The sequence below is a fragment of the Triturus cristatus genome, chromosome 1_1 (assembly GCF_964204655.1).
Source record: "Triturus cristatus chromosome 1_1, aTriCri1.1, whole genome shotgun sequence".
NCBI lineage: Eukaryota > Metazoa > Chordata > Amphibia > Caudata > Salamandridae > Triturus > Triturus cristatus.
This window is the reverse complement of record NC_140579.1, coordinates 886,876,176-887,164,533: the sequence shown is the minus strand read 5'-3', so window position 1 is coordinate 887,164,533 and position 288,358 is coordinate 886,876,176. Positions and strand designations below refer to the sequence as shown.

General features: G+C 46.1%; 1 long non-coding RNA gene across 1 annotated transcript; it reads right to left on the bottom strand.

The window, feature by feature from the left end:
- Nucleotides 1–205,449: 205,449 nt before the first annotated feature.
- On the bottom strand, nucleotides 205,450–207,649 carry LOC146871242 (uncharacterized). The gene is made up of 6 exons (XR_014959528.1): nucleotides 207,541–207,649; nucleotides 206,919–206,988; nucleotides 206,734–206,794; nucleotides 206,528–206,622; nucleotides 206,336–206,434; nucleotides 205,450–205,957 (listed from the first exon to the last, which is right to left on the bottom strand). It is a non-coding gene; the product is annotated as an uncharacterized LOC146871242 (long non-coding RNA).
- Nucleotides 207,650–288,358: the final 80,709 nt, after the last annotated feature.

Sequence of the window (288,358 nt, the reverse complement as noted above, 5' to 3'; positions counted from 1 at the left end):
GGTAAATTACCTCCTTCAGATTTACAAAGAGGTTTAAAAGGAAGAGTTGTCTATTTGCCATTAGATTTGAAACAAAATATTGAAACAATTGATGCAGATAGTTTTGAAACTGAACCATTAGTTATTCTGGTTAATGGTGTACCTACAAAGAATAAGAAAATTTGGCAGGAGCTAGTAGATGTACGAAAAGTACAAAGAGCAAATTTATATTTGAAAATAAATAATAAGTACTATGAATCAATTTATATGGATGAAGATGAAGAAGTTTTACTAGCAGACACAGGAATACCAACTGGGCAAATTGAAAAAGTGGATAAGTCAAAAGAAATTTTGAACATTTCAGCATACATCCTCTTCATTATAAAGAAGTTATGGGAAACACTATTGATCTGTTTCAGATGAAAAAAGCAAAAGGAACTCCTGTGAGTGTATGGGAGGAGAGCTTGGAAGCTCGTTGTTTTCCCCAGCTGTTTCCTACAGGAAAAGGTGGACGATATGATGAACGTCCAGTACAGATACCTGCTTCTGAGTATCGGACAACAAGATTATATGCAGAAGATCCAAGATTTCGTCAAAGTATCGCTTATTTGTTCCATCTTTTATTCGAAAGTGACTTGTCTGCACTATCTTATGCAGTAAATCACATTTTAAAAACTGGAGTACATCTACATAATGTGTCTGCAAAGGATTTTATGAACAAAGTGCAACAGCGAGATGATCATTTGGAATCTCAATTGATTAATCTGATGGCTTGTCAGCGTGGAACTAATGAATATTGGTACCGACGCCATGGAGAATTGAAATGTATGTTACGGAATTTAGGAACTCCTACATGGTTCCTTACCCTAAGCTGTGCTGAGTACGCTTGGGATGATTTACTGGATTTTCTTCGAGAGGCAAATTCAAATATTGAAAACATCCAATACAAGACAGCAGGAGAATTGTGCTCATTGGATCCGGTTAATGTTTGCAGATATTTCAATCATAGATTTGAGGCTATGATGTCCTTCATCTGCAATAAAAAAAATCCACCTCTTGGAGAAGTTGTGGATTTCTTTTGGAGAAAAGAGTACCAAGCAAGAGGTGCTCTTCATATTCATATGCTGTTGTGGATCAAGGATGCCCCAAAATTTGGAACAGATTCTGATGATGCAGTTTTATCTTTCATTGAAGAATATGCAACATGTGCTATACCAAAAAGCACAGAAGAAAAAAAACTTAAAAGAGCAAGTTTTACGTTTCCAAAGTCATCGGTGTGGAAAATACTGTCGACGAAAGTACAAGAGTAAAGATAAATTCTACACAAAATGTCGATTTGGATTTCCACGACCTGTTCTTTCAAAAGGAAGAGTAAACAGTTTTATGTCAGCTGTGCGACATACCATTACAAGAAAATTGCCGAAAAATACCTACAACCTTAGAAGAAAAGAAGAGTCAAAATATATAAATGACTACAACCCAGTCATTTTATCCATGTGGAATGCTAACATGGATATTCAGTATGTAGCTGACAATTCTATTGCTGTTGCTCGGTATGTCACATCTTACATCACTAAATCTGAGAAAACGGAATTGAAAGAAATGTGAAGACTGTCAGTAAAAAGCTATACAGTTTCAGTTTAAAGATGTTATCGCATCGAGAAATTGGGTCATACGAATGCTCAGATAGGTTATCATCTGCAAGTCTGTACTCCAAATCCAGAAGAATAATTTGGGTAAATTTAGGCCTTGCAGGAATGCGAAATCGGGTACTGAAATCTATTCGAGAAATTGAATATTTAGCAGAAAACGAACCAGAAAGTACAGACATTTTGAAAACAAATATGTTGGACACATTCTACCCAAACAGAAGTCATCATCTTGAGAACATGTGTCTCTATGAAGTGCTGCAGAACTACATTTTTACACGGAATGCCATAGAAGACATCAACAATGGAAAATATGGGGGAGGAGCCTAGCGCGCATCCAAGATGGTCGCGTGAGCACAGGGCTCCCCGGACCCTCGCTGCTCCTCGGAATTTATCCTGACTCTATCCTGACTTGGTTGATGGAATCTGGGAGACGAATGCTGGCTGAACACTAAACTCCTTTCGGAAATCAAATCGGACCTGGCAATCCGGAGTTATGGTGGTTTGAACTTTTGAGGCCCACCCGACGGCTGTGCCCGATGCGAGGGTGATCTGTGGAGCCGGGGCGTAGTTGAACAACAACGGCAGCGGGGCTGTGCCAGTGGCCGTCACATCACTTTCGGTTTCACTTTTGGTCTTTGAGGGGCTGGACTGTGGACTTGCTTGGTGCGACTGGACTCTCATTTTGCCTTCGCTTGATGCCGGTGGCTTCGTCTGCTGCCAGTGTGCTCATTGACGGGGGTCCCTTCGCTCCGCCATATTGCGGCCTGTGGTGCGACACGCGTCTGCCTGGCCTGTGCCACCTCGACGCTTCCTCGGTGGTCCCCTTCGGCGATCGAGGTTCTCATGGGAGGCAAGGGAGACCCCGAGAGGCGTAAGACCAATACATCCCTACGTGGGGGACCGGTCCAGACGAACAACATGGACCGCTACACTCAGGGTAAAGGATCCCCCGGGACGGCCACTGTCCCCCCGGAGGACACCAGTGGTGGCCCGTCCGTTTCTCCGGATCTGTCCCTGCAGGACATCATGGGCGCCATTAAGGGCATCAGAGAGACCATCGCTACGCAGTACGAGGCCTTGGCCCGTAAAATCGACACGGTGGCCATTGACATTACGCTAATCCGGGCGGATCTCTCTAAGACTAACGAGAGGGTTCAATCGCTGGATGTGCGGACGTCCTCCCTTGGTACGGACGTGTCGGACCTGCAGGCCACTCTCGGCGATCTCAAGTCGGCCAATGATCTGATGGCCCGGCGGCTGGAAGACTTCGAGGGATGGGCCCGCCGCAATAACATCCGCGTCATAGGCGTTCCGGAAACCTCCGATAACCGCCCGGTTGATCTCCTGGTCGAGGAGCTCATCCTCGAACATCTTGCTCCCGCTGGCCTGAGTAAGTTTTTCGCTGTGGAGCGGGCCCATCGAGTCCCAGGTGGCCGGCCGCGACCGGGTGCCCCCCCGAGGCCTATCGTTGCGAGACTTTTCCATTACAGGGACCGAGACGCGATTCTGCAGGCCTCACGGGTCCATGGCCCGGTCCGACATGAGAACTCGTCCAATAACTTTTTCCCGGACTTCACCCAACTTGTCCAGAAACAGCGGATGGGCTTCCAGGGGGTGAAGCGGCGTCTCCGGGACCTCGGTCTCAAGTACTCTATGCTTTATCCTGCAAGGCTCCGAGTGGAACATGAAGATCGGACTACCTTTTTTGACTCTCCTGCGACTGTGAGTGACTGGCTGGATTCGCTGCCGGACCGGGGTGACCGGACTGGGCCCTCTGCCGGTACCGAGGGTGGCGGGTCTCCTTTGGAGTGACTTATGGTCCCGGACTTTGCCAGGTTGTACTGTTCGGCTGGGTTCTACTTCTTTTGTGCATTTTGTTTCATTATGTTGTGTGTGGGGAGCGGGCGGGGACGGGTCCCTTCCCTCCTCCGGGGTCTTTTCGTAGAATGGGGTTTGTAGGGCGACAGGCACACTGCAAGTTGGGGTGGTTTTTTGGACCGCAGGGGTGCAGGGTGGGGGGTGTTGGAGTTGGGGGGGGGTTGGTGGGTGGGTGGGGTTGTTTGGATTTGTGTTTTTTGTTTTCAAGGCGAAGTATTGGCTATGGTTCATCCTTGGGTGTTGAGCTCTTTGCTAGGGGGCCCTTGATCTACTGGAGGGGATGGGGGGGACGGGTTGAGATTGATGTCTTGGAACGTCAATGGATTGGGGGACCGTATCAAACGGGGTGTTGTGCTGCAATATCTGCGTCGTCTGACTCCTGATGTGGTGTTCTTACAGGAGACGCATCTGGTTGGCAATGTTTGTCGGGCTATGAACAGGGGGGGATATCGACTTGTGGCCCACTCTGGTTTCACCACTGGTTCGAGAGGGGTGGGCATTCTCTTGCGAGTTTCACTTCCGTTGGAGATCACCAGGGTGGTCCCAGACGATAGAGGGCGCTATGTGGCTCTGACTGGGAGGTGGGAGGGGCAGTCCCTTTCCTTGATCTCGGTCTATGTTCCCCCGGTCCTCCAGAACTCCACCTTCTCAGACTTGGGTCGTATGTTGCTTGGGCTTCCTGACAGTCTTTTGCTTATGGGTGGGGACTTTAATTCGGTTGTCTCGGGTGACCTGGACCGTCATCCGCCCAGGGCCCTCCCTGCTGCCCAGGCGTGGCTGGGCGGGCTCCTGGAGACCTTCGGTCTGGTGGACTGTTGGAGGTCAATGCATCCGACACAGTGTCAGTACACCTTTCACTCTGGGGCCCATGGGAGTCTCTCCAGACTGGATTATTTCCTTACGCCCGCGGCCCAGGCTACTCGGATTCAAGAGGTCAAACACCTGGCCAGGGGTATTTCTGATCATTCCCCACTGTGGTTGCTTTTTGACACCGGGTCGCGGTCCGTTGAGCGGATCGCTCCTATTAACCCTTGGTACCTGCGAGACCCCAAGATCCGTGATAGCCTGATTAAGTCGATTGATCAATATTTTTCTGAGAATGAGGGGTCGGTGTTGTCCTCGGTGTCCCTGTGGGAAGCTTTCAAAGCAGTGCTCCGCGGGCATGCCCTGTCCCAGATAGTGGAGGCCAAGAGGGTTAAGAGAGAGGCGGTTGTGACGCTGGAGACTGAAATATCGGGGCTGGAGGCAGCCTTGGAGGCGGGCGTCACCTCGGATGGGCTGCATGCCCTCAGCCTGAAGCAGTTTGAATATAAGTCTCTCGTCACTGATGCTGCCAAGACTATGTATAGGGAGCAGCAGGGTAGGTTGTATGACGCCGGAGACAAGGCGGGTAAGCTGATTGCCTGGTTGGACAAGAAGGAGAGAGTGAATCGTGTGGTCCCGGAGCTTCGGGTGTCGGATGGAGTGTGTGTGACTGAGCCTGGTGAGATTGTTGAGTGTTTTGCTGACCACCTCCGTGCAGTGTACTCCCCGGTGTCTGATAGAGATGAGGACGACTCTCGTCTTCTGCTTCGGGATATTGCCCTGCCCGGCTTATCCGTCGAGGACCGCGAGCTGATGGATGCCCCTTTGTCTGTCGAAGAGATATCTACTGCGATTCGCTCCCTCCGCTCGGGCAAGGCTGTGGGCCCCAACGGTCTGCCGATTGAACTATATAAGTTGCGCCCGGATAAAATCGCGCCTTTCCTCCGTCATATGTTTCAGGAATCGCTCGAGAGGGGTTCCCTTCCTGACGACCAGCGTCTGGCTACTATAGTGGTGATTTCCAAGGAGGGTAAGCCACGTGACCGCTGTGCCTCCTATAGGCCTATTTCCCTGCTAAATGCCGAACCCAAAATCCTTGCTAAGGTCCTCGCCAATCGCCTGCTGAGCGTTATATGTGACTTGATACATCCGGATCAATGTGGCTTCATCCCACATCGTAATACCGCTCTCAATTTACGGCGTCTGCACGGCGTCCTCGCTAGGGCTGAGTACTTCGCTGAACCGGCCATATTGGTTTCCCTAGACGCCACGATGGCCTTTGATACCATTGAATGGCCATTTCTTTGGGCCGTCTTGGTGAAGTTTGGTTTTGGGGAGGGGTTCCTTAGCTGGGTGAAGCTCCTTTATGCTGGACCAATGGCTCAGGTGGTTGTCAATGGGCGGGTTTCTCGGCCTTTCGCTCTCGGGAGGGGAACTAGGCAGGGGTGCCCGTTGTCCCCGCTGCTCTTTGCTCTCGCCCTGGAACCGCTCGCTGCCTGGCTCTGTTGGGAGCCCTCGATTAGAGGGCTCCGGTGGGCCCCGGGCTTCGAGGATCGGGTTTCATTGTACGCGGATGATATTCTCTTGTATCTCACCTCACCGCGGAAGTCGCTCAATGTTCTCTTTGATGTCCTTACTTCCTTCGGAAAAACTCAGGTCTGATAATTAACTGGTCCAAATCTTGTGTGTATCCTATCTCTGGTGGTCTTCCTCTCTTGCCACCTCGGCTTCCGCTCCAAATATCTCAGTCCGGCTTTAAATACCTGGGGGTGTACGTTTCGTTGGATCCGGCGATCCGCTATGAGCAGAATCTCCTGTCTCCACTCCGGCGTTTGAGGGCAGATACGGCTCGGTGGTGTAAGCTGCCCTTGTCTCCGCTTGGTCGCGCGGCGCTGTTTAAAATGATGTCCCTTCCCAGATTCCTTTATGCACTCCAGAACTCCTTTGATGTCATTCCTGCGGCCTACTTTAGGGAGGTGGAGAGTTTGCAGAGGAGACTGGTTTGGGACGGGCGATCGCGTATCGCTTTGGCCAAGCTGACTCTTTCCTGGTATGACGGGGGCATCGCGCTTCCTGATATTAGGCGGTACTATTGGGCCTCCCAGCTGTCTGCCATTAATCATGCTACGTACGCTCCTGGTTCGAACCCGGCATATGAGATGGATAAGTTCCTGCTCCCCGGCGGTAACTATAACAGAGCGCTTTACTCGCGGTCTGCTGGTAGGGCCCTTACGGGCCCTACCAGGATTGCGGTCCGTGTATGGAAGGCGGCTAACGTAGCGATGGGCTGGAGTGAGCGTTTAACGTGCGCCACTCCTCTATTCGACTCAGACCGCTTGGGAAGCCTCTGGACAACGAAAGGCTTCGAGCGCTGGGATACGATCGGCATCAGCAGAGTGGGGGACCTGTGGGTTAAAGGTGCGGTTAAATCCTTCGCGGCGCTTCAGCGCGAGTATGAGCTTAGTGACAGAGAGTTCTTCCGTTATGCACAGGTTCGGCACGCCCTGCTTTCGGTCTTTGGGGAGGGGACCACGGTCCCTTCTTCTTCGCCTCTCGAGGACCGCATACTTGATGGTCACGTCCCCGACAGTACTATCTCCCTGATTTACAAAAAACTGATAAACAATCGGGCTGACCTCTTGGTGCGTCTTCGGGAGGCATGGACGGGAGATGGGGTGGAGCTGGACGATGAGGACTGGCAGACTGCACTGTCATCCCCTAAGGAGGTGGCCATCCCGGCCCGTCTCCGCCTGGTCCAGCTTAAGATTCTCCATCGTGTATATGTGACGGGCCCCCGCCTGGTCTCGATGGGGTTTTCAGACGACGGACTCTGTAAGCGTGGCTGCGGGCTCAGTGCTACCTTTCTCCATATCCTATGGGAATGCCGCGAGGTGGCGGAATACTGGCGCCGGGTGCATGATATTATGAGACGAGTCACCGGGGTCGCTCTGCTGCCGGAGGTGCGTCGTTGTGTGCTGAATGTATGGGAGCCCAATGACTGCAATGCGGCTCAGGCTCGGTGGGCGGCCTTGGGGAACATGATTGCAAAGAGAGCTATTGCACAGCTTTGGGGTTCCCAGCGGCCTCCCACCGTATCCGTCTGGAAGGAGAACATGGACTGGTGCATGTTCAGGGAGAAAACGGTGTATGTGGCTCGTGGTAAACCGGGGGCTTGGGGTAGAATTTGGGGGCAGTGGAACGCGTATCGTGGGTCTATCTGTGCTCCCCCTTTGGTGGATACGTCCGGGGTTGCCTCGTCCCCCTGATCCTTGAGGGTTCCTTGTGTATCTCGTACTTTGGAGTACAGATTTGGTTCTCTCGTGGCCCCCCCTCCCTCTCAGGTCTTCTTTTATTGACCGCCCTCGGGTGGTTGGGTGTTGACTCCCCCGGCTGGTGTTCGCCGTCCTTCATAAGTCGTTTCGCCTTGTTTGTTGTATTTTTGTATTTTTCTTTTTTCGTTGTTATTTATACTAAAAGTGTGTATTCTGATTTCCCCTATGTGCAGTCTGATCTACTGTGATAGTGCGGAGCCCCTGTGGGCCAGTCATTGTTTACTGATATGCTGGAACACTTCGACTACTAGCGGCCGGCCCTGGTGGTTGTAGGCCCGTGTTTGTAACCCTTTTTGTGCACAATAAAATCTTTAAAAAAAAAAAAAAAAACAATGGAAAATATAAAGTTTTTTGAAACAAACAAAAGGAAGTTTGATTAATCACAGGAAGCTGAGTTGCGACACTACTGACAAAAAGGAATTTTACTACTTAGCACTTTTACAGCTGTTTAAACCATGGCGTTCAGAGGATGAATTACTTGGAGATTTTCAGAGCTATGAAGATTACTTTAATGCATGTAAAGATAGCATAGAATGCAGTACTTTCACAAACTATGTACAAATGTTAAATGAAGAAATTGAACAAGAAGCTACAATTGCAGCTGAAGTAGCTAGAGACAGTTCTCAAGACAGTCAAAGTTCTGGGACGCTCAGTCAAGATCCCCGAGGACAACCAATCGAAGCTGCAATAGCCATGACTGAAGTGGAAACAGCTATGAATCAAGCTCAGGAAGATTTAATAGACATACCAAATTTGGAACAACAACTGAATGATGAACAACAACAAATTTATGAAGAAGTCACAAAACAAATTGATCATGGATTACAACATGAAAATAAAGAGTGCTCATGCACATCATTTGAACCAATCAGAATGTATGTGAGTGGACAAGCTGGAACTGGAAAAAGTTTCTTAATTAAAGTAATTAGAAGCTACCTACAGAAAAAAACTGATTCAACTTTGTCTTGTGTTGTTACTGCTCCAACTGGGTTAGCAGCATATAACATAAAAGGAATTACCTTACATCGTTTGCTAATGTTACCAGAAGAGCATGAGAACAAAATAGAATACCACAAGCTAACAGGAGAAGCATGTTTTGAAGTTTCAAGAGTGTTGAAGAAAATGAAAGTTCTCATTATTGATGAGGTAAGCATGGTATCAAACTTAATGCTTGCCTTTGTGCATTTAAGAATGCAGCAAATTCTAAAGACAGACTATGACGTGTTATTTGGAGGAAAACATGTTCTAGTTTTTGGGGATCTACTGCAGCTCACTCCAGTTAAAGGACAACCAGTATTTAATACTCTTGCACATGAACACACGAAAAAGTCATTAGGAAGTATAGGTAATGTGAAAATTTGGTCCTACTTTGAGTACAAAGAACTCATTACCAATTTGCGGCAAGCAAATGATGATGATTATGCAAGTATTCTCAAAGATATCAGAATTGGACTACTCACAGAACATGGCAGAAAAGCTTTACAGAGCTGATTGCTATGTAATTTGTTTCCAACAGAACAAATAGTTCCAGAGAAAATATACAAGAAAATTGCAGAAAAAATACTGTAATCTGCTTAATGCCAACACTACATGAATGCTCTATATTCAATGAAGAACTTTTGAAATTGGAAAATGAAGAGATTATGAAAATGGAAGCCGTGGATAAAATACAGCATGAAGGAATAACTATTATATTGACAGGCAAATTGAAAACTAAATTGGATTCTCTAGAGAAAAACATATCGAAAACAGCTGGTTTAGAAAAGAATCTTTATGTATGTATGAACTGTCGAGTAATTTTAAGACGTAATTTGAATTTAGAAAAAGGTTTAGTGAATGGAGCTATGGGTAAAGTTGTGGGTTTTGTTAATTACCAGAAAAAAGATGGAATTGAATTTTTAAAAATAAAATTTGATCAGATTGAAGAGGTTAAAGACATTAGTCGTTGTTCAGTTCGTTTTTTGCTTGTGAAAGACTTATATGTACGTAGGAAGCAGTTTCCGTTTTCTCTAGCATATGCTGTAACTATTCACAAATCTCAAGGATTAACTGTAGATAGTGCTTTTGTAAACATTGGATCTAGTGTGTTTAAAGAAGGTATGGCATATGTTGCTTTGTCACGAGTGAAAAAATTATCTGGTTTATTCATGATAGACTTTGATGACTCAAAAGTTAGTGCTGATGCAAATTGTGTAAAGGAGTATAATAGATTAAGAAGAAGCTATGCTCCTCATTTAGGTCAGTATCCTGTGTTTGAAAAACGTGTTGTTTGTCGGAAAAGGAGAATTGAGAATATCTGTAATGAGGATGTACAGAAGAGAAAACAAAAAGAGAGTGATGTGATTGCAAGCAAAAAGAAAAAGGACAATGTTGAAGAGGTTGTTGGTTGTCATTTTGAAAATAGCTCTGGTGTCAACTGCTACGCTAATGTAGTGCTGAATGTTGTATTTTATCTTGAAAGTTTGCAAGAGCAGATAATACTAAATCATGAAAAAAGATTTTGTTCTCTGCTGCGTTTCCTTTATGAGAAGTTGAGTAATGATAAAACTAAAATAGAAAGTGCTTCTGATGTTAGAAATCTTTTAGATGTATGTTCTGGATGTACACAGTTTACACAAAATGTCCAGCAAGATGCACAGGAATTCTTTATGTATATGCTTATGGTACTGGAAGATGAAGGGGTAGAAATAGAAAATATGTTTGGTCTCTCTTATAAATGGGAACATTGTTGTGAAAACTGTATGAACACATGCAGAACTAATGTTGATTCTGAAAGGTTCATACATTTAACATTACCAGAGAGTAAATCAGTGACTTTTAGTAAATTAGTTAAAGATGCAAATCACAACATGGAATGTTCTCAATGTAAATCAGAAATGTTATCAACGTTATTTTTAAAGAAATATGGACAGTATATAATTTTAATAATGCAACGTTGTAGAGCTGATGGAACAAAATTGGACACTTTAATAAAGAAGTTTGTAGGAAATCAATTATCAATATCAGGAAAGACTTTTGTTGCAGTTGCAATAATTTTCCATGATGGACCTTCTATAACTTCTGGTCATTACACAGTTTATCTAAAATGTGAAAAAGGCTGGACACTGTGTAATGATTCTCAATTGATTTTCAAGCAACGTTTGCCTGCAGAATTACCAAATTCCTACTTAATTTTTCTAAAACCAAAATTTTAGATTCAAATTACAGCATCTGAAGAAACCATTATTTCGATTTTATAGGATTACCATTGGATATTTCACCTAAAAAGGATTTAAAAATTACCATTTGTCCTCATGGAAAGGTAAATGTTTCTATTGTGGACTTCTTTGACAGATAATATTTTGGTGTATGTGCTTAAGCAACAAGATTTACAGACGTTATTTATTGCAAATAGTTATTGTTCTTAGAAGATATTTTTTATATATATGTTACATTTCTATCAAGGTATGTTTTACTGAGGATAGATTCAGGGCTTTTTTAAACAATCTTTCAGATTGTTTATTTTTTTGCCCGCTGTTAAGTGATGAATACAATTGATATCACTATTTTCAGTGAAATTCAATATATTCTGAAAACAGCAAAAAAAAGGGCAAAAAATTACTTTGTTAAATATGAAAATATGTGTACTGTATTCTAAAATGTATTGTTAAATATTACTACTTTTTTTCTTTTCTTTCAGATCTAGAAAGAAAATTTAGGAAATTGAATCAATTTTTCTTGTAATTAAAAAAAAACCATTTATTTCTAATTAAGTTATTTTGTTGGTCAGGTAAGTTTAAAATATCTGTATTTCTCACCCCTTCACTTTCATGCTCCCTTTTCTTCACTTCTCCTCACTCTGCTTTTCTCATTCCCCTTCCCTCTCTCTTCTTCCTTTACTGCTCTTTCGTAACTCCCTCACTCCTTCTCTACTACTCCCCTAGGTTTACTGCCTCCATCACTATTTTTTCAACCATGTTTCTCTCCCTGTCTCCATATGTCTCAGTCATTCTAACTGCCTTACTCCTTCTCAGTTCCTTGCTCTCTGTCTCTGTTTCTGTCTCTCTCCCTTTGTCTGTCTTACCCTTAATTTCCTTAACATCTCTGTTTCTACCACTCCTTCTCTCTCCATCACTCATTTTCCATCTATGTTAATTTTTTAACCTTCTACGTCATTCTCCTTCCCTCACCTTCCCTAACTGTCACTATCCTTTACTCATAGTCACTCCTATTCTCCTACTTTACTTCCTCCTGTCTGTATCTCACACCCCTTCACCTTTTCGCATTCTTTCCTTCACTCTCCCTCACTCTCCTTTGCTCATTGAAATCCTGACTCCCTTTCTCTCAATCCAGTTTCCTAAATCCCTCCATCCCCTCACTCCCCATCTCTCACTTTCCCTTACCCCCTTTTCTAATCCTCATACCCCTTATCTCACCATCACTCCACTTCTCTTACTTTCAATCCCTTTACCCTGCTGTACTTCATCCGCTTCATCTGTTACTCCCTTTTCCTATATCCGTCCCTTACTCCCCTTTTCTCACTCCCCCTCCATCACTCTCCATTACTCACTGCCATTCCCTTACTCATTCACTCTTCTTACCTGTATCCTCTACCCTTAGTCCTTTTGTTGCAGTCAGTCTTTCACTTCCCTTTCATGACTGATCATACTTTCCTTTTCTTACTCATTCTGTCTGTCCTTTCCTCCTCTTCACTCAGTCATTTCAATCATTTCAATCATTCATGTATACACTACACATTCATTCAATAAAATTACAACACAGTATATTAGGAATATAGCTCTTCTTGGAGAAGTGAAGTGAGTTCTGAAAAGAACTGTTTTTTTTGTCTTTTTTGTTTTGTATTTTTTTTTTTTTAACAATTTTGTATTTTTTTACATTTTTTTAGAGCACCAAAAAAAAACTGGTAATGAAAAACTGTTCAACAGGAACAAAAACAGTAAATGAAAAAAATTATGAGCTGGAGCATGTGTGCTGCTGTATTTTGTTTCCGATCAAGTTAATACTGCTCTCAGCGTAGCAAAGAACAGCATTGCACACATTACAATGTATGTGCACCTTCAGGAAGAGTGGGCGGATGTCCAGTGACCTGGTACACGGAGAATCTGCGGCCGCAGATGATGTGCTCAGCTGAGCAGGTGGAGGGTGGTTTCTTAGGGCTCTGGTTGACTCTCGAGCATAAGGTACAGGATGCACTGTCTTGAAGTGTCTCAACATTGAATAAATACTAAACGAGTATTTCTTGGTGGGATCTCCTCTGGATAACACACTTCCACAAATAGTGCATGTCACCTTCGGGGCATTGACCTTCTTTTGGCCCTCTGGAAAGGTGAAGAATTTTCAGATAAAAGAGTCTTTTTGTTTGGTCTGCCTTGGTGGTACCACAAAGGTCTCCTCCTCACTCCCTGTAGTAGACTGCTGTTCTGCCATTTTCAAGTAAAATTGTACTAGAATAGCTGTTCAGCTCCTTGTCCCAGGAAATAAGAAGAAATAGTGAGGGGAGTGGGTGTGGTGTTTGAAGATTCTGGAACAGAAACTACTATGAACCAATGAAAAGTGTTGTTTCGTAATTACATGACTTGCCGTGCGCGCACGGTGCTCGCACGTATGCGCACACGGTGCACGCACGCATCAGAAATGAATTACTTTTAACCTGATTTCTAAAACATGAAAAGGAGGCAGGGAAGACACTCCCTGACCCCCTAGACCTTCTCAGGGGGTCCCTAAAGGACCTCGTAAATAAAAAAAAAACGTTTTGTTTAATAAAAAAAATTGACGGTGCGCGCACGGTGCTCGCACATATGCGCGCACGGTGCACGCACGCATCAGAAATGAATTACTTTTAACCCGATTTCTAAAACATGAAAAGGAGGCAGGGAAGACACTCCCTGACCCCCTAGACCTTCTCAGGGGGTCCCTAAAGGACCTCGTAAATAAAAAAAACCATTTCGTTTAATAAAAAAAATTGCCGGTGCGCGCACGTATGCGCGTACGGTGCACGCACGCATCAGAAATAAATTACTTTTAACCCGATTTCTAAAACATGAAAAGGAGGCAGGGAAGACACTCCCTGACCCCCTTGACCTCCTCAGGGGGTCCCTAAAGGACCTCGTAAATAAAAAAACAAACATTTTGTTTAATAAAAAAAATTGCCGGTGCGCGCACGGTGCGCGCACCGTGAAAAACACTTAAAAAAAGAAAACATTTTAAACTGTTTATAAGTTTATAGAAGATATTACCTATGCTGTTCAACTTTATCCAAATTAAAAAAAAAAGAGCTGAGACATTCCAAATTACAGGATACAGTTAATCTATAACTATATACATAGGTAGTTTATTGTAAAATAAATATATAAAAAATATAATAATACGTATATAAATTAGCATTTAAAAAACCTTACAAATTCACTAAAAAAAACATAGGTTTCACACACGTTATAGTTAGAAATTAGCATTTAAAAAACCTTGCAAATTCACTTAAAAAACCATAGGTTTCACACACGTTATAGTTAGGAATTAGCATTTAAAAAACCTTGCAAATTCACTGAAAAAAACATAGGTTTCACACACGTTATATTTAGGAATTAGCATTTAAAAAACCTTGCAAATTCACTGAAAAAACCATAGGTTTCACACACGTTATAGTTAGGAATTAGCATTTAAAAAACCTTGCAAATTCACTGAAAAAACCATAGGTTTCACACACGTTATAGTTAGGAATTAGCATTTAAAAAACCTTGCAAATTCACAGAAAAAACCATAGGTTTCACACATGTTATAGTTAGCTGGACATTTCACTCGTACAAAACCATTGAAATTCCCCCTTTATAGTTAGTTCAGCTAACTATAACTCGCGCGACCGCAATCCACTGCTGATGACGTCACATATTACATCACTCATGACATGGTCAGTGACATCACTCATGACATCACTCATGACATCTCAAATGACATCACTGATGACATCTTTGATGACATCATCCAGTAAATATGTGTCTTTCTGAAAAATAAATATTTTTTATATATGTATATCTAAAGGTTAATGGAAGAATACATGGGCAAATAAGTGTCTAAATGGATGTTTTTTTTGTAAAATTAATTGTATAACTGACTTATTAACAGTATCTTAGTGAATACAAGTATTAGTGAGTAATGTTTAAATATTTAAATATCTGTATCAGTGTCTCACTTTGTGTATAAGTGGCTGCATGGGTTGGTGAGTAGCTGCATGAGTGTGTATATGGGTTATTAGTTCGTTTTTAGAGTATCAGTATGAGTGTCTGTATGGTTCAGTGGGGGATGTTACTTAGCGTATAGATGCATGAATGAGTGACTCACTGTTTGTATGTGTTTTGAAGACAGTATGTGAGCAGGACAGTATGGGTGGATGACTTTGTGTATGGGTGAGTAAGAGAGTGAATGACTGTCTCAATAGTGTCTTTATGAGTAAGTCCATATGTTTTAAACAAGTATATGTGAGTATTGATGTATATAAGTGAGGATATATGAGAGTGAGAGATTGGAGGAGTTCCTGTATAAATAAGTATGTGTTTCTATAAGTGATTGTTTCAGAGAGTATGTGTACGTTTCTGTAGAAGTAAGTGTAGTGGTGTGTGTATAGCTGTATATGCAAGTAAATGGATGTTTATTTGCATGTGTGAGTATGTGTGTGAGTAACTCTATGTATGAGTGTAGGTGTGTAACAGGATGTATAGGTGTATGAGTACATATGATGATTGAGTACATGTATGAGTGACTATATAGAAGTGTTGATGAATGAGTGGATGCGTATGTAGATTTTGGAATTACTGAATAGGTTGTTCTAACTGGTATTGGTATCTCTATAGTTTTCAAAACTTTAGTTTGTATTTTTCAATGTGTGTATCAAAGTTTATATTAGGATAAGAGGAGGTCTGCCACTCTTACACAAGGATGATGTCATCAGTGATGTCATGAGTGATGTCATTTGAGATGTCATCAGTGATGTCATGAGTGATGTCACTGACCATGTCATGAGTGATGTAATATGTGACATCATCAGCAGTGGATTGCGGTCGCACGAGTTATAGTTAGCTGAACTAACTATAACGGGGGAATTTCAATGGTTTTGTACGAGTGAAATGTCCAGCTAACTATAACATGTGTGAAACCTATGGTTTTTTCAGTGAATTTGCAAGGTTTTTTAAATGCTAAATCCTAACTATAACGTGTGTGAAACCTATGGTTTTTTCAGTGAATATATATATATATATATATATTATCTACTGGTGGTCGCCAGTAGATAGTTATAGTTAGGACCTATTTTCCATAGGAAATCTGCAACATTCTATTTAGAATAACGTTGGCGCCGGTTGACAAATCCTCGCGAAATTTTCCAAACTTTTGGCCAGCTCCGCTCCACTCCTACCCTGAAAGTTTCGCGGTGATCCGTCAAGCGGGGGCCGAGAAAAAAGGGGGGTCCCAAAACGCATTTTCCCCATGCAATTTCCCATAGGATCTGTTGTCGCAGCTACAGCCCGAACCGCTGAACGGAATGACACCAAATTTGGCAAAGAGGTAGTCCTCAGTTCGGACTCATGCCTTTTGCATATATGGTGTGAATCTGTTCAGTAGTTCCTGAGAAAATGAGGGTAAAAAAGTTAGTGATATCTATGGCCGCGGAGGATCCGCGGACCGTACCCGCACCGTAAGCACACCCTCCCCGAACCGAGCGCGCACCCTCCCGATCGCGCATTGAACGCTAATTGGCTGTCAAGTGTGTCTCTACATTCGAAACCAGGAACTGTTGGCGGCCATTTTCTGCCTCGGTAGAAGCGAGGCTGAAGATGCAAGGGGAATAAGTGTGTAAAACATATAAAGGGGGCAGAGTGGAAATACTCTGACCCTCTAGAGGTGCTTAGGGGGTCCCAGAAGGACCCCCTGGGGCCGCCCTTTTAAAAAAAAAAAAACGGCGAAATGCGCACATGGTGCGCGCATCCTATGGCGTTGGATGCACGGATCCTCTCGCGGTGGGTTCGCGGATCCAAGGGAAAAAAAATTAAATTGTTGGGAGATAAAGATTAAGCTTAAGTGTTTTGTTCTTGAGTGGCTCTAAAAAGAGCCGTTGTGTTCATTGAGAGTTTTTGGTACTTATAAGTAAGTACCTATACAGAGTCTAAAGTTGTTGAGGAAGACTCTGTTTCCTTCATCAGTAAAGTGTACTCCATCTCTCCTATACATCTCTTGCATATGAAAGCGCAGATTGTTATTGTAAATGGACCCCATTCTGTAGTCTCGGAGAAAAGCAGAAACAGATTTATTCACATGTTTCCTAGCTTTCTCAATCTGTGGACAAAAATGATCGGACCAGTTCCATTTCTGCCTTTGGCATATGTTAGAGTACACAAAGGCAGTTTTAGGGAAAAGTGAAATCAGTTGTGCAAAGGTGTCCTTCATAAGCATTTCCAGACCTACCCCAGTCAAAGTGCCTAGGTCATTGCCACCACAGTGCACTATTATGAGGTCAGGGTGTTGGATTTGCATGAAGGTTTTCACCAATGGCATCAATTGGTGACACTTTATCCCTCTCTGTCCAATCCATTTAATGTCTACATTTGGCAAACCTAGGTCTTTGTGAATGCCTTTGTTTTCTGCATACCTTTGCCTCCAGAAAATGTAGCTGTGTCCCACAATCCACACTGTAAGCATCTTGTAAGGAGGTCTGGATGCACTCAGATGGTCTCTGTAAATGAAATGGCAGTTTGGAAAGTAAGATGTTTCTAAAACGGTGGCTAAGATGCAATTTTGAAAAAAGACAAGAAATGATTGGTTGTTTGACAACCTTCTACACTGAAAGGTAGGGTGCATATTTCAGTTTTTTAAACGCATGATTCTTATTGGTTAACAAAAAGTGCGTGAAAGGAACATTATATATGATAAGCTGATATGTTGAGAAGTCAAGCACACTTGCTGTTTTGATTAGCTACATTGTGTGTGCTGAACGTGTGACCTGTGTGCTCAGTACAGTGTTCCATGACCTGTTTCTATGGTAATGGGCAGAAGGCAGATTGGGGGAAGGGTTGAAGTTTATGTCATTTAGAAAGGGTTGAAATGTTTAACCAATAGAATGTGTGTTTGCTTTTGAATTTATGTGGGAAGGAATGTGATTTGATGTTTACATGTATATATGTGGAAAATGAGAGGGAAACTTTGCCGTTCTTTGGTTCTGCTGACAGGTGCACAGTGCAGAGATTCTGTATAAGAAAATCTGGTGTGTGACTGATATCTGGTGTGTGACTGATATACTTCTTAATCTACTAAACATCTTGAAAGGTGAGTTATTTAATTGTGAGGGGATGTATGTAGACTATTTTTATTTTAATCAGACTAATGTATTTCTTCTGCTAAAGTGTAGGGAGTACTTTGTTTTCTCTACAATCTTATTGACAGTGTGTGTGCATGTAGAAACCATTTTGTGATAAGGATTTGTTTTTTTCATGTGTTTGTAGACAGATAACTATGCAGTTTTTATATTTTGGTAGAATTAGAAACCAGTCATTGTTTATGAATTTGTGAAATGAGTTATGTTTCTGCAGTAAAATGTGGTACTCCTTGTAGATGAAGAAATGTGTTTTGGTATAGTGCAAGGGGTAGTGTTGTTTGTCTAGAATCACACAGAGAGCCTGTGTGCATTTGGGAACCCCTGTGAGAGAAGCATTTAGTAATATCTTGTATTTGCTGACAGATAACTCTTTTAAAACCTGTCATGTTGTCAAGTTTTAGTAGCATGAGAAGCCAGTGTTTGCGTATGCGTTGATTAAATGAGTCAGGCAATGATACAAAAGTGCACTTTTGAAATATGCACATTGTGTGCAGTTCTCTTACCACTTCCATAGTAGTAAATAGGGTTTGGTAAACTCGTAGGGATAGTGGTTGTTGTCTAGAATCACACTGTGAGTCTGTGTACATTTGGGAACCACTGTGAGAGAAGCGTTTGGTAACATCATGTATTTGCTGATAGATAACTGTTTTAAAACATGTCATGTTGTGAAGTTTTAGTAGCATTAGAAGACAGTTATGGCTTATGCTTTCATTAAATGAGTTAGGTATTGACAGTAAAGTGTAGTCGTGAAATATGTAGATTGTGTGCAGTTCCCTTATCACTTCCAGTGTAGTGAATGAGTTTTGGTAAACTCCTAGGGATAGTGGTGCTTTTCTAGAATCACACTGTGAGTCTGTGTGCATTTGGGAACCACTGTGAGAGAAGCGTTTGGTAACATTGTGTATTTGCTGACAGATAACTGTTTTAAAAGCTGTCATTTTGTCAAGTTTTAGTAGCATTAGAAGCCAGTCTTTGCTTATGCGTTGATTACATTAATCAGGCATTGACAGTAAAGTGTAGTCGTGAAATATGTAGATTGTGTGCAGTTCCCTTACCACTTCCAGTGTAGTGAATGAGTTTGGGTAAACTCCTAGGGATAGTGCTGCTTGTCTAGCATCACACTGTGAGTCTGTGTGCATTTGGGAACCACTGTGAGAGAAGCGTTTGGTAACATTGTGTATTTGCTGACAGATAACTGTTATAAAACCTGTCATGTTGTCAAGTTTTAGTAGCATTAGAAGCCAGTGTTTGGTTATGCATTGATAAAATGAGTCATGATTTGACACTAAAGTGCAGTACCATGTAGTATTGTCTTCACTGCACCAGAGCTGAAAATTTAAAATTGTTACCCAGGCACTGTCCTAGAAGTAGTCTGATGATTTAGTCAGTTTCTAAGTACTTATGTTGTGAACCATTCATTACCTAGTCAGTATCCATACACTTCTAGGAAACACCCTGTCAGTCCCTTTGCAGTCTTCTAGTGACCCATTCAGCACCATGTAGTACTCCATTCACTGTGCCAAAACCCAAACACTTATAAATTCACTAAGACAGTCTCTTTACAGTACTCTAATGATTCAGTCACTGTCTAAGTATTCATGCACTGAGCCAGGCATTAGCACATGGACTGCTTCAAACCCCTATGCACTATGCATGCAGTTTTCTAACCACCTACAGACTTGTCTTTTACACTTTAAATTCCCTAGTCAGTATCCATATAGTCCAGCAAACATCCTGTCACTCCTTTTGCACTCTTCTAGTGACCCATTCAGTACCAAGTACTAATCCATTCCCTGTGCGAAAAGCCTACCACTTATAAATTCATCCAGGCAGTCTCCTTGCTGTAGTTAATCATTCAGTCAGTACCCAAGTACTCATGCAGTGAGCCGGGCCTTAGCACATGGACTGCTGTAAATGCCTATCCAGTATGCATTCAGTTCTCTAATCAGCTACACAGTTGTCTTTCGCACCTTCAATTCCCCAGTTAGTATTCATATACTTCTAGCAAACACCCTGGTACTCACCCAGTGTGTCTCCTTTTAGTAGTGTAATCATTCAGTCACTTAGCATGTAGTCTTTTAGTGAGGTATGCTTTAGGGCATGAACTGCTTCAAAGTAGTATGCACTATGTATGTAGTGTTTTAACGATCGTCACACTTGTGGTTCACGGCTATAGTTTCTTAGTCTGTTTTTATATAAAATGTGTTTGTACAGTAATGGAATACTGTAAATTTGAAAGTGATTAATATACATTTATTTGTGATTCTTTTTTGCAGATACTGTTTTTCAACGTTAAAATCGAGATATTATGCCAGAAAAAAAAGAAAAAGAAAAGAACAGAGACAGGAGGATTATTTGAAGAAACATCAACCACAAGTATTAAATGAACAAGATAATGTGGCTAAAAGAAAAAAAATCAGAATAAGAGGAAAAGTAAAAAAGCAAATGTTCAGTCAAAGGAGATAAAGTATGGTAAAAGAAGACAAAATCAGTATAAGGAATTACGCAAAAAAATATTTTACAAGAGAGTAGTGCATAATTTGCTGAAAGATGTGAAGAAATATAAAAAGAGAGCTTTATTTTATAAAAAGAAGAAGCATATTGAAAGCATTGTGGAAAAGGCTTTTGTTGTAAAAAAAACAAATTGTTTATTTTAGTGTTAAACAGAATTCGATCACTAGATAAAGAAATATATGTAATGAAGGCCAAAAGTAGGAGGAAAAGAGTTATTAATAAAAAAAAAAATTCTGATGTTTTTTTGGGAGAATGGAAACACAGTTCTAGTTCAGAGCCTTTTTTTAATGAAGAGAGTTATTCACTAAGTGAAAAATTATTGTATGCAGTTGACACCAGTGGTAGAGGTTATGAGGTTAGTGATGGTTGTCCAATGGAGAAAGAGAAAATGGTTGAAAGAAATGCAGAAGAAGTGATAGCTGATGAAGTTTTAGGGAGACGTCCTAAACACCCTGTGTACACTTGGGATTGCAGTAGGGTTTGTAGTGTATGACAGGAATCCATTGAAAAATTATGTCGTTTTTTGCGAGTCTATACTAAAAAAAGTGTAAAACAAAAGATTAAGCTGTTGCAAGGACTAGACCCTTGCAGAGTGAGAAAACATACTGATTTGCAAGGTCATTCTCTGGCTTGTCTTTCTAGGAAAGTTTGTGAAAGTGTTTTTCACCATTTCAGAATGCTGGCAGTACATCATACTCAAATGCGGAAGTTAGTGAGAAGGTTGTATTATGCAAAAAGTCCAGCACTAAAGTTAAGTGAGTTGAACAGTGCTCTTTTACGTGGGACAGTTTCAGATGTGAAGCAGGTCTGTGAGGATATTGAGTTTTGTTACTTTGGGCCTCAGCAAGAGAGTGAAGAAACTGACACATCAGTAGAACAAAATGTTGAAGACAATGTAGAACCTGTAATTACAGAAAAATTTGAGGATGAAATGGCAAAGTTTAAGGTAATTTCAGGTGAAAGACCAAATGTTTCTTGTATTTGTTGTCGGCGAAAATCACTATAAAAATCAGACTTGGGGTGTCAATCTGTATTTAAAAAGTGAAATAGAAGATAATGATAAGTGGATGGAATTTACAACTTATTTGTTGGTAGAGGATTGTTTTGATTTGGGATGTGAGCAGCGTATTTGCAAATATTGTTATAATACATTAGATGAGAATCAAATGCCTGCTAGAGCTGTTCATAATAATCTAGAGTTGGTTGCTATTCCTCCAGAGCTGATTGATTTAAATACGTATGAGTCTATTCTGATACAATGTGTTCACCTGTTTCAGGCTATTGTTCGTATGGAGCCCAACACAAGTAAATTACCTCCATCAGAGTTGCAAAGAGGATTGAAAGGAAGAGTTATGTATTTACCATTAGATTTAAGGGAAAATGTTGAACCTATTGGTGTAGATCATGCAGAAAATGAGCCACTAGTCATTCTAGTTAATGGTGTTCCTACTAAGAATAAGAAAATCTGGCAAGAGTTAGTGGATGTTAGAAAAGTGCAAAAGGCATCATTGTATCTGTTAAAAAATAATGAGTCCTATAGAAATGTGTTTGTTGGAGAAGAAGAAATAGATTTAGCAGAAGATAGTGAAACATTAAGTGGACAAATTGAAAAAGTGGACATGTCCAGATGTGAAGAGATCTATGAACATTACAGTGCACATCCACTTCATTCCAAAGAGGTGATGGGGAATACAATTGAGTTGTTTCAAATGAAAAAAGCAACAGGAAGTCCCATGAGTGTATGGGAAGAGAGCTTGGAAGTTCGTTGTTTCCAGCAGTTATTTCCAACAGGAAAAGGTGGACGATATGATGAACGTCCTGTGCAGATTCCTGCATCTGAATATCGGACAACAAGATTATATGCAGAAGATCCAAGATTTCGACAATGTATCCCTTATATGTTTCATCTTCTGTTTGAAAGTGACTTGTTTGGACTTTCATATGCAGTAAATCACATTTTAAAAACTGGAATGCATCTTCAAAATGTAACTGCAAAGGATTTTATGGATAAAGTGCATCAGAGAGATGATCATTTAGAATCTCAGTTGATTAATCTGATGGCATGTCAGTGTGGGACTAATGAATATTGGTACCGTCGACATGGAGAACTGAAATGCATGCAACGGAACTTGGGAACTCCTACATGGTTTGTTACACTAAGCTGTGCTGAGTATGCTTGGGAGGATTTACTTGAATTTCTTCGAGAGGCAAATTCCAATATAAAAAATATTGAATACAAGACACCTGGAGAATTGTGCTCTTTGGATCCTGTCAATGTATGCAGATATTTCAATCATAGATTTGAAGCTATGACGTCTTTCATCTGCAATAAAAAGAATCCTCCTCTTGGAGAAGTTGTGGATTTCTTTTGGAGAAAGGAGTATCAAGCAAGAGGTGCTCCTCACATACATATGTTGTTATGGGTCAAGGACGCCCCCAAATTTGGAACAGATTCAGATGAAACTGTTTTGTCTTTCATTGAAGATTATGCTACATGTGCTCTTCCAAATAGAAGAGAAGAGAAAAACTTAAAACAACAAGTCTTACGATTTCAAAGCCATAGGTGTGGAAAATACTGTCGACAAAAGTACAAGTCAAAGAATTAGTTCTATACCAAATGTCGTTTTGGATTTCCACGTCCTGTATTAGCCAAAGGAAGAGTGAACAGTTTTATGTCAGCTGTACGACATACCATCACAAGAAAGTCTCCGAAAAACACCTACAACTTAAGAAGAAGCGAATAATCAAAATACCTAAATGACTACAATCCAGTTATTTTATCCATGTGGAACGCTAACATGGATATTCAGTATGTTGCGGACAATTCCATTGCTGTTGCTCGATATGTAACGTCTTACATTACTAAATCAGAAAAGACTGAATTGAAAGAAATGTGGGAAGAGATTTCTCACGAAAAGACTCTAAGTAAGAAATTATACAGTTTCAGTTTGAAGATGTTATCGCATCGTGAAATTGGAGCATATGAATGTTCAGATCGGTTATCATCTGCAAGTCTATATTCCAAAAGTAGAAGAATCATTTGGGTGAGTCTAGGTCTTGCAGGAATGCGAAATCGGGTACTGAAATCTGTTCAAGAAATTGAATATTTAGCAGAAAATGACCCTGAAAGTACAGATATTTTGAAAACCAATATGTTGGACACATACTATCCAAAGAGAAGTCATCATCTTGAGAACATGTGTCTCTATGAAGTGCTGCAAAACTACACTTTTAAACGGAATATTACAGAGAACATCAACAATGGAAAATATGGAGTGATTGGTTCTGAAGGATGTCTGGTGAAACAAAGGAAAGGAAATTTAATTAATCACAGAAAACTGAGTTGCGACACTGCTGACAAAAAGGAATTTTACTATTTAGCCCTTTTGCAAATGTTCAAACCATGGCGTTCTGAACTGGAATTACTTGGAGATTTTCCCAGCTATGAAGATTCATTTAATGCTTGTAAAGATAGCATACAATGCAGTGCTTTCGTAAATTATGTGAAAATGTTGAATGATGAAATTGATCAAGAAGCTACAATTGCAGGTGAGATTGCTAGAGACAGTTCTCAAGACAGTCAAAGTTCTGCTGCACTGAGTCAAGATCCACTAGGACAACCAATTGTTGACAATGAAGCAGCGATTGCAATGAATGAGGTGGAAACAGCAATGTATCAAGCACAAGAAGATGCAATACAGTTAGGAAACTTGGAAGAGCAACTAAATGTTGAACAGAAACAAATATATCAGCAAGTGAAAGAGCAGATTGACCATGGATTACTTCATGAAAAGAGAGTGTGCTCATGTACATCATTTCAACCTATCCGAATGTATGTGAGTGGTCAAGCTGGAACAGGAAAGAGTTTCTTAATTAAAGTAATTACAAGTTATCTGCAAAAAATAACTGAGTCGCATTTGTCTTGTGTTGTCACTGCTCCAACTGGGTTGGCAGCACATAACATTAAAGGAATTACTTTACATCGTTTACTAATGCTGCCAGTAGAGCATGAGAACAAATTGGAATAACACAAGCTATCTGAAGAAGCTTGTTGTGAAGTTTCAAGAGTGCTGAAGAAAATGAAACTTCTCATTATTGATGAGGTGAGCATGGTTTCAAACTTGATGCTTGCCTTTGTGCACTTAAGAATACAGCAAATTCTTAAAACAGAGTATGACATGTTATTTGGAGGAAAACACGTCATAGTTTTTGGAGATCTACTGCAACTGACACCGGTAAAAGGACAACCGGTATTTAATACACTTGCCCATGAAGATACCAGAAAGTCTCTTGGCAGTGTTGGTAATGTGAACATTTGGAGTAATTTTGAATACAAAGAACTGACAACAAATATGCGACAGGCAAATGATGCTGAATATGGAAGTATTCTTCAAGATATAAGAATTGGAATTCTTTCAAAAAAAGGGAAAGAAGCTTTGGAGAGTCGATTACTTTGCAATGTCTTTCCAAATGAAAATGCAGTTGCTGCAAAAGTGTACGTGGAAATTGCTAAAAATAAGTCGTGATTTGCTTAATGCCGACACTGCGTGAGTGTTCAATATTCAACGAAGAATTATTAAAATTGGAAAATGAAGAAATTGTTCAAATGGAAGCCATCGATAAAATACTACATGAAGGAATCCCTATTATTTTGACGGGTAAGTTGAGATCAAAACTAGATTGTTTAGAAAAAAAAATATCTAAAACTGCTGGTTTGGAAAAGACACTATGGTGCCGATCACGATCCGGTAAAAACCGGGTACGAACCGTCGGACGGAGCATAATCTCCGTCCGACGCGTACCCGGTCGTCAATTTATACAAACAAGGAATTACGATTCGCACGGGTACACCATCACCGTACGATTCGTAAAAAAGCCCGACCGAACAAAAAAACCCTACCAATGCCATCCGGGAAAGCGCCGACCTGACGTCGGGACGCTCGCAGCCAGCCATTCACGACCCAGGAATTACGATTCGCACCGACGTCATCCCGCACGGTGAATATTTTCCGGCACCCAAAAACTGCCGGGAAATCAGGACGACGCGAACAAGGACCACCAGTACGCGACGGACAGACAGGACGACGCGAACAAGGAGGACCAGTACGCGACGGACACACAGGACGATGCGACCAAGGAGGACCCGTACGCGACAGGACGACGCGATCAAGGAGGACCCGTACGCGACAGGACGACGCGATCAAGGAGTACCAGTACGCGACGGACAGACATGGACCCGAACCTACGAGTCATCCCTGCCCTCATAGCAGTCCACCTCCTCTACAGGTTACGACGCAGACGCCGCAGAAGGTCAGAATAACTAAGGGAGGGGGGAAAGTGGGGTGGGGTGGGGGTGGCAGGACCAGGGCAGGCCACAAAACAACCACATAAGTCACACACCACACATGGCCTGGACATACCTGACTCCCATGCCCTGGTCACCACGAGGGGGTGGGGGCGTGTCCTGATAAGCCAGCGACCGCCACAACGGAAGTCCGTCACCACGCGAACCGGCAACACAACCAGACAGGTACGTCCCGTACCCATGCCTGAAGAGCGTGGGTACGAGTCGTACCACGCCCACACACACGTCACCCCAACAATGGCGGGACGGATCGTACCCACGTGGCAAAGGCCTGGGTACGGGCCGCACAAGCATCACATAGCGTGGGGACGGATATGTACGGACCCTACCCCCACCCCGTATGCAAGGAGCGTACCCGCCACCCCAACAGTGAAAGTACGACCCGTACCCCCACCCGCGTATGCATGGAGCGTACCCCCACCCCAACAGTGTAAGTACGACCCGTACCCTCACCCGCGTATGCAAGGAGCGTACCCCCCACCCCAACAGTGTAAGTACGACCCGTACCCCCACCCGCGTATGCAAGGAGCGTACCCCCCACCCCAACAGTGTAAGTACGACCCGTACCCTCACCCGCGTATGCAAGGAGCGTACCCCCCACCCCAACAGTGTAAGTACGACCCGTACCCCCACCCGCGTATGCATGGAGCGTACCCCCACCCCAACAGTGTAAGTACGATCCGTACCCTCACCCGCGTATGCAAGGAGCGTACCCCACACCCCAACAGTGTAAGTACGATCCGTACCCTCACCCGCATATGCAAGGAGCGTACCCCACACCCCAACAGTGTAAGTACGACCCGTACCCCCACCCGCGTATGCAAGGAGCGTACCCCCCACCCCAACAGTGTAAGTACGACCCGTACCCTCACCCGCGTATGCAAGGAGCGTACCCCCCACCCCAACAGTGTAAGTACGACCCGTACCCCCACCCGCGTATGCATGGAGCGTACCCCCCATGCCAACAGTGTAAGTACGACCCGTACCCCCACCCGCGTATGCAAGGAGCGTACCCCCCATGCCAACAGTGTAAGTATGACCCGTACCCCCACCCGCGTATGCAAGGAGCATACCCCACACCCCAACAGTGTAAGTACGACCCGTACCCTCACCCGCGTATGCAAGGAGCGTACCCCACACCCCAACAGTGTAAGTACGACCCGTACCCTCACCCGCGTATGCAAGGAGCCTACCCCCACCCCAACAGTGTAAGTACGACCCGTACCCTCACCCGCGTATGCAAGGAGCGTACCCCCCACCCCAACAGTGTAAGTACGACCCGTACCCTCACCCGCGTATGCAAGGAGCGTACCCCCCACCCCAACAGTGTAAGTACGACCCGTACCCTCACCCGCGTATGCAAGGAGCGTACCCCACACCCCAACAGTGTAAGTACGACTCGAACCCTCACCTCCAATGCATGGAGCGTACCCCCACCGTGTATGTTCCAAGCGTACATATCCTGAAATAGGAGGTGTGTGTGCAGAGTCCACCCAGCAGTGCCCTGAGACAGGAGGGGTGGGTGTGGAGTCCTCCCAGCAGTGCTCTGAGACAGGAGGGGTGGGTGCCTATCACTAACAGCAGTGCCCTGAGCCAGGAGGGGTGGGTGTGGAGTCCTCCCAGCAGTGCCCTGAGACAGGAGGGGTGTGTGCAGAGTCCTCGCAGCAGTGCCCAGAGGCAGGAGGGGTGGGTGCCTATCACTCCCAGCAGTGCCCTGAGACAGGAGGGGTGGGTGCCTATCACTCCCAGCAGTGCCCTGAGCCAGGAGGGGTGGGTGTGGAGTTCTCCCAGCAGTGCCCTGAGACAGGAGGGGTGTGTGCCTATCACTCCCAGCAGTGCCCTGAGACAGGAGGGGTGGGTGCCTATCACTAACAGCAGTGCCCTGAGCCAGGAGGGGTGGGTGTGGAGTCCTCCCAGCAGTGCCCTGAGACAGGAGGGGTGTGTGCCTATCACTCCCAGCAGTGCCCTGAGACAGGAGGGGTGTGTGCCTATCACTCCCAGCAGTGCCCTGAGACAGGAGGGGTGGGTGCCTATCACTCCCAGCAGTGCCCTGAGCCAGGAGGGGTGGGTGTGGAGTCCTCCCAGCAGTGCCCTGAGACAGGAGGGGGTGGGTGCCTATCACTAACAGCAGTGCCCTGAGCCAGGAGGGGTGGGTGTGGAGTCCTCCCAGCAGTGCCCTGAGACAGGAGGGGTGTAACACATGTGTGTGAGGCCAGAATTATCCACATGCATACTGCCTACAAGGGAACATGTCCCCATGAACTCATGTCAACAGACTCCACACACAAGTACAGTGATCACCAAGGATGCCACGATTGTTGCAGGTGGAGACATGGCCCTGCATGCATGGCCAAAGTAGAAGGGCTCCGTCACACACACAGCTCATGTAGACACAGCTCTGCGCTAAACATTGGGAACACCCTGCAGGGAAGAAAGCTGGGTACACAGAGGAAGGAATACACCCTGGGACAAGTGCACCATGCAGTAACTGCTTACATGAACAAAGAAAGTTAGCCAACACCTTGTGATGGCACACAGATCCCAGGGTCCCCCCAATGAGCAGCACACTACTACATATCCCACACACCCAAACCCTTAAACACCACCCAAAACCATGTAGCAGCCCCACCAACACCAATACCAGCATAGCAGTAGTGTGATAATGAAAACAAAATTAAGCTTTATTCAGCATGAGCACAATGTCCGTGGATCGCAGGCAGTGCAATATTCACAAAGCCCATAGGGCAGTCAATGATTCCCAGCTGGATGGGGGACACAGTGGGATGCGTGTCCCCTACCTTGCCTGCACAGTCAAATGGCATCGTCTTCCACACTGGTGAGGGCATCGGGGGGGGGGGAAGCACCAGGCACCGCAGGGACATCAGGGCAAAGGGGCGGCGTTGTGGGTGCAGGGATGGAGGACTCCACCACAGGGGGTGGGTCAGTGCCAAAGGCGGAGGCCAGGATGGCACTACACACCTTTGCAAGGTCCTCCAGGGAGTCCCCTGCACCCGAAGGGACCTCAGGCCCCAAGGAGGGGGGGGGTCAGAGGGATGGGTCGCAGCGCCACCGGGGGAGGGTGGAGACAGGGGGGGAGACTCAACCACCCTGACCGAGGACTTCCTTGACCGCCTGCGTGGTGGTGTCACTGTGGGGCTCAGGGACAGAGCGGCCATGAAGGAGTCCTTGGGGGAGATGTGGCCAGGAGAGCAGAGGGGAGGGGATTTGGAGGGAGTGGACTGGGTGGAATGCGGACTCCCACTATGGCTGCGTGTCACACGTTTGCCCCCCGACCCAGTGGGTGTGCCTACCTCACCCTGTGTGTGCGTGTCAGGAGGAGTGCGGTGGACCTTCCCTGCTGGTGTGGTGCCTGTGTCTGTTGATGTGGGTGCATGCCGACGTCTGGGTGTACGTGGGACAGGCATGGGAGTGGGAAGTGTGGATGGGGCAGGGGTAGGTGGGGGGAGGTCGCGCTGCAGGAGACCCACTGCTGCAGTCAGTGTGGAGTCTATGGACCTCAGCAAGTTGCGTTGGTCAGCCTGCGATGAATGAATGCCCTCCAAGAATGCCTCGATGTTGGTGAGGGTTTTGCCGTGGGCATGGAGGACATTAAGGATCGCAGCCTGACCAACCTGCAGTTGCCGCTGGATGTCCACAGACTCTGCATTGGCGGCAGCAGTGGAGACAGGGGCAGGGGGTGCGGTGCCTGGCAGGAAGGAGACATGCTGTGACCGGGCACGCTGGGAAGGGACACGAGCAAGTGGGAGGCGGCTGATGGGAACTGAGGGGGCGGTGCGAGGTGTTGTTCCGCTGTCAGCTGCTGGTGCAGCCACCGCCCACTCGGAGACCTCCTCCTCGGACCTGTCAGCTTCGTATTCTGACGTGCCAGTCGACAGGTCCTCGGCCGCACTATCCTCCACCTCTGTCCCACTCGATGTGCCAGCCCCGATGTCACGGCTGGCACTGGTGCTCGGTCCCTCCGCCTTGCCTGTGTCCATGTCTCCCTCTGTGTCCCCCGACGATGCTGTGGGCAGGGTGGAGAGACAGAAATTAATCAGACAGCTGTACACATCAGTCACATGAGTCCAATCTACATAGGTAACATTGCATAGCCTGAAAAGGAAGATCCCTAACATCTACTAAACAAGGTACCGATGTAGGGCATGAAACACACAGTTGGTTGAGCCACCATGCCACTGAAACACCATGGAGAGCATAAGACAATAGCTCAAGACAGGAAACGTAGTCTGACATAGCACCCAGGCCCTGGGGACAATCCAGCACTGCATCTGCACCACACAGCGTCGGTGAAAATACCGATGACCAGGGACCATATCCACGAACTTGAGACACATGCTGCATAGGTAATGCTGGAAACATGCCCAACATGACTCGGTCACTGCACCTTGCGTGTGTGTCCAGACAAACATCACACACTGCCCAGACCCAGCAAGTAGAAATCAGGATTTTACATATAGGCATTGCCCGCCCCAACCAACCCCTACACGAGGCAAATTGTTGAGACACAGGTGGCACCAACATCTCATAGTCTGGGTGATAAACACAGGGGCAGGCAAAATGCAAGATTGGACGCCAAACAGCCAAGGTGCACCTGTACAAATAATGAGGTACCAGTGCCCATCCTCAGATGAGTATAACAAGACACACAGGCACTGGCAACTGTGAGTATGTATGTATGTATGTATGTATGTGCGGTCTTATATAGCGCTCAAATTACCCTTGGGCATCTCGGCGCTTGCATTGGGAACCCGTCCTGGTTTTTCCCTGTGAGATAACCCGTACTGGGCATCCCCAAGGTGAAAGCCAGGCATCCCGCCGCGGGGGGCCGTTGTGGAGATTAAGCAAGCTTGTTGCCCAGAGCTGCATAGTGTGAACTCGTGCTTAGAGTAGGCACCGAAGCGAGAATTATCGAGTCCGTGGACAATTGGGCTCCAGACCCTGCCGCGTCGGGAATCGAACCCTGGTCCCGGGTCTGACCTCTGCTTCAGGGTATGCCTCCTCTAACCAGTGAGCTACGCTTCTCCACATGAAGAAGGACAATCAGGTCAGGCTGCACAGTGGACACCTGTACAAAATAGCACGTCTATATACATGGTGCCAGGGGACAATGGCACAGAGCACAACCTACGCTGTAGACACTGAGAGTGTCCACGTTTATGATGACACACACCACTGAGGAAAAGGTGCTCCAGGGGACAGTAGTGGGCACGCAACTACATGCTACTGAATGGTAATGACTGCAACACACGCCACCATCCCTGCACTATGCGTATCGCACACTCATGCACATCATGTCACAGGCCACTACATAGGACATGCGCGCTGTAAGGCATGACACATGAGAGACCAACTCTCATGTCTGGAGTCAGCATCAGTGCCAACTGACATGGAACCCACATGCAGTGAACTTGACAGGGCACAGCCAAGGTCCAAAAAGCTGTTACACACCACCCCCACACATGATGCTACAGGCATTGTTCTCGTGGACAAAGCACCAGCCTACATTACCTTGTGAAGGAGTGACCACACACAGACCAGGGAACACATTGCAAGGAGGGGAAGGGTGGCAGGGGCGCAGCGCTATACTGGGGCAAACAGGATCTGCACAGCACCTTTAAACCCTGCCAGTGAATTAATGCTACCGTTCCCTTACAAATGCCGGTGACACACAACAAACGCACATGTACCTACCCCCTTCCGGCTGCTGCATCGCCTGTAAGCGCCTCTCCAGGTCTGGAAAGACCACCGGCAGCACACGCCTGTGGAGGTGGCTCAGACGGCGGCGGCCGCGGTTCTTGTGGCTCTCAGGTGAGTCCCCCAGCAGGAGCCGTGCAATCCTCCGCGTCCAGCACCGGATATCCTGCCAGCGTTTCCTCACCTGGGGCAGGCTCCGCCTCCGACCATCCACACCCGTCACGGCACTAACGGCGGTCAGCCAGATCTGCTCCTTGGCCGTGGCGCCTACCTGTGAGGAAGAACAAGTGACACCACATCAATACACCAGCCACATGTCACAGAGAGACATATGAGAACAAATTAGCTGGTTACAACAAGGCATGTCATGCAGCCAACGCATTGCACCTTTGTCATAGGGACATCATCCCCTGGTGAGGGAAAAAGCTGTACGTGCCATAGTGGGTACACAGGTGGAATGATGGCAATGTCACAATCAGTGATCAAGGCTCACACTGTGCATCACACCCACCGCTCCTGTCTCAGGGCCCCTCCTGTCTCAGGGCACTGCTGGGAGGACTCCACACCCACCCCTCCTGTCTCAGGGCACTGCTGGGAGGACTCCACACCCACCCCTCCTGTCTCAGGGCACTGCTGGGAGGACTCCACACCCACCCCTCCTGTCTCAGGGCACTGCTGGGAGACATCAGGCATCCCCCCCCTGGGACCCCCCCTACAGTACATGGCATGTGTGTCACACCAGGACACAATGCCAGAAGTCACAGTCACAACATAGGGACAGTCTGTGCCAGTGGCCTATGCACTCACCTGATACCCTGGTCGCCCATACAGCATGGAGTACTGTGGGAGGATCACATCCAGCAGAGCCATGTTCTCCTCCAGGGTGAATGGCTGTGTCCTCTCCACAGCCCTTGACATGGTTCCAGGGAATCAGTAGCAGCAGCTGGGTCGACGAATGCAAAGATGTGCAGGCAAGTACTCCCTCATGGGACCTGGCTGCCTTATATCTGCCTTTCTGCCCTGTCTCATGCACAGGAGTACAGAGTGATTGGTCACTCACATTTGCATCCTATGTTTCCACCAATCCCTTCAAACCTAGCAGTCTGTGGGTTCTCTATCGATTTCATTCTCCTGCATGATGTCAGACCCACAAACACATTGCAACAATGTAGAAGAATTCCAACTGACTTCTGCTGTGCACCTTCCAGAACAATTTCGAAATTTGAACTTGGTCTCCATGACAACCAGCATGCATGTAGGCCTTAATACTTGTCCCCTATGTAATTTGGAGCATCACACACAGGTACGGTGCGTTTCGGGGCCCTAGGGCACCCCAAGTGCGTTGCAACGGCCCGTACACGCATGCCTACGTTCACTATCAGTATGGGTGTCCTCGCGTATGCGTATTCGTAGTGGTACGGCCCGTACACACGCATGTACGCTCACTATCACTACGAGTACGCATACGCGTGCAGACCCATAGTGATAGTGAGCGTAGATGCGTGTGTACGGCCCGTACCACTACGAGTACGCATACGCGAGGACACACATTGTGATAGGGCCGTACACACATATCTACGCTCACTATCACTATGGGTCTGCACGCGTATGCGTACTCGTAGTGGTACGGACCGTACACACGCATCTACGCTCACTATCACTATGGGTCTGCACGCGTATGCGTACTCGTAGTGGTACGGACCGTACACACGCATCTACGCTCACTATCACTATGGGTCTGCACGCGTATGCGTACTCGTAGTGGTACGGACCGTACACACGCATCTACGCTCACTATCACTATGGGTCTGCACGCGTATGCGTACTCGTAGTGGTACGGACCGTACACACGCATCTACGCTCACTATCACTATGGGTCTGCAGGCGTATGCGTACTCGTAGTGGTACGGACCGTACACACGCATCTACGCTCACTATCACTATGGGTCTGCACGTGTATGCGTACTCGTAGTGGTACGGACCGTACACACGCATCTACGCTCACTATCACTATGGGTCTGCACGCGTATGCGTACTCGTAGTGGTACGGACCGTACAAATGCCTGTACGCTCGCCATCACGATGGGTACACATACGGCAGCACTCCCACAGTGATTTGGGAACGTACACAGGCCCTCTTAGCAGCAGTACGGCGGTTTTTACACATCACAGTGGTGATAGGCGACACACAGGTAGGAATAGGGCGGACATACTTGTCCATGGATGGACATACTTGTCCAGGAATGGACATCAAGGCATCGTCTGTGCATTACTACATGTGTGGGGCACAGGTGTGACAGGCTGTGATGTGGAACATGACTCCTGAGTGGAGAAGGCACCAGATGTATGATGAGATGTGTATAGGTGTACTGTGTGACGGTGCAATGTGTGCCAGCCATGCCCTTGACTCCTTTGACATGTGTGCATGTCGTACTGCACACTTGGGGTAAGCGTCACTGGCATGGCACGGACACCAACACACGGAAGTGTCCCATGATGCCCGGTACAGGGGTTATGACACCTGACTTGTCACTACCCACAGTGCACAATGTGACTATGTCATTTATGTGTGGGGGATTTACATCAGGTTGATGTTGTAGCACCCTCATAAGCTGCAGCCGTAGCAGCAACCAACATGTGTCTGTGTGTAGATTGTCATTGCACACTGTTCCGCACACCATGCCACATGTGGTATCGGATGTGAGGTGCACATGTATGCATGGGACACGGAGTAGCGTGACAAGGCCATGTCTGCATCCTCACAAGGAATGTGTGGTGAGTCATGACATGTGCACCTTCATGGCAAGGTGTGTGGGCTGTCCTAGTGTAATGTCATGTGACCTGTGGCTCCAGTGTTCCGCTACCAGTCTCTGCAATCGGCATCCTACTTCTGCTGATGTGTGGGTGTATGTCACTCCTGTCTTGCGTCTGGCTGTTCACTTGCACTGGGACACAGCTATTCCCATGGCGTGGCATGGGGAGGTTCTCAATCTCCGTGTGTAGCTGGGTCTTGGAAGGAGTGCCACCTTGCATCCATACGTGTGCTGGCCATGTAGCACATACCTGACTCCCTATGTAGCATGTGTGTATTGCCAGATTAACATGTGCTCAGTAGACATGAGTTGTTGTCGTGGTGCATTCACTCTTCCTTGTCACTTCCAAATTACTGCAGAGCGCCGCCTCTTGCCCGAATAATTCCAGACTTGGCTGCCATGCAAGAGAATGACAGCATCCGGCTCTACCGCTTCACCCAACCGTTGATTCTGGAGTTGACGGCGAGACTGGCACCACACCTGCAACCGCTGCACAGGTATCCTACGGCACTGACACCCCAGCTGAAGGTAATGGCTGCCCTACATTTTCTTGCCACGGGTACCTTTCAAAATACCATAGCTCATGTTGGTGGCATGTCCCAGAGCATGTTCAGCGGTGTGCTGCATGATTTCTTGGAGGCCATGTTGATTCACCTGGATGACTTCATCAAGTTCCCAACCCCTGAACAGATGACTGAGGTCAAGCGTGGATTCTATGCCCTGGGAGGGATGCCCCATGTCATTGGGTCCATAGATGGGACACATGTAGCTTTGGTACCACCACACGCACGGGAGGTGGCGTACCGCAATCGGAAGCACTACCACTCCATCAATGCCCTTGTGGTGTGTCTCTCCAACATGGTGATTTCACATGTCTGTGCTCATTTTCCAGGATCAGCACACGATGCCTACATCATGAGGCGTAGCGGGATGCCTGATATGATGATGCAGCTGCGCAACGAACGGGCATGTGTTGTAGGTGGGTACAGTCTGTCTGTCTTCTATTCTGTATCGCCTACCAGCACGACCGCTTCACCACTTCTAACGATGACCATGTGCTTCCCATGCAGGGGACGCTGGCTATCCCAACATGCCATGGCTGATCACACCTCTCCGCAACCCCATCACGCCGGCACAGCTCCGCTACAACACCGCCCATGGCCGGACAAGGCGAGTGATAGAGAGGACGTTTGGCATGCTGAAGAGCCGATTCCGGTGCCTCCACAAGACCGGCGGTGCACTCCCTTATGCCCCGGCAAAGGTCTGCAAGATCTTCATGGTCTGCTGCATGCTGCACAACATGGCAGTTGAAAGAGCTGTGCCACTCATCCTGAATCAACATGACGAGGACCATCCACCCGTGGAGGACGAAGGGCTTGGCAATGGGGCTAGTGATGTGGAGGATGTGGAGCCGCAAGAGGACATCCGGACTCGGCTCATACGCGACTTCTTTGCTTAGTGGTGAGTACCAGTGTCTGAGTGTGCACGCATTGGTCCCCGTGTGGCATGCGTTGTGATGTGTGTCTCCACCTGCATGTATGGCACGTGACTCAGAGGTGTGTGTGGGTGTGTCACTGGAGTGATGGTGCCAGTGATGGTAGTATTTCCCCAGTCATTATAATGACCTAGCATGTTGTCATCCATACATGTGTCGAGTAAATGCACATGCAAGTGGCTGTGCTTTTTGTGGCTGACTTCTTGTGTGTCTCTCTTCCCCAGGTACCTGCACATGCCGTCTGCTGGTTGCATTGTTGTGGCACTGCTATTCATCATGGACATGACATCGTGGGCTGACTCAGCGTTACAGGCACGGACACGTTTGGAAGTCTCCATGGGGTAAGGGATGCATCTGGGGTGTATTGGGTGTGGCAGTTGTTCACGATGTATGCACACTGCCCCTGTCGATGTGTTGTTCCTCTGCAGCCATGTCGCATCCCCATGGGACACGACATGCAGCTGTGTACACCTGAATAGATGGTCTGCCTGGTTGACAGGCATCAGTGATGGGATAGGGGATTGTGATGATGGCATCAATGTGTGTGACACTGCCCTCGGCCACATACGGTTAGCATTGGCTGGACATGGTGTGGGACTTCGACATCAGCGGATCTATGGTGTATGGCAGGCTCTCCGTGTGCAGCTGTGGGTATTTAGCTGTTAGCCGACGCTTGTGTGCCACTTCCATGGCAAACACGCATGTGTGCTGCAGAAGGGGGGTGCCAGTGTTGGACCCACATGTTACTCCACATGATGTGTTCATGTGTACTTCGAGTGGCCTCTGCAATCCCGAATACATGTCTAATAAAGGTGTCCCTATGCCTCCAAGGTGCCTCTTCTCAGTCAATGCTGGTGTGTTGCCACGGTGCATCCTGCATGTCTGGCATGGTATTCCCTGATTGTGGCTATGTGTCAATGTGTCGAGTTGCAAGATGCAAGCTGTGTGTGTGGGCTGAGACTGTCTATTGGGCATGATGTCCATGACTGTGTTGGTATTGTGACATGTGCCATCCCCATTCTCGGCATCCACCGGACTCCGGCTTGCAGGACATGGTTCTGCCACCTGTCTACACATGCCTGGGTGCCCCCCAGGACACTGGACTGGATCCCTGACCACTGCGCATGACAGTTGCTGTACTCAATGTGTGTGTCAGCACGGTTGTTCGGCAGCCCCCTCAGCTGGTTGGGCCCATCACGGGTGTGTATGGTGCTCCATGTCTGTCTTGCCTAATACACTGTGACCCATGTGTCCTGTGCCAGACTCAGGCCCCAGGGTGTGGATGGTTGAAGACAAAAGATATAATGCTACCAGCAGGCATCTACTCATCATAGTGTGATTTATTAGTGGGGGGGGGGGGGCAAAGTAAGGGTCTTTCCGGGATGTTTGAATCCAAAGTTCAGTAGGGGAGTTGGGGTCCTTGCCATTGGAAATCCTGAGTCCATGCCACAGTCTTTGTCAACATTGGTCAGCCAGTGACCAGCAGGGCCATGTGGCAGAGAATGTCTCTTGATGCTGTGATGCTGTTGCTCCAGTGGGCCAGGTGCCAGGCCAGGTGTCTTGGGAGATGGTGATGTAGCAGCCACCCTCACGGTCCTTTCCGTGGACGACCCGGCCTCCTGCGGGGAACCTCAGCAGCAGGCCGTGACGACGTCTGGGATGCTCCGTCGGATGTTTCCTCCTCCTCCTCCTGATCCCTCCCTGTGGGTGGTGATGTTCTCCGCCTTCTGGCACAGGGAGGGTCGGCCATGGTGTCGGCCATCCGACGGAGTGTAGCGTGAATCCCCTGGAATGCCGTCACTTGCTCAGCCTGTCTGTCCTCCATCCTCCGTTGGTGTTGCAGTTGACAGGCATGTTCTGGGCCTGCTGGGTCTTTATCTCATCGAGGCTCCCCTTGATCTCATTGAGGGTGGACACAACCTGGGCCATGCCCGTGGTGTCCTCCCGGTATGTGTCCAGGATGTTACGGACATGGGACAATGCGGGATCCCCAGCCAACTGGTCAGGCTCGCGCCTCCGCCGTCCTCCACTCCCACCACCCCTGCCCACTTGCGCCTGGCCTGCCCTTGTGGGCACATGGGGTCTCCGGGACCCCTGAGGGGTGGCATTGGCGTTGTCGCCTGCCTCCTCCTGGGTGCCCGGGACACCGTGTCCCTCCTGGCCAGCCTGGCTGCATTGTGGTGTTGGGGCAGGGATCCTGGGTGTCTCCTGGGATGTGGCAGGAGTGGGGGTGGTGGTTGGCACAGTTGTACCTGACGCAGGTGCTGCAGGTGGTTGGACACCAGAGGGGCCAGGTTGGTCGGGGTCGTCCGCAGAGTGGTGAGAGTGGTCGCTGCCGGTGGGATCGGGCTCCTGCAGATCCAGGTCCTGTGAGTGTTCCCCCCCAGTGTTGGGGGGTGCACCACGACGTTGACCTGTGTGTGAGAGAGACAATGTTAATTTTTGTCCATGCAACATCCATGTTTCATCATTTTCAAAGTTGGCACATTTCCTCTTGGAATTAGGATTGGTCTTGCATTCCACTCACAGTGCACTTGTGCATGGGTGTGTCCCTTGGGCACCACTTTGGCCCCTTTAACTATGTGTGGCACAGTCTTACTTGCTGCGTCAAGTGTGACTGCAGTCAGCAGTGGAGTGGGCAGGTGTGGCGAGCCATGCACTGTACATGTGCACATGGAGTGGATCCACACACTTATATGATCCAGGTAGCTGTCCTTGTGCTTGTGAACAGGTTGTGACATGGCCATGTGTTTTGCCATGGTGAAGAGGGGGGCTTCTGGCACTGGCCACCCTTGTCTACATGCACGCAGTCTACCTGCTGACGAGCAGACATTCACACACGCAACACGGCTGATTGGCTCTCCCTGTGTCTCGCTCCCTCTTTGTCCCCCTCTCCCTCCCTCTGTGTCCCCCTCTCCCTCCCTCCGTGTGTCAGCCTCCTCCCTCTGTCCGTCTCCCTCCCTCTCTGTCCCCCTCTCCCTCCATCTCTGTCCCCCTCTCCCTCCATCTCTGTCCCCCTCTCCCTCCCTCTCAGTCCCCCTCTCCCTCCATCTCTGTCCCCCTCTCCCTCCCTCTCTGTCCCCCTCTCCCTCCATCTCTGTCCCCCTCTCCCTCCATCTCTGTCCCCCTCTCCCTCCCTCTCAGTCCCCCTCTCCCTCCCTCTCATTCCCCCTCTCCCTCCCTCCGTGTGTCAGCCTCCTCCCTCTGTCCGTCTCCCTCCCTCTCTGTCCCCCTCTCCCTCCCTCCGTGTGTCACCCTCTGTCACCTCGGCCCAGCTTCCTGGGCACACACTGTTAGCAGATCTTTGAGTGGCCCTTGGATTGTTGATGTGAGTTTGTTTCTGATCTCCAGGCACCCATTGGGTGTAGTGTCTGTGTCTGTGCGCTGCTGCTGTGGTGGTGTGTGCTGCCACTCTTTCACAATGTTGGCTGTTCATTAGCTGCTGTCATGTGCAAAACAGTGCCTTCACCCCCATGTGTTGATGCAAGGCCTCCGCCATTTGCTGGCAAGTCATTCCTGTGTTGGGACACACTGTTTGTCTGGCTGTGACCTAGGCCATATGGGTAGAGTGAATTGTTGTCTGCTTCTGAGTTGCACTATGTGCTTTTTTGGGCCCAGCCTCCCGCCATCCGGGTTACCGTGTCATGTGTTGTTGTCTTCTGTGGCCTGTGACTTGACATTGTCCAGCTGGGTGCATGGGGCATGGTGGCAGCAGTGGCATGTGCGTGCTCATGGAGTGTGGTTGAGTCATGCGATGGCTTGTGGTGGTTGCGTGCCTGTTGGTGATTTTGGTTGTGGATGCCGTTCCCCCCTTGTGAGGTGCGTTGTTTGTGTACTCACCCGGGTCTCGGAGTCCTTCTAATCCTTCGACTGCCTCCACCGGCAGTATGGCCATCACCCTCTCCTCCCAGGGATGGTACTGTACGGGTCTGCGTGAGGGCCCTCCTCCGGTGGCGTTGGCCTGGCCGTGTTCATCCTGCCTCTTGGCTCGGACCCTCCTCCGCAGATCGTACCACCTGTTCTGGCATTCCTGCTTGGTCCGTCTGGTGTCCGCAACAGCATTCACAGCATCGACGATGGTCTGCCACATGGCAGTTTTTGCTGCCAGGCTGGTGCTTCTGACCAATGTTCCAAAGATCTGTGGCTCGACTCTGAGGATTTGATCAACAAGGACCTCCAATTCTCGGTTACTGAACTTTGGATTCTTGGTGGTGGGCATGGTGAGGGGTGTGGGTGGGGATGGTGGGGGGGGTGTGTGGATGTTGGGGGGTGTGTGGATGGTTGTGTGTGTGTGTGTGTGAATGTGATGAGGGGGTGTTTGTGAGGGTGGTTGTGTGAAGGTGTGCAAGTGTAAGGTGTGGTGTAGCTTGTAGTGTGGTTCTGTGGTGTCTGGCAGCAGTGAGTCTGTTGCAAAGGCTCATGGTTTGTGTGTGTGGGCCCTTTTTATTGGTCCATTGGTGGGTGTGGCTGTGTTTGAATCTTGGGTGGGTTGGTTATAAGGAGTGGTGGTGTATTTGGCCTCTGTTTGTTTTTGGCAGTTGCAGGTCAGTGAATGTGTTGTTTTAGTGGTTGTTGGACATGTTTAGTGGCTTTGTGCCATTCGAATGGTGTATTCTTGTGTTGTTTTGTTTTGTCCTGGTTGTGTACGTGCGTTTTGAGCGTGTGTACGGTGTGTACATGGGCCATTTGGTTGTACGGTGCTGTCCTTGTGTGTGGGTTGGTACGACTCGTACATGCGGTGGTGATGTTGGGGCCTGGGGTGCGCTCCGTACTTAGGAGGTTGTGTTGGGGGTAGGACCAGAACGTACTGGGGTGTACATAGACGGTGGTACGACACGTACTGGGGTGGGGGTACACGGGGGTACGACACGTACTGGGGTGGGGGTACGACTGGAACGTACTGGGGTGTACATAGACGGTGGTACTACACGTACTGGGGTGGGGGTACGACTGGAACGTACTGGGGTGTACATAGACGGTGGTACGACACGTACTGGGGTGGGGGTAGGACTGGAACGTACTGGGGTGTACATAGACGGTGGTACGACACGTACTGGGGTGGGGGTAGGACTGGAACGTACTGGGGTGTACATAGACGGTGGTACGACACGTACTGGGGTGGGGGTAGGACTGGAACGTACTGGGGTGTACATAGACGGTGGTACGACACGTACTGGGGTGGGGGTAGGACTGGAACGTACTGGGGTGTACATAGACGGTGGTACGACACGTACTGGGGTGGGGGTAGGACTGGAACGTACTGGGGTGTACATAGACGGTGGCATGACACGTACTGGGGTGTGGGTACACGGGGGTACGACACGTACTGGGGTGGGGGTACACGGGGGTACGACACGTACTGGGGTGGGGGTAGGACTGGAACGTACTGGGGTGGGGGTAGGACTGGAACGTACTGGGGTGTACATAGACGGTGGCACGACACGTACTGGGGTGTGGGTACACGGGGGTACGACACGTACTGGGGTGGGGGTAGGACTGGAACGTACTGGGGTGTACATAGACGGTGGTACGACACGTACTGGGGTGTGGGTACACGGGGGTATGACACGTACAGGTGTGGGGGTAGGACTCGGACGTACTGGGGTGTACCTAGACGGGTGGGGGTGTACATACACGGGGGGTACGTGTCGGACGTACGGGGGCTGGGGGGAGTGTTGGGCGCGTATGCGGGCACATGTCTCCATGGTTGCTGTAGGAGTTCGGTGCGGACGGTGTTTTTTCCATACGGTTGTAACCTCGGACGCACGGGATGGATCGTGATTCCTCGGTCGGACTTGACTTTTCACGTTTGTACGGTAAATCGTCCGAGGACGTGTCGGACACATTTTCCGATCCGAGGACGTGTGGGGAAATATTCCCAATGCGGTTCGTATGGACTTTTTACCATGCGAATCGTGATTGCCAGTTCGTACAGCACTTGTACGATTCGTACGGTAAAAAGACCGGATACGAGTCGCATGGGGGAATTTTTTACCGGATCGTGATCGGCACCTCAGTGTTTGGTTCCCAGTTTCCCTTTAAATCGTTAGTTTATTGTCTCCGTTTGAAAAACACTTCTAAAACACCAGTCAATCAGTCACTGTTTTCTAATTCACATTTTTATTATGCACTTTTTCAACGTGATAATATCATTGAACATTAAAAAGCATTTTACATTTGGAAAAGGAACATAGTAACTAAAGATGCTATAAGAATAGTCTAATGCTTAACGCTGACAAATGAAAGGAGCAGCTCCGCTGGGACATATAAACCTCCAGCCTGTCCCTCGCTGCAACCCTCAGAGGAAACAAGTTCTCTGTATTGTGTATCATGTTTTAAAACAACAGCAATCTACAGAAAAGAACACTTGAGCCCATTTGTAATGTGCCAGTCAGTGCTTAATTTGTGCCGGTTAGGTTTCTGGTGCTCAGCACACGCACTTAATTGTGAGAATAGCTGTCTGCTACATGGTGGCACTTGTTTGTGTGATTCAGAGATGAGCACAACAACAATTGTTTATTAATTCAAGACATTATAAATTACTAATACCTTGCGGCCCAACTGTTCTTGTAGCTTTGGGGCATGGAAGAGTCTGAATTGTCACACATGTAAAAGTGTGATTGCTAGAAGTTGTGTTGGTATGGCAACGGGTAGTGCGAGCTGTGATAGGCTCATTAAGAGAGGCCTGGCACATATTGTTTTACAAATTAAGCACTGGTGCAAGTGGTAGCCTGATGCAAAGCATGGCATTCTATTTACTATCCAGCTCTTTTGCATTGGAAAGTCACACATTCCACAGCGTAAAAAATGGAAGGCCGTGCTTTGTGTCAAGGGGTAAAGATTGATAGATTTTGACTCAAGGCCCAACTACGAAAATAGCCAGACCAGGCTTTACATTAAAGCAAGTGCAAACAACGGGGAATGTGTCCATTTCTACCAAAACACACTGCATGTGTGCTACAGTGCACAGCACACATCCAATGTGTGGCAACCTTTTGAGTTTGTCTACGCATATACATTTGTGGTGGAAATGTGTGCCCCAAGTACAATCCTATGCTAGAAGCTTACACTCTCCTGTGCACCCTGGTGTGAAGCCACCTGTCTCACAGGGCAGCCCTGTTTGTGTGACAGCGCAGGGGATGCACTGTATTTTTCTCCTTGCACAATCAGCACAGTAAATACATGTGGATGCTGCACATGTGAGAAAAAATAGAAAATCTGGGCCTTGTTTACCATGAGCACGAAAGTAAAAGAGTGTTGTTTCTGTTACAGTGCCAACATGTATGTAAAACTCTCTCCTCTCACTATCACATATATACACCGCCTGGCTGCATAACAATTACACTTGCCACATCTCTTACTAACCTTCTCACATCTTTCATTCTCTGTCTCTCACTCTGTTATTTTTTCCTCTTTTCCTTTTCTCTTTCTTACTTTTCCTCTTTTTTTTCTCTTCTGCTTTCTCCCTTGCCACTCCTCCTTGGCCCTCTCTTTCATTTTCGTCTTCACAACGTTACTTCTCTCTATTTCTTTCTCTGGCGCACACACTGTTTTTATCTTCCCTTGTCCCTTAAGCAAAGACAAAACCATTGCTCAGTTTAACAAGCATTTGCAATGCAATAAGTATCGTATTTACGCGAGTTTAAGCTATTGGCCTTGTTAATGACAATGCCTTTTATTTATGTTTTAAAAACCAAAACATAAATAAAAGGCATTGTCATTTACAATGCCAATAGCTCCAACTCAAGTAAATGCGAGACCTATTGCATTGCAAATGCTTGTTGTTATTGTTTTGCTGTTCAGCATTGCCGACAAAATGTTTTAGGTCTGGCATTAGCCGAGACCTTTTAATTTTACAAAAATTATATATAATTCTGCCCCTCTCTTTCTAGTTTCCGAAAGCAATCACCGGCACCATGGGATGTGAAGTTGAAATTATTTTTTTCACGGCAGAAACAACAAAGGACGTCACGTTTCGGTGTTGACTATCACCTTGCTCACATGGTGCGGCCGCCATTTTCTTTCCACTTAAATACTTCTTTGGTCATCACACCTCCCTGTAAGCACTGAAGAAATACTTACGAAATAATTAAAACAGTGATTGAAATAAATAATATAGTGCAGAGTGCTGAATTACAGTGCATGGCATTTCCTAAATATACCAATTTAACATGTAATTCCAATATAAAACCATCACCAGAACTGGGAAACATGATTCCATGAAGTCTAGCATTCAAAAAACAATACTCAAAATATCATCCAAGCTCAGAGCGATCTTAATAGATGGGCTGAGTCAAATCAATACCTTTCAAAATACATTGTACCTTCCATGCCACAAATTCATACTGACCCCGTGGTCCACACAGGATATCATTACAGAATTTTTAGAGAGAATTTATATACCCAACATATTTGTGACAATTGCCTAAAATGCTGTAAAATCATTTAATCTCCATTAAACATTGTTGGCTCATATATATGTAAATATACATATTCGTAGGGTTCCTTTTCGCCAGCATATTTTTGCCACATCTGAGACAGCTACACTGGCTCCTGATGACCAGGAGGATTGAGTTCAGGGCACTAACCCTGGCTTTCCGAGCTTACCATGGCAAAGGACCGGGCTTTCTCAGGTCAAGGTTCATACCTTATCACCAGGAGCGGACTTTGAGATCCAATCACTATCCCTCGCTTTGCAAAAGTGTGACAAGGAGGTAGGTCCTTCACAGTCAGAGCGTCCAAACTGTGGAACTCCTTGCCCAGCCACTTGCCAGCAGGATTTTAAAAAGGCGCTAAAAACCTGGCTCTTCAGGCAGGGGCAATAGTATCAGGGTTCTGAGTCCAGCTAGTCTGCTTGTGCCGGGACATGTCATCCGAGGTAGCAGCGCACTTTATAAGCTGTCATTCATTCATATTTCAACGTACTTATTGGGCCTGCCAGCCAGCACTCTTCATCCACTGGTCTGTTGTTGTGCCATTCAAATTGTTCTTTCACACATTACAGCATACAGAATTCACCAAAGGGTCTGCTCTTTGGATAATTTTACTGTGAGTGACAGACTTCTGCTCTTTCACAACAAGCACAGCCACACACAAGTAGTTCCTTTCAGTGGCAGATGCTACTTTTTAAGACAAAAAATATTTTTGCTTTTAGTCAATGTTTTAAGTTTTTATAAGAGTGAGGGCCTAGCTTCTTCCCCTATGATCAAGTTTAAAAAAAACATAAAACAAGCCAAGCTCTGGCGTCAGACCTAGTGGCATTGCCAATGCCTGGTTTTTCTTTCTTTTTTCCAAAGCTGAACAGCATAAGCAAAGAACATTGACAAGACCATTAGGTCTGCAGTAGCAAAGCCAAAATATGTCACCTATTCCGTTTGCCAATGCTTGTAAGTCTAGGTTTTGATGGTGCGGCAGTCAAACAGATCTATTTCCTACCTCTTAGCCATTGGCTTGAGGCTTTGTCAGTCTCATCTTGGCTCAGCCAAGTGCATCTAATGCTATTGGCCTTTTAGGTGTATTTCTTCCTCCAATAGGGTGGTTGCTGTGAACTGCATGAGGAAGCTGGATTGAAGGCAACAGAGCCTTCAATAGAATCCGCCTTTTGTTTCATGTCTAGTTTTAAAGTTTTTATTCTGCATAAAACAGCACATTGAATCCAGACCTATTTGCTTTGCCAACGCTTCTTACATTTTGACATAACTGCAGTTTTGGTGCTCTTATGTCAAAATATATTGTAAAAGTTACATGAGTGAGCTGATCTGGAAGAGTGCCCGAAAAACACTTGCCTAGGCTAAGGAAAGGTTGCCCAATTGAATGCAGGGCATTGCAGCATACCTTAGAAAAAAAGAGATTCTTTTTTCTAAATTAATGAATCGGAATGTTTCAATGGGGAGGTAGCCTTGCTTCACTGTCCCTCTGCCAGTTGCCAGTCAGTGTGATTGGACAGTGTCTGCTTGTACTGTGCATTCTTACCCATAGGCACCAGACTGCCTGTCTCAGCTGCAGCTTTCTGGCAGCCACTCTACTTGTGTGCCATGAATAAGGCTCCCAGTTTTCTGTTTCTACTGATTTTTACAGATCAATATACACAGAAAACCATTTATTTTCCTCTCTGTATTTATTTTTAGATATGGATAAATATGGAAATTATGTTTTCTTTTCGATGATACTCTGTACTGTCAATTATGAGTGAGAGGTCAGTTGCTGTGCAGATTCACAGATAGAGCAGTCTAAAAAATAAAAAAGATATCCTAATGTAGCTTAAATTACAGCAACAATACAGCTATTTAAGCAGTTCTACCATGTAAATGGTTTCAGCTTACTGTATTGTACTTTAAATGGCTAAAATTCATTTGACATTCAAAATGAGTAAGCATTTATTGGTTAAATAAATGTGGAAATATTCCTGTTGCAGCTGCATTTTTCACACTAGGCACAAAATATTCATTGATAAAAAATTAGCAAAAAATAAATATGGATGAATAAAGACAGAAATGTAAAAAAGATAAATACCATAAAACCGGGAGCCATAGTCGCGCTCAGCAGCAGTCAAGGCACGCCCTTTGAATGCCAATTTCTCATCCAGGCTCCTTTCCTACCATTTCTACATTTGTAACTACACTTAATTTTGAAACAGAACACCAACCTCTCTCCAGTACTTAATTTGTAGAATAAAGAGTGGTGGTGCACAATGCTCTGCTCAGAATCCGCGACCGGTGCTATTAAATGTTGGTGCATCGAATACCAAGGCGGTGCAGCCTTCAATCTACCTCATGTCTCTTTAATCCACCATCAGACGCCCCCTGCTCCTTTATCTCACTCTTGCAGGTTCCTGCTTTCTTCCTTTGTTACAGTTTTTCTGTCTTTCTCTTCAACTTTCTTTTCCCTTCCTATGTTTTTCCCTCTCATGCTCGCAGGAAATATCCAATGAGGAAAAATAAGTGCCGGTCCCCAAAAATGAGTGCTGGTGACAGCCACTGGCAATCACAGGCTCAAATTAAGCACAGACGTCTCTTGTATAGGCCAACTTTGTATTTTAGGGTGACCGGCTGTGTCCATGATTTCAGATGAGTGTCTGAGGTCCTAAATGGTCATATTACGGACAGCATTAATTTGCCAGTAATTTTAAAGCATTTGAACTAAACTAAAATCAGCTTGCTGACAGCTTTTCGGTGCAGGAAATGTGTAGGATCCAGCTAGGACCAGCCAACTATGATGAATACGTTCATCAGCACCTACACATTGTCTGCTTCAATTCGGAGCTGCAACTTGCAGGGGTGGAGTGGGTGCTATCTTAATTTTACTTTCAGCAGGGACCAACGAATAGGCATTACTTATAGGGCCATCAGCCCTACTTTTGTTGGACTCTCATCCTGCCTGCGAAATATCTTGAGCCTATTACCTAGTACAGTGGAAGAAAGCAAAGGAAGTATTTGCTGTCAGCTTCATAAGTGTTTAAGAGACACTATGGTTTGGAGGCAGGCTTTTTACTTTGATAAAGCCCTGTATGTAAGAGAGCTGCAGGCAAAGTAAGAATGTCAGATATATCCAACACTTACTAATTTATTTGTATTTAATTTTTTTTATAGGCTCACTCATCCCAGTGTGGAGTGTCTGAATGCTTTGCACATTATGCAGAGGCAATGAATAATACAAGTGTATTACCTAAGACATTGAGGATTGCAAGGAGCAGAATTTATATACTATTCATAATGGAAGGCATTACATGTTAGAAGTGCTTGGTCTGTGGGAACTCGAAGTGACAATTTAAAATGTAAAACAGTGGTTGAGGCTATCTGTATTAATAAAGGCTTATTACTTAATGAAGGAACGCTTTTAGCAACCTTAGAATAACAAAGGATTGAAAAAAAACACGGTTCTAAATCTATGCCTTACAGTTTGCATGCAGCTCTTTAATGGTGAGTCATAGCTAACTGTGCTATATTGGAAAGATTTTAACATTTACACTGCAAGCAATGAAAGGACCTCTGTGACAAAATCAGTAGCCCTTTGAGCTATCCACATAAAATACATATAAATCTTTGATCTGCGTGTTACATGCTGTGCTTTGCAGCAGTTATATTTACCCTATATTTTACTATATATCAAACTGAGATTAGACAAAACAGAGCTCTCTCCAGCACCAGGGTTATTTTACCATTATAATGATCCCCTGAAAATTGCTAGGCACACAAAGATTTATGTAGCAGGTATCTTAACCCCGTAAAATATTTTAAAATTCAGCTTGTTTGTGACTGATTAAGTGTGCCAGAACAGATTTACTATCACATGTATCATTGTTACCAATTTTATTGCAGCAGAGTTTTTAATAAACGTATAAATTGACTGCGTAATTTGAATTATACACCACATTGCCTTTAGTCATGCATAATCCAACCAGCTACTGTGAGTGTGTTTGAATCCAACCGAAACTCGGAGGGGTCAAAGAGGGTAGCCTCAAGTCTACCTGCTCCATATAAGGCAGAAACATCCGAAGACCCTCTCCAAATGGCCATACTTGGAATTACAGTTGTAGTTCTGCTTAGAGTTTGTGTAGAGGAAGTTCCCTAAAAGATAAATAAATAGCTGAATCAATGAAAACACTGACATAGCCTGACTCTGTAAATTGCACCGCTTAACTACATTCCAGCTGTGATTCAGTGGCGACTGGAAAGTACGGCTATTAGAGGGGCAGTAACAAGGGGTAATACATTTAAAAAAACATAAATAAAATTAAATACATAAAATAAATAAATAAAAAGGTACTTACCATGCTAACCGAAGACACGTCCTCCTTGCTCTTTTTGTCGTCTTCTGCTGACGTCACGTCCAGCTGGCTTTACAAATCCAGGCGCGGCTTTCATGCTGTTGAGAGCAGTGCCAGGACTGGAGGGAGTGGCCTTTCTCACTGCTCCTAAAGACACTGGAGGCTTGTGTAGGCTCTCAACCCAGCTGTTTAAGACAGCCAGGTTGAGGAGTTAATAGTGCGCATTTCAGGCTGGCCATCGCAAGACGGCCGGCCAAAGGGATAGGTGTAATATAAATTAGTGTACAGGCTGCCCACCACTGCTGCCACTCAGCAGGCCCGCCCCGTCAGGATGCGTTGGCGGAATATAAAATGGTAATGAATTAATTACATTACCATTTTATGTTTAGTCTCTGGGGCAATTAAGTGGGACAACGCTCCTCCGATCAAATTGAGGAGCCGCTCCTGCTGTGATGGAAACATGCGTGAGAAAACAAGTTTTGGGCTTTAGTCTCGGAATTAGCTCCTTGACTTTGCTGAGAAACTATTGTTGCAAGAGAGCTGGTTTTGCCGCAACATAATTGGCATTGTTGCATGGTTGTCAGCATTGTAGTGAGGGTGTGTAGTTGCTTGGTTACAAGGTGGTTGCCGTGGTTGCGTGGTAGTCGACTTTGCTGCAAGATGGATTGAATAGATTGTAGCTTTGCAGTGAAGCAGTTGGCAATGTTTATTTAGATTGTACTCCTTAGTAAAGGCTCTTACCCTGAAGAGTATCGACCTCCTGCTGTGGGTCCATGGGACTGAAGAAGGCTTTTGTCAGCAGAGCATATGGCATAGACAGGGTTGTGGCACTGTAATTTGTAATAAGGGTGATTCCTTGACCAAGGTTAAGTGCCGGGGCTTGGAAAGGTGGTGGAATGCTTGGTGTCAAACTGAAGAAGCTTCATTTTACATCCAATGACTTTCAAGAAGCTCCCTGCCAAGCCAGAGCCAGTGCCTGTCTAGCAAGTTTTCTGTGTGCGTCATTGGTTTTACTTGTTTGCAAACCACTCAAATTGGCAGCGGTGGCATGTAATGTGGCTGAGCAGTAGAGCGCACACATACACACTCACTTCCACTTATTCACTCACAAGTGTGCACACACAGACACCCACCATTCACAAGCACATGCACACACCCATTCACAGCATGCATACACAGATACACATACTGCCTGCAGTTGGAGACTTTGAGGGAATGGGATACAATGTTATTAACTCATAGTAGTTGCCCTATAAAGGTTCCAACTAGAATAGAGGATAGAGGGTTAGACTTGCTTGCAAGCCTCCAGATGCAGTAGTGGGAAGTTGAGGACAAAAAGAAATGATCTCAGAAGTAGTGGGTTGGCATATGATATTAATTTAAAAAGTTAGACATTTTATAAAAACAGAATAAAGTAAGAATTATTAATTACTGGCAAAAGAACCAAGAGGCAAGCATGTTAAAAATAGTTGGCTCGACAAAGAATGCCAAAGACAAAAAAGCAAGTTAAGGACTCTTGATAGGTTGCGGAGAAGAGGGAAGACTGGACTGATACAGAAAGTAATATATGGTCTACAGCAAGCATACAAAAAACATTAAGGGGAAAAAAAGACATTTTATAATTCAAATCAAGTAGATATGCAACTAGTAATATCAGTCAAGGATACAAATAAACTCTGGCAATTGGTGCTTGTGGTGGGAAATAGCTTGGGTGGGCGGAACTCGCAAAGTTTCATAAACACTCTGTGAGATCCTACAGGGTTCTGCCAACGGGTACAAAATATGCATGCTGCACTGCAATTTTGCTCCAGTAGCACAAGCAGTGCTGAAAAATCAGCTTGAACTGCACAATGCGGTGCACAAGAACGCGCAGTCATTCAAGTTGATTTTGCTGCCGCTAGTGTAGAGAATCTACTCAAGTGGTAACAAATCTACTCAAGAAGCAGATCTCTGACCGCGACCACTGGCGACCCACCTGCGTTAGATAATGGCATTAGGGGGCGCCAAATCTCGCTCGCATTCTGGAGCATTGTAGGAAAAAATTCCTCCATGCGGCAGTGGTCGAATTTGGCCGGAAGTCCACATTACAAGAGTATTGCAGAGTTGACAAATTCCGACAATTCCCCTAGAAATAGATTTTACAATGTAGAGTATCTAGTATCAGAACTAGCATGGAAGGAACATTTGGAAACCCTCTATACAATTGGGAATGTTAAACCCACAGATATTTTTTATGTGGACAAGGAGCTCTTGTCAAAAGTTATGGTGAATTCCATAAAGGAAGTTATAAAAGGTCTCTCAAGGGCAGCGGAGCCTGATACTCTCCCAGTGATAATGATAAAGGTAAATGCTAGCGGGTGGAGTAGGGTTTTCTATAGGCTGTGCAGAGCAATAACTTTAACCGGAGAAATGCCCGAAAGCTGGCAGGCATCTATTATCAAACCCATTCGTAAAAAAGGTTCGCCCTCGGATCCAAAGAATTATAGGATGATCAGTCTGATGGACTCGGGGACAAAAGTCTATAGACGATTTGTTCTGAGGGAGCTTAAGGAATGGGCCAAGGAGAATGCCCTAATTCCGGTGGAGCCGGGAAGGATTAATGAAGGACATTCCACTATGGATCACTGTTTTAGCCTATAGTCTGTTGCTAAGAAGGCAATTGACGGCAAGTGGAACCTGAATTATTGCTTTGTTGATGTTGGGGGGGCTTTTGACCTGTTAAACTAGGAGATTCTGTGGAAAAGTTTAGAAAACCTTGGATTCTCAAAAGGGTTACTATGGGTCTTGAGTCAACTCCACACAATGGAATTGGGTAAGAGTGGAATTGAAAAAAAAGATGGTAGCCTATCAGAGAAGTTTGAAATAAGAAATGGATTGTATCAAGGTTGAGTGTTGGCCTCAACCCTATTTGCACTTTGTTTAAGAGATCTGCCAGAAGTCTTATCAAGTACACAGTCCTTCTCACCAAAGATGGGAAGTAGTTATGTAACCTGTATACTCTATGCAGACTACCTGATAATTATGGATAGGACCCAGGTACGCCTCCAGCATAGACTGGAGGCATTTGTCTGTTATTGTATAGAAACAAAACTAGTGGTTAATATGGATAAAACAAATGTAATGGTCTTCGGGTACAAGAAGAATGACTTTAAGTGATACCTAGGAATAACAAAAATTGATGAAGTAGATATATACAGGTATGCTTTTCTCATCCAACTTAAGCCTGTGAAACGCCCTCCCGACAGTCAGGGGATTATGTAAATTTAGAAGAGAGTATGTGGGTCGGGTAGAGGCCCAGTATTTACTGTTTGTAAGGCCTTGGTTCAGACCAAGTAAGTTTTTATATGAAATGTTATTCCTAAGTTGTATGCAGAACTGGGAAAATATTGATAGGCAATGGTTGAAACTCATCCTGAACCTACCAAAGTCGGCCAGGGTCCAAGCAATAAGGCTGGAGACCGGGCTGACATCATGGTTTTAATTTCTCTGAGAGAACAGCTCTGAAATTTTGAAACAAGCTTAGAGTTCGGGGAGGAGAAAGTGACTTTGTACTGTAGAAATGAAATTATGAAAAGAGTACTACAATGGGCTGTGAGTCTAAGAAGAGATATATTAAACATCGAAAAGTAGTTTTGACGTTCCCATTATATGGGAACCAGTAATGCTCCTGAAACGCAAAGTGCATCTACTAATGGATAAACGCTCTAAAGATAAAAATCTTAGGTATTGGGTTAACCAAGATGCCCACTACTCACTGTGGGATGTATGATGTAATCAGTCTTCATTCCTGCACCTATCATCTTTGGGTAATCAATAATGAGACCGGACATGTTTAGGTAAAGATTAGGGTTAACCCATTTTATTCTAGCTCAGAGACGGCCGTGTTCTTAAGTAAGAATGGCGGGTTTGTGACTGTAGTGTGCAGGTGAAATGTTCAAACTCTCATATTTTATTGGACCATATTTACTTTTTAATGGAACGATAGAGAATTTTAAAGCCTATTTTAATTAAGTATGAGGTGTTTAATCGTTGTGATGCTTTGAGATTAGTATTTGATGTGCAGTTTTAAGGAATTGGATTGTATGGTTTTAAGACTTCTTTTCTACAATTTTAATGGACTACGGTCTAAATCAACTTGTTGATTGACTGATACACAAACATACACACATGCATATAACATTCAAGCAGCAGTTACCAGGCTGTGGCGTTAACATCGGTTGGGGGGAGGCAGCAGCAGAAAGGCCTCGGTGGTGCATGGAGACTTAGGGGAAAGAAGGGACAGAAAGAAAATCCCACCACCTCCTCTCATTGGCTGACATTGTCATGGGGTCTTCCCTAACTCTTCACAAAGTGGGATGGATCAGTGAGCATTGCTGCCCCGACCCCACTCTTCGAAGAGTTTCACTGATAGCCCTGAGCACTTCAGAGCTTAAACCTGAAGTGCCCAGATCTGATTTTAATAGTGACACTCTCCCACGTCATGAGGGAGAAGACCTCAGGGGGCTATGCTGGGCTGATGAGATTGCGCCTTCAGGGCTGTGAAATCTTCCGCCAGGCAAAGCACAGCTCAGGCTGTCAGGCACCTGTGCATTAGCGAATTTAAAATGCCTGACTGTCTGACCTGAATATGATGAGTGTCTGTCAGGCTGGCCTTTTGCTCAGCCTAACAGAGACACATCAGGCTTGGAAAAGAAAGGAGAGGCAGAGACCCTCCACCTTTAATCATGGGCCGCCTCTGAGAATTGAACTTTATCAGCACTGAAGTGGGTAAGAGAATTATTGGGCATACAAGTGAGGCCCTTTCCAATGAGCACTACTGCAAAGACGAAATCTAATGAGAGCACCCTGGGGCTTAAGCCACCCCACCATCCCCGTAACAGTAACAAGGATATAGGGGGAGGAAATTCAAGGTAACCTTTATTTGAAAGAGAGGAAGAACCAATCAATGGAGACTTCCCCAAGTGTCTGTCTGTTCTGCACCTCTGTCCTCGCACGAAGTGAGTCAGAACGCTATGACCCTGGGCGTCATGATCTTGAGTTACATTTTGTTTTGAGTGAGCTTCACACTGATGAGTTCCACGGGGAATGTTTCCACACTGCTGGATTTGTGGGACATGGTTCCACGTTTGTGGGTGACCTAGAGCACATTTTCTTGTTGGCAGTTTATCTAGGGCATGTTTTCCTGGTGGATTACTTCTCATGCATTTAAACATTGGCTGAGAGCGGGAGCTTCTATCCCCATTGTCTATTACATAGCATATGTATCCTTGTTGTTGGGCTTCCTAGCACACATTTCCTTTTTGGTTTGTTACGCCAAGTGTTTTTCCCTGTTTGGTGCTTCTTGGCATGTATTGAAGTGATGGCGATTTCTCTGGCATGTGTTGCTCAGTTGGTTTTCTGAGATGTGTTTTCATTTCGGTAGGATACCTGATATGCATTTTCCCATTGGTGATTTCCCTAACTTGAACTCCAACATTGATGAGGGCCTTTGTAGATCTCAGTTGCTTCTGGTGAATTCTACTGTTGATGAGTCACCTGATGTACCTTTTAGGTCTAGCCTGCAATAGCGCATGCGCTGCATACACTCTCCTTTGCGAGATATATGGTATACAACAAGGAGCTTGCAGCCTACCCATTGCTTAACATTCGTTGTCATCACTGTCACTCTTATTAGCTGCTTTCTAATTGGCTGTCATGTGCTGGCTTCACTTCCTCTTCTTTCAACTGGACAATGGACCACATGCTGATTACTTCAGCTGGATTGCTGCCTTTCCGCTGATTGCGCTGTGATTGAGGTACTACTTTTATTTTTTTCTTCCACTCTGCCTACTGGGCTGAACCCCTGGCCATTTGTAGTGATATTTTGCAATGCCACAAAGAAGCCCTTTTCTCCTTTGCAATGGTTGTTTAATGTGACAACAGATGTTATCTAGTTTTATTGTGACAACGGATTTTATCTGTTACCAAATCAATTTTCACCAATACATGTAGATGGGGACAATTGCTTTCTTTATATGATAGGATTTTTTGCCAAATGTCATATTTTTTTTCTTTTTCACGCCTTGAGAAGATCAACTGTTATGCTCAGAATCACAGGCAATGACTTGTAGCCACGCTGTATAGCAGTGTGGCTGCCGTGCAGCACGGCTAAAAAGAATAATAAGAAAAGGTCTATGATGCATCCAGCGCTAATACACTTTTTAAAAAGAAAAGGCGCATTATACATTAAAGCTCTTTTTAAATTAGTTTTAGCCACATTGCAAAGCATCCGCATTGCTGTACAGCACGGCTACTAAACATTGCTAAAGCTAATAACTCCCATAAGCGAGACTTATAGGCTTTGCCAATGCTTGTTCTGTTAGTAGGCTGTTCGGTTTACGTTTCCTGTTTGGCACTTACCTATTGATGTGTTTCCTGATGACAATAGGTTGGTGTGTGTTCACTCACGTAAGTTGCCTTGGGAGAGAGACCTTTCTAAGCCATAGCCCTAAGTTTACACCAGGTAAGTATATTCGTTGTTGTAGTGGTACATTTTCAATAAAAATAGATAAGAAAGTGGAAAACAGGCTAAGAGTTGTGTGTATATGTTGTATGTTCTCCATGCTTTTTAATCTTTAAGTAAATTCAGTCACATGGGAATATTTGCTCCATACTTCTATGCCTTATAAACTCCAGAGAACACAAACCTCCCTCTTTTGACTTGTACCTGGTCAGGCGTTTATTTCTTTAATTTGATGTATTACTGGACCTCCACAGATGGGTCATTAAATTTGACCTCTTACACTGACATTGTGTCCTGAATTTTTACACTCACTGCTAAGAAATTGCCTTCATATCAGGGGCTCTATTATGTATAGGGCGCACTTTCTCTGTTTGAGCCCTGACACACCTTAAAACAGGTGCGCCGGGTGCAAACAGGGAAAGTGAACCCTATTACATAGAATGCGCTGCCCCCAGGGCAAGCAGCCACTCCGTGTTTCACAGTGTAGGCGGCAGCCTGCCTGCACTTTTAAGGGGGATTAGAGATCCCCTTGCAGGTGGGTGCAGCGAGTGATGGCACCCACCTGCAAGGGGATGTCTAAGGGTCCATAGGCCACCCTTTCCCCCCTCCAGAGGGCTGCTCTCAGGGGTCCCACTGACAGTGTGAAACCATTTTGTGGCGCACTATCAGTGCGCCTCCAGACAGCTTCTTTGCAGAAGCAAAGGGCTTCCCTCATTTGCATGGGGCACGCCCCAAAGCAAATAATGGAACGCCCTCTTGAGAAAGCGCTGGCGCTGTAGTGTGCCAGTGCTTTCAGTATTACAGAATGGGACGCACAAGCATCTGCGGCCCCTTCTGCAATCCAAAGTCCCCCAGGGACACGGAAAGTGGGCGCAAACGCTTGTTACGCCCCCGGAACACTTAGTGTAATACGGCCCCAAGTTGTCTCCCTAAGGTGTTTCTATGTATGACTGCCAGAGTGGGGTCACTTTGCTTGCCCAGCAGTTCTTCTGGGACGTGATGATAGGAGAGCAGCAGCCATGGTGAATTCGTGAATACAGAAGGAGCAGGGTGTGGTGAAGCCTAAGGCTATAACCTTCTCATTTAGGGACTTATTTACAAGTCCCTTGCACCGCTAGGATGTCACTTTTTTCTAAATTAAAAGTGATGCCCCGGCAATACACGGGGCTTGTAAATAAGCCCCTTAGCGTTCAGCAGACCTTCTTCTTCCTTAATTTCCACTGCTGTTGGTCGGGCGTGGGGGTTGGGGCCAATGCCTTCTATTTTTGTTGATTTTTCCCCACTGTATGCTCCCTTGCGCTCAGCCTACCAAAGCTATAACTTTTTTCTCACTTTTGCTTCGTAATGCAGCAATTACCAAGCAATTGAGATATTTTCTGTTTTTTTGCTTTGCATATGTGATTAACAGCTAGTGTGTTAGCAGAAAGCTGCAGGCTATGACAGCATTAAGAAGAAAAGTGAGAGGAGTGTGGAGCTGTCGGTCATTTCAGTTAATGTTTAAGTTAATGTTTGTTTAATTTAGCATGTTAGTATATTTACGTCAAAGCCAAAAGCACATAACATCCATCGGGTGAGATTGCTAATGAACTTGCCCTTGACAACAAGAAAACAGAAAACGAAAGCTAATCTTTAAGTTGTACTTTTCTATTTTAAAGTTTTCAAAGATGTCAGCTTCATTTCCAGAGTGAGTGTCTTCGTTGATACGCTTGAAAACATCCTGTTGTATTGTATTGTAGCATTTATATAGCACTTCATACCCCTGATGAGGTCACTAGCTACTCTGAATTGCAATAGGCTCGTGGGCGACCTTTGGAAGTCTGTGGTTCATAGGGTATTGGGCGTAGTCTGGCTCACATGGGAGATGCTGATTGAGGTATATGAGGCTCAAAGATGTGCTTCCAACGTGATGCAGCGCACACCACTGCATATGAGCCAGAGGTAATTGTGGCAAGCGTGACAATGTGTCCATTTGTGCAAGCCTGCCAATTTTAGCAGTGGGTAGAATGGAGTTGGTAGTGTGTGGATCGGTAAGGTCCACCAGAGTGTTTGCTGTATTATGTCCATCCGGAGGCACTGTTAGACAGCTGAGGGTCTGGAGTCCAACAAGAGCAGGGGCACCACCGTATATGGATCTATCTAAATGTGACAGCAATGAAGAAGCAACGTGGGAAGAATGCAGTCAGCTTTGATAGCAGAGAGAAACAGCATGGATGTGAATGAGGAGAAACAGTGAGAACACAAAAGAGATTGGTGTGGTGGGCCCAACCAGGCCCAAACAGGAAAGGTGGCACAGAAAGATGTCCATAACCTATATGCCCTTTTCCTGGACACCTGGACTGGATGCCCTTGGAGAAAATATTAACAAGGGTCACAACAAGAGAGGGCATAACAGACAATCTAAATGAATGAAATTAAACACATATTGCTTGAAGTTAGTGCAGTGTAACTGCAACCTATAGCAGCCATGATTTCTTGCTCACGCAAACTCTGCTTACTTAATGTGCATCATCAAACATAAGAATGGGAGAGAGGTACTACTCTTTTTCCATTCTCCCTATCGTACACACAATACCTACAAAAAGAGGAAAAGGGTCGGTGTCTGAGAAAACACCCCTCTCTAGTAAAATGTAGGGCTTTTTAAAAAAATGCCCTCACCCACTATATAGTGGCATCCTTCATCATAGGGCTTGTTAGACCTGGGGGTCGCTAGTTGGCTGAGGTAGGTACCTTAGGTCAAATAGGGACCCTTGCTTCCACGCCAGGGAAGGAAGGACACCTTCTCAGATAGCCCCCGCTCACCCCCTTGGTAGCATGGCACGAGCAGCCAGGCTTATCTTCAAGGCAAGTGTGTAAAGTATTTGCAACCACGCTCTCAGTAACCCAATGATGACACCACAAATGGACTCCACACAAGTTTCATTAAAACGAGTATAAATTTATATAAAAAGATATACGATGAGACCACTCGATATTAATCCAACATATGCGTATTTGTAATATTCCTCCTGGCCGGTTGTTAGGCTAGCCAGCCCTTGTAAGTTCTGGCAATATTAATGAGCACTTCTAAATGATCCACTGCAGTCCTAATGCAAGGCTATGCAGTTCGTAATGCTAGAATCAGGCACTTTGCAATGTAAAAATAATGCAGTTCGTTATGCAACAATCAAGCAGTTCGTAATGCCAAAATAATGCAATGCGTAACGCAACAATCAGGTAGTTCGTTATGCAACCTAACGCAATGCGTAATGCAACAATCAGGTAGTTCATTGGCCAATCCGAGTGAGAGAAACAAGGTGACGACTCAGTCTCTATTTTCACACCGGGTGCTTGTTACGCTCCCTTCTCTGGCGTTTTGAAAAAGTGAATATACATATGCATATTTAGGATTCAGCGGCGCCTTAGGACAGGAGGCTGCTGGGGCCCGGAAAGGGGAGTTTCGGAAGAAGAGTGGCCGAAAATAGATTTTTTTCCATGATGGAAAGAGAAATGTGCCATCCCCAGGCTTGCCGGAGGTGGACTACCATCATACGCAGTTGGTGAGGTGGATGGTTTCAAGGACCCCAATATCACTAGCAACACCTGTATCCAGCGTGTTAGAGGACTACTGTGCCCAGGATCCTTAGCGGGACTGCTAAGCTGCCGCACCTGTGTTCCATCAAGGGCTTCAAAAGCGACTCGTCGCTCCCGCGGTGCGGGAGCCGCATCGTGACTATTTTCTCCAGGCAGCACCCGTATCCAGTGTGTTAGAGGACTACTGTGCCCAGGATCCTTAGCGGGACTGCTAAGCTGCCGCACCTGTGTTCCATTAAGGGCTTCAAAAGCGACTCGTCGCTCCCGCGGCGCGGGACGCGCGCCGGTGTGCGCCGGGCAAAGCCCGAGCAAAGGGTGGGCCGTCTGTGGCCGTCAGGGGCCAAGGGAGGCCGGGCCGGGCTGACTCCCTTGTTGGTTCCCAACGATTCAGAAGTGGGACTTTACTTTGGTACTATCTAACTAAACTGCTATATATTTGTTCAGTCTGACCTAGGCGTTATAGATACGTTTTTAGCTTATTGTTATTTGGTATTTAAGTTTGTAAAGATATTACCGTAAGTTGTGAACTACAGGGTTATTAGGCTTCTAATTATCAAGTTTGCAGTTGTTACAATATGGGTAAAACAAATCCTTCTACTTCTCGCCCGAGTACCAGACAAAATACAGCCTCAGTAGCGCAAATTCCAAGCTTAACTGCCATTGACAAAATGTTGCAAAAAACCATAGGGGTAGTAGCCTCAGCTATTGAGAATACTGAAAGACGTCTTTCTATCACTCCAGTTATACACCCGGTATTGTTACCTGGAAATGTATCTTTAGGCACTTGTATTTCATCTGATTCACTGCTAGCTCCTTCCTTTGCTGAGCTTCCTTGCGCTCAGACAGGACAAGTTTCTGGCCAAATTGTGCCAAATTGTCCCAAACTGGCTACTGAATCAGGTCCTAAAGTGACTGAAAAGGGCTATAAGTCCTGCCCTAGGAATAAGAAATCGAAACTGAAAAAAAATCCAGCTAAGGTTACTACTCCAGCATTAGATACCGCCCAGGATAAGTTAGGCACCCCCTTTTCATCTTTAGCTCCCCTGATCTGGGTTACTCATCTATTCATCGATTTGCAAGTACAAATGGAATAGCTTATCAATTCGCAGTTTAAAACTCTATCAAGTAGAATTGATAAAATTATTTCTTTGATTAATAATAAGTGCCATGGGGGAGAACATTTGCCATCCTTATGTAGGAACAATCCACAAATAGTGGCTGGAAATACTGATCATCTGGCACTCGATCCCAGTCTTAGTAAGGGTCACGAATTGTTAACCAGGCATCGGGTTCGTTATTAACGAACATGCCTGCATGTTCCACTAATACTTTAAATGCCGGTCCTGATACCAGTCCCAGGGTACTCCCGGATAACGCCACTCTATCTATTCCGGCTCCACTTCCATCTCACAAACCTAATAGTAACCCGCAGAGGGTTGGGGGCCGGGTGCTCTAAAAAACAAACATCAACTTCCCAAAGGATGGAGATTGCCGATCAACATTATATCCCCAGTTACCCCCCGAGGCTTCTTCATATGTCGTGGTATTAACAGGTGTCCCCCCGCTGTTGGGTGATCGAGGTGAATCACATAGTGAGTTAAAGAAAGAAAAAAAACTTTTGGCTAAATCGTCATAGACCATTAATGAGATGGGGACAGGGGGAAATTCTCCTTGCTAGAAGAGTTACTTGGTTGGGGACCAAATCGAAAGATATAGGAGGGGAGTGCGTGATTGTTAACTTTAGGGATCCTGGGGTGGTTAAGTATATTCTTGATTGGGGTGGCTGTGGTGAAACGGGCGAGATTATTCCACTTCCTTTGGGGTATTTTTATACTAGGGATACCACATCCGGGGGACTTAGACCAAATCGCCACTATAAGGACACTTTGGAGGGCGAATACCATGTACCTATAGCCAACCAATATAGTGCTCTGAGTTGTGTAGATTGACTTCCACAACTACCAGGGCTTAACATATCTGCCTTTCATGCTTCGGGGGGCATTGTGGAGGCTACAGTGGCCTTGGAAGAAGGTACGGGATTAGCCCCTTCCTTAAATACTGGTGCAAATCCAATCACAAGCTTGCCGTTGGAGGGACTCAAATTGGTTAACCCCGCAGAGTCTTTATCCATCCATATGCCCCTTTCAGTCTTGCCTAGCCCCCAAGTAGCGGCCTCTCCAGGCCCATTAGTGGGTTCCTGGAATGTAGCAGGGCTGAATTCTAAGTTATGTGAACCAGATTGGGGGGATCTGGTGGATCAATACGACTTGTGCTTGTTCCAAGAAACTTGGATGTTGCATCCGCCCAACAGGGTGGGTTTTGCAACATTTTATCTACCGGCGGTTCAGGGTCCTCGAGGAAGACCCTCAGGGGGACTGTGTATTTGGGTATCTTTGTCCCTGGGGTGTTCGGTGAAAGTAGTTGATTCTCACTCCCCAGATCTTCTTTCTGTCGTTCTTAAATTCCTTGATGGCTCATCAGTGTTGGCTATTAACTTATATCTGCGTCGTTCCCCCAATGAGTTGGGGTTATCTATGCTAGAGGCTCTCGATGAGCTTCTATCATCTACTTTACCATCCTCCCATAAAATCATTGGGGGTGACTTCAATTGCCACTTTGAACCCCTGGTAGGGATCCCTTCGGTAACCTTGGATGAGGATTCCATCTGGCACATCCAGGAGTGCTTGGTGTATCCAGCCAGGGGTTTATCGCCAGTGGCTTTGCAGATTAATAAGCTTTTGGTAGCCCACTCTCTTAGGGCCTGTAATGGTAGAATCCCTCCTGACGTTCCAGGGAATTTTACATTTAACAGAGTGGGGAAGAGTTCTACTATTGACTATATCATAGTCAATGTAGAACTTTGGTCCCAAATAAGGGCTTTTTGTGTTATCCAGAGGGTTGACAGTGATCATAACCTTCTCTCTCTGGAACTAAAACATAAACTGGGCCACTCACATGGAAGGGGGGAGATGGAGACCTTTGCTGACATGAACCTGATCTCAGTGGCGGGTGGCAGACGCATCAGATGGGCTAGGTTCGTGTTAGCTTCTGGAAAAGTGGCCGAGCTCTATTCATGTGTAGCGTGCAAATTAGCGGAGGCTTTCGATCTCCCTATTGGGAATTACGATCCTTCCTATTTCCAAGAATTGGACCGCATCCACTTTAGTCTAACTAGTAAATTGGCAGATTACTTCTACATCCCAGCAAATAACAGGTTACGAGCAAAAAAACAGGCCCAATGGTATAATAAAGCCTGTAGACAGGCGAAAAGAGTAATGGTCAGTGAGGTTAAAACTGGCCTTGTACAGAGCATTCGAGTGGCAAGAACTGCATATAAAGCCATAACAGCGGCGGCTAAGTTAGAGTGGGAGGAACTAAGATGGGCTAACATAAAAGAAGCCTTGGACAGGCATGATTATACCGAGTTCTGGAATCTAATGAGATCAGGATCGCCAGAAGGGATTCCCGCTTTTACACCGAACCTGAGTGAAGAGGTTTGGTTAGCCCATTTTAAGCCATTGTACTCCCTCTCGAATGTTGCTTCGGTGGCAGACCCAGGCCTCCCTGTTAGGAGCCCATTGTCTCTAGCATTGTTGGAGGAGGATAAGTGCCCACCCTTTTCCATCCAGGAAATTAAAGTGGCCCTTAAAAGTCTGGCTTCGGGGAAAGCCCCGGGATTGGATAGAATCCCAGGAGATTTATTCTCGAGTGAGCAGCAGGTCTGGGTTCCCTATATTTGGTTACTATTCAATGCTATTCTACATGGTATGGAAATTCCCGGAACCTGGTTGGGGGCCGAGATTATTCCTATTCACAAAAAGGCCTCCCCTCTTGACCCGGCTAATTACCGTCCCATTAGCCTTATTGATGTCTTGCAGAAACTGTTTGCTCGCACTTTACTAACAAGATTGCAGAGTTGGATTGATGACCAACACATCCTGACCTCCCTTCAAGCGGGCTTTCGTTGTAAGGTCTCTACCATCGACCAACTGTTTAGACTTCAATTGGTCTTCTGGAAAACAGTGACTTTGGGGGACGGTAGCCTGTATTTGATCTTTGTAGATCTCCGATCTGCATTCGATCTGGTCCAGAGGGATAAGCTCTGGGCCATTTTGAGGGAGATGGGAGCTCCAACATACTTGTGTCAATTATTTAAACGGTTACACCAAGGCACCTTCGCGAGGGTGAGGTATGGGAGAAACGGGGAGCTCTCGGCCCCATTCCCAGTGGAAAGGGGAGTGAGGCAGGGGTGTGTGTTGGCCCCCACTCTTTTTTCTCTGTTCCTTAATGGATTAATTGACCATCTCCTGGGGGTGAGGGATTTGGATTCCCCCAGTTTGGCAGCTCGGAAGATCCCAGCCCTGATGTTCGCTGATGATACCCTTTTGCTATCAAAAACCTCTATGGGTATACAGCGAACACTGGAGGCGTTCTGCCTATTTTGTAAGTCAAGGAACTTGGAGATCAATTTGGCTAAAACCAAATTTATGGCTTTCAACGCAAAAATATCTAGTTGCTCGCACCCCCACTTGGATGGAGTGGCGTTGGAAAGAGTCTCCACCTTTGATTATCTAGGTGTAACACTTAACGATAAGATGGGGTGGGGGCCTCAGGTAGCCAAGGCAAATATGAAGCTGGCCCAATCCTCTGGTGGCATTCTAAAAGTTCAAAGTGAGTCTCTACTCAAATCCCTGGGACCGCCCCTAGAAATATATAAGTCCCAGGCGAGAGGTGGGGCGCTCTATGGGGTGGAGCTATGGGGCCATTTGAGCGCCACTTCCTTGACGATTACTGAGAACATCTTTATTAGGCGCCTAATGAGTCTTCCTCAGAGTACACCATTACTCCCCTTACGTTTAGACTTGGGTTTAGCCCCCATTCAGGGGGTTATCTCGAATCGTCCCGTGTTGTATTGGAGGCGGCTCTGGTCAACCCCGGAGCTGCTAAGTTATAGGGATGATCTAAGGGATCTACTTTCCTTAAGGGGGGCGGAGAAAATTCCCTGGTTAAAATATGTTAAGCATGCGTGCCAGACACTGGGTAGGGGAGACATTTGGCTCGCTCCAGAGCAGAAGTGTCCCTTATTACCTAGGAGAGAGTTGGTCATTTTATTTAACAAGTATCGATTGGATCTTGCTCTTACTAATCCGTCATTGGGCAGGCTGACTAACAGGTTTCTGGAGGCGAAGGACCACTATTGTTTCGAGAAATGTTTGGACGATATTCAACCCGCACTGGCAAAGAAGCTGTATGTTCAATTGAGACACGGGACACTTCCTCTGCGGGCTGCGATAAACAAGTGGTCAGTCGTCCCTATGGTTTTTAGCTCATGCGCAGGTTGTGAAGGTTGTGAAGAGACGGATCTGCATGCTCTGCTCTTTTGCTCCTTCTATGCTAGGGCCAGAGCTAAATGGATTATTCCGCTCTGTAAACTATTGGGTCTTAGAGATTATAGGGAAGCCTTCAGAATAATAAAATTTGACACTACACCCCTAATTGTTTACGCGACTTGTAGATACCTATGGGCTATGTGGTGCGTTCGAGGTGCTAAAATTAAACAGCAATTACTCGCTTTATCTGTGACACCTTAGACACAGCATAACTAAGGATTGATCTTATTCTGTATATTTTATGTTTTTATTGTATAGGATTATTATTTGGTCCTATCCACTTTTAATTACCTTAGGAGTATTTTATCTATTCATGAATTCATTGTGCTGTGGGATGTTGGAAATGTTGTATTTTTTTTTTCTTGTGTGTATACTGCTTTTATGGTTTGTAGCCGATAATAAAGCTTTATTGACTGACTGACTGATTATGCAAAAATAGTGAAATGTGTAATACAACAATCAGGCAGTTCGTAATGCAGAAATAATACAATGCGTAATGCAACAATCAGGCAGTTCGTAATGCAGAAATAATGCAATGCGTAATACACTAATCAGGTAGTTTGTAATGCAGAAATAAAGCAAAGAGTAATACGACAATAAGGTAGTTCCTAATGCAGAAATAATGCAATGCGTAATACACTCCAGCACCGATCACGGTGCCTTAGGGGGTCTTTCCGCCACTCATCCTGACTCGCGGTCAGCTTCTGTCAACAGATGCCCTCAGACGGATATGGTGTAAACCAAAGTGCTGCTCCGCACTCTGGCCCCGGTACTGCCACTCCTTGGGAGAGGCCAAGATCATCTCTCTCCGAGCCCACACCCCGCCCCAGGCGGCGACACACGTTACCTGGGGGGTACGACCTCGCTCCCCTCTCCTCTTCCCGCGACTTGGGCCTCCGATGCAATCTTTGTGGATTCCGGGCAGTGGAACTCGGGCCCTCCCTTGGCTGGGTTGGTTCGAGGTCCCGCTCTTGCAACAGCGGGCTCGGGCCGGCGGCTCAGCTCCTCTGGGGCTGCTGGGCCAGGCCGCTGCTGCTACGAAGATTTCAGGCTGCAACAGGGCACACGCACACAGCGTCGCTGACACTCACTTGGACTCCGGGTGTGCGTGATATCAGGGCAATCCTCACCAAGGTCTCAGGCTGCACAAAGCACACGCACACAGCGTCACTGAGACTCGCTTGCAATCACAGGACAATCCTCACAAAGGACTCAGGCTGCAAAAAGCACACGCACACAGCGTCTCTGAGACTCGCTTGGACTCCAGGTGCCCACGATCAAAGGGCAATTCTTACGAGGGACTCAGGCTGCAAAAAGCACATGCTCACAGCGTCGCTGAGACTCTCCTGGAAACTCTTGTGTTCCTGAGTTTCAGCAACAGGGAGCCAGCTCACCTTGGGCCCTTGGGGATAAGTTACTTCCAGACACAGCACACAGCAAAGTCCTTTCAAGCAGGGGGATACAGCACACAGCAAAGTCCCTTTAGCCTCTCCTTGGTTAAAGCAGCAAATTGTAGGCCAGCCCCAGAACACCCAGCAAGGGTCAGTCCTTTCCTTCAGTCTATTCAGCTGTTACTTCCTTGGCAGAGGTTCCTCTTGACCATGAAGTAGGTTCAATCCTTTTCAGTGTTGATCAATCCATTTCTCCAAAGTTCAGGGGCTTCAGCTCTCATAGTTATACTCCTAAATGTCTTTGAAGTCTTTGTGTTCGGGGGGGGGGGGCACTGACCCCTGTTCAAACCAGTTCTGGGTGCCTCCCTGCCAGTGACACCTTCTTCCTTTGATTAGTGGGAGTTTGGATTCTCAATCACTCAGCAGGTGATGGGACCATTGTTTTATGGCAGCAACCCAAACCTCTTCACCTCTAGGGGCTACTCCTCCCCCCTACACTGCAGATGCAGGTCAGCCTGTTGCTTTCTCACCTCCTCCCCTGGGTCAAGACATTCCCCAGATCCTATCACTTTCAAAGCCAGACAGTCAATCCACAACCAGGCAGAGACACACAAAAATGTTAGAGCACAAAAACCAAGCCGCTTCTAAGATGTGTTATTACATTGTGAGTTCAGGCACACTAAACTTCACCTCTCCAGCTTAAGCCTTTGGGAAGATAGGCTGGAAAGCATATTACACAGCCTCCCCATTCTATCCTATGGGCAAGATGGCATTTCAACAGTGAAAAACTAAATGGAGATGATTTCACTGTCAGGACATGGTACACACCTTAGTACATGTCCTACCTTTCACAGTCACTGCACCCTGCCCAGGGGGTACCTTGGACCTACCATAGGGGTGTCTGATTTGCATAGAAAGGGAAGGGTAAGGCCTGGTAAGTGGGTGCACTTGTCAGGACAACATGGCAGTTTAACAAACTGTGCACAGGCACTGCAATGGCAGGCCTGAGTTCTCTCTATAAGGCTACTTGTGTGGGTGGCACAATTAGTGCTGTAGGCCCACTAGTAGCATTTGCATTACCAGCCCTGGCACACATAGTGCACTTTGCTAGGGACTTTACTAGTAAGGCAAACATACCAATCATGGGCAATCAATTACCATTACACTTTACACAGGGAGCACTTGCACTTTGACACTAATCAGCAGTGGCAAAGAGCCCAAAGCATCTAAGTTGGCAACACCGTGTCAGAAAAAATGTGTAGGGAGAAAGCAAAAAGTTTAGGGATCTTTAGCCAAATAGGGCCAAGTCCAACAGGGCTGCTACAACATCCTTGTGCAGACCACTGCCTGGGATGGAGTAAAGGGAGGGGAAAGACAATACAAACATATATGTGTTGGGATCCACGCAGTAAACTACATGTAAACAGACAGTCATTGTGTGGGTGTAAAACTAACCCAGGCATTCTCTGCATTCTTGGTTAGAGTTCAACCATGTGATCTATACTAGAAACGTCTGTAGTACGGAATATATTTGCATGTTGTCTTGCTTTGTGGAGCTTCTGCCCATTGGCAGTGTAGGATAATCCTCTTGTTGGCACACTCTGTGACTCCCACACTAATTTTCGAAATTAAGGCTTTTCTGACTCAACATGAATGTGAGACACAGTTACCTTCAGCAGAACGTGGCTTGTTATCTGGGAAACCTGACTAGGACGGGTGACTGGAGAAGGGCCGGACCTCGATTCATTAAACCCAGGTGCCAGAGGCAAGAGAGAGGTTTTTACATGGGGAGACATAGGTGGAGAGTGGCCCAGTTCTCAGACCCCCAATCAGGCCTGACAATCTCAATCTCATGCAATTTGAATTTTGAACTATGAGTGTGTTTGGTATTTAATGATTAAGCTCTAGGAACTTTTTCTTTACTTGAATTTTCAAATATAAATCGCCTGGCTAAGAGGTGAATAGAAGAAAATAGTTGGTAGGAAAGGGGGTAGTCCCATGAACTAAGAGATAACGCTGTGAGCGAAGATAATCCACATAAATAGATCAGAAGACTTGTGAAGGATAGCCTGGTTGCTTAGGTCTCAAGTATATACCCTATTTATGAGTGCAGATGAAAGCTGTACACTGGTTCAGCCACCCTGGACATTCTGCAAACCTCAGTGGGTTTGGACTGGACGTGTTCTGCTTGCCTGGGGCAAGTGGACACATATGAAAGCACTTTCTGACTCCCTCTTAGGTTGAGCAGATTGGAAGAGCCGTCAGTCCCTTCCCTTCAACCCTGAACCCTTTCTTCTCTCTCATCTGCGAAGAGTTGCAGCAATAGGAGGCAGACTACCTAAACTTTTTTCCTCGGAGATAGTGAATGTATATGAGGCTAAGAATGGAGCTGGAGAAACTAAAGAGACTGAGGTTCTACTTAAGGGGACTCCTGCCCATATCATCTTGTCCTATTAACCAGTATGGTGGAGGCATGTGAAGGTTTTTACCAAATTGGATCATGTGCACTGAGGATAGTAGAAAGGTGTTCCCCAAATAATGTGCCTTTGAAATTGAATGCCTAACTAACCCTAAGAGAAAACTAAAACGACCCAAAAATAAAACTCCACTGAACTATGGTTGGCTTTTTGAAATGACTCGAGGAAACCTTGAAATGCTGACAAGAAGCACAACATGTACTCAAGAGAAAAAGAGACTAGAATCAGTGCTTATTTGCCCACTGCCCTGCCATGCATATACCTTTTAGCCCAAATCACTGATGAAGCACAGAAGGCAGGGAGAAGGACCTCCTTGACATCCTAAGTTTGCCCATTCTGGCAAACGGTGTGAAGGGCACACAAGTAGTAGCGGCTGTTGGTGCAGAACTAGCTGTAGCCGTGAGTGGCAACGCAGAATGGGATGATGAAACTGATGGTAGCACGATTAGCACTAGGGCCAGGTGAGAATCTGACAACATGACTACTTGGTTACCACCCTTAGCCTTGTCAAAATTGGTATTTCACCTTTCCTAAGTACACGTTCGGAGCAGTCAGGTGGGTAGTGTGGTTATTACATGGCATAGCAATGATCGACTGCTGACTGAAGAGCTACAGACCCGAACCGGTGGCCCAGCCCAGTAGATGACTGTGTTCCCTAATGATAATGACAGTGATGGTTCCAGTGTCCTTTCTAGTATAAACTCAGATGGCCTACTTCGCTCAAGTCAATATCCCGACCTAAGAGATGGGGGTAAGGCCACCATACATGTCCATTGATCTCCAAACAACCTTATGAATATTACCAGACAATTCTCCCAAATTCAAGAAAATCCTCTGAATTTTTTAGAAGAACTTTAAAATGGTTTTTGAAAGTTAAAATCCTAATGGGGCTGATTTTAGCCAATAACTGCATATTATTAAGCCTGGAGAGGTCCAGGTCTAATAGGTCACTACAGACCTCTAGGGATGATGATGCATTAGGCACTGCTGAACTGCAATACAAAAACTGATTCATGATTCGACAAAAATGAACAATTGCAAACAATATGAGGGTTAGTCTCCCAGTGAGCTCTTGGGTGATTTGAAGGGTATATAGAAGTTCATTCTGGCATTGTCGGCACAACTGAAACAGCAAAAGTCAGTCGGCAGCATACATTCAAGGGTTACTACCTAGAGTGAAAGAACAGCTAAGAAAGATTTTCTCTGGTCATTCACTGTGTGATTGTTCAATTAAGAATTAACTGAGTGCAAACTAATGTTTTCTGCAAATTCAATATGTATTGATACTGGTGCGAGTCAATTCTGCCCTGAAAACGTCTGAGCTCCACTCTCTTCCTCTCGCAGCCAAAACTATTGGTGCATATGGCATTGCAGACACATCTCATCTTGTTAATAACTCGGTCTTGTTCCTTGGGTCAAATTACAGACCACATGCCTTTCCTTTGAGCCCTAGGGTAGTGGTAACCCTGCTATGGAGGGACCTTTTATGTAAGCTGAACTGGACTGTTTATTGCAAGAGTGATGGTGTCTTTTCGGGTGTTCAGATTGAAAATGCTGTTTAAACCACTGCCACAAATGCTGAGACAAATATTCCTTTGCAAGAAATGTCAGCTGCATTTGCACAAGTCTCTTCCTCTATTTGATCCCAGCACACTAGCGATGCAGGCAGTGTTTTATCCACTGACTCATTACGTTTCCGTTGAATCCAGAGGAGAAGATTCTAGCATACCACAGTACCATTATTTTTTTGTAGCGCCCTCCTAGTTTACTCAGTTTTCTGTTCTGCATGGTGCACGTTCTTTGCAGCAGGCACATTATCCCTCTGCGCTTCTTTATGATAAGTAAAAACTGTCGCTAGACAAAATTCCGATCTCTCACCAGCAGTAACATTAATTACCAGAGTTATATTAACATTATTATTTTTTGCCTGAGAACTGCTGGACACACTTTCAACCCCTTAAGTTATTTTTAAACAAACAGCGCCCCTCACTAAAGACAGTGCTAGGTGCGGCTGCACTGGTTGCACCACCCTAAAGCCAGCCCTGACCCTGTGCTGAATTGAACCTCGTTGTTTCTTTCTCACATTGATCAGGAACCATAAGATTGTATCCTCATCACTGTTCTTTTTAAGGTGCGTGCGCGCGCGCACCTCTCTTCCTGCTAGCGCGCACTGCCGTGTGGAGCATGCACACACACCGGACATCCCGAGAGAGTTCGCGCCGCCTCTTTAAAAAAGCGAGCGGCGTGAAAAACTTCCTGGATGCGGCGTTTGGACTCCGGAGTGCAGGTAATGCTGGCTGTCTGGCTTGGGGCTGTTAGGAAAGCGCGGTGCGGGGCATATTGTGCGCTTTAGTTCAAGTATTCATGTTAATCACAGCTCGTGAGGGGCTGTGATTAACATGAATACTTAGACAAAGGCACACAATGTGCCCTGCACCGTGCTTTACTTACAAGAGTACCGCAAGTTTAAAAACACAGCTTGTACTTTCTGAAAGTACACGCTGTGTTTTTAAACTTGCAGTACTCTTGTAAGTAAAGCACGGTGCGGGGCACATTGTGTGACTTTGTCTAAGTATTCATGTTAATCACATCTCGTGAGGTAATGTGATTAACATGAATATTTAAACTAAAGCACACAATATGCCCCGCACCACGCTTTTCTAACAAAAGAGTACAGCAAGTTTAGCAAGTTTAAAAACAAAGCGTTTACTTTCAGAATAAATTGAAAGTACACGCTGTGTTTTTAAACTTGCTGTACTCTTTTGAGTAAAGCGCTATGTCCCAAAAAGGAGGCAAGTTTAAGGTTCAGGTACCCATAGCTGCCAAGGTTTCAGATCGCTATGTGTGAAATTTTTATAATTTTAGTTGAATTATAAGTGACATTTCAACGACTATCAGTGACACTTTCTTTGCAAGCAATAAAAATGCGGGAAACATAAATATCAGAAACTACACCCATTTGAGCAACGTGACTGTGACACCAAAATCAATTTATATAGCATAGCAAGTCAGTGCAACAGTAGGAGATCAGGTGGTACACCACAGCAAACACGGTTTCAGGGTGTCCTCATAGCTATGTACGTGTTTTGCATGTCAGATTCCGTCCATTTAAGCTTACTGCAGGGTTTTTTTTTCTCCAGAAAAATCCTCAGTCCAGTCCAGCCCTAGCTTGATAAGCTCACAAATAGACAAAACACTGACTTGACCTGCCACCTCAAGATCGGAAAGCACTGGTGGCAGAACAGCAACGAAAGAGATAGCTGCAACCTCATCTCAGGAGGCAAATCTTCATGGTCTCAGCTCTACCCTTCGTGCGCTGACAAAAAGCTTGAGGCCAGTGTAGGCTTCATTGAAGCTCCGGGCAGCTCACCCGTCCAGCGCCAAGTTAGCTATAGATTATCTCATTATGGCCGGTCCAGACACAACCCCTTTCACCCTCCAGGGCACAGGCTTCCTCGCTGTGCAGTTCTGGGGCCAGGAGGAGCGATCTGCTGCTCTCAGTGCTTGAATGTCTGCTGCAATTGTGTAGTGCGCATTCACAAAAATCAAGGAATGAAGATGAGGGAGACATATAAATATTAGAAATTACACCTATTTGAGCAGCCAGAAACTCTAAGATCTCAAACCGCTGCAAAGCACCAGTGATGCTGGGAAATTCCATCTGTAGCTGGCTCTGCACGAGGCCGTTATTGTACAGAAGCAGCGCTCCTACCGGCCCACCCACTCCTCAAGTGGTTATCAATGCTGCTGGCCTCAGTCAGTGAGCACCTCGTCCGCTTCAGTGCTCCCAGGTCCCACGTATCTCCAGCGTGCTCATCAGGCGGTTATGCCTAGATTTTGGTGCATTTTCACATAGCATGTCGTGATTCCACCCCGGCCTTACAGGCCTGTATGCTTCCACGCACCATGATCGTGTCTTTGTGGTTGCAGGCCCACAGGAACTGCAAGCAGGTAGGGGAGGTAGGCACTGGTGCTGTTAGTGTTAGGGGATGCACCCTGGGCGCGCCCCAGCCCTAGAATGCATTGCAGGACATTGTGGTGAGAGTGGTCCCCAGGTGGCACCCGCTAGCAGCTTCAGTTTAACTGGGGCCTAGGGCAGGGAGGGAATAGTGCGGCCCTCCGGCTGTCTCAGGTCGCATCCTCCGGGTTTGCACACTGCACTGCAGCCATGTCAGAAGTCTTGCGCAAGTACAGCTGCCAGTCAGAAGTAGGCTAAACGTCAAAGGCTGCTGCATTAGTCCAGGGGGCAGGGAGATTCCCATGTGCCAGCCTGCAGGGTGGTGGGGGCGCAATAGAAATGCAGCCATGCGCAATTATTTTGCTACCATTAGCAAGAAATTAGATGGGGAAGCAATACTTTATTGCCTGCAGGGACGGCATTCCAGCTAGTTTCATTCAGCATAGAAGCGCTACGGCTTAACTACCGACCCAAGCGCTATACCTTTCCATTTCAGTGCGGTGATGTGGGTCACCACATTGAAATGCGTTAGTCCCACGCCTGATGCGTGGCACTTGGCAGGCATGCACATAAATGATGCTGTGAATGTCGGTATCTATCGCACTGTGATTGACTGCTGAGCCCGTCGGTTGCTCCTTAGCGCTGCGAAGTGCCCATGGAGCTATGTTTAATGTGATAGTCCTGTTACTGAGATCTTCGTGTAACCTCCAGCGCGCTGTGTTTTTAAACTTGCTGTACTCTTTTGAGTATAGCGCCGTGCGGGGCATATTGTGTGCTTTAGTTTAAGTATTCATGTTAATAACAGCCCCTTCACGAGCTGTGATTAACATGAATACTTAAATAAAAGCACATAATCTGCCCCGCACCGCGCTTTACTCAAAAGAGTACAGCAAGTTTAAAAACACAGCGTGTAATTTCAATTTATTCTGAAAGTACACGCTGTGTTTTTAAACTTGCTGTACTCGTTTGTTTTGTTAGTAAAGCGCAGTGCGGGGCACATTGTGTGCTGTTGTCTAAGTATTCATGTTAATCACAGCTCATGAAGGGGCTGTGATTAACATGAATACAGCAGTGAACAATCAGGGTTATGGCAGAATGGAACAGAGAAAGGTGGCGTTTCTGACTTAGTAAAATCTTATGATGGTACCACCGCTGGTGTCTTGTGCTTTTCTAAACCTGAAGTGTACATGTCTGTGTAACCAATTCATGTCATGGCGTGTTTATCCAATTTACAAACCTGCTTTAAGACCCTTAATGTGGCGCTGTATGTGTGGAAATACACCATCTTTTCACTTTTTTAAGTAAACGTTTAGTGACATTTGGCGCTGCACACACGTGCGGTCTAGTTCCTGGCGCACGTAGCCATGGATGCAGCGTACAGAGACCTTCCACTGCCGTACATAGAGGAAAACAATTTGAGGGAACATTGATCCTCATCACTGCCCAACTTAAAAACCCAGTATTGATCTCAGTGATACACACCTGCCTTACTGTGACGTTGTATATTATGCTACTGATTCTTGCCATAGATATGATGAAGAAAACTAGCTGGTGGATACGCTGTTTCCGCCTTACATGAAATACTTGAGAGTCAATGTTTATGGTAAGTACATTCAAAGATAGCTGGACTCATTGTTCTTACCTGTGCCTGTATCTTAGCTACATAGAAAAGTGGCACAATGCTCACCAGTTTAAAATATGCTTTCCGGGTTGCTCATGATATCGGACTCCTGTGGTTACAAAGAGGTTTCCCTACTTCTGCAGGCACTGCTGTTAAAAAAGGATCCTGTGTTAAAGGATTGATTGGTGCTCTCTAATTTCCAATTTGACAACACGTCCAGAGCAAGAAAGAGCATCCTGCGTAGGGTATGGCTAGGAGGGGCTGGGAGCAAGGCCCATATCATGTGGGCGTTATGTGGGCAGGCATAGACAATAAGTAGTGCAAGCTGCAGTGGCCTCTTCAGCAGGGCCCTGGCTCTAACTTTCTAGAAATTAAGCAGCGAATAGAGTCGTTTTTCTGTCCTGCATAAAGACAAACAACATGCTTGCAAGAAACAACTAAAAACAAGCATTTGCAATGCAATCGGTCTCGCCTTTGGGACCTTATATGTATGTATATGTATAAGCAGCACTTTAGTCTGGGTGCTGAAACATCTACTGTTCTTTAACATGGAGGTAAAGTAAGCACCAAACTGCGTGACACGCCAGGTATGGGAACACATGGAGAGAAATATTGCCTTTCAGCGGGAAATGGTATACTCCAAAGCTCTGTTTTTAATATAAAATCAGGGCTTTCGGTGGTCATATAACTGAAAATACAAGATTTGAAAAAATTATTTTCTATGGGGGCTCGTAGAGGGCAATTTCAATGGACTGGAATCTAGAGAATGCTAAAGTGATTCTGGTATTTTACTGACCTCTGCTGGTTGTTTTCTATCAAAAAGTTAAATAGAGGCAGTTGCCACAAAAAGAAAAAAAAAGAAAGTTCCTCCGCAGAAAGCAATTCTGGCATTTTACTGACCTCTACTGGTCGTTTTCTATCAAGACAGTTAAATGGAGGCAGTTGAACAAGAAGAAAGCAATTCTGGTATTTTACTGACCTCTACTGGTCGTTTTAAATAGAGGCAGTTGAACAGAAAAAAAAGTCCCTACACGGAAGCAGACAAGTCCTATCGCTGATCTCCAGAGCCCACAAAGTACAGACACATATAAGTATATACTTAAGTATATACAAGATACTAAAGTATATACAAGAGGTCTCAAATGCTCGACCCAAAAATGTCAAAGTGGTAAGGTTACAAAACAATGTCACACTGTCCAACATGTAGCAGTTGATCATTCACCACTCAACCTTCACTCTTGGGGCTCAGCATGCCCTTGGGATGAGGTGAAAGGCCTTAACTGCTCTTTCGGGATCCCCAGCAGCTCTCCACAGGCCACCTCCCTGTGGTCTACCCATGCTTTGCTTCTGATGAACTCCAACAACAGGTGAATCCTGACCTGGCCAATGGTAGGCACAAACAATGCTGTAGTGACATTAGAATGGGGTGCCGGGCATCAGGTTGAGTACAGGGTACTGCCAATGGGTTGAACGAAGGAAAGGGGCTAGCCAGCAGGTTGGGCGAAGGGGGAGGGAAGCTAGAAGCAAGGCTCAGGTAAACGTCTGGTTGGGTGATGGGGAGGGAAGCAAGAAAGCAAAGCACACAGGAGGGAAGCTAGGAGCAAGGCACAGGTAAGGCAGGTTGGGTGCTGGGGAGGGAAGCTAGAAGCAAGGCACAGGTAAGGTAGGTTGGACGCAGGGGAAAGGCATCCATCAGTTGAGCGCTGAAGTACGGAAGTTAGAAGGAAAGGCATGAGTAGGGCTTCATGGCAGGGCGCAGGAGGCAGGCATCGGTTTTGGAGAAGGTGGGATTGAAAGGCAAGAGACAACTGTAAATCTAGGCAGACAAGGGATGTTGGAAGTGTTTATGGAGTGACGTTGAGGACAGGTAGCATACACCTCCTGCCTTACAGTAACCACAGGCTCTGAATGAACCAGTCCTTAGCTCTAGAATGGACAGCAGACCAGGGGGGTGAGCATGGCAGGACGTCCACCACGGAGCAGGCCGAAGAGAGGGCAGGTGGCACTACGAGCATTAGGACAGGCAGCTGCACTCTCCAGAACCCCGCCATGTCACCCGACATTAATACTCGCCTTCGGTTCCAACAAATGAAACCAGATATTAAGGGCGAATTTACTCTGGGGCCAGGAGTACAAGGCTGCTGCTGAGAAGTGCCACAATGGTGCCAGCAGCATGGTCCAATGCACACTGGCAGGCTCAAGCTCTGAATGATGGCACAGCAGGTGCACGCGGAGATAGGGGTGCTGTGGGTACCACTCGGACCATCAACCACATGAGGCGGATTCGACTTAACATGCGAACAGCTAAAGAGATGGTTATATCAAAGGAGGGGTTAATCCTACAAACATGGAGGGGTGTGCGGAGTGCCACTCAGAGCCCCGGAAGGGCACAACACTGTGTGTGGTGTGTCGTGTGATGTTTAGGCTTTAAGACCTGTTCTTTTAAGACAACACAAACGTCAACAGGGTGGAAGCGGAGGGCTTGAGCTTTTCAAGCAACTCAGAGTTGGAGGCTGTGAACTACAGACCGTCTGGGAGAAAAATCTTAAAACCCAATTCAACAAACCCTTTAGCTGCCTCACAGCCAACATTTGACGCAAAATGGTGCTGGCGAAAAAAATCATTGACGTGAAAGAGACGCACATTTCTCCCTTTATTCTACAAATTCATCTCAAAATCAGGTTTCGATTAGAAGCCGTAGGCACAAAATGTTCAATTAGTTGATTTAGAACTGTAAAGGTTTAACTGTTAAGGATCCTCTTAAAGTTTGTTTTCTAAAGTAATTAAACCAGGTTTGAAATTTTTCAAAGTCAAAGTTAATCCATGAAATGTGCATAGCCTTGAAACTTAGCTAATAGGAGCCGTTGAAGGTTAGAACTGGCTTTGAACACTAGAACTTTGTCTATACCCAGGGTCACTGGAATTATGGGGGTCTGTGGCTTTTTTTTGCATAATTATGGATATGCCCCATTTGCCACATAATCCCTCATCTGCTGCGTAATCCTCTGCTTTAAAAAAAAAAAGTCATTTTTAGCTCAAAAGGATAAAAAGTTACTAAAAAATAGTGGCAACGTGTTTGCGCATAGCGAAGGGCCCTTTGTAAACGTTATCTAGTCATCTTTTACTTGCTTAATTCTGCATTTGGTTAGTAAACTAGTACTAATTAGGAGAAATCTTTCTCCAGACGGTATTACTATGCGTACATTTATAATGAAGTATTACTATTAAAAAAAAAGCGCCACATTATGCTGCATGATTTGCCTTTCTTCCTGCATAATTTAGGAAACCATGCCGCATAATTTGGTGCTCCACTGACAATTCCAGTGGCCCTGTCTATGCAATTGTTACACTATGCTAATGTGTAAATGATTATGCGGTGGCTGTTCCACTGGCGTTCATGTTGAAACAGACTGTCCGTTTTTAGGTTATATAGCTATTGAGTATTAAAATGGCAAATCTGCCTGCGAAAAGGAACATTACATCTGAAAACCCCCAACAATCGAAGAAGCCATATCTATGATCTATGAATCTCCAATCAATCCACGGAGCTGCGTATGTACCTACCCCAAGGAGCCGCGTGTGTACCCAAATGAGCCCTCACACCTCCCGTCCTGTGGACAGTGCAACTTTGGTAAACCACCCAAAGGTCCCTGACCACACCTCTCTGGCATGAAGCATGTAGAAACCATTTTAATTCTTTTTTTTAACTCCACCTGATTAGGTGTTATTTTCAATCTTGGAAACCATTACTAATAATAGTAAGTTATCACAGAGTCGTTTTGATCATTGTAATTAGCTCGGCTCCGAGAATCAGCCAGGTCCAAATGAAATATTAGAAGCGAGCATTTGAGCAGGTCGGCCAACTGATTACCCCATTTGAGGTTTAGACGTTGACGGGGTGTGTTTTAAGCATAGTAGGAGGTCGACAAGAGTAAAATACACACTTTCCATCACACTGCTTTATAAATTTCACACAGATTTTGACCTGAAATTCCGCCAATCAGCAGTTATCGGCATTAAAATGGTAAACATAAGACCCCAGTTTAAGATGCTATTTAGGCCCGTGATCCTGGAGCCCCCAGATATATTTTATTTGTACATATACTGAAGGGAGAGCTTCTGGATAGGGATAGCCCTCAAACATCCCCACAACAAGGACAAAAGTTTGTGCTAATCAGATTGACTGCCGGTAGAGATGTCCAAACGGCCTTGAAACTGGCCACGTCCCTTCCTTAATGTCTGCATCATGTAAGGCGGATTGTGGGTGGAGAGGGATAAAGGCTACGGTACCCATAGCACACTCTGTTGAGTAGACTAGACAGACGATCTCCAAGTATCTTCAAGAGTTGCAGAGATAGAAGCAACCCTTCACCTGGAAGGCCATTTAAATACCCTTGAAGTATCCACTATGGCGACCACTAGGTTCCAGTATGAGTGGGCGAGTTACTTGGCCTTCAATGTACTTGGGATTTAGAAGACGCCCCAGAGCTCAGAAGACACTACCTGACACAAGGCCTCTGAGCATCTGCCTGGGTTGACATGTGAGGTGCGAATGTCAGAGGCCCATGACAACAATCTTAAACATTTTGTGTTACACCAGTGGGTGGCGCGGTACAGTTGGGAGATTTATTCCGACACTCTTTAGGGTCTTGGAGTACTTTGGCAAAAGGAAGGCTTTGAGTGGTCTTTCAAGGCCAATGGGATGCATTGTTTCTAGTCTTTTCCTTATGTGAGATCCCTTTTTAAATACCAAATGCATCGAGTTCTCTGGGGGAAGATTCTCTGGGCTCCTAGAACCGTGTGTTGAAGGATAGAGAGATTTTGGCCTGTGGTTATTGATTCTGCATTTGAAGTAATGTACTGTGCCGGCCACCGTACACGTTAACACCTTATCACAGAAAGCTCTCCTAAATGTGCACTCTTGCATGATGCCAATGAGCCCAAATCCAAGGCTTGTGCTAACGCCGACTAAAGGCAGGCTGGCAAGGTAGGGAACATGTGACTCTCCGTGGACTGTTCTGAAGTGTAGGCTAGATGTGTTTGAAGGGGGGGGGTAGGAGATCAGGAACCACAGAAGTGCCCTCAGGCATCGGATCTGCAGGGGAGGTGAGATTTGCCCTGGGTGTTGGTCCACAAGGTCGGTCAGATGTGCCCTCAACATGTTGTCCTAGAAGGCTGGAACAATGTGCCCTAGCTTCTAACAAGAGAGTGCTACCACCTGGGCTTAATTTGACCCGGTGTTTTGGGGTGCTGGGCACAGGCACTTACTTGTCAGCACCAGCACTTATGACAGTGTGCCACATGGTGGTGCTGTTTGTCTAGTTTAGAGATGCGGACAGTTGTTTATTGATTCAAAGCACATTAGAAATGCCTAATACCTGCCGCCCAGCCCATTTATATCTTTGGACCTGGAATAGTATGAATCGTCACACTTGTTGAAGTGTGATAGTAGCTGTGTTGATACTGTTAATGGTGACGCTGGCATGGGCAATGGGTGCTGCAAGTTGCAGTGGAATCCTTTTGAGGGCCCTGGCACTTATTTTACAAATTAAGCACTGCTCATCACCTCTTGGTCGGAGGATAAATGCCCTTCTAGGCCCCCAAAAACACACATCTGCAAGGCATTAGAAGTGCCTCGCCTAATTCAATTCCAAGATTTAGAAAAACAAGAAATTAAATAATTTAATACCAGAGATCAAGAATGACCAGGGCAGGGAAAGCACAACTTCCCCCCTGTGGGCCAGCGACACAAAGCTTTCGGCCATCTGGTAATGCGGAGATCTGCACGTGGTGTGGACTCTTACTGAAATTACAATGCGCATTTTAAAACTAGTAATGTATACCTCCTGACGGAGTTGGGGAAAAGCTTCGCTAGCGAGTTAATGCACCCCCTCTTCTCTGCTTCCCGCTCCACCTGGTACATTCCCAACTTACCCCCGCCGGCACAGGTGCGGAACACTCATGGTACTGACCCTCCCCCATGTCCCAGCTCTGAAACGAGCAGGGCCCCCTCTCCTGCCTCGGCATCCTGCGCCTGGCTCCCGTTGCCATGGTGACCGCATGTGTCCCAGCAGGCCCGGAACGGTTGGGGAAGGGGGATTAAAAAGAATTAATAACGGAGTATGACAGGAAGGATGTTAGGACCATTGGCAAACTTTGAAAACTTTAAAGCACAAATAAAGGCGGCCCGTGCGCCAGGCAGGCTGGCGCAGAACGAACCGGAAGCCGCTGGCATCTGTAGAGAGCCACTCAGGCACTCTACTACATTGTTGCAGTTTTGGCATGTTGCACGCACCCCTCGGGGCGAGCTCGACCCGAGGGGATAAATAAATTGCCGGAGACAGCTCGGGGTCTTCTGGCCACGAGAGTGCAAGCAGTGGTCTCGTGTGTGTTATTACAGCGCTGCTGGGGCCTGGATATTGCCAGGCCCCGCTGTGCTACAATGGCGACGAGGCCGGTCACACCCCACGTGTGCCCGCCTACCTGTCTGGCTCCTGCTGGGAGTATGCGGTGCCCACCCGCGTGGTCCTGCTCCCTCTGCTGACTGCTGCCGAGAGTGTCCTCCGAGGAGCTTGCGGTGTCCACCCGCTTCGCTCCGGTCTGCCCGGCATCTGCTGCTCCCGAAGGCCCCATCCATCTGCGGCCTCGGTCGACGCAGCGTCTGCCCACCTCAGGATCGCTTTGGCCTGTGCCCGCCCACGCGTCTCCCTGCCCAATGGGAGCGCGTTCAGCCGGCGGCGCTCGCTGTGGCCTGCGACCACGTGGATAAGTGCCCGCTGCGAGAGTGCTCCGGATGCCTCGCTGTGGCCTGGCCGCCATGCATGCCCCTCCTCCACGGAGCTGCTGAAGATCGTGCCTGCTCCCACCCTCCCTGCGCTCCAGCACCGCGTCTGGGCCGGCCGGCCTGCGACTGCTCTCTACGCCTGCTTCCCGTCAGCGAGGCACCGTGACTGGGCTGCCCCTTCCGCTGCCTGCGCCTGTCACCACGCGCTCACCATAGTCTGCGCGCACGCCCTGGATCCTTGACTGTGGGCTGCCTGACGCGCATCGTGTAGTGGACACTGTTGGCAAAAAAAATAATAAAGAAACGAAGACACACATGAAGGGACAGAGCTGTCGGTTCAGATACACCAAGGGAATACAAGAGCAGCAAAACCACGTCATTGCAGCACACCTATAAAAGGGGAGGACAGCTGTGGACATTGGGGAGCTGGATAATAAAGACTTGGGATAAGGCTACACAAGCCTGCAGATATTCACGCTTCTCTCTCTCTCTCCCGCAAAGCTGTGCCAGAGGGCCACCAGCCCCCCTGCACACACGCGGAGCCACCAGACAGCACGCGACTCAGGACCACGTGCTAACGCACACGCCCCAGCGCTACTTGTCAGCACGCATGCCATGCCCCTGCACCTACGCGCCGTCACACGGCCACAATGAGCGACCAACAGGCGGCTGCTGCTGCCGCCCAGCAAGACGGAGGACACAATCCGGGCGGAGCTGCCAATCCGCCTCCCCCAGGGCACAATCACACTGCGGTTACTCCTCTGCCCCCCTTCAGTGAAGCCTCAGACCCTGCCACTGCCACGCTGAGATGGAAAGCATTGGTTGGACGGCTCAACCACTACTTCAAGGGGATGAGAGAAACCGAAGGCACTGTTAAACGCTCACTCCTCATCTACTATGGAGGTGCGGAGATATATGACCTCTTTGAGACGCTCCCCAACACGGGCAATGACGACGACTACAAAGCGGCGGTCGCGGCACTCAACAGGCACTTCGACCCGCAATCCAACCCCGATTTTGAGAAGTTCAAGTTCAAAAGGGCGTGGCAGATGGACTCAGAGTTGGTCGACATGTTCTACGCACGGCTGCGCAGGCTGGCCAGTACGTGCACATTCACGGATCATAGGGAAGAGATAAGAGACCAGATCATCCTGGGATGTCGTTCCAAACTCCTGAGGAAGCTGATCCTTCGGCAACCCGGAATCTCGGTGGACGAGATCTTGGTCCTAGCTCGCTCCCACGAACTGTCGGACGTCCGAGCGCAGGAGATGGAGGCCGCTCTGCACACACCGGTTGCCGCATCATCCACATCCAGACATCCGTCGATCAAAGAAGAAAAGGTCGAAGCTATCCAACGACGCCCCTCGGCGGCTCGCCAATCACCCAGACCGCAACCGCCACCAGGGGGACCATGTGGATACTGCGGAGAGGACCACCCCGCGACGGCCGTCTGCGGGGCAAAAGGAAAGATATGCTCCCGGTGCGGAAAGCTAAACCACTATGCCAAAGTATGCCAAAGTGGGCGATTCAGACAAATGTCGTCAAGGTCTAGGAGCATGGCACAACGTGTCCGCCAAATATCCCTCGACGATCCGCCAACGGTCACAGAAAACCAGCCGCAGGGGCGACGGCCCATGTACGAAGACGAAGATGATGAGGTGTTTGTGTTGTCGTACATTGGCAGAACAGTTCGTCGCCGAAGACCACCTCCCATGTGCTTGGTTGCCGTCGAAGGCACAGAAGTACGAGCACTCATCGACACCGGAGCATCCGTCAATGTGATGCACTCAGCACAATACGACCGCCTGTCACCTCGCCCCCCGCTAAGATCCTCTACAGCCCGAATATAGGCATATGGAGGGACTGACCCGCTTCCTCTCCGTGGAGTCATGCAAGCCAAAGTCACGAGTGGAAACAACTCAACAGAAACCAGGTTCTACATCACGGAGGGATGAAAAGGGACACTGCTTAGCTGCCACACGGCAGAGGATCTAGGACTCGTATTCTTCGCGAATCAGGTCCATGACTCCCACGCTGAATCAATACTGCAGGAGTTCCCGGCTCTCTTTGAAGGACTAGGAAAGATCAAGGGCAAAAGGTTCAAACTCCACATCGACCCCTCTGTAAGACCAGTGGCCCTCAGACACCGGAGAGTGCCATTCAACCTTCGCCCACAGGTGGAGGAAGAACTTAAGAAACTCGAGGAACTAGATGTAATCGAGAAGGTCTCTGGCCCAACCCCCTGGGTTTCTCCGCTGGTCGTAGCCCCTAAACCCAAGCAACCCGGAGCCATACGGCTCTGCGTCGATATGAGGCTGCCAAATACCACCGTGAAGAGAGAACGCCAAATCACGCCCACGATGGACGACATAGTGGCCGATTTAAACGGAGCCAAGTGGTTCTCCAAGTTAGATCTCAACGCCGGCTACCATCAGCTGGAACTGGAGCCAGAAATCCGTTATATCACAACCATTTTGACGCACATTGGACTCCGAAGATATAAGCGGCTCAGTTTTGGGGTGTCGTCGGCAGCCAAAGTCTTTCAAAATGCCATCCGATAAGCGCTGTCCGGGTTGCAGGGAGTAATCAACCTGAGTGATGACATCTTGGTATTTTCAAGCATGCTGGAAGACCATCACCTTCACCTCCGAGCCACTCTGCAGAGACTCACAGACTGTGGCCTGACCCTGCACAAGTCCAAATGCTCATTCTATCAAGAGACAGTCGACTTCTTTGGGTACACCTTCACCCGGGATGGATTGCTAGTAGACCCCATGAAAGCCGCTGCCATCCGTACCGCCAGCACGCAAAAGAATCCAACGGAGGTGAGCAGTTTCCTCGGCATGGCCACGTACTGTGGGTGTTTCATTCCGAACCTTGCTGCCATATCAGAACCACTCCGGACCCTCACACGTCATGACCACAGATGGGAATAGACGGTGGCTGCCAACAAGGCATTCAACGACATTAAGGTGGGACTATTTGACAAGACGGTGATGGCCTACTTCCATCCACAGCGGCGCACGGAGCTAGTTGTCGACGCAAGTCCGGTAGGCCTAGGGGCGGTCCTCTTGCAAGAACATGGTCCGGAGATCTGGAAGCCAGTTGCCTATGCCAGTAAAGCCCTCACGGACACGGAGACCAGATACGCTGAAATCGAAAGGGAGGCATTGGCCATCAAATGGCGCGTGCCAGCACTTCCATCTGTATCTGTGTGGCCACGAGTTTCACGTTGTGACCGACCACAAACCGCTGCTCCCGCTGTTCGCAGGCTCATCTCGGCTGGCGCCCCCGAGGATAGAACGGTGGGCGGTGCAGCTGCAATCCTACAGCTTCAAGGTAGTTTACCGTCCCGGCGTCACAACCCGGCTGACTACCTGTCCCGCCACCCGGAATCCTCACAGGCGTCGGACCTGTTGGAAGATGCATGTCACACCGAGGCCTTCGTTAATATGGTGTCTCAAGGGGCGTGTCCGTCGGCCATGACGCTGGAAGAAATCGACAGGGCGACCCAGGAACATCACACACTGTCCCGGGTAAGGGAAGCACTAGACAACAACGGATGGACACATTTCATGGATGGGGCCCGCGTCTTCCGGCCGGAGGTCAGCCATGCCCGAGAGCAGCTGTGGCAAATCTGCCACAAACTCAGCGTGGATGAGCAAGGAGTAATTTTGAGAGGACATCTCATAGTGGTCCCGGAGGGGTTACAGAAGAAGATCCTCACGCTGGCACACGTTGGCCCCCAAGGGATGGCGAAGACGAAAGCCAGGCTGCGGGCCAAGGTCTGGTTCCCGGCGATGGACTCCATGGTGGAGGAGATGGTAAGGCAGTGCCATGCCTGCACGATCACAGGGGGCGATTCGGCACCGGCGCCAGTGATCACGGAAGAGCCGAGCACGGCCCCCTGGACTCAAATCAGTCTCGATTTTGGGAGCTTCCCGGACGGACGTCACATGCTGGTCATCGTCGACTACTTCTAGAAAATTCCCATCATGGAAGTAGTTACGTCAACGGTGTTTCCACACGTGAAGAGGGTCCTTGACAGGACTTTTGCAATGATGGGACTGACGGAAGAGGTCAAGTCCGACAATGGGCCCCCGTTTCAAGGCCGAGAGTTCGAGGAGTACCTTGAAAACAAAGCAATACAGCACCGGAAGATCACCACGCTATTTCCCCAAGCAAACGGGGAAGTAGAACGCCTGATGAGGACACTCAACCGGGCACTGCGCATCGCTGTGGATGGGGGAGAAGACGCCGAAACAGCTCTCGACCAATTCCTGGGGGCATATCGACAGACCCCACACAGCATGACCAAGTGTGCTCCGGCTCATCTACTGTTCAAAAGGGCACCACGAGACAGCACCCCGTCTGACCCGACGTGGATTCCCATGAAACGGGACAACAACGCAGTTCAAGCAAAGAGAGAGACAACAAACCGAAAGGCCAGCGAAGCCCGAAGGACACAAGAACCTCAACTAAGAGTGAGAGACTGGGTTGTGATCAAAGACCGACACCCCGGTTGGAAGTTCCGGACTCCATATGAGCCAGAAGTATGGGTCATCGTAGGTATCCAGGGGACTATGGTCACTGCCCAAAAGGGACAGCACTCTGTAACAAAGAATGTGTCCAGCTTCAAGAAGGCGAGCGACAGTGCGCCTGGCCAAGAACGGTGCGATTATCCCAAAGAACTTCTGAACTCTCCACTCCCTGTTTCTCCAGATGTGAGGAGTCCGCCGTTGGGCCCAACCAGGCGGGTAAGTCAAAATGGGGCGGACGCCGCCGTGTCGACCTGTCGGGGTGGTGAATCGGAGTCGTCCGAGTGCATCCCATCCAGGGCTCCAGCCGGCTCCAACTCCCGGAGCCAGAGATATGGTCTCCGGCCGAACCCAGCGCCAAGTCAGAGACTGAAGGACTTTGTATACTCGTCTCCATGAACTCAGATGACTTGGTGGTCTGGAACTAAATGAAAGGAGGGATGTAGAGAGCCACTCGGGCACTCTACTACATTGTTGCAGTTTTGGCACGTTGCAGGCACCCCTCGGGGCGGGCTCAACCCGAGGGGATAAATAAACGGCCGGAGACCGCTTGGGGTCTTCTGGCCATGAGAGTGCAAGCAGTGGTCTTGTGTGTGTTATTACAGCGCTGCTGTGGCCTAGATATTGCCAGGCCCCGCCGCGCTACAGCATCCATCCCCTTTCAACATGCTGTTTGCATTACTCAGCCACGTCATTTGTTTGAAACGCTGCTATTTATTTAACAATGAAATCGAAAAATGAAAGCAAATATACAATCCTGTTGCGGTCACGGTCACCAGAGGACTGTCTGTCTTCTGCCAAGCTAAGGAAAGACCGCTTGGGTGGGGGAGGGGGAGATGCACAATTCCCCATTTCCCCCTGTGTGGTGCGCGTGCTTCCCATCCCTTGGAGTGGTGCACGTGAAGTCCTTCCCTTTTGTGAGGAGCACTATTAAGCCCCTCCCCAGGTGTGGGGCAAGAGTAGTTCTTTCCCTATGTGTGGAGCACGTGAAGTAAGCACTGCAGCCGGAGCATGGGAATCTCTTGTCTTTATGGGGCCATGTGTTACTAATTAGAAACACATGGCCCCATAAAGATAAGAACTGCTTTGCAACAGCAGCAAAGATGCCACCAAGTCCGGATTGGAGGCGAAAGGGCGTTACCCAAAAGCCCTCATTTCCAATGGCAGGCCACCGTTTAGCATAAACGGTGATCCAGCCAATGGAAATGAGGGGCGGGGCTTCGAGCCCTCTACTGAAACTCCTGGTTAACAATAAATATCACCGAGGGAAGCAGCGCTTTGCACTGTAATGCCACGGGAGACCTAATAAATGCTCTTTGTGAGTGCCAGAAGCACTGTTTAAGTCTTAGAAAGACATGTGCCTCTGCTTGTGCATGCCTTATGTTTGAGTAAGGGAAGTCTGAGAAACTGCCTGGGTTCTTCTAGCTCTGTCATAAAGAAGCTTGCACATCTAATGCCCAGGCTGCACCTGTTCTGTTTTAAGGACTCTTATATATAGTTCTGCAGCCTCTACTGTGGCTAATCTGTGTGCGAGGGGAGCTTGGAAACCACCCCTGCCAATGCTACTGCCCATGACACACGTGCCCTACGCCTGAGAAACGTGTGCAGCGTTTGGTCTGTGTTTGCAGAACTTACACTCCCCTTCTGTGTGTGAGGGAAGCTTGTACTGCTTATGCTCGCGTGGTACCTGCTGCGTGTTTTAGAGAGATCTTGTTCGCTATTCATAAGCCAACATGATGGTCTTTGTCACTGCTTATCTGTGGCATATTTGGGGAGAGAAGCTGGCAGTTCCTCATAGTGCAGGCAAGCCATCTTGAGCAATGTGAGGCTGGCATCGAGCTGGTATACCGAGGTAACTTCCAGAGCTGCCTCCATGCGGCCTTGCCTGTGGCGCACCTGAAGCCACGGACATGGCAGCGAGGCAGCATCCGCGCGGGCTTGGGTAAGTGGGTCTTTCTGAATGACCTTTCACGCGGACTCGTCTCTTGATGAGCCGTAATGCTCAGGCGTCGGATCTCAGTGACGCGCTCGGGGGCCCACAGAAGCATATAGTAAAGCGTGGTGTGATGCTTGCCAGGGCATGCTGCAGGGGGCCTTGGACGCAGAGGAGGGGCCGTGAGGGGGCTGCGCAGAATGATCAGAAAACATAACCCGACTCTCTGTTGGAGCTCCGCGCTGGTGAGAGGCCCAGCTCCTATCGCCCCTTGTGATGAGAACCCCTCTGCTGTCCATGCTTTATTGATCCCACATGTGTGTAACCGCAGCCCCACATTCGAGTGCCTCATAAGAGCACCCACTGCTGTTGATGAGCACCACTTTTTGATAGTACTCAATCTTGTCAGTGCCTTCTCCCTTCTTCATACAGGAGCGTAGCTTCCATAGGTGCGGCAGGTGCAGTGGCACCGGAACCTATTGACTGAAGGGCCCACTGAACTCTATTACTGATATATTTTATCATTCCAACAGCAGCCAGGGATCCCATTACCTACACTACTGCCGTAATAGGAAGGTGGTACCGGCATCAGACACGCCGCAGATATGGCGGTCGTGCTAGCCTCCGAGGACCACACGGGGCGGGCCTGTAGTGCGCAATGGTGACGCGACAGGCACGCCCCGCCAATGATTGGTCTCCGGGTTGTTGGTACGTGCCCCGGAAGTGATTGTAATCACTTCCGGGGCACGCGTCGCATCAACGCTAGGCCGGTTAGAACCGGCCTGGACTGATTAGGGTTTAAGATAAAAGGCTGGGGAGCGGCGGAGTCTTCCTCTTTGCTCGCGGCTCCCACAGCCTGCCCTTAAGGACAACAGCCTCGTTAGAAGGCTGTATTTTAATTTCCCCACCCACCGTCCTCTAAAAGCAGGGTTTACAGGGTGTATTGTTAGGAATTTTTATTTTCAGGTTGACAGGGTTATGTTTATCATATGTGTGATGATTTTCTTTCCCATTGTTTTAGGAGATTGTTTCCTTGATCAGGTCATGTTTAATATTGTATTTTAGTGCTATTCCTTCAAGTTGACATGGTATGTCTATTCATATGTGTGATAATCTTTTCTTTACCATTATGTAGGAGATTGTTTCCTTGAACAGGTTATGTTTATTGTCGTATTTTTAGTGCTATTCCTTGGTCAGGCGGTAAGGTCATGATTGGTGAGCAGTAAATTTAAGGTCCTTAGAGGGCGGCGCCATTCTTGAATGGCGTCGCCCAAGGGGGAGGGACAAGTGGTCTCTCATAGAACTCCAGGGGCAGTTACAGCCGGTTGGCTGGATTGGTGCGGGGGAGGGGGAGTCACGCTTTCCAGTAGGCTGCTTGGCCACCCCGTATGTGCACAATGGCGCAAGTAAATGCCGCATAACTGCAAGGGCCCCTTATGGAGATAATTTACAGGGCGTACGGGGGTGACCTGGGGGGGAAGTACCCTTACGGGGAACGGGCCCTCTGCGCATGCGCACTCCATTTGGAGGGCGGGCATAAGGGCGTACGGGGGTGACCTGGAGGGGAAGTACCCTCACGGTAAACGGGCCCCCTGCGCATGCGCACTCCATTGGAGTGCGGGCATAATTTGATAAGGATCTGGCGCCAGTTAGTGACCTTGCCGTAGGCTCAAATAGGGATACGCAGAAAATGAAATATTATTATTATGACTATTGATTATTGTATGTTTAGATTTGGATAGGAATATCTTTGTATTAGAGATATGTTAAGGTTAGCAAAATTACATCTGTACCTATCCAAGTAATCAATGTAACGTTTTTTCTGCATATTGTTTAAATATTATATATAAAATTGTTGATTTAATTATATGTTAGTAAATACGGCAGGGGGTTTACGACTCCCTAATCCAAAAAATGTCCTTGTGCTAAGCGTGTTACTGTCTTAGTATTGATAAGGGAGGAGGGGGTCTAGGCAGTACCTGGCCATATGAGAGTGCCCTATGTTGTTGCCGCTGCCTCACAAGCTGCTGTGATAACCGTGGATATCAGTGTCCCACCCTCGTGACAGCCAAGGTCTTTCAGTGGTCCCTTCATACATAAAAGTGTCCTCCACCCTTAGAGTGTCCATTCGTGTCAGCACCGTCCACCCACCCACAGAGGAGCCCCACCTATCAACGCCCCCCAACGAGTAACGTGGCTTCCAGTAATGCAACGTGTACCGCTGCACCAGAGCCCATGGTGTGAAGGGCCACTGCATAGAATTGCGGCTGTTTACTACCAAACCGAGGGGGGCGGCGGGGAAGGAGGGGGCAGATAGAAGGCAGATTCCATGCTTGCTTTAGAGCCCACTGTACCCTTGCTAGGCCACCGGCCCCGCCCTTATGTGCTCTTTGTCTGCTTTTAGTGTCATGTACCAGTGGTGTAGCAAGGGTACACGGACCCTGCTGCCACCAAGTGAAACCGGCCCCACTACCACCGGGAGATGTTATAAAACACGTGCAACCGTAGAATGCAACGGGCCACGCAGACCACTGGAGCCCGGTGCCACTGCACCTACAGCACTATTGATAGATATGCCACTGCCTCGGCCCTCGAGAATGCCATTGCTATCTGTGTCACCCACTTTATATGAGGATGCCCACCCTGGTAGACCAGCCTCTCCAACATTCGTGAGAGCGATCCCTGCTTTCACTACCCAGATGCTCCTAATACCTCACTGCTGTCAGAGCTCTCCCAGACCGAAGAAAGCACCCCCGCCGTTCTTAACTCTCATTCTGTTGAGAAAACATTTTGACTCCATGTCTCCCACCCTGGTGCGAGTACCATCTGCTCCTTCCCAAAGCCCCACGATGTAGGAAAGCTCTCTTTTTGCAGAGCCATTGGAATTATGAGGCAGGGGAGCACCACATTATGCAGCAGGGTTGACTAATTTACGCGGCAAGAAAAGGCAAATTATGCGGCATAATGCAGCTGATCTTTTGATAGCATTACTTCATTATTTTGTAACTTTTACAAATGGCAATACTGCCTGTGCAGAGATTTCACATCATTAGTACCACTTTAACAACTAAAAACAGATATAAGCAACTGAAAGATGCCCAGTTAACCTTTGTGAAGGGTCACCTACTGTGCGCAAACACATCACTTGAGCCAATTGAGCTAGAAAGAATTTGTTTTGTTAAATTCTGCAGATTATGCAGCAGATGATGAATCATGTGGCAAATACTCCAATTCCACAATTATGTGAAAAATGGTATGTTCGCACAATTGAATAATTCCAGTGGCCCTGCCTTTTTGTTTTTGCATACCACCTTCTGTGAGCACACTCACTTGGCACTGGTCCAACCAGGTAAGAGTGTTCCCTGGTCTCACTAACCCCACATCCTGGTGAAAGTCCCCTGCAGTCATTCACTCTGGTGAGAGCACCACCTTCTGCCCATGCCCTCACCCCTGTCGGTGTCCCACCCTTGTGAGATCAGAGAGCACTTAGATCCTGGCTGTACACTCTCAAAGCTGCTGTGCTTAGAAGGATTCTATTTGCTCTTGTTGGTTATCAGAGCCAGGACAACTTTTTATGGTTACAGTCACGCTGCATACATCTAAACACTAATAATAACATTGTCAACATTTGAATCTCAGCTGCACCATTTCTTGTCTGGAGCCCCAACTCTATGCAGAAACCCTCAATAAAGGCCCAATTGCCAGGCCTCCATACATCATGTTAGATCTTAAGTCCTCCCCAAGACCTCCGTTTATAACTTGCCATTTCACCCCCAAGAGCCTTTCATGACAAAGTGGATGTAAAAGCGACTCTACTGTACTTATACTTCAATACCAGTCATAACTTTTCCCCAGCCAGGAACCAGCTGTTCAATTTTCTCCCTTATTTACAAAGATAAGAGTTTGTGTTTTTTATGAGCTTTTTGTATATGACTTCCATTGAAATCCTTTAGCGTGAATAATCAGATTAGAATCTGGCTATTCACTTCCAAATCCAGTTATTCACTCACCAAAGTGGTTAACTACTGTTGTGACGTCACCCCGGGGAATTATTCGCTTCCCGTTTGTTCTCTCAAGTGCTATGGCGCATGTGGTTGGCAGTTTCACCTGCCTTCACCCATGTCTCCTGGATCACCACAGACCAGAGGGAGACAGGAGCATGTGGGTGGCGCTGGTCTTGCAGCAACCTCCTTCTCCTCTGTCAGGGTGAGCCTACCAAAAACAACACAGACGAGAAATAAAGCTAAGCTGACAAGCCACTCTCACCGCTGTGCCGACTCTCTGCTCTCAGTGCGAGAACAGAGAGTGCGCCTTATGGCTGGGGTGAAGATGTAATTGCGCAAGAGGTGGTGGGGTGTGTGGCAATAGACAAAGGGGTAGATTTTCAAACATTTTGCTCTGCGTTAGCATCATAAAAGTGACGCAAACCAGCACAAAATGTTTTGGGGGGAATTTACTTTCCTGAGCAAAACTTGTTTTGCACTGGAAAGTACCCTACTAGTAGCACAAAGCAGCCCGAAGCGCCAAAAGTTAATGCCACTTCAAAGGAGGCACTAACAGGAGAAATGTTTTTATTTCTCATTTCTTTTCCAACTTTGCATGAGTGTAGCATACATACAAAGTGGGTAAAGCTTTAAACTTGTTTAGGCATGTTCTTTTGTATACAAATACCCTTCCCATACAAAACCTATGCTATACTCACGCACACACCCTAGCGCTATGGCGCTAAGGTGTGTGTATGGCGCACGGCAGCTGAAATTAGCACCTCTCTGTGGATATGTGTTCTCCTCCTCTCTCCCTGTCACGCAGCGCAGTGCAGCCTCTTTGGGAGCTGCGCTGCATTGCGTGCATTTTTTGAAAATCTGGCCCTAGATATTTTCTTTTTGGCCAATTTTCTTGATGAAGAGGGGAATTTGAACAGAGGGTGGGAACCAGAAAGCCAGATATTTTTTCTCGGTCTATGCGGGGGTGGGAGAGTGGGGGGCGGTAAGGGGGTTGTGCAGACAGGTTAGTAGTAGGCGCCAGGAGGCCATTATTGCGTTTTTTAGCTGTAAAAAAAAAAAAAATACATGCTATTTATGGTTCCCCGACTGCACTTTTGCCCATGCATAATTAAGAAGTTTCACAAGCAAATACAAAAAAAACTGGTAAAACTTCGATAGCTCTAAATTTGCACCATAGCAACTCCTAATCAAATCTATGGAAAACTGTAGAGAATAAACAAAACAAACCTAGAGATTACCTTTTAGTGTCACAATGCAATGACATCATGTGAGGCCTTCATTTTAGATTGAGGATGTAGCAATCCATACTGTAGAATGTGACAGAGGTGGTGAGATGTGACTGCGGATCTGGCAACTCATAGGAATTTCTGCAGCGGACAAAAAATGAGTATATCCCTTGAAACCGACTGGAGCAGTGAGCATAGTCTGGCAGTCAGATGCCGCTACCACCGTCTGAGGTGAGTGTGAGCATGAATAAAGTAAGGATAATGCCCCCACCAGCGATGGGCTTCTCGCCTTGTGCTGTCCTCACTAGACTCTCTGTAAAGATACCCAAAATGAGGAAAAGCACCCCTGTTTATCCGGGTTTGAAACCCGATAATTCATGAAGAATAGTGTTAGATTATCACAATTTAAGTTGGCACTGCAAAATACTTGCTGTACAAAATGCACAAAACACACGACTAATGATGCAACTAATACGTAAAAACGCAAAGCCACATGAGTTATAATGAATGGATTTTTTATACAAAGTTAAGCACACAAATCATATTATTTCATCTTTTTTTTTACCCTGGAAGGAGTTCAATTAGAATTTATCCAACTTCCTCAGTGATATAGTGTTGGACGTGGCCCTTTTTACAGGGTTATCCCCAAAACTTTTTCTTCTTCCTCCTACTTTTTCCTGACCTGCTTTTGTTGGCTATAGTACTCTGGGCACTTCACCACTGCTAATCAGAGCTAAAGTGCATATGCTCTCTGTGTAACTTGTGAACATGATTGGTTATTCATGGTTGGCATATTTGATTTCCTGGTAAGCCCCCAGTAAAGGGCACTGAGTGTGCCAGGCCTTGTACATCAAATGCTACTGGAGGGCCTGCAGCACTGATTGTGCCACCCACATTAGTAGCCCTGAAAAGGTATCTCAGACCTTCCACTGCAGTGTCTGTGTGCAGTTTGTAAACTGCCATGTCAACGTGGCAAGTGCACCCACTTGCCAGGCCCTAACCTTTCCTTTTCCTACATGTAAGACACCCTATGGTAGGCCCAAGGTACCCCCATGTGCAGGGTCTCGTGTATGTAAAAGGTAGGACATGTACTGGTGTGTGTGACATGTCCTGATAGTGAAATACTGCTAATTTCGCTTTTCACTATTGAAAGGCTATCTTGTCCCATAGAATAGAATGGGAAATGCTTTGTAACATTTTACAAGTATAACTTCCCATTGGGACAAGATTGAGAAAAAAAGTTTAGGCTCTCTGAACTCAGAATTTAATAACACATCTTTTAGTAAAGATGTTTTTTAAATTGTGTGTTTGAAAATGCCACTTTTAGAAAGTAGGCATTTTTCTGTTTAACCATTCTGTGTGCCTCTGCCTGTTTGTATATTGACTGTTTAGCTTTGGAGTGACAGGGGCTGGGGATGTGCATTCACTGTAGACAGCCACTGGGGTGGTGGGGGTCGGGGGGAGGTTGAGGTGTGCCTCGCCCTTCCTGGATGACTCAGAGCTGAGCTGAATGGGGATTGGCTGCATTTAGATTAGTAGGAGGAGATGTCCTTGCACCTGGATAGGGCCTGTTTCCAATGCTGACTCCAGCCCCTGTGGTCATACTTCCCCAGTGAGGACAGAAGTGGTTTAGACTGAGCTCAGAGACCCTTGCACAAAGAGAACAAAGACATTTTGAGGTATAAGTATTAGACCTAAAACCCCAGAACGTTAGATTACTTCTCGACTCAAGAGTAACCTCTGCCAAGGTAAAAAGCTAAAGAGCTCTGAGGAGGGCTGTGTGCTGTGTGGGGTTGGCCCTCAGTTGCTGTTTCTACCAAGGAGAGGACAAAGACTGGAAATTTGCTTTGAACCTGCTTGAAGCTATCTCCAAGGGCCTGTGTGTGCTGGCCGCCAAGTTCTGAAGTCTCAGGGCTACAAAAACTTAACCCCCAACTCCCCTGAACTCTATTGCTGAGAGTTATGACCTGCCAGGAGGTTCCTATTCTAGTTTTGGGCCTCTGCAGGTTGTTCCTGCTGTTGGGAGCTGGAAGCAACTTGAAAGAAGTAGGAACACCTGTCTCCGACGCCGTCATTGGACATTTGGAGCTATTCAGTTACCCCCCTTTTGCAGGGTTTTGACATCAGCAATAAGTAGTGTAAAAACATTCGCCGTGTTTACCATCATCACTGCGTTTTCCTCCCACTATACTATATTATTTTATTCTTTGTTTCACAGAGCGTTGCCTCACGCCCTGAGTTGTGACCAGGAGCGGCAGGCGGTAGTCCCGATTTAATACGGGTAAGATCTGCTAAGAGTTGTTTGGCATTGATTGGGCATGTGGGTTATAGACCTGTGTGATGTACACTTTCTGGCTGAGAAGTTTTCTCATTTGCTTTTTGTTTTTTGTGTCATTTTGTATAGGTACTTATCTTCTTGTCCTGTAGGATTCTACACTTTAGAATCTACACTGAGGTACATACTGAGGCCCAGGGCACCGCTCGTGAAGTGAACGATGCACCACCCGGCCTGCACTGCACTGTAGGACAGTTGAACTTTGCGCTACGGGTAATACCTATGGCTCGACCATTCTCCCGTTCCATCTCACAGGCCATGACAGGCCTGCACGAGAAACACCATCACACACGACTGTCATCTGAGGTTCGCCAGGACATGCGGATTTGGATCGCATTTCTGGAGGGTTTCAATGGCAGAGTAGTGTGGCCTGGTCCCCCCACTATTTCTGCTGAGTTGGGTTTATGGACTGACGCAGCGGGTAGTGTGGGATTTGGTGCCATACTCTGGAAGGAGTGGGTGGCCCAGCAGTGGCCGGCTTGGTGGTTCGAGAGTGGTTTAACAGCCAACATAGGTTTCTTAGAACTATTCCCCATTTGGGTGGCATTGACGATGTGGCCACATTATCTGCAGAATCCGTCTGTAATCTTCTGGTCAGATAACATTACAGTGGTGGAATCCATCAATCAACAGGCGGCAAGGTATAAGATGATTCTCCGCCTGTTGAAAGAGATAGTGCTGCTATGTATGAAGCTGAACGTACAGTTTAAAGCTAAACATGTCCCGGGGGTGCGGAATAATGCTGCTGACGCACTCTCTCGCTTCAAGATGCAGGTTTTCAGGGAACATCTACCATCCGCAGAGACAACATCAGCACACTTCCCAGAAGTACTTTGGCGGATTGGTACCCCCAACTACAGAACCTCGTGGCTGCTAGCCTAGCTCCCAGGACCAGGAAAGCTTATGAAGGGGCGTTTTGGTCTTACTGTACTTTTTTGGGCCAGGACTGGGAGGATAGATGGGATATGTCGGGTGCATTCCTCTTGTTTTTAGACAACCTGCATAGGGAGGGGCGCTCTGTGGCGGCGGCCAGGTGACATGTAGCGGCAGTTTCCTTCTTTGCGCAGATCAGAGCCACAAAAGATCCCACAAACAGTTTCATTGTGAGAAAGGCATTGAAGGGGTGGCGACGCATCCAGGGAACGGCTCGTGACACCAGGCAGCCGATAGGTTTGGAGCGGCTGAGTGCTTTGCTGACGGCATTGGGCGTTATCTGCAGTTCAATGGGAGAGACATTATTATTCAGAGCTGCCTTTGCATTGGCCTTTTATGGGGCATTCAGGGTAGGTGAATTGGTAGCACGCAAGCCAGGGTGGGCTTCTATTGGAGCACGTTAAGATACAAGGTGACATTCTGCTGTTAACCATCAAAAATTCGAAAACCGATCAAGAAGCTTGGGGAGAGGGGGTGATACTTCATAGGGCACAAAATAACCCGTGTTGCCCGGTAATGCACCTTGAAACCTACCTCAGACAGAGGGGCAGTGCGTCAGGCGGGGCATTGTTATTACACGCAGACGGTACCCCACTTACCATATTCCAGTTTAAAAAGGTATTGGCAATGGCAATCAGCAAAGCAGGTCTGAATCCAAAGGATTTTGGGATGCATTCTTTCAGGATAGGGGCTGCCACAGAGGCAACGGCTAGGGGGTTGCATTGTAGTAGTGTACAGAGGATTGGACGATGGGCTTCCAATAGTTATAAGCGTTATGTGCGGCTGCACATGTTGTGAATACACAATACAATTGTGGACTGATGCCTGCCTTGTTTGTCGGTTTTCTTCACAGTTTCTCAAACCTGTCACGCAGGGGGGGAACTGCCATCGCCACACAGCAAGACTCTCCTCAACGACGGTCGAAACTACAGGGCACAGGAACACGTAATGTGTGGGTTGTGAGTCATTCATATGTATGGCATATGAAATCTGTTTTCCTTTCAGGTAACTACAGGCAAAGATCAGAGCAGGGTGGTTTCACAGTATCTTTCCATGGAAAAAGGGGCCTTTGCCTTAGTCAGTTTAGGGGTTTTATGAGTGATCTTTTGAAGAGACACAGTCCCCCTCCTACAATCGTTATTTTGCATCTGGGGGGCAACGACTTGGTGACGTTAGGCAGGAGGGTCTTGTTTGAGGACATAATCTCTGAGATTGGCTGGTTAGCCAAGGCGTGCCAGGGCTGCCACATAGTTTGGTCGCACATGATACCCAGATTGAAATGGAGGGGGGGGGGGGAAACTCTGTGAGAGCGTTGAATCACTCGGTAAAGAGGGTCAACAATAAAATAGGGAAACTGTTCAGATCTTCTAAATTACAGAGCATTGCACATGGGTGTGTCAGGGGAGAACCGTGCTTCTTAAAAGACGGGGTCCACTTGACTAGGTTAGGTAATGAAATAATGTTAGAGAATTTCATAGCCTGGGTAGACGGTTTAAAAGAGGGGGCATGACCTTTCTGAGGGACAGGTTGGGGGGGCCAGATAGTCGGGCAACTATGCTGGCCTGTGGCTGTAAGGTCATGACTAGTGAGCAGTAAATTTAAGGTCCTTAGGGGGCGGCGTCATTCTCGGATGGGGTCGCCCAGGGGGAGGGACAAGGGGTCTCTCCTATAACTCCAGGGGCGGTACATCTGGTTGGCTGGATGGGTGCGGGGAAAGGGGGGAGTCACGCTTTCTTTTAGGCTGGTTGGCCACCCCGCACTGGCATGGACGTCACTAAATGGCGCAGAGTGCAAGACCCCCCAAATTTGAATGGAGTTCAGGGAACGTATGGGGGTAACCGGGGGGGGGGGAAATACCCTCCTGGTAAGCGGGCCCTCTGCGCATGCGCAACTCCTATGGGAGGGTGTGGTAAATTGATAAGGATCTGACACCAGTTAGTGACCTTGCCGTAGGCCCAAATAGGATACGCAGAAAGTAATTAATGTATGATTATGATCATTATGTTAGTTTCGGATAGGAGAACTATGTATTAGAGATATGTTAAGGTTAGCCATCTGAAATCTGTGCATATGAATTGTAATCAAATGTCGTGTTATGTTTCTACGTATAATTGTGTAAATATTGTTTATTTCAAAATTTTAATTTTGTTTTCATATTTTAATAAATACGGCCGGGGTTGAACGACCCCCGCCTCCAAAAGTAATTCCTTTCTCATGGTCCTCATTAGAAATGTGTTTATGCGCAGGGGGGAGGGGGAAAATCGGTAGTCCCAGACCATAGAGAAAGGCGGGGGCGGGGATCGGCCCCGCCGCAGATATGGCGGGGCACCGACCCCCTCCCCCCCCTCGCCTGTTCACTCGGCCCGGCGCGTTTCACCGCGTCACCATGACGCGGTGGGCGCGCCGCGGCCGGGATTGGCTCGCAACGGCGAACCCTTGGCCCGGAGATTAAGGCGCTTCCGGGTCAAGGGGAGGCAGGGGACAGGCCAGTTAGAACTGGCCTGCCCCCAGTGCAAAGATAAAAGGCCGGGGAGTGCGGGACTCGGTCTCTTTGTCCCGCGCTCTCCTGCATCCGGACGCAGCCTCTGGGAGGCTGATAACTTTTTGTTACCCACCCTCCATCCCCTGTTGCAATATGGTTGTTGGTGATTGAAGTTGACGGTGTGGTTTTCTTCCTTAGGCGTTTTTTCCCGTTTACAGGTCATCAATCTTCGTATTTATCGCTATTCCTTGGTCAGGCGGTAAGGTCATGACTAGTGAGCAGTACATTTAAGGTCCTTAGGGGGCGGCGTCATTCTTGGATGGGGTCGCCCAGGGGGAGGTACAAGGGGTCTCTCCTATAACTCCAGGGGCGGTACATCCGGTTGGCTGGATGGGTGTGGGGAAAGGGGGGAGTCAAGCTTTCTTTTAGGCTGGTTGGCCACCCCGCACTGGCATGGACGTCACTAAATGGCGCAGAGTGCAAGACCCCCCAAATTTGAATGGAGATCAGGGAACGTATGGGGGTAACCGGGGGGGAAGTACCCTCTCGGTAAGCGGGCCCTCTGCGCATGCGCAACTCCTACGGGAGGGCGTGGTAAATTGATAAGGATCTGACACCAGTTAGTGACCTTGCCGTAGGCCCAAATAGGATACGCAGAAAGTAATTAATGTATGATTATGATCATTATGTTAGTTTCGGATAGGAGAACTATGTATTAGAGATATGTTAAGGTTAGCCATCTGAAATCTGTGCATATGAATTGTAATCAAATGTCGTGTTATGTTTCTGCGTATAATTGTGTAAATATAGTTTATTTCAAAATTTTAATTTTGTTTTCATATTTTAATAAATACTTCCGGGGGTTGAACGACCCCCGCCTCCAAAAGTAATTCCCTTCTCATGTCCCTCATTAGAAATGTGTTTATGCGCAGGGGGAGGGCGAAAATCGGTAGTCCCAGACCATATAGTGAGAGGATCTGTGGCGGAGGTGGTCATTGGGGGGGGCGCCAACAAACACTGTCACACAGGGCGCCACCAGCTGGCCCTGGTATTCTCCATTCCTGGTGGAATGTATTTTAATTTGACAGTGCAGGGGAACAATTAAAAGTCAGAATTGGGAACGCATTAATCAAGCCATCAGTGTGTATGTGCACGGCTTACGAAAACCTCGCCTCCACAGTCTGTGTTCCAAAGAAAGGCTTCTGTAGAGTGGGGGAGGTTGTCCTTTTCTAGGGTGAGAAAAAGAACGACACACGTACCCCTTGACGTTTATTTTGACCCGTGTTTGTGGCTGGGGCAGGTGTGCATGCTGCCGCCTGAACGTGACCGTGGGACAGGCGAGAGGCTTGATTGATCAGACGTCTTAGCTGAGGTAAACCACGTCCGGCTAAGTCCTTGTTCTCCTCTAGGGGGCTGTAGTCTCTCACTGTTAGGCATGTTCTGTCCTCTGGCTAGGCTTTATTTCAGCCTTTCAGCACTGGCTCCTGTGCCGCGGCTCTCAGAGAAACAGGCACAGGCAGGATTGTAAATGGGATGAAAAAACTGTGTATGAGGAGGTCTCTCAAAGGGGCGTGGCCAGTGTAATTAAGGGCGTGGCTTAAAATCACGTAAGCTAAAAAACTGTGCTTAGCATAGTGTGCCGCCTGGCTTGTATTATGCTGTTTGTCATTGCATCCAGATATGAGACAAGTAACATCATGCCTACAACAAGTCAGGACTATTGGCTTTGTCAATGGTTGTTAGTTGCATAAGATAAATAAACAGCAACTATGACTTGTATATAATATTGAAAAAGCTTCTACTTAAAGCCCTGGTGACACCTCAACAATGTTGTTGCTCCTGAGTTTCAAAAAGAGAAGGAAAATCCAGAGAGCAGTTGCGGCTCCTAGTGGGTGTGTTGCGGGGCTACGGGGCGGGGCAGGGGAGGGTCAGGGTGGGAGGTAGTAAACTCCGGCATACGGCTGACCGGAGTTAAGTACATAAATAAATAAAACGAATTGCATTGCGCGCGCTGCAACGCAACGTTGCAGCGCGTGCAATGTAATTAGTTTTATTTCTTTATTTATGTACTTAACTCCGGTCGGCCGTATGCCACAGTTTACTACCCCCCGCCCTGACCCTCCCCCCGCTGCCCCGCAGCACTCCCACTAGGAGCCGCGATTGCCAGAAAGAAAATTACTCTCTTTAAAGGGTTTCCCTTCCCCCTAAAACGCTCACCTGGGACAACGTCATGCCATAACTTCTCCACAAGTGAGAAGTGAGCTGTGTGAGCACGCACACGTCGATGTGCCTGCTGTCACTGCAGTCTGGAAAAAACTGACCGCCTGTGCACTGGCACAAAAGAGAGCCCGATAGAGACCGTTTCGAGTCCCCCTTTAAAAAACTGCTGGTGCTCAGACCCGGTGAGACCTGGCCCACTTAAAGCCCTGGGCACAGGGTCAACGGAGATGTCAGAGTCATACACAGGAAGAGTGGTCAGTGGAGTCTTGTCAGTTCACAGTGCGTAAATGGAAAAATATCACATCTATGGGAAAGTGAATTACGATTGCTTTCGAGTAAGATGATCAGCCAATCAGGAGAGCGCAGACCGGGCTGGAGCCTGACCTTAAAGTTATGTCAATTCCTGGATTTTGCTTTTACATATCACTGCATTCTGGGAGGTGTAGTCTCGGTTCATTTTAATAGAGACATTTGCAACAAAACACCTGATGACAATGATATGTAAAAGCAAAATCCAAGAATGGAAAAGTGGTGCAAGCATTCACCATGCAACCCTGTGGTTCAGTGTGAGTAAGTATGGCATGTCACTCTGACACAATTGTACATTTCTGGGGTTGGGGGTCACCTTCCAAAGAATATTTTTTGAAAAAACGAATCCAACTGTTTATAGTACTACGCATTTCTTTCAAATACATTGACTAAAAAGGCATAGGCAGTACACTTTAACAATTTAATCTTTGGTTTGGTCACAGCATCAAGGCGCAATATTTTGTCAAAGCAAACAATGAGCTTTGCACCTGGGCTATAGCAATGTGGAAGCGCTTGTAGGGCTCCTTTGCTGAACTGTCTTAGGAGAGTTTGTTTTGTAAAATATTTTATTGATATTCTTTGAGTTACAAATCGCAGATCAGTGAGTGAGGACATAAAAAATGGCAACAATTAGGCCAGGTACAATCATGCCATCAATAGAATGAATAATTACCAAAAATACAGTTAACACTTGGCGAGGTTAAAGGCATGATATTCTATTAACTTAAAACTACAAAAATATCACTTGTCATATAAAGTATACACTGGAACTCGTTCGTTCAAAAAACTTTATTTGATTCACTTGAATCATAAAAGTGGTCCATACATACATAAAGCAATTTGATAAAACATTTTTAAAATCTTCTATACAAAAATTGGGGTGTGTTCATATCAAAATTCTCAATTTTAAAAACAACATTTTTGATAAAATGCAACATTCCATCAAGTTCATTCTCCAGTAACAATCCATACCTTTTCCTAATTGACAATGCAGTTCTAATGAAGTTGAGCACAGCGCTACAAATTACAGTATTAGGCAAAGAGCGTAAATAATTAAAACCTTCTTGATAAGAACAGGGACAAATTTCCTTGAAAAAGGGGCTTAAGAAAGCGTACCCTAATATCTTTATAAAGTGTGCAAAACAGCATAAGGTGCATAGTACTTTGTTGGGCCCGGTTATTACAAGCATAGGGAGTCAGCCTCTCACACCAACTCACCTGTTTAGGAAAAGCCACAAGAAAGTGCAAAGTAGAAAGACGAAACCTAGTCAAAAGGAAACGAGCTTGAGTTTGTATAGTAAAGGACAAATAAAATAGCTGATGAAGTAGCAACCATCAGTAAAAACATAGTTTTCCCGGTTAGAAGTACGTATCTCATTATAATAGGCATTTTTTATAATTGATTTCATATTAGGTTGTATACCATCCGAATTATCATAGTAGTGACCTAAGCCGATCCTATAAAAAAGTATTCTTGACATAACAAAGCCAGGGAATGGACAGGGCCGTATCCAAATTCATACAATCTCAAATGATCGCTCTTGAAAATAGTAACTCTTCCGAACTCCATACTTTTCCCCATAAGATCAATGGGGCAATATTTATTCTATCTCTGACATAGTCTAGGCCCACTTCAGAGTGACATTTTTTTGTAGAAGAGCTAGTTGAAATCATCAGTAATCTTTTCAAGAATTTATTTTTCTAAAATTTGTATCTGGCTGCTTTTTTGGTGATCCCATACTCCTGCCCCATAGGTTGCTACCGAGAGACACTTTGATTTATATAAAGTCATTATTTCTGCCACTGGCTTATGTCCCAGTTTGGACGCAAAACGAAACAGCCCCTCTATAATTCTACTAGTATGTTGTACCCTGGTTACAATCAAATGGTCCCAATTTAATTTGTTATTAAAAACATTACCCAGGTATGTAAAATTGGGTACCTTGTCAATGATCTTTAAGATCTTTTTGTGCTCTAGAGCACTCCGCATTAAATCATCTAGTTTCTTGTGGAGCCTTGGAAGTCATTACTGGGGGACACTCAAATGTGATCTAATTCCTGAATGGCAGGCCTACACTTTCACCATTTTGATGGCTCCTTTTCCGAAGACCTTCTCGGATTTACTGGGGTTCCCACTGCTTTGATAAATCTCCTGTTTAGTGGCCATACACCAGTACCATGCCTTTTGGCCATTCCTTGAGGGCTGGCCTGACAGTGCTCCCCCATTTTCCGGCTATATCTCTTTTTGCCACTCTGAGGACCAGGCTGACGAAAGATTTCTGGTACATTGAAAGGTCTGTCTTATCCCATATTCTGAGAAGCATAGTAGCTGTCCTCATTTCCAAGGTCAGCCACTCTGTTCCAAATGTTTCACCCCCGATGATTAGCAATCAAGGGGCATTCAATGATTGCATGGAAGAAGGGACCCCCCCTTCTCACCAAACCCTCATAAGCATTTATCATTGTTGGCGCACCCCAAGTCTATATATTGGTACCTTATATAGTACACCATGTGCAGCATCCTTAGTTGGATCGGCCTGAAGATGGCCTTAATGAAAATCTCTCTGGGAAAGCGTAGGGCCGCCAAAGTGCCGACTTCTAAAACCGTCTGCTTCTAAGTGCTGTTAATTCTTTACATGTGTTATTCATTAAGGTAGAGTATGTTAGGAAGATTGTCCTTCAGCACTTCTGGGAACCTGCTCTCTATTGGTGAGTCTCACTATTGCACCCTGGGCATGCTATCAAATGCTTTTAAGTTGTAGGTGTGGGAAGATCTGGTGGAGGTATAGTTTATATTCCAATTAGAAATGTGTGAATAGAATCATGTCGTTCCCACCCCAAATCTCATTCAGTGTTGATGTCCTTATACTTTCCACCCTTCAAAGCCAATCCATGTAGTTACTACTGTTGCCTCCCGTCCAGTGCTTAATTTGTAAAACAATAAGTACCACCCATTGCCCCTGTCAGCCCTGCCATCACAATACTCACACAACTATTTATCATCACACTGGTACAAGTGTGACAGCTCAGACTGTTTGAGGCCTCCAAAGCTATTAGAATGTCTTGCGCGACAGCTATTCGTTTTGTTTAATGCATATTGATGCATTAAAACTATTGTTGCTCTGCTTTCTAAATCATACACACAGCACCACCATTTGGTAGCTGTCATAAGTGCAGGTATTGACAATGAAGTGCTGGTGCCGAGCACTGGAAACCACTGGCTCAAAATAAGCACTGCTCCCATCTACCCAATTCTGTGTTTTGGGTGTTAGTCTCTGTCTACTCCATCTCCCTCTTAAGTTTATGCCATGTTTCAGTCATTTATTTTGTGCCTGGTGGTGAACCACCATGTAAGGCTTGTGTGTATTCCTAGGCCCATTTTGTGACTGTCTATACTAACGGCTGCTCATCTTGGAACGTGAAGACCCAGCTATTTACTGTTACTAATTGATTGACTTGGTAGTACTTTCTAAAGCTGGGAAGTCTATTCCACCTTCACACTTGATACTCGGGGTTCTCTCGCTGCATACCTGCATCCTTGTCATGTCTTTTACTCTCCAGAAAAGTCTCTCTGAAATTGTATATCGTTTGTTCTGCAGCATATACAATAATTTGGGAAGTGTGATCATTTTAAAAGGGGCCACTTTGCCCATTAGAGATAGGGGATGTCTCTTCTGGTCCCCAAGGCTCTGTAGAATAGGGTCATGGTTGTCAGAATCATGTGTGTGTGCACCAGTGAAGATCTACAACCATATCTTTTAAATTGTGTGTTCCATGACTACAGGCATTGTGTGATGTGCTTTTTGTTTCCAGTGGCCTAGTGGAAATAATAATAAGGATTTAGTCAAATTTACACCAAGGCCCAAGTACTGCTCATATGTATTGAATATGTGTTTCAACTTTGCCTGTGTCTTATCTGGATTGGCCATATATAGTTAGATATTGTGCACGTAAAGCGAGAATCTCTTGTCTCATTCATTTGCCCATCTCCACACCCTGATCTGAGCATCTGTGCATATCATCTCGGCCAAGGCTTGATCGCCAATACAAATAACACTGGGGAGAGGAAACAACACAGTCTTATACACCATGTAAATCAGAAAGCTCTTAGAGTGCAAATCAGTCTAAACCAGAATAAAAAATAAGGATCAAAACCCATTTCCTCGGAGCTTGGAACAAACTTCCATTCCAATGAGTCAAACTCTGCTTGCATCTGAGCATGCCATAGCTATAGGTTCCTTGACTGTCTTGGGGAAGGCTACGTTGCATTACCAAAGTAAAGCTACACCCTCAAAGAAGAGTGTTATGAAAAGATGTCAGAAGATGAGGTTTGCCTTGTAAGTGTCAAACTTAAAAGCGATACCCATGAAACTATTGCACAAAAGAAACTGTTGGCAAAGGGCCAGCATTGTTGAATGTTTCAAGAAAGCCTAAGTGTGGTAAAGGCTATTTACTTTGTGAACAAGAAAATGTATAAATTCAATAACATGTTATTATGACAGTTAATTAAGTAAAATACTGGTAAAGGGTGATTAGCAAAGATTTCCTCAGCATAAGAGCCATAATTAAAATGCGACCATGTCAGCAAAATAAATACTTCAAAGAATACACATTGGCTTGCTTTGGCTTATAGTTACAGGCTACACGTCATGTTGCATTTGACCTCTTAAAAGCACAACTTGATGCCCATCTTAAAAACATAATGGGAACACAAATCGGACAATGTAACATCCTTAAAATTCTATGGCCTTGGTGGGCATCCGATTCAAGCATTTGCAAACCATGAAAAACACGTCAGCAAATGTCTAGAGAGAAGTGAGAGGGCAGGGCCGGCTTTAGCGCTGGTGGCGACCTGTGCGACAGTGTTTGTTGGCGCTCCCTCAATGACCACCTCCACCACGAATCCTCTCACTAGCACCCTTTAACAGTGACCAAGTCTCCATAACCACACTCTCCCAGATACATTGAATTAGTTGTATAACGCCACTCATACCAGTGTAGTGTGTCAGAGCACTTTGCATCACACACACATTACACAGAGACAATGTGGAGAAGTGTGGCTCAATGATTAGAGCGGCAGACCCTGATGCAGAGGTCTAGCCCGGGACCAGGGTTCAATTCCCCGCCTCGGTGGGTCTTGGGCTCAAAAATTCCACGGACCTGATAATTCTCGCCTCGGTGCCTATTCCAATCATGGAGTCCCACTCTGCAACTCTGGGCAATAGCTTGCTTAATCTCCACAATGGCCCCCACAATGCTAAGGATGCCTGGCCTCCACCTTGGGGGTGCCCAGGAGTGGATGCCTCACAGGGAAAGCCAGGATGAGTTCCACAGTGGTATTCGTACAAGCGCCTTGAGACCCTTGTGGGTGAGTAGTGCGCTATACAAGTATCAAATTTAATTTACATTTAATCATACGTGTGTAAATCAGTGTATAGGAAATATTACATAAGCCAAAGGATTAAAAGTGTAGGAGTCACATGTCATCCATACTGGTAGGCAGAAGTTTAAGAGTGCTTGGGGTGGAGAAGCACAAACTCGAAAAAGAAACAGCATAGTTGGGAGCTTTCTTTAATAGTAAGAATCGATTTCTAGCCAAATTAACCCTTTATGCAACATTAATCAATGTTCTAATATATACTTTGCAGTGTGTATGCAGTTCTATGATGAAAGCTAATAGCTCACTGTTGAATATTAGGACTTTAAGTTATAAATTGTAAGTAACAAAAGGATGTCTCTTTTAAAAGCAGTAATCTGCTGATCTGTTTACATTATATGCACTCTGTAATCTACTTGGTACACGTTCTTTGCAGCAGGCATATTAACCCTCTGCACTAACTTCACATAAGTCAAAACCTCAACTATACAAAATAATGATCTCTCTCCAGGAAGATAATTAATCACAACAGTTATCTTGACATTTTTGTGAGGCCTGGCAATTGCTGGAGGAAAGAAACTCTGCAGCAGGTGCTTGAAAAACATACTAAACTTGCAAACACGGCGCCCCCAAGAAGCCAGCACCCGGTGCGGTGGCACCGTTCGCACCGCCCTAGAGCCGGCCTTGTGAGAGGGGAACAAGGAGGGCGATGTAAAGTATTTACCTGTTACTCCGTCGGCTCCGCCGAACTAGTTTCTGCATCTTTCACTTAGTACAGAAGACTCAGCGAAAGAGTAAGAGAAAGATGGAGGACTAATGGAACAAAAGAGAAAAATAAGCATGGGAACATAAAAATGACTTCAGCTCTCTTCACAGAGAAGGAACAGGAAGAGGAAGTCCACAGAAGAGAGAAGTGAGATAATGGAGGGGTAAACAGAGAAGAAGGACGAGGAAAGAGATGGGTCCCGGGACAAGAGGAGAGGCATGGAAAGGCGGTCCCTGATCCAAAACACTGAGGGCAATTTTGGTGGTAGCGGAGAAAATCACAGGAAGTGACATCACAGGAAGTGACATCACGACACATGACATTACATGTATCATCACAGGAAGTGCCATCACAATCCATGACCTTACATATGTTTAGCGGGTCTCTTGAGCGCATTACTATATATAACAAATTAGATTGTGCATTGGGGTCGTTCCAAAATATTGACTCAAACTCCGACGTAAAATCTGGGCCTCAACCTAAATATATTTTTTTAAACCATCCCATAATGCAATGTCTGTATTTTAAAATATCTTATGGGGTTAGGGCACCTGCTGCAGAGATCTCAGGGAGTAATAATAATGGTAAGATAAGTCTGGAGGATAACATATTTGCTGTAGAGATCTGTGTTTTGCCTAGTCCTAGTTTTGAATCAAAGTAGCTTGGAGGGTTAACATGTCTCCTGCAAAACACACTATGTAACACACAGATGACACATTTTTATTTTACGTAAATGTGTAAGTGGGTTACTGCTTTTAAGACAGAGATCTTTTTGTTACTTGCAGTTCATAAATTGTAATCCTTCTAATATAGCACATTGAGGTATGAAGAGCATTTGGCTCCTACACCTTGTAAACCTCACTATCTAGTGTAACACATCCTTTATATCGATGTGCACTCATATGGTTTATTGTCAATGTATAATCTGTATGTGTGATGTAAAGCGTTCTGACACCCTGCTTTGGGATGAGTAGTGCTAAACCGCTATGGAAGAAATTAAACAAATATTGACATTTCAATCAATCAATGAATCAATCAATCAGGCGATTTTAAGCATGCTACTCACCCGTGAGAGTCTCAAGGCACTGGAGAGCAGGGGGGTGAGCAGTTACGGTCAGTCGAAGAGCCAGGTCTTGTGGGTCTTCCTGATGATGTGCAGGGTAGGTGCACGTCTGATGTCGATCGGGTGCTCGTTCCAGGTTTAAATTGTTATTTGTGGAAATACTGGGGAGACAAACACATCTGATATTCTTACAGCGTATGCATATCTCTTATATACAGGGACTGAAAAAACAAAAAAGTATATATCTCTTAAGTACCTGTGTATTGATACAATGTGAACCTTTGTTTCCCCTCCATTGCATCTAGGTGTGAGGCTCCCGATAGCTCCCAGCCAGGGTATGGCAACAAAAAGAGGCCTAATGGCCCCTTAACTCCAGCTTTTGTGATGAGCGAAGCTGGAATCTGATAAGCCATTCCCTGTCTGCACAAAAGCAGACAATGTTCAGGCGCTGCTGAAAGGAACATGGCCCTCCCCTGAAAGTGGCCAGCTTTTCAGCAGGGTAGAGGGTGTCCACCCTCTGAAAATAGTGGGTCGATGGCATCTACCCTAGACTCAAGCTCTGCTCATCAGGGAGCATGGCTCACCCAGGTTAAGACTCACATAAGCGGGGGGCGTGGCCAAGACCCGGAGCGAGATGGCTGCCTACACCACTAGCTCTGTAATATCTGTTCTCCCCTCGTCGATCCACCACATGAATTTGGTTCCCCGCGGTGGGGAAACGCACAGGAAGGCGGGCACAACGGCTAGCGTTGCCACCTGCCGCTGAAATCTGCCAGTACCGGAGCCCACAAGCATTGCAAAGTCTCGGCCTACGGCTACTGTGAAGCCGGGGACTCAAGTTTGACACCCTGCCGCTGTGGGGGTCTCGGTGACGGCATTGGCCGCTTGCATGCTCTTGGGCATACCTGCACTGTGTCGCCGCTTGGATCACAACCCAGGCTGGCGGAGAGCTCCGGATTTCCAGTTGAGTCCTGCGGTCCTTCGAGAGTGAAGCAGGAAGCCGGGAGTAACCTGTGTGCGCCCCTGGGATCGGTGCTCGGATTCGGGGGTGCGACCAGTTGCGGCCTCTCTTTGCTCCACGTGGCACACCGGAGGCGAGGTGAGGAGGAAGGGGACCCCCAAGTTTGTGAGCGGTGCTGCGGACTTCTCCCCCGCTCCCCCAATATTGCGTATCATGCCTAACACGCTACCGCCAGGGCTGGACTGACTACCGGGCGTTTTGGAATTCTGCCGAAGGGGGCTGATTTCACTGCGGTGGGGGCTGATTTCGTTCATGGAGACCTGTGTGTACTTTGAAATAATTAAAGCAAAACCAATTTCGTTCAGTACACGCAGGTCCCCATCAACGAAATCAGCCCCCAGCTCAGCAGCATTCCAAAACGCCCGGTAGTCAGTCCGGCCCTGGCTACCGCCTGTCTCGTGGAGGATCGCCTGGAGTCGCGGAAGTCCGGGGGCTGCCCACACGCATCAGTCAACTCGGCGCGACCAACATCAGCCTTGCTCTGCACCGCCAACCACACCGGAGGTGAGGTGAGGTGACGGGGGGGCCGCACGGTGGTAGCGGAGTTGCGGGTCCCTCCCCACCCCCAGGGCCCACCATGTCAAATACTTTTCCTCCTGTCTTGTGTGACTAACCAGCGGCGCGGGGCTCGCCCCTCCTCCATCTTCCAGGAGGCGAGGAAGCATTGCGGCGAGTGGAGAAGGCCGCATACGGGGCCTCACCTTTGCGGACTCTTTGTGTGGAGCTGGAGCTCCGTGTATAGCTTGTCCAAGGCTCTCATAGCCTGCAGAATAGCTGCGCGCCAGAGGGTGGCGAGCAGAATTCCACAGGGTGGTGATTGATTGGAGTTCAACAACTGGTTCACATGCCATGGATAAGGTTGCACGCTACTAGCCCGCGTTGCAGTGACAGTCTTGCCTCGCTTTCCCGACTTGAACCCCCTGATATCTGGCAGCCGGGTGCTGGGGGCCGACACTGTGTTGGAGTGAACTGTAGCAGGGACCGGAATTGGTGGAAGGTGAATAAGTGGGCCCCAAAGGCAATTTGTGGCAGTAATGGAGAAGGGCAGATCAGCGGGAGCGAAGGGGCCCAAGACGGTGCAATCAAACAGGCTGGACCGCTATACCCTCCCAAAAGACATGCTCCAGAGTCGCCAGTCCAGGGGTAGTTCAGCTAGTGAGCAAGGAGGAGAAGATCAAGAGCTGTCCCCTAAGGACGTCATGGACGCGATAGCCAGCGTCAAGACCTCCTTGGAACATAAAATAGACACAATGGCTATTGACGTCACCTTGATACGGGCAGACCTCACCAAGCTCAATGAAAAAGTCAAACAAGTGGAACTTACCACCTCTAGCCTTGTGGAAGATGTTGCCCAGCTCCAAGGGGAAATGCAGGGCATGCGATCTTTTCATAACTTTGCCGAACTTAAACTAGATGATTATGAAGGGCGGCTGCGTCGCAATAACCTACGCATCTTGGGGGTACCGGAAAAAGCTGAGGGGCAGTCCCCAGACCTCTTCGTGGAGGACCTTATCCTTCAACACTTAGAGCCTAAGGGTCTCAGCAAGTTTTTCGTAATCGAGAGGGTGCATAGGGTCCCAGGGGGTTACCCTAAGCCGGGGGCTCCTCCATGCCGATACTGGCCAGGGTGCTAAACTTCCAGGATAGGGATGTTATCCTCCATAATGCTTGGACGGGGGCCGCCTTCCCGCTACGAGAATGCTGACATCTCCTTATGGCTGTGAAACAGACCCTCAGAGACAAGGGACTCAAGTAATCCATGTTATTCCCTGCACGTCTTCGTGTGGAAGCAGAGGGAAGAACCTGGTTCTTCAAGCAGCCGGAGGACGCAGTTGACTGGCTTGAACTCCACACGGACCGTGCCGCACACGATTGCTCTGCTGGAAAGGACACTGCCTCCCGGCCACAGGGGTCCCAATAGACTAAATGGCTCCACTTGAAGGGCGGTATGGTAGCCGAACATTTTGGGGGTTGCCCCCTGCTGAGGGTCGCCGCCCAGATCTACTGTGCGGGACTTTCTCTGGGAACTTCATGGTTATTGTGTGGATGGGGGGGACAGGGACACGGTAGGCCACGTCCTTACACTTTCTACTTTTAGTTCAGATACAGGGTGACAGGCACTCTGCAGAGTTCTTTATGGGCAGTTCTGCGCCCGGAATGCAGGGCAGCAGGGTGGGGGGTTGTTGGGTTGGGGGTTCATGTTTTTTTGTTGTTCAATTTTTCACATAGGCAATTGACCTTGATTTTCTAGCAGAGGATGCTGCAACCTTTGCTTTGACAAATGGGTACACAGGGAGACAAAAATGTTAAGAGACTGAGTTGGAATGTTAACGGCCTAGGGGACAAGATTAAACGTAGTGTGGTGCTCCAATATATTAAGCGGCAAGCCCCAGATATTGTCCTATTACAAGAGACACGTCTGATTGACAATTCATGTAGGGCGATGCACAGGTGGGGGTACAAAATGGTGGCACATGCAAGATTTACCTCCGGTTCACGGGGCGTCAGTATCATGATGAAGAACTCTTGCCACCTTGCTGTGACCTCCACGTGGATAGATGATCAGGGCAGATACATTGGGGTATCGGGTACGTGGTAGGGACGCCCCATTACACTTATGTCTATATACGTTCCACCGGGACTGCAGGGTACCACCTTTGCGGACCTGAGCTCTATCCTACTTACCGTTCCAGATGGCCTACTGATCCTCAGAGGCGACTTTAATGCAGTGGTCTCAGGCGCATTAGATCGATACCCCGCGTGGGAGGTGGGTCCCTCTTCTCGCTGGCTACCCAACTTTCTCGATACAATGGGCTTAGTGGATGGGTGGCGAACATATCATCCAGATCAGATGCAATACACCTTTCACCTTGGAGCTCACCACAGTCTCTCCCGTTTAGACTACTGCCTTATTCCCGCAGCACAAGTCACACACATACGTGAAATCAAGTACTTGGCTAGGGGCATATCTGATCATTCACAGGTGTGTATACATGTTGTCCTCAATCACATCGCAGTGGGACAACTAGCCCCCATTAACCCATGGTACCTCCGTTATCCGAAAATCCGTAATGACCTCATCAAAGCCATAGACAATTACTTCCTGGATAATGAGGGGTCCGTGTGCTCGTCCCAGTCATTATGGGAAGCCTTTATGACTGTCATTTGGGGCCAGGCCCTGTCTTTGATTTCTGGAGCTAAGAAAGAAAAACACAAAGAAGTCCTAAATATAGGGGATGAAATTCTCAGGTTAGAGGGCGACCTTGAAGAGGGAGTGACACCGGAGAAGCTTCATTTGCTGAAGCTGAAGCAACACAACTATGAGGTCTTAATGACGGACAGTGCCAAAGCGCTAGGTAGGGAGTGATTGGGCAGGATATACAACCTGGGAGACAAAGCAGGGAAACTTATAGCGTGGCTCGACAAAAAGGAATGGGCAAGCAGGCTAGTTCTGGAACTTAAAGTTGATGGAGACATCTCCCTTACAGAGCCACAGGAAATTGTGGATAGGTTCGCCAACCATTTTGGTAAAGTATATACGACTGTAACATCACACACCGAAGAGGACTCTCGGGAATTATTACAAGACATCAAGCTCCCCCAGCTCTCCTTAGCTGACTGTACATATATGGACAGTGAATTGACGACAGATGAGATAGCACAAGCAATCCGCTCCCTAAACTCTGGGAAGGCCCTTGGTCCTAATGGACTTCCCATCGAACTGTACAAACTTCGGCCCGACAAATTGCCACCCTATCTGAAAGCCATGTTTGAGGAATCTAGGGAGGGTGTGACGATGCCCAGGGACCAGAGGATCGCCACCATAGTCACAATACATAAAGAAGGTAAACCCAAGACAGACTGTGCCTCATACAGACCCATTTCCCTCCTAAACGCCGAACCCAACATCTTGGCCAAACTCTTGGCTACTCGCCTGGTCAAAATAGTCAATACTCTGGTCCATCCGGACCAATCCGGCTTTATGCCTCGCAGAAACATGGCCTTAAATTTGCGCAGAGTTCACGGAGTTGTGGGTAGAGCACCTACCATTCAAGAGCCAGCTGTAATTGTGTCCTTGGATGCGACCATGGCGTTCGGTACTATAGAGTGGCCCTACCTTTGGGCTGTGTTGGCTAAGATGGGCTTTGGCCCAAAATACATCCAGCGGGTCCGTCTCTTGTACAGTGAGCCTCTGGCTCAGGTGGTGGTTAACAACAAACTATCAGCCACGTTCCAACTAAGGTGCCGATTCCGATCCAGGTTGGAAAGCACTCCGACCGAGCCGGATCCGGAGTGTTTTCCGACTGAGCCGGAGTCCTGCAGTCCGACCAAGCGAGTACGATGCGGCCGTATGCTGCCAGACTCAGTTCGGTCGGACTCCCATAGAAGCCAATGGGAGCCGCTTGTACGACGCGTACATGGGCTCCCATTGACTGAATGGGTATGTCTCGCACAAGGGGCGCCTCCTACAGTGGGTATGCGTCAGTGCCATCCGCACCGTACATGCCTGTGTTGGGGGACCCTTGGGTCTCCCCCTGTGTCCGAGTTGTAGGGCTGCGGGTGACAGGGGGTCCTACGCGGACCCCCATAGGCAACCGCCCGGACGTTTGGCTCGCACAGGCTGTCCGATGCGTGCATCGTACTGGCTCGGTCGTGAATCGCATCCATTGCACGCCACGGTTAGCTTCCAACCGAGACGTATGGAGCAGTTCGGACCCGGGAACGACTCGGTCGGTGAATTTCACGTAGCTCGCATCGTACTTGCTCGTTCGTACAGCTGTACGAGTCGGGCAGAAAACGTGTACGGCTTGTAGTTTTTCCAACCGGATCGCGTTCGGGGCCCTTCCGACCCGGATAGGAATCGGCCCCTTAGTCGGGGAACACGTCAGGGGTGCCCACTTTCGCCGTTACTTTTTGCCCTTGCCCTTGAACCTCAAGTGGCCTGGATCCGTAGAGACCAACTGATACGGGGGCTGAGATGGTCCCCTAAATGTGGGAAGACCGCATCTCACTCTATGCGGACCATATATTACTATATCTGTTCTCCCCCAGGAAATCCCTGATTGCGGTTCTAGATATCCTGGCTATGTTAGGTAGATTTTCTGGCTTTACTGTCAACTGGGGTAAGTCCCTTTTGTATGTCCTCAGTGGGGATCCACCCATCCCCCCGAAGAACTGTCCAATACAGATCAACAGTGCGGGTTTTAAGTATTTAGGGATCTTTATCTCCCTCGACCCCTCACTCCGGTACACCCAAAATCTTCTTCCACCCTTGCATAGGCTGAGAAGGGACATTGCCAGCTGGAAAATACTCTCCCTTTCACTATTGGGTAGGGCCGCCCTGTTTAAAATGATGTCCCTACCCAGATTCCTATATGACCTTCAGAACACCCTAGACCTGCGCAAATACTTTAAGGAAGTTGAGAGCCGCCAGAGAGACCTGCTATGGGAAGGAAGGCCACGTATTGCTCTAAATTAATTGACGCTTAACTGGTATGATGGGGGCATTAGTCTACCTGATATCAAAAAATATTACTGGGCATCTCAGGTAGCAGCCGTCAATCATGGCACCTACGGTCGCCCTGATGACCCTGGCTACGCCATGGATAAATGGTTCCTCCCCGGAGGGAATTATGACAGGGCATTATACACACGGCCTAACCAATACACACTAACAGGCCCCACCAGACACACTGTCCAAATTTGACATGACGCTACTAACTTGCTTGGGTAGGGGTCAGAGATTGACATTAGCGACTCCTCTTTCAGACTCCGAGAAGCTAGGCAGTCTATGGAGATCAAAAGGGTTTGACAGATGGAACCTTATCGGGATTTCCAATATCAAAGATAGTTGGGGAGAGGGCGGGGTCAAGTCCTTTCCCGAGCTTCAGAGGGAATACGAGTTGGTAGAGACAGAGTATTTCCGGTATGCACAGGTGCGACACTCCCTTCACTCTCATATACTGCGTTGTACTACTCCTCCTGACTCCTCACCGCTGGAAGATAGAAATTTGGACGGTCACCTTCCAGAAAAACGATTTCCCTAATATATAAGAAATGTATAAATAATATGGAAGGTCCCCCTCCAGAAATTGCGGGTGAAATGGATAGGGGACGGGGTGGAGCTGGATGACGAGGACTGGCGGGAGGCGGTGTCCTCTCCTAGAGTAGTTGCTATACCGGCACGACTTAGATTAGTACAGCTCAAAATTCTCCACAGGGTATATATTACGGGACCCCGTCTGGTACATATGGGGAGAGCTGATGGAGGGGACTGCAAGAGGAGATGTGGACACATGGGTACATTTATGCACATAATCTGGGAGTGTGCTGCTATAAGCTCATTCTGGCGCAAGGTCCACGATATTATCAACACAGTACTCTCAGTCAATCTCCAACCAGAGGCGCGAAGGTGTCTCCTAAATATCTGGGAGCCTACTGATCTCAACACTCACCAGACACAATGGACCACATTAGGGCTCATGATCGCGAAAAGGAATATTGCACAGCTTTGGGATGTATCCCACCCACCCACAATAGACGCATGGGAGAAAGACCTTGATTGGTGTATGTATAGGGAGAAGACGGTTTACTTGGCCAGGGGCTACCCCAAAGAGTGGACTCGAATATGGGGCCCTTGGAACACCTACCGTGGAGAAATATGTTGGCCGCCTCGTTGTATTGAACATGATGACCCCCTTTCCCCGTAGCATTCCTTTTCCATGTAATGATGTACCATTTCCCATCCTATGTCATGGCAGTGCACGGATGTGTTGATTCCTCTGTAATGTTTAAAATTGAACCGATGTATGTTTAATAAAAAGATTTATGGAAAAAAATAAGACTCACATAAGCGAGAGAAGGGAGAAGCTTAACTATAAGGGGAAGTTGGCAGTACTTAATTTGAGCCGGTGGTTTACAGGAATCACTGACACAATATCCAATACAAGAATATCGACGTCAAAAATTTTGGAGGCTAAATATCAAGATCCAGAATATCGACATCCTATCTACATTATGGTAAGTACAAAAATATCGAGAGAAAAAATATCGATGTCAAAAATATCGTTGATAAAAATATCGTTTGTTATTTAAGTTTAAAAAATAATGTAAAATAAAGTAAATAATACATATAATTAAAATAAATGTAGTTAATAATTTTTTTAAATGTTTAAAAATTATAAATAATATATATATCTAATGTAAAAATAAATTAAACATATACATATAGAGGTCGATTCCGATCCTGTCATTTTTTTTTCCTGTACGACTCATATCCGTATTTTTTTCCGTACGAATCGTACAAGTCGCGTCCGAACCGTGAAGTACGATTCGTACGGGAAAAAGTACATACGGATCAGCCCTATCCGTACGAATCAGATCGGGAAAAGTTGTACGAGACATACCCGGACACTTTTCCGTACGAATCGTAAAAATGCAGTCCGACCGTACCAGTACGATCCGGACCGGCTTTCCGATTTACGATTTGTACGGAAAACGTCCGTCCCGTTGTGGTAAATAAAATCTTCTTTACCGGACTGAATTTCATACGGAATCTTAAAATAAAGTAAAATAGCTCAAAATAACAAGAGGCAGAATCCGTGGTATAAGAGGTTTTCTAAATGGGCTTTATTCCACTCAAAATGGCCGACTCGAGTCGCGGCCTTCAGGTTCCGTCACCACGAGGGTTCAGGAAGTGAAGTACAATACTTTATTGACAGACATGCATTTTTATAATAAGTACATTACAATGAAACGAATGTAGAAGGCGTAACATTTGATAAGAAAAGTGACATAACAGGTACGTAATCGAAACTAGGCGTAATAAGGAATAAAAGAAACATGATTGGTTAGGATTATCAGACATAGGTGGATCTATAAGATAATACTTGGCATAGATGCGCGCGCAGCAGCATGACGTGTGAGTGACGTGCAACTAGGGGGTGAAGGGGACTTGACATTTAGCTCTACATGTGGAGACGAGAAGTCTGGGGGGTCAAGTCAACCTAATCCCAAATCATATCTAACATCCTATGTTTAAAGAACTATGTTATCCACGAGGAAGGACTCTCGGACAGAATCTAGTCTATACTGACTGTGTGCGTGCACAAACGCCTAAGTGTCTATATGAGATGCGAGAGGCAGAAAACTTTCCATGGCAGCAGGGCTATGAATCACTTGCAGGAGGACGGAAAGGCTGAGTCCTTTGCTTGTGAGCTAAAGGAAATGTTTACCTAAATCACTAGACAGGAATGCATCGGCTGAAGAGCAAGATAGATAATTCGAAGGTGAAATACAGCTTCTTGGCAGGCAGGCGAAAACTGGCCGAGGCAGGCACCGTTAGCTGCACAGGGAGTAGGACAAAGTTCATGGATACAGATGCGAGCTCAAGCTGAAGCTGTCAGAGACAGAGAGCAGGGAAAGGCTTTGAGGACAGAATCGGGCCTACTTGCCTGAACTGTAAAAATGGAGTAACTTAGCCATATAAAGTCGGTGGCCTTTCATACTTAGGAATCGAATATCCAGCCCATTGATGGCGGATCTGACAGAGAACATGTCGACGGTAGACACACATATATTTGCGTTCTTAGAAACTGGAACTGGAGGGAACATACATGTATTTGTAACATGCATATAGAACCGTTGGGGTCCAAGATAGGGGACATAACTGATCAGGAAAATCCACATTTCCACATTCCCTCCTTGTCCCCTACTTGCCCTTTAAGAGATATCAATCTTCATCATTCCATCGATTTGCTCATGGAGCATCATTTCTTCTTCCTTCTTCTTCCGGTGTTTTGAACGAGAACTGTGATATGGAATGCATGATGTGGCACACAGACCACAAATCGCTGGTCCACATTGCAGGCATAAACAACAACTGAAAAGCATAAGAAGGCCAATACCTAGGAAGGATAGAACTCTCCATCCCCAGGCTGATATCACACTCCAAAACCACCCGGACCACGTCCAAGTGCCTGGATTCTCGTGTATCTGGCTCACAATCTTATGAAGGCGTGTTATAGCTTTATATACAGATGGCGAATTTTCTGGTATAAATATGCAGCAGCTGGATCCGATGACCCTGCAAGCTCCGCCCCTATCGGCCAGGATGACGTCAAGGACAAGACGATTCTGGAGAACAACAATTCTCATCACTGATTGTTCTTCTGTCAGATTGCCTAGGGCGGCTATAGTCTCGTTTACTACAGCTTCAAGAGTCTTGGTTAGTCTGCGTATCAGCTTACTATTTGATATTGTACCTATATAGGGAAAGATACCTTTATTGAAATCTACATACTTGTCCCATGCCGTCTCAGTATAATCGACAACTGGGAGATCTCTTCGCTCTCTATTGTGTACTAAATGAACATTTCGATAATAATCAGGGGGAGCTAGAAAAACAGGTGGCAAAAGGAATGCTATGTAACAGGTACCATCCCAATCTAGAGGCAGACGCATATATGCAGTCTGACCACATATAAAGTAAGAATGGCGAGAAGCTCTAAATGAAGATTTACCTTGATCACTATATTCTACTGTAGTAACGCATTGGCTATGGCCCATGTGTATGGAACCAACTTTTCTTACACATAATTCACCCTTAACTGGAAATACTGACATAGTGGGCAGAATTAGTTCAACTTCGGTTTTGACATTCAAAATCATAAGATTAGGCGTAAAATTACCTAATTTATACACTTCATTTTCTAAATCAGTTCCTGTTCTACTGGGGTGACCCTCCTTATTAGGGTGACAGACTTTGAATAAAACTAGATTCAGATTTCCCCATATCCAATGTTGTTGATAAACTGCTGTGTCTGGGTCTATGGAATTTAATAAACTAAACCATGCTCCACAGGAGCCATTGTGTGTGAACGGATGTGGAAAGAAAGGCAGAACTCCTTTGTTATTCTGATAGGGAGGGAGTCGGCCACACACCCAACAATTGGTGGCATTACTAGTCTGATGGGAATGATGTAACATACTAATGAAGGTGTTGTTGCGCAGCGCAAGTCTATAGGACAACTCATGTGGGGGTAGTTCACTAAAAGAATGTTCATCAGTTATATTGAAAGCACGTTTAGAAACAGGATAATACATATGCAACAATATGCTTGCAGTAACTATTAAAAAACTCAAGGAAAACAAAATTAATAAAGTCACAATACAGTGGCTACGCAGTAATTTACAATAAGCATGTCGTTTTATTATGATTCTGGACTCTACATCATTCAGACCTAAGGGATACATGTCGGGACAGATTCAACCGCTTCACCTTGGAGAGGACTTAAACAATCAAATCGTCCGACAGTTTGGATCTGGACCTGAGTTTCTGCTTATAGAGTTCGGTGCTACTGGCTTCAGCCAAAGGTAGCTTTGAGTCAATGGGGGAAGACACACGAGGAGTACTGTTTGTGTCAGGAGGAAGTCCATGAAATTTCTTTATATGGCTGGAATGCACCCAGCCTTTTCTCCCTTCGATCTTCACAGCTGTTCTGGTTGTCAGCAGGACCAACTCAGGAAGCCTCCACCTTGGCTCCAGTTGGGTTTTCCGATCAAAATTCCTGACGAGAACATAATCGCCGGGAATTACATCATGAGGTTTCACCTCGGTGTTGTCGGGAAAAGCTGCGACTACCTGTGAACGACAAGATTGTAGTGCAGACATCAAGGAAGCCAGGTAATCTGTCAGCATATTACAGTCAACATCAGTTATTTTACGGGGTATAGGCGTCCCCCACATATTCGGTGGTCTACCAAAGATCACCTCATAAGGTGATAGCCCTGTTCGAGAGTGTGCTACCATCCTCATGTAAAATAGCGCAACTGGTAAAGCTACTATCCAGTCCACACCTTTTTCCTGACATATTTTAGACAGTCTGATTTTTAAAAGTTGATTATGTCGTTCCACGAGACCTGCTGCCTCGGGGTGTCGGACACAGTGGAATTTCCACTGATATCCCAACAAAAGTGAGACATGTTTCATTAATTCGGATGAGAAAGGCTGGCCGTTATCTGAATATACAACACGTGGTAAACCGTACCGTGGGAAGAATTCTCGAACTAGCTGCTTGGCAGTAGTCGGGGCAGTGTAATCTGATACGGGATACGCCTCTGTCCAACGGGAGAGAGCGCAGACAACTACGAGAACATATTTGAATCCTCGACAACGTTCCATCTGAATATAATCCATCTGGAGGACTTCAAAAGGATGGTCAGGAGGCTGAAATCCACCCTGCTCTACGGGAACACTCTTTCCTGGATTAAACTGACAACATATCATACAGGTACGAACTTTTTGTTTAGCTGCTGCTCGTAAATGTTTGTTGAACCAAATGTGCTGAATGCTGTCTAGCATAGCCTTCTCTCCTAAATGTGCTGGACTGTGAACTGTAGCTATAATGGCTTGAACCATGGAATCAGGGAGAAACCATACAGATTTCTCCTTCGTCATCCATCCTTGATCTGTCTGGATCCCTCCTAGTTCAGTCCACTTCTTTATTTCTTCTGCTGTGGCATGTGTCTGTATGTCAATTACGTCAAGTGCGGGATCCTTAATTGTCATACACTGTGTTGGTGTCTGAACTATTGGCTTTGTCATGTCTAATGTGCGATTCTGAGCAGTCTGTTTAGCTGTTCTGTCAGCTAAATCATTGCCTTGAGAAATGGTATCAGTAACCTTCGTGTGTGCTTTACATTTCATAATCGATATAGCAGTGGGTAGATGTATTGCGTCTAACAAAGCATGAATGAGGGGTCCGTGCTGAATGTGGGCACCATGGGAGGTTAAATAACCTCTCTCTCGCCACAGCACGCCGAAGTCGTGTACAACTCCGAATGCATAACGTGAGTCAGTGTATACATTAACTTTCTTATTTGTGGCTTGAATACAGGCTTGTGTTAGAGCAATAAGTTCTGCTGCTTGGGCTGACAAAGTATCTATACAATTTGTCTCAATAACTTCAGTGTCTGTTGTGACTGCATACGCGGTCACTAAATCTCCTGTATTTGTTCTCATGCACGATCCGTCTACATACAACGTCAGGTCTGGATCTAACAATGGAACGTCTGTCAAGTCTTGTCTAGGTTTCGTCTTTATTTCAATGATTTCAACACAATCATGAGCTAGTGGGTCTGTTCCAATTACAGGTAATAGTGTAGCAGGATTCAATGTATTACACCGTCGGATCTCTATGTGTGGTTGAAACAATGTCAGTTCATAACCGGTAAGTCTTGCTATGGTCAAGTGTTGTGTTTGTGTTCGGTTCACAAGAACCTCTACTGCATGTGGTACTTGTACTGTCAATGGGTGTCCTAATACTATGGCATCGCTTTGTCTGATTGCTAAAGCTGTCGCTGCCACTGATTTCAGGCATGCAGGCAAAGCCTGAGCTACGGGATCTAATGTACTGGAAAAATAAGCACATGGCTTGCGTGATCCTGCTTGATCCTGAGTGAGTACTGACAAGGCAGTACCTTCGCGTTCTGTAACAAAGAGTGTAAAATGTTTGCTATAACATGGTGTTGCTAAAACAGGTGCTTGACATAAAGCTTCCTTTAGGCTTTCAAAAGCTTGTGTATGTTCCTGAGTCCAAGGGAGAACAGTCGATGTGGCTGCCTCCTGTGTGGTTAACTGAATGAGTGGTTTTGCTAGAAATGCGTACTGAGGGATCCACTGCCTACAATATGAAGTGAGGCCTATGAAAGCCCGCACCTCCTTTTGTGTCTGGGGTATTGACATGTTAGCAATTAACTGGATGCGATCTGGTGTAAGCTGCCTTCCCTCCTTGGACAGCGAGTGACCAAGATAAATAACTCGCTGGACACAGAATTGCAGCTTAGAAGGAGACACCTTGTGCCCCTTGTCGGCTAGGAAATGTAAAACTGTCAGAGAAGCTTTTTCACATTCTGGCTCGCTTCTCGCTGTGATCAGCAGATCATCGACATATTGAAGCAGTGCAGTATTGACTGGCATGTGGATACTGTCAAGTTCTCGTTTCAGTGCTTGGCTGTAGATGCTGGGGCTTTCTGTGAATCCTTGGGGAGCGCGTGAGAATTTAAAGCTGCGCCCATTTAAACTGAATCCGAACAAGTATTGGCTTTCCGGATCTATTGGGACGCTGAAAAAGGCATTCTAGAGATCGATTACAGTAAAGAATGTTGCTTCGGAATCAATTGCTGTCAACAATGATGATATATCAGGGACCACAGGGAATTGTGGTACAATGCACTTGTTTAGTTCACGCAAATCAATAACCAATCGGTACACTGGTGGGGCAGTAGGATCAGTTCGTTTAAGAATCGGAATTATCGGTGAATTACATACATTGGAGTCTGTTTCTACAACTACTCCCTGGGCAATCAGCTCATCATGATTTAGTAAGCAATAAATCTGTAGTTCGTGTCAAAGGTCCTATCGTAAGTGGTAGAGGCTGTGATACTTCATTAACAATAGGTTTTCCTGAAAAACCAAGGGAAACATTTTGAGAGCCTGAGAGGGGTGCCCCTGGAACTTCACTACGTTTTATGGTTGTTCGACTTGCCCCTGTATCGAGTAAGAATTTTCTATCTTGACCTAATAATTCACTATGTACATAAGGTCCTTCTTGATCTACAGGAATCTCGATAAGCGGTAAGTCAACTTCCCTCTCTAGGCTGGTTCATGCGTAACGCTGATACTCAGGGTATTCATACTGTGCAGTCTGATACATTTGTCGTGTTGTGGTTTGTGTGGCAGTAGCAGGCAACGGTGGTGCAGCTGGCACAAACTGTATGGGTTGCTGTGAGGCTGGCATGGACTGTTGTTGAACTGGCATGGACTGTCCATGCTGCATAGCTCCTTGTTCATTCTGATCTTGTCTAACTAATCGTGGTCTCTCTTTTGCAATACCTGTAGCTATATTACGTTTCAGGACTGGACAATCGTGTACATAATGGCCCAGTTGTTTACAGTAATTGCAGGTTCCCTTTACAGGAACTGCAGAATCACCAGAATGTGTCACACCCTTTTTGTGACCATCTGCTGGTACTGTCTGAGAAACTAGCATTTTCATTTTTGTATCCTTCATGCGTCTATGCTCGTGTTCTTGTTCATCCCTAATTCTATTGTGATGATACTGTAACATTTGTAGCATTTGCGACGGAGTGTTACTTTGCCAGGTACTCTCGAATTTCAATATTCTATTCTTTACTGGAGGCAATGCATTTTCCACTAATTTTGTCACAAATAAATGTGGATATGAGTCACTACTTGCTTTTATACCACTATTTATACCAAAACATTTTTCAAATCGAGCATAATAATCGCTTGTGTCTTCATCTTGCTTTTGTTTGCAGGCTGTGATTGCACCCCAATCTTCCTTTTTTGTAGTTAATAAACGTGGCAGTACCTGTACTAGTAAACCTGGTAACAGTTTAACTTTATCCCCGAGCCCTGAACCTGCAGTTCGGCCCCTTTCTTCCTCTGCTAATGCTGTCCAGTCTATCTTTTGGTCTCCCACTTCCCACTCTTTTTCTTTCAGTTTTTCATAAATGCCAGCAGGCAAAAGCACCTTTAATATCGTCATAATATCAGGAAAGGTGTACTCTCCCATCAGTAACATGTCTTTAATTTCTCGGTGGAAACCCGCTGGGTCTTTGTCATGACTAGGTACTACTTTTTTCATTTCTAATAATTCCATTTTTGATATGGGTGTGTAAACAAATACACGGTGAAACTCATTGTCTTCGCCTTTTATTGGGTGCACTTCTCGTAGGGGATTTTGTCTATCCATATAGTACGGCGCTCTTTCTCTGCGGGGCAGCGAGAGAGAATCCGGACTTACAAAAAGGACATACTGCTTACGTGACACTAATATCTCTTTAATTAGCTTGTTACTAGAACCTCTCCATCTGTTCGTGAGTAGTTCCGTTAATATATCAGGTAAAGGACCAGGGTCAGCATGTTGGCTCTTATATAATATGAGGAGTTGCTGAATCATATAGATTCCAGCTAAACGTTGTTCATCTGTACTGAGATTAAAAAACGTGTGTGCTACGGTCTCATCACCGTATTTTTCAGGACTGTCAATCCAGTGAACGGCTGATCTGGCTAATTCTTGCTCATCCATGGAATCGAGGAGGTGGTAACCCCTTCGTTCTCGTAGTATTTTATCTGCGGCTTGAAACGAATGTTCAGGAGACTTCAGATTTATTATAGGCGTCGGATACGTTCTGCTATTATTTGGGCATACAGAGTGTATGGGATCAGAAAAACATCTAGCATTATCACAGGATCCTCCTCTGCCTACATAGGCTATGGTCTCTGACTGTCTTGCGGAATTCCCTGATTCGGACACTTCATCTTGCTCAAACTCGTCTGTTCCCAATCTTTCTTCATGAATACGCTCTATTTCTTTACGGATTTTTCGGCACATGGCTATTATACAATTTTGCTTATCGTGTCTCCCTTCTGATATATTCTGACTCCATCTTGTAAGAATAAGCATTGCATTCGGGTCTACCCCCGGGCGGTCTTGATTTCTGATCACACAGTTTATGAGGAAACGTAACAGTTCCCCCTGTATTTCTACTTTCTGGAATTCCATAGCTCTGTTAATACATCCTGGATCTCGTCCTGTTTGAACAAAATGATATATGTTATCTAGATGCGTAGTCATTCCTGGTAACCTTGCTAAATACTCTGCGGCTCGCCTGATACGTAATGATGCCAGGACCATTTCGTCCTCTTTACCAACCACCGGGTCATATCTACAATTTACAAGGAGTTCCTTAAGCGTACGTTCACTTACGAATTTAGGTGTACGTGAATGTGCTGACTCTTGAAAGACAAGTTTATTTATTCTAGGTGGTGTAAAGGTAATGCTAGCACCTCCCGTGGCCCCATCTGGGGCGTCGGTTGTGAATGGGTTCGTTGAACGTGACACAGCAACTATGGGTGTCGATACCTCTGTAGAGTCGACTGCGGAGACAGATGCGGAAACAGATGTGCTTGCCGAAGCTTGTGTCGGGACTTGCTGTTGCACGGGGACAGATACCTGATCCTGACGTTGAACCCCTCCACCAGACGGTCTATGTGGTGCGGCGTTAGCATACTCGGGAGCTGCGTCGTCTAGATATGAGGAAAGAAAAACATCTTCTGCGGTTCTGGGATGCCCTTTTGGATGTACCTTAATTGGAAATAATGGGGGTGGCAAGTCTTTTGGCATCTCTGGAGCAGCCTTAGGTAGTCCTTCGGCTAGAAGGGGATACATACCATTCATAAGAGCATTTCTTTGTCTATTTACTTGTTCTGATTTCACTCGGATACCTTCCTTAATTAATAGATTTTCTTGAACTTTATTTGAACTTTCTTTACTCCTCTCTTCTTGTCTACGTGCTTTTTCTGTTCGTCTATGAGATTCTTTACGCCATAACTCAACAGCGTCTTTCTGTGATTGTCTGACCTTTCTTTTCCATAACTCTTCCTCCACTTTCATGATGCATTCTGCATCCCAGGTTCCCGCTACGGGCCACCTTTGACTTTCCGGCAATCCCTTGGTATAATCTACCCATAGATCAAGAAACAATATGGCATCTAAGCCATGCTTATGGTACATAAAATGCCCTGGAGTGTCCCTAGGAGGAATAGGAACTGCTTCTTCAAGCACCCCTTTTCTGGTAGTAATCTGTCTTAACTTCGAGAAGAGCGGCATATTGACAACTGATCTGATACTTACTCTTGAACTTACTTAATACGAAAAAACCCCAATAATGAACAGTGAACAATGAACAATCATTCATACCACAATATGCAAGACATTTCTGAAAACATTAAACATTAAACATTTAACAATGACCGACAATGATGACAGTCTGCCTAACTAATCACCACGCTGAATTCTTGACAATAACTGCATACTTCGGAATACTTGATATACTGCTAAACAGTACATATACACTGCTAAACAGTGCAGACCGGATTTGTGTACCCAAATCCGTCTTGACCGGCACAACCTATGTGCGCGTCAACACGCCTCCCCGGCGATGGTACTCACCGAGTAGCTCCTTGAAACGGAAGGCCTCAGAGAATGGACAGGACTCGATGACTGCGGACAGCGGACCCTCTGGACATCGGGATTTCGAAATATCTGGTGGGCCTCTGTATACCTCGGATCTTGCTCTCTCAGCTAGGCTCTGGTCGGGATACTTCGCACTTCTCACCGCCTCGTCTGGGTTGATCGCAGCCTCAGTCGCCCCCGCTTGACCGGAGGGAGCTTACAGGAAATCCTGCTGGTACGCGTTTATGGTCCGTCCAGCTGTGGCAGGAGACCGGGCCTGCAACGCACCGCCGGCGCGTGAGATGAGAAAGTGTCCCTGTTCGGGCGCCATTATGTGGTAAATAAAATCTTCTTTACCGGACTGAATTTCATACGGAATCTTAAAATAAAGTAAAATAGCTCAAAATAACAAGAGGCAGAATCCGTGGTATAAGAGGTTTTCTAAATGGGCTTTATTCCACTCAAAATGGCCGACTCGAGTCGCGGCCTTCAGGTTCCGTCACCACGAGGGTTCAGGAAGTGAAGTACAATACTTTATTGACAGACATGCATTTTTATAATAAGTACATTACAATGAAACGAATGTAGAAGGCGTAACATTTGATAAGAAAAGTGACATAACAGGTACGTAATCGAAACTAGGCGTAATAAGGAATAAAAGAAACATGATTGGTTAGGATTATCAGACATAGGTGGATCTATAAGATAATACTTGGCATAGATGCGCGCGCAGCAGCATGACGTGTGAGTGACGTGCAACTAGGGGGTGAAGGGGACTTGACATTTAGCTCTACATGTGGAGACGAGAAGTCTGGGGGGTCAAGTCAACCTAATCCCAAATCATATCTAACATCCTATGTTTAAAGAACTATGTTATCCACGAGGAAGGACTCTCGGACAGAATCTAGTCTATACTGACTGTGTGCGTGCACAAACGCCTAAGTGTCTATATGAGATGCGAGAGGCAGAAAACTTTCCATGGCAGCAGGGCTATGAATCACTTGCAGGAGGACGGAAAGGCTGAGTCCTTTGCTTGTGAGCTAAAGGAAATGTTTACCTAAATCACTAGACAGGAATGCATCGGCTGAAGAGCAAGATAGATAATTCGAAGGTGAAATACAGCTTCTTGGCAGGCAGGCGAAAACTGGCCGAGGCAGGCACCGTTAGCTGCACAGGGAGTAGGACAAAGTTCATGGATACAGATGCGAGCTCAAGCTGAAGCTGTCAGAGACAGAGAGCAGGGAAAGGCTTTGAGGACAGAATCGGGCCTACTTGCCTGAACTGTAAAAATGGAGTAACTTAGCCATATAAAGTCGGTGGCCTTTCATACTTAGGAATCGAATATCCAGCCCATTGATGGCGGATCTGACAGAGAACATGTCGACGGTAGACACACATATATTTGCGTTCTTAGAAACTGGAACTGGAGGGAACATACATGTATTTGTAACATGCATATAGAACCGTTGGGGTCCAAGATAGGGGACATAACTGATCAGGAAAATCCACATTTCCACACCGTACACGGGGAATGACTTGTACATATGCAATGTCTGTGCACGCACCGTACATTAGCAATGTCGGTGTACGCACCGTACATAAGCGATGGCGGTGTACGCACCGTATATAAGCGATGGCGGTGTACGCACAGTACATAGCAATGGGGGTGTTCACACCGTACAGTAGCAATGTCGGTGTACGCACCGTACATAAGCGATGGCGGTGTACGCACCGTACATAAGCGATGGCGGTGTAGGCACCATACATAAGTGATGGCGGTGTACGCACCGTACATAGCAATGGGGGTGTTCGCACCATACATAGCAATGGGGGTGTACGCACCATACATAAGCGATGGCGGTGTACACACCGTACATAGCAAATGGCGGTGTACGCACCGTACATAAGCGATGGCGGTGTACGCACCGTACATAGCAATGGGGGTGTTCGCACCATACATAGCAATGGCGGTGTACGCACTGTACATAAGCTATGGCGGTGTACGTACCGTACATAGCAATGGGGGTGTACGCACCGTACATAGCAATGGCGGTGTACACAGCGTACATAGCAATGGCGGTGTACGCACCGTACATACACAACGCATGGGGGTGTGTGTCTGTACGACTTGTACCCCTGTACCGTACTGAACCACGGACACTGTAAAACAGCACAAGGAGGGTCTATTCGACTCGCACAACACCACAAAACACGTCTACACTGCACAAAAAATGGAAAGGACTGACCTGGACACATCCAAACAGGCAAACAGAGGGGGGCAAACTCACAACCACCCCTTATAACACACCCACCAAAAATTCAAACTGAGCCACACCCACAAATGGACCAATAAAAAGGGCCCACACACACAAACCATGAGCCTTTGCAACAGACTTACTGCAGCTAGGGAGCACACACCAACAACTGCACCCATCCACCTTAACATATACACCTTCACACAACCTCCTTCACACATACCCCCTCTCCACATTCACACCCACACCGTCACATTCAGACCCACAAACCCACAACCATCCACACCCTCACCCCACACCATGCCCACAGACAAGAATCCAAAGTTCACAAGGGAGGAGCTGGAGATCCTTGTCAATGAAGTCATCAGAGTAGAGCCACAGCTGTTTGGAACATTGGTCAGACAGACCAGCATAGCAGAAAAATCACGCCTGTGGCAGAGGATCGTCGATAGGGTGAATGCTGTTGCACCCATCAGAAGGACCAGGACCGAATGCCAAGCCAGGTGGTACGATCTGCAGAGGGCGGTCAAGAGAAAAATGAATGACGACTACGCCCAGAGCAACATCACTGGAGGTGGTGCGCCCCGCAGACCAGTACATTACCATCCCTGGGAGGAGAAGGTGATGGCCATGCTTCCACCGGTGGGAGTACATGGACTCCAAGGAGTTGCAGAGCCTGGTGAGTACACAAACAACTTACGTAACATGGGGGTAATGGCATCCACACCCCAACTACACCAAATGCACGCAACTACCCCCAAGCCATCACCGGCCAGAACCAGAGTCAAAAACTACGCTAATGCCAATAACATGTGTATGCCCCATTGAGAAAGCAAGGCCAAGCTATGTCCCATGCTACATGAAGCACCAACCCAAGAATGGATGTCCGGAATGCTGGGTGGGTGGGTGGCACAAAAAACATGTTTGAATCATAAATCAGACACAATTGCCCTCATCCTATATGGCCCAGCTACATACCCATGCACCATGCGCAATGCACAGGGATTGGGAAAGTACTGACAAGATAGCTCACACTTGGCCCTGGTGTAGGCAGCACAAGGCCCTCCTGTGACCAGTGCAAACACAAACACCAAGACAACAAGGTAAGATATCTAGGACAGGTACTCCCACTCACTGTCATGGCAGCATGCTCCATAGGGGGACAGCTACATCACCTGGGAGCCCCAGGGCCAAATCACACTACACCCACCAGCAGGCCCTGTCACACACACCCCTTACACAAGCAGACACCACCAGAACAGGCAATGGATTTACCCACTGTCACAATGGACATGCAACACAACAAGACCAATACATAGCCGAAGAAGCATCCAAGCCACAAATCGACATGTCAAAGACTCAGGAGAACATATCAATCTGTCCCCCGCAACATACCCATCCACAAGTGAACATTAAGGAGAATGCTAGGCACATACAACTACCTGGAGGAACAGTGCTAACTTGAATGTGTATGATACATGCATGTTGCATGAAACAGCATTAACATTGTCTGTCTCTCACACACAGGGCAACGTGATGAATATCCCCCCAACAATGGGGGGGAAGAATCACAGTCACAGGCTCGGGAGGAACCTGATCCCACCGGCAGCGACGCCTCTCAACACTCCGCGGATGACCCCGACCGACCTGGACCCTCTGGTGTCCCAAGCCCCTGCAGAACCTGGTTCAGGAACATCTGTGCCAACCACCACCCCCATTCCTGCCACATCCCAGGAGACACCGAGGAGCCCTGCCCGCAGTGAACAACTGAGCCAGTCTGACCAGGAGGGACAAGGTGTGGAGGGCACCCAGGAGGAGGCAGACAACACCGCCACTGCCATCCCTCAGGGGTCCCGTAGACCCGATGTGCCCACAACGGCAGGCCAGGCTCGTGTGGGCAGGGGTGGTGGGAGTGGAGGACGGCGGAGGTGAGAACCTGACCAGCCAGCTGAAGGGACTGGTATGTCACACATACACAACATCATGGAGGCATACCGGCGTGACACCAGGGAGTTCAGCCAGGTAGTGGTGACCCTCACAGAGATCAAGAACCAGCAGGCCGAGCAACACGCCAGTCAACAAGAACACCAAGGACGGATGGAGGCAAGACTGGCTGAGCTCCTGGCGGTGCAAAGGGACATAAGCCATTCACTCCGTCGGATCGCCGACAACATGGGCAACCCTCCCTGTGCCACCAGGCAAAGACCACCACCAGCCACAGGGAGGGAGAAGGAGGAGGATTCGTCCGATGGAGCGTCCCAAGCATCGTCAAGGCCTGCATCTGAGGGTCCCGCGAAGAAGGTGGGTCGTCCACGGAAAAGACTGTGAGAGGCAGCGGCCCATCCACATCTCCCAGGTCACCTGGCCTGGCACCTGGCCTTCATGTGCGACAGCATCACCTCATTGACTGACATCATCTGCCACATGGACTTGCTGGTCACAGTCTGACCAATGATGCCAAACACTGTGGTCTGGACTCTGATGACTTCAAATGCCAAGGATCCCATCTCCCCCTGTGAACTTTGGATTCTATGGTCCCTACATTGCACCTTTTTCTGTGCACAAATCACGCCCCAGAGCTATAAATAAAAAATTAATGCATGAAATTTTATGTTGCAGTCATTTAGCATGAGTCCACAACATACGTGTGGGGATATGTCGAAGTATGCCTGAGTGTGGAACTAACTCCAGCCATCCATACACTTGGATCTGAGTCCGGCCGAGGGCACACATGGGTCACAATGTATCACAAAATACAGACATGGAGCCCAATACTCACCCGTGATGGCCTCAAGCTGCTGAGGGTGTGCTTGCAATACTGCTCAGACAGACCAATTTGGAAGAGTATCATGAAGGTGTAGAGGTCATGGGTCATGTTGATGCGCCCGGGGAGGGAGTCCCAGGTCTGTTTGGCGAGGTGGGAGAACTATCTCCTGCATGCAGTTTTTATGTGGATGTGATGAATGGTGGCCAGGGCAAGGTGGCCTGCATGGAGTTGGGCCAACGGGGTGTTGGATGACAGACATCCAAGGTCGGTGTTGGGTCTGGGGCTGTGGACTGCCTCCTGAGTGTGGTTGAGGAGTCTGAAGGTGATCCTGCAGTACACAGTGAGCCATTGTACCTATCTCAGGTGGACGGTGATGTGGCTGGGGCGGGGGATGTTGCAGATGAGGTGTGCGGATGCACCCTGGATGTGGACAAGTTCTCCTGCAGTTTTGCTGTTGTTCTCCGTAGAGGCCGGTGCTGTAGTTGAGCCGGCTGGTGTTGTGGACCAGGGGGACGGTCTGTCTTGCTTTGGAGTGGATCCATCTGTGGGTCATTTGCAGCATGTGGAGGGTGTTGCAGCATGAGGTACAGATGGTGGTGAGTTGCATGGTAATTGTGAGCGATGGGTCCATGATGAACACCAGCTTGCGTGCGTGGCCACTGGGTGCTGGTGTGGTGCACAGACCAGTGGGACACAATGAGTTGGCCCAGCTGTAAGGGGACAATCCTCAGATGATGACCTCTGTCCTGTTCAAGTCCAGCCTCAGGTGGCTGATGTTCAGCCATTCGTCAACGGATTTCATGCCTTCTTGAAGTTTGGATCTGGCAATGGCTGGGTCTTTGGTGAGTTTGAGGAGCAGCTGGGTGTCAATGGCATACGAGATGATGATGAGGTCGTGTGCGCATGTGATGGTGGAGAGGGGGGTCATGGAGACATTGAAGATCACCACGCTGAGAGAAGAGCCCTGTGGCATGGGCCAGAAGACCCCAGTGTACTACATGTTGCAGGGTGGAGGCGGACTCAATGGGCCTTGCTGGTGAGCGACTTTCTGATTTAACCCTGGGCCCTCCTCTGGATACCAGTGTTGGAGATGTGTGAGCTGACAGTGAGGTAGCACATGGTGTAGAATGCCATTGAGAGGTCCTGGGTGGTGGCCTCACCATAGTCGAGCATGGCAAAGTTGTCGTTGGTGGTGGCAATGCTGACGGTTGCAGTGGTGTGATTACTGTGGAAGATGGTCTGGTGCCGGTTGCCTGGAGATGGTTGCATGGAGAAAATTTGTCATTTGCTCGTTGAGTGTCTTCCTGATGACATTTGCTGGGTAGGGAAGCAGGGTGATGTACCAGGAGATCCTGCGGTACTGCCGTCCGTTGTTTAAGAAGGGCCTGGGTCTCTGCATGCCTCCTGCACCCATGGAATGTGGCAAACTCAAAGGAGAGATTCAGGACGCGCTGGACGTGGGCTTCAAGGATGTGGAATGATGTGGTTTAGATGTTGTGTGGGAAGGGGCCTGATGGAGAGCCAGAGTGTATGTTGTACATGAGCCAGGTTGTGTACTTGCTGCTGATGGGAGTCCATAACCTGATGGGGGTTTGTCCTGCGGATAATAGTGCTGTCTGCCTCTGGGTGCCAAGGCTGTCATGTAGGCCCATGAGCTTGCAGTGGTACAAAGTTGCAAGGGATGTGATCTGCCTTGCAAGGGTGGGGTGTCTTGGATGGAGATCTGCTGTCAGTTCACTCACAATGCTGATGAGCTCCTTGATGTCGTGAGTTTGGGTGTCTCAGCACTATCTGAAGGATCTCCAATTGTCCTTGCTGATGATATGGTGATGGCTGTGTGTGGTGTTTTCCAGGGCTGTAAGGCAAATGATGGCTCTTTGTGTTCCAAGGTTTGCACAAGAGTCCGGCTAAATCTGTAGGAGTCCAGTAGGTCTGCCTTGTCCCAGGTGCTTTAACTGTTGTTGTGCTTCACAGGAAAGTCCATCAATGTGGCAAGATTGTTGGATCAGTTGCAGGGTGTGGCGGGGGTGTTGTTTTGAGTGTCCCACACAGCTTGTCTGTGGTGACTTACATCAAGCATCTTTGGGGGATCGGTAGCGGGGTGTGGGGCAGTGTGTTGCTTGTCGGAGACGTGGATTCAAATGTTGATGGACCAATGATGGATGGTGGTGTGGTTTCCCTCCAGCAAGAAGTTACTGGCCCCCAGCCACATGTAGCCCGTGGAGGTAAGGGCGTGCGTGCAGATGTACGTGTTGATGGCTTAGCGGAATAGTGGATGTAGGCCTGCAGATCTGTAGATGAGTGTTACTCTGAGGGTTGCCATGGAGTTGCTGCAAACCCGGATTTGTGACTCTGAGGGTGTACTTGTGAATAAATAGCAATTCATCCCCCGGGATTGGTGTTGCCGTCCCTGCGGGTGATCTTGTATCCGTCTGAGATGGCAATGAAGACGTCATGTGCTGAGGATGCTTTTGTCCAAGTTACTGTCATGAAGGTGATGTGTGGGGCTGTTGTGTTGAGGAGGTAACAGAGTCCAATGGCGTGCTGGTGGACGGAGCGAGTGTGGAGTAGGAGGCACATTACCTGGTTGTTCTGACAGGGTCTTGTAGGCTGGGCAGCGCTGTGTAGGCAGTTGGAGTAGCACACTCAGCATGCGAAGGTGTCGTGTGTGTGCTTAGGGGTTGCCTGATAGCAGGCGGATGATTGTCACGATGACATTGCTTGGAGAGTGGCTGCAGCATGAGCCTGTTGTGTGACGTGGGTCATGCAAAGACTAGAGGGTCGTGCACTGTGCATGTTGCAGGCGCAGACGTTCCTGACTTTGGCACGGCGCTGGGGCTACAGTGGCACAGAAAAGCTGCTGCCTGCATTTCGAATGGGTGGAGGGGGAAGGGCCGAGCATTTTGGAGGCGTGGGGGTTGCAGAATCAGGGCACTCGGTGGGGCGGTGCCGCAGGTGAGGCAGCAGCAGGCGGAAGGGGTTAGAAATTAGGCAAAAAGTATCACACAAAGAAAAGGTCTGAAAGGCACAGTGCAACAGGTGTATGTAAAGAAAGGAGTGTCAGGTTACTCATGGGGCTCTCCGCGAAAATGTATGAACAATCACCATAAATTACAGCCACTGGGTCAGACAACGAAATGCGGAGATGCGCAAAGGAGACACACCATCAGCAGGCGTTCACGTCCCGTTGTGGGGAGCAACTTGCACAAATACATACACAGCCAGGTACTTCATGCACAATAGAGATCATTAGCCATAAAGCACTGCATGCATGTTGCCAAAGTACACATACACACAGAGATGCTCAATCTTTGACAATTATGCCAGAGATGACGCATGCAAACTGGCAAGAGAGCTGCTGTGACAGAGATGAGGCACTTTGGATTGTGCTGAACACCTTTATTCCACATACACACATAAAGGGATATGCATCCATCTGAACAGACTCACAGGTCAGTTGACAGAACATGTGGGACATAAGCTGGACACCCCCTTCACAACACGGATGATGTAAATCCCAATGAACTGGCACACAAGTTAAGGGGATGAGCCAAACACATCCTGCTGCACACGGAGAGGCTGCAATTCCCCATGGAGCCTGTTGTTGTTATGTCCCCCACTATGTCTACCCGTAGCATCTGCAATGTTTCAGAGGCAAGGTTTACACACATTGATGCCTTCATCAGACGCCACACTCCACTACAGATGACTGTCAAGAAGGGTGACTATCATGTCATGGGAGTGATGCTACATGTTATATGCTCCATGGTGAGAAGACATGTATGCATGGTGCCACAACATGCACAGAAGCAGTCCCCACACATTCCAAACCCGTACCACCACAAACAATCCTTGCTGCAATCCTTAGCAAAACTGACCTTTCCACATGTCCGTGCATGGAACGCTGATTCAGCACACGTTGCAATCCTCATGAGGAATAGCAGGAGGACAACGATGACACGAGCAGACAACAGGCGCAAAATACCTGGGAATGACAGACACAAAATAAGTCACCTAAAACAATTCTCACCGCACACATGGACATTTACCAAACATGAACAATGTTTGACACATGTAAATTGCTAAGAAAGTCTCTCCGCAAAACTGTGTGGCATGACATCATTACTTGAGTGACACATCAGAATACACATCCAAGTCACTTTGCATTCAGTCAGCTGGACACACACATTGCAACACATGCCACTCAATGCTACAAGCTTGCACACTCATACCCAGTGACTCACCATTATGAGAAGAAGTTGCGTATGAGCTGACTCCGGATATCATCCCCCTCCTCCTCCTCATCACTAGCCTCGTGAGCAAGCCCTTGATCCTCCACGGGTGGATGTTCCTGCTCATCCGGATCAAGGATGAGTGGCACTTCCTTCTCAACTGCCATGTTGTGCAGCATGCGGCACACGAGGAAGATTTTGCACACCTTCTCCGGGGCATAAGGGAGGGACCCGCCTGTCTTGTCCAGGCACCGGAATCGGCTCTTCAGGAGTCCAAACGTCCTCTCAATCACTCGCCTGGTCTGTCCGTGTGCATTGTTGTACCGGTGATCTGCAGCTGTTCTTGGGTTGCGGAGAGGTGTAATCAGCCATGGCATGTTGGGATAGCCAGAGTCCCCTACATGGAAACATCATGTAAATAAGTGGGTCAGGAGATGCCGTAAGAGATAAAGATACTGCAACACATAGGACAAAAAGAGTATACCCACCACAAGACATGCTTGTTCGTTGTGCAGCCGCAGCATCATTTGTGGCACCCTGCTATGCCTCATGATGTAGGCATTGTGTGCTGATCCTGGAAAACGTGCACAGACATGGTAAATCAGCATGTTAGCAAGACACACCACAAGGGTATTTATCGAGTGGTAATGTTTTCTATTGCGATAGGCTTGTTCCTGTGCCTGTGGTGGTACCAAAGCCACAAGTGTACCATCAATGGACCCAATGCCATGGGGCATCCCTCTCAGGGCATTGAAATCACCCTTGACATCTGTCAACTCCTCAGGAGTAGGAAATGTGATGAATTCATCAAGGTGCTCCAACATGGCTGCTAAAACATCACGCAGGACAGGGCTCAACATTGTCTGTGACATGCCACCAACATCAGCTATGGTGAATTGAAACGTACCTGTGGCAAAAAAATGTAGGGCTGCCATCACCTTCATCTTTGGGGTCAGCGCAGTAGGATACCTGTGTCGCGGTTGGAGGTGTGGTGCCAGCCTGTCGGTCAAGTCCTCAATCAACTGTTGAGTGAATCTGTAACGTCGGATGCAGGCACGTTCCCTCATGGCACCCAAGTCTGGCATTGGTCTTGGGACAGGCGGTGCCCTGCAAGACATTGTTTGTAAGAATGAAGATTGAGAGTCTGCCAATATCAATGTCAATGAACATAGCACATGCTACACTGCTAATACACATCAGGTAACTATGGAGTCGGGTGTGTGCAATACATACAGGACACATATGCCAGCTTGCTGGCACTCCTACAAAAAGCCAGATACACCTGTTGATTGTCAAGTCAACATGACATGCCGTGAAATGATTTGGGGGCCCGTCTGAGTGAAGAGCCACAGATATCACCAGAGTGACACACAACCACATAGCTGCATTGGAAGGATGTCATCTCATCCAGACAGCTGACTGAAAGGCACACGCACAGGTCACATGGAATGTCAAATGTACATATCAAACACAGTGCGATGAAGGGGTACACGTGACAACACAAAGACACAGCCATTGAGACAACGCACACATGTATGACTGGGAAAATATGATGTCCGATGCACACAGACCCTACGGCCGTGGGAATCCACATGTGGCATGGTGTGCGTAGATGTGTTCCATGCCCATCTCCACACAGACCCCTGTTGGATGCACCAACAGCAGATGCAGTTGACGGGACACTGACATCAAGCTCATGGGAACACATGACACACACCTGACATAGTCCCAAAGGGGCATGCTGATCGTGACAGGTCAGTTGATAGAGTGTCCCTCTCCCTGGCATCAGGAGACAGGTGCGGGTGTTGATGACTGTGCCATCCCACTGCTGCTGTGCATGACACAGTTGGACTACAGACACACATGTGGCAAGTGTCAAGGTGATGTGTGCCACATAGTGCCCCATCACACATGACATGTGTCGACAGGTCATCACACATCAATTGTGCAACTAGATGAGATGACCTGTGCAATATCACTGGCTAACACACCTAGGGCCTGCACATGAAAGTATGCAATGACAAGTACTTGATGGACATCCTTGTGCGACTCGTAGCCCTCCATTCCTGGCATGTGTACGCCTGTATTACCATTGTAAGCGTGTGAAATGCGTACCCGTATGTGTACGCACTAGTAGTACACGTACGTGTACTACTATTGTGATCCCCTTACGGGTACGCTCTAGTAGTACACGTATGTGTACGCACTAGTAGTACACGTACGTGTACTACTAGTGCGTACACGTAAGGGGATCGCAATAGTAGTATACGTACGTGTACTACTAGTGCGTACACGTACATGTACTACTATTGCGATCCCCTTATGAGTATGCACTAGTAGTACACGTACGTGTACTACTAGTGCGATCCCCTTATGGGTACGTACTAGTAGTACACGTACGTGTACTACTAGTGCATACACGTACATGCACTACTATTGTGATCCCCTTACGGGTACGCACTAGTAGTACACGTACGTGTACTACTAGTGCGTACACGTAAGGGGATCGCACTAGTAGCACATGTACGTGTACTACTAGTGCGTACACGTACATGTACGCACTAGTAGTACACGTATGTGTATGCACTAGTAGTACACGTACGTGTACTAGTAGTGCGTACCCGTAAGGGGATCGCAATAGTAGTACACGTACGTGAAGGGGATCGCAATAGTAGTACACGTACGTGTACTACTAGTGCGTACATGTACTACTATTGCGATCCCCTTACGGGTATTCACTAGTAGTATACGTACGTGTACTACTATTGCGATCCCCTTACGGGTACGCACTAGTAGTACACATACGTGTACTACTAGTGCATACACGTAAGGGGATCGCACTAGTAGTACATGTACGTGTACGTAACCGTAAGGGGATCGCAATACTACTAGTGCGTACACGTACGTGTGAAACGCACAGTACAACTGCTGCCGTAGGGGTACGTGTGAAACGCACAGTACCTGTGTGTGGATTTCACAATTACATAGGGGACACATAAGGGACAAGTGTTAGGCCATAAATGCATGCTTGTTGTCATGGATACCGAGTTTTCATTTGAAATTTGTCCATCAGGTGTCCTGGAAAAGTCAGTTGGCCACAAAATACAATGTTGCAAAGTGGTTGTTGACTTGACATGATGCTCAAATTTTGAACGATGCAAATGCTGTCGCTGGTGTATGTTTAAAGGGATTGGAGTAAACGTACGATGCAAATGATTCAGACCAATCACTATGTACTCCTCAAAATGAATGCCCCTCAGCAAGACAGATATAAGGCAGCCATAACCCATGAGAGGGCACTTGCCTGCACAACTCAAGAGTCAACAACACTGCTGCTGTCTCTGCTTCCTCTGGCCATATCACGTACTGTGGAGAGGGCCCAGCCATTCACCCTGGAGGAGAATGAGGCCTTGCTGTACGCCCTCCTCCCACAGTACACCAACCTGTAGGGGAGACCAGGGGAGCAGGTGAGTGCTTACTCCACTACCTTTGCCTATGCACCTGTTGTGTGACAGTTAATATAGTGTCCAGGTGGGACACACATGCAATGTTGTTTAGAGTGTGTCCCGGGGGGGTCATGCTTATGGCTCTCATGCAGAGCATGATGTAGTTCCTGTGTGCACTCCTCACTTGCATAGTGCTTACAGTGACTTTCACTGCATAGTGCATGGCATATTCAGCCTGGCAAATCCTTGGTGGCTTTTTTTCCTGTTGTCCTGAGGTGATTCAGTGGTCCCCTCGGTGTGACAGGTGACTGTACCCACACATGTGTATGAGTTGAGTGGAGCTGTGGTGAGAGTGTCCAAATGATGTGTACGGCCTCATGGACATTGATGTGTGTGAATGTTCCTTGTCATGTGGGTGAGTGTCTATGTGAAGTGTTGCACCACAGCTGCATGGTGGAGGCAACAGATCAACCCATCTGATGTGACAAGTAAGCCGTGCTTTGTGTCTGACTTGCAGAGCTAGCACGACACCTGTGACTCCCCACTGGCAAATGGCACATGTGCAGAGTGAGGGTTGTATCCGCTGTTGTCAATGACAGGCGAGTGATCTGTGCCTGGGTGTGTCTGTCTAGTCTGCTGAGGGTGCGTCAGTGGAGTGGGACATGTGACTGCTTGGCACGTGCTGGCCATCAGCCTGCTGTTGCATGTGCTGCACAGTGTGTGGCATGATCAGTGAGTGTGTTGCACCCCTCATGCCACCTGTTGACTTTCAATGCCATGTAGTGCATTGGCGCTTGCACACAGGGCTATTTCTTGTTGTGAATGAGGCAATTCATGTCAGCATCCTATGCCCTGTTCAACATTTCAAAGATGTTCTAATGTGTGTCTCTGGGACATGGAGCAGGTGTATTGATGTTGTGTCACTTTGTCATCCCGACAGGTAACTGCCTACGGGGTGATCTGGAACAACGCCGTCAGGGCCGTGAGAACTGCGGGGGGAGCGTAGTCGGCAGCTGCCACAGGTCCGCAAGAGGTGGCAGGACATCCGGTGCTGGACCCGGTGGATCGCCCGGGTCCAGCTGGGGCTCGACAGTCCTCGACCCCACGGCGGCCGCCGATGCCTGACCCCCCCACATGAGACGTGTCCTGGAGGTGGTCTTCCCTGACCTCTATAGGCAGTTACAGGAGAGACTGCAGCAAGGAGGGGGTAGGTACATGTCTTTTGGTCATGTTATGTGTCGCCTGCTTTTGAAAGTGCTCTTTCGCATGAATACACTCCCAGAGTTGATATGTGCAGTGCATTTTCTGTTCCCCATTGTCACCTGGGCCTCTCCCCTCCTTGACATGTGTCCCCTGGTTTGTGTATAATCACATTTGCACATGGTCATCTAGGGTGCCAGTGAATCTAAGTGCACATAGCTTTCTGCATCATGTTGGAGGGTGGTCTGTGACTTGTGTTGGTACCTTGCCTGTGCCATGACCTACCGGATAACCATTGAGCTTCGCTTTTTGACTCGGCTGAGTCAAAGCGCAGTGGCGCTTTTGCTGGTTGGAGTCGTAACTCCCAGCCCGACCAGAGATACAGGGACTGCCAGCTGTAACGCACACCAGGAGGTGTTTGCCGCGTTACAGACTCGGAAGTCCACAGGATCGATCGAGCGGCTGCTCTCGGTTCAGTCTTCTTTGCTTGTGATTGGGGTATCGGTGACGCATCACCAGGAGGTGACTCCGCGTCCCGGTGCAGTCTGAGGAAGAGGTTGAGCGGCTGCTCCCTTCAGGTAGAGACCCCGGCTGGGTGTTTCCCTGACTCCTCGATTCTCCCCAACACTCTTCGTGCCCCTCACAGCCTACCGATTGGCATTGTCGGCCATTTCATTTCTGCCCTCTGTTGGCATACGCCGGGATCGGCGTATATGCAGAGGACGGCTAGGACCATCCGTGCTGTGGGCTGGTAACGTACTTAGCCTGGAGGATTCCAGTGACTATAACCTTTGTTTATTCCTTGTATTATTTTTGCCTTCATTAAAATAACTAAACCTTCACAAGTGGTTGCGTTCTCATTATCGTGTCTGTTAAACGATCCTGAGACGTTCAGGGCGTTACAAAATATCCGACCTTAATAACACTAACTGTCTCCCGGTCGATAACAGACATGGCAACACTTGATGATGTGCTGGCTGCTTTAGCGACCGTGCAAATTGAATTGGCTGCCTCCAGGCAAGAAACAGCCGATGTAAAAGCCAGACTGGATGCTATCCAATTGGACCCGCTCACGCCCAGCACCTCCCTCACGAACCAGACCCCTGCGGTAGTAGTGGAAATGCCGGTAGCCGTCCACTTGGCAACACCAGAGAGGTACAGTGGGGATCCTAACACAGTGCAGGTATTCCTCACACAAGTGGCGCTACATTTATCGTGCAAACCAAGGGCGTTCCCCACGAGTCAGGCTCGTGTGGCTTTCCTTATATCCTATTTGGCTGGAAACGCGGCACAATGGGCCGTACCTCTGGTGAGCAGGGACGACCCCATCTTATGTGATTGGGGTGCTTTTCGCGAGGAATTCCTGAAAGTCTTCGACAGAAGGGCTGACTCGTACACGGCGGACCGTGAAATGCTTGAGTTGAGACAGGGATCCAACGACCTGGTGCAGTATCTCAACGCGTTCCGAAGGCTGGTTGCGGAAACCAAGTGGCCTGTTGCTAAACAGACGGCGCACTTCCATCACGGGCTGTGCGATGAGCTCAAGGACGCCGTGGCTCATATTGACCCACAACCCAAGACATGTGAGGGCCTTATCAACCTGGTATTACGGCTGGAACATAGGCTAAGTGAAAGAAAGGGGGATCATGGGAGAAAAGGAAACTCCCTTCCATCCTATGTGACAGTGGGAAGTCCTGAAACTTCCACCGCATCCAAGGGAGAACCCATGGACATCGGCGCAATACGAGCGAGCCTCACAGCCACGGAGAAAGAGTCACGCCGTAAACAAGGATTGTGCCTATATTGTGGCAAAAAAGGCCACTACGTACGTGAATGCCCTGCCAAACCGAAGACGTCACGTTATCGGGCCAACCGGTCGGTAACAGCCGTGGTGGACGTACCGGCGGAAAACTAGAGGACTCCCAGACCAAAGAAGGGGCATCTCGGAGTCACTCATCCATCCCTTCACTTTCCAACTCGGTCACTAAGGGACAACGACACCTGTTTCTCACGGTGCACGTGGGAGTGCATGACCAGTGGATACCCGTTGTGGCCATGGTGGATTCAGGGGCCACTGGCATGTTTATGGACCACAACGAGGCATGCAGGCTAGGGCTAGTGCTTCTTCCCAAAGCTGTACCCGAAGACGTCTATGCTGTAGACGGAAGGCGATTGGTGACGGGGCCCATCGGGCAGCACACGGGGGTCCTTCCGATGAGATGTGGGAGGAACCATTTGGAACAAATCGATTTTAACATCATCCGAGCGCCCCAATATGGCGTCATATTGGGATTGCCGTGGCTACAGAAACACAACCCCTCTGTGGATTGGCCAACACATCGCATCGAACTGACGTCACCGTATTGCATCCTGCATTGTGGAATAAGAACGGAATCCCTTGACGCAGATGAGAGCGGGAGTCAGACGGTGGCTACAGCGGCAGAAAAAGATGTGGCTCTCCCCCAGGCTTATCACAGTTTTGAGGATGTATTTGATGAGGTGAAGGCGGAAGTGCTACCACCACATAGACAGTTTGACTGCCAGATCGACCTGGTGCCAGGGGCCAGCGTTCCCAGCGGCAGGCTGTATGCCCTGACGGAGCCTGAAAACGTGCATCTCCGGGGGTACCTGGATAAACTCCTCAAGCTAGGATTCATCCGCCCGTCCAAGTCTCCGGCCGCCTCGCCACTCTTCTTCATCCCGAAGGCTAATGGGGAGCTGAGAGCCTGTGTGGACTTTAGGGCATTGAATGCGATAACCGTAAAGAATCGGTACCCCTTGCCTCTCATCAGTGTACTTCTGGTGCCCCAAAGCGTGAAGGACGTCCAAAGTTTCATTGGCTTCGCCAACTTTTACAGGCGGTTTATAGATGGATTTTCAGGATTGGTGGCCCCAATCACACAGCTACTGAGGAAGTCCAAGGAGTTTGTCTGGTCCCCTGAAGCGAACAAAGCCTTTGAGGCCCTGAAAAGCGCCTTTGGTAAGGCGCCGGTGTTGGCTCACCCCGATCCGGATCTCCCCTACGTGGTGGAAGCGGACGCATCGGATGTGGCGCTGAGGGCTATCTTGTCCCAACGCAACCACGACACAGGGGTGCTTCATCCCGTTGCGTACATGTCCCGCAAACACAACGACGCCGAACGCAACTACCATATTGCGGAGAAGGAGCTTCTCGCAATCAAGGACGCCTTCACCGAATGGAGGCATTGGTTGATGGGGGCAAGACATGTGGTATCGGTGTACACGGACCATCGGAACCTACAGTTCATGACGGCCACAAGACACCTTTCTCCCAGACAGCTGCGATGGATGATCTTCTTTGCGGGGTTCAACTTCCGCATCACATATCGGCCGGGGACGGAAAACCGGAAGGCGGACGCCCTGTCCCGTCAATCTGCCGTTAAGGAACCATTGCCTGCGACCGAGCATTCCATCATTTCCCCGAGGATGGTATTGGGGGTTATCCAACTGGATACTTTCCTGAGGGGAATAAAGAGAGGGATCAGGTCATTCGCATGGCGGAGGTGGCTCCTCAGTCACAGAGAATGGCAGCTGAAGGACGGGATACCCCTGAAGGGCAGGTGCCTATTGATACCCACGCCTAGGCTAAGGAAACAAGCATTCATCTGGTGCCATGACTCTCCATGCGCCGGTCATTTGGGCTTTGAAAAAACGGTGGCTAGCATGGGACGGCATTTCTGGTGGCCAACCATGAGAGTGGATGTCAGGAGGTGGGGACAGGAGTGTCCTACGTGTGCTACCATGAAGGCCGACCATGGCCGAACCCAAGGGCTCTTACATCCACTTCCGACCCCGGATAGACCATGGGATAGCATATCACTGGACTTCGTGGTGGGCCTACCGGTAGACCAGAGGATGACGGCAATACTGGTGGTGGTGGATTACTTGACGAAAATGGGGCACTTCATCCCCTGCAAGAGAGTCCCTACGGCCGGGGAATTGGCGTCACTACTCCTAAAGAATGTGGTACGACTGCATGGATTACCTGGGGTGATCGTGTCGGACCGGGGGTCGCAGTTTACTGCGCAATTCTGGAAGACTTGGTGCACTGCGCTGCATGTTAAGACCGCCCTGTCCACCAGCTACCACCCTCAAACGGACGGCCAAACCGAGCGCCTGAACCAAACGCTCAAACAGTATTTGCGATGTTTTGTGGACCAGGGCAGGGAAGAATGGGTCGACTTGCTATGGGTTGCAGAGATAGCCTATAACAACGCCACTCACAGCTCCACACAGGCATCTCCGTTCTATAGCAACTATGGCCAACATCCCAGGTTCTTGCCATTTCTACATCCGTTCAGAGAGGACAGGATTCCCGCCACAGCGGACAGGGTGGCACACATAAAAGACACGTTGATGCGCTCAAGGGCTGTCCTAATAGAGGCCAAGAGAAGATACAAGGCTGCGGCAGACAGGAAGAGAAGGCCCGGGCCACTGTACCGCACTGGAGACTACGTCTGGATATCCACAAGAAACATGAGGTTTCGAAAGAACAGTGTGTTCCATCCCAAGTACATGGGCCCCTATCGAATTACCAAGTGTATGGGTCCCGTGAACGTGAAGGTGTGCTTGCCCCAGTCATTGCGGATACACCCTGTCTTTCATGTATCATTGCTCAAACCAGCGCCCTCCAAGCCGTCTGGGACACCTAGGCCGGTATGCGTGGAGTCGGAGGTGGAGTATGAAGTGTCGGGCATACGGGCGTCCAAATGGCGCAGGGGGAAGCTGTGGTACCTGGTTGCATGGAAAGGCTAAGGCTATGGCCCGGAGGAGCAGTCATGGGAACCGGCTGAAGGGGTTCATGCTCCGCGCTTGGTCTCCTTGTTCCATTGGCGTTTTCCTGGACCCGTGGGGAGCCGCTGAGAGGGAGGATGTACTGTCAAAAATTCCTGTCATGCGAGGGGAGGAAAACGGTAACCAGCGAAAACGGACTACATCTCCCAGGATGCTTAGCGGTTGAGAGGTTATGTAAACAGGAGAGCTGTTACATAACTCAAGGAAAACACGCCCTTATGTAAACAGGAGAGCTGTTACATAACTCAAGGAAAACACGCCCTTATGTAAACAGGAGAGCTGTTACATAACTCAAGGAAAACACGCCCTATAAAGGGAGGAACCGGGAGGTACAACGCTGTCGGATATTGTGTTTACACCGACGTACCTGCTTAGTGAAGAGCAGTGTTCCGGAGTGGTGCTCCAGTAAGGCAAGAACGGAGGTAGGTCGAGTCGTTACTCCCTGGGCCGTGTCTTGCCCCATCGTCACCTGTGAAGGACCCGGAAGCTCTACCGGATAACCATTGAGCTTCGCTTTTTGACTCGGCTGAGTCAAAGCGCAGTGGCGCTTTTGCTGGTTGGAGTCGTAACTCCCAGCCCGACCAGAGATACAGGGACTGCCAGCTGTAACGCACACCAGGAGGTGTTTGCCGCGTTACAGACTCGGAAGTCCACAGGATCGATCGAGCGGCTGCTCTCGGTTCAGTCTTCTTTGCTTGTGATTGGGGTATCGGTGACGCATCACCAGGAGGTGACTCCGCGTCCCGGTGCAGTCTGAGGAAGAGGTTGAGCGGCTGCTCCCTTCAGGTAGAGACCCCGGCTGGGTGTTTCCCTGACTCCTCGATTCTCCCCAACACTCTTCGTGCCCCTCACAGCCTACCGATTGGCATTGTCGGCCATTTCATTTCTGCCCTCTGTTGGCATACGCCGGGATCGGCGTATATGCAGAGGACGGCTAGGACCATCCGTGCTGTGGGCTGGTAACGTACTTAGCCTGGAGGATTCCAGTGACTATAACCTTTGTTTATTCCTTGTATTATTTTTGCCTTCATTAAAATAACTAAACCTTCACAAGTGGTTGCGTTCTCATTATCGTGTCTGTTAAACGATCCTGAGACGTTCAGGGCGTTACAGTTCACTATGTTAGGGGTCCATATTTGTTGTCACTGATGATGATTCTCAACATAGGAGTGTGAGCTTTCAACTGAACCCCCTTGCAGCATGCATGACCAATGTTGTGGCCTCAGACATGATGTGCATGAGTGGGAGATATGCATAGTGCCATGATGGTTGAACATGGTACAGTCAGCTCATTCCAGGACCACGGATCAGTGTGCCCACTACAGTCCCCTGAGACACCCTGGCCTCCTAATCATGTGTGTCATCCAACACTGTGCACATTCACTGTGGGTTCAGCATAGGTCTGCCTCTGTGGCATTGTTACCTAGCCTAGTTTGTATTTTTCAAATGTGTGCTACATGTGTCCACTGGACAGGGATACACCATTTTGCTTGTGCACACTCACACTGGGCAGTGCCTGTGTGGCTATTCACAACAATCTGTTGATGGTTGTTTGTCACAAATATGTGTTGCCAGCCCCACAAGGTGATGTTGTGTCAATGAAGCAAGTTTACAAGCACAGTTATTGTAACCCTGAATAAGAGGTGTCACTTCTTGATCTTTATCAGTCAAATTGACTCAGGTATGGGGGGGGGGGTGCGGGAGGGGCATACATGTGCAACCCTGATTTTTCATTGCCAGGTCTGACTTGTGTGTGAGAATTGGCTGTACAGAAAATCAACGTGCAGTGCCCCTGTGATGGTGGCCAGTGCTTAATGTTCGTGCTTTGCAGCCTGTGTCAGTTTTTTACAAACATGTATCATGCTCATTTATTTTTGGCACCTGTGTGTAGTTCAGATGCAACACAGTTTTGACTTTGTGTGCTGACATCTGTGTGTACATTCTGGCTTGCCATGAGGGTGTCCCCACAGTACAGCTAGGCTTTTTTTCAACCCAATTGCAGGCCCATTAGCTTATGCATTGTCCTGGGTGTGGACATGTGTGCCACTCCAGATGACAGGCAGTAGGTCATATGTGTAGCCAACTGTGTAATCAGGTGACGGATAGCCATGTGACAAATGACATAATTCAAGTTGTTACTCTAAATAAATTGTACCTTGGCACACCTCACAGCACTTGTCAACAGTTCTTCATGTTTTAAATGTGGTAATTTGATGATTTGTGTTAAGATCAATGATGTGCCTGCATGAAAGATATCTCCCAAGGAAGTGCACACCAAACGGCATTTCCACTTTCATTGAACACACTGGCACCTTTTCAAAGAAGCCACTGTTAGAATTAATTGGTGTTGCAGATTCTCCATATACATGTTCCCACTGTGGTCTGGGTTTTGTGAGACTCCTTTGTTGTTGGTGATACGAACTAACGAGTGTCAAGACATCAAGACCTCCGTGGGCACATGTATATGCACTTTCTGCAACACCATTTATTTCTAACTGTCGCTTCTTAGAAAAGGTGTCAGCTTCTTCAATGACAAGGTAAATGTACTTTTGTGTGCACTGCCTTGTGCAACATATTTCATCCAGGCACATAAGTGTGCTTTTCACGAGATGGCGAATTTCCACATTCAAAACATGTCGATTGTGTAAAGTATTGTGAGTCCCAAGGTAACCACATTTTTTTGTTTTGTGTTCCAAAGTACTTACAGGTCTCTGAATGTGGTGACACCTTGAGTATTGAGGTGTGTTAGTTTACCTTGGGTGCACCACTACTTTTTCTTTCAGGGTAAACAAGAGGTGGCATGACTTCATTGTATTGCTGTGCTCACCGGTTCACAGACACTAGCTTCTCAGTGTATTTCTCATTCAAGTTGTGGCCTGGTGTGTTCTTTTTTTCATGGTGTCCAAGTGGCATAGTGGGTCTACTAACTGGGCATCACAGGGCATACATATGTGCGGAGTAATGTAGCTGTTACTCATGATGCATTGCCGGATATGCACTGTGACCAATTGTTTTGTGCTCATGTGTCAGATGTATACAGGTGACTGATGCATTTTGGTTTCTTATCCTTGCCCACAGCATCATCAACCGAAAACGAGGGAGACACCTGCATGGACCTGGAGGAGGGACCCAGCGACAGTGCCGCCAGTGCTGTGGAGTCAGCAGGAGCCAGTGGCACGGAGGGCGAGGGGAGTCAGTTAGAGGACCTGTCTGGAGGCGAGAGCAGCTACGACGCCGACGGGTCCGAGGCTGAACTCCCTGAGGAGGCGGAGGCTGCAACACCAACTGGCAGCATCCCCACATCTGTCCCCGCCTCCTCCATTCCCATCTCCGCCCTCCCAGTTGCTCCCGTCCCTCCTGTCCGTGCAGCGTCCCACCATGTCTCCTTCGTGCCAGGCACCGCACCCCTTGCCCCTGTCACCCCTGCTGCCCTCAGTGAAGAGTCTGTGGACATTCTGCGGGAGTTGCAGGTTGGGCAGGCATCGATGCTGAATGTCCTCCATGATCACACTAGACTGCTCACACAGGTGGTGTCGTTCATGGAGGGCATGTCAGCAACGATGTCTGACCAACGCAGGATTCTGCGGTCCATGGACTCTTCACTGATGGCAGCAGTTACTGCCCTGCAGTGCTCCCTCTCCCCCTACCCCGGACTCATCCACACTGCCCTCTCCCATGCGTGCACAGCGCACACCCAGACAGTCACGGGCACGCACACCAACAGACACATACAGCACACCCACAAGTAAGCACAGTGCACACATCCTGGCACGCACACTCAGGGGGATGTAGGCACACCCACAGGGTCTGGGGGAAGACGAAAGACACGCAGCCACAGTCATAGTCCGCAGTGCTCACAACCCAGTTCCTCCAAAACCACTCCCCTTAGCTCCCCTGCCAAACTGTCACCCAAGGACAGCTACATGGCTGGTCTGGCCCTCACACCCACTGTGACACCACCCCACAAGCGGGCGAGGAAGTCCCCGGGCAGGGGAGTTGAGCCCCCCCCATGTCCACCCCCTCCCCAAAGAGCGCTGCACCCCATCCCTCGGCCACCACACCCTCCGTTGGCCCTGGGGTATCTTCAGGTGCAGGGGTTAGGATGGAGGCCCTAGCAGAAGTGTGCAGCGCCGTGTTCATCTCCACCTTTGGCACTGCCCCACCCCCTGTTGTGGAGACGTCCACCCCTGCACCCACCACACCGACCCAACCCCCTCCTGTCCCTGCGGTGCCTGGTCCTGCCACTGATGATGCCCCTCCCGGTCGACAAACCTTGAGGTTCGTTTGTGCAGGCAAGGTAGGGGTGGACACGGTCCCCTACGTCCACCCTTGGACTCGATAAATGGACTGGCCATTGGCCTTTGTACATAGTCTTATTAACTTATTATTTTTCTGTGCTGAATAAAGCCTTTTCTTTTACTTTCACTATTGCATTTCAGGTACTTGATGTTGGTGATGAGGCTCATGAAGTTGGTGTTCTGGTAATGTGATAGGGTTCTGAGATATGTTTTTGTATGATGGTCATGAGGTGGACCATGGTATCTGTGTGCCATCACAATGTCTGTGCAAATAATAATTGGTAGTGTGTGTTCATTTCCTTTGGAGACATTGTCCCAAAGAGTGTTCTTTCCTCTGTGGCACCTGACATCGTCCCTGCAAACAGTTGCACAATTGTTGTGCTGACCTGTGTCCATATTTCCTTTGTTGGTGACGGATCCCTTCACCAATGGCCATGCATGCTCACCAATGTCTCCTGCTAACTCGTCTGTGCCATCCTTACTAGTCACTGTACTTGTGTTTAGTGTATGTAGGAATGGCATCAGGGAGCAATTGGCCCTTTTCAGCACTATGCATGTGTGTAATCATGGCCTAAAACACAAATGGTACGTGTTATGCTGTGTATTTGGGCACCTGACTCACAATTGTGGGCATTGTATCTAGTGGCATTGAACCCTATTCCTTCCATGAGAGACAACATCTTGGTGGCTGGACCAGCACCTGGACATTCCTATCAGTCCTGGGATGTGCGTGACAGTGTGTGTTCCCTTTGGCTATCTTAGTTTTGCATGCAGCTACATGACTATACAGTCTGTTGGCATGAAATCAGGGTGTGTATTGTGCTGCGTCCGCCATGGGTGGGTATGCATGTGTTATATGTCCTCACACCCACATGTGGTGTGTTATGCAGTGTGTGAAAGACATCCATCCTCCTGGGAGTGGGACATTGCTGGGAGTCCTCTGCACCCACCCCTCATACGTCTGTCCACTGCTGGTAGTGATATGCACCCACCCCCATATGTATGTCCACTGCTGGTAGTGATATGCACCCACCCCTGATATGTCTGGACACTGCTGGGAGTCATATACACCCACCCCTCATATGTCTGTCCACTGCTGGGAGTCATATGCACCCACCCCCATATGTCTGGCACTGCTGGTAGTGATATGCACCCGCCCCCATATGTCTGGACACTGCTGGGAGTCATATGCACCCACCCCTCATATGTCTGGACACTGCTGGTAGTGATATGCACCCACCCCTCATATGTCTGGACACTGCTGGGAGTCATATGCACCCACCCCTCATATGTCTGTCCACTGCTGGTAGTGATATGCACCCACCCCCATATCTCTGTCCACTGCTGGTAGTGATATGCACCCACCCCCATATGTCTGTCCCATGCTGGGAGTCATATGCACCCACCCCTCATATGTCTGGACACTGCTGGTAGTGATATGCACCCACCCCATATGTCTGTCCACTGCTGGTAGTGATATGCACCCACCCCTCATATGTCTGGACACTGCTGGTAATGATATGCACCCACCCCTCATATGTCTGGACACTGCTGGGAGTCATATGCACCCACCCCTTATATGTCTAGACACTGCTGGTAGTGATATGCACCCACCCCCATATGTCTGTCCACTGCTGGTAGCGATATGCACCCACCCCTCATATGTCTGGACACTGCTGGTAGTGATATGCACCCACCCCCATATCTCTGTCCACTGCTGGGAGTCCTCTGCACCCACCCCCATATCTCTGTCCACTGCTGGGAGTCATATGCACACACCCCTCATATGTCTGTCCACTGCTGGTAGTGATATGCACCCACCCCCATATGTCTGTCCACTGCTGGGAGTCATATGCACCTACCCCTCATATGTCTGGACACTGCTGGGAGTCATATGCACCCACCCCGCATATGTCTGTCCACTGCTGGTAGTGATATGCACCCACCCCCATATCTCTGTCCACTGCTGGTAGTGATATGCACCCACCCCCATATGTCTGTCCACTGCTGGGAGTCCTCTGCACCCACCCCTCATATGTCTGGACACTGCTGGTAGTGATATGCACCCACCCCCATATGTCTGTCCACTGCTGGGAGTCATATGCACCAATCCCCATATGTCTGGACACAGCTGGTAGTGATATGCACCGACCCCCATATGTCTGGACACTGCTGGGAGTCATATGCACCCACCCCTCATATGTCTGGACACTGCTGGGAGTCATATGCACCCACCCACGCACCCCCTTGGAGCTGTACACTGCTGGCCTGGACCTACACACACATCAATATGATGTTAACATGCTGGGCCAGTCCTCTAAGCCCACATTCATGGCGTGTGTACGCCTCGTATCCCAAATGTACTGATGCCGTAGGGGTACGTGTGGTACGTACCGTACCCACGCATGAATGCGTGGGTACGGTCCGTACCACTGTTGTAATGGTGCCGTAGGGGTACGTGTGGTACACACCGTACCCACGCATTCATGCGTGGTTATGGTCCGAACTACTGTTGTAATGGTGCCGTAGGGGTATGTGTGGTATGCATCGTACCTGAGTTGTCATGGTGCCGTAGGGGTACATGTTGTACACACCGTACCCACGCATTCATGCGTAGGTACCGTCCGTACCTGAGTGGTCATGGTGCCGTAGGGGTACGTGTGGTACGCACCGTACCCACGCATTCATGCGTGGGTACGGTCCGTACCTGAGTTGTCATGGTGCCGTAGGGGTACGTGTGGTACGTGCCGTACACATCCACTTCTGTTGTTGTGGTACGCAGGGGTTGTTGGACAGGCCCCCCCAAGTGACCAGAGCCTGGTGGTAATGTATGGCCTACATATTATAAGTTTGGGTTTGTGTATGGGGTATGTTTCCTGCCCCTCACCCCCACCCCGGCCCCTGGGTTTGTTCTCACCTTCTGCGGCGTGTGCGTCGGGTGCGGTGCACCAGGTCGTAGGCCAAGAGGACCGGGATGACACGTACGATGGGGTTCATGGCGTGTATGTCACGTACCGGGGCTCCGTTGCGTAGCGGTTCACGTTGAACTCTGCTTTTTCGGCTGTGTTTGACTCCCGTAAAAAAAGAGCCATACGGAGTGACGTAGGGACGAATCGAACTTGCTGGGCCGGAAACCGCTGCCTGAATACGTCCAGACGTCGCGTACAAGCTGTTCCGGATCAGAATCGTAGGTATTTTTTCCACGTATGGTCTTTTGTATGATTCGTACAGAAATAGGCTTTCTGTACGAATCGTACTTCCTAGGTTGTAGGGACAGTTTATCGGGTGCAAGTCGTACGGAGAAAACGCTCCGTACGACGATTCTTAGGGCCTTTTTACAGGATCGGAATCGACCCCATAATATATAATATATAAACGTACTAATAATGTTTAATAATTATTTTAATAACTTGTACTTTTAAAAAAAATATCATTTATATTATAAATACATCAATACACATTAAACAATAATATAAATATATATAACAAATGAAACAATTGTTTTACTCTTTAATATTAATTATATACTACATTAATAAAAATAATATAAAAAATATTAGATAGCAGAGGTAATAAAATTACAATTCCAACTCAAAACAGTGCAACACTAAGGAAAATGTTGGATAGCGTAGGGATAAAAATTACTATTCCCACCCCAGTGAGTGCAACATTAGGGAAAGTGTTGGATAGCGTAGGGGTAAAATTTACTATTCCCACTCCAGAGAGTGCAACAGTAGGGATAGTGTTGGAAAGCGTAGGGGTAAAAATTACGATTCCCACCCCAGTGAGTGCAACTTTAGGGAAGGTGTTGGATAGCGTAGGGGTAAAAATTACTATTCCCACCCCAGTGAGTGTAACAGTAGGGAAAGTTTTGGATAGCATAGGGGTTAAAATTACTATTCCCACTCCAAAGAGTGCAACAGTAGGGAAAGTGTTGGATAGCTTAGGGGTAAGAATTACTATTCCCACTCCAGTGAGTGCAACAGTAGGGAAAGTGTTGGATAGCGTAGTGGCAACAATTTCTATTCCCACTCCAGTGAGTGCAACAGTAGGGAAAGTGTTGGATAGCGTAGGGGTAAAAATTACTATTTCCACTCCAGGGAATGCAACAGTAGGGAAAGTGTTGGATAGCGTTGGGGTTACAATTACTATTCCCACCCCAGTGAGTGCAACAGTAGGGAAAGTGCTGGATAGCATACGGGTTAAAATAACTATTCCCACTTCAGAAAGTGCAACAGTAGGGAAAGTGTTGGATAGCGTAGGGGTAAAAACGTACTATTCCCACCCCAGTGACTGCAACAGTAGGGAAAGTGTTGGATAGCGTAAGGGTTAACATTACTATTCCCATTCCAGTGAGTGCAACAGTAGGGAAAGTGTTGGATAGCGTAGGGGTTAAAATTACTATTTCAACTCCAGGAAGTGCAACAGTAGGGAAAGTGTTGGCTAGCGTAGTGGCTAAATTAACATATTTATTAAATAAATACTTTTTGTAGAATAAATAACATATTAAAATTAATTAACTAACAAATTAATAATAAATACCAATAAAATAAAATTAATTATTACTTAAATAAAATTAAATTACTTCCCACCTTATTCCCCCATAAACACGCAACCCACTACACATAAAAAAGAACATAATTAATTTAATTTGCCATTAATCTATTAATAAAAATTAATTACCAATTAATAATAAATTAATTGACAATTAAAAATAATAATAATACGCTAATTATAATTAATCTATCTATAAATTATTAAATTAATAACAATTAAATACCAATTAATAATTAATTAACAATAAATTATTTATCAATAACAATGACTTAACAAATATTAATTATTTTATTACTATTAAATTACTTCCCACCCTATTCCCCTATAAACCCACAACCTGCTACACATAACAATTAACATAATTAATTTAATTATCAATTACTCAATTAATACAAATTAATTAGCAATTATTAATTAATTAACAATACATTATTTAACAACAGGTATTTTTTCCATGTACGGTCTTTTGTACGATTCGTACGAATCATGGGAGTGTACTGGAGCCGGCTTTTGACGGCTGTGCAAGCGCCAGAAACACATCGCTGCCTCTACCCTCATCCATAACGAGGTGAAAACACAGGATTAACATTCGAGGTACAAAGAAGACACAAAAAGAAGCCTATTTAGGGGCTGACTTGTTCCAAGTGAAACCCGAAAACCTGAATTAAACATCTCTTCCCAGTTTAATCAAAATGTGTCCTCTTAGGCGAATATTTTATTTTACCATCCTTTCAGGGCGGAGCGTAGCAAGGCAAGCCCCCGGTTGTTCAGGCCCACAACCGCCCTAGGGACTAACGGGGCGCTGACGTCATTATTCCAGGACCCTCTCCTGAGGCTCCTGTGGGTTTGGCTCTGGCACCCCTATTGTGCTCTTGCAGAGGTATTTTCTGTACCCAGCCTGCTTCCAGATTGCCCTGTAACTCCTCCTTCAACGACAAAGAAAATATTACAGCATCCTCCACCATTCCCCTGCCTGTCCCATGCCGGGTACGCGGTAGGGTGGGGAACGGCGTGAAGGGCAGCAAAGAGGGTCCAAAATGGAGGGGAGGAGGCCTAAATACCCCTCTCCAACCCTCGGCGCGCCGGACATGTCGTGTCCGGCGCACCCTGTAAGGGGCCTCCTCCTGGAGACCCGCAGGAAAGTGGGGGGTGGGGTGGGGGAGGAGCCCAATTGGAACTAAGGGTGGCCGCCCTCTGAGGTGGACCCCTGCGGGGGCCGAGGGCAGCCGCATAGTTCCATTATGGGCACAAGACCCCCACCCACACCAAAGCAGAATAAGCATGCATGAATAAATACACCACACAATTTTTGTTTGGGAGAAAATTATTGCTGTAAGTTTATTACATACAAAAGTATGCAAAATACGGTGGGTTATCTTACGGGCGATCCAAGGGCAGGCAGCCGTACTAACCTATGCTGCCCTGCCCGCCTGATGAGCCAAGCACTGTGGAAAAAAACCCCAACCAGCAATACCCTTATCGGGGTGATCCCCTTACTGGATCACGTGACACATTGGTCCCTTATTACTCACGCCCCTTTCAGGGCGGAGCGTAGCAAGGCAAGCCCCTGGTTGTTCAGGCCCACAACGGCACTAGGGACTAACGGGGCGCCGACGTCATTGTTCCAGGACCCTCTCCTGAGGCTCCTGTGGGTTTGGCTCTTGCACCCCTATTGTGCTCTTTTAGAGGTATTTTCTGTACCCAGCCTGCTTCCAGATCACCCTGTAACTCCTCCACAGCTCTGGAGGCGGCCCCCGTCGCCTACCGAGCCCCCCACCAACCAATAGCACTTTAATCACTTGCACCCAGCTCCCTCCAGTGTCTCTTGCATGTCCAAGAGGAACAGGTCCATTCCAACCTCTGACAAGTGAACCATATCGGCATCAAAATAGCCTCTCACCTTCATTTGGATCAGCTCATGTCTGGTCTGTGAACTTGCGCATTGCACTGTTCACCCTTTTGCGGGAATGTTCAACCGCTTCGTTGGACTTCGCTCTGTGCCAAGCCAAGCGTGGCACTATTTCAGACCAAAAAAGCTCGCATTGTCCCATGCGCTTGCTAATCTCCCCCAGGTCAGTCTTCATGGCCTGTAAGAGAGCACCCCTGCCCATGGAAGTGAGATCGTTGCCTCCCAGGTGTATTATCAAGATGTTGGGAAAGCCTTCCCGCCCTGCCATGCCCTGTTCTAGCCTATTCAGCAGGCTGGACCATCTCATGCCGGGGAATCCCCACCAGTCCACGTTAGTATGTGGGAAACCCTGCATCCACTTCCTGCGCGCCGCCCACTGGGCCAGTCTGGCGACGAACGAGTGGCCGATCACCCACACTTGGAATCCTGGCAAAATAAATGGATGCAATTTTCACACACTTATTTAATACTTTCCGTATTTGCAAAAGCATTACATGTTATGCTGTTCATCTTCACTGCACACATATATACACAGGACGCAAAATCCGTCATCGTAATTCACTGCACACACATTACAACAGTCCCTTGTTGTGGGGTGGGGGGGCAAGCGCATGACACGCTGCCAGTAGCTGTCCCACTCAAGGACGAATGCAGTGCTTGAAGCAACGGGATTCCCATCGACCCACTTTCTTTATGCTTTCCTGTCCCATGCCCGCCTTAAATGCTGTAGTAGCGGCCCCAATCCTAAATGAATGACTCGAAAACCTCCTGCCGGGGAGGGAAAGCCCTGCACGCCCGAGGCAAGCCCCCATCACCTTATCCATTTGAAATTTAGAGAGTGCCACTTGATCCACATGAATCAGAAAGTAACCCGGGACCTTAGGGCGGATAGCCAAGTACTCTTTGACTCTCGCCACGGGGCAGTACCTGGGGTCGCCCAGTAGCATTAGTACTATGTCCCTCCCCTTCCCAGCTTGGTCGGTTTTAGACCTCCTAAGGTGGATCACCAGCCTATCTGACACACATACGTCGTGGCTGCCTAATGCGTCTCCTGACTGGTCGTTTTTTGCCCTAGCCACCAATTCACTAGTTCGAAATGCCCCAAAGAACGCGAGGCAAAACGCCGCTGCGAAGAGTCGGGCTTCAAAATGTGAAACGGTGACCTGTTCTACTACGTCTAGCATCGCCTGGAGTGTGGGGAACTCGATGGGGGCCCTGGTGTCGGGTACTCTGACTTCCTCTCTAGCCCACCCTTTTAAAGCTGCTGAGATCAGGAAGGACTTAGTGGGATCTTGATCACTTCTCAATTTGTGGTCATGGGTTACAGCTGACAAATGACCCTGCACCCACGAGTGATTCTTCCCTTGCCTTTTTGCCCAGAGTATGAAACCCTGCACCCGTTGCTATAGGGGATGCGCGGCTTGGCCCAGTGTCATTGAAATGTTATGAAAAGTTGATAGCTGATTTCTGTATCTTTTCCTGGTCCCTGGTGCGAGAGAACATTCGCCCATCACTCTTAGCTGCTGTTCCATCGCAGAAGTCTCCATAGCTGCGCAGGGAAAGGGGTCATCGCCGCTCTCGCTCGTGGCCAGGCCTCCCTGAAACGGAGCCACTGAAATCAAGAGAGAGCATCAGCCGCTACGTTCTTTACTCCCTCAATGTGACGTGCCCTAAACTCTACGTTGCAGCGCATGCAGGCCCTGATCAGCTCCCTTAACAGGCACAGAACCAGAGGGCATTTGGCTGTCTGCCCGTTGATGGCTTGTACCACCGCCATGTTATCAGACCAGAATACCACCCTCCTGGCTGACAACGCCTCTGGCCACAGATGTAGTGCGATGACAATGGGAAAGAGTTCTAGTACTGTTATTTTTGCTGTTATGTTCTTCCTGCGCCAAGCATTGGGCCATTTTTGAGCACACCATTCGCAGTCCATTATGACGCCGAACCCTTCCCTGCCTGACGCATCCGTGAACAGGCAAATGTCTGGGCTACCAGCCCAGGGGGATCTCCAGATGACTGTGCCATTAAAACTCACCAGAAACTCATGCCACATGAGGAGGTCCTCCTTTAGACCCTTCGTTAGTCTAACCATGTGATGCTTTTTTCGCACATTGGCTGTGGCCCTCGCTAGTCTCCTTGCAAAGACTCTGCCCGCCGGGACTACCCTGGATGCAAAGTTCAGTTTCCCTAACAGGCTCTGAATGACACCCAGGGGGGCTTTGTCCCTGCCCAGGAGAGCCTGGATATCCGACTGCAACGCCTGCACCTTATCGGCAGGGAGCCTGGACACGCCCTTGACCGTGTCCAACTCGATGCCCAGGAAAGTAAGGACCTGAGCTGGACCCTCGGTTTTTCCCGGGGCCAGAGGAACCCCTAGGCGCCCTGACAGTTCCTGAAAATGATGAAGTGCTAAGCTGCAGTCCTGGGTCCCTGCTTTCCCTATGAAGAGGAAATCATCTAGATAATGCGTGACTCCCCTTGTGTTATATGACCAAATGAGTGCCCACTGTAGGAAACCGCTAAACACTTCAAAGTAAGCGCAGGAAACTGCGCAACCCATCGGCATGCATTTGTCAAAGTAAAATTTGCTCTGCCATTTAAAGCCCAGCAGATGGTGACTATCAGGGTGCACTGGGAGCAGGCGGAAGGCTGACTCTATGTCAGCCTTCGCCAGCCATGCACCCCTCCCTGCTCTTCTGACCATGTCTACCGCCATGTCAGAGGAACAGTACGACACAGAACATTTTCCTTCCTCAAGCCAGTGATTCACTGAGTTGCCTTCTGGGTAAGATAAGTGATGTATGAGGCGGAAGGACCCGGGTTGTTTTTTGGGTACCTCCCCCAGGGGAGACACCAAGAAATTATCAAGTGGGCGGGAAAGAAATGGCCCTGCCACCCTACCCAAAGCCCTTTCCTTCATGATTTTTTCATGCACCACAAGCGGAAGTTCCCTGGCTGACCTCAGGTTTTCTACGTCCCTGACAACTAGGGGCCCCTGGTATGGAATCCTGAATCCATCTATGAAACCCTCAGCCAAAATCTTGCTGTCCTTTTCGTTGGGGTACGCCCTGAGCAAGGGGACGAGGGTGTCAATGCAAATTGGTGAGGGTCCCTTTACTGCGGAAAACTTACCATCAGTGAGGTCAGGCGCTGTGGGGGTGGCTTGGGAATCGGCTTTGGGGGGGATAGGAAGCAGAAAGGTGGGAAGGAAGGGTGCCGCTCTGTCTGCCTTGTTACTTGGGTAGCATGCTGGCTGGTTGTTGCAGGAAAATGCCGTATGACCGGCGCCCCACTTGCTGCAAATGTGGGCAAACTTACAGGCCTTACCCCAAGAGCAAGCCCCTGCGTTGTACAACCTGCAAGAGTTTGAGTTAAATCGCTTGTCCCCCCTTCCCTGACTGTTTCCCCCCCCGTCCTCCACGAAAGGACTGTTTGAAGGGACGCTTCGCCACTAGCTTCTGGCCCTTGTAATTTCCCTGCCTCTTCTGATTCTTTGATGCCCCCTTGATGTCTGCCGTAAATTTCCCCATGTGTTCCACCCAGAGTTGAATTTCTTTCTGGTCCCAGCCCAGGTCTGGACACATCGCCATCCTCTTGCGGAATTCACGATCGTAGTTATACCACCCGATCCCACCTGTTTTTTCCGCCTCATCATGTATTACGCGAGAATACTGCCACATTGCGGGCGCCTGTTCTGGGAATTTCTCAGAAACCACTGCTGCCAAAATGGCAAAGGCATCACCCCAGTTCTTAATTGTCTTTTCTGGCCAAGACTGAAATTTCACCTTTTTATCCTCTTCTTTCCCCCCCACTTTCCTAGTATCCTGACCCTCTGCCCCGTGCATCAGAAGGGTAAAGATGTCCACAAATTCCCTTCTCCATATCCCTTCCTTAGCTGCCTGCGGTACTTCCCAGGCCAGGGAGCAGCGTCCCGATTTCAGTGGTGCTACTGTGACTAATGGCACCGCTGCCCCTGCGCCTACCTTGTCTGATGCTCACGGCACTGCGGGCTTGGGAGCGTCTAAGGTTTTACCCTCTGGCGGGGCCGCTTTGTCTGTCAGGCTGGGGATGGGGAAGGGAGGGACTGCTGGTAGGGGTGATAAGGGTGTAGCTGTTGTTGGCGCGCTCATGGTAGCATTGTCACTCGCTACTGGGGTCTCCCTATTGTCGCGCTCTATTGCCGTTTGCGCAGTGAAACCTTGCTGTGACACTGCTGTCGCTGCGGCGGCTGCTGAGCCTGGTCCTTCCTGAACACCTGCGTGTCCAGCAACTTCGCCCCACACTCGCACAATAGATGATGTACTTTCCCCCCGCATCACATCGGCCACTGGAGTGGGTGTCTGTACTGTATTCACCAAACGTGATTTAAAGTCGTCCAAGATGCTCAACATAGAGTCCATCATCTTACAGAATTTATCAGAGTTCGTGTCGTTGACTGGGATCAGCGGTGGCGGGCCGGCCGGGATGACTGCTGGCACTGCTGCCCGTGTGGGGGCAATCACCCTAACTCTCTGGGATGTCGGCTCTGCTGGGAAATCCTTGTTTGTCGGCCGGCGTGCACACTTCGACCTCCCGGGCGCTGCCTCAGCTTGCCCTGCTGAGCCCGCCGCAGGTACATCCTCAACTATACCAGAATCTCCTTTTTTTTTTGGGCGTCAAGCATCTCTTTAGCCCAGGAGACTCCTCTGGTCTTTGCTATTTCCCAAAAGTCTGCCCATATAGCTTCCTGCGACGTGCTGGGCTGCGACTCTTCCACTGTGGTTGTTTGGGAAAACAGGAGGGGAGGGGATCCCTGGCTATCCATGCCTCTGCTTCGTAGTGCCGAAACTCTACTCTGGTCCTGCAGGGATAAAGGATCATGAGTATCTGACCTCCCAGGGCCTTGGTGCCGACCTGCGGGTTGAAACTTTCCCCCATAACGGCTCTGTTTATCCGCGTCCCCCCCTCACCTTTTGCCCTTACTTACTTTGATCTTTGTCACCTGGCTCACCCTAGCCTGTCGACACGTCCACTGTCGCTTCCGTACGTCCGTTAACGGTTGCCCTTGTTAGGGAGGGGTGCGATGTCCGTGTCTGCCGGCGAGTGGGGGGAAGGGGGGTAGGCTTCTCTATGCTGTAAATAAAACAACAGGTAAGTGCTTATCCGGTTTGCCGACATTACCTGGAGGCGATGTGAACATGGGGGGGGCTTGGCGATCATCGAGAAAGCGGTAGAGAGGGGGGGGTGTAAGCGAGGGGTGTATACTTGCTTTACCTCAACCAATTCTGCTGCTTGGTACCACACCTGCCCTGCCTCCCCCGCTACTACCGAGTCCTGCTTAAAACTTACTGATTCAGACGTTAGAGTGGCCTCCTGACAGTCCTCCTGGTTGTAGTGTGCGAACTGACGGTGAAACCTTGGTGATAAAAATGACAATCATTAAATCACCCTCGATAACCTCCCTGAGGCGATCCCCGCAGGGCTTACTAGGCGGGGATGGGGGCTATTACTGTATGATGAAAAGAACATGTACGTAGCGGGGGTTCCAGCCCGCCACCCCCAAATGCTCTTTGAGAAATTATAGACTGTTACAACCAGCTGCTCGACCTTCCTTCCAGACTTAGGCAAAAAGACAGCTCTCCATAGTGCCCTAATGGTACTTACCGATAAAGGTTTACTGCTGCTTATAACCATAAGGGACAGGTTGGACTGGTACAAGGCACCCACTGGGACTGGCAGCCAACAATCAGGCCAACTGCTCCCAGTTCCGACGCCACAATATGCACCTGTTTCGCGTTCCTTCTTAACCGGAAGATCCATGCCAGGCCCTGTCTTAACCTAAGCACAATATTTTACCATTGCCTACATTGTAGACTGAGCGCCCAACAACATTGAAAGACCAAGGGTTGCACACCTAATCGTCAGTATAAGAGGTTACCTTAACCATTAGGCCAGAGTGACGCTTTTGAAACCTTTTTCAATTTTTTCACCCTTATGTCGCTGTACCATCCCCCATGCCACCAGGCATTGAAATACCTTAAAGCTTGTGCCTACGGCGATCGGCCACGCCCCAATACCTGCTGTGTACTTGTGCGAAGTGAAATCATGCGATAACGCCGCTGAACGTCTGTAGTGGACCTGGCCCGGGAGACAAGACATACATTAAGAGACTTCCTAAGCACTGCTTGTTTTAGCGACAGTACAACAATCATTTACGGGGGGGGAGGGAAGGATGGTCAGTAGCTATGGTTGTAGATTAGTCTTTGCGGGCACCCGCTGAGTCCGTTGTCGAACAGACTCCCGCCCCCACGTGGCCTGCATACCTCCTGTAAAAGAAAACCAGCATCGTTAATTCCACATTATGCCCCCGGGCAAATTACAGGAGGTAGCGTGGCCTGCACGAGTGAGCTCACAAACACATACTGGGTGAATAAGCAACCATCCCCATAGCCCCCACAGGCCCCCCCAAAAGCGGACAATGAAACGCTTGCACTCGACCCGAGCGGGTATCCGAGTGCTTTTACATGGCGCCAGGTACTACCTGAGGATCAAAATAAGAATTAATGATTTTGCCACCTTGTGACACTTTGACTGCGTTTGCGGGACTTGAAACCTTGCCCTGTGAGATCCTTTGAAACCACACAGGCACAAGACTTACCATTGAGCTATAGCTCCTGGTAGTTACTGCATGATTACACATTTTCATTTTGACAGGCACTGCGAGATTAATTGATTTACGCAGCATCCGCCGCCGCAATCTGCCACATCCAATCCCCAGGAGATTGGCCCGTAGCGCGCTAGGATACTCACATAAGGGGTGGAGGGAGGGGGGGTAGGCATGCGCCCGAAAAAGTTGGTGCGGAGGCCGCCCCCCCCCCCCGGGTCCCCCAGACGCGCCAATCGTCAGACTTTACTTGAACCACATAAACAAGCCTTTTCTCGCATATTATATAGCGCGCGCTCGACCCGAAGGTCTTGGAGCGCTATACATGAGCACCCTATTGACATTACCGAGACAACGCGACCGCGAGCCCAGTCTGCGATGTCATGCCCCAGATCTATAATCCAAGCGGGAGGGGGGGGCACGATTCGGGCCGGGGCTGCCGCGGCGTTGAAGGAGCCAATTTGCGCAGGCTCGTGCACCCCTTCGCCCTACCTCCCCGCTAGCCGCTACTCGACTGCGCGGGACTAGGCATGCACTCGGAGGCGCGGGCCCCGGACTCTCCCCCGCAGTGGCGGTTCGAAACAAAATAACATTATATGTCGCTATTTTATCCTTTGTGCATATTTATATAGCGTGAACTCGACCCGAAGGTATTGGAACGCTTTTCATGGAAATTACATTCAAATGGACATCATTGGCATGCAGCAATTTTTTTTTTTTAGACAGAGACGGAGAGATTAAATGATGTGCCCACAATCAAAGGATGTTAGAGCGTCGAGCTAGACTCGAACCTGGTTCCCCAGCTACAAGGTCCGACTCTTTAGCCCTTAAGCTAGGCTCGAACCTGGCTACAATTCCTCTCATTGCCTCTTAGTGCCCGCGAAAACGGCTCTCGCCGCCGACCACAACTGCTAACCGCCTTTAAGAACCTATGCTGCCCAAAAGGAAATACATTGACAAATCGTGCTCGATCCCCCCGCTAAAATAATAGGGTGGGATATAGAGTGACCTGGTCACGACGCGGCCTCGGAACGGCTGCAACCCCCCCCCCCCGCGGAAGCCAGCAGCCTATGCTGGGCCGCCCCGCCACGTTGCACCAGACGGGGGTGATCAGGCATGGGGGGATTCTAGGCACTCACCGAAACCACGAGGCGCTGCGGCGACACACGAACCAGACGTGAAGCACGGCGTATAGGGCAGCAAGGAGGATCCACGGTCAGCGCTGGGGCGACACACGACGTGGAGAACGGCGTGAAGGCAGCAAGGAGGGTCCACGGTAGGCGCTGGGGCGACACATGACCGTGACGTGACGAACGGCGTGAAGGGCAGCAGAGAGGGTCCAAAATGGAGGGGAGAAGGCCTAAATACCCCTCCCCAACCACCGGCGCGCCGGACATGACGTGTCCGGCGCGCCCTGTAAGGGGCCTCCTCCTGGAGACCCGCAGGAAAGTGGGGGCGTGGGGAAGGAGCCCAAATGAACTAAGGGTGGCCGCCCTCTGAGGTGGCCCCCTGTGGGGGCCGAGGGCAGCCGCAGAGAGGGGATTGTGGCTACGATAGGGAGATGGGTGCTTTAAGGGCTGGAGCCAGGCAGCCCATCTGGTCGTAAATGCAGCCGGAAGTTAGAAGCCCAATGGAAGTACCAGGGGGCAGGCTGCTGCCGGGCCTTGTTAGTGCACACTGGCCTGGGCCGGAGCCGAGTGCGCGGAGGCGTCTCTCTGGGAACCACTGGCTCCGTTAGAGCTTGAACCGCGCAGGTGGCGCTGGCAGGCGCAAGCTGCAGCGTGCGACCTTTGAACACACTTAGGGATTAACGAATTCAAAGCCGAGACAAAGAAAATTGTAAAAAAAGCAATGCTGTTTAGGTAGTAAGAGCTGCTTGCAACTGAATAATACAGTGACATCTTCCACGAGACCAGCATGAGCCGGGTGGCTCATTAGGAAGAATCATGGGAGTGTACTGGAGCCGGCTTTTGACGGCTGTGCAAGTGCCAGAAACACATCGCTGCCTCTACCCTCATCCATAACGAGGTGAAAACACAGGATTCACATTCGAGGTACAACGAAGACACAAAAAGAAGCCTATTTAAGGGCTGACTTGTTCCAAGTGAAACCCAAAAACCTGAATTAAACATCTCTTACCTGTTTAATCAAAATGTGTCCTCTTAGGCGAATATTTTATTTGACCATTCTTCCCTTTTTCTTCACTATCGCATATGATAGCACCTTCAAGTATGTGAGTTCAAACTACCAGCTGTACAAAAACATATTGTGTTGGATTCAATAGGCTATTGTCTATAAGAATATGGCTCACAAACTGGGCTAACATGACAAGCGTCTTGCCTCTTAGTTCACTAATGGCCATGTCACTGATGTGGAAGTGGGGGTGTGGGCGTGGGCAGGAAAGGCTCTCAGTTCTGCTTAAAAAATATTAATGTTGAAGCTTCCACATGTTAAAGAAATGCACTTTTTGACTTTTGAAGATACTTTCTCAGCGAGTGTTTTATGATTTAGATGGCAAACATTTTCCTGGTTCGGCTTGAGCATGGGTCTAAGAGCCATGCCAGACCCATGCTTCAGCACTGGTTCAGCTCTCCCTGTAAATTTGTTGACTTGCCCACCTCTACCGCTGTCTACCCCAGACTCTGGGGCCGATTCCGATGGCCGGTCAGACAGCTGTCCGTAGCCTTACCGTGCGACCGACACGTACCCGGAGCCGGTCCGTCCTGTAGAGTAAGTACGATGCGCATAACTGCCAAAAACCCGACCAACACGTAGGCTGTGATTCAAGCCCCATTCTCCGTCCGAGCCGTAACTCCTAAAGCTGAACCGAGTCGCCCGGAAGCAGTATCCATAGCAGTTTCCGGCATGACAAGTACGATGCGTACTTCCTACGTGCCGGACGGGTCGCCACGTACAGGACGTCACAGCATCCGGAAAACAATCATATCAGCTACGATTCGCGCCACAACTCAATCCACGGCTACGAGACAGACCGGCTTGCAGCGGGTACGAGACGGAGCAACAAGCAGCGTGTACGACACAAACACATCACGAATCCCATCGCGCAGGTCATACCAGTACTCTACATCTATGACCGGATCAGGAACCGACGCCGACGGCGCAGGTGGTAAGTCAGACACCTACCACATAAACAGACGACACGTACCCGCAAAATGTCACAAACACACACAGGGGATCCACATCCTGGCCACTAACAACAGCCCACCATAGGGGTTGCATGGCCAGCACCACTAACACCCCCACCCATAGGGCTTATGTTGCCCATCACTACTGCCACCCCCACCCATAGGGGACCTGTTGCCCATCACCCCTGCCACCCCCACCCATAGGGCTTATGTTGCCCATCACTACTGCCACCCCCAGCCATAGGGCTTATGTTGCCCATCACTACTGCCACCCCCAGCCATAGGGCTTATGTTGCCCATCACCCCTGCCACCCACACCCATAGGGGACCTGTTGCCCATCACTACTGCCACCCCCAGCCATAGGGCTCATGTTGCCCATCACTACTGCCACCCCCGCCCATAGGGGACCTGTTGCCCATCACTACTGCCACCCCCAGCCATAGGATGGGTGATGCGCAACACATCCAGCATACTCCAACATCAGGTATTTCAGCAAAATACATCCCCCCTAACATCATGGCAACAGTGTGTAGTCTGTGACAAATGCCCACAACTGTGATTATGACTACCAACATACAATGTAAGTAACAGCACATGTGTGACCAACCAATGAGTGTGACATACACAAGGCAAGCATCACCATAGCACTGTGGCAATGTAAAAAGAACACCCCCTCACTGTGTAGGAAATAAGTTAAGTGTGGGCTTCCAAAATGCAGCAGATGTTGAGCATTGTGGTGATGGGAACTAAACCCCCCTCATCACAGTGACCAAAAGGTAAGTGTCATCATGGTCAAAGCTGCAAATAACAAACAGCATGTATGATCCCTGCTCCCAATACATTAAACACTTCTGGGGCAAACTAGTGGTTGTGTCCCATACACACAGAGATGTGGTGAGGCTAACAGTGCTGTGAAAACATAACACACTCTCGGCCATGTGCAGACAAGCACCACACATGGGGGCTGACAATGCATACAGTGTACAATGACACAAGAGCAGAAGTGACTATCACCAAGCATGCACACATCTCGAAAACAGACACACCAATCAAAACAACATATGTAGACTGTAGGTGTCAGCTTACAAACTCACATTTCATGCCAGCAATGGCACCTAACAACCAGGATGAATGTGCACAATGATGTGATATGACTCACAGGGACAGCAGGCAAAATCACAGAAACAGCATCCAGACAAAGGCCCACAACAGCAATACCAATGCACTGGTGCAGAGGCACAAACCCAAACAGGCAAACTCACACTGCACATCTGACACAGCATGTGTGTGTGTGTGTCACAGTATCCCCAGTCAACTACACAACACATGAGGGGGGCAGAACCACAGTGACACAGATGTGGACACAGTGCCAGCCAAAAGTAAACCATCATTGGGACACCCTCAGTGGGCAATCAGGCATTGGGAGATGAGAGGGAGCACAACAGACACATGTGACACAAGCTGGAATGTAAACCAACTAACACAGCAAGAGACTGACACACAACAGCACTACCCCCAGGGACCAGACATTGGGGTGATTCAAGAATGCATGACACCTCCACTGTGATGACAGAGGCAGATGTCGCACAAACTGGGAAACCCAGACATGTGTCCTGGTCCACAAACGTACATCACACATACACAAACACAAATCACTCAGCATGGCCCCTCATCCATGGACAAACGGGAGCTAGGGGACCATCAATGCAAACATTCACATCTTTCCACCCTCAACACCACACACCCTGAACTGCACCAATGTGCATCTGTGAAGCCCACATGGACAGGTGACATTGCACATGCACCCATGACAAACACAGTAATGTTAGGGAGAACTAAGGTGCACAGACACATCACACAAGGACAGTTTACAACCCTGAGGAATGACAGTCATATTGCACAGTATGCGGTACATGGCTATGACCTCAAAGCTCACGTAACCTTCAGAATCCCTGCCACAGTACCAGGACAATGCAGAAGCCAAGGAGAACCACAAGGCACACATGCTGACACCTGCCAGCATCGCAGCCATGAACCTGACAAGTGGGAGCAGTCTCACACACACATACAAATGTCTCAATCACTGAAAGGTACCACCTAGGGACAACTACATGATTTAGCAAATAAACAGGTGCCTTGAGGAACCCTGACTGTGTCCCATCTGTGTCTGGCAACATCATCACCACTCAGAACTGACAAATCCCAATGATGATTGTTAGAATCCGGGGTCTCTGGTTGGCGCAGGTATGCACTTGCGACAAGCAGGGACCCTTTTCATCTAAGTCAGGGCGTAGGATTACCTCTTTGAAAATAACCCCTGCTCACCCTCTAGGTAACGTGGCGCGAGCAGTCAGGCTAGATTCCAGAGGGCATTAGGTTAAGTGTTCAAGTTGTCCCACACAATAATCACCACCCCACCACACAAAGACACAAGGCTGTATATATATCAAAATAAAGTTCTTTATATATAAGATTTCTTTACGCAGGCTTGTTAAAATACAGTTCTTCACTCAAATAAGGTTCCAGTTACTTTCAATGCTTTTAGGCAGTCCACAGTTCTTAAAATGGCACTTTTCTAATCAAAATAGGCTTCTTTAGGTGTCTGTGCGCTTCGTAGCGCCTTCGGTACGCTTCGGACGTGGTTTTTAACGTGTCTTGCCGTTTCTCACGCTTCTCGCGTGAGCACGCGTACGCTGGACGTGAACCGTACGGACCGTACCCTCGTAGGTACGCGTCGTACACGTCCGGTACGCCTCTTTCCAAACCTCACGCTTCCCACGTGAGCAACGTCTTATACTTTAAATGGAGTACGGACCGTACCTTCACGGGGGCCTCGCACAGCTGATCCGAAGGGTGCCAAAGCTCACGCTTCACGCGTGAACAGCGTAGCGGGACGAAAGCGCCAGTACGGCCCGGCCAAAGCAACGGACGGGTCGTACTCAAGCGCGCAGCTCACAGTACCTTTGTTCTTGGGAAAAGATGGTCGCAGCAGCCTCAGGGGTCCTTAGAGGGGCGTCCCACGTCGCGTTGTCGTCCCTCCTGATCAGCGGGCGGCGATGCTTCGTGGGGCGCTTCGGATGTTCCCAGGCACACGACCCAGTTCAGAAGCAGGAGGGGCAGCTCGGGGGCAATTTCTTCAGCGCGTCGCGCTGTCGGCTTCACTCAGGGGACGAACGGTGCACAGGTCCTTGCAGTGATCTCGGCGGCGCAGGGTCGCAGAGGCTCGGCGCTTGGAGCCTGATCAGTCTCTTCTTTGCGGTGCGAGATACGGCTCGGGGGGCAGTTGCTTGCGGTGCTTGGGCCAGGCAGGCAGGCCCTTGCGGTGCTTACAGTAGTCCCGGTGGCAGACGTCACGGTGCTCAGATGAGGGGCACACAGGTCCTCTGGGGTCAGCGTTACAGGATCGCCTCCAGCAGCTTCTCTTCTTCTTGGGGAAAGGTAGCGCCCACTGTTCCTGGGGCGCAGTTCAGGGGGCAAGTTCACCAGCAAGCCCTTGGAGATTGTTTAAAGCACAAGTTGATCAAAAGTCTTTTCTTCTCAAGTCTTTTCCTCTCCTTACAGCAGCAAGGCACCCACCACAGGCCAGTCTCTCAGGCTTAGAGACAGTACTCCTCCATGCAGCTTTTCCAGGTCCTTCTCTTCAGGCAGAGTTTCTTCTTGGCACAAACAGGATCTGATTTCTTAGGAGCTGGGCTCCTTCTTTTATAGCACAATTCTTTTGTTCTTTGTCACCAGGGGGCCTGGGCCTGGCTCAGTCCAGTTTTGGAGCACTTTGTTGTGGTGACTCTGCTCTTTCCTTTCAGCAGCAGGGCAGAGACTACAGCTGCTCCACAGGGGGCGGAGCTGGCATTGTGGTGGCAGAGCACAGGTCTATTCAGAGTCAAAGGTGTACTCCTCCCACCCATCCTGGTGTAATCTCTCTACCCACCACCTGGCAGCCAGCCTGTCTCCTGGAATTCCCCAGCCCTGCTCCTTTACTGTTACTAGGCAGAACACACACACACAGCAGTGGCAGACTGAAATGGCCAGGTCAGTAAATACTAACTTTCTAAAAGTAGTATTTACAAACGCAGGATATTAAAATAAACTTTACTAAAAGAAGTATTTTATTATTCTGAGTTCAGGCATACTAAACTTGACTTTCTACCATGCTCTATGAGTCCACTGGGATTACAGCGTGTAGTAATTCGAGCAGCCCATTCTTGCCTATGGAGAGCAAGTAGCCTTCAATAGTGAAAAACGAAAATGGCTGTAATTCACTATTAGGACATGCCACACACATCAGGGCATGTCCTACCTTATACCTACAATGCACCCTGCCCTTGGGCCTACCAGAGGGGTGACTAATATGTAGTTAAGTGAAGGTTTGGGGACTGGCAAGTAGGTGCACTTGCGCAATCAGCGACAGTACCAGACCGCGCGCAGATTCTGCAGTGGCAGACCCTAGACACATTTTACTAGGCGGCTTCTGTGGGTGGCACGACCAGTGCTGCAAGCCCACCAGCAGCATTTGTATTTACAAGCCCTAGCACTCCTGGTGCACTTTACTAGGGGCTGATAGTAAACCAAATAAGCCAAACATGGACACCAATCAATGTATACACTTTTCCAAAGGGAGCACTTGCACTGTGGCACTGATTAGCAGTGGCACAGTGGCCTGAGCAGCTAACACCAACAAAACACAATGAGGCACATCAGCAAAAAGTGGAAGGGAAACTCACGCCAAGGTGCCAGGTCTAACATTGATACACCAATTAACAGTAGTGTGTCATGCACCCACACATCTGGTAGCCCATTGAAAAAGTAGTGGGATGAACCCAGTACCACTCAGCAAGCATCAACAACAGGAACATATCAAGGGAACACTGTGTATGAACAGGGATGTGGACACACACACATGCTCATACAACACACACCATGGGCCCAGGCCATGTCACTGGACAACACACTTACTTGAGGGGACCCAACTGCTGTGGAAGCCCAGCTGTGCCAAACATATTCACCGCAAGTCTCACTCATGTCTGCAGAACACTTGGTCAGTCAGCCATCAGTTACCACACAATGAAGGCTCTAGTCACAACAGCCTGGGTACGTGAGTCTCCCCTAAGTCATCTGCACATACCCAAAACATATGTCTAGCAAGTTTCACAGAGGACCCAGTTGCTCCTATACCAATGATGCCCACACCTGTAGGTCCAGTGTTGATGAGCACAAAGTCTGTGGAAGTGACAAATTGGACAATGGGAAGCAAATCATATGTGCATGGGTGCAAGCCAGAGATGTGACCATGCAAATGAAATGTTCACAGAGATGTCCACAAATAGTTGATCATGACACACCCAGGTAGCTGCAAAGGATGACATGGATACCCACCAGAATAGGATACATATCTCATGGACCACAGGGAGTACCTCACAGCAACACATCAGTATTCAACATTGTTAACAAAGCATCACAGGTGCAAGGGCATGTTAAACATCATCAACATAATGTACAGCTAAATCTAGTTCACAGGGATAAAGAAAAAAGCTTTATTCAGCATATTAAAAGTTAAACGTCTGTTCAAACAAAAGGCCAATGGCCAGTCCATGTCCAAATGCCAAGGAGTGAAGTAGAGGGACAACTGTCATACCTTGCTTGCCTGCACTGCTAAGGACCGGGGACATCCCCTCGGAGGGGCATACATGGGAGCAGGCCAGGCACCGCAGGGACAGGATCAGGGCGCAGCAGAAGGAGGCAGTGAAGAGATGGTGGATGCAGGCGAGACACTTGCAACTGCAGTGGAGCTGACTGAAGTGGTGGGTGCTGTCACAACTGTGGGGCACAAGTCATATGGGGTGGGTGCCGGCACAACTCCAGTGGGCAGGTCAGATGGAGTGGATTGGGTCACCACTGCAGTGCCCAAGTCAGACGGGGTGGTCGTGGACTCCAAAGCAGTGCCTACATCCATGGGAGCAGAATGGGGGCAGGTGAGGTCGGCAGGGCAGGGGGGGGACACGGTCCCCACATCAGTGGCACTAACCATCAGACCAGGTGTGGAGGAGCAAGTGCTAGGGGGGATGGCCTTAGCATTTTGGGGATGGTGTATCTGTGGGTGAGGGAACCCGGGGCAGGGAATGGCGGGGGAACCTCTGGAGTGGTGGCCTGGGGGATGGAAGACAGAGACTTTGCCTTGGAGCTGCGTGGTGGCGGGGGGGTCTTGCTCTTCTGGCGCCGGGGGGACTTACGGGTGGGGGTCTCTGTCTGACTGCGCCTGGGGGAGGGTGTCCGGGTGTGAGGGGCACTCCCCTCTGTGTGTGGGGTCACAGAGGAAGAGCTTCTGGGGAGATGGGGTTGCAGGTGACGCAAGGGAAGGGGGCTGGGAGGGAGAGATCTCGGAGGACTGCGGAGTGGTTGTGGATGACTGTGTGTGTGTCTGCAAACCAGCCCCTGTGAGTGTGGTATCAGTCCCCTGCGCTTGCTTGTGTGCACGTCTAGACCTTGGTTTGGGTGTTTCTGTGCTTGGGACAGGTAGGGTGCTAGGAATCGTGGGTGGTGCAGGGGTAGGAGGGGTGCAGGACTGTTGGAGGAGGGACACTGCTGCCGTCAGGGAAGAGGCCACAGACTGATTGGTCCTCTGTAGGGCAGACATGCCCGAGGAAATGCCCGAGGAAATGCCCTCCATGAATGACACCAGTTGTGTCAACAGAGCCGTGTGTGCATGGAGGACCTTCAGCATCAACATCTGCCCTACATGGATCTGTCTAAGTAAGTCCACAGACTCCTCACTCAGGGCAGCAGGGGATACAGGGGCAGGGGCTGCGGTGCCTGGCACAAAGGAGACATGCTCACGAACACGGGAGCCCACAGGGACCTCTGGGATGGGAGCCGATGGGAGGGTGGTGGTGGTGGTGGCGGGGACAGCCTCACTAGCTGGTGTTTGGTGGCTGCTGACACCCGCCTCCACAAGGGAGTCATCCTCAGAGCTGCTGTGGCCCTCAGCTGGGGGGGGTGGTGCTGACGACTCCTCTGTATGCCTCCACTCGCCCTCCGTGCAACTGGGTCCACCTGACTCCTCTCCTTCTGTCCCTGTAAGGTTCTGTGGCTCCTCCTGGTCCGTGGAGCTGTCCCCTCCTGTGGCCGTGGATATATCTGGATAGGAATAGGAAATAAGAGAACAACATCAGTCACCTGCACCGACTGCACACACCACAGTGAGTACATCACATCACAGGGAAAGCCCTGGCATCATCAGCTGAACACAGCTCAAAGTGCCAACACTGTTTAGAATAAGACAATTGTCATTCTCAACATCAACCACAGCACACATATCCCTCCTTGACTTGCACACATATTTTTGTTGCATGTGGGATGCTAACACCCCAATGTGCAAACATGCACCACCCACACATTAGTTGTACATGCAAGTGAACATGTAGGAGTATGTCACTATACACACACCACATCTTTTGCTACTGACATGCATGCAACACACACTATGTGCATGGTGTACACTTGAACACAATGCAGGATCACTCATAGCAAGCTAAATGCCATGGCCCTGGCTTGCCCTGAAAGTCAGTCAACACTGTCTCCTGTCACAGGGGCAGGGCATCCAGGCAACAACAATATGCACTGACTCACAATCCTAGCTCATGGGTAAAACTAACTCTGCAGATGACCAGCGCACTTGCCCATCCCATGCAAACAACATGTCCAGGACCCAGAAGACCCCACATCATGCAAATCATACATATGAGTCTCTGCAAACACAAATCCCTGTACATTAACACATCACAGTCTGCCACGCATGTAACCCAGCTGCATGAAGGACACAGTTGCATACACCATTGTGCGCTGTCAGATGATCACACACCTATATGTCACACAGGTCTTGTCTCTCACAGTCACATCTCAGATGTCATGCTGACCCTCTGAATCATGGACACTCCAGTTGTACATAACAACAAGCCACACCCTAATGACACAGAGGCAGACACCTGAGGGCACATGTCACCAAGCATAACCTTCAATGTCATACACAGGAGTGGGATTACAGAGTGTTTCTAAATGCCCTTGAGGAGGCATGACTGGCCAGGTCTACGTGAAACAGTGTTTGGCCCTGGACAGTAGTCAGGTGGCTAAGCAAGTGTGACATACTTGATATACATACTCCTGTGGCCCAAAAATTGGAGTCCCCTGCTGCATGGGTTTGTTTGCAATACCCCAGCCATATGTTGCGAGCCAGACCAGCAATTGGTACACATCTCAAGGGCACACACAGATTACATGTCAGATCTCAGGCATTGTGTAAACAATTGACCCACCCATGAAACACACACCAGAGTCACGGGAACAGATGCAGACCGGTAGCTGAAGCATAGCTGACTGCAGGGACACAGTGCCCTAGTGACACAAGCAACAGACTGTAGGGGCCACACATGTGGAACAGATGAGGAGGGTGCATCACACAATTGAGGGACCTGAGTATTGGACTACAAGACCTACGTAATGTGGAAGTGTGACCGGGCCAAAAGACTGCTGTTAGCATGTGAGACATAGTACACAGATCAGGCATGGACTTAACCCCTTCCTGCTGCTGTCTGGCCTTCAGCTGCCTATCCAGGTCTGGGAAGACCACCACCAGGATACGGAGCATGTGGGGAGTCAGGGTCCAGTGTCCGCCCCTCCTGCGTGGAGGTGACAGCTTCAGCTGGACTCTAGCTATCTTCCGGGTCTAGCCCCGAAGGTCCTGCCACCTCTTCTGGCAGTTGCGGATCCGGCGCTTGTAGACCCCCACAGAACGAACAGCCCGGGCGATGGTCAGCCAGATCTCCTGCTTCTGGTGGGCATCAACCTGTGAGGATGATAAAGTGAAAAGTACATTAACACACATGCCCCAGATTTGTGCAGCACACATTTGGATATACATGTCATCATCACAAAGGGAAATGAATTACGCAGGTAGTGCAAACATGGGGAAGGAAAAATCACCTGCATGTCTGACATGTTAACAATGCCTGGATAGTTTAAGCTTGCAATAATGCACTTTAGCAGCAGGAAACCTATTCATTACATGTACCTACACACTTTGGGGGATGAAAGTAGTCAGTGAGAATGCTTGCCACTGGTGTACACACTGCTAGTCCTGCTAGTCAGACAACATGCATAATTAGGAAGGCAGTGGACTGCACACTCACCTGCTTCCCTGGTTTCCCATAGAGCTTGTTGTACTGTGGAAGGAGCCCGTCCAGCAGGGCCTAGTTCTCCTCCTCAGTGAAGGCTGGGGCCCTCTCCAGAGTACGTGCCATAGCAGGAGCCAGAGGATGCAGAGACAGCAGCAGTGGTAGCAGGGATGTGGTCCAGTAGCATGTAGTGCAGGCCAGTGAGCTCCCTGGGGGCCAGCCAGCCTTATATCTGTGCTGCAGAGGCAGAATCTGTGCCATGTGTCCCAAGTGATAGGTCCAACACGGTTGCATTCTATGACACTGGCCAATCCATTTAAAAGTACGACTCGTACACGCCTTCTGCATCGTTCAAATCTTCACCTTCATGGAACACTTGAAATTGCAACATTGTTGTAGGCATCCAACTGAATTTCCAGTGCACAACTTGTACAAGTTTTGAATCCGCATCCGTCTCCATGACAGTCCAGAGCCAATGGGTGTGCCCGGCTCGTTTAACTGACTGTACAACGCGTATTTTGAATATACACATGCACCCGTCTCCATACGGTTCAATGGCCAAGGCGTACGCCTGTCTCGGACCATGCCTGTCCGACGCATATTCATGATAGTCACCCGCGTCGAACCTCATTGCATTCAATGACAAAGCGTACGCATGGGTCGGTCATGACCCGTGAAATGCGTACGCATTGTCACCCGCGTCGGTCCTGATTGCATTTAATGACAAAGCGTACACACGGCTCGGACATGACCCGTGCAATGCGTACACATTGTCACCCGCGTCGGTCCTCATTGCCTTCAATGACAAAGCGTACGCACGGCTCGGACATGACCCGTGCAATGCGTACGCATTGTCACCCGCGTCGGACCTCATTGCATTCATTGACAAAGCGTACGCACGGCTCGGACATGACCCGTGCAATGCGTACGCATTGTCTCCCGCGTCGGACCTCATTAGTGTGACTATTATACGGATGCAACACACATATACTAGCCAGGGACACCTGTGCACACCTACCACCCTACAGCATTGGCCACACAGTGTCCCATGGCATGTAAGGCTGCATTCCCTGGGGCCACATCTGGTTTTTTGACTGGCACTTTGTGCAGCCACTCCCAGGCTGTGCACATGTACATGGGGGCAGAATCCTTTGTGTGTTGTGCACATTACCACTGTAATGTGCAATTGTACAGTAATGGGCATGAGTCACGGACACAGTGTCAGGTTGGATATGTTTAGGACAGGTCACATACACCCTGAGTCCTGGGGGTGATGGCATGTGCGTCACAGTGAGACCTGTAGCCACAATACTGATGTGCACCCACAGTCTGTGTTCATGTTGTGTCTCAGATGTGTCTGATCAAATGTGCCCAATGGGTGACAGTCTCCACATCCATGTGGTATATGCATCACCCTTGATGGGGTGTGTGTCTAAGAGACGAACATGTAGGACCGGCAGGAACAACAGTAGCCACTACCTGTGGGACTTACGCTTGCCTTGTGGTGTGTACGTGCTACGCCATGTCCATTGCTGTGTTGATGTGGCAATACAGGGACCCTGGGTTTCTGCATGGCAATGATATGTGATGCCTGGGAGACATGAGTCCTCACTTGTCACTGTGGTGTGTGTTTGGAACGTTGCAGCAGCACATAGGTTGGGTGACACAGCCAGATGATTGGCCATTGCACTACATGGGACTCATGTGGACATGTGGAATTGAGATGTGAGGTGGTGGTCTTGTAGGTGACATATGTGTCCTTGCCCAACAGCACACACCACAGTACATTGTGTTATGTTAAGATCTAGCATGTGATATTGATTGTGGTCATGGCCACATGGGTGGATGAACTGACAATCTTCCTTTATGCATCTCTGTACTGCAGGGTACCAGCTGTCCATAGGCCGTTCCCAGACCTTGCAACCATGCAGGAACGCAATTGCATCAGACGGTACCGCTTCACCAGGCCACTGATTGCGGAGTTGGCGGAGCAGTTGGTGCCACATCTGCTACCTGGCCGGACATACCCTACAGCACTGACCCCAGAGGTGAAGGTGATGGCAGCCCTGCACTTCTTTGCTACTGGTACCTTCCAGTACACTGTGGCTACTGCTGGTGGGATGTCGCAAACAATGTTTAGTCGGGTGCTACGGGATGTCTTGGAGGGGATTTTGCAATTCCACGACCTGTGTATCAAGTTCCCCAGCCCAGCTGAACTCCCTGAAATAAAGGATGCCTTTTATACACTGGGGAGGATGCCGAACGTCATCGAATCTATTGATGGGACACATGTTGCCCTGATACCACCACAGGCACATGAGCAGGCATACCGTAACAGGAAGCACTACCATTCGATCAATGCTCTGGTGGTCTGTCTTGCTGACATGTCGATCACACATGTGTGTGCATGGTTCCCTGGTTCTGCGCACGATGCCTACATTATGAGGAGTAGTCGCATTGCAACGCTGATGTCACAGATGCCAGCTCAGCATGCCTGGCTTGTTGGTGTGTACTGACTGTTTCTCATTGTGTGTGTTTGTCAATGTTGTCTTCCGCACTCCTACAAAACTCATCTACTTGTTCATTTTTGTGTGTGTAGGTGACTCAGGATACCCCTATATGCCGTGGTTACTGACACCCCTCAGGAACCGTGACACCAGCCGAGCTGCGCTACAATGAGGCACATGGTCGGAGAAGGAGGGTGATTGAGCGGACATTCGGCCTCCTGAAAAGCCGCTTTCGCTGCCTGGACAAGACCGGAGGGGCCCTCCCATATGAGCCTGCAAAGATGTGCAAAATAATCCTTGTCTGCTGCATGCTACACAACATGGCGGTGCGGAAGGAGGTGCCTCTCATCTAGGATGACGATGACCAACCTCCGGCACCTGTGGAGGATCCCGCCCTGGGCCAAGATGCCAGTGATGATGAAGATGATGGTGACGTCTGCTCACAGCTCATCAACAACTTCTTCACCTGAATGTGAGTTTCCAGGGTTATTATGTGAATGTATGGAGGTAGCCTGGAATGTGTTGTGCCAGCTCGGTTGCTGTCTGAGTGTGTCTGTGTGCCACTTGACTGGATGCGTGCTGTGATGTGTCCATTCAGGTGGTGTGTACTCCACAATAGGGTAGTACTGCTAACTAGTGTTTGTGTAGGTGTCTTGCAACATGTTTTGTGCATGTGTATTGCATTTCTCTCCTGTTCTTCTGTGCTTTTGACTGTATCTTGTCTGTCCTTCCCAGGGTACTTTGCCTGTTGTGTGGTCAACACTGACCCCCAACACCCAGAAGCCAACACCAGTGTGGAAGTTGACAATTCCCATCAACAGATGTACCACACATCCCTGCACTTCCATTCTCCAAAACATTGAGAGCGTGTGTCCACTGTTACGTAGAATTACCATGCAACTATTGTGGAATAAACGTGTTGCTGATGTGTAATGAACCTGTGCTACGCTTGGTTATGTGCGTTGTCTGTCTTCCCACATCTGAGTGACATCTGCTTAACTCACCTGTGGACTTTTTACCACTGACTGGGGTTGGTGTTGTGTCTGTGCATGCCAATGTGTTTCAGGTCAACATCATTGTGTGTGATGAGTAACATGGCCATGGTGAGTATGTTTTGTGTTGCCATAGTGGTGAGTCTCCCTCACATGTGTCACATCACCATGACTCACCTTACTTTGGTCACATTGTTGCAGTATTTGGCATGCACTGTGTTGTGTAGCAGATCGACATCTCCCTGAACATGACAAGTTGAATTCACAAGAGGCAAGTATGGTGTACTGGTGAGTTTTTTACAAACATGTGTGTGGGAAGTGCACAGGATGGTGGGTGCTGTCCATTGGGTTGGGAATCCAAAGTTCACATTGGAGTTGGAAGTGCTGGTAGATGAAATGTCCAGAGTAAAGTCCACAGTTAGCTGCTACATTGGCCCAACATGAACCCTCCATGTCATATGGGCGAGTTGTGTGCGATTGGACAAGGTGAACGGGTTGCGCACAAGGAACATTGTCCAGAACAGGTTTAGAGGCCCTGGGGGATGTGCTGGGACATCTGCCTCTCACATGTCCTTCTTCGGACGACCCCTCTTCTTCCGGGGTGGGGGGGGGGAATCCTCAGGTGCAGGCCGGGACTCTCCGCCAGAGTCCTCCTCCCTCCCTGTGGCGCTGGCAGATGATGTTGTGACAGATGTTGTGGCCACACAGGGAGGTGTGGACAGGTTGGTCTTGATCTGGCGGAGGCATTGGAGTATGTCCTGATGCACCGCAGTAATGGCATCGCACTTGGCCTCCATGCGGGCATGGTGGGCGACCTCCTCGTGTTGCATGTCTTTGAGTATCCCCACTACCTGGCCAAATCCTCAGGTGCTATCCTGGTACGCATCTAGGATGCGTGCCAGGTGGGGGTCATCATGCAGTCCAGACCCCTCTGCAAGGCGCGCCCTCTGCCTCCCACCCCTCCCAGCACCCCTATCCACACGGGCAGGACCAGCGGCAGGACGCACAGGTGACACTGGGACCCCTTGGGTGGTGTTGCTGGTGGTGTTTGCTGTAGCTTCCTGGGGGTCCTGTGTCTCTGTGCTGTGGGTGTTCATTGGTCTTGGTCTGTCCATGTTGGCGGTGGTGCCCTGTCGGTGTACAGATGCTGGAGGCGTGGGTACAGGGGGTGCAGATGTTGATGCTGCTGGTGCTGCATGATGGCTCACACCGGAGGTGCCAGGTTGGTCGTCGTCATCCGAAGAGGACAAAGAGAGAGTCAGACCAGAGAGCTCAGTGTCCGCCAGTGTCTGGGCCGGGGAATCCTCATCATTTGGTGCTGGGTGCTCAGCACCACCTGTGTTTGGAAGAGACACACGATGTGAGGTATGTTTCTACATGCATTGATGGTTCACAAACATGACATTTTCTACTTTTCAAACAGATGCCTGCCTGTACACTGCTTTTTCCCAGCTTGTCACGGACAGAGTTTGATATTGTTGTTGGCCATTTCCCAGCATGACCTTGTGCTCCCCACAACACAGCCCAGTGTCAGACATCTTGTCAGTCCCTTCCCACTCCCTGTGGGGTGAGTATGGTTCAGTTTGATCTTGCTGGTCCATGTGGGTGGGTGTAGATTGTCTGTGATTGCGAGTCCCAACATACTCTTGGTACACCCCCCTTCCCAGCATGCCCATACTTCCTCCCTCTTGACTCTGCTTCCCTGTGAGGGGGTGTGACAGCAATGGCAAGATGGCTGACTGTGAAGTCCTGATGTTTGTTGTTGGCCATTTCCCAGCATGGCCTTGTGCTCCCCACAACACAGCCCAGTGTCAGACATCTTGTCAGTCCCTTCCCACTCCCTGTGAGGCGAGTATGGTTCAGTTTGATCTTGCTGGGCCATGTGGGTGGGTGTAGATTGTCTGTGACTGTGAGTCCCATCATACTCTTGGCTACACCCCCCTTCCCAGCATGCCCATACTTCCTCCCTCTTGACTCTGCTTCCCTGTGAGGGGGTGTGACAGCAGTGGCAAGATGTCTGACTGTGAAATCCTGGTGTTTGTTTGTCTACAAGTCAAAAGTGAGCCCCTGTGCTTCACACAGCTGCACCCAGTATGGGGTATCTTTTGCTGATCTTTCACTGAGGTGTGTGTCAATGCATTGTACCCGGTGAGTTGTGTGGAGTCTGTGTTGAGGGGGGGGGGTGTCTCCCCATGCTGGTAAGTATGGTCAGGGCTGTCAGTCCTCCATCCCATCATGAAACGTACTTCCATTGTAGGGCGTCCAAGTTGCCTTTCAGGATGTCAGTCAGTGGGGTCTAATTTGCAAACAACACTGAGCAGGGCCTTGGGCTCCCCACAGCAGGACCCAATGTCAGCCATCTTGTCAGTGATTTTCCACTCCCTGTGATGTGGGCATGTTTCAGAGAAGTCTTGATGGGCCAATCAGGAGGGGGAGCATTATCTGTGACTACAGGCCCCATCGTGCTTTTGGGTACACTCACTTCACCTGCATCCCCACTATTCCTTCCTGACAGTCAGCTGCACTGTGAGGTGGTGTGTTTGTGGTGGCAAACTGTCTGGCAGGGTCTATTTGGCTTTGTGCCACTGGCTTGCTCTATTTGTTTGTAGGTTGGTGCATGTTATGACACAGTTCCCAGTCACTATGAGATGGCAGGTATTGTGTTTGTCTGACTGGCACACACATCTTGGGCTGATTATCTATTGGTTAGTGTAGCTTTGCTTGCTGTGCATGGTTTCACTGTCCCCTTGCCACACAATCTTGGGTATGTTGTTTGTGTACTCACCAGGCTCTGGGATGTCTGTTAGGCCATGGACGCTCTCTGGTGGTAGGATATCCCGCACCTTCTCCTCCCAGGTCCTGAAGTAGACTGTTTTTTTCAGGAGGGCCACCGCCGGTGCACTGACTCAGGGCGTGATCTTTTTCTATGAGTTTCTTGACCCTCCTGCGCACGTCATACCACCTCGTCTGGATATCGTCCTTTGTGCGCCTTGCTGGTGCTTGGGCGTTCACCTTGTCCACAATCCTCGCCCACATCTTGGTTTTCTGTGAGATGGGGGTCCTTTGGACCAATGTAACAAACAAATGTGGCTCTACTCTGATCTCGTCTACCAGCACTTCTAACTCACTATCTGTGAACTTCGGATTCTTCTTTGGGGGCATGGTGATGGGTGGTGGTGGTGAGGAATGTGTGTGTGAGGGTGCAAGTGAGGGTGGTTTGGTGTTGATTTTGCTGGGTGTATGTGTGTGTGCTTTTGTATGAGGTGTGTGAGTTGTGTGATGGGGGAGTTGTGAGTGTGTCTGTGTTTGCTGTGTACTGGTGTTTGCTGCTTGCTGTGTCTCCTGTTTGCAAGGGATGATGGTAGTGATTGTAGTCCTTTATATATTTGGAGTTGTGGGTGTGCCTTTGTCCCATGTTTTTTTCTTTGGTATTTATTGGCTTTGTCATTGCTTGTTTGGTCCTTTTTTGGTCTTTTTTTCTTTGGGTTTTGTAGGCATGAAGGAGACGTTCATGTGACGGAAACGGACGCTGCTGTTGTCTCGTGCAGGCTTCTCCGCCTCGTTCACACTGCCTATCTTCTGTGTTTGGTACGCGTTGGTCTATATTGCTTGTGTGCCGGGTTGTCTGTGCGTGTCGGTCGTGCGGCTTGGTCTCTGTGCGAGTTGGTCTGGTTTTACACGCATTGTATCGTACTGCGTGAATCGTACATTACTGGTACGGGTCGGTCGGGTTCATTCCTGGTTCGTGTTGGTTGGTGATAATCACGTCGGTTTTCCGGCCTGATCACTATTTTCCCTACGGCTCGGTCGTACGGCTTGTATTCCGTACGTGTCGGTTGTAATTCACACGCGTTGCATCGTACTGCACGGGTCGTACGGCGCTGGTCCGTGTCGGTCGGTATTCGGTCCGGGTCCGTGTCGGTCGGTTCGTTTTGCGTCCGGAATCGGAATTGGCCCCTCCATCTCTTCCTACCTCTTCTCATCAGAAGCAGTGATTCTTAACCTTTTGACTTCCATGGACCCCCACTGAATCATTGCCGGAAACCGAGTACCACTACTGAGTCATTATTGGAACCCCTAAGCAACTTCTATGATTTTAACCTCAACACAATACATAAAAATGTGAAAACAAGAATAAATATTGACATATTTTATTTGATTCAAAATCAGATATAGAAACGGTTTTCACATTTTCAATTGTGCTTCTGTATTTGTATATACTTTATTTATTTTGATGTATTCATTTTGATGTTATTTCATTTTGTAAAACAATCGCAGAACCACTGAGTAGTCTTCGGATCACAGGATAAGAACTACTGAACTAAAGGACTTTGGAGCCCCATCCAAGAAATATTTTGACTGTCCTTGTTCGACCCTCTTTCTGAAAATGTAACACATAATTCAATATAATTTAGAATCTTGCAGCCTTAAATTAGCAAAAAAAAGGGTAATAAAGTTCAAATAGAATGCCCCAAAATATGAAAGGGTCCCAAAGCTCCTCAAGATGAAAATGCACCCCTGACCTATTGCAACCTGAGAGCTGCGCACTTCTGGGATCTGGTAGGGTACCAGGTGCCAACAGGAAGGTAGGTGGTCTGTTGTATTTCTCAGGTGAAGAGAGTTTCTTACCTAGTTCATCTGCTTGTGTGTCGGTTAGATAGGCGCTCGCGCCAAGGTGGATTGGTAATGCAGAGAAGACGGGAGACTTGTCTGTCTTTATGCAGACCCACTGGAAAACAGGATTTAACTATCTTCACTTTCTTATCCCTGCAGTAGTGATCCCACAGGCCAGAAACACTCTCGGCCAAGAAAGGACGGTCCACGAGAGAGCGAGGCTTATGAGGTGGGCCCAACATATATGGAAAAAAAAATTCCTTTAGCTGGGGCTGCTTACACCCTACATGCAGGACCCTACATCTGCATCAAGACCAGCACACTGACAGCAACTCTGACCCCAGCGGCCCCACAGCCTTCCCTACAGCTTCTGGCAGACCCCCACCGGCCCCACAGCGGAGCTCCTGCGCTTTTTTTGCAGGACATTAGAGGGCTGTTAATGACTGGACACTGCAGTTATAGCTTTTATTGCTGTTCATAGGTGTTAGTTGAATACTGATTTCCAGTCCTATTTTTCATTTCTGGCAGATTTGCTGAACAAACCCTTCCCTGATGAGATATTGGGAGGCGGAGGTCGGAGGTTGAGGGAAGTGGAGGCTTAAGTCGCAGAATCAGAGAGTCCAATGTCTATACATGACTGCAGTGTCAGTGTCAGACCAGGCAGTAATAATATGGCGCGCACCTGTGCGAGATTATAGTGTCTCCTTGCGCATCCCTAGGGTGTACGTTGTGACATGGGAACACAATTTATGGCAGTGTATAAAAAGACCGAGGAGTTGTTTTCTGGCTTCTTCTGAGAAAAGCGCTGCGCCTGTTTCAGGTAAACTCGGAAGAAATGATATCTTCCATGCGGAATAAAACGAGCAGGGGGAAAGTAAAAGGTACACCTGCGCAAATCGTGATGGTCCTACATAAGTTTAAAGGGGGAAAGCAGACACCCAAACCGGTAGCGTAGTAAGGGTGTCATGGTGGTCCCTAGTGCAAGGAAGGAAGTAGGCCCCTGGCTGATTTCTGAATGATAGGATACAGCAATCATTAGGGTTCAGTGGGCTCCTTTGGCCTCTGGGCCCCGGTGCCGCTCCTGACCAAAGATAAAACAGATACTGTGCGGTTGTTTAGTTGGCTAATAGAAAGTGGAAGAGGTGAAGCTATCCTTCATGTCCTGTCTTGTGCAAATATATTGGTTTGATAACAGGATAAACAGTGGCATAACGCAAAATGAAGGGCCCCCATGCACATTGTGAAAAGGGGCCACTGAGAATATCAGATCTCAATAATATACATTGGCCTTAGGCTGAATGGGGGCCCCTGAAGATTTGGTGGCCACTTGAAGGGTTGCCCCCCTAGCGCCGCAGGGGCTGTAGGAACATGGGTTACGCCAAGGATAAGAATATCCATGCGAGCCAATCAGGTAGCCTCGATCACAGGTTTGGGGATCTGAATTGCCTTACCTGTTATGCTCTGTTGGCCACTTCTCGTGATTTGAAGGTGTCAGATTTATGGTTTCAGATGCCATCATATATCCACCCCACCCTTTGCCAGACCCTGGGCCTGTGGGTCAAATAATGGATGGGCACGACAATGCCTCTGCCGTCATCATAGCCTGCAGTGTGTCAGTAAATAATTTCTGTGTCCTGTGTCGAAGGGGCAGCATAACATTGGCGACGAGGCTGTGTGTTCAGCGTCGGACTGAGAACAAAAAGCAACCCTGGCCAGGGGAGGATTGGCACTGCGGGCACTCGGGCATGGGCCGAAGGGCCGGTGTCACAGTGCACTCTGTGGGCTGGTTTTTTCCCCCTTTACCAGTCCACAGAGAGCACTGACAGAGAGAGGAAAGCAGCCTCGCTGTGCGGCTGGCCGTTCAGCGATGATCAGCTGTGGCCTCTCCTTGACCCCCTATCCTGCCAAGCAATCACGCTGATGGTGGACTGGAGAGGGGTGATGTAAAGACGAGGCGATGGCTCCAAGATGCTTTTCACATAAAGTATTTATTAAGGGGTACAGAGAGCCGTCCCAGCCAGCACAGCTACAGCACAGAGTCCAACTGCCCTCCAGAGAACCTCAGAGCAGAACCACCATAAGCATTCCATATGACATCATGATGTTCTCACAAGTCTCTGCCAGTATCAGCATCACATCACCACACCTCCCCCTTTTTAACAAAAAAACTTATAACAGTATAATAATTTAATAAAATATATAAAGAAGGAAAGAGTGAAACATAAACATAACACAAAATAATTTATACATAATCTCATAGTCTGCTCGATTTAGTATGAATTCTGGTGCTCTAATACCACAATCGTCTCTTAAAGTATCTTTGTCATTTTTTACATTCTTGTTAAAATAACAAGGATCCCTAGCTACTCGAGAGGTATTCCACCAATTTCCGTTGGCCAACTTAACAGCATTCTTCCTAATACCCACAACCTGCTGAGAATCTAGAAACTTTGAGAGACCTTTTCTAACTGACACTGGATTTTTTACTCTAACCCAATCCCCAATGCAAATACTGTGGGTTTCTTTTTCAACAACAGGTTCAATGTTTTTACAAATTTCGGATGATTTTTTATTAGCAGAATCCCACATGCTCCTCATGTCACAATCACTGTGAAAAGATTTCACCATCCAAAAAGGATAAACCTGCGAAGGAGCTTTTCTCCCTCTCATGAGTTCGAATGGACTAAAATTGGTGGCCACATGGGGCGACGTGCGATATGACAAAACAAGATCATTCACTGCTTGGAAAATGCAAGTCTTTGATCTAAAAGCTGCTTGGACACACTCTACAATAACTCTATTAAATCTCTTGGTTTTTCCATTACTTTGTGAATGATAAAGAGGAGTTCTAGTGTGTTTAATACCACAAGAACGTAAAAAACAAATCATCTCTTGTGAGGTAAATTGCACACCGTTGTCTGTAAGAATTTCCTCCAGAAAACCTTCCCTAAGGAAAATCTTATTGAGACAAGTTTTGACACTTTTGGAATTGGGAACACTGATGGGTTCAACCTCAACCCATCTGGATAAATGATCAACAAGAACTAAAAAATATTTAGAGTTGGCAGGAAGAACATGAAAAGGCCCAAGAAAATCCATGCCTATTTTCTCCCAGGCTCTCCCAGGGGGAGATACAGGAGAATCAACAGTACCCTCTAATACTAGAACTTTGTCACTAGTATTGCACCGTACACACTGTTTAACCAACTCATCAATTTGAGAGTCCATCCTTGGCCACCAAAAATCGGATCTTACCTTTCTTTTAGTAATAGTTGCATCCAGATGACCCGCATGAGCAGCCAAAATGATTTTATATCGGTAGCACGAGGGAGGTACAAGTTTGTCACTTCTAACAACTTTTCCACCTTCAAGAGAAAGTTCACTGTTGACTTTCCAGAACATTTGAAGATCTGGAGAAAGAAGTTTCTCTTTTGGCCAACCTTTTTTGATCAACGAAATAACCTCACTGAGCACAACCTCTCTATCGACTTCAGTGACCCAGTCTTCTTCTGCAAATGAGAGGATGTCATGATTGACACATGCTACAAACCATTCCTCTACATCAGTTTCCCAATCTTGCTCATCTGTGTCATGAATAGGAAGCCTAGACAAACAATCCGCTCTGCTATTTCTCCCTCCAGGGATGTACTCTACCATAAATGTATATTCTAGTAATTTGGTTGACAGCCTGGCCAACCTAGCAGTGGTGCGTTTGATATTCTTTCCAGACAAGATGTCAACTAATGGTCGATGATCAGTTCCAAGGACAAAAGACCTGCCCCACAAATACGACTTGAACTTCTCAACACTCCAAGCACAAGCTAACAGTTCTTTTTCGATAACCGAATATGTCTGTTCAACCGGCCGAAGAGTCCTGGATGCAAACCCCACTGTGTACTCTTTCCCTTCAGCAAATTGCGACAGCACAGCACCCAGACCATACTCACATGCATCAACTGTAATAATAGTTTGCCTACCTTCCACAAAAGCTTGCAAGGCAGGTGCACTAACGATGTGACTCTTAATGAATTGAAAACCTTTTTCGCACTCTTCTGACCAGGTAAATGTCGCTCCTTTTTTAAGTAGAGTCCTAAAACACTCTGTAGTTTTAGCAAAATCTTTCATGAATTTTGCATAAAACTCACAGAGTCCAAGAAAAGACATAAGTTGTTCTTTGTTCTGGGAGCTGGTGCCTCTACAATGCTTTTGACTAAACCGGGTCTAGGTTTTATACCTTGTTCTGATATTATGTGGCCTAGGTATTCAATCTCTTTTACTTTGAAAGAACACTTACTTTTCTGTAAGGTCACCCCTCGACTTTCTAATACACTAAAAACCTGATTGAGAACTAAGTCATGCTCGGCTTCATTATTAGTGAAGATAAGAATGTCATCTTGGAATACTACAACATTGGGATTGTGTCTAAACATTTCAGTCATTAGTCTCTGAAAGACCGCAGCCGCAGAGGCTAGACCGAAAGCATTCCATATGACATCATGATGTTCTCACAAGTCTCTGCCAGTATCAGCATCACATCACCACACCTCCCCCTTTTTAACAAAAAAACTTATAACAGTATAATAATTCAATAAAATATATAAAGAAGGAAAGAGTGAAACATAAACATAACACAAAATAATTTATACATAATCTCATAGTCTGCTCGATTTAGTATGAATTCTGGTGCTCTAATACCACAATCGTCTCTTAAAGTATCTTTGTCATTTTTTACATTCTTGTTAAAATAACAAGGATCCCTAGCTACTCGAGAGGTATTCCACCAATTTCCGTTGGCCAACTTAACAGCATTCTTCCTAATACCCACAACCTGCTGAGAATCTAGAAACTTTGAGAGACCTTTTCTAACTGACACTGGATTTTTTACTCTAACCCAATCCCCAATGCAAATACTGTGGGTTTCTTTTTCAACAACAGGTTCAATGTTTTTACAAATTTCGGATGATTTTTTATTAGCAGAATCCCACATGCTCCTCATGTCACAATCACTGTGAAAAGATTTCACCATCCAAAAAGGATAAACCTGCGAAGGAGCTTTTCTCCCTCTCATGAGTTCGAATGGACTAAAATTGGTGGCCACATGGGGCGACGTGCGATATGACAAAACAAGATCATTCACTGCTTGGAAAATGCAAGTCTTTGATCTAAAAGCTGCTTGGACACACTCTACAATAACTCTATTAAATCTCTTGGTTTTTCCATTACTTTGTGAATGATAAAGAGGAGTTCTAGTGTGTTTAATACCACAAGAACGTAAAAAACAAATCATCTCTTGTGAGGTAAATTGCACACCGTTGTCTGTAAGAATTTCCTCCAGAAAACCTTCCCTAAGGAAAATCTTATTGCGACAAGTTTTGACACTTTTGGAATTGGGAACACTGATGGGTTCAACCTCAACCCATCTGGATAAATGATCAACAAGAACCAAAAAATATTTAGAGTTGGCAGGAAGAACATGAAAAGGCCCAAGAAAATCCATGCCTATTTTCTCCCAGGCTCTCCCAGGGGGAGATACAGGAGAATCAACAGTACCCTCTAATACTAGAACTTTGTCACTAGTATTGCACCGTACACACTGTTTAACCAACTCATCAATTTGAGAGTCCATCCTTGGCCACCAAAAATCGGATCTTACCTTTCTTTTAGTAATAGTTGCATCCAGATGACCCGCATGAGCAGCCAAAATGATTTTATATCGGTAGCACGAGGGAGGTACAAGTTTGTCACTTCTAACAACTTTTCCACCTTCAAGAGAAAGTTCACTGTTGACTTTCCAGAACATTTGAAGATCTGGAGAAAGAAGTTTCTCTTTTGGCCAACCTTTTTTGATCAACGAAATAACCTCACTGAGCACAACCTCTCTATCGACTTCAGTGACCCAGTCTTCTTCTGCAAATGAGAGGATGTCATGATTGACACATGCTACAAACCATTCCTCTACATCAGTTTCCCAATCTTGCTCATCTGTGTCATGAATAGGAAGCCTAGACAAACAATCCGCTCTGCTATTTCTCCCTCCAGGGATGTACTCTACCATAAATGTATATTCTAGTAATTTGGTTGACAGCCTGGCCAACCTAGCAGTGGTGCGTTTGATATTCTTTCCAGAAAAGATGTCAACTAATGGTCTATGATCAGTTCCAAGGACAAAAGACCTGCCCCACAAATACGACTTGAACTTCTCAACACTCCAAGCACAAGCTAACAGTTCTTTTTCGATAACCGAATATGTCTGTTCAACCGGCCGAAGAGTCCTGGATGCAAACCCCACTGTGTACTCTTTCCCTTCAGCAAATTGCGACAGCACAGCACCCAGACCATACTCACATGCATCAACTGTAATAATAGTTTGCCTACCTTCCACAAAAGCTTGCAAGGCAGGTGCACTAACGATGTGACTCTTAATGAATTGAAAACCTTTTTCGCACTCTTCTGACCAGGTAAATGTCGCTCCTTTTTTAAGTAGAGTCCTAAAACACTCTGTAGTTTTAGCAAAATCTTTCATGAATTTTGCATAAAACTCACGGAGTCCAAGAAAAGACATAAGTTGTTCTTTGTTCTGGGAGCTGGTGCCTCTACAATGCTTTTGACTAAACCGGGTCTAGGTTTTATACCTTGTTCTGATATTATGTGGCCTAGGTATTCAATCTCTTTTACTTTGAAAGAACACTTACTTTTCTGTAAGGTCACCCCTCGACTTTCTAATACACTAAAAACCTGATTGAGAACTAAGTCATGCTCGGCTTCATTATTAGTGAAGATAAGAATGTCATCTTGGAATACTACAACATTGGGATTGTGTCTAAACATTTCAGTCATTAGTCTCTGAAAGACCGCAGCCGCAGAGGCTAGACCGAAAGGAAGTCGGCAGAACTGGAAGACACCATCAGGAGTGACAAAAGCAGTGAGGTGTCGAGACTGAGGATGAAGTTCAACTTGATGATACGCAGCTTTGAGGTCCAATTTGGTAAACCATGAAGACGACCCAACTTTCGCAATAAGATCTTCAATGCGTGGAAGAGGAAAACCGTCAACCCAGATGGCCTCATTAAGACTTCTCAAGTCGACACACATCCTCAAGTCCCCAGACCTTTTCTTTGCTAAAACAATAGGAGAAAGCCAAAGAGTGGACTCAACTTTTTCAATTATGCCTTGCTCACGCAAATTTTGTAGGTGTTTAGAAAGATCATCCCTGATACTCAATGGAACATTGCACAACCTGTGTTTGACAGGAGTAGTATTCTCTTTAAGCTTTATAAAGTGTTGAAAATTAGTTATCCTGCCAAGACGATTTTCCAAAACTTTGCTGAACTTCAGTTCCCAATCATTGAGTGACTGTGTGCTAGAAAGCGAGTAGGTATGTTTAGTGGAAGGAATATGACTTTGATCAAGCTGTTTGTCAATAAAAACAGGGTTCTCCAAACCAGGCCTGATAGTTAATCCGAACTCTGCTTGATGGACGAGACCAAGAACATTGATCCCTCTCTTAGCAACATATACCTTCCCTTTGATGGTTTCACCTAACACACTGATAGTGGCCCAGAAATATCCTAACAACTCAATTCTACTACCTTCAAAGGCTACTGTGAGAACATCCGGTGGCAATAAACTTTTCTGATACCAGAACTTCTGATACTTTTCTTGCGCCACAATAGTAATACGAGCCCCTGTGTCAACTAGAAGCTGAATTTGACTCGTTTCAATCGTAACCAGGACTTCAGGATCAGGAATGTTTAGTTGCCCCTTTTCATTACGGTTTTTACCTACTACAACATATTTTTGATTGATAACATCTTCATCATAAGCATTGTCACCTTCGTTAATTACACATCTAACATTTCTTCTCCTGCTACTCATACAGACCTTAGCGAAATGGCCCATTTTTCCACACTGCCCACACTGTCGATTGATGGCTGGACAATTTTTAAAAGAAGAAACATGTAAAGAAGAACCACATCTATAGCAATATATTCTAGAACTATATTGCCTATCTTGCATGAAAGATCTTCCACCCCTAAGAATGCCCGGTCTTCTAATGTTGTCACGAAAAACATTACCCCTAAAAGCATTGTCATACATGGGAATAGGAGGTGTGGTAGAACTAGCACCGGGATGCATGGGAATAGGAGGTTTGGTAGAACTAGCACCGGGATGCTTGGTAGAAACAGCACCTGAGATGCAAGAGTTAGATAGAGCAGTTTCAAGCTGTTTTGCGTCATCCATCGAACTTTCAATACTTTTAGCAATGTCTACTGCCTTGTCTAGGGTAGGATCTTTACATGTAAGTAGTCTTTCTTGTATCTTTTTACAATAACAACGTGCAACCAGTTGGTCTCTCACTAGTTGGGAAGTAAAGTTCTCAAACTCACATTTAGAAGCCAAAACTTTTAAAGCTGTAATAAAAGTATCTATGCTTTCATCAGATTTCTGTGTTCTCGTAAAAAACGTATATCTATGTACTACAATATTCTTTGTTTTAGTAAAATATTTGTCCAATTGCGCTACTGCTGTTTGAAATTCGTCAGGGTCTTCACCTTCAGGCGGGTCGTAGGGAGGTAGATGATCAAATACATTTTGTCCTTCAACCCCTAGATGGTAATACATTAGGTTCTTTTTCCTTTCAGGTCTGTATCTTTGACCATCAATCACACCTAAATATGCCTTGAACGATCTAAACCATAACTTCCATTCCAAAGGAGGTTCTCCAGGTTCTTGTAGAAAAGGCGCTGGTGCAGTGACACTCTGCATGTTGTCAATGAAAACAAAAAAACCTTAGGATGAAAATGATTAAAAAGAAGAAATGAGTGTGAGAAAAGAAGAAGAAGAAGAAGATAAAGAAAAAAAAATTGTCTGAAAATTCACTACTTCTGCAAGGAAACAGAAGATGAGAAAGTTAAGCTTTGCTATACAGAGAAGAAACACAAAGCTAACAATTCTCACAATTAGCTGTGAACACAGATGATGAGGAGAGATTAAAAAAAATGTTCAATTTTAGCCACTAGATGGTAGCGTTGCGCTGTGTTGAAGTGATGAACTTAGCTTGAACACTGACAAAAATGCATATTCAAAAATAACTAACACGTTATCTTTGTAATTGAACTTTATGAGTTATCAGGACACACGTGCGAGCAATCATGTAGAAATCGAAAAAAAAACTGTACACATCAGAGAGTGTGACAATCAGCTGTGCGCACTTGAAGGTTGAAGATTTAATCGGTAAAATTTAGTACTCCCAACTGAGCACTACGTTGTGTAGAAGATTACATGTAGTGAAGAAAAGACCTATCAAAAATGGCCGCTGTAAACGCGACGTTACGCGCTGACGACAAATTCGAAGCGTCTCTGCTGAAGAGGCTTCACACACCATGTAGTTTGTAGAATCCGCGTTGGCCTCAATCGCTAAGCTCCGAGGAAGGTTCTACGACGTCATCAAATAGAGGAGACGGCAGAAGGGTGAACACCTCCGGCTCCCAGCAATAACGGTCGAGAGAGACGACAGGGGAAAGCGGAACGAAGGTAAAACCTTTCCTTTAATGAGGCATATTTTCTCTTTTTTTTTTTAAGTGAGTACGTTTCAACTAAAATTGAGGCGCGGTGATTCCTAATCACGTGAACTCCTAATCACGAAAATCCCGCAAACATTTAAATTGGGTGTAATCCCAGGAATATGAAGGGGATACGAAATGGGCACGGCTCTCTGTACCATCGAACGACTGAAGTGAGGTAAAAAAAAAACTACTCACAGTTGAATGGCTGGAATGCCAGCAGTCAAGACGTACCCATTGATGCTGAATGTAGACAGGTGGCAGCAGTGGCGAATGCGGCAGCAGTGGCAACTCAGTATCCCATCCTCTGTCGCCACTGTAAAGACGAGGCGATGGCTCCAAGATGCTTTTCACATAAAGTATTTATTAAGGGGTACAGAGAGCCGTCCCAGCCAGCACAGCTACAGCACAGAGTCCAACTGCCCTCCAGAGAACCTCAGAGCAGAACCACCTTAAGCATTCCATATGACATCATGATGTTCTCACAAGTCTCTGCCAGTATCAGCATCACATCACCACAGGTGATTGTGTGTCAGAATCGTCCTCCCAGGGGGCTAGGTGTTCCTCAGGCCTATGAGCCATTTTCACCTCGTCCCCCCTGGGGCCCACGCAGCCCAGAAACAGTGCTTGCATTAGTCCTTCACATTCAGGGCATAGTGGGCGAGGAAGAATGGGTCTCTCTATGGGGGCCAGGTGATGTGGGGAACTCGCACCATCTTCACCTTAGCCTCCCCCCACTCCCATGGATGGCCCAGAAGCTGTGTTTTTGCTTTAGCCCCTCGCCTGCCACGCCATTGCCCTGAGGCAGTGAAGGGCTGGGGAGGGCTGAGTAATTTACAAATAGCTGGGGCCTCACTGTTTTCAGATGCCCCTGCGCTGTGGGGCTGGGAATATTTTTTTAAGAGAAAGGGGCCTCGCTGTTTTTCAGGTGCTCCTGTGCTGGAGGGCTGAGGAATAATTTTTTTATAGAAAGGGGCCTCACTGTTTTTCAGGTGCTCCTGCGCTGGAGGGCTGGGGAATAATTTTTTAAGAGAAAGGGGCCTCGCTGTTTGCAGATGCCCCTGCGCTGTAGGGCTGGGAATAATTTTTTAAGCGAAAGGGGCCTCGCTGTTTTTCAGGTGCTCCTGCGCTGGAGGGCTGGGAATAATTTTTTAAGCAAAAGGGGCCTCACTGTTTTTCAGGTGCTCCTGCGCTGGAGGGCTGGGGAATAATTTTTTAAGAGAAAGGGGCCTCGCTGTTTTCAAATGCTCCTGCGCTGGAGGACTGGGAATAATTTTGTAATAGAAAGGGGCCTCGCTGTTTTACAGTTGCTCAGCTTGTAGGACATTGTCACATTGGCCCTGTGTCCTTCCCAAGAACAATATCCTCCCACTTACATTACTTGTGTGTTTCATGAAAGGGCATGCCAGCGAATGTGGGCCACGCCACGTGAATGAGGGCCATGACCCGCAAATGTTGGCCACTTTTTTCGTCAGTGTCCGGGCCAAATTGTGATCCCAATCCGACCCTGACCCTGGCAATGTTATTAGACCGTCCTGAGGGAGGGATGTTAGGGGGTTGGGCGAGGGTGCAAGTGTGAAGCACTGCTACTCAACAAATCCGGCACCTAGCACCGCTGCTTTTGTTACTGGGGGCCGATATTGCAGCACTGCTGCTAAACTGGCCCCCAGCCCAACCTCTCCAAAACCAGCCCCCGCCCTTCCAGCCTCACGGGGAAACGCCCAATATCCGCTACAGCCAGTCCGGCCCTGTGTGTATTCCTACCCCACTCTTGTATGGATTTCGGCGGTTGGCTGTGGCTGCCCATGTATAATGCAGGTGGATGTAGCCACGTCCTCTCGTGGTCTCCTATCCCAGGTGTGCCCTTAAAGCCCATATGGCTTTAAGGGCTTTATTCCCCCGTTGTGCATTTTAGTCCAGGCTGCTGCAGCTTGAGCTGCTGTTGCATCAGCTGTGGTGTGTCTGGAATTTTATCTCTGCCACAACCGAGTTTTTCACATATCTTTAAAAGACCATTTACATATATACATACCTTTGTAAATTGGTTAACAAGGCTTAGTTTTTTTCACTGGTTCTAGTACCCCCTGGATCCCCACTCTGCCTGTTCATTACACTTGTATTTTATTTTACCTCCGCAGTGGGAGAATGCATTTCATGAAAGGCATATCACAAGTAGGGATGCCACCTTAGCTGGCAACCCTAATCATGAGACTGAAAGTTTGTTGCAGGATCAGCACATTATTTATTTTCTCCACCCTCTACCCCTGATTGATGCCATATTAGCATGTTATTGGTGGCTGGCATAGGGTTTTAGATATGTTAAACTTTTGCTGAGTTACTCCAATTATCTGGGAATACATCCTGCATTCAGACAACCCACTCCTCTTTCTCACCCTTCATGCTCACTCTGCAGTCACAGCGATCACACTGCTAACCATGCACTCATGTCATTCACCGTACTCCTACCCTTCACTCACACGAGCACACCGATCACCCTGCAAGCATATGACACTCCACTCACCTATCACTTTCACTGCTCACCCTACACTCACAGCTATCACACTGCACTCACACTCTTCACCATTCACGATTTTACCCTGCACTCATTCTGTTCATCCTCCTCTTAGCCTGTGCTCACAGAAGCTCACCGCTCACACTGCACCCACAGCCACCACACTGCACTCATGCCACTCGCCATGAACTCACGCTGTTCTCCTTCCACTTACCTTGCAGTCACACACGAGCACACCGCTCATCCTGCACTCACAGTGATAACACTGCACTCACACCACTCACCATGCACTTGCGCTTTTAACCCTGCAGGCACATGAGCACACTACTCACCCTTCACTCATGTGACACTTCAGTCACCTGTCACTCTCACTGCTCACTCTGCAATCTCACTCAAACAAGCACATCACTAACCATGCGTTAATTCATCCTATTCTGCACTTTCACCCAAACCCAAACTCATGTGGTCAGATCATTCACCCTGCAGTCACTTCTGTCACCCTACTCTTGCTTCGCTCACTGTGCACTCACATAGGCACTCCTGTCACTCACACAGCTCACCCTTCACTCACATAGGCACAGCACTCACCCTGCACCAGTGGCGGCTCCTCGAGGGAGTGCTGTGGGACAGTGAGGTGGGGGAGGGGCAGGGTGGGGGTAGTAAACTCCGGAATGCGGCCCAACGGAGTAGTGTATATAAATAAATAAATAAAATGAATTACATTGCGCACTGCAACGCCGATTTGCCGTTTCAGCCCGCACAATGTACATTTTTTATTTATTTATTTACTTAACTCTGTTCGGCTGTATGCCGGAGTTTAATAACTCCACCCCGCCGCACCACCCCGCAGCACTCCCTCGAGGAGCCGCCAATGCTCTATCGGGCTCTCCATTTTTTACCTCACCGTTAGGGTGAAAAGAAAATCTTAACTCAGCAGCAGTATCACCCTTCATTGCCTTTGATGTAACTTCAAATGGTCTCCTAGCTCTTTCACAGTGTCATTATTTCAGAACTGAATCATTTTCAATATTATATACAACAAAGGCATAGTATTAGTTTATTTATCCTATGCAACAAACAACCATTGGCAAATCCAATAGTCCTGGCTTGCTGTAGGTGTAATTTTACTTGTTGTATTATATATCTGAATCCAATGACAGATGCAGCGAAATACCAGTCAGGCGGCACACTATGCTAAGTACAGATTTTTAGCGTAGGTGTTTTTAAGCCACACCCTCAATTACATCGACCACGCCCCTTTGAGAGACCGCCCCACCCCCCCCAGTTTTTTCATCCCACTTAAAGCACTGCATGAACATTTCATACTCAGGCATGCTCTGTAAGAGGGCAAATCCGTCGATAATGCCTATGCATGTCTCAGAGGTGTGGCCAGTACATGCACAGACAATGACAATATAGAAGGGATGTGCTCGATCATATAAGGCTGCAAGTCAGCTTACTGAGGCGAGTTCATATTTTGTTTTTTTCCAGTAATTTTATATAGCGGAATTCGACCCGAAGGTATCAGAGCGCTTTACATGAGCACCAATTGGTTACACTACACAAGGACACATTCATTTTTGGTAGGCACTGGGAGATTAACTTATTTACCCAGAATCACAGAATGTTGAGCCTACGCCGAGACTAGAACCTGGTTCCTCAGCTCCAAAGTCAGCCACTCTGGCCGTTACGCCAAGGAGCCTTGAATGAGCCTGTAGGCCATATTAACATTAAGATATTTCCATGAACTCTGACGTGCCAGGGAGCCCCAAATGGCTACAACGCAGGAACCAATGAGGTGGTGGAAAGGATCGATACGATGCTGGGACAGCCCCAGGTCACCCTATTCACCAAAATGTGGTTCTGAATGCTGCACTCAAATGCCAATGCTGTAACTGAGGGTTCGAGGGGTATACGCAGGGCCGGCGCTAGGCATGGGCACAAGGGTCAGCTGCCCAGGGCCAGCGCTCAGCCCACCAACATGGGCCCTCGCATAAGTATTTCCCCGTCTTAGGCCTCACACCTATGCTGCAGATATGCGAGGCCCAGAGAAGGGATGTCTCTCCCCTGGGCCTCGCAAGCATGTGTAGTGAGGAATAGGGGAAGAGGCCCACTTCCACTGGGTTGCTAAACCCCAGGGAGGTGCCCCTTCTCCCCTGGGTCTTAAAGCCACAGACGTAGCTGTGAGGCCCGTCTGCATTTGGCGGATTTGGCTTGTGAATGGAGATCCCGACCACTTCCTGCTCAAAGGCAAAAGGTGATGCCCATCATCACACATTTGGTCGCCTGGCAGTTTTAACCATTTTAAAAAGACAAGCAACTCTCTCTCTTTCAGCCGCTGATGAGCTGGGAAAGAGATGCTTGTCAGTGGCAGAAAGGAAGGCTTTGCAGCACAGGAGGGGGCCATGCTCCTTGAGGGGTCAGGAGCACATTCCCTTATTTAGATGCAAATAACTTAGAACGAGTAAATAAAAACCCATTTTTCCTGTAGTTTTAATATAGAGCAAACTCAACCTAAAGGTATTGATTGGAGTGCTTTACATGAGCACCAATTACATTTCATAAGGACATAGTCCTTATTTTGATAGGGAGAGATTAAGTGATATGCCCAGGATCACAGGATGTTGAGCCAAGACCAGACTCACGCCTGATTCCTTAGTTCCAAAGTCAGCAGCTCTGACCTCAAGCTCCATCTTCTCCCCTCCTCTACCCATGCTCAGGACCTGTCCAGGGTATATGCTCTTAATATCCATTTCATACATGAAGCCAGTTTCAAAGTTCTGCCATATTGTCAAATCAATGGATGAGGCACAGGGAAAGAATTATTTGCCGAGTATCAAACAGTTGATTACATTAGTAGACCCAGGACTGCATTGCACTGTTACTTGGGGAAAGGCTATATATTTAACACTGTATTGCATTTGCGTGACTATACCATGCAACAGGGCACCCTCTATTGTCTTGTGACGTGATAATGGAAAATTGGTAACTCTACTTGTCCGTCACAGCGATGTCTGGAGACCAAGGCTGCGGGGCCTTGGGAAGGGGACTCTCCTCTTCTGGGCCATGCAGCACCAGACCATGGATGTGATGCCAGGGCAGTAGGCCACATCCAATAGGCCTTGCAGCACTAGAACACAGCTGTTAGGCCAAGGGGATGGGGCCAACCTTCCCTGCGCTCCGCCGCTCTGGATCATAGTGGAGTAGTTCAGCGGAGGGAACACCCATTTCCTGGGCTTACAGTACTACAGTAATGCTGCAAGGCACATGGAAGAGGGTCTTCTCCCCTTGGTCTTGCATCACTTGACCATGGTTGCGAGGCCTAAGAGATTGGAGGCCCCCACCCTACACATCATAGCCGTGGTGGAGCAATGAAAGACCTTGCGGAGGGCCCCTCTTCCCTCGGCCTTGCAGCCATGGCTCAGTGCTGTCAGAAATGTCTACAAATGAGGGGGACTAAAGGCTTTGCTTACCAGGTCCGCATACATGCCCAACGATTAATCAATATAGAAGGGTATGCCGTTCCTGACTGAACAATACAGGTTGCATAAGTGAGACAGAGCTCACTTAATATCCAGATCAAGGAGGGGGATTCCTGCTTTCGGAATTAGGGCCCTCACACACCCAGCCAGCTAGGTGTCATGCTTCATCATCGGGTCTGCTCCTCGTCGGGTCGGTGCTGCAATACCTGACGGGCACCCTCGAAGGGGCTCTTTAGCGGAGATCTTTTATTCCTTGCCATAAGGTGCAGTGCGTGTGAGAGGCCTAGTGAGTGTAGATGTGTAAAGAAGTGAGACTAAAACAGGAAGTAGAGGTCCAATCAGAACTAATTTAATGAGTGTGGCCCCTATCCTGGTTAAAACTAAGTGTGACGTACCCCTGCTGTAATGTTAACAGAGTACTGTGCTCCAAGGTCAACATGTTTCTTGCCTAAATGTCATATAGACGGCAATTCATCATGGACCGGTAGCAAGTTCTATCTACACTGTCAATAGTGGGCCAATGTAGCAAAAGTGATAAACCACACACAGCACCCTAAGAGTGAAACCTGTCAATCTAGGAGGTCAACCTGTAAGAAAAAGGAAATTCACAGCGTAGTTATGTTCATATTCATGACGTTCGTCGCACAACTTTGTAAATAACTGTGCAGTACTCAAACTGTGAGGAAAACATACTTCACGCTAAAGTGCTGTGACCATGCATGAGGCGACGATATTAAAATCAGATAAAAATTAATCTCATTTTCTCAGTGCGGCGGAGCAGTTGAAAATAATAGTAAGTGGGGACTCACCCCATTAGGGTTAATGGCTAGTATCAATGTGTTCCGGCAGGTGTTGACACTGAAAGGTGCAGTGTCCTATGAGATGGAAATGAGAGAGGAAATACATTGTTAGGTAAAAGGTAGTTTAATACAGCTGGTCAATTGGAATCCCCACCTGTCGGGATAAAAGGCTGCGGAATAACGTCATACATTCCTGCGCTTATGACTCTGTTTGTTGCAGCCTGACTCTAACCCACGTCTGAGCTGGGTGACAGCTACTTTTAGTGCATACTTTCCAAATAGCCACAACAACACAGAAGGGGCTGGGTGTGACAGGGGATACATTTGCATTCATCTGCATACCTATTGCCTTCCTGGGCAGGGAGAGGGAGGGATAGTTAAAACTTAACATTTGTATAGGCTGTGTCCTGCCCTCACACAATGGGCTGATTTACCTCCTATTGAACGTCTGGAGCCAGGGCTGGGTTGAAAGGGGTTGTTGCACACTTCTTAGGGCTCCTTTGACATCACCCCTTCATCAAAGACATTTTTAGTATAAGTATTGTGGCGCAGACGCCATGTTTTTAGACACTGCATGAACTTGTAACCAGAAGCTGCTGGCTTTACATGCTGCACATTCCCAGAGGATTGGTGTGCTGCCAGGAGGAACCGCCATTTGGAGTACTTGCTTTGTTGTGCTGGCCTTCTTTCTGTTGGATTGCTGGAGAGACTGCCAACCTGCAATTGGACTCTTGTGCTGGCCTGCCTGCCTGCTCCTTACTTTGTGCCCCAGTGTTCTCCAAGGCATTTTGGCTTGTGCCCCCCATTCTCCCTGAGGCCTCAGGGGCACCAAAGACCTTGTGACCTGCCTGAAAACCACTCCTCACCCTGCTCTTCAAATGCTAGCACTCTACTTTGTGGGAGCATTCCTGGTTGTCAGCTGGCGCTGCTTGGCATCGAGGGCTTTGTCTAATTGTAGTTTGCAGGCCTTTTTTGTGAGCTGAAGAATAGGCTCTTTAGTCCCAATCAGCATGTGGTGAGCACTGCATCTGACTTTAAGCCACGCCTGGTGAGTGCTGCCTATTCTGCCTATTCCCCTGGATTCCTAATGGGCAAGTAAGCACGTGGCTGACCAAAGTGGCACTTGTAACGACAGTTGCACTTTGAGCCCACCCCCCCCCCCCACAGTGCAACCCTGTCAGTTGAATGGGCGTGTCGGATTCTTTATTTTAAACAATATTTATTGCAGAATTTTATCTTTTCTCCCCAGAACACAAGCAGAAAGTTACATAATTAAAAAGAATAAAAATCAGCACAGTATTGTGACAGATAAATTCATATTATTAAATACAATTCTTAAACAATTCATAGGTCCGACTAACATGACAGTCAGTATCTAAAGTGCACAATGCAAAGTGTATAGAAAACATTAACTCTATTCTGCCGAAAGCACTATAACTTCCAGGACACAAATATCTATATAGAGGCCTGAGGCAGTTCCTCTATAGCAGCATGGGGGCGTTGACCCCCCCACTGGGAGCCCCTACAGATAGAGAGACTTATTATTAAAGTAAATCTTAACTGTTCTGTCATTTATTTTTCCCCTAGGGATGGGGCTACAGCACTCTCGTTGTTGAACGACCAGGAACAGATGAGGTTATGGAAATTGGACTGCACATGTCAGATTGGCTGTTTTTTCACCATGGCCAGCCTAATATGACTAGTTCATCTTCCAGAGCCAATGTGTCACTGGACCTTCTTGAAAGGCTATACTGCGGCGGTAATAAGGCTATAGAGACCAATTATATTCAAACACAATGGCACAAAAGTCAGTTGAGATATCCCTTGAGCCTTGGTTAAAGGGTCGCCCCCGAAGTCACCAAGGATCCACAAGAAGTAGGGCAGGTTGAGTGACTTACAGCGCTGTCCCGGGCGTAAGGAAATGAAAGAAAACAAAACAAAACAAAACCAGGGTCAGTGGGAAGGACCAAAAACCTTCCTTGCACAGGGTAGGGATTGTGAGGGAATTATCACCCGATTCCAGCACCTTTTGAGACGGCGTTTTGGAGTTATTGTGTCCTCCCTTTATAGCGTTCCCTTTCCTTCCCTGTGCACTGAAAAGCCCAGCAGCCTGGATCGTACCTTGTCTAGCCACCCTCCTCCAGTGGCGGGGCGATGCGCGGTCTCGTTGGCCTCCTGGCGTGTTGTTCTCATCTGGGACGGTATGTCTGGCTTAGTCTTTCCTCTTCTTCTGGGGGTTTGCTCCACCGGGCAGCTTTGGTGTCTCCTGCTCCTTTTCCGCCGCCTTTGCCTCTACTTCCCGACTCGTCGCGGCATCCGGCGTTCTTCTCCTCTCACGGTTCTCCTCTGAGAGGGCCGTCATAGCCAGTGTCATCTGCCATGCCCCTCGGGACTACTCCTGTTGGCTGCTGAGGTGATTCTTAAAGGGCTCCTCCACAGCCTGCGTACAGAATGATAGTACGTCAATCATGTTGTTGATAGGGGAGTAAGGCACTATGGTCAGCTGTTCCTCTTCCGTCTAGTGACACATCCCCCCCAGGATTTTCCCGATCGAGGGAAAGAGGAAAACGCAATAGATAATCCGAGTTGCCCTAATCCCTTCTCTTCCGGTGGTAGACTTCGAATCGGAAGTGTTGTAGAGCCAGAAACCACCGAAGGACCTGATCGTTCCATTCCTTGCTCTTCTGGAGCCAGGTAAGAGGTGCGTGGTCAATGTATAAAACAAAAGATCGCCTCAATTTTCGATGCCCCACTTCAGGGCCAGGCATTCTTTCTCAATCGTAGGGTACGCCTGTTCCCTAGGGAATGGTTTCCGACTAATATAAAGAATCAGTCTTTCAAGTCCGTCTGTGTCCAATTGAGAACGGACTGCGCCTATGCCCACCCCAGAAGCATCAGTTTGCAAGATGAAGGAGTTTTGCAACCGTGCTGCACTCCTCTGTGCTTTCAGGCCTGGCTGCCGCTCACTGCACTGCTGCCACTCTGCACCACACAACGTTGAACGAGAGTTCACATATGTCTCCTGCAAGTTCTTATGATCAACCACTCCTACGCCAACAGCATCCAGCAGCCCACTTGCCAATAGCTCAAACTCGCGAAATGCGAGACCTATTGCATTGCAAATGCTTTTTTTTTCAACTATGGGAATTACGGGAAATTAAAGAGAAGACCTTATTAATTAAAAAGTTAAGAAAAATACAATTTACTCTTCATCACCAAATTTGGTTGTAGAGCCCCAAGAGATACAGTGGAGCAGATCTACCACAAAGTACAATAACACAAGTATTTGCAATGCAATTGGTCTCCCATTAGTGAAAGTTGGAGTTAATAGTGTTGTAAATGACAATGTCTTTTGTTTATGGAGTGGGTGTATGTAGTGTGGAGTTTAATTATATGGATTGGATTGAACTTGTTAGTTGTGGAATTGTGTGGGGTGGAATAGTGTGTGTGAATTTGTGTAGTGGAATTATGTGGATAGTAATTATGTGGTATTAAATTAGCTGGAATTATGTAGAATGGCATTGAGTGTTATGGAGTGTAAATATGTGTGTTGGTATGTTGTCTTGTGGCGTGGTATGAGGTGGAATTTATTTATGTGGTGAGCTGTTGAATTGTGTGACATGATGTTGAATTTTGAGGTGCGGATTCGATGCATTTGTTGTGAAAGTGTGTTGATTTGAATTATGTGGTTATTTGTTGAATTATGTGGTGCAGAATGGAAATGAGTGGAGCTGAATTGCGTGGCGTGGAACTGTGTGGTATTTTGAGTGAAATTATGCTGATGGGAATTATGTGGCATGTTGTGGAGTGTATTTGTATGGATGGTTGCTATGTGGCATAGTGGTTTTATGTGGGATGTATTTATCTGGTATTTAGTAGAGTGTAATTAGGTGGCAATGATTAATGTGCACGTACGTGCAAAGACTATATTGAATGTACTTTATTATCCTTTATGAATAACGGTGAAAACAGCTGCAGGAGGAATGTTAAAATTATGTGCTTGCAGGGCCTGTTTTAGCCTTAGTAAATTGTTGGATGCAAAGTTACCAGACAGAAACCGCCACAAAATTTCCCAAAAATAAATAAACACAGATCCTGGAGACGCTGCCAGAAAGAGCACTTAAATTAAGGGTTTCAGGTGATATTAGAATTTGGATGCAGCACTTTAAAGCATCCCTTGCCCATGACTCGGAAAAGAAATAACTTTTTAAACATAATTTAGGTGGTGAATGCAGATTTAATGAATAAAGCTTCAGCAGCATTTCAAATGTTTAAAAATGCAAACTCTAAACATGTTTCTTGAAATAGGATTAGAACTCAGACATACAAAGTGCACAGTAATCTAAATGCAAAGTCTTGATCTGCTAGTGTGCTGGGTTTATGACACTGCCCTGGTGACATTACATGTGAAGTCTAATAGCTCACTGTAGGAGGGTGGAGTAGCAGACGCAGCCATAAATCTCAGCAGGGAGCTCATTTATGGAAAAGAGGCACCTAGCGAAGAAAAGACGCCCAGCTCGGCATGCGCTCATGTGAGAAAATAAATAGCTGTTGTGTGTGAAAAGTATGGCAGAGCAGAAAGAATACAGAGGAGCAGGACAGCATGCCAGGTCCGTCATATAGGGGGAAGTGCACGGAGCAGAGAGGCACACTGGTGAGAGAGCCATAAAAGCACAGATGTGGGGGGAAGAGCAACAGAAGGGAGACCGCTGAAACCGCCCTGCCGCTTCGCATCGGGGTTGAACTAATGCCAATTAACTCATTTTCCGCTCATTCCAGCACAAAAATGAGAAACATTGAGCAATAGATCTTACAGGCTATAAATAAATGAATAGTGTGTTAAACACAAAACATGTACAAGAAAAAGCACCTGTAAATGGCGCCTGAAAATAAAGTGACCGTTGCGTTTCAAAATCGGAATGTTTTTATTTATGTAGGTAAAAGAAAGCACTGCAGTTCTGGTTGTAACGCCACAGTCAACCCCGCAGCTGGACAGCTGTGGAGATTAAGACGCACAGTGCCATTAAACGGAGCCTTGCTGGTGGTCGTGTACGACAACTTGTATTTTGCTGCTTCTGTCATTACATACAGATATATAATACTGATCAAGCAAGTAACATTACACCTACAGCAAGCCAGGGATATTGGCTTTGCCAATGGTTGTTGTTTGTGTAAGATAAATCAGCAATAACTACGTCTTCCTTGTATATAACATTGAAAATGCTTCCATTCTGAAACGATGAGACTGAAAGTCATTGCAGGTCTCTTCTTGCAATTGCTTTATAGCCTTAAAGATAAGCGCTAACTAGGACTCCTTTGTGTTTCTTGGACTGCTTACAGATAATCACTGAGTCTTGACCCCAAGTGGTCCAAGCGCGTTACTTTCATCAGCATACACCTGCTGGGTTGCCAAGCAATCCCACTGCAGCTTTCGGGCAACATTCACATCGGACTCAATACCTGGCCCCCATTTTTGACTCCACTCTTTATGTTTTTTCTGTGACTTCCGTCGTCTTGCAGTTGTGACTAGCTCAGCACTACTAAAACAAGCCTCTGAGGCCCAAGAGGCCGAATCCTCCTCTAAAACAATACCGCTAGTGTTAGAGAAGTCTGACTGACCTGTAAGGGAAAAAAACTTGTCTCCATAATTCGAGGAGCCAGCGGTGACTTGTAAGCTCCCATCAGCCATTTCTGGGTGGCCTGCATCTCTTAACCAGGGGGATTACTATAACTCATTAAGGTTTGACCCTCTTAATACATTGACTGCATTTCCTTCAGCAGCTCCAGGCAAACTCGTAACTGCCGAGCAGGCATTGACCACCCTATCTGTAGTATCTCGTGGGTTCCCAGTCTGAGACCCACCCAGTGCTGTTTCCCGCCCCATTTTGTGCCCCATATCGACCATCATAGCATCCTTCGGGCACTTATCTATAACTTCTTGTTTGGATTTACTGACATTTTGAGCATCTAGAGAAGCCTCCAACAATACCATAACAGTGGGTCCCGCCACAACTTGTACTACCAGGCTTTGCAGAGTCAATCCAGTCTCTTTAATCGGAGGCATCAAGCCTCCTGATGCCACAGAAGCAAGAATTCAGCAATTAAAGGTTGTAATTGCCCTGATGAGCTGTGAGGGGCTCGCTGAGCATCTCATTGGGTGGTCGTTTTTCTGAGTGCAGTACCTTGCCGGTGGGTCTCAGAGTCTCCACAAGCATACTCCTCTAGTTTCTTCCCTCCGGTATTATTCTGTGGGTGAGTCTGCCCGAGGCTGTGTTGGAGTGGTGGCGCAGCAGTGTCCTCCCAGTCCCTGAGTTATTTCAGGCCATTCGCCGGCATACTCCACTGTGATAAACGCTGACTGAGCATGCGGCTGATCGCATGCGCTGCCTGGAACGCCATCCGTAAGGTAGCCGCAGCTGTCACAAAGGCACCCAGAGTTTCTGTGCCAGATTCAACACCGCATCAAGGGAATTCGTCAGCACAGCTCTTCCAGTTAAATGTGCTGGCTGAGTGACGCCGGTGAAGCCGGTGCCTCTTCCAAGCAGGGCCAGCTTTAGCGCTGGTGGCGCCCTGTGTGACAGTGTTTGTTGGCGCCCCCTCAATGACCACCTCCACCACGGATCCTCTCACTAGCACCCTTTAACAGTGACCAAGTCTCCATAACCACACTCTCTCAGATGCATTGAATTAGTTATATAGCGCCACTCATACCAGTGTAGGGTGTCAGAGCACTTTGCATCACACACACATTACACAGACACAATGAATCATACGTGTGTAAATCAGTGTATAGGAAATATTACATACGCCAAAGGACTAAAAGTGTAGGAGTCACATGTCATCCATACTGGTAGGCAGTATAGTTTAAGAGTGCTTGGTGTGGAGAAGCACAAACTCAGAGTCGAAAAAGAAACAGCATAGTTGGGAGTTTTCTTTAATAATAACCCTTATGCAACATTAGTCAATGTTCTAATGAATACTTTGCAGTATGTAACTGCAAAGATAAGGGGACCCCTGGTACTAATGTGAAGTTCACCTAGACAGGGAAATACATACTGGAAATATCAGAACATGTCAAATAATAGCAGTGACACTAACATTTAGAAAAGTACAAAACAATTTATTTAATATATATAATTTTGTTTTAAGTATAAAAACAAGATAGATATGGATTTACAGAAACACTAATTTATGCAACATATTTGCTGCATCCATCCATCACACATACATACAACAGTCTGATATTTGTTTCAATACTCAAACTATCTGATGATAATACAATTTATTGATTTATGCTGCCAATGATCAAAGACAGGCCATATAGGGTCTAACAGAAAATCTATTTGAACACATGATTTTTGGGTGGTTTCCAGGTTGTCTCAACGCGCGTTTCGGCAGAACACTGCCTTCCTCAGGAGTTCCACCTCCTATATTATTCTCTGTAAAGACAATTAAATATCACAACCAAATACAAAATATAGTGTCACTACAATATACAGTGAAAAATGCTCACACCGTTTAACAGCAAAGGATACAAACTAGGTCACATCTTTTTAATATGCATGAGAGCCTTTAATGAAAAAAAAAATCTCAATAAGAGATGATGTATACTTAGCTATAGTGAGTCAAGAGAAAGAAACAGATATAAAACAGAATATTATGAAAAAGGGAGAATAGGATATGCCTAAATGTATTATTCTACTTTGGAAGTTCGACCCATATTTTTTCTCCTAGGTGAAGTATAACATATTCCTGATTGCAAAGTATACGTGAATTTACTGAGCGGAGCACAGCACTCCAATAGTTAGACAACTTACCAATAGGTAGGTATTTCAACAAAACGATGATGATGCTGGTTGATAATGGGTATTAGTCACAGACTCTAGAACAGCCAGTGATGTCAGGGCAGACACATCCTGTAAATTTGAAAGCAACAGTATATGAGCCAATCCTGAAACTGGCGGCAATGGAAAAAACATACTCATGTATACTAATACATAGAAGCTTACCAGTATCGCAAGAGGCAAAGATATGCCAGTATATTGATGGGCCCACAGGCCAAGGATCATGTATGATTCCTTCTAAGTTGGATTTTAATTACAGGCTGCAGACAACGGGGGAGCAAAAGAAAAAGGAATACCTGTAATGACCCACTATCTACCTCTAATAGGTACAAAGACCCAAGTGCATGACGAATGGTGGATAAAAATAATACCTTATAGCAATGATGGCTATAGCGGTGAGGAAATTAGAATTCTTCTCGATGACACAGAGACCTATAGAGATATACCATAAACATAAGAAAAAACGGAAGAGGAAAGGACATTATAGTTGGCTACAGCAAAATTAATCAGAGGAGATCATGTAATATTAGAGACATTTATACAGATGGAATCATACCTCACGAGGGATAATCCTGACAAGGTGGACGAGCTGCTAATCCACTGGGTGCCACAACGTATACTGGGTTCTAGAAATGAATGAAAAACAATAGGTAGATAGCCATAATCTATGCCTGGTTCTCAATCCTATTATAGGCAGTATTTTTGTGGCTGGCTAAATGGATACACTCTTCTAATGGCGTGTGCTGGACGTCTAAAAACCAGAGGGCTTTATTTAAATAAAAAGGCCAGAAAACCCTAAAGAATCCTTGACAAAATATTTAAACACGGATGAACCATGCACTATGAGAATCGGGGACTACTCTCTATGTGCTATCTATGCTATATAGACAGGACATAGATGTAACGTTACCGATATGAATGGGCTACATAGTAAAGATGTACTCACATGGCCAGTTATAAAAATGTGCAGGGTACTATTCAAAACCTAATGATCTAGCCTCCACGACACGAGTTGAACGCTTAATGGGCAGTGAAAATAACCGTACTTAGTGGACATGGTACAAACAATAAATAATGCACATGACCAGCTATAGGAATTGGGGGAATGCTGATCTCGACATGTGGGAGCTGCCGTAACATGACAGGGATTGAATGTTCTATAGTGAATTCCGGATTACCGTTCAAGTAGGACGCGATGCAAACAGCTCAAATCTGATGCCGGTCATCGTGAACACAGCGGCTTGCTCAGCTGAGGCTAGAAAATTAACGAACGCGCGTCGGGCGTTTTTAACACGAGCGCGGATAAGTCACATGACTATCAGGCAGTTAGTGCAGCTGTAATGCTGGAACTAGGTACGAGATGATAGAGCGGCCATTTTGTAACGGTATAAAAGTCTAAGCGTGACCCTAGAAAATAAAAATAAACTCCTGCATAACCATACCAAGAAATAATAAAAAGATGATGAGAAGGTTCAATATACGAAAATTAGTATAAGGCAGGATGTTAACTGCCCCTAGTTACGAAGAGCGAAAAATACCCATGAATCATCGGTAAAAGAGCGTGTAGTCACGTGATGCGTCACATGGTGTATGTAAGAGCAATAATGCACTGAATGAATAAAATGGTCACGTTCAAGAATAGAACTGTGAAATAATAAAACGAGTGTAAAAAAGGTGAAAATAATAAGAGGGGCAACAGCTGAAATAAATTAGCTGTGCATTACATATATCTGGAAAGTCATACATGTTGGCAAAACTCACAGTCTGGACTGCTGCACAGGATGGGAATCATTGATGAAACTTAAGACCTCAAAACTTGATTACAGGGTCACTGTCTAATTATTGTAACGTATTGCTTGATCCCATGGGATATCTGAATTTAATGCTTAATTGTGCTTCCAAAGTTGGTCGCATCCCCATGGGCACTCCGGTATTCCTGATATCAGGACTTAAGAAAGTTTCACAACAGAAAATTGATTTTTTACGTATTTCTTTATTTCTACTTCCGTTCTCACTTCATTCCTGAATTTTTATCATTACATCTTTGTAGCTCCTCTGCACACAAAAATTCAAAAACCACAGAGGTAGTGCGCAAGCTACAATTTCATTTCTGAATTTAAACCATGGACATGCGTGCCCAGTGAAAAAATCCCCAAAACCTCCCTACGTTTCCTGACTGCTTCAGATTCTAGCTCATTTTTATGGGCGATATTATCCAAAATCAACCAGCGTATCTCATCTCTATGGTTTAACTCCTTGTAGTGTTTAACTAAGGGTGCCATAATTTTATTAGTTTTGATAGCTGACCGATTTTCTGTTAGACGTGTGGGAAGTTGTCGCGAGGTCTCACCGACATAGCCCTCGTTGCACGGACAAAGCAACAAATATACTACATTATCAGTTTTGCAATTTGTAAATGTTTTAAGTTTTATTTCTTTTTGCTGGTAAGTATATTTTTCTGTGATAATGGCTCCATTGCAAGCTTTGCAATGGGCACATTTATGGTTTCCTGTGATGGGGAGACTACCACCTTTAGTTTTTTGTATAAAGGTGGGTTTAGCTTTTATCCTTGAATGGACCACAAGGTCTCTTAGATTTGTTTTGAGTCTGTGTGCATACATTGGACGTGGAAGTGCAGTATTTGGTTCAGCATTAACATTATGTATGTGCCATTGGGCATTGATGATCTGTCGGATTTTTTCATTGAAAGGGGAATTGCCTTGTGACTCAGACCAATTTCGGGGCTTCATTCTTAGTGGTCGTTTGTAATAGATGATCACCATCATAGAAGCGGGCCCTTTAATATGCTTCTCTTACTAATCTCCTGGGGTAACCACAATCAATAAATTTCTGTTTCATGGCAACCGCTCTGAGATCAAAATCATGTACAGTTACGTCGAAGACATAAGAACTGTCCCATAGGAATACTTTCTCTTTGGCATTTTGGATGGTAACTCGAAAAATGCAATAATGTATTTCTCGTGGTCGATTTTATGTAGAGATCTACCTCCAATGTGGAGTCTACATCCTTAATTTAAATGTCCAGGAACTCTATGCTGCGATCTCCAATGTTTGCTGTGAAACGCAGGTTAGTATCACAGAGATTAATCCATTCAAGAAAATCTTTGAGCTTCCCAGGGTCGTCTTTCCAAATAAAAAGAATTTCGTCGATATATCGCGACCAATGATGTATCGACTCATAAAAGGGGGCTACCTCATTGTATATATAGAGATACTCAAAATACGCCATGTAAATATTAGCCACCGTGGGGGCATATGATGCCCCCATGCTGACGCATTTGATCTGCTTGAATAAATTCCCATTGAATTCAAAAGTGTTCTCATCAAGTACAATTGTTAGCAAATCAATGATGAATGGCACATCACAGTCAATGGAATAGGTCAAAATGAACCATTCCACAGCTGTGAGGGCTTCTAACTGAGGAATATTGCTATAATGGGACTCGATGTCTAAGGATACCAAAGTATCTCTTTGTCTATCTTTTGAATCATGTCTTTGGTGTCTCTGACATGTGATAAGGTTTTCGGTACATGCGGGCGCAGTATTTGATCTATATATTTAGATATATGTTCCGTGACTGACCCTATTGTTGTGACGATCGGTCTATAAGGTGGGTTATTACTATCCTTATGACAATCAATCATACGTGTGTAAATCAGTGTATAGGAAATATTACATAAGCCAAAGGACTAAAAGTGTAGGAGTCACATGTCACCCATACTGGTAGGCAGTAGTTTAATAGTGCTTGGGGTGGAGAAGCACAAACTCAGAGTCGAAAAAGAAACAGCATAGTTGGGAGTTTTCTTTAATAGTAAGAATCGATTTCTAGCCAAATTAACCCTTTATGCAACATTAATCAATGTTCTAATGTATACTTTGCAGTGTGTATGCAGTTCTATGATGAAAGCTGATAGCTCACTGTTGAATATTAGGACTTTAACCCCTTCGCTGCTGCGGACATTCCGCTGCAGCGCTGGGGGGGGCAGGGGGGCAGCGCGGCGGGCCTGTGCTCATGACGGAGCCGCTCCGTCATGAGCCACAGTTGAGCTGTGCTCATGACGGAACGGTTCCGTCATGACTCCGCCCATTTGCGTTGTCCCCTCGCACAGGCGGGGAAACAGCGCCGCGCAGGCGGAGCGGCCGCCAACAGGATTGTCATGACGGAACCGTTCCGTCATGAGCACACGCCAACCGTGGCTCATGACGGAACGGTTCCGTCATGAGCAGGGAAGGGGTTAAGTTATAAATTGCAAGTAACAAAAGGATGTCTCTTTTAAAAGCAGTAACCTGCTGATCTGTTTACATTATATGCACTCTGTAATCTACTTGGTACACATTCTTTGCAGCAGGCATATTAACCCTCTGCACTAACTTCACATAAATAAAAACCTCAACTATACAAAATGCTGATCTCTCTCCAGGAAGATAATTAATCACACCAGTTATCTTGACATTTTTGTGAGGCCTGGCAATTCCTGGAGGAAAGAAACGCTGCAGCAGGTGCTTGAAAAACATACTAAACTTGCAAACACGCCGCCCCCAGAAAGCCAGCACCCGGTGCGGTGGCACCGTTCGCACCGCCCTAGATCCGGCCCTGGGGGATTCCAACGGGGCCTCGGTTTTACCATGTATGTGCCCAGATGTGGGTTCACATTCCGGAGGAACAACGTGCCCTTTTCCTCTTCAGTTTACCACATGCTTGCAGCAGTTTATTAATGCGGGTGGTTGGAGGGGTTGGAGTCGCTGCTGGTCAGGGGCAGCGGGTGGGGCAAGGAAGGGTGTTCATGGCAGGAGGGGCTGGGCACGGGCCAGGGGGAGTTTTCCAGGATCCATCGTAATTTGTTTTTGCAGAATTATATGAAATTTGGGGAAAATCACACTATATGTTAGCACAAAATGTACCCTCGCATCAATTTATTCCGCTAGCGTAATTTAAATTTCTCCTAGGCCTAGTTCTGAGTCTGAGTAAGCCTTGGACTGCTCTGCTTCGCTTTCCGGAGGGCCAAGTGCTAGGGGTGTACTTGATATTCAGATGGTTCACATACTAAAGAGGCCCCACCACAAGAGAACTAAATGACCCCAATGGTACAATTTGAGGCCCAAGTCAGTGGATTGCTCTAGTAAAAGGTATCCCACAATTACAGCCCTGTGTTGGAATAACATGCTTACAGTTCACATAGTGTTTTTTGATTGATTCAATGCAATTTTACTTTGCTCTGACGCATAATAACATTTGCTAATGGTGGTTAATTTGTGCATATTTATAAAATTGGGATGTTTATTATCCATCACACTGATGGTATTATTTCCTGTTTGTTGAATCCACTGCTATTTGCATTTGTATTAACATTCCAAAATGGAAGTGGAACCAGTGGCGGCCAGTAATTCAAGCAGCAGAAGGGCAGATAGAATACACACGCTCATACATGCGCACACCCATCTACATGCACACTCACTCATACCCCCCTGCATTCACAAGCATATGCACATACACCCACCAATCACACACACACACACACACACCCATTCACAGCACGCACTTACAAATATACATATATTCATACATACACATGCACACAGACACCAAACATTAAAATTAAAATAACTTACCGTCTGCAGCAGAGATCTTGACCTCAAGGTTCCTGCAGAATTAGGACAGACGGCTACCTCCTCTGATTGGCTGACCTTGGGTCAGACAGTGAGAGGAGGCAGCCGTCTCTACCACGTCACAGAGTGGGATGGGGTCAGTCAGCCTTGCTGATGCCACCCTACTCTGTGACAAAGCGTCAGTGATAGACACTCCGCCCTGGGCACTTCATGTTACAACCCATGCTATTATAACGCATGCCATTACAACGAGATAATCACAATGCATATGCCATTACAACACATTACCATTACAATGCAAACTTTTACCACGCATATGCCTTTACCACGCATGCCTTTACAATGAATTTTGTTGTAATAGCAGGATTAGTGAAGGCATATGCGAGATCAAGGTTGCGTTTGTAAATGTAAGAATTTTACAGGTAAGTATAAGCACTTTGTAAATATATATATATAACATTTGTTTATATTCACCTGTATAATACTTACATATTTGTGGTTAAGGCATGCATGGTAATCGCATATGTTTCGTTTAAAAATGGCAGGTAAGTAAATACACCTTATATATATATATATATATATATATATATATATATTTATATATATGAAATTATAGTCCATTTGAAGATTTCCAGAAAGAGAAGTGGGTTATAACAGACAGATTTTTAGCTAGAGGTTACCACAAGAAAGTAATCACAAAGCATGTAGAAAAGTTATCAAATACTCAAGAACGGTACTTATGACTCCCAATGTGAAGGACGAAACAGAAGAGAATATAATAAGATTTATTATCCAATTCAACAGCCGAGCAGTAGAGGTCAGACGGGGTATCAAAAGATTCTGGGATGTTTTAAAAACTGACCCAGATATATTCCAACACATAGATGAGAGCCCCCAAATAACATATAGAATACCCACATCACTTAAAGACACTCTGTGCCAAAGTACAGTTCAATAGGAAAGTGAAAGAAGACACATCCAAGGTTTTTACATATGTGCCAGCTGAAAGGCTTGTATATTCAGCCACAATGTGAAATATTTACTGATATCTGAGACAATGAGACCATTTCATGTAACTAAACATCTTACCTGTAACTCTGATTATGTCGTTTATGCATTACAAAGCCTGTGCAAAAAATTCTCCATTGGCAGTACCATACATAAGGCCAAAAAGAGGATCCTTGAGCATTTACGAGCCATACCAAGAGAGGACGCCAAGTATCCTATAGCAAGACATTTTAAGGCTTTCCATGACACAAACACCAGTCTATTGTCTTTTTGTGTCCCAGATAGAATAGGGCCCCGAGAAAGAGGTGGAAACAGAGAACAAGAGCTGAGATGTTTAGACTGCAGATTGATCATTAAATACAACATGTTTTTTCCATCAGGCCACAATTTGGACGAAGAGTTAGCAGTGCATTTGGGGTAGTCATGGTGAATACCGTAAATTGCATAATAAAGATGTTTGGTTGCTTTGCTCCCTCATGACCTATACAAAGTTGATTAGATACCATGAAGTAAGTATTTTTAACATAGTTTTATTATTTATTGTATTTTGTTACAGATTTTCGGGGTATGAGAAACAACGGAATGCAAGAGAGCTTATTTATCTGACAGAAAGTTGGAACATCCCTATGAGATCAATTTTGTTCATGAAAATGAAAATCCGGTTTGGATTTCTGCTACTGATATCACTATTCAAATCAAATCAAGCTTTATTCGACTATTTGTGGAATAATCAAAAAAGCACAATAAAAACAAATTAAAACAAAACATGTAGAAGTACATTCACTGAGAAAACTAGGTGAGTAAACACAGACATTAACTAATCGTTAAATTCTCAGAGTTAAAACCACAGTTTACATAAACATAGTTTTTCTAGCTGTAAAGACCGACCTTAAAAATGTGGTTACAGATAAAATAATAAGTTCTTCCCCAAGCGATTGCATAACCAGAAATGCAGGTCGACATTGACGCAGACCTAATGATCTAAGGACAGGGAGTATCCATCTCTTCCTTTGAACTTGATAGTATTTACAGAAAAATACAACATGCATCGTAGTCTGAACTGATATCTCATCACATGAGCATCTGTTTAACACTCTAGACCAGTCATTTCTGGCTGGGAAGCTAAGTGATCTATGAATAATGCCCAACCTAAAACGGGTGAGCAAAAATCTATCGTAGTCAGGGGTAACCAGTTTTAAGTAGGGTTGCATTTTGGGGGAGATCAGAATGTGTTGATAAACAAGAACTGTAATTTTGGTAATTTCTAAATTAAATCTAAAATTTTCGACAAAATGAAGACAACTTTGTTTAAAAACTTTCCTGTTTAAATTGCATAAAATAGATGGATTATCAAAATATTCCTGGTGACCCATTTTGCGCAAAAAGTCTCTGACATATTTCAGCCAGCCAATACATAGAGCCCCATCCAGCCTGCAACAATCGGTAATCAATTGGCGGTTCAAAATGGTCTGCTCTGAAGTCCAGATACGATGCCAGAGAAGAATCGGTTGAATACGAATCTCATCCGTTATGTATGCTAAACCAAGTTCCATAGGGCAGTTAAAAGTAGAAACACTCTGCGGGACGGCCAATAAGAATCTAAGAAATCTATTTTCAGCCATCTGTAGGGCGGTCACATCGACATAACCCCAGATACCGGCTCCATAATTTGGCTTTATACATTTGAATAATTCTGGGGGCGAACGTTTACCCAGTTTCCTGCTAAAATTAGTCAAGGCTGCCAAAGCCTTTAAGAATAACAATTTCCTTGACTGGACAGCCTGGGACCATGTGCCAGTTTGATCAAATAGGACCCCCAAAAAGGAGAAGGTATTAGAGCATTCTATATGGGTTTTCCCTAGGAAGAACGAGCGGGTGTTCTTGCTCCCTACTCCACATTTTAAAATAAAGGAGGTATTGACTGAGAAGCCCAAGTTAGACATAAAATTAACAACACTAGATATAACTTTCTGTAGGCTAATCGGGGTATGGGCCATAAGGACAGCATCATCTGCGTACATAAGCGCAGGGAGTGCGCGCTTCCCTACCAGTGGAAGGTCCTGGCATTCATCGGTCAAAACCTTTCCTAAGTTGTTAATATACAAAGTGAATAAGAAAGGTGCCAGGACGCAACCTTGTCTCACTCCTCTTCCAATGGTAAAGGGCTCAGTGTACTCACCCCCTGCTCCGTAGCGTACTCTGTCCTTAGCCCTGATATAAAATTGTCTCAAAAAGGAGATAAGAATGGAGTCCACTCCCATACTTTCCAGGATCAATCAGAGTTTGTCATGGATGACGCAGTCAAAGGCCGCGGTTAAATCCACGAACGCCAAATAAAGGTTACCCCCTTGGCCTTGGTATATTTACCGATGATAAGATCCAAATTTAAACATTGATCAATAGTACCAAGGCCTTTACGAAAGCCGTATTGGATGTCGCTAATTATTTGATGGTCATCTGCCCAGACCTGTAGATGGGCTAAAAGAGCTCTCCCAATTATTTTAACTGTTGAGCCCAATTATGAAATTGGCCTGTAACAAGCCAGGTTATGCCTGTGCCCTTTTTTAAAAATGGGCACCAAAATCGATTAGCTCCAAGCTGAAAGAAATCCAAAGGAACTACAAGCATTAATTACCTGAGTTAAAATGGGTCCCCAGAACTCAATATTATACTTAAAAAGGTCCACTGGTATACCGTCTGGCCCAGGTGCCTTCTCCCCCTTACTCAATGTTATAGCCGCCACGACTTCACTCAATTCAAATTGGAGGTGCGAATGGGAACAGATAAGCTGTGGTTCTTCCCTATCCCCAACCTGATCATTACTTGTGGAGTCAGAATGGGAATTATTATATAATTTAGAGAAATGCTCAACCCATTCACCCCTCGTTATTGCAATTTCTATGGTTGCCCTCTCTGTATCTACTAAAAAGGGGGCATTAACCGCATTCCAAAAAGCTAAGGAGTCTCTCTATTCTAAAGCTTCACGCAAGGCCTTCCAAGCTTCCTCCTTTAAAAGTTCCTTCCTTGATGCCTGTCAATTGCATAATAAAGATGTTTGGTTGCTTTGCTCCCTCATGACCTATACAAAGTTGATTAGATACCATGAAGTAAGTATTTTTATCATAATTTTATTATTTGTTGTATTTAGTTACAGATTTTCGGGGGATGAGAAACAACAGAATGCAAGAGAGCTTATCTATCTGACAGAAAGTTGGAACATCCCTATGAGATCAATTTTGTTCATGAAAATGAAAATCTGGTTTGGATTTCTGCTACTGATATCACTATTAAGATTAACTAACTAAGGCGCATCATTATTTGATTTGCATTTATACTCAGAATGAATTGGTCCACTCGGGCAGGATTGTGTAAATGCATTTTGTGGCAGATAAGAATTTTTAGCTGCAGAGTGGGACTTTGCTTTGTCTTGTTGATGAAGCGCCAATCGATGCAATAGGTGTGACAATTCTATGAAGCCCACAGGGGTGTGATGAAATGGCTATAATATACCTTTGATTTATGGCCCACTAGGGCAGAATTGCGAGAATGTAATTTGTGACAAGACACAACATTACGCACAGAGTTTGCCTTTGTTTGATAAATTTAATATTGAATGTACTGATGGAGAAAATCGTACCACAGCCGTTAGTTGCCTAATGGAACAAGAAAGCATGTTTGAATGTATATGTCCCACATTATGGTGATCAGCCTAATGGGGAAACCGTACAAGGGCAGGAACACGATGCCCCTTATGCATGAGTAAAGAAGCAATTGGGCTCTAACACACACTCATGCAGATTTCATCCCCATGCCAGTTATATAATTATGTGCAGGCTGGTTTTAGAATGACCCATGTTTACCAGCATATCTGGAAATGTATACAGAATGAATATATAGAGATAGTGTCTTCATGCCTTTACGTTTATAAACAGCTGTGCTAGGCAAACACAAAGTTGATAACATATTTTCCCTTTGAATTAACTTGGGCATACACACAGGATATTTACAAATGCTAGCACACTGGTAATTTTCCTTAAGTCTATATATAATGAAATGCAGAAGATGTTTGATAAATGTATGACTGATTCATATGCTGAATTGCAATTGTTCAAAACCTCGAGACTAGTCTGTTTTCTTTTTGTAAATGTTGTTTATGTTTACTAAAACACATGTGGTGTAAGATAAAAATGGATAGATTGAGTAATTAAGTGACTGGTGAACAAGGAGGTGGGAGCTCTGAAACATGTTGAGCCTTTAGCCATCAAATAAATCACGCTAGTGGATGCAATTGAGCCACGTTGTGTCCTTCTTTGGAGTACATGGGCTACGTTCTGTTGGATTCATAGGGGCTCGCTACCCCATCGCGGCACACTGTGGAGAGTGGCTTGTGCACAAGTGCACTGATTCTTTGTGGATAAATATATATATATATATATATATATATATTCACTGAAAAAAAGCATAGGTTTCAGGCCTGTTATAGTTAGAAATTAGTTAGAAATTAGCATTTAAAAAACCTTATAAATTCACAAAAAAAACATAGGTTTCAGGGGCGTTATAGTTAGTTGGACATTTCACTCGTACAACACCATACAAATTTCCCCGTTATAGTTAGTTCAGCTAACTATAACTCGCACCCCCACAATGCACTGCTGATGACGTCATATATTACATCACTCATGACGTGGTCAGTGACATCACTGATGACATCACTGATGACATCTCAAATGACATCACTGATGACATCATCCAGTGATAATCTCATGCATCTTATCACACCCTAATATAACTTTTGATACATCCACTCTAAATTACAGACTGCCATTCTCAAAACCAGACACTCCAACACCAATAACTACATACCTACTCACTGATTCTTAGGTCTACACACACATCCACTCACTCACCCGTTCAGTCACTCATACTTACGGTGACTCAGTACAGGACTATCATATGCACTCATACATCTATATAGACACTCACACTCCGCCACTCATCCATAGAGGTACTCACACACCTAGTCAGTCATGCAAATAATTAATCACACTGCCATTTACTCACCTCTACAGTTATACACACACCAGCTCACTTACTCATACAAATACTAGCACATTCTTATGCTCTTATACAATCACTGATACAAGCACACCCTCATCCATAGAGCCACTCTCACAATCACACACTCTCACTTATAGCCATTTATATACTCCAACACACATATAAACTGCCTTTCACATATGAAGTTGCTCACACATGTACCACTGAGATATACATTCACTCACTAACACACCCATACACACACTCACCCACCCATACAGTCCTTCACAGATGCACTCTTGAAACCATGCACCCAGTGAATCACCCACTCACACATCTATGGACAGAGTCACAGACACCCCACCCACACAAACATTCAGTCACCCATACAGATACTCAGACAACCAATCAATAAGCCATATAGACACTCATGTAGCTATTCACAAACCCATGTAGCCGCTTACACACCAACAGACAGATGGATACAGACATTCACACAGTTTAGTCACTAACCCATGCATTCAGTAAGATATGTTTGATCACTCACTTATAGAGTCAGTCACGTACCTACTAAATCATCCATTCAGACACTTATACACCCACTCGTTCTTCAATACGCCTTTACCTATATATATTAAACATATGTAAACTTTACAGAAACACTGGATGATGTCATCAGTGATGTCATGAGTGATGTAATTTGAGATGTTATCAGGTATGTCATCAGTGATGTCACTGACCATGTCATGAGTGATGTAATATGTGACATCATCAGCAGTGCATTGCGGGGGCGCGAGTTATAGTTAGCTGTTCGAGTGAAATGTCCAACTAACTAGAACGCCCCTGAAAACCTATGATTTTTTCAGTGAATTTATACGTTTTTTTAAATGCTAATTTCTAACTATAACAGGCCTGAAACCTATGGTTTTTTCAGTGAATATCAAAGGTTTTTTAAATGTTAATTTCTAACTATAACGGGCCTGAAACCTATGGTTTTTTCTGTGAATTTCCAAGGTTTTTTAAATGCTAATTTCTAACTATAACGGGCCTGAAACCTATAGTTTTTTCAGTGAATTTCAAAGGTTTTTTAAATGCTAATTCCTAACTATAACGGGCCTGAAACCTATATTTTTTTCAGTGAATAAATATATATTCGCGCATCCTGCACTATGGCTACGCGCATTACCGTAGCCATTTTGAAAATTCGCGTCGGGGTCGCGACTTTGCCGGAATTTGTTAATTATAAATCAAACTTTTCGTTTGAGTGTTTGTCTAAAATGAATTCTAAATTATTTTTAAAGTATTATTTGTAATATAATTTTGACGAAAGTTAAAATACGAAAATCGCGGTGTAGGTGTGTACTGTGCACAAACTCTCCACGCACATCTTTCCGGGGTCGCGCCACGATCGTGCCGACATCGTGCCAAAGTCGCGAATTCGGTGTAATTTTAAAGTTGAAAAAATGACTATACTAAGTTAGAATATGATGTTATACTGAACAGTTTTGCTACTATACTTATTAAAGGTTTATAGAAATTTCTATTTATAGTATATACCGATATATATGTTTCGCGGGTCCGCGACGGGTGCGTGACGGGTGCGTGGTGGGTGCGTGCACTGTACGCGACGTTATGTCACCAAGAGAAGAAAGGAATCTGATTGGTTTAAATCAATTCAATTATGAGAGAGGGAGTATCCATCCTTCTGATCTTTCCCTTATTCTTTGAACTTCATGGAGAGAAGATCTGTTTGTTTATTCTCTATATAATAATAGTTTTTTTTGTGTGTTTCTTTATTTTGAATGCACTATGGCTTCAAATTTTGTAGAAGTGGATGCACTTGCAGTGCAGGAGGAGGAAGAGAGACTGCAGCAGAAGAGGAAGAGAAGACAGAGTATTATTTGGGCGTTTTTTTAGGGTTCTGGAGGGACAGAAGGAAGTTAATGTTACTAAAGTAACATGCATAATTTGCCAAACAGTGCTGTCCAGAGGGTCTGATAAAAAGTACTCTAGTGGAACAAGTAGAATGAAAAAACACATGGAAACCATTCATCCAGTGCACCTCACAAGAGAGGAAATGAGGAGAAAGTTGGATGCTGATAGTCAACAGGACCCCGGTACACCCTCTACTTCTGCAACTCCACCTGCAGCAAGGATTCAGGACCCCAATACACCTTCAACTTCTGCAACTCCCCCTGCAGCAAGGACTCATATTATGCCAGATTTTTTAAATGCATTTGTCAGCTGCGTTAAGTGCGCCACTGAGCTCTGCTTTGGTGAACAATGTATAGACGTGATCGCTGCTGCTATGAAAGCGCACAAATGTTACATTTCTTTTTATAACGCGCTTTTTTTTCTTCAAGAAACCATTTTTTTTTGTTCGTTTTTCATAGTTGTTTTTAAAATAAAAAACACGCAAAAAAAGTTAAAAAGGGTAGAAAAATATATATTTTTTAATTGTTCTAAAAAAAAAAAGTACGGTTCTTATGGAACCACATCTACTGGTTAAAAAAAGAAAAATTATCAGAGTGATTGCATGAGAGTATGGGCTGAATGGATAGTGCACATGTTATTGTAGCAGTGCATGTGTTAGGGCGTGAGGCATTGTATGAGCACATGGGTAGTGACTGGATGAGTAGAGTACTGCAAGGAGAGTGTACGGTGAATTTGCAAGTGCTTCGGTTTTGAGGGAGTGATTGGATAGGTATAGGGTACTGGCTGGGTGACTGGAGGTGTGCATGGTGTGCATGGGGAGTGACAGTGTGTTTGCTGGACTGCATGGGTAGTCCCTGGGTAAATGAAGGTGTGACTGAGTAGCGTGTAGATGGTTAGAGGTCTGCATGGATAGTGCACATGTTATTGTAGCAGTGCATGTGTTAGGGTGTGAGGCATTGCATGAGTACATGGGTAGAGACTGGATGATTAGAGTACTGCAAGGAGAGTGTACGGTGAATTTGCGAGTGCTTAGGTTTTGGCGGAGCGATTGATAGGTATAGGGTAGTGGCTGGGTGACTGGAGGTGTGCATGGGGAGTGACAGTGTGTTTCCTGGACTGCATGGGTAGTACCTGGTTAAATGAAGGTGTGAATGAGTAGTGTGTAGATGGTTAGAGGTCTGCATGGATAGTGCACATGTTATTGTAGCAATGCATGTGTTAGGGCGTGAGGCATTGCATGAGTACATGGGTAGTGACTGGATAATTACAATACTACAAGGAGAATGTACGTTGAATTTGTAAGTGCTTGGTGTGAGAAGTTGGCCTGATATATGCTGTCCACTAATTATAGTGGGCACCTTGCATCAGTCCAAACAACCCCTTATGGTGAATTGGTTAAAGGCAACCTTTATTGAAAGCTATTCTAGTGGTAGCTATGGAGAACAGCCTTCAGGCTAAGTCTTGAAGGAATGTAAAGCAGCTTGTTTTACCAGTCTATAATCTCTTGAATGACCAAATGAAAGGACAACTACACCAGGTATATATTTAAAATATATGTATTTAGGATAAAACACACCCCTCTAGTCTCTTTATGAGACTGGAGTTTGAAGTACTTAATTTACAAGTTAGCAATCAACAGTAATAGCACAAATACACGTTTGGGCCCTAGGGACGTACCAAACCATATACCAATAAAATGGTATAAAAACCACGACTGGACTAGACACAAGGCCTAGAGCCAGTAGAATCGCTGTGACCCGAAGGAACCACCCAAGGTAGTGACACAGGGGACCCACGGGGACTGTGGGCAGTGTGTAAACACAACCGCGGGTTCCCCTTTAGCTTCTATGGGCAATGTCACAGTTTGGAAATTTAAAGATTAGGGACACTTAGAATCGAGTCAGGACCAAACCCTTTTGGACTTAAGAAATTCTAGGGCTAGCACCCACGGGAGCACCGGAGTTCTCGAGTTACCTCACCCAGGGAAGCCGGATGCATAGGTGTCTTTTGGTGTCGGGTCGCGTCGTCGATTACAATTGAAGCTTGCAAAGAACTGCTGCTGCCGTGAAGAGGAGAAGTGTCCGAAGAGATCCAAGCCTGGATCAAGGATGGAAGGAACCTGAAAGCAGAGGGGATAGAGTCTGGGTCACTTGCCAGAGACCGAGGGCAGAATGGACCAATGCCCGCAGATGTCGGGTGCTTCAGGTGAGTTGATGGCTGTCTTGACTCTTCAGCCACGAGGTCCAGGAGGTGTCGATGAAGTCCACAAGCCGGATTTAAGCTGTCCCACAAAGTCTGTCGAGTGCTGCGGTGTCGGCGACCAGATTGGACCCAACAAGCCTTGGCAACAGCAAGTCTCGTGGAAAGAGAAGAAGGACGTTGGTGCAGACCAGCAAGGTCTGAGGGACACACCTAGCAAGCGTTAGTCAGGGCACGTCTGGAGCAACCAGGAAAGCTCAAGTAAAAGAGGAGTTGCCTTCGTGGGGACCCACTAGCCAACGAGCTAGCGATCGCAAAGGAGCCTCAAGCGGTCGCACTGGAACCCGGCCCACGGATCACTCGTGGAGTGGAGGCCAGAGATCTTCATTGCAGTCAGTGCTCAAGCTGGGGCTACTCGGAGCCCAAAGCAGAACTTCAAGGATAAACAGAAAGTTGATGTACCAGCAATAGTATGCGGTGCCCAGGGGTCATGGTTCCTCGTCACCCACGATAGCCACGGGCCTCAGCTTTGCTGTGGACTCAGGGTAGCCTCGGCAAAGTCCGGAAATCCATGTCTGGTGATGCAGAGACCTCGGCGTCCAACGGGAGCTTCGGAATTGCAGACCAGACAGTTGCTTCTTTGGTGCCTGCCAAGCAGGTGAGTCACTCCTTGACTCCAAGGGAGATTTCTTCAGTCTTCTTGTCAGGATAGAACGTCGAAGGTCCAGGATATATGTTGCAGAGTTTCGTCCAGGGTAAACTAAAGTCGCAAGGACTGGGTTCCCATACTTATACTAAGTTTGGGGGTTGGACATACTCTAGGGACCCACCTATGGGAGGGTTTGGAAAGAGGGTTGGTTACACCCATTTCCTTTGTCCAGTTTTGCACCAGAGATGGGGCAGGTAGCCCCTGCAACTGGTTTGAACTGGACTATGCACAGGGACACCAAGTGTGCCCCCAATGCAGGACTTCAAAGCACCAGAGAGTGCTCCCGCCCAGCCGCAATACATATCTGCCTGTCTGGGGAGGTGGTTACACCTGCCTGGGACAGGAAACCTATTGTCCAGGCCTCCCCTGCCGGAGTTTCGGTCAGCAGCAGGAGGCCAGACCCGTGTCTGTGGCAGAGGCATCCATTTTGTGATGCCAGGGCTGTAGAAAGTCCTACCGGGTTAGACCAGTGTGAACATGTCTCTCCCTCTAGAAGGGTGGAATGCTACCCCCCGCCGCCAGAACTGGTGGCGGGTAGTATTCCAAAGCGTTTGACACCAAACACAACATTTTTCCGTGCAGCCATCCCAAAGTTAGCATTTATCGCGAAGTTATAATGCACTTAAGAGTATATGGTCAGGCTGCACCACAAACAGCATCAGAGGAGATACTCCAAATGCTGCAGAGGGGCTCTGCTCATGCAGGGGCACCCTCTCACATAAAAACCAAGCACGCTGCCTTCAGGATTTTTAAGGCCTGCCATGGGAGTGACTTATAGGTTTTATATGTGTGTGCAATGGTAGTGATATAGGTACCACTGTAAGGGGTGCATGCACACCCTTACCCAGGCTGCAGTAGCAGAACTGTGGTGCCATTTTGGAGTGCTTCCCAGGGGTGGCATAATACATGCTTCAGCCCCTGATAGGCCTCTGAGGTACCTATGCCCTAGGTACATAGTATACCATATACTAGGGGCTTATAAGGCACTCCAGAATCCAATTAGATATGTACCTAATGTACATGCAAACCATTTTAGAGAGGAAGCAGCTAGGCTGTGGTCCTGATTAGCAGGGCTACAGCCAGACTAAGGTCGAAAAACAGTGAAAAGTGGGGGTACCCATGTGAAGCAGATCCTACTCTGCTACACTTGGGTTTTGGAGGAGTGAATGGATAAGTATAGGGTACTGGCTGGGTGACTGGACGTGTGCATGGGGAGTGACAGTGTGTTTGCTGAACTGTATGGGTAGTACCTGGGTAAATAAAGGTGTGAATGAGTAGCGTGTAGATTGTTAGAGGACTGCATGGATAGGGCACATGTTATTGTAGCAGTGCATGTGTTAGGGTGTGAGGCATTGCATGAGTGCATGGGTAGTGACTGGATGAATAGAGTACTGCAAGGAGAGTATACAGTGAATTTACAAGTGCTTGGGTTTTGGCGGAGTGATTGGATAAGTATAGGGTACTGGCTGGGGACTGGACATGTGCATGGGGAGTGATAGTGTGTTTGCTGGACTGCATGGGTAGTACCTGGGTAAATGAATGTGTGAATGAGTAGCGTGTAGATTGTTAGAGGACTGCATGGATAGGTCACATGTTATTGTAGCAGTGTATGTATTAGGGCGTGAGGCATTGCATGAGTACATGGGTAGTGACTGGATGATTAGAGTACTGCAAGGAGAGTATACAGTGAATTTACAAGTGCTTGGGTTTTAGCGGAGTGATTGGATAAGTATAGGGTACTGGCTGGGTGACTGAACGTGTGCATGGGGAGTGACAGTGTGTTTGCTGAACTGTATGGGTAGTACCTGGGTAAATGAAGGTGTGAATGAGTAGCGTGTAGATAGTTAGAGGACTGCATGGATAGTGCACATGTTGTTGTAGCAGTGCTTGTGTTAGGGCAGGAGGCATTGCATGAGGCATGGTGTGAGAAGTTGGCCTGGCATATGCTGTCTCCTAGTTATAGGGGACATCTTGCCCCAGTCCAATTCGACTCTTATTGATGATAGGTTTAAGACAACCTTTAAAGAAAGCTATCCTAGTGGTAGCTGTGGAGAGCAGCCTTCAGGCTAAGTCTTGAAGGAGTGTTATAAGGAGACAATAGCTCATGCGGATTAATACTTAACAATATAGTATGTAATCTTAAAATAATAATCAAAAAAGAAACGGGGAAAAAAAGGATGTCAGAAGAAAAGGCAAAGCCGTACACGCTGGTTCTTATTTTGTGAAGAATGATCTTCGTTTATATTACTAGAATATTTACACAAAAGGTGCACATAGATACACAATACAATTTTGACATTAAACAAACAAATTACAAGTTAGTGTCCCAATGAAAAAAACCTTAAACAAACAATTAACATACCATACAACATACAAACAAGGTTTTGATTTCACTTTACAAAGGCAATCACATACAATTAATAATTCAAATTGGCAACACTTAATTAATGTAGGTGTTGATTAGTGATTTGCCTATCGCGTCAACGGCGTTTCGACCCTGTTCCAACTTAGAGGGTCTCGTCAGGACTGTCTAATATAGGGACACCTTAACGTCCAGGACTGGTGTATATACAGTGACACCGTGTTCGAGGTGAAAGGATAAAATATACTCACAGGTACCCAGCCGGGTGCCCTGTGAGAGGAAGCTCACACGGAGGCAGTGGCCCACTGTGACTCGATGTAATCGTAATTGTGCGTGATGTAGGGGTACTACTATATTCCACACCGATCGAAGTTCCAAACTTTAGTATAGCTGTACGATCGTACTTCGCAGACAGGACCTTGTTCGCCTGCTGCAGCACTTCGCGGGATATTCGGAACCCGGCAGAAGGAAGAGAGTTGATCGGACTCGCTACCACGAGGTGACAGCTATACTAAAGTTTGGAACTTCGATCGGTGTGGAATATAGTAGTACCCCTACATCACGCACAATTACGATTACATCGAGTCACAGTGGGCCACTGCCTCCGTGTGAGCTTCCTCTCACAGGGCACCCGGCTGGGTACCTGTGAGTATATTTTATCCTTTCACCTCGAACACGGTGTCACTGTATATACACCAGTCCTGGACGTTAAGGTGTCCCTATATTAGACAGTCCTGACGAGACCCTCTAAGTTGGACCAGGGTCGAAACGCCGTTGACGCGATAGGCAAATCACTAATCAACACCTACATTAATTAAGTGTTGCCAATTTGAATTATTAATTGTATGTGATTGCCTTTGTAAAGTGAAATCAAAACCTTGTTTGTATGTTGTATGGTATGTTAATTGTTTGTTTAAGGTTTTTTTCATTGGGACACTAACTTGTAATTTGTTTGTTTAATGTCAAAATTGTATTGTGTATCTATGTGCACCTTTTGTGTAAATATTCTAGTAATATAAACGAAGATCATTCTTCACAAAATAAGAACCAGCGTGTACGGCTTTGCCTTTTCTTCTGACATCCTTTTTTTCCCCGTTTCTTTTTTGATTATTATTTTAAGATTACATACTATATTGTTAAGTATTAATCCGCATGAGCTATTGTCTCCTTACAGCACACAATACCCAGGCTCCTTGTGGGTAGGGTTTCCTTGTTTCCCAATCAAGTTGAAGGAGTGTTAAGCTTATTGTTTTACCATAGATAACCTCTTGAATAACCAAATGAAAGAGTAGCCCACACAGGTATATATATATAAAATATATGTATTTATTCTAAACAGAATCCCACAAGTCTCTTTATGAGGCTAGAGGCAAAGTTACAATTCAAACAAGCATTGATAGATACAATAAATAGCACTGGAATCACAGGGCCCCAGGGGGGGACCAAACCATATATTAAAAAAGTGGTATAAGAACCACGACAATTCTACAGACAATGCATAGGGCATTTAGGATCTCTGGCCCCTTAACAATCCACCCCAGGTTATGAGGAAGGGGACCCACGGGAGGCGCGTGCAGTGGAAATAGCTGCTATCGGGATCTCCATTATAGCCTATGGAGAATGTCGCGGTTTGATTTAAACAGATTAAAGACACTTCTAGCAGGAGTTCAAAGTTAAGGGCTTTGAGTTAAGCCTTTGAGGGGACCACTACCTTGAGAGTACCGAGGTACCACTGTTACCTGCCCCAGGGAAGCCGGGCGCATAGGTCGTTTTCGATGTCGGGTCGCGGGCTGTTTTTCAATGGGAAAATGTACAAAACTGCTGCTAGCCAAAAGCGTTGATGATGCCGTGAAGATTGAAGTTGTAGATCTTGTAGAGAAGAACCTGAAAGGAGAGGGGACAGAGTCTGGGTCACGGCACAGTGACCAGGGAGCTCAAAGGAAAGAGCCCTTCAATGTCGGGTGCTTCAAGTGAAAAGAGGTGTAGCTTGGATCTGCAGCCACGGGCTCCGGAAGGCTTTAAGGAAGGCTAGCTTTGGGAAGGCAACTGTCCCACGTTGGATGAGGGTCGCTGCGGTGTTAGTGTCCAGATTGGATCCACTAAGCCTTGGCAACTGCAACCCACGCAAGATGAACAAATCAGCTACTGGTGCAGACCCACGAGGTCTGTGAGAGGTCTTCTTTGGAGAGACTGTAGAGCAGGCCTTGAGCAACCAGAGGAACTCTTAAATGTCGAGATTGTCCTCCGCTAGGGCCCACAAGTTGAGAGACAAGAGACTGCGGAAGGCAGCAAAATGGAGTGCGTAAAAGGGAGCCCACGGGCCACTGGAGGGGGCTAGGGTGCTGATCTTTGGCACAATTGCTGCTTGGTGGTTGGCTCAAAAATGGGCCAAAGCACAACTTCCCCACTTGTCAGGGTCGTGTGCTATGCAAGAGGTGGCTGGTGTCCTGGGGTATTAGGAATCTCGGCACCCACGCAGTCCACGGTGCTCAGCCATGCTGTGCACACTCACTGGCCTCTGGGATGCTTAGGAAACCCACCTCAAGGTTGTTGGGAGTCGACGAAGTCCGTAGGAGCAGCAAAGTTCCAACCGGGTCACTTGCAGTGTTTCAGGTGCCTGTCAAGCAGGGGGGTAACTCCTTTACCCCAATGGAGATTTCATCAGTCAGCTGGGCAGCAGCTCGTCGAAGGTCAAGTCTGTGAAGTCCAAGATTAATCTGAGGCTCTGGGGCCACGTTATTCAACTTTATCCCCAAGATTAGGGGAGTGTCCAGAGTAGTGTCCACCAATGAGAGGTGAGGCGGGAAAGGGTGGCTACACCCTCTCCCCTTTGTGTGTTTCCCGCCTGGGCAATGGGCAGGATGCCCCTGAACCGGTTCCAGGCGGTTTATGCAGAATGTAGGCGCTGTAGCTGCCTACGTGCAAATCTGAAAGGCAACATATGGTGCACCCACCCTGTTCCAATCCACATATCCTGTCTGGGGAGATGCTAGCACCTCCCTGCCACAGGAGCCCTATTGTCCAGCTGGCGAGGCTGGGATTTTCCCCAGCAACAGCCAGCCAGAGTTGTGTGGGTGGCGGGTAGTAGCCATTTTGTACTACGTGTGCACTTTTAAATTGGTGTCTAAATTCTGCCGCTTTTCCCATATCACCCCTCTAGCAGGGGGGAATCGTGCCCTCATGCCCATGGCTGGACTGGGGGTAGGATTCCTACATGTTTGACACCAAACACAATATGGTTCTGTGTAGCCATTCTCAAGTTATCACGCTATCGCGATAGACTTATAATGCGGTTAAGAGTATATGGTATGGCTACATTACAAACAACCCAGCAATGATTTTACGAAGGTTGCAGGGAGGCCCTACTCAGGTAGGGGTCCCCCCTCACACATACCTCAGCACCCTGCCTTGTAGGATTAGCAAGGCCTGCTATAGGGGTGACCTATGAGAGTATATGTGTTGTAATGGGGTGGGATATAGGGTACCTATATCCCTGTAAGGGGTGCTAGCACCACCTTACCCAGACTACAGTAGTGGTCTGGTGGTGTCAGTTTGTATGGCTGTCCCAGGGTGGCACAATAAGTGCTGCAGCCCTGGTAGGCCTACTGAGGGACCCATGCCCTGGGTACCTAGGGTACCATCTACAAGGGACTGCCAGGGTATCCTCAGTATCCAATTGAGTTGTACCTAGGGTACTCACATCGTTTAAGAGAAGAAACAGATAGGCTGGGGTCATGGATAGCAGGGCCACAGCCTGGCTAGAGTCATAAAACAGTAAAAACATCAGCAAAAAGTTGGGGGCAATTATGCAGTCGATGCCACTCTCCTACACATGGGTAGTGACTGGATAAATAGAGTACTGCAAGGAGAGTATATGGTAAATTTGCAAGTGCTTGGTTGTTGGCGGAGTGATTGGATAAGTATAGGGTACTGGCTGTGTGAGTGGAGGTGTGCATGGTGAGTGACAGTGTGTTTGCTGGACTGCATGGGTAGTACCTGGGTAAATGAAGGTGTGAATGAGTAGCGTGTAGATGGTTAGAGGACTGCATGGATAGTGCACATGTTATTGTAGATGTGTATGTATAAGGGCTTGAGGCATTGCATGAGTACATTGGTAGTGACTGGATGATTAGAGTACTGCAAGGAAAGTATACGGTGAATTTACAAGTGCTTGGGTTTTAGCGGAGTGATTGGATAAGTATAAGGTACTGGCTGGGTGACTGAACGTGTGCATGGGGAGTGACAGTGTGTTTGCTGAACTGTATGCGTAGTACCTGGGTAAATGAAGGTGTGAATGAGTAGCGTGTAGATAGTTAGAGGACTGCATGGATACTGCACATGTTGTTGTAGCAGTGCTTGTGTTAGGGCATGAGGCATTGCATGAGTGCATGGTTAGTGACTGGATGAATAGAGTACTGCAAGGAGAGTATATGGTGAATTTGCAAGTGCTTGGTTGTTGGCGGAGTGATTGGATACGTATAGTGTACTGGCTGCGTGAGTGGAGGTGTACATGGGGAGTGACAGTGTGTTTGCTGGACTGCATGGGTAGTACCTGGGTAAATGAAGGTGTGAATGAGTAGCGTGTAGATGGTTAGAGGACTGCATGGATAGGGCACATGTTATTGTAGCAGTGTATCGCTTTGATGTTCTCTCATCACTGGAGGATAACGATTGACGCTTGAAAGGTTCTTGCTGCTCTTTTCCGCCGGTTCCTGGGTCCTCAAGTCTTAAATGTCATAAGAGCCCGGTCATCATTATTAAGCCATCATCCTCTAATGTCATTCCAAGTAGGGCTAATCCTCCTGGTTCTATACAGCTATCCTCTGCTGCATTGAACGATCCCCAGGTTGATCCCGGTCAAGCGGTGGAAATTGGGGTTGCAAGCTCCTCATTAAAGTTGGGCTCTTGGAACATCGCAGGGCTGGGGTCTAGGCTCGATGTTCCTGATTGGGCCAATTTTATTGACGAGTTTGAGATATGGGCATTCCAAGAAACCTGGGAATTGACTCCCCACTTCCGCACAGGTTTTCTGAATTTTTAGAAGCCTGCTGTTAAGGGTCACATGGGTAGACCCAAGGGTGGTTTAACCACCTGGGTCCGTCAATGTGATGGTGTCACTGTGACAGAGGTCCCAATTGACAGTTCTGATATCTTGATTATCAGGGTTAAATCTCGTTCCGGCCTCAATCTTCTAATAATAAACATTTATGTTAGGGGTATTACGGGAGGTAAATGTTCTCCCACTTGTCTTCTTTTGGAGGACTATTTAGAGACCGAACCAAAGCCCATTAATAAGATTGTGGCAGGAGACCTTAATGTTTGTTTTGAGCCCTTGGGGGTCGATTTTGGGGACTTCACAGAGGATGAAGATTCAACATGGGGTGTTCCCCAGCTGGAGCTGGAACCCATAAGTAAATGGACCCAAGCCGCCCTTTTTATGAAAGGCTTATGTTTAAACCAGGGCATTAGAGCAGTTAATGGGCGCACAAAATCAGATAGGCTGGGGAGGTCGACTTTTGACAATGGCAGAACCGGGAGCTGAATTGACTATATATTAGTAAATTTGAAAATGTGGCCGCTCATTGACGATATGGTGGTAGTAAGTAGAGTCGAAAGCGACCACAACCCTCTTGCATTGTGCATTAAAGATAACAGTTTTGCTATTCCCTCCACCTCTCCTGCTGGTCGCACCCCTACGGATGTTATCCTTACAAATGATCTTAGAAGGGTGAGATGGCCGAAAATTGCCACTTGTGAAAACTCACGGGCTGCCATTAGGGATCTGATTAACAATGCTCTGGCCTTACTTGCTCAGATGAAGTCCCAAAGCTTGATTAAGGATAATTTTCGGGACATCCACAACATGCTCTGTACCGAACTTAAATCCTTTTTTGTGAAAACCCAACCTGCTACAGGTAAAAGCAAAGAGCTGAGACCCCGTTCGTGGTTTAATAAGGACTGTAGATTGGCCCAAAGTGCTTTAATACTGGCCATCAAATCTGGCTCTCCTGCCACTATACAAAATTGTAGATCTGTATATAAAAATGCCCAACTCAAGGCGAAGCAGATTTGGGATGAGGATCGCTGGATGGATCTCTTCCAGGCCTGCCATGACCGCAACATGGTCCAATTTTAGCATCTCCTTAAATGGGGTAACTGCCCCTCGGATATTCGTCCCACTAATCAAGTTGAGCCTCAACAGTGGGTCGCTTATTTCGAGGATCAGTTTAAGGTTGGTGATAAGACGGCTAATTACATCTCCTGTCCATCTGGTATTTAAAACCCCCTAGAATGTTCTCCCTGTGAAGTTAAGCTAGTGTTAAGTTCAATTAAGAGTGGTAAAGCCCCGGGTCCAGACGGTATTCCTGCCGATTTATTCATTCAGGAGCAAGATGTATGGATCCCGTATTTGACTCTGCTGGCTAATGCCCTTGCGGGTGGTGCTGCTGTCCCTGACTCGTGGCTCGGGGCAGAGATATTGCCGATCTATAAGAAAGGCGATCGCTCTGCCCCGGCCAATTATAGACCTATTAGTCTTATCGACGCAGTCCAAAAAATTATAGCCCGTCTTGTTCTGGGTCGCATCCAAACTTGGATGTCTGATTTTGATGTGCTGTCCCCACTACAGGCAGGGTTCCGTTCTCATATTGGGACCCTGGACCAAGCATTCAGGGTAGTTCTCCTTTATTGGAAGGAAGTTCTTTTGGGGGGTGGTAAGCTGTACGCGGCCTTCGTGGATCTAAGGTCCGCGTTTGACCTTGTGTCGAGGGACAAGTTATGGAATGTACTCGAGGAAATGGGCATGCCAAAAGAATTGGTTTTCTTTTTGGTTACTATCCATGAAAATACGTATGCCCGTGTTCGTTGGGGTAAACCAGGGGAGGTGACGGACAGATTTAAAGTGTCTAAAGGAGTTCGCCAAGGGTGTGTGCTCGCTCCCACGTTGTTTTCTTTATTCATCAATGGGGTCATAAATTATTTTTCTAATACCCCCACTGATGCTCCCACCCTGGCTGGAATGAAGATTCTCCCACTCATGTTCGCAGATGACACCCTTTTGATCTCGAAGACGAGACAGGGTTTGCAGCTGGCCCTGTCTCGCTTCGAGATCTTTTGTCGCGAGCATGAGTTGGAAATTAATGTTGGGAAAACCAAGTTCATGGTTTTTCGAGGTCCCCGGCGTACTAAGGCGCAGGTATGTCTGGGTGGTGTTAACTTGGCCCAAACGGCTGTCTTTACCTATTTAGGGGTCACTTTTAGCGAGACATGCAGCTGGTCTCATCAGCTGGATCTTCTCGCTCTTAAACATGCTCAACTAGGTGGTGCTTTATTGAAAGAGCATAAACACTCCTTAACTAAACCATTAGCCCCCCTAATGAAGATCTATGGTTCCAAGATTCTACCTGCCATTTTATATGGTGCTGAAATTTGGGGTTTCAGCAACTTGTCTAAGCTGAAGTCTGCCCAGAATAAATTTCTTAGGTCAGCTATTGGACTTCCCCAATCTACTCCGCGCATCCCCTTATTGTACGATCTGGGAATCCAGCCTATAGAGGACTGGGCAGGGTATAGGCCTCTGGCGTTTTGGCGCCGCCTGTGGACTACTCCTGAACTATCGATCTATGCAAAAGCCCTTTTAGAGGTTAAAGGGATGGAGGGTTCGCATAGGATTCCCTGGTTGTCCAGTATTAAAACCCTGTTGATTGATCTTGGGTTGCGTGATCTATGGGCTAGTCCGGATTCTGTGGTTTACCCGTCGAAAAAAGTCCTTAAGGAGGCCTATTGGTGCTTTATTAAGAATAGGAGATGTACTTTCCTCATAGGCACCACGATGACTGCCACATTCCTAGTTCTCAAGGACGACTCTGCTTATGAAAACTACTGGGATACTATTTTGAAGTATTTTGACCGCAAATTGTATCACCAGTTTAGAGTGGGCGCCCTACCACTGCGAGGACTCACCAAAAGCTGGAGTCCTCTTTGTAGTGACAAGTGCCCCTTTTGCGTAGACAAGATCGAATCCTTGGACCATTTTCTTTTTGGTTGCCCAATTTATCATCTCTCTCGTCGCGTTTGGCTTCGACCTGTTTGCAGATTAATGAGTACCTGTTCTGCACAGGTTGCCAGTAGAATCTTGAAAACCGATACCTCAAAACCCATAGTAATAGGTGTTGCCAAGTTTATTAGCTGGGCATGGATTCTCAGGGCAAGGAATCTTAAGATGTGATTTGTGTCTTGCTAGCTATTATTATTAGTACCCTGCTATGGATTATTAGGTTAACAGACGTGTCCCATTTTGTATCTTATTGTATTTTATTAAGCTGTGATTATTTTTAATCTAATTGCTTCTATGCAATATTTTAAAGGTCCAGAAGTTTTTCTTGTATTCTAACTTGAATTGTATTATATATGAATTGTTTTTATTTGTGTAGAATGTCTTTTATGATGTGAATCGAATAAAGACCAACTGACTGACTGAGTAGCGTGTAGATGGTTAGAGGACTACATGGATAGTGCACATGTTATTGTAGCAGTGTATGTATTAGGGCGTGAGGCATTGCATGAGTACATGGGCTGTGACTGGATGATTAGAGTACTGCAAGGAGAGTATACAGTGAATTTACAAGTGCTTGGGTTTTGGCGGAGTGATTGGATAAGTATAGGGTACTGGCTGGGTGACTGGACGTGTGCATGGAGAGTGACAGTGTGTTTGCTGGACTGTATGGGTAGTACCTTGGCAAATGAAGGTGTGTCTGAGTAGCGTGTAGATGGTTAGAGGACTGCATGGATAGTGCACATGTTATTGTAGCAGTGCATGCTTTAGGGCATGAGGCATTGCATGAGTACATGGGTAGTGACTGGATGAATAGAGTACTGCAAGGAGAATGTACAGTGAATTTGCAAGTGCTTGAGTTTTGGCGGAGTGATTGGATAAGTATAGGGTACTGCCTGGGTGACTGGAGGTGTGCATGGGGAGTGATAGTGTGTTTGCTGGACTACCTGTGTAAATAAAGGTGTGAATGAGTAGTGTGTAGATGGTTAGAGGACTGAATGGATAGTGCACATGTTATTGTACCAGTGTATGTATTAGGGTGTGAGGCATTGCATGAGTACATGGGTAGTGACTGGATGATTAGAGTACTGCAAGGAGAGTGTAGCATGTCTTAATGCCTGAGCAGTTGACAGCAGGGACAGTTTATACGTGCTTGTGTTTTGACACAGACTTTAGATAAGGACATGGTTCTTTCAGGAGGATATCCAGTCTATAGTGCAAACAGGAAAGAATTCCCTTTGCTAGCGCGTGCACAATTTCAAAGGGCTAATGGAGCCTCTAGTGGTTTCCTCTGATTAAAGAAATGTAAACCAGTAGTCAAGACGTTCTCAAAACAATTGATTTATTCTCAATATGAATTGCTTCCGATATAGTTTTTGTGACTGTTGATTGAATTCTTGGCGGTGTTGTAAAACATTACTCGTCTTACAAAGATATCAGCAATAGACCCAATGCATTTCGGGTTCAGAACGAACCAGTGCTTAATTTGTGCCGGTGCTTTCCGGTGCTTAGCACCGGCACTTATTTCTTAGGGCCGGGTCTACACCATGTGTCTGCACATCATCCGGCATTGTGGCAAAGTCAGCAATTACATTACCTCACTCACTGACTCACTGCTGGAGACAGTGCTGTTTGTCTCCCGAGTCCCGGCAGTCGTGAAGAAATAATAAAAAGAAAAGATAAGTAATTCATTACAGAATCTAACCATATATCCAAACTTGCCTTAGGCAGCTTCGGCCCTTAGTTCAGTGTTGATGGTGGGCGGGTCACTGATTAGGCTGGATTTGGTTCTGTGGGTGTAGGGGCTGTCCTGCAGCAGCGTGCGTACTACGCCACGCCCCGGAACACCCATAACCCACGAGTTATCACCAGCAGTTGGACTTGGTCGAGTTTAGGGTAGGCAGCGTCAGGCCTATTAATCAAGGCAGTGCGCCTGGCACCCACCACCGCCCACCAGTAACTGTAAGTAACCCAAACCAACGTTGCTTTCTCCTTAAGCGTGCCGTTGTGACGGTGGTTGGCTATAATAACAGCTTTATGGTTGAATGGACCGACCGAGGGAACATTCCGAGGCCCCAGGCCTGCCATGAGGCTGAGCAATCATGCCTCCTCTGGCACTGGGCACCGTGTTCAAGGCTGCAAGCAAGTATAATAAATACCATGACATTCAGATAGTGCACTGTTCGCACCTGCACATCCTCGAAGCGCTCAGCCTTAACTTAATTTTGCTGATGGTAGAGTAATGCCGGAGGAAGGTTAACACCTGCCTTAAACTGCTTGCAGCTTATCGTGGTCGTGTGGGTCCATCACGACATGTGGAACTTTCACCAACTTCACTTGGCACTATACATCCACACACACACACACACACAGCCGTGGCTACGTTTACGTAGCAGCCTTGTGGCATTGACAAATAGTCCCCTTAATAAGAGTTTTATTACTAAATTAAGAAAATGCAGGTATAAGAGGTGTCGCCCTGTTATTTATTGAAGACCAGGCTTTACATCTCTGCAGTCATCTGCTCCAGCCCCCTCCCCCCCCGGCCCCGCCGCGCGCCCTCCAGCAGCAAGCAGTGTGAAGAGTAGCGCCTCGTGGCTCCCCTTCCTCCAGGCTCACTCCACATTGACATATGTCTTGTGTTTGGACCCTTACTCATGGTTCTGTCAGTCGCACTCTGTGTGTAGGAATCCGTGATTCTCCCTCTTGTGTCTGACCCTGCTCACCTCTGTGTGGTGTGTCCGTGAGGGATCCGCCACCCTGAAGCTCACCATGCCTGGGGGTGGGGTGGAGGGGGGGACGTTGACAGGACATTATTCGGGTCCAAAAATCCCTGCTGAGAGTTCAAGAGAAATGCTTGTGGCAGTTTTAAAGGGGGCTCTGGACTGCAGACCCTGCACTCCCTCCCCACCCTGCACTGGCCAAGAGAAAGGGAGCCAGCCCTTCAAGCAGGAACCCACCCTAGCAAGGGGCCGGGAGAGCTGGCTCCTTGCAGGATTGAACACTAGCCAAGGGAAATGGAGACCCCCTCCATTAATCCACACTACCAGAGGGAAGAGAGACCCTTCTCCCTGACAGGACCGCACCCGCTGCCTCCCAGAATTCCACACCACTGTTTATGTTAAGGGGTTGCTCGGAAGAATCCCTCTTTTTAGCCCTTAAAAACGCAGCCTGAGGTATTCCATCAAACCTCAAATCCAGGGCACCCTTCACCCTTGTCCTCTGTGTGTGCTCTGTCTTATATCCCACTGGTGCATGTCACTGAACCTCACACGTGCACAGCCTGACACCATGACAGACAAGTGCAAACCACTACTACCTCGACCCACATCAAAGGCCCTTCAAGCATAGTCCTCTACATGTTTGTACTCTGTGTTACATCCACTGGTGCAAGTCACTGCAGCTCCAAGGTACTGTCTGACAGCATGACAAGTGCAAGACACTACATCAACCCACGTCAGATGCCCTACAACCCTAGACCTCTATATGTACTGTGTTACATCCCACTGCATTATGCAAATTCACAACATTGTTTGCTGCGGGGACCAGCAACCACAGGAATCTACATATTATATCCTGCATGGACATTACCCACATTTCAATTCCAATTAGGAGGCCGCCCAGTGAAAATTGATGCCTTGGGAATATTTCACGTTGCTCAATGAGGTATTTATAAATAACTAAAAACGTTAAATAACAAAAGACATTGCTTATTCACTCTCAGAATAATTTGTATTTCTAACAAGCTGTGCATTCTGTAAATCAAACAATTTAGTCAGATGTGGATTCTCAAAACTTAGGAGTGGGGGGGTGATGGCCCAATTCATCGAATGATGTGGTGAAATACACCTTGAAACTGTGAGTTGGCAGTTTCTAAGATCACTGGGGTCTATCATGATGAGTTGCCCCCGCTAAGTGCAGAGTGCGGCAACTGCTTTCCTGTGTTTGAAGTGTCTAAAGTTCACTTCATACACACGTAACTTGAGATGATATTTGATCACGTTTACAGCTTGTGCAGAGGCAGCAGAGTGTGGCAGTACTGTGGTGACCAAATACTTTGTCTGCGGTGCTGTGGGACGTGGGGGCGCGCAAGAGTTGTCGATGTACACATTGTGCAGCAAGGGATGCAATATCCTAAAAGGACATAACGCCAATTCGTGAAAACAGTAACTAGTTTGGTAACGTGGTAAATAAATAAGTTAGCATTTTCTTTAAAACTCAAGCACCCACTTCCAGATTATTTTTTTTACATGTTTTAATTATTATTTTATCCACATGAAGTGGGTCTCTTTGGAAATCACCCACTGGCACAATCTGGGAAGTTGTAGGCATAGTTAGGCAGGAAACTGAATGGGAAAAATTACTGACACTTCTTATGCCACGAAGGTGGGGAAATGGCTGAGCCTTCTGGTGACCATGCTTTCATAAAAGATTACAGTGACTGTGACCAGGGCATGGACCAGCAGATGCAGATCCAAAGTGATGAAGGAGGAGGGAGAAGGATAGGTTGTTGCAGATTTTCCAATTCATATGGCTGAGAATCCATGCAATGCTATCCAAACAAATCAATAGTTTTACCTCTAACTTACCTTACAGTAATGAGTAGGCATAGGCTATTACATATGACTTTTAGCACTGCCTGTTTAGGATGTGGGTGGAACCAAGAGAGTAAGTGGGTGGAGCCAGTGGAAGAAGTGGGTGGAGCGGGGGCAAAGTGGGTGTGGCCTCCGACAAATATTTGAGCACCTGGACTTCATATTTTACAAATTAAGCACTGGAACGAACCCTTTGTCAGGGGTAATTCTTGAAGCTGTAATTAACAAAAAGGCAAATCAAACTGGCGTCCTCATTTAACAAACTAAAAATTCATGCTAAAATATGCAAGATCGAGGTCGCAGAGTGAACGCTACACACTCTCCATTAGTGATAAGTAGATATAACTTTTTGAAGGTACGTGACAAAGTTGAGATACATGATCGAGGTAACCTTAATTGAAAATGTATGCCTTGGTGAAGGGAAAACAAAAGTGCCCTTATTTAAATGAAACGTAAACGTAAAGATGACTTGGGAGCTTTATGTGATTAAAACGGAGTGAGTGCAATACGCTAAAGTGCCCCGTAATGAACGTGAATATGTCACAAAGCAAGTATGGTGAAAACTACGTCTGGAGGCTAGCGTGGATTCAGCGGGTTAAAAGTGGCTAAAAGTGCGAAAAGATAGTGCCGATTAATACGTGGAGAAGAGTTACAAAGATACGTGCAGCGGGGTAGAGCAGAGCGACAGTACGAGAAGTCTATGCAAATAGTCCTTACGAGCTTACCCGGGAAGTACGAGAGTGTCCACATCCGGCGAAAACACGTCCGGCGAGGAGGCTGGCGTGTATTCGTCGGAGCGGGAGGAGTTTAAATAAGAAAGAGAGGACGGGTGATACGCTTAAGGAATGGAAATAGAAAGAGTGCACAGCGGGATAGACACCAGATACATTGTGCGAAGCATAACGATGTTGGTAATACGCTTAAAAGATGAAAATAAAAATAAAATAAAATACAAAGGGTTCATTTGCAAGATTGACACAGGGTACATTATACAAGGCATGACGATATTTACAAGAAACAATTAAATTCAATACGATCATTTAAACCCAGAGGCTGCAAGGATTGCAGTTTTTTGGTCCAATAGAATTCTGCCCTCGCTAGGGTTTTTTGAGGGTCAGCATCATTTCGAGATCTTTGTGATTCCAGAACAGTGAAACGTAGCTGAGAAATGTTGTGTTTGGCTTCTATCCAATGGACTGCGACTGTGGACTTTTCATTTTTGGTGCGAATGTTACTTTTATGCTCTCCAATGCGAATCTTTATTTTGCGTTCTGTTCTCCCGACGTAGATTTTACCACAAGGACATTTAAGTGCATAGATTACATTGGATGTGTCGCAGGTGCTGGAGTGTCGTAATTTTATTTTATGGCCTTTAGTTGGATGAATGAAAAGATCACCGGGTATTACATTGTTACAATGCACACAGTTTAAACACCTCTGCATACCTTTGAAAGTCATGTTTGCTGTAGTAGATGGTGGATTAAGCAACTCTTTCAAGTTCTTTGATCTTTGCATGGCGAAAATGGGTTTTTGTGGAAACAAAGTAGATAGATCAGGTTCTGTCTGGATGATGTTCCAATGTTTCATGATAATAGATTTGATGGTAGTGGCTTGTGTGGAATGTTTTAGAACACAAACCAATGGATTGGCCTTTTTTTTGTTAGTGCGTTGTAGCAAACTGTTACGTTCGGTCATTGCAAGTCTGTGTTTTGCCTCATTCAGCAACTGTGGTGGATATCCTCTTTTCAAAAATCGATCTGCGAATTTATTAGTGATTGAAATCATCTCATCAGGGTCCGAAGTGATTCTTTTAAGTCTAATAAATTGCGAGAACGGAAGATGTTTCTTCAAGGTAGATTGATGGAAGCTGTCAAAGTGGAGAGAATTGTTCCTTTCTGTGGGCTTAATGTACACTTTAGTTTGTATGGATCCTCGAGTGATTTGAATTAATACATCCAGGAAGTTGATGTTGTGTTGGTTTATGTGATGAGTAAACTTAATTCGATCGTGGATATGATTGAGTTCAGAGATGTTGCATTCGAGATCACTACGATCACCTTTCCAGATTATAAGAATATCATCAATATAGCGTTTATAAAGAACCAGATTGTGAGCCCACGTGTGGTTTTCGAGGATGTGTTCTTGTTCAAGTTTGGCCATAAAGATATTAGCGTACGAAGGCGCTCCGGCAAAACCCATAGAAGTTCCGTTGTTTTGGGTGTAAAACACGCCCTTCGATTCAAAGTAGCTGTGATATAGTGAGAATTGGAGAAGTTCCAGGAGGAACACTTTTTCTGCACTGACATGATTGTGATTCAGTAAGGCCCATTCAGTGGCTTCGAGACCCTCTCCATGAGGAATGGAGGTATACAGGGAGGTCACATCGATTGTGCATAGCCACCACTGCTCAATACCTTGTGTGTCGAGATCATTCAGGACATTCAGGAGATCAGTAGTATCTTTCAGGTAAGAATCTTGGTTTTGAACGATGGGTTGTAGAAAGTAGTCCAGGTATCTACCTATAGGTTCAGATAAGGAACCACATGCTGACACGATTGGTCGAAAAGGTGGTTTCTCTAGGTTTTTATGGATCTTAGGCAACATATACAGTTTGGGCCTTCGTGGATACTCAGTGTATAGGAACCTCTCAGTTTTTTTATTAATACAACCCATCTCTTCAACATGTTTGAGAATCTTTTTAAGGAGACACTGATAACTGTGTGTCGGATCTTGATCAAGTTTGGTATAAGTTTCTGGATCAGCGATGTGTTGCATTACGCTCTCTTCATAGAAATTGGTGTCAAGCACTACGAGTGCTCCGCCTTTATCAGCTTTGGTGAAAGTCAGGAGAGGATTGTTGGCTAGTTGTTTTAAAGTGCTCCAATCTTTGGCTGAAAAATTCACTTTAGTGTGTTTGTGGAAATTAATGTTAGTAATTTCAGCTTTAACTAACCTTTCAAAGGAATCAATTGACTTATGTGTGATCGGAGAACAAAAGGTGCTCTTAGGTTTGAACTCTTTGAATTGACCTGAATCATCAGATGATGTTGTAGAAGATTCAATGGTACTGAAAAAATATTTAAGTCTTAAGATTCTGACGAACTTGAAAAAAGCAATTTCGGTTTCCGCAATGTTGCTTTGATACGTTGGTACGTACGAGGTGCCTTTGTTAAGGACTGTCAATTGAGCCTTAGAGAGTTGAGTTTTGGAAATGTTGACAACTAGGTCGCTCGTGTTTTGCTCCGGAGGGATCTCTTGTCTGTTTCTGAAACTAGCTCCTTTCCTTTTACCCCTCCTTGTTTTTGTGAAGAATGTTCCGGTTGGTGGTTTGCAGCAGGGCTTGTGACTAAAAAAGATTTCCGACTTTGAGTGGTTGTTGAAGTCTCAGCGGCTGGTTCATCAACATTAGAGCTGTGGCTGACTGGGGGATGATTCTGGGCTATTTCTGAATCTGACACGACGCTTTCTTGGGAAGAATTAACATTCGCAGGTTTCTGCCATTTGCGTTGGTTGTAAACTTCTGCCCAGGTGTAGACCTCGTCAAGCTTATAATCAATAGTGTCTCTTCGAAACTTTTTATCTTGCGTTCGTGTATTTCTTTGGCATAATTATCAAGTTTTGTGTTGAGGTCTTGTAGGAGATCATCCCAGTTGTCGGGTTCCTTTTTTGATAATTCTTCTTTAATAGTTGCTATTTCAACTTCAATAGATTTAAGGATATTGGAGAGTTCTTCTACGATTAAGAGAATCAGATCCAGGGAGCATTTATTAAGGATTTGATACCATCTTTCCATAAATTGTTTGTTGGTTTTGCAGAGCATGGGTTTAAGAGCAATCCGTAACCCTCTGGGTATTCTTTTAGCTTTGTGGTACTGGATAAGGGTAGTCGCGTGGAGTCTCTGGTTTATTTCTTTGCGACTGACATATTCAAGCTGTCTTAATAGTTGTGATGTTGAAGAGATGTGAGGACTGAAGAGTCTTGCCTCTTGTACTAGATCATATATTTCAGAAGCTGCTTCTGATGAAAATGCTAAAGTGTCGGCTTTATTAGTGGTTAGTAGAGCTATTTCATCAAAAGACATGATTGTGGTGCTACGTTGAAAACTGAGGACAAAGAATGTAGAGATACAAAACGAGATGTCAACGTGCACTCAGTATAACATTCAGGCGATTTGTACGTTTATAGGAAGTGCTGCTTCCTATAAACGTACAAATCGCCTGAATGTTATACTGAGTGCACGTTGACATCTCGTTTTGTATCTCTTTCAGGATGATTGCAGGAGGGGACAGAGAGTAACACTCTGAATGGGGCACTGCATGAATACTACCTGGGTTATTGCTAGAGTGAATCAGTAGTCTGCAGAGGGTTACGGGCCTGCATAGGTTGTGCACATTTGACTGTAGCACTGCGTGTCTTAATGACTAAGTTATTGTACAGGTGCATGGAAAGTGACTGGATAGTTACTGTGCTGGTAGTTGACAGCAGGAAGAGTTTATAAGTGCTTGTGTTTTGGGACAGAGATTAGAAAAGTGCATGGTTCTTTCAGGATGATTGCAGGAGTGGACAGAGAGTGACAGTCTGATTGGGGCACTGCATGAATACTTCCTGGGTTATTGTAAGAGTGAATTAGTAGTCTGCATGGGGTTACGGGCCTGCATAGATTGTGCACATTTGACTGTAGCACTGCGTGTCTTAATAAGTGAGTCATTCTACAAGTGCATGGGTACTGAGTGGATAGTTAGAGTGGTGGTAGTTGACATCAGAGAGACTTTATAAGTCTTTGTGTGTTGGCACAGAGATTAGATAAGGACATTCTTCTGTCAGGATGATTGCAGGAGTAGGCAGAGAGGGACAGTCTGATTGGGGCACTGCATAAATACTACCTGGCTTATTGAAAGAGTGAATCAGTAGTCTGCTGGGGGTTAAGGGCCTGCATAGATTGCGCACATTTGACTGGAGCTCTCCATGTCTTAATACCTGAGTTATTGTGCAAATGCATGGACAGTGACTGGATAGTTAGAGGTGCTGGTAGTTGACAGCAGGGAGAGTTTATATGTGCTTGTGTTTTGGTGTAGTGATTAGATAAGGACATAGTTCTGCTAAATGATTACAGTATTGCAAGAAGATCACCTGAGGAAATGCATAACTGCTTGGGTATTGACAGAGGTATTGAATTAGTACATGCTAGTAGAACATGACTTAAAAACTGCATTATCAGTAACATAGTGATTGCTGGACTGAATGGTTAATACCTGAGGTATTTTAAACATGAATAAGCAGTGAGTAGGTGTTTAAAGGTGTGTATGAATAGTGCCTGGATGAATGTAGTAGTGGATGGATAGTGTTTGAATTACTTAACCTTACCTTTACAGTAGTAGATATCAAAATATTGTAACAAATGTTTGCAGTTGTTTGTTATATTGTAAAGTTAAAAAACGTTTGAACTTTAGAATTAGGATCTGTAAAAGGGCAGAAAAAAACCCAGTTATAATATATAATATTATAATTTTTACAACACAACATCATTTTACCATTATATAAATTATTTAGTTTGCCTTTTTTGCTGTTCTCGGAATATATTGAATTTCACTATTAATAGTGATTTCAATCTAACTCATCACATTACAGCGGGCAAAAAAAAAACAATCAATAAGATTGTTTAAAAAAACCCGAATCTGTGTCAAAAATATTTTCAACATAGTCAACTATCTTTGCACATTGCATAAAAATAACATAGCATATAATAGAAGTCTCGCATATATAAAATGCTTCTTTCTAAGAAAATTTTGTCAGTATAATATCAAAGAAGATAAACAATAATTCAATCAACAATTAGCTATAATTTCCATATACTCTAAATGATGTTCTTTAAAATATTTGCTATCAGAATATCTCAGAAAAACTGCTTAATTTATATTAATATCTTTCCTGTAGGCCAAATGATATTCATGAAATCCTTCATACTCAAATTGTCCAAAGTATTGGTTTTAATACATATTAACATATTCTCAGTAGGCCGAATTATGTTCTTAGAACTTTGGCTTTAAAAATATTAAATATGAATTTGGTAATTCCTTAGGTAAACGATATTTAAAAACCAAATGAGCATCATTACAATATGTCCATCCTTTATTGCATTTTAAATAGACTGTGTAATGTCCAGATGTTGTAGAAGGTCCATCGTGGAAAATAATTGCTACTGCTACAAAAGTTCTTCCTGATATTGATAGTTGACTTGCTACACAATTTTTAATTAAAATTTCCAATTTTCTTCCATCAGCTGTACAACGTTGTATCATTAAAATTATATATTCTCCAAATCTTTCTATAAATAATGTTGATAACATTTCTGATTTGCATTGGCTACACTCCATGTTTTGATTTTCTGTGTTAACTAATTTGTTGAAAGACACTGTTTTACAGTCTGGTATTGTCAAATATATGAATCTCTCAGTGTCTATGTTAGTGGTAGAAGTAAATCTACAATTTTCACATTCATGTTCCCATTTATAACGAAGTCCAAATAGATTTTCAATTTGTATTCCTTCATCTTCCAATACTGCAAGCATATACATTAGAAATTCCTGAGCATCTTGTTGCACATTCTGTGTAAATTGCATAGAACCACTATATATATCCAGAAGATTCCGAATATCAGAAACACTTTGGATTTTACTTTTATCAGTTTTCAATTTTACAAAAATAGAATGCAACAAAAAACAAAACCTTTTTTCTCGATGCTCCATAATTTGCTGTTGCAGATATTCTAGAAAAAATACAACATTTACCACTACATTAGCATAGCAGTTGATACCTGAACTATTTTCTAACTGATATCCAACAATCTCTTCAATACTCTCATTGTTATTTTTGCTTGGAATCTCAATATTATCTTGATTTTTTTTCTTCTCAGTTTTTCATAAACAGGATATTCACCTAAATTGGGAGCATATAGTCTCCTTAACCGATTATACTCTCTTACACAATTTGAATCTGCAATAATCTTTCTCTCATCAAAATCAATCAAATACAATCCAGATGAAGTTCTGACTCGGGACAAAGCAACATATGCGATACCCTCTTCAAATACAGTACTTCCAATGTTTACCAAAGGACTGTCTACACTTAAACCTTGAGATTTATGAATAGTCACTGCATATGCCAAAGAAAGAGGAAACTGTTTCCTACGAACATACAAATCTTTAACTAGCAACAAACGAGCAGAAGAACGAGCAATTTCGTTTACTACTTCAATCTGATCAAATTTGATTTTCAAAGATTCAATCCCATCTCTTTTTTGATAATTGACAAATTCAACCACTTTTCCCATTGCTCCATTTACTAAACCTTTACTAAACCTTTTTCCACATTCAAATTATGCTGTAAAATGACCCGACAGTTTACACATACCAATACATTTTTTTCTAAACCAGCAGTTTTAGATATAGATTTTTCTAAAGAATCCAATTTTGTTTGTAATTTTTCTGTTAAAATAATAGTAATTCCTTCATGCTCTATTTTATCAATTGCTTCCATTTTTATTATTTGTTCATTTTCCAGCTTTAAAAGTTCTTCATTGAATGTAGAACACTCTCGCAGTGTTGTCATGAGGCAGATTATAGATTTATTTTCTGCAATTTATTTGTATATTTTTGCAGGAACTATATTTTCATTAGTAAACAAGTTGGTAAGTATCTGTTCTGTCAATACTCCAATTCTTATATCTTGAAGAATGGTTTCATAATCTTCATCACTTGCTTGTCGCATATTTTTAATGAGTTCTTTGTACTCAAAATATGACCAAATGTTAACATTTCCAACACTTCCCAAAGACTTTCTGGTGTCTTCGTGCACAAGAGTTTTAAATACTGGTTGCCCTTTTACAGGAGTAAGTTGCAGTAGATCACCAAAAACTATCACATGTTTTCCTCCAAATAAGACATCGTATTCTGTTTTTAAAATTTGCTGCATTCTTAAATGCACAAAGGCAAGAATTAAGTTTGAGACCATGCTCACCTCATCAATAATCAGAAGTTTCATTTTCTTTAGCACTCTTGAAACTTCATAACAAGCTTCTCCAGATAGCTTGTGATATTCCTGTTCATTTTAATGTTCCACAGGTAGCATTAGTAAACGATGTAATGTAATTCCTTTAATGTTGTGTGCTGCTAATCCAGTTGGAGCAGTTACAACACAAGACAAATCTGAGTCTGTTATTTTCTGTAGATAACTGGTCAAAACTTTAATTAGGAAACTTTTTCCTGTACCAGCTTGACCACTGACATACATTCGGATAGGTTGAAATGATGTGCATGTGCATTCTTTCTTTTCATGAAGAAAACCATGGTCGATCTGTTGTTTCACTTGCTGATATATTTCTTTCTGTTCATTATTTAGTTGTTCTTCCAAGATTCCCAAGTCCATCATAACTTTGTGAGCTTGATGCATTGCTGTTTCCACTTCACTCATGGCGATGGCTGCTTCATTTTCAAGAATCGGTTGTCCTAGTGAATCCTGACTCAGTGGAGCAGAACTTTGACTATCTTGAGAACTATCTCTAGCAATCTCAGCTGCAATGGTAGCTTCTTGATCGATTTCTTCATTCAACATTTTCAGATAATTTGCAAAAACTGTGCATTCAATGCTATCTTTACATGCATTCAAAGAATTTTCATAGCACTCAAAATCTCCAAGTAATTCTAGTTCTGTACGCCAAGGCTTGAAGAGTTGCAAAAGTGCTAAATAGTAAAATTATCTTTTATCACGAGTATCACAACTCAGTTTCCTGTGATTAATCAGATTTCCTTTACTATGTTTCACCAAACATCCTTCTGAACCAATCACTGCATATTTTCCTTCATTTATGTTTTCTGTAGTATTTTTCTTAAAACTGTAAAATTGCAGCACTTCATAGAGACATATGTTCTCAAAACGACAACTTCTATTTGGATAGTATGTATCCAACATGTTTGTTTTGAGAATATCTGTACTTTCCGGTTCATTTATTGCTAAATATTCTATTTCTTGTATAGGTTTAAGTATTAGATTTCGCGTTGCAGCAAGACCTAGACTCACCCAAATGATGCTTCTTGACTTTGAATATAAACTTGTAGAAGACAACCGATCTGAGCATTCGTACGCTCCAATCTCTCGATCTTCAAACTAAAACTATACAATTTCTTACTAAGACTCTTCTCGTGGGAAATTTCTTCCCACATTTCTTTCAACTCCGTCTTTTCTGATTTTGTTATGTATGATGTTACATACCGAGCCACATCAATGGAATTATCCGCAACATACTAGATTTCCATATTAGCATTCCACATTGACAGTATAACTGGATTATAATCATTAATCTACTTTGATTCTTCACTTCTTTTCAAATTGTAAGTATTTTTGGGTGATTTTCTAGTGATGGTATGTCTCACTGCTGACATGAAACTGTTCACTCTTCCTTTGGATATTACTGGACATGGAAATCCAAAACGACATTTGGTATAAAACTTTTCCTTGTATTTCTGTCGACAGTATTTCCCATATCGAGGACTTTGGAATCGTAACACTTGTTGCCTTAAGGTGTTTTCTTCTGTTCTTTTAGGTATAGCACATGTAACATAATCATCAATAAAAGATAAAACAGTGTCATCCAAATCAGTTCCAAATTTGGGTGCATCCTTGATCCATGAAAACATATGTATATGAGGAGCACCTCTAGCTTGATACTCCTTTCTCCCCAAAAAATCAATAACTTCTCCAAGAGGAGGATTCTTTTTGTTACAGATAAAAGACTTCATAGCTTCAAACCTATGATTGAAATATCTGCATACATTTACAGAATCCAAAGAACACAATTCTCCAGGAGTCTTGAATTCAATGTTTTTAATATTTGAATTTGCTTCTCGAAGAAGTCGAAGTAAATCATCCAATGCATATTCAGCACAGCTTAGGGTAAAAAACCATGTTGGAGTTCCTAAATTCCTTAGCATGCATTTAAGTTCTCCATGAAGACGATACCAATACTCATTAGTACCACGCTGACATGCCATCAAAATAATCAGTTGAGATTCTAAATGATCATCTCTCTGATGTACTTTTTCCATAAATTCCTTTGCAGAAACATTTCGAAGATGTACTCCTGTTTTTAATATGTGGTTGACTGCATATGAAAGTCCAGACAAGTCACTCTCAAACAAAAGATGAAATATGTATGGGATACATTGTCGAAATCTAGGATCTTCTGCATACAATCTTGTTGTCCGATATTCTGATGCAGGAATCTGTATTGATCGTTCGTCATATCGTCCACCTTTTCCATTTGGGAACAGCTGGGGAAAACAACGAGCTTCCAAACTTTTTTCCCAAACACTCAAGGGCTTCCCCTTCGCTTTCTTCATTTGGAATAATTCCATAGTATTCACCAACACTTCTTTAGAATGTAAAGGATGTACACTATAATGTTCATATATTTCTTCACTTTTGGACATGCCCACTTTCTCAATTTGACCACTTGACATTTCACTAACATCTCCTAAAAGTATTTCTTCTTCTTTAACATACACATTCTTGTAGTAATCATTGTTTTTTTATAAGATACAATGTTGCCTTTTGCACTTTCCTGACATCCACTAATTCCTGCCAGATTTTCTTACTCTTAGTAGGAACACAATTCACTAGAATAATTAATGGTTCACTTTCTTCTTTCTCTACACCAATAGTTTCAATATTTTTCTTTAAATCTAGAGGTAAATATACAACTCTTCCTGTTAATCCTCTCTGTAAACCTGTGGGAGGCAATTTACCTATTTTAGGCTCCATGCGAACAATAGCCTGAAACGGGTACACAGATTGAATCAGAATAGACTCATACATGTTTAAATCCATCAGTTCTTGAGGAATAGCTACCAATTCCAGATCATTATGGACAGCTCTTCCTGGCATTTTATTATCGTCTAATATGTTATAACAATATTTACATATACGTTGATTAGTACCAAAATCATAGAAATCCTCTACCAACAAATAAGTTGCAAATTCCTTCCACTTATCATTATTTTCTTTTTCACTTTTTAAATACAGATCAACAGTCCTATTCTGATTCTTATAGTGAGTTCTTCGACAACAAATACAAGTATAATTTGGCCTTTCACACGAAATTACCTTAAACTTTGTAATTTCTTCTTCAAATTTGTCTGTACTAATCTTTTCCACGTTTTCTTCAGCGCCTACTTCTATCAATGTCTCACTTTGTCTACTCTCATCTTCAGGACCAAAGTAATAAAACTCTATTTCATCACAAACTTTTTTTACATCTGATACTGAGCCATGCACAAGAGCACTGTTTAATTCATTTAAAAATATTGCTGGACTTTTTGCGTAATACAATCTTCTGACTAACTTCCGCATTTGAGAATGATGTACTGCTAACATTCTAAAATGATGAAAAACACTTTGACATACTTTACTAGAAAGACAAGCCAGAGAATGACCTTGCAAACCAGTATTTTTTCTCACTCTGCAAGGATCTAGTCCTTGCAACATCTTAATCTTTTGTTTAAGACTTTATTTACTATACTCTCGTAAGAAATTCCATAAAATATCAATAGATTCCTGACATATACTGCATATACTACTACAATCCCAAGTATACACTGGGGCTTTAGTACGTCTCCCTAGAACTTCATTAGCTACCACTTCTTCTACATTTCTAGGAGCCATTTTTTCTTTTTCAATTGGACAACCGTTTTTAACCTCATAAGCATGACCAGTGGTATCAACTGCATACAATAATGAATTGGTTTGAAAATAGCTCTCTTCATTAAAAAAAGGCTCTGAACTTGAACTGTGTTTCCATTCACCCCAAAAAAATCAGAAAAAGTTAGTTCTGTTAATTACTCTCTTCCTCTTACTTTTGGCCTTCATGAAACGTATTGGCTTATCTAATGATCGAATTCTGTTTAATACTAAAATGAATAATTTCCTTTTTAATTCAAAAGCCTTTTCAAGAATAGTTTCAATCTGTTTTTTCTTTTTATAAAATGCTGATCTTTTCTTATATTTCCTCACATTTTTCAACAAATTAAAGACAACTCTATTATAAAACATTCTTTTCCTTATTTCAGTCAATTGATTCTTTCTCCTTTTACCATATATTTTTTCTTGAAAACATAATTTCCCATTAATTTCTCCTTTTTTCTTGTTATTGTTATTTCTTCTTGAGGCATTTTTTCTACTTTCCACATTGTACACACTGTTTCTAGCCTTTGAAAGTTTTTTAATAAATTATTTGGTTCTCTTACCGCAAGATTTTCTTTTTCTTCACACATGTTGTTCTTCATCTAAATGTTGCTGTTGTGTTTTCTTCAAATAATACTCATTTTTTGTTGTTTCCTTCTTTCTGTTTTTTTGGTCATGGTGAGTTTTTTTGTAATGATGATGAACACTGTCTGTTTTGAAAAAAATATATATCATATTATTAAAACAAATCTATAAAATAATTTATTGTATAATTAAACAAATATCTTCTACATAAAAATATTTATATGCTTTGTTTAGAAATCACAACCCATTTACTGCAATACAGAGGTAGTAATTTGAAAAATGAAGGACTAAATAAGTAGTGTTTATGTGTTTAGAAGACTGCATGAATACTGGATATATGATTGTAATAGTGATGTATTAGTACGAGGGTCATTACGTGAGTACATAAATACTGACTGAATGATTAGAGTACTGCAACAAAAGAGAATGGTGAATTTATAAATCCCTAGATTTTGGTACAGTGATTACATAAAGACATGGTTCTGTCAAGAGGATTGCAGAAGTGGACAGAGGGTAACAGTATAGTTGGTGCACTGCATAAATACTACCTGGGTTATTGCAAGACTGAATGAGTAGTCTGCATGGGGTTAAGGGACTCCATACATTGCGAACATTTGACTGTAGCACTGCGTGTGTTAATGCCTGAGTCATTGTACAAGTGCATAGGTAGTGACTGGATAGTTAGAGTGCTGGTAGTTGACAGCAGGGAGACTTTATAAGTGCTTGTGTGTTGGCACAGAGATTAAATAAGGACATGATTCTGTCAGGATGATTGCAGGAGTGGACAGAGAGTGACAGTCTGATTGGGGCACTACATGAATACTACCTGGCTTATTGCAATGGTGAATCAGTCTGCTGGGGGTTAGAGGCCTGCATAGATTGTGCACAATTGACTGTAGCACTTTGTGTCTTAATGCCTGAGTCATTCTACAAGTGTGAGAAGTTGGCCTGGCATATGCTGGTCACTAGTTATAGTGGCCACCTTGCACCAGTCCAATTCGACTCTTATGGTAGATAGGTTTAAGACAACCTTTTAAAGAAAGCTATCCTAGTGGTAGCTGTGGAGAGCAGCCTTCAGGCTAAGTCTCTGAGGAATGTAAAGCAGCTTGTTTTACCTTATAATCTCTTGAATTACCAAATGAAAAGGAGACCACACAGGTATATATATCAATATATCAAATATATGTATTTATTTCTAGACACACTCTACTAATCTCTTTATGAGATTAGAAGCCAGGTAAACATTCAAATGTCAACAGTTCTCAATAAATTAAGCACAAATATGGCTGGAGCCCTAGGGGCGTACCAGACCATATACTAAAAAAATGGGTTAACAAAGTCGACTTGCAAAATGACAAAGCCTAGGGCCTTGGGAATCGCTGGGGCTTCACTACTGCAGTGTTAGCAGGTAAGTAACAAGCCAACGGGAGACGCGTGCAGTGTATAAACACAGGCACGGTTTTCCTATAGGTTACAATGGAGCAAGTCGCGGTTTGTATTCTAAAGTTTTAGGGCACTTCGAAGAAGTCAACAAGCAAGCCACTTACAGGGTAAGTATTTCGAGGGCCAACACACACTTGGGCACCGGAGTGCACGAGTTACCTCACCCAGGGAAGCCGGGTGCATAGGTGTCTTTTGGTGTCGGGTCGCGATGCTGTTTCCAATGGAGACCAATGAAGACTTGTTGCTTGAGGCGACTGAAGAGGTGTCCGCTGGAATCCGAAGGTGGATTGAAGATGAAGAGGACCTGAAAATTGAGGGGACAGTGTTCAAGGTCACTTGCCAGTGACCGGTGGCCAGCAAGAGGGATGACCACAGATGTTTCGTCGCTTCAGGTCATCAATGGTGTTTTGTCTCTTCGCTCACGAGGTCCAGGAGGGATCGACGATGACCAGCAGCTGGATTCAGAGTGTACCATGATGTCTGCAGCTGATGACAGTGTCGGCAACCGGATTGGAGCCAACAAGCCTTGACAACTGCAAGTCTTATGTGGACTAAAAATAGTTGGTGATGCAGACCAGCAAGGTCTGATGGACTTACCCAGCAAAGGTAGGTGAGGGCAGGTCCTGGGCAACCAGGAGAGCCCTTTGAATTGTTGAGAAAGTCTTCGGGGGACCCACTAGCCAACGGGCAAGTGATCGCAAAGACGCCACCACAGGAAAAGTTTCACAAAAGCCCACGGTCACTTGGGATGGGGTAGGCTGCTGATTTTTGGAACAAGACCTGCTGGGGACTTGGGCCACAAATGGTCCAAAGCACAAGCTCATAGAACATTGTTTAGGGTTTGCACTCGAAATCAGTGCACGGTTCCCAGGTATTGCAGTTCCTCATCACTCGTGGGGTCCAGATGACATAGCTCTGCTGGAGACTCAAAATGGCTATCGAGAGGTCAGGAAATCTGCTTCTGGGGCTGCAGGGACTTCGGACTCCGGCAGGAGCGGTGAAGTTTGCAACCGTTGATTGAGGTTATTGGGGCCTGCCAAGCAGGGGAGTCACTCCTTGACTCCAAGGGAGATTCTTCAGTCTTCCAGAGATAGTGGAACGTCGAAGGGCCAGGATTCTTCTTAGTAGAGCGTCGTCCAGGGTAATCTGAATTGCACTGGCAATGCTTGCTATCTTATAGTGAAGATAGGGGAGGGACTAGCTCTATGACCACTCTTCTAGGAGGGTCAGGGTAGTGGGTGGTTACACCCACTTCCCTTTGTCCAGTTTCGTGCCAGAGCAGGGGCAGGTAGCCCTTGAACCGGTATGCACAGAGGAGCCTACTGCTCCCCCAGTGCAGGACTTCAAAGCACTCTAAGAGTGCACCCACCCAGCTCCAATACACTAAATCCTGTCTGGGAGGTGGTGACACCTCCCTGTGACAGGATGCCTTTTGTTGGGCTTCCTCCACTGCGAGTTTCGGTCAGCAGCAGGAGGGCAGCCCAGTGTCTGTGCTGGTGGCATCCATTTTGTGATGCCAGGGCTCTAGGAAATTTCTACCGTTTAGTACAGTGGGTACATGTCATCCCCTCTAGAAGGGTGGGATCATACTCCCACACCAGTTACTGGTGTGGGGGTATGATTCCAAGTTGTTTGACACCAAATACGACATGTTTTGATACAGTCATTCCAAAGTTAGCATTTACTGCGAGGATATAATGCACTTAAGAGTATATGGTTTAACCGCATCCACAAACAGCAGCAGAGAATAGACTCTGCCAGCTGCAGAGGGGTCCTGCTCTTGCAGAAGCACCCCCTCACATAGTAAACCAAGCACCCTGCCCTCAGAATTGTTAGGGCCTGCAAGAGGGGTGGCTGATAGGTTTACATGTGTGTGTATGGTGAGATATAGGAACCTATACCTCAGTGAGGAGTGCTAACACTACCTCACACAGGCTGCAGTAGCAGGCCTGTGGTTGTCAGATTGGGAATGCTTCCCAGGGGTGGCCTAATACATGCTGCAGCCCCTAGTAGACCTGTGAAGTACCAATGCCCTAGGTACGTAAGGTACCATATACTAGGGGCTCATAAGGTACCACAGTATCCAATCACTAGTGCATCTAATATGCACACCAAGTTGTTTAGAGAGATCAGTGAGACTGGGGCCCTGATTAGCAGGGACCCAGCCAGACTATAGCCAGAAACCAGTGTATACATCAGAAAAAAAAGTGGGGGCAACATAAGTGCAGATCCTACTCTCCTACAACAAGTGCATGGATTCTGAGTGGATAGTTAGAGTGGTGGTAGTTGACAGTAGGGAGATTTATAAGTGCTTGTGTGTTGGCATAGAGATTAGATAAAGACATGCTTCTGTCAGGATGATTTCAGGAGTGGACAAAGAGTGACAGTCTGATTGGGGCACTGCATGAATACTACCAGGCTTATTGCAAGGGTGAATCAGTACTCTGCTGGGGATTGGGGGCCTGCATACATTGCGCACATTTGACTGTAGCACTGCGTGTCTTAATGCCTGAGTCATTCTACAAGTGCATGGATACTGAGTGGATAGTTAGAGTGGTGGTAGTTGACAGGAGAGAGAGTTTATAAGTGGTTATGTTTTGTCACATAGATTACATAAGGACATGGATCTATTAGGATGATTGCAGGAGTGGACAGACAGTGACAGTGTGATTGGGACACTGCATGAATATTACCTGGCTTACTATAAGAGTGAATCATATGTTGGCAGGGGTTTAGGGGCCTGCATAGATTGTGCACATGTGATTGTAGCATTGCATGTCTTAATGCCTGAGTCATTGTACAACCACATGGATAGTGACTGGCTAGTTAGAGTGCTGGTAGTTGACAGCAGGGAGAGTTTATAAGTGCTTGTGTGTTGGCACAGAGACTAGATAAGGACATGCTTCTGAGAGGATGATTGCAGGAGTCAACAGAGAGTCACAGTCTGATTGGGGCACCAAATGAATACTACTTGGCTTTTTGCAAGGGTGAATCTGTACTCTGCTGGAGTCTAGGGGCCTCCATACATTGCGCACATTTCAGTGTAGCACTGCGTGTCTTAATGCCTGAGTCATTGTACAAGTGCATGGATACTGAGTGGATAGTTAGAGTGCTGGTAGTTGACAGCAGGGAGAGTTTATAAGTGCTTGTGTTTTGGCACAGAGATTAGATAAGGACATGCTTCTGTCAGGATAATTGCAGGAGTGGACAGAGACTGACAGTCTGATTGGGGCTCTACATGAATGCTACTTGGCTTATTGCAAGGGTGAATCAGTAGTCTGCTGGGGGTTAGAGGCCTGCATAGATTGTGCACATTTAACTGTAGCACTGCATGTCTTAATGCCTGAGTCATTCTACAAGTGCATGGATACTGAGTGGATAGTTAGAGTGCTGGTAGTTGACAGCAGGGAGAGTTTATAAGTGCTTGTGTTTTGGCACAAAGATTAGATAAGGACATGGTTCTGTCAGCATGATTGCAGGAGTGGACAGAGACTGACAGTCTGATTGGGGCACTCCATGAATACTACCTGGCTTATTGCAAGGGTGAATCAGTAGTCTGCAGGGGGTTAGCGGACTACATAGATTGCGCACATATGACTGTACTACTGTGTGTCTTAGTGCCTCAGTTATTATACAAGTAAATGAATAGTGGCTGGATAGTTAGAGTGCTGGTAGTTGACAGGAGAGAGTTTATAAGTGGTTATGTTTAGGCACATAGATTACATAAGGACATGGTTTTGTTAGGATGATTGCAGGAGTGGACAGACAGTGACAGTCTCATTGGGACACTGCATGAATATTACCTGGCTTACTATAAGAGTGATTCATAAGTTAGCAGGGGTTTAGGGGCCTGCATAGATTGTGCACATTTGATTGTAGCACTGCGTGTCTTAATGCCTGAGTCATTGTACAACTACATGGATAATGACTGGCTAGTTAGAGTGCTGGTAGTTCACAGCAGGGAGAGTTTATAAGTGCTTGTGTTTTGATACAGAGATTAGGTAAGGACATGCTTCTGTCAGGATGATTGCAGGAGTGGACAGAGACTGACAGTCTGATTGGGGCACTATATGAATACGACCTGGCTTATTGCAAGTGTGAATCAGTACTCTGATGGGGGTTAGGGGCCTGCATACATTGCGCACATTTGACTGTATTACTGCGTGTCTTAATGCCTGAGTCATTCTACAAGTGCATGAATACTGAGTGGATAGTTAGAGTGCTGGTAGTTGACAGCAGGGAGAGTTTATAAGTGCTTGTATTTTGATACAGAGATTAGGTAAGGACATGCTTCTATCAGGATGATTTCAGGAGTGGACAGAGAGTGACAGTCTGATTGGGGCACTACATGAATACTACCTGGCTTATTGCAATGGTGAATCAGTCTGCTGGGGGTTAGAGGCTGGCATAGATTGTGCACATTAGAGTGTAGCACTGCGTGTCTTAATGCCTGAGGCATTGTACAGCTGTATGGACAGTGATTGAATAGTGAGAGTTCTGGTAGTTGACAGGATGGTGAGTTTTTAAGTGCTTGTGTTGTGGCACAGAGAGTAGATACGGACATGGTTCTGTCAGGATGATAGGAGGAGTGGACAGGCAGTGACAGTGTGATTGCTGATCTGCATGGCTACTGGATGGGTTTTTGCAGGAGTGAATCAGTAGTGTGCAGGGGGTTAGGGGACTGCATAGATTGTGCACATGTACTTACATACTAACTACAAAATTAGACATTCTAGAACCACAAAATTACTTCTCATGCACTTATAAAATCACATTTTCACTACCCTTGCAGTCCTCTAATGTATCAGGTACCTCTCATTAATTCAATAAATATACATACAAGTATATAAATATAATTTAAACAAATACATGACTCATGACGTTCTATCTACTTAAGGAGATAACTGCTACATGCCAGAAATAATTAAATCTACTGACTTTCTTTTGAGCTACATATTGTCCATTAAATCGAGAAATATGCAACATCATCAAATTGTACCTCTCAACAGACTTAATGAAGAAGAGTAATAAAGAACACTTTTTTATGAGGATTTTTAAAACTGCACAATCTGTACAAACTAATAACAGAATCATAATTATTAACACCTTATTTAATCATCTTGCAAACAGCACAATTGTACCTCCTTTTTCCAAACTATCTATAATAATACAATATTTTTAAACTATACCTTTTTACACAGAAGAAATAAACTGCACCTTATATGAATATTTTAGAAAATACACCTTCTTAGTACATATTTAACCAATTAATAGTAAATAAGAGCCTTCATTCAACTATACCTTTCAACACACTTAAAAATATATATATTACTGTACAAACTGTTTTTAAACAAACTTCAAGTACAATAAAAATAATCCCAATATACATCTCTGCATTTAATAATATATTTCATACAACACAGTTTCATAAAATTGTCAAATCTTTTTTAAATAAACCTCAAAAATATGTAACTCACCTATTTAAAAAATTATTGAATACAAAATCTCACACACTCAGTCAGGATTTTCTTTTTCACACAGAGAATGTAGATCAACACACTCTGCAAGGTTGAACCAGTATTGGCAAACCTTCCCTCCATTTTTCCATACATATAGACATAAGCAACAAATGGCATTGCTTCCCAGTGTTTTTCAAATTGAAAAAAGAATTTCCATTGGTCATAGAGAATAATACTTTTCAACTGACATCTTCACCCCTTGTCCTTAATGTCAGTTTCCATAGCAACAGGTCATGCAACATTCAACTTAGCTGCCAGGTCACAAGTTCACCACACAATGTTGCAAATAACAACAGCGGGTGAAAACAAATTAAATGCACCCTATATTTCAAAGTAGAGTGTTCTTAAACAGCCAATCAAATCTGTACTTTCTTAAAAACAGAATCTTGTCCACCATTTTCGATAGATTTTATTCTTCCACCTGCCTACCTCAGCTGCAGACATCATCTAATTACCAACAGTAATCCCTTTAAGATGCTTTCTGTGTGGATTATTGGACAGGACACAGCTATGTTTTCTGGTACAAAAGGTATGCTGAAAGCAGAGGTATTGACAAAGACCTAGCTTTGCAAAATGTAGACATTAAATGGATTGGACAGAGAGGATTAAAGTGGCACCAATTGATGCCATTGGTTAAATCCTTTTTGCATCCCCAACCACCTGACCTCATGATTGTGCACTGTGGTGGCAATGACCTAGGCACATTGTGACTGGGGTAGGTCTGAAAATGCTAATGAAGGACACCTTTGCAAAATTGATGTTGCTTTTCCCCCAAACTGCCTTTGCGTACTCTAACATATGCCAAAGACAGAAATGGAAGAGGTCCTATCCATTTTGTCCACAGATTGAGAAAGCTAAATAACTGTTAATACAGCTGTTTCTGCTCATCTCAGAGACCATAGTATGTGGTCCATATACTACAACAATCTACGTTTTAATATGGATGGCATCTACAGGACTGATGGTGTACATTTCACAGATAAGGGAAACAGAGTCCTTCTCAACAACTTAAGTGCATCAGCACTTACATGTAGCTACAAAAATCTCCCAATAAACACAAGGGCTCTTTTTAGAGCCACCCAATATCCTAACCTATAACCTAGGTTTATATTAATTTTTTACAAATATTTTTGCTTGGAGTTGCGCACCCAGCGCAAATTGGAGTTGCGTACGCCTCGCGTGCACACTAGGGGGCCACGCTTAGCGCCGCGCTAGGTACGCGACTCCTGATTTTTCCGTAAAAAACCCAGCTCATACCATTATTTTCTATTCGCCCCGGGGACCCCATTCCCCGGGGCCTCTCTAATACGTTGGGGACTGTGGGGGGAGCCCCAATGCCCCCACGGTCCCGCCGGTTCCCCGCGACCTTCAGGAGCCGGCATAGCTTTTCGCGCTAGGAGTCGCGCACCCCTCGCGTGCACACTAGGGGGCCGCGCTGAGCGTTGCGCTAGGTACGCGACTTCTAATTTTTCCGTAAAAAAAACCTGCCTCCTACCATTAATTTCTATTCTCCCCGGGGACATCATCCCCCGGGGCCTATGTAATATGTTGGGGACCGTGGGGGAGCCCCAATGCCCCCACAGTACCACCGGCTCGGCATAGCTTTTCGCACTAGGAGTCGCGTACCCCTCGCGTGCACACTAAAGGGCCACGCTGAGCGACGCACTAGGTAAGCGCCTCCTAATTTTTCCGTAAAAAAAAAAAATGGCTCCTATCATTAATTTCTATTCGCCTCGGGGACCCCATCTCCGGGGTCTATGTAATACGTTGGGGACCGTGGGAGGAGCCCCGATACCCCCACTGCCCCGCCGGCTCTCCGCGACCTTCGGGAGCCGGCATAGGTTTTCGCGCTGGAGTCGCGTATCCCTCACGTGCACATAGGGGGCCGCGCTGAGCACCGCACTAGGTACGCGACTCCTAATTTTTCCTTTAAAAAACCTGCATCCTACCATTAATTTCTATTTGCCCAGCGGACCCCATCCCCCGGGGCCTATGTAATATGTTGGGGACCGTGGGGGGAGCCCCAATGCCCCCACGGTCCCACCGGCTCGGCATAGCTGTTCGCGCTAGGAGTCGCGTACCCTTCATGTGCGCACTAGAGGGCTGCGCTGAGCGACGCGCTAGGTACGCGACTCCTAATTTTTCCGTAAAAAAAAAAATGTCTCCTACCATTAATTTCTATTCGCCCCGGGGACCCCATCCCCGGGGCCTATGTAATACATTGGGGACCATGGTGGGAGCCCCAATGCCCCCACGGCCCCGCCGGCTCCCCGCGACCTTCGGGAGCCGGCTTAGCTTTTCGCACTGGGGTCGCGAACCCTTGCGTGCACACTAGGGGGCCGCGGTGAGCGCCATTCTAGGTACGCGACTCCTAATTTTTCTGTAAAAAAAAAACCGGCTCCGACCATTAATTTCTATTCACCCCGGGGACCCCATCCCCCAGGGCCTATGTAATACGTTGGGTACCATGGGGGGAGCCCCAATGCCCCCACGGTCCCGCTGGCTCCCCATGACCTTTGGGAGCCATCATTGCTCTTCGCACTAGGAGTCGCGTACCCCTTGCATGCACACTAGGGGGCTGCACTGAGCGCCGCGCTAGGTACGCGACTCCTAATTTTTCTGTAAAAAAACCCCGCCTCCTACCATTAATTTCTATTCGCACCCGGGGACCCCATCCCCTGGGGCCTATGTAATACATTGGGGACCATGAGGGGAGCCCCAATGCCCCCATGGTCCCGCCGGCTCCCTGCGACCTTCGGGAGCAGGCATTGCTTTTCCACATGGGGAACTGCTGACATGCAGCTCCCCATGTGGAAAAGCAATTCTGCTTTGGACTTTGAAAGCGAGAGCAGATTTCCCTGCCACTGCAGGAGCCGGCCCTGGGGGGTGGCGATCCCCAGGGCCATCAAAGGCTCCAGGAGGGGGGCCATTCGCCCCCCTCCCAACAATTGCAAAGCCCCCCCACACAGGTACTTTAACCCCTTCGCTGCGGCGGGAATTCCGCCGCAGCGCTGGGGGGTGCGGGGGGGCAGCGCGGTGACGCTGTGCTCATGACGGAGCCACTCCGTCATGAGCACAGCTGACGGCAGCCATCTTGTGCCTCGGTTCAAACGAGGCACAAGATGGCTGCCAACACTTCCTGGTTTGGAGTATTGACAGCCAATTACAATGTAGCTCGTTATCGGGAGGGTGCGCGGATCCACCTCGGCCACAGATATCACTATCTTTATTTTTTGATTTTCTCAAAAACTACAGAACGGATTTATACCATTTTTAAAAAGTTCACTTTCTGAGCCAAGCAGTACCTTTTTGCCAAATTTGGTGTAATTCCGTTCAGGAGTTCGGGCTGTAGCCGCGTCTAAAGTTTCCTATGGGAAATAACATGGGAAAAACGCATTTTGGGACCCCCCTTTTTTCTCGGCCCTCGCTTGTCGAATCACCCCAAACTTTCAGTATAGGAGCTGACCAGAGCGCCCCACTAATTTTGTAAATGTCGCAAAGATTTGTCATCCGGCGCCAAAGTAATCGGAAAAAAAAGAAGCTTTTCCTATGGATAATAGGTCCTAACTATAACTACCTACTGGCGAGCGCTAGTAGGTAATATATATATATATATACATGGACCATGTGATCAAAGGCCAAACGGACTACCGCCAATGGGAGTGAGCCAAGGTATTTCAAAAGGGCGTGATGGAGCAGTACCTTGTTTTAGTGGCATCTGATGAAGGCCGTAAGGCCGAAATGCATTGTGCCCGAGCTGCTGTATTAAAGGTCTTCCAACGTGTCCCCCGTGTGGCCTCTACCTCTTTTCAATGGAGTGGTGTACTTTGGATATATATATATATATATATATATATATATATATATATATATATATATATATATATATATATATATATATATATATATATATATGCACACACACAGATGGATTTATTTATATATATATTTAATATATTTTCACACATAATTTCTTAAGAATGTGTATATGTGTGTATATATATATATTCACTTAAAAAACCATAGGTTTCACACATGTTATAGTTAGCTGGACATTTCACTCGTAAAAAACCAATGAAATTCCCTCGTTATAGTTAGTGCAGGCAACTATAACTCACGCGACCGCAATCCTCTGCTGATGACGTCAGATATTACATCACTGATGACATATGTGTCTTTATGAAAAATAAATATTTGTAATATATGTATAGCTAAAGATTAATGGAAGAAGACATGGGTAAATAAGTGTCTAAATACAGTGATGTAATATCCGACGTCATCAGCAGAGGATTGCGGTCGCGTGAGTTATAGTTGCCTGCATTAACTATAACGGGGGAATTTCATTGGTTTTTTACGAGTGAAATGTCCAGCTAACTATAACATGTGTGAAACCTATGGTTTTTTATGTGAATTTGCAAGGTTTTTTAAATGCTAATTCGTAACTATAACGTGTGTGAAACCTATGTTTTTTTCAGTGAATATATAAACATATAAATATAATCTGCATATCTATATAAATATAAATTCATGCAAACATATACATATATGCATACATATGCATGGTATGTACATGAAAGTTTGAAAAACTCTAATACAAGCAAAGCTAAAAAGCCACCTAATTACAAACAGAATTGCTATAACTTAAACGAGGGCGAGACCTATTGCATTTTCAATGCTTGTTTACTTTGATTCCATCAAGAAGGCATTCAGATGTGTCCCACATTTTCCATAAATTCTGAATGGTAGCACTCTAGTTGTTCATTAGATCACTGTAGTAAAGCTACTGCTCACCAGGGAAGTCTGCTGCTGGTATTGAAAGTGCATGTTTCAGTCTGCATGTCAGAATTTTTTAATGAAATAGAAGAGGATTTGATAAGTCACTCAAAATGTGCCCTAATTTTTCTTTTTTCCTCACTAATCATAATTTCTATGGCAAAATGAACCTCCTCATTGTGTTCCTTTTAAATTAAACTACTCACTCTCTACTACTCACTCGCTACTACTTTCTACGACTCACTCTCTACTACTCACTTTCTACTACTCTCTACTACTCTACTACTCTCTACTACCCACTCTCTACTACTCACTCTCTACTACTCTCTACTACTCGCTACCACTCACTCTCTACTACTCTACTACTCACTCTCTACTACTCTCTACTACTCTCTCTACTACTCTCTCTCTCTACTACTCCCTCTCTACTACTCTCTCTACTACTCACTCTCTACTACTCACTCTCTACTACTCTCTACTACTCTCTACTACTCAACCTCTACTACTCCCTACTACTCCCTACTACTCACTCTACTACTCAATCTCTACTACTCTCTACTACTCACTCTCTACTTCTCCACTACTCTCTACTAATCACTCTCTACTACTCACTCTGTACTACTCTGTACTACTCACTCTCTCTACTACTCTCTCTCTACTACTCACTCTCTACTACTCACTCTCTACTACTCACTCTCTACTACTCTCTCTCTACTACTCTCTACTACTCTCTACTACTCACTCTCTACTACTCTCTACTACTCACTCTCAACTACTCTCTACTACTCACTCTCTACTACTCACTCTCTACTACTCTCTACTACTCACTCTACTACTCATTCTCTACTACTCATTCTCTACTACAGTCTCTCTGCTACTCAGTTTCCACTACTCACTCTCTACTACTCTCTACTACTCACTCTCTAATACTCACTCTCTACCACTCCCTCTACTACTCACTCTCTACTACTCTCTACTTCTCACTCTCTACTACTCACTACTACTCTCTCCTACTCACTCTCTGCTACTCTCTCTACTACTCTCTACTACTCTCTCTACTACTCTCTCTCTACTCTCTACTCTCTACTCTCTATTACTCATCCTCTACTCTCTACCTCTCTACCTTTCTCTACCTCTCTCTCTACTACTCTCTACCTCTCTACCTCTACCTCTCTACCTCTACCTCTCTACCTCTACCTCTCTACCTCTACATCTCTACCTCTCTACCTCTCTCTACCTATCTCTACACGCACACATATGCACATATATGCATTTATATATATGTATGTGTATATATATGTATATACATACATATATAAACATGCAAACCAGCGGTAACCTACTTGAGCCGCACTCGAGCTGAAATGAAAGGTTACCAGCCTTTAATGAAAGGTATGGACACAGTTCAACATGCGAAAAATTTAAAACAGCCTTATGTAGCCTGACGCGTTTCGAGAAGTGTTCTCTTCCTCAGAGGCGGGATAAGGTGCGTGCTTCGGCGAACGCTGACATCCCCTTAATTTATGCATGATGACACGCCCCCATTGGGGCTGCTCCATTGAGACAGTGTGCAAGCATTCTGGGAGTTGCAGTGTTCGTGATTCCTCCATTTGAATATGCGCACTCATTACTGTTCGTGACAATGCAGGCCCAAGGTGAGCCTCGGCAGATGAACGTGCCCTCAATCCTACATGACAGCTCCACATTGAGGGTGGTGAATCCAATCCTCGTGGCACCCTGAAATCCTGGGTTGGTGCGTTCTCGGCGGCTAGGCTGCCGCCTATTGATGCAAACCAGCGGTAACCTACTTGAGCCGCACTCGAGCTGAAATGAAAGGTTACCAGCCTTTAATGAAAGGTATGGACACAGTTCAACATGCGAAAAATTTAAAACAGCCTTATGTAGCCTGACGCGTTTCGAGAAGTGTTCTCTTCCTCAGAGGCGGGATAAGGTGCGTGCTTCGGCGAACGCTGACATCCCCTTAATTTATGCATGATGACACGCCCCCATTGGGGCTGCTCCATTGAGACAGTGTGCAAGCATTCTGGGAGTTGCAGTGTTCGTGATTCCTCCATTTGAATATGCGCACTCATTACTGTTCGTGACAATGCAGGCCCAAGGTGAGCCTCGGCAGATGAACGTGCCCTCAATCCTACATGACAGCTCCACATTGAGGGTGGTGAATCCAATCCTCGTGGCACCCTGAAATCCTGGGTTGGTGCGTTCTCGGCGGCTAGGCTGCCGCCTATTGATGCAAACCAGCGGTAACCTACTTGAGCCGCACTCGAGCTGAAATGAAAGGTTACCAGCCTTTAATGAAAGGTATGGACACAGTTCAACATGCGAAAAATTTAAAACAGCCTTATGTAGCCTGACGCGTTTCGAGAAGTGTTCTCTTCCTCAGAGGCGGGATAAGGTGCGTGCTTCGGCGAACGCTGACATCCCCTTAATTTATGCATGATGACACGCCCCCATTGGGGCTGCTCCATTGAGACAGTGTGCAAGCATTCTGGGAGTTGCAGTGTTCGTGATTCCTCCATTTGAATATGCGCACTCATTACTGTTCGTGACAATGCAGGCCCAAGGTGAGCCTCGGCAGATGAACGTGCCCTCAATCCTACATGACAGCTCCACATTGAGGGTGGTGAATCCAATCCTCGTGGCACCCTGAAATCCTGGGTTGGTGCGTTCTCGGCGGCTAGGCTGCCGCCTATTGATGCAAACCAGCGGTAACCTACTTGAGCCGCACTCGAGCTGAAATGAAAGGTTACCAGCCTTTAATGAAAGGTATGGACACAGTTCAACATGCGAAAAATTTTAAAACAGCCTTATGTAGCCTGACGCGTTTCGAGAAGTGTTCTCTTCCTCAGAGGCGGGATAAGGTGCGTGCTTCGGCGAACGCTGACATCCCCTTAATTTATGCATGATGACACGCCCCCATTGGGGCTGCTCCATTGAGACAGTGTGCAAGCATTCTGGGAGTTGCAGTGTTCGTGATTCCTCCATTTGAATATGCGCACTCATTACTGTTCGTGACAATGCAGGCCCAAGGTGAGCCTCGGCAGATGAACGTGCCCTCAATCCTACATGACAGCTCCACATTGAGGGTGGTGAATCCAATCCTCGTGGCACCCTGAAATCCTGGGTTGGTGCGTTCTCGGCGGCTAGGCTGCCGCCTATTGATGCAAACCAGCGGTAACCTACTTGAGCCGCACTCGAGCTGAAATGAAAGGTTACCAGCCTTTAATGAAAGGTATGGACACAGTTCAACATGCGAAAAATTTAAAACAGCCTTATGTAGCCTGACGCGTTTCGAGAAGTGTTCTCTTCCTCAGAGGCGGGATAAGGTGCGTGCTTCGGCGAACGCTGACATCCCCTTAATTTATGCATGATGACACGCCCCCATTGGGGCTGCTCCATATAAACATATATATAATCTGCATATCTATATCAATACAAATATAAATGCATGCATACATATACAGATATGCATCTTATTTACATGAAATTTTGAAAAACACTAATAAAAGCAAAACTAAAAAGCCACCTAATTACAAACAGAATTGCTTTAACTTAAACGAGGGCGGGACCTATTGCATTTTCAATGCTTGTTTACTTTGGTTCCATCAAGAAGGCATTCAGATGTGTCACACATTTGCCATAAATTCTGAATGGTAGCACTCTAGTTCCTCATTAGATCACTGTAGTAAAGCTACTGCTCACCAGGGAAGTCTGCTGCTGGTATTCAAAGTGCATGTTTCAGTCTGCATGTCAGAACTTTTTAATGAAATAGAAGAGGATTTGAGAAGTCACTCAAAATGTGCCCTGATTTTTCTTTCTGCAGCACTAATCATACATTCTATGGCAAAATGAACCCTCTCATTTTGTTCCTTTTTAAATTAAATGTTTTAAATGTTACCACTTTATTCCAATCAAGATGGCTTCAGGTGTGCCATACCTTTGTCATAAGTAAGACTGTTAGCGCTCTAGTTGTTCTTTGGAACACTCAGGGAAGCTGCAGTAGAACACAAAGGAATCAACTGACAGTCTCTGCCCTTGTTGGATGTACATGTTTTACTGAGAATGTCAGACTTCATTCTCACATGACTGAGAAAGATAATGTGAATTTACAGAAAATATGCTCTCAGTTTAGCTTATAGATCACCTTCCAAACCTCTGTGGGAAAAGCATGTGAAAATAGTTTTCTCTCAAACATGATTCATGATATCCCAGCAGAAGGCTTTTTCAAATGGTAAAATCACCTTAGAACATACTACAATTCCTAAAATGAGTATGGTACCATCAACAAATGATTTATAATGTAACTAAGGTCTTAAAACCTTCTATTAACTGCAATGCTTTTTAATCAGGTGCTATCATGTATATTGATCCCAAGATGGCTGCCAACACTTCTTGGATGAAGTGCTGACAGCCAATCAGATCTCACAATGAGATGTGTGGTTAGGCTCCGCCCAGATATGGATATGATTTTACTTTTGATTTTCTCAGGAACTACTGAACGGATTTACACCATATATGCAAAAGGCACATGCCGGACCTGAGGACTACCTCTTTGCCAAATTTCAAGTAATTCTGTTTAGCCGTTCTGGCTGTAGCTGTGTCTAAAGGTCCTATGAAAAAATGCATGGGGAAAACGCGTTTTGGGACCCCCCTTTTTTCTCGGCCCCCGCTTGACGAATCACCCCGAGACTTTCAGGGTAGGAGCTGAACGGAGCGCCCCATTGGTTTTGAAAATTTTGCGAGGATTCGTCAACCGGCACCAAAGTTATTCAAAATAGAATTTTGAGATTTCCTATGGAAACTAGGTTGTAACTATAACTATCTACTGGCGACCGCCAGTAGATAATATATATATATATATATATATATATATATATATATATATATATATATATATATATATATATATATATATATATATATATATATATATATATATATATATATATATTACCTACTGGCGGTCGCCAGTAGGTAGTTATAGTTAGGACCCCTTTTCCATAGGAAATCCGCAACATTCTATTTTGAATAACTTTGGCGCCGGTCGACGAATCCTCGCGAATTTCTCAAAATAGGTGGGGCGCTACGCTCCGCTCCTACCCTGAAAGTCTCGGGGGGATCCGTCAAGCGGGGGCTGAGATAAAAGGGGGGTCCCAAAATGCGTTTTTCCCATGCATTTTTCCATAGGACCTTTAGAACGAGCTACAGCCCGAACGGCTGAACAGAATTACTCGAAATTTGGCAGAGAGGTAGTCCCTAGGTCAAGGAAGTGCCTTTTGTAGGTTTGGTGTAAATCTGTTCAGTAGATTCTGAGAAAATAGCCTTTAAATCAATATATATATCTGAGCCCGCTTACGGTACGCTTACCGTACGCTTACCGTACGCGTACGGTGGCGTGCGCGAGCGCGATTCTGATTGGCTCTTAGATCTTAGTAAACATTCGAATCGGCCGAAACCAGGAAGCGGCGGCCGCCATTTTGTGTATTTCACTCTGAAAAAAAGAGTGAAAACAAGAAAAGGGGGCAAAGAGGAGAGTTACAGACCCCCTTACATTTGTGAGGGGGTCAAAGAAGGACTGTAAAGTACAAAAAAAATATTTATTGTTTTTTAAAAAAATCACGGGGTACGCGTACGGTAAGCTTACGGTAAGCGTACGGTAGAAAAAAAAATAAAAAAATAAATGAAATTCAGATTTAAGTGTTTAGATATTAGGGGGCTCTAAAAAGAGCCGTTGTGTTTATGAAATGATTTTTTAGTGGTACCTACAAGTAAGTACCGATGCAGAGTCTAAGGTTCAAGAGGAAGACTCTGTTCCCTTCATCATTGAAGTGCACACCATCTCCTCTATAAATGTCTTGCATGTCATAACGCAAGTTGTTGTGGTAAATGGCACCCATACCATAGTCACGGAGGAAAGCAGAAACAGATTTGTTGACGTGCTTTCTTGCTTTGTCAATCTGCGGACAGAAATGATTGGACCAGTTCCATTTTTGCCTTTGGCATATGTTGGAAAACACAAAGGCAGTTTTAGGGAAAAGTGAAAACAGTTGTGCAAAGGTGTCCTTCATAAGCATTTCCAGACCTACCCCAGTCAAAGTGCCTAGGTCATTGCCACCACAGTGCACTATTATGAGGTCAGGGTGTTGGATTTGCATGAAGGATTTCACCAATGGCATCAATTGGTGCCACTTTAACCCTCTCTGACCAATCCATTTAATGTCTACATTTGGCAAAGCAAGGTCTCTCACCATATCTGTTTTCTCTGCAAACTTTTCACTCCAGAAGACATAGCTGTGCCCTACAATCCACACTGTGAACATCTTCAAAGGAGAACTGGATGCACTCAGGAGGTGTCTTTCAGTAGAATGGCAATATGAAAAGAAAGACAGTTTGGAAATGGAGGCATACATATTTTTTTCAAAACAAAAAGAACTGATTGGCTGTTTCATACCATTCTAGAATAAAAACTAGGCTGTATGTGTAAATTAATAGAAGCATGTTTTGTATTGGTACAAAAAAATGTGTTACCAAAGAACAGTACTATGGATTTGCTGTTAGGTTTGAAAAGTCAAGCACTCTTGCTCTGTGGAATTGAAACATTGTGTGGCGAACTTCTGACCTAACTCCACACAGCAGTGTTCCATGAGCTGTTGCTATGGTAGCAGGCAGAAGTCAAGTTGGGGGAAGGGTACTAGGCAGAAGTCAAGTTGGGGGCAGGGTACTTTTGGAAAAGGGTTGGTTTTCAACCAATAGAAATGTGTGATTACATTTGAAAAAAAGGGGGAAGCACTGAGATTTGAAACTTACATGTATATGTGTGGAAAAATAGAGGGAAAGTTTGCCATTATCTGGTTCTGCTGAGAGGAGAGAGGTGAACAGAACAGAGATCCTGGCTCTGATAATCTGCTGTTTGAGTGCCACATTTCTTTCACAACTAACTAATTTTAAAGGTGAGGTTAGAGTTTGAGAGGAGATGTATATGGTAAATTAAGAAATGAATAATAGAAATGGAAATTCTTTTTGTTGAAGTTGCGTTTATCATTTTCTGTTTTGGGAGAAATTTAAATGTGAGGAACATGTAAAATAATATGGACTATGTTTTCACGATAAATTAAGGTGTACTGGAAAAAAAAAGAATAGTTTAAGGGTTTGAGGTTGGACTCAGTAATGCAAATACATTCAGCATCACTAAGGCTGGTTGCCCTTGCTGGAATGTAGGCAGCCACCCAGGTTACACATGGTGGTGGTCTGAAAAAGCAGTTTGGACATGTGCATTTAAAAAAATCAAAAAAGTGGTTTCATAATGTGTCAGTCTGTAAAAGTGATTTTCACTTGCCAAAAAAAAAGAGCAGTAAGTGTGCTTTCAAATTGGCAAAGAAATTTCGTTTTGTGACTAATGTGAAAACATGACTCTGTGTGCAAATAGGAATTACAGGCAGAGAATCATTTTTAAAGCAATTTTTTAAAAAAACAAATGAATAAATATTTTTTTGAGTGGGTATGGTAAGTCAATAATAATAATTGTACTCTCAAAGACCTTGTAATGTGATAATTGATTTTTAGTGTTTTTTTTTTTTAAAAAAAAAGGTACGCGCACCGTACGCGTACGGTAAAAAAAAAAAAAAAAGTTTATAAAAAAATATGTAAAAAAAAGATGAAAGATAAGGTTGGCTCTTAAAAGAACCGTTGTGTTCATGCAGGGACAGAGGAAAGAAAGAATGGGAAAATTATTCAAAGTGACAAGTGTGCTGATCTATTTTGTTGTTCACTAGGGAAACACTGGTCTCCCTATGGCAAATTAGATCTTGACAAAAGGCGCATCGAATATCAACCCTCCGAAATCGAGGGTTCATTTCCAGAGGGCCAGCAAAAGGAGATGCTCCCCCCACAGATGAAGGGCTCACCTGACCTGCAGAAGAAGGAGTCAGCTCTGCAGATGATGGTCCAGGCTGAGCTGCTGTGGATGTACTTGCTTGTCTTTCTGAAGAGTTACCTCCAAAAAGATGACCATGTGTCCTTCTGTGTACATCCTTGAGGTGTCTCTTCATGGTATGATTCCCAAAGGAATACTTCCTGTCAGGATTACCTCTTGAAAGTACACGCTGACACAGCTTGCAAGTTACTAAGGGTGCATTCACCTTTTGCTGGCCTTCAGGAAAAGTAAAATAATCCCATACATAAGAGGGCTTTTGTTTCCTCGCTCTCTGCCTCAAAACAGTGCTGCTAGTGCTAGCCTCACTCTCAGAAGAGCTCTGCTGTTCTGCCATCGTATCACAAAGACAACCCAGCTCCTTCTCCTAAGGGATCACAAGCAGAAATGAGGGGAATGGGTGTGGTGTAGGAGAGTTCTAGAACTGAAAGTAGTTTCAACCAATCAAAAGTTGTGTTTCATGATCACATGACCTACCGTACGCTTACGGTACGCTTACGGTACGCTTACGGCAAAAGTGCGCATGCGCGTAAAAAAGACACGCGCTTGCGCGCATGCGCATAACAGTCACTCCCCGACACTTCCGCGTAACGTGCGCGTGTAGCGTACACGCGTACGCGTCCCACGCGGAGTACGCGCGGCTACGCAAATTGCGTAACTATACGCAAGCAGCGTAGGGAAATTACGGGCGTTGCGTAAACCGTACGCTTACCGTAAGCTTACGGTACGCGTACTAAAAAAATAATTAAAAAAATAGAAAAAAAGTACTGCTAATAAATTTTACATGTTTATTTTAAAAAATATATTAAAAAAAACATATTAAAGAATTTTAAAAATTTAATCATAGTCTTTCTAAAAGGTAAGAAAATTAAAATAAAAATATGTTAGAAAAAATAGAAGAAAAAAAAAAAATTAGCATTTAAAAAACCTTGCAAATTCACTGAAAAAACCATGGGTTTCACACACGTTATAGTTAGGACTTAGCATTTAAAAAACCTTAGAAATTCAGTGAAAAAACCATAGGTTTCACACACGTTATAGTTAGGAATTAGCATTTAAAAAACCTTAGAAATTCAGGGAAAAAAACCATAGGTTTCACACATGTTATAGTTAGCTGGACATTTTACTCGTAAAAAACCATTGAAATTGCCCCGTTATAGTTAGTTCAGCTAACTATAACTCGCGCGCCCGCAATGCACTGCTGATGACGTCACATATTACATCACTCATGACATGGTCAGTGACATCACTCATGACATCACTGATGACATCTCAAATGACATCACTGATGACATCATCCTTGTGATAGAGTGGCAGACCTCCTCTCACCCTAATATAACCTTTGATACACACATACAAAAATAGAGACTAAAATTTACAAAAGAATGGACATACCAATAACAGTTACAACAACCTCTTCAGTAATTCTAAGATCCACATACACATCCATTCATTCACCAACAGTTCAATACAGTCACTCATACATGTACTCACTTATCATATGTACTCATACACCTATACATCCTGTTACACAATGCCACTTATCCATAGAGCTACTCACACACATAGTCACCCATGCTAATAAAGAATAAAACATACATTTACTTGCATATACAGTTATTCACACACCACCACACTTACTTCTACGGAAACTTACACATACTTAGTCTTTTAAACAATCACTTATAGAAACACATACTTATTCATACAGGAACTCTTCCAATGTCTCACTCTCACATATACTCAATTATTTACACCAATAGTCACATATACTAGTTTAAAACATATGTAGTTACTCATAAAGACACTATTGAGACAGTCATTCACTCACTAACACACCCATACACACACTCATCCACCCATGCAGTCCTGCACACATGCTCTGATCAACACATACAAACAGTGAGTCAATCATTCATGCACCTATGCACTACGTAATACCCCCCACCGAACCATGCAGACACTCAGACTGATACTCAAAAAACCAACTAATATCCTATATAGACACCCATGTAGATACTCACCAACCCATGCAGCCACTTATACACAAAGTGAGAGACTGATACAGATATTTATATATTTAAACATTACTCACTAAGCCATGTATTCACTATGATACACTTAATCAGTCAGTTACACAATCAATTTTTCAATAAGAAATCATCCATTTAGACAGTAATATACCCATTTATTCTTTCATCGACCTTGAGATATACATATATAAAACATATTTAATTTTCAGAAAAACACACATTCACTGGATGATGTCATCAGTGATGTCATTTGAGATGTCATCAGTGATGTCATGAGTGATGTCACTGACCATGTCATGAGTGATGTAATATGTGACGTCATCAGCAGTGCATTGCGGGCGCGCGAGTTATAGTTAGCTGAACTAACTATAACGGGGCAATTTCAATGGTTTTTTACGAGTAAAATGTCCAGCTAACTATAACATGTGTGAAACCTCTGGTTTTTTTCACTGAATTTCTAAGGTTTTTTAAATGCTGATTCCTAACTATAACGTGTGTGAAACCTATGGTTTTTTCACTGAATTTCTAAGGTTTTTTAAATGCTAAGTCCTAACTATAACGTGTGTGAAACCCATGGTTTTTTCAGTGAATATATATATATATATATATATGAAAAAAGAAGGTTGCCGTTGTATTGAGTCGCACTCCAACTCGGTACGCTGTTTATGCAGGCGGCCCCTGCGCGGACACACATCACCTCATTCTTTCCTCGCCGACGCCCAATGATGAAGGGCGCAAAAGCCCGAAACGCGTCGGCGAGGAAAGAATGAGGTCATATAATGTGGTCCTGCCTGGGCCACGAGCCGCACCATCACGAGATCCCTACGTGAGTCCGTTCCTGCTTATTGGGGCATGGTGCATTACGGAGCAACTTGGAGCTGTTTTGTAATTCAGGCGGGGGCTGTGACAGAACATATTTGAGCCTCTAAGAACTTTTTGATTGACAAATCTGTGGCAGCAACCCACAAGGGTGATTTAATGACTACCAGTCCCAGAAATCAGTGCGTGATACTCACCTGTACGCAATGTTGATTGAAATAAAGGGGATATATCTGTTGGTCCTGCTTGCCATGGTTTTGCCTTAACCACGCCCAATGATGAAGTGCGCAAAAGCCCGAAACGCGTCGGCGAGGAAAGAATGAGGTGATGTGTGTCCGCGCAGGGGCCGCCTGCATAAACAGCGTACCGAGTTGGAGTGCGACTCAATACAACGGCAACCTTCTTTTTTCATATAATGTGGTCCTGCCTGGGCCACGAGCCACACCATCACGAGATCCCTACGTGAGTCCGTTCCTGCTTATTGGGGCATGGTGCTTTACGGAGCAACTTGGAGCTGTTTTGTAATTTAGGCGGGGGCTGTGACAGAACATATTTGAGCCTCTAAGAACTTTTTTATTGACAAATCTGTGGCAGCAACCCACAAGGGTGATTTAATGACTACCAGTCCCAGAAATCAGTGCGTGATACTCACCTGTACGCAATGTTGATTGAAATAAAGGGGATATATCTGTTGGTCCTGCTTGCCATGGTTTTGCCTTAACCACGCCCAATGATGAAGTGCGCAAAAGCCCGAAACGCGTCGGCGAGGAAAGAATGAGGTGATGTGTGTCCGCGCAGGGGCCGCCTGCATAAACAGCGTACCGAGTTGGAGTGCGACTCAATACAACGGCAACCTTCTTTTTTCATATAATGTGGTCCTGCCTGGGCCACGAGCCACACCATCACGAGATCCCTACGTGAGTCCATTCCTGCTTATTGGGGCATGGTGCTTTACGGAGCAACTTGGAGCTGTTTTGTAATTCAGGCGGGGGCTGTGACAGAACATATTTGAGCCTCTAAGAACTTTTTTATTGACAAATCTGTGGCAGCAACCCACAAGGGTGATTTAATGACTACCAGTCCCAGAAATCAGTGCGTGATACTCACCTGTACGCAATGTTGATTGAAATAAAGGGGATATATCTGTTGGTCCTGCTTGCCATGGTTTTGCCTTAACCACGCCCAATGATGAAGGGCGCAAAAGCCCGAAACGCGTCGGCGAGGAAAGAATGAGGTGATGTGTGTCCGCGCAGGGGCCGCCTGCATAAACAGCGTACCGAGTTGGAGTGCGACTCAATACAACGGCAACCTTCTTTTTTCATATAATGTGGTCCTGCCTGGGCCACGAGCCGCACCATCACGAGATCCCTACGTGAGTCCGTTCCTGCTTATTGGGGCATGGTGCTTTACGGAGCAACTTGGAGCTGTTTTGTAATTCAGGCGGGGGCTGTGACAGGACATATTTGAGCCTCTAAGAACTTTTTTATTGACAAATCTGTGGCAGCAACCCACAAGGGTGATATAATGACTACCAGTCCCAGAAATCAGTGCGTGATACTCACCTGTACGCAATGTTGATTGAAGTAAAGGGGATATATCTGTTGGTCCTGCTTGCCATGGTTTTGCCTTAACCACGCCCAATGATGAAGGGCGCAAAAGCCCGAAACGCGTCAGCGAGGAAAGAATGAGGTGATGTGTGTCCGCGCAGGGGCCGCCTGCATAAACAGCGTACCGAGTTGGAGTGCGACTCAATACAACGGCAACCTTCTTTTTTCATATAATGTGGTCCTGCCTGGGCCACGAGCCGCACCATCACGAGATCCCTACGTGAGTCTGTTCCTGCTTATTGGGGCATGGTGCATTATGGAGCAACTTGGAGCTGTTTTGTAATTCAGGCGGGGGCTGTGACAGAACATATTTGAGCCTCTAAGAACTTTTTTATTGACAAATCTGTGGCAGCAACCCACAAGGGTGATTTAATGACTACCAGTCCCAGAAATCAGTGCGTGATACTCACCTGTACGCAATGTTGATTGAAATAAAGGGGATATATCTGTTGGTCCTGCTTGCCATGGTTTTGCCTTAACCACGCCCAATGATGAAGTGCGCAAAAGCCCGAAACGCGTCGGCGAGGAAAGAATGAGGTGATGTGTGTCCGCGCAGGGGCCGCCTGCATAAACAGCGTACCGAGTTGGAGTGCGACTCAATACAACGGCAACCTTCTTTTTTCATATAATGTGGTCCTGCCTGGGCCACGAGCCACACATCACGAGATCCCTACGTGAGTCCGTTCCTGCTTATTGGGGCATGGTGCTTTACGGAGCAACTTGGAGCTGTTTTGTAATTCAGGCGGGGGCTGTGACAGAACATATTTGAGCCTCTAAGAACTTTTTTATTGACAAATCTGTGGCAGCAACCCACAAGGGTGATTTAATGACTACCAGTCCCAGAAATCAGTGCGTGATACTCACCTGTACGCAATGTTGATTGAAATAAAGGGGATATATCTGTTGGTCCTGCTTGCCATGGTTTTGCCTTAACCACGCCCAATGATGAAGGGCGCAAAAGCCCGAAACGCGTCGGCGAGGAAAGAATGAGGTGATGTGTGTCCGCGCAGGGGCCGCCTGCATAAACAGCGTACCGAGTTGGAGTGCGACTCAATACAACGGCAACCTTCTTTTTTCATATAATGTGGTCCTGCCTGGGCCACGAGCCGCACCATCACGAGATCCCTACGTGAGTCCGTTCCTGCTTATTGAGCATGGTGCTTTACGGAGCAACTTGGAGCTGTTTTGTAATTCAGGCGGGGGCTGTGACAGGACATATTTGAGCCTCTAAGAACTTTTTTATTGACAAATCTGTGGCAGCAACCCACAAGGGTGATATAATGACTACCAGTCCCAGAAATCAGTGCGTGATACTCACCTGTACGCAATGTTGATTGAAATAAAGGGGATATATCTGTTGGTCCTGCTTGCCATGGTTTTGCCTTAACCACGCCCAATGATGAAGGGCGCAAAAGCCCGAAACGCGTCGGCGAGGAAAGAATGAGGTGATGTGTGTCCGCGCAGGGGCCGCCTGCATAAACAGCGTACCGAGTTGGAGTGCGACTCAATACAACGGCAACCTTCTTTTTTCATATGATGTGGTCCTGCCTGGGCCACGAGCCGCACCATCACGAGATCCCTACGTGAGTCCGTTCCTGCTTATTGGGGCATGGTGCATTATGGAGCAACTTGGAGCTGTTTTGTAATTCAGGCGGGGGCTGTGACAGAACATATTTGAGCCTCTAAGAACTTTTTTATTGACAAATCTGTGGCAGCAACCCACAAGGGTGATTTAATGACTACCAGTCCCAGAAATCAGTGCGTGATACTCACCTGTACGCAATTTTGATTGAAATAAAGGGGATATATCTGTTGGTCCTGCTTGCCATGGTTTTGCCTTAACCACGCCCAATGATGAAGGGCGCAAAAGCCCGAAACGCGTCGGCGAGGAAAGAATGAGGTGATGTGTGTCCGCGCAGGGGCCGCCTGCATAAACAGCGTACCGAGTTGGAGTGCGACTCAATACAACGGCAACCTTCTTTTTTCATATAATGTGGTCCTGCCTGGGCCACGAGCCGCACCATCACGAGATCCCTACGTGAGTCCGTTCCTGCTTATTGGGGCATGGTGCTTTACGGAGCAACTTGGAGCTGTTTTGTAATTCAGGCGGGGGCTGTGACAGAACATATTTGAGCCTCTAAGAACTTTTTTATTGACAAATCTGTGGCAGCAACCCACAAGGGTGATATAATGACTACCAGTCCCAGAAATCAGTGCGTGATACTCACCTGTACGCAATGTTGATTGAAATAAAGGGGATATATCTGTTGGTCCTGCTTGCCATGGTTTTGCCTTAACCACGCCCAATGATGAAGGGCCCAAAAGCCCGAAACGCGTCGGCGAGGAAAGAATGAGGTGATGTGTGTCCGCGCAGGGGCCGCCTGCATAAACAGCGTACCGAGTTGGAGTGCGACTCAATACAACGGCAACCTTCTTTTTTCATATAATGTGGTCCTGCCTGGGCCACGAGCCGCACCATCACGAGATCCCTACGTGAGTCCATTCCTGCTTATTGGGGCATGGTGCATTACGGAGCAACTTGGAGCTGTTTTGTAATTCAGGCGGGGGCTGTGACAGGACATATTTGAGCCTCTAAGAACTTTTTTATTGACAAATCTGTGGCAGCAACCCACAAGGGTGATATAATGACTACCAGTCCCAGAAATCAGTGTGTGATACTCACCTGTACGCAATGTTGATTGAAATAAAGGGGATATATCTGTTGGTCCTGCTTGCCATGGTTTTGCCTTAACCACGCCCAATGATGAAGGGCGCAAAAGCCCGAAACGCGTCGGCGAGGAAAGAATGAGGTGATGTGTGTCCGCGCAGGGGCCGCCTGCATAAACAGCGTACCGAGTTGGAGTGCGACTCAATACAACGGCAACCTTCTTTTTTCATATATATATATATATATATATATATATATATACATTAAATCTCACAACTCCTCAACCCATACCTACCTTAAAATTACCCTTGACAGCCAAAAACCCATACCCACTCTAAACCTAAAAATATCCTTGCCACCCAAACACATATACCCACCCTAAACTCTAAAATTACAGCTGCCACCCAAAAACCGATACCTACCCTAAATCTTAAAAAAATACCCTTGCCACCCAAAAACCTAAACCCACCTTCAATCATTGAAAGTGCATTATAGTATGTCTACCGACAATGTGAAAGACTGGGAGGCCGCGGCTGCAAGCATGTTTTCAGACAGCCTCCCGATACCTTTTAACATCCGAGGAAGAAGAGAAATCTAAAGTAATTCCAGTAACAGTACTCTTAAGGACAAATTCAAAGTTTTGGAGAAAAATTCAAAAATGAACAAAGCAAATGGTGGGAATCAAAATCCCTCCAAGGGTATATCGATGTAAATCACATTCCAAGAGGACTTAGAATTTTAACTGCCCCCAGTTACGAAAACCCCAATCCTGATTTAATGCGGGAGTGGGCGGAAAGCAATCTTGAATCATCGCGGTGTCTGGTCTTAACATTAATCAAATACGCTGATATAGACAGAGCGCAACTGCTTAAAGAGATTGCAGAAATCTATGAGGATTTGGACAAGAATGATGAAACCGAAGAAAAAGCTAAACTAACCAATGAAATGACGATTAAGCTTAAAAAAGAGGAAACCAAAATAATGGAAAGAAAAGCTTTCAAATTCCAACAAGATCGTAATGACTATGAATTAGGCCAAATTTTTACCTTTTCAAAAAAATATGATGTCTTACGTGGTCCAGTGCCAAAAACACAGAGCAAATCTAGAATACCAAATAGAAATAAAGACCAACTGGACACAACGGCATCTGATGTGAGTTCAGCAATGAGCAGTGGGTCAGAATCAGAGCTCCATGATGTAGAAGCTCTAGGTCAGGCTGCCAAACCATCGCCAGGAGAAGAGATTGTTTTTTTATGCCACGAGCGGATACAGTCTCTTCGACCCAGGGTTCAAAGAAACTACAGCGAAAACTCGCAAATTACAAACGGCGCCAGAGGCACAGGGCGAGGAAGAGTCGCTCCCTATCAGAACAAGAAGAGAGGCAGGGGCCAATGGGTACCCAAGAATCAACAATAAGTAGTGTCAATAGTTGCACTATTGTCAATTTGACCCCATTAAAGATCACAGAAAATGAGGAAAAAATATTAAAATTAGGCCTTTCTTATGCACCTCATAGAAACTTCGATTATGCTACCACTAGACTGGATGTTTATAAAGCAGTAAGGAAGCTCAAACTGCGCAAATATCATATGATGAAGACTAACAAGATTCCCACATCCCATAACTCAGACTCTATGGAAGAAGTTGCATCAAGTGGCACATCGCTCTCCAGCGATATCTTTGAGTTATGGGTAACAGAAGATACAGGCTATGGGACTTATCCAGGATTGGAAGGTAGTTCTGAAACAATAGACTTGTCCTCTAGTCAAGAATTACCTAATACTCCATTTAAGCCTCCGTCAACTTTTACTCCTCTTATGCCTCAGGATACGATTGACATCTTTCATGAAAACGTAACGGCGCAATTAAAGAAATTACAGAAACAAACTTGTACTCAGAAGGGCAAATATGACAGACAAACACAGCAATATGAGGCACTTGTGGCTAAATTGAGTAACGATAAAGATGTCATTATCAGGGGAAGCGAAAAAGGTGGCAACATTGTTCTACTAACAAGAGCTAACTATGACAAGGAGGCTTATCTTCAATTGAGCAATAGACTATGCTATGAGCGTATCAACCAGGCAGCAATGAAAATTTCACACAATGAATATCATCAGAAATTGACCAAATGGAAAAGCAAATGACTATTATCTGAAGATGAGTATAAATATCTTAAGATCAATAACCCTATAACCCCCCTGATTTATTTTATTCCCAAGGTCCACATAAATCTGGACAAAGCTCCCAGTAGACCGATTATATCTGCCAGGGAAGGACTGCTGGAAAAAACTTCGGTCTACATTGACTATTTCCTTCAATGCTATGTGAGAGCCTTGGATTCTTTCGTACAAGACACGGGGGATTTCTTACTAAAGATCCAGCAGATTACCTGGGTGGAGGGTAATTGGATGTTAGCCCTAGATGTTGTTTCGCTCTATACGAGCATTAAGCACACGGATGGGTTAGCAGCGGTACAGTACTTTTTGTCACGCAGGTCGGAACAGTTCAAAGAACACAATGATATGCTACTCCAAATGTTGAAATACTGTCTACATAACAATATATTTATGTATAACAATTTGCTCTATTGACAGTTACAGGGTGTAGCAAGGGGGGCCAGTTTCTCTCCGAGCTATGCCTGTTTGCATATGGGCGCTTGGGTGGAACTGGTCCTCAAGGTAAAACATAAGAAGCTTTTTGATGATAATGTGATAACCTGGCTACGTTTCATTGATGACCTATTCATTGTATGGAGAGGAACTAAAGAGCAGGCAGAGGCATTTGTTATTGAAATTAATAATAATGAGCTCAACCTACAATTCACTGCTACTATAAGCCAATCCACAGTTACATTCCTGGATAAAGATATCTATATCAACAAAAGCAAAATTGAAACAAGATTATTCAGGAAGAGCACTGCTGGCAATACGATTTTACATGCAGGCAGTGCTCATCCAGCACATCTAATATCAAGCATTCCGTACGGGGAAATGCTTCGCCTCAGGAGGGTCTGTAGCAGTGAAGAAGATTTAAAGTCAGCGCAACAGGCCAGCAAGTGCAGGCTTTTGGAAAGGGGGTATTCAGAACATATGGTTGATACAGCTAGGGCAAAATCAATGAAAATTAATAGACAAGAACTTCTTGACGTCTACAAACCAGTAGTCCTCCCTAATAAACCTGCTAACTTGGCAAATTCTGACCAAACCAGTTCCCTTTCCAATACTTTTAGAATAATTACTGGATATAGCAAACAGCATTCAGAGCTATATAGAATCATTAATTGCAATTGGCCTATTATTTTAAGCGATCCAGTCATTGGCCCCACCTTACCTCGCAAAGCGTCTATAACCTTTAGTAAGGCACCATCTATGAAAGACCGATTGGTCAATACCAGCCCGGAAACTATTGAGAAAACTTCATGGCTACAAACCAATAGGGGTTTCTTCAAATGTAAAACTTGCAAGTCTTGTACACATGGCATCAACATGAAAAACTTCAAGGATGCCTTCAGTGAGAAAGAGCATCAAATCAATAAAATACTCACTTGCAAGACTGAATTTGCAATTTATGTACTGCAATGCCCTTGCGGGCTAAAATATGTGGGTAGTACAAAACATGCAGTCCATAAACGTATATTACAGCATCTCCGGGCAATAGTTAATCAAGATAAAAACCTATCCTGTAGCAAGACATTTTAAAGAGTATCACAATAGTGACAATCAGGGCCTCAAGTATTATGTCATTGATGCGGTAGCCGCAAGTAGATGAGAAGGTGATCGCGAGTCCAAGCTGCGCAAATTAGAAACTAAGTATATCTTGCAGCTGGACTCCAAGCACCCAGGAGGTCTAAATGTCACGGAAGATTTGCATACTTGTTTATCCTGAATTCTGGTGGTAATTTTTATCTTAGAAAGTGGATCCCCTAGGATTTTTTTACTTTTTTTTATATATATTTATTTTTTTAATCCCTTTTCTTAGTATAAACAGTTCTGGAGAATATCATATATACTCTTCTCTGGGCTGTATATTGGTTTTACAATAACTCTCCCCAGTTAAAATAAACTTGGGTCTTGCTACTAGCTAAGTAAGCACAATGACATGATAAATGAGATTAGGGAGCTATTTTTAGGAAAAAATATGTGTACATTACCCCTACTATTAGATTGCGTCAGTACTTTGAAGGTTTTTTGATTACCTTTCCTGACTTTGCGTCCCATGTTAAATTTATGAACCTAGAAACTAATTTTACAGTATTAATGAGCAATACAAGCTAAATATCCAGGTCCATACTAACAATCAATACATTAACATGTATTACTGGTCTCTTTGGTCTCCAAATACATTGGTAAATCATTCTATACCTTTGTTCAATCAAGTGATGCTACAGGCTTTTAATTTTCACCCAACACTAGTTTTTTTTAGATATTCATCAATTATTTTTTAATAAATTGGGAATACTGAGTTCAGTGGGACACAAATGGGGTAGGACTGACATGGCAATAGTAAGGACATTGCATTATCAACATGGGAATTACTACATCATTTGCACATTTTTACGCTAGGATAATTGATTAAATATTTTTATTCAATAAGAGATACCCATTACGGGTGATTGTGTGTACAATTATGTTATCAATGTCTTTTTGCATATTTTGCATATACGGGATTTAACCCAGGATTTTAAACATTGATTTCATAATGCCAAAAAGGAATTCAATGACAGTCCTGCATGGGGACTGCTTATTTTGAAGCACCCGGTCTATTGCTGGATGTGATCTAGGACTCATATAATATACAATTCAATAATTTTAGTAGGTTTTATGGTTTTAGGTCCCGCTTTTATCAACCTTTTTGTAAAAATACTATAGGAGTATAAGAAATAGGGCACCCCTGTTGTTTACAAGGTGGCTAGTTTACATTAGCGTGTTTTGCACATCAAGGAAATACAATTTATTTCTGAATATACCGCTGCTGGCACTGTAGTTCATACCATGAGTAGCAAATTGGAGATTATTTTTTAGTAATATGTAATTAAATCATGTGTATTGTTATAAGTTGCAGGCCCTTAGCACTAAACAGCGGGGTGGAAGTATCTAGAATAGATAGTCATTCCCACGTTCTATATACAATAACATTTATTTTTGCACAATCTGCGTATTTGCACAATCTTATTGGATTTTAACATATTACATGATTATCTGTTGATTTGCGTAAATGTCATATAATATTATGACGATAGATATCCTCATTGTTTTAACATAGTATTTTTTGCACATGTCCTCAACTTGACACCAAAGTATGTCTTCTACCTCTATCCTAAACTCAGTTACATGGTTTAGTTTGAAAATTAACACTGTCACTTTAAAAACTGTGGTCCAACAGATTCACATTGTCATGTGAACAAGGCTCGGACGAGCCGAAACGTTATGGCGACATACTGCACGTAATAAATTAATTAATCTGCACTTCTCCTTTGGTCCGTGTCCGTATGTGCTGTGCTGCTGCTGCTGCTTGACTACGGAGTTGGTAATATATATATATATATATATTCACTTAAAAAACCATAGGTTTCACACATGTTATAGTTAGCTGGACATTTCACTCGTAAAAAACCGATGAAATTCCCCCGTTATAGTTAGTGCAGGCAACTATAACTCACGCGACCGCAATCCTCTGCTGATGACGTCAGATATTACACCACTGTATTTAGACACTTATTTACCCATGTCTTCTTCCATTAATCTTTAGCTATACATATATTACAAATATTTATTTTTCATAAAGACACATATGTCATCAGTGATGTAATATCTGACGTCATCAGCAGGGGATTGCGGTCGCGTGAGTTATAGTTGCCTGCACTAACTATAACGGGGGAATTTCATTGGTTTTTTACAAGTGAAATGTCCAGCTAACTATAACATGTGTGAAACCTATGGTTTTTTAAGTGAATTTGCAAGGTTTTTTAAATGCTAATTCGTAACTATAACGTGTGTGAAACCTATGGTTTTTTCAGTGAATTTGTACGTTTTTTTAAATGCTAAGTTACGTATTTATTAATTTTTTTTTCTTTCAGGTTTTTCACCGTGCGCGCATCGTGCGCGCGCTCTGGGCGCTCGGTGCGCTTCGCGATTTTTGAAAAAAATAAAAATAGTTTTTTTTGCCCTTAGGGGTCCTTCTGTGACCCCCTGACCAAGGCTAGGGGATCAGGAACTGTCCACTCTGCCCCCTTTTCACGTTCTCCACCTTTTTTTTTCACCCCCTCAGACTGCGAGAGACAAAATGGCGGCCGACACTTCCTGGTTTCGACCGATTCGAATGTTTACCGACATCTAACAACCAATCAGAATTGCGCTCGCGCATGGCAGGGTGCGCGCACTGTGCGCGCACGGTGCGCGCGTATAGCTATTGATATGCTTTTAAATGCTATTTTCTCAGGAAATACTGAACAGATTTACACCAGACCTACAAAAGGCACTTCCTTGACCTTATGGCTACCTCTCTGCCAAATTTCACGTAATTCTGTTTAGCCGTTCGGGCTGTAGCTGCGACTAAAGGTCCTATGGAAAAATGCATGGGGAAAACGCGTTTTGGGACCCCCCCTTTTTCTCGGCCCCCGCTTGACGAATCACCCCGAGACTTTCAGGGTAGGAGTTGAACGGAGCGCCCCATTAGTTTTGAAAATTTCGCGAGGATTCGTCAACCGGCGCCAAAGTTATTAAAAATAGAATTTTGAGATTTCCTATGGAAACTAGGTTGTAACTATAACTATCTATTGGCGACCGCCAGTAGATAATATATATATATATATATAAAAACAACCACGATGACGCTGTACCGCCTCCTCGAGGAACAGAGACACCACGAATCCCAGGAATAAGGCAAGATGTTATTTATTAGAAGAGATGCACAAAATCTGACGCGTTTCGGGCGGTTGCCCTTAATTCCCCAACTTACAACTCGCCAGGGGGCGCGTTTGCAGAGTGCTGCAAGGAGGGGGCGTCGCCTCCGGCACGATGCCAGTCTTTTATTTATTTTAATTTTTTAAGAAGGGGGGCTGTGTGGTTCCCCTTCTTATTCTAATTTATTGGCCCTGATGACCCCATCCCCCAGGGCCTGTCTCCTAATTATATTTTTTTGACCCCAATCCCCAGGGCCGGCCACTGTTTTTTATTATTTTAAAAAAATATGTATTTATAGACACACCTAGGACATGCTGGACATACCGTACGTACCTATCACCATGACGATTTGCGTGATATTCATTAAAAGGCGACTATGCATACAATGAATCCACGTGGAATGCATTTACACCACTAGTGAAGCTCTGACATGTCTGATGCCCTACCGTGCCTAATCCCGGTAGACACCCTTGTCGTTTATTTATACAAACATGGGTAGCTATTGACGGGCACATTTAATACACATGCACACCAAGCCATTCAAAGGGGATTCGACAAAAATTCGACCAAAACTATGCAAGAAACCCCCCTCACGATTAATAAAACACACATCCACTGCCGGATGTGTAATAATTTTTATTTTACTCTCTGGAAAGGGGACGAACATCACTTGAGAGTCACAGCGCGCTCCTGGCAGAGCCCAATGCTGTGTTACACCCACCATTGCCTGCTGAGTGCCACACACCTCTGTGTTGTATTACACTAGCTAGTGCATATGCTATGACACTCTCTAGCCCATGTGCACTGTAACACCACCCCGTGAATATGTCATGCCACACTTGTCTTCGCACAGGTTATATTGCCCCATCTAACGTGCCTTCCTCGATGCCTATGTTATAACGCACAGTGCTATGCCATACATATTACAATCTGGGATCCATATCTTTGTCACAGTGCATATGCAACGTTACACTCCCCAGCACATATTTTACATTACAACTTTAGAGACTAGTTAGGTTACACAACACTGCCCTGTGCATATTACACTCCAAGGCGCATATCGCGTAGCACGCGCTAGTGCCTGTGCTATCTCGTGCTCTCCAATGAATCTGTCATTGTGCACAATGTATTGCATATTATATTTCACGCCCGGTTCATCTTATATCACACTTTTTGGGGCATAGTTTATACCATACACTATATCTAGTTTTCATTTTCAATCATGCTCTCAGGACTATGTTCTATATAACACTGTGTTCACCTACCCTTTTCACGGGCATTACATTTTGCGATAGGGGGTGGAGGGTCAGGGGGTGTTTCTGCCAAGTGAGCCCGGAGTCACAGTCACAAACGTCCTCAGGTTCCTGAATAAAAGTGAGATTATGCTGCATACTTGTTCATATTTTAAGTAGTTTGCACAGACACATGTTTTAAAAACAATAAAGTTCCTAATACCCGCCTTCTCTGAACAGTTAGCTTGCTGCCCCATCCCCCTCCTCCCTATCCTCTGTTGTGTGAATCCATGGACTAGCCTCCTCCCTCCTGCCATGCATGGTCTGATGTGCTGCCACTGCCCTCAATTTAGTATGATGTACCAGTCCACTCCTCCTGCCCTCCATTGCCCAATTCTATGTCCCATCATTGACCTCCTGCTTAAACTCTGTGCTTAGCTTGCTGCCCCTATTCTCCTTCCCCCTGCCCTCCGATGTCTTTGTGCATGCCCCTGCTCCATCCTTTTTGCCCACCATGTTCCATGGACCTGCCACTCCTATCTACTCTGAGTGTTCTGTTGAGCTGCCACTCCCCTCCCACCTGCCTAGCATTGTCAGATGACTGTAACCTGTCCCTGCCACCTCCACCCTGCCTGTCCACATGCCATGCCCCTATCCTCTTCCTCCTGTCCACATGGTCCATTGTACTGCCACACCCTTCTGCCCTCCCTAGTCTGTTGTGCTGCAACTGCTCCTCCTGCCTGCCCCATGCGGTCTGTTGTGAGGCCCCTTCCCCTGAACTTTCTTGTCTGTGCACAGGTCCTGACCCTCCCTTCTATCCTCCATCGTCCTTTGTGCATGCCCCTGCACCCTCCTTCTTGCCCATCATAGCCATTGTGCTGCCACTAACCCTCCCACTTGCCATGCATGGTCTTCTGTGCTGCCATGGCCCCTCCCACCTTCCCTGTGTGGTCAGTTAGCTTCCCCTGACCCCCTCCCACCTTCCCTCCATGGTCTGTGTGTATGCCATCACAGTCTCACTGTTGCTCTTCATGGTGTGTCTTGCTTCTAGTGCCCATCCTGCCTGACCTCCATGGCTATCTTGCTGCTCCTGCCCTGCCCCCTTGCCCCCAGCCCTCTGTTTACATGTGCAGACCCCTACTCCCTCCCTCCTGGCTTGTCTGTTCCATTGTAATGCCCCTGATCCGTCCCTCCTGCCCTTTATGGTCTGTTATGCTGCAGCTTTCTCTACTGTCTGTCCATTATGGTCAGCTAGCTACCATTGCCTCTTGCCCCTCTGTTCTCTGTTGTCCATGTGCATGGTCCTGTCCCGTCCCTCTTGCTTTCTATGGATTGTTGTGCTGCACTCCCGTCCCGCATGCCCTGTGTGGTGTATTGTGCTGCTGCAAACCCTGATGCCTGCCATGCAGGGTCAGTTTGGTGCACCTCTCCACATCCCTCCTGTCCTCTGTTATCCAAGTCCATGTCCCTACCCCATTTCCTTCCATGATCCAATGTACCATACTTGCGAACATTTTTAACTTGGTAAGAGGGAGATTTTGAAAAAAAACTGGGGTATTGATTTTCCCCTTTGAGTTACATTGAAAAAGAGGAGATTGTAGACAGGAGACAGATCAAATAAAGCCCATTTGAGCTTAAAAACATTGGACGTTTCCTGGCTGAATCGGGTCTGTTGGCATGTATGGTTGTACTACCATTGCCTCTTCCTTCTGCCCACAATGGTCTATTACTTTGCCACAGCCTCTCTTGCAAGTCCTGTATTGTTGGTTTGTTGCCCCTGCCCCCCTTTCCACTGCCCTCCATAGTCTGTTGTGCTGCCACGGCCCTTCCTGCCTGCTCAGTGTGGTTAAATTGTTGCCTTTGCACCCTCCTACCTGCCTTCAATTTTCAGAGTCCGTGCCCCTGGCCTCTGCCTCTCAACAGTATCCTAATGAACAACTAGATTGCTAACATTCTATATTTATTACAAAAGTGTGGAACGCCTGACGTCATCTTGATGTAATCAAAACTGTAATACCTGAAGCATTTCCTTTAGAAATTACATATATGAGAGGGTCTTATTGGCATCAAAATTATGGTTAGTGCTCTAAAAGACTAAAATAAGGACATATTTTCTGAGTTTTCAAATAGCGACAAAGCTTTATGTTTTTTTTATCCAGTTGACCACTTGATTACATGTTGCACTTAGGGGAGAGGATGTGGTGTTACTTCCAGAACTGCAGACTTTGCAACTGGGGACCAGGTTGGAATTTCTGCTTCAGCTCGACATTCTGTGATTCTGGTCAAATCACTTAGTCTCCCCATGTCTACAACCAAAATGATTTTGTTCTTGTGTGATGTAACCAATGCTCATGTAAAGCACTCCAATACCTGACAAGTCTGCACTATATAACACTGCAAAAACACAAAATAATAAGTGTTTTGCACACTTCTGTCATTGGGCTATATTTGGGCTACATCTGGGTGATTTTGGGCCACATTTGGGCTCTTTTGTCTCCGGTGGCCATTTTGGGAGATTTATTTGTTATGAAGTTTCCTAATTTCCTCATGTACTGCAGTCTCCTCAGTAGGAAATGCTTTCAGTTTTTTACTTTGATTCCATCATGAAGGTATTCAGATATGTCACACATTTGCCATAAATTCTGAATGTTAGCACTCTAGTTGCTCATTAGATCACTGTAGTAAAACTACTGTTCACCATGGAAGTCTGCTCCTGGTATTAAAAGTGCATGTTTCAGTCTGCATGTCAGAATTTTTTAATGAAATAGAAGAGGATTTGAGAAGTCACTCAAAATGTGCCCTCATTTTCTTTCTTCAGCATTAATCATAATTTCTATGGCAAAATGAACCCCCTCATTGTGTTCCTTTTTAAATTAAATGTTTTAAGTGTTACCAGTTTATTCCAATCAAGATGGCTTCAGGTGTGCCATACTTTTGTCAGAATGAAGACAGTAAGCGCTCTAGTTGTTTTTAAGAACACTCTGGGACATTCTCTTATTGGGCTATACTTGGGCTACATCTGGTGATATTTGGGCTACATTTGGGCTCTTTTGTCTCTGGTGGCCATTTTGGGAGACTTATTTGTTATGAAGTCTCCTAATTTCCTCATTTACTGCAGTCTCCTCAGTAGGAAATACTTTCAGTTTTTTACTTTGATTCCATCAAGAAGGCATTCAGATGTGTCACACATTTGCCATAAATTCA